This window comes from Metopolophium dirhodum, chromosome 1 (genome assembly GCF_019925205.1).
Source record: "Metopolophium dirhodum isolate CAU chromosome 1, ASM1992520v1, whole genome shotgun sequence".
Lineage (NCBI taxonomy): Eukaryota > Metazoa > Arthropoda > Insecta > Hemiptera > Aphididae > Metopolophium > Metopolophium dirhodum.
Window position 1 is genome coordinate 69,031,787 of NC_083560.1, and position 288,358 is coordinate 69,320,144.

General features: G+C 28.4%; 14 protein-coding genes and 1 pseudogene across 23 annotated transcripts in view; 9 read left to right on the forward strand and 6 right to left on the reverse strand.

Annotated features, from left to right (window-relative positions):
• Positions 1-31,757: 31,757 nt before the first annotated feature.
• Positions 31,758-42,682, forward strand: LOC132934395 (uncharacterized PE-PGRS family protein PE_PGRS20-like). The gene is made up of 8 exons (XM_061000705.1): positions 31,758-32,195; positions 32,430-32,586; positions 36,786-36,905; positions 37,247-37,348; positions 37,461-37,628; positions 37,853-38,041; positions 38,157-38,228; positions 40,835-42,682. Exons 2-8 carry the CDS (start codon positions 32,485-32,487, stop codon positions 41,111-41,113), a joined length of 1,032 nt encoding a protein of 343 aa, XP_060856688.1. The 5' UTR covers positions 31,758-32,195; positions 32,430-32,484; the 3' UTR covers positions 41,114-42,682.
• LOC132934394 (uncharacterized) lies at positions 38,235-40,828 on the forward strand. Its single transcript, XM_061000704.1, has one exon. It carries the CDS (start codon positions 39,013-39,015, stop codon positions 40,621-40,623), a length of 1,611 nt encoding a protein of 536 aa, XP_060856687.1. The 5' UTR covers positions 38,235-39,012; the 3' UTR covers positions 40,624-40,828.
• A 143-nt stretch (positions 42,683-42,825) lies between the features above and the next one.
• Positions 42,826-46,180, forward strand: LOC132941092 (uncharacterized; annotated as a pseudogene).
• A 21,143-nt stretch (positions 46,181-67,323) lies between these two features.
• On the reverse strand, positions 67,324-68,271 carry LOC132941106 (uncharacterized). The gene is made up of 2 exons (XM_061008998.1): positions 67,512-68,271; positions 67,324-67,412 (listed from the first exon to the last, which is right to left on the reverse strand). The coding sequence occupies exons 1-2, from the start codon at positions 68,269-68,271 to the stop codon at positions 67,324-67,326; spliced, it is 849 nt and encodes a 282-aa protein (XP_060864981.1).
• Positions 68,272-74,232: 5,961 nt separating this feature from the next.
• On the forward strand, positions 74,233-93,532 carry LOC132933515 (chymase-like). Its single transcript, XM_060999791.1, has 4 exons — positions 74,233-74,487; positions 74,602-74,718; positions 92,907-93,100; positions 93,172-93,532. Exons 1-4 carry the CDS (start codon positions 74,233-74,235, stop codon positions 93,530-93,532), a joined length of 927 nt encoding a protein of 308 aa, XP_060855774.1.
• A 15,934-nt stretch (positions 93,533-109,466) lies between these two features.
• On the reverse strand, positions 109,467-113,297 carry LOC132936289 (thioredoxin-related transmembrane protein 2 homolog). The gene is made up of 5 exons (XM_061002988.1): positions 112,936-113,297; positions 112,664-112,844; positions 112,091-112,280; positions 110,102-110,297; positions 109,467-110,039 (listed from the first exon to the last, which is right to left on the reverse strand). Exons 1-5 carry the CDS (start codon positions 113,086-113,088, stop codon positions 109,917-109,919), a joined length of 843 nt encoding a protein of 280 aa, XP_060858971.1. The 5' UTR covers positions 113,089-113,297; the 3' UTR covers positions 109,467-109,916.
• Positions 113,298-119,701: 6,404 nt separating this feature from the next.
• On the forward strand, positions 119,702-135,961 carry LOC132933636 (zinc finger protein ubi-d4). Of its 3 annotated transcripts, none has more exons than XM_060999899.1 (11): positions 119,702-120,199; positions 122,036-122,145; positions 122,237-122,428; positions 122,528-122,709; positions 123,628-123,801; positions 127,998-128,082; positions 128,834-129,070; positions 134,804-135,006; positions 135,071-135,212; positions 135,275-135,387; positions 135,456-135,961. In XM_060999899.1, exons 1-11 carry the CDS (start codon positions 120,153-120,155, stop codon positions 135,582-135,584), a joined length of 1,614 nt encoding a protein of 537 aa, XP_060855882.1. In that variant the 5' UTR covers positions 119,702-120,152; the 3' UTR covers positions 135,585-135,961. The 3 variants fall into 3 exon arrangements, with proteins under 3 accessions (XP_060855882.1, XP_060855883.1, XP_060855884.1); XM_060999900.1 differs by having other exon boundaries at positions 119,703-120,199; positions 128,834-129,022; XM_060999901.1 differs by lacking the exon at positions 128,834-129,070 and having other exon boundaries at positions 119,704-120,199.
• A 481-nt stretch (positions 135,962-136,442) lies between these two features.
• LOC132933637 (delta(24)-sterol reductase-like) lies at positions 136,443-150,468 on the reverse strand. Of its 2 annotated transcripts, none has more exons than XM_060999903.1 (12): positions 150,282-150,468; positions 150,065-150,166; positions 146,041-146,240; positions 145,754-145,909; positions 140,598-140,703; positions 140,343-140,461; positions 140,100-140,194; positions 138,374-138,542; positions 137,284-137,433; positions 137,005-137,202; positions 136,743-136,918; positions 136,443-136,674 (listed from the first exon to the last, which is right to left on the reverse strand). In XM_060999903.1, exons 3-12 carry the CDS (start codon positions 146,221-146,223, stop codon positions 136,521-136,523), a joined length of 1,506 nt encoding a protein of 501 aa, XP_060855886.1. In that variant the 5' UTR covers positions 146,224-146,240; positions 150,065-150,166; positions 150,282-150,468; the 3' UTR covers positions 136,443-136,520. The 2 variants fall into 2 exon arrangements, with proteins under 2 accessions (XP_060855886.1, XP_060855885.1); XM_060999902.1 differs by having other exon boundaries at positions 150,252-150,468.
• A 4,886-nt stretch (positions 150,469-155,354) lies between these two features.
• LOC132936668 (protein SEC13 homolog) lies at positions 155,355-159,582 on the forward strand. The gene has a single exon (XM_061003433.1). The coding sequence runs from the start codon at positions 155,645-155,647 to the stop codon at positions 156,575-156,577; it is 933 nt and encodes a 310-aa protein (XP_060859416.1). The 5' UTR covers positions 155,355-155,644; the 3' UTR covers positions 156,578-159,582.
• A 6,681-nt stretch (positions 159,583-166,263) lies between these two features.
• LOC132933868 (MRG/MORF4L-binding protein-like) lies at positions 166,264-174,584 on the reverse strand. Of its 2 annotated transcripts, none has more exons than XM_061000141.1 (5): positions 174,402-174,581; positions 174,153-174,322; positions 169,313-169,434; positions 169,131-169,254; positions 166,264-166,433 (listed from the first exon to the last, which is right to left on the reverse strand). In XM_061000141.1, the coding sequence occupies exons 2-5, from the start codon at positions 174,304-174,306 to the stop codon at positions 166,294-166,296; spliced, it is 540 nt and encodes a 179-aa protein (XP_060856124.1). In that variant the 5' UTR covers positions 174,307-174,322; positions 174,402-174,581; the 3' UTR covers positions 166,264-166,293. The 2 variants fall into 2 exon arrangements, with proteins under 2 accessions (XP_060856124.1, XP_060856126.1); XM_061000143.1 differs by lacking the exon at positions 166,264-166,433 and adding an exon at positions 168,268-168,670 and having other exon boundaries at positions 174,402-174,584.
• A 177-nt stretch (positions 174,585-174,761) lies between these two features.
• Positions 174,762-204,953, forward strand: LOC132933867 (DNA polymerase alpha subunit B). The gene is made up of 10 exons (XM_061000140.1): positions 174,762-175,253; positions 177,467-177,632; positions 177,810-177,885; positions 189,740-189,819; positions 196,690-196,939; positions 198,832-199,069; positions 199,187-199,418; positions 199,489-199,722; positions 202,598-202,775; positions 202,893-204,953. Exons 1-10 carry the CDS (start codon positions 175,181-175,183, stop codon positions 203,052-203,054), a joined length of 1,689 nt encoding a protein of 562 aa, XP_060856123.1. The 5' UTR covers positions 174,762-175,180; the 3' UTR covers positions 203,055-204,953.
• Positions 204,954-210,100: 5,147 nt separating this feature from the next.
• Positions 210,101-211,670, forward strand: LOC132937271 (uncharacterized). Its single transcript, XM_061004113.1, has 2 exons — positions 210,101-210,443; positions 210,993-211,670. The coding sequence occupies exons 1-2, from the start codon at positions 210,368-210,370 to the stop codon at positions 211,319-211,321; spliced, it is 405 nt and encodes a 134-aa protein (XP_060860096.1). The 5' UTR covers positions 210,101-210,367; the 3' UTR covers positions 211,322-211,670.
• Positions 211,671-240,928: 29,258 nt separating this feature from the next.
• LOC132936412 (ras-related GTP-binding protein A-like) lies at positions 240,929-243,655 on the forward strand. Its single transcript, XM_061003134.1, has 6 exons — positions 240,929-241,119; positions 242,376-242,604; positions 242,692-242,787; positions 242,866-242,952; positions 243,303-243,410; positions 243,487-243,655. Exons 1-5 carry the CDS (start codon positions 241,046-241,048, stop codon positions 243,330-243,332), a joined length of 516 nt encoding a protein of 171 aa, XP_060859117.1. The 5' UTR covers positions 240,929-241,045; the 3' UTR covers positions 243,333-243,410; positions 243,487-243,655.
• Positions 243,656-244,043: 388 nt separating this feature from the next.
• On the reverse strand, positions 244,044-249,461 carry LOC132936411 (uncharacterized). Of its 2 annotated transcripts, none has more exons than XM_061003132.1 (4): positions 248,859-249,461; positions 248,626-248,730; positions 248,257-248,432; positions 244,044-244,871 (listed from the first exon to the last, which is right to left on the reverse strand). In XM_061003132.1, the coding sequence occupies exons 1-4, from the start codon at positions 249,027-249,029 to the stop codon at positions 244,436-244,438; spliced, it is 888 nt and encodes a 295-aa protein (XP_060859115.1). In that variant the 5' UTR covers positions 249,030-249,461; the 3' UTR covers positions 244,044-244,435. The 2 variants fall into 2 exon arrangements, with proteins under 2 accessions (XP_060859115.1, XP_060859116.1); XM_061003133.1 differs by having other exon boundaries at positions 248,626-248,727; positions 248,859-249,448.
• A 35,692-nt stretch (positions 249,462-285,153) lies between these two features.
• The window catches only part of LOC132934034 (poly(A) RNA polymerase gld-2 homolog B-like), a 13,784-nt gene continuing 10,579 nt past the window's right edge, over positions 285,154-288,358 (reverse strand). For 3 of the 5 annotated variants that reach the window (XM_061000318.1, XM_061000321.1, XM_061000319.1), the window contains exon 5: positions 285,154-287,400. In XM_061000318.1, coding sequence (XP_060856301.1) covers positions 287,366-287,400 — 35 coding nt within the window. In that variant the 3' untranslated portion in view covers positions 285,154-287,365. The remainder of the gene's footprint in view (positions 287,401-288,358) is intronic. The other 2 variants (XM_061000320.1, XM_061000317.1) reach the window with 1 other exon arrangement.

The window sequence follows — 288,358 nt, forward strand, 5'->3', positions numbered from 1 at the left end:
GAAAAAAAATGTTAATATAGTGTGAGAGATAAAAACTAGAACTTAAATATATAAATGTGCAGTGATATAGTTTTAGCCTTATAGTTATAGGATACTATATGAGCATGTATTAAATTCACTTTTTGTTACGTCAGTATGATCTCTGACTCCATAATTATATAACTACACAATTATATTTAAATGATTAAACAATAATTTATACTCAGTATGAAAATGAAGCAAGTGATAACTGATACTAATAATTGGCGTCTACTATGTTGTATTGTTGATTGTTGTAGTTAGTAATTAGTATAATTCATTTTTAAATAAAAATAATAATATTATATACTATATCATACTAGGTAGGTACCTATATGTTTATATTATGCAGGCATATCTATTATTTAAATTATATTTAATAAGGCTGTTGAAGGCGTTTCTTCGTACTTTTAGACCAATTAGTGAAAGAAAAATAATATTATATTTCCAGAAGTGCAATGTTAATTTTTAAAAAATATTTGAGTTTGTTCGCTCTTCTTGGTCTATCTTTTGTAAGAAATACATTTTTTGCAAACACTAGTAAAGTGCATTTTGAAAAAAAATAAAATCCATTTGGTACTATTCCTAGTTAAACAATACAACAAATCGAAAATCCATTTCCTACAAAACCTAGAACCAGCTAGGGCTTGTAAACGTTATATAACGTTCTACCTATTTTATAAAAATAAACTATTGCAATTTGTAAACGTAGGTAATTATAACGGAAAGCGATAATCAAAAATAATTAAATACCGCAAAACGAAACATAACGATTAACAAAATATATTATTATATATTATTTAACAAAACTTAACGCAAAACGTAATTTATAGAATTTCATTAAACGAAAAATACTTAATGCAAAACGAAATAATTAAAAATCCATTCATTTAAAAGTTATATTGGTTTCGTATAAATATTTAATTCATGCAAACAATCTAAGAATTGATTATATTATATTCCGTATCCGGGCCATTACCCGCATTAGTTATTATTAATAAATTTAACACCTAGCCACCTAGGTATTAACACTATATTCTTAATAACGATAAACGCATTACTGTATATGTAACGTCTTAATTCTAAATAACAATAAACGAAAAAATAGTGTACCTAACGTTTTAATCGTAAATAACATAAAACGGAATTTTTTTCTAATGCAAGCTCAGCCTAGAATAAGGAATTCAATAAAATGTTGTCAGAATTAAAATGGGACTTCGGTAGGTACCTACTGTGTAGATTTTTCTTTTGCATTTTGGGATTTGTAGCCACAGGAATTTTAAACTCTTTTGATCACAAAATATACTGACGTGTGACTGCGCGTGTACCTATTAAAGACCTGCAAGGGCCGACCCGGTCCTTAAAAAGCCCGGCCCGTAGTGACATTGGACCGGGCCGGGCCCTTGAAATAAAATAAATGGTTGGACAGTGCTTTTTAAGTCTTGGAATTTTATTCCGGACCGGGCCTGGGCTTTTTTTTTGTACAATTTTTCGGGCCGGGCCGGGCTGGACTTCGAATAATAAATCAAGGATTGGACCGGGCTTTTTATGGATTTTTCTTCGACAATAAATAATCACAATTAAAAATAATAAATAATAATGATAAAACCAACGTTAGTGCAGGTAGATACATATAGAGTATACTCTATGGATAGATACTAGATAGTAGATACAACTACAATGAATATAATAATATATTGATTGGTGGGTATAATAAAGCTATTTATATATTTTAATAATTTATATACCATAATAATATTATATTTTTTCACAATATTTTTTGATAATGTTACGAAAATGTACGGCCCTTGCAGGTCTACAGTACCTAAATCTACTGATTTTCCAAGAATCTTAGCTGTAGCTTATCTTTATTTTTATAAAGAGTTCGGCGAACTAACTTCCGACGCACACTAATGATCAGTCACGTAGTCACACAGCACTCATGATGGATACCTACAGAATATTGCCTAAATCTTACTTCTACTCCCTACATACACAGTCACACAGCACTCATGATGGATACCTACAGAATATTGCCTAAATCCTACATCTACTGCCTACATACACAGTCACACAGCACTCATGATGGATACCTACAGAATATTGCCTAAATCCTACCTCTACTGCCTACATACACAGTTACACAGCACTCATGATGGATACCTACAGAATATTGCCTAAATCCTACTTCTACTCCCTACATACACAGTCACACAGCACTCATGATGGATACCTACAGAATATTGCCTAAATCCTACCTCTACTCCCTACATACACAGTCACACAGCACTCATGAGGGATACCTACAGAATATTGCCTAAATCCTACCTCTACTGCCTACATACACAGTCACACAGCACTCATGATGGATACCTACAGAGTATTGCCTAAATCCTACCTCTACTCCCTACATACACAGTCACACAGCACTCATGATGGATACCTACATAATATTGCCTAAATCCTACCTCTTAGGCCGGGGCTATACACGGCATATTCCGCCGCGTTTTCCGACGGCCAAGCTATACAAGACGTATCCGTCGAGCGTATTCCGCCTCATATATCTATACAATATTTAAAAAAAATGGTAAATCCCATAATTATTGTATCAATAATATAAATATATTAATCGCAATCGAATAGTACAAATTAATAATAGACACTCATCGATCGATCATTTGCACTAGTCAGTTCGTAGGAGTAGGTTTATAAATTACCATTATGCCAAAAATTACACCAGCTCTAATAATTGCCATAAATGAGGCATTGGAAGAAAAAGGAGAGAAATCTGAACCTACCTACATATAAAATATAAATCTATTTATTATTTATGAGTAGGTAGGTAGTTAAATTAAATAGATGAATATCCTCATCAAATTATTGTATTCATAAAATTATGGTGTAAACGCAGCATTTTCCGTCACCAGTATAGCCCGTCCAAATATAAAACAATATAAAATTAGGAGTTTGGGTTTTATTACTTCGGCGTTCGTCCGCCAAAACGCAAGTCGACCGGCGTTTTCCGCCGCGGATGAAAACGCGGCGTATTACATCCGTCGTGTATAGCTACTTCGATATAAACCAATGAATTTTGAATTCGACGGAAAACGCTGTGGAATACGCCATGTATAACCCCGGCCTTAAAGAGGTTCGCTTTCAACTGTCTTAATAATAATAATTGTTAAATCTATAGTTGGTAATGGAACCTACCTAACTATTTAATATTTGATGTAGGAAGATGATATTGTTATAGCTTATAGGCTATAGGGTTTTCCGTGGAGGTGGCTTTTGGTTAGCTAGTTGGTACTTTTAAGAGGACAAAATTAAAAATGGCAGGTAATTTTAATAAAAGTAAAGAAAAAGTTAAATTTTTACACTAAAACCAGTTTTTGGCAAAAACGATATATTATTATTTTTGTGTATCTAACTAAAAGAACGAATACATAGGTAGTAATATTTGAAATGTTTATATTAGAATTTTGTATAGGAACGTGATAAAAATTTCAAATTATTTTCACATTTTAAGCTATATAGATTTAGACATTTTTTTTCTTTTACTATACCTACATGTCGATAAAGTATTATTTGCTTGGTTAAAAACCTTGAAAATACAATACAAAGTTCCTCATAAATGACTTTTGTTGGAATAAAAAAAAATTTGAGCATAATTTGTATTCCACAAATATATTTTATAAGTGTCTGAAATTAAAATTTAACAAAATTGATTATTTACGCGTTAAATAACGATTTCTTGTCAAATATGATGTTCTTATTTTATTGTTATTCAAAAATGAATAGCTGTAGATACTTGAAATTTTCATTAAATGTTTGTATTATCGTTTTCTACGCATGATACCTATTTGAAGTTTAGATTTTTACAAAATTCGTCAAAATTAAGAATATTAATAAAACATCATAAAATATACTTATATATTAATTACTAATTTAGGCTAACAGATCGTATCCGCGTAGAATCCTTTTCCGCCGAGAAACCCGCTCTTTCAACCTACCATCTTGTTAACATTTTTTATTTGAAAAATATATATTGAAATAGTTAATAGAGGTTAAAACCAGTTCTAACTATAGTACTTAAATATTGAACTTCTTAAAATCCCCCTAAAAATTTCAAAACCATATCGGAACCGTTAATATAATTAGATACCTATCATCTGTTCCTACCCGTAAGTCATAACGATAACATATAAATATATATAACTATAGCTGTCTAACTAACTACTTAGAGAATGACAGGGACTACACACAAAAAATTTCATCAAAATCGGTCCAGTCGTTTAGGAGAAGATCAATGGCATACAGACATTAATTTTCATATACAGCATGATCACCCTCATTTTTTCTTTAATAATTAATTAATTCAAATTCTGATTTTTGAATTTTTAAATATACTCAAAGACCAAATTTTTAATATAATGTATTTTTTCTACTACTTAAGGAGTGTCCTGTGGTGATACAAACTTCTGTTTTTCAAATGAGAACCCCCTTTTTTAATGTAAATTATTTAATGGACAATTGTTTTGAAAATGCTGATGTTGGTACCTAATTCAAAATTCAAATGAGTAGTTTCTTAGTTATTAGTTATTACTAGGGAACGGACTTTAATGCCATAAAAATAAGAAAAATGTTTTTAAATTCAATAAAAACACAATTTGAACTTAAAACTTATAAAAATAAAAAAACACATCTTTATAAAAAAAATTATCTGATAAAAAATTTTAAAATACAATAAAATTTTCTCTTGTCTTCTCGATTATCTTCTGTCTATTTTCTTTTTACCAGGAAAATTATTTCCAAAAAAAATATTATTTATATATTTATATTTATTATAGTATTATATTATTAATTATATATTTTTAAATATTTATTAAAATAAATATTAATTTTTAATTCTTTTAGAATGAATGTTAACTACATTTTTATAGAACTTTATCCATTTCTATATAAAAATGACTTAAAAACATAAAAATACACTATAATTAATGTCAAAAATGCAAAGTAAAAGTTATTTTTTTTAGTTCCTTGATGCATGAAATTAACTTTGTGCTTGGAAAACAATGTTTTCGGACATTCAGAAAAATGCAATTTGCATTCAAATCCGTTCCCTAGTTAATACAATATTTTGTGTTAATGATACATTGATACCTACATAATAGTGCTTGAAAATGGTTTCACATCAATAAAAAATAGACATATAAAATTGGATCTAGAATTTATTATACTTGGGCCATTTTTAAAAATTCTTGATATTGATAGATTAATATTAATGACTACAATTTTCAAATCATCATAGCTGTCATATCTTAACGAAGTTAATAAACTCAAAAAATACTCGTACAAATTTTGATTTTGATATGTCATAAATTTCAGAAAAATTATCTACCGAGGAATTTAAAGTTGAATAGGGGTGTTCTTATTTGAAAAACAGAATTTTTGTATCTCCATAGGACTCCTTTGGTAGCACATAAAATCTCAAGAATTTGATAATAATATATGGTCTTACAGTATATTAAAAAATTCAAAAAATCAGATTTTAAATAACTGTATTATTGAAGAAAAAAGGGAGTGATCATGCTTGGTTAATCACCCAGGCTACCCAGCTGTATATTGTATATAGATATACACATACGAGTATACGACATACGGTACATACCTACCTATTATTTATTACCTAACCTGAATTAAAAACATAGCATTAATAAATATTATAGTAGAATAATAGATGCATGTTTACATGGTAATAGTCAAACGTAGTTACATTATGATACAGAGATCGAAGGAGGGCATATTGTTGGCACTCGTCTCGCTTCGCGCTCTGTTTCTCTTCTGGACGAATTTAAATAAGTCTATACAATGTTATTAAAATAATCGGAAAAAAAATTATGTCTTCATTCATCATTATTTCAACAGCGAAGTAATCAAAACATTCGAATTTAATTTCCTTTATAAATCTAACTACCTAATCACAATTAATATATTATTGTTACAGTCTCAACTTCTTCAATAATTAAACGCTGGTCTTTTATGCAATATCCCTGACTTGAGTCTTAAACTCGTAAACCAAATTTATTTCCGCCACCAATGCCCTTTTATACATATACTGATATAGATACAATATACATACATACATACATACATACATAAATACATACATACATAGGTATATACACGTACACACAAGCAATTGTAGAAATATATAAAGGACGCTGTCGAACTACACCCTAGAAATCATTAAAGATAATATCGATTTAGATAAGTAGGAACATTGCTGTTTAATTTAATTACAAAATTACACTATGATTGTAGGTACTTTTAATAATATATAATTAAAAATAAAGAACCGAGCATTGAAAACATAATTTTAATCGTAGATAGTATTATAATATAGGCATTATAATATAATTTATTATAGCATTAAATATTAGTTTTAGATTTTGAGCAAAGCGACGAGTCTATATTGGTTTCGAGTTACCTACATCAAAGATTAAATCTATTCATAACATTTTTAATGCGACTATTTATCATTAGGTCAGTACTCGATAGGTACCTACTTTCAAGTTAAAACATAAACCTTCCAACGCCCCAGTAGCACAACAACTCGTATAACTCGATTTTTAAAGTGCATTTTCAATACAATAATATTATTTATTAAATATTATGCACTGAAATGTTCATTTTGACGCGTGTAGAAATACTTATTTATTTTTATTTTAATAAGTAATTTACAATCTTTACAACAGTCAACAAGCAATAAGTATAATTGGGGTAGCATGATTATGGAAGCCACCCATTAGAGATACTTAGCTAGAGGATAAATATTAGAAGATCGCGACAACATTTTATTTTTAAGTCAACGACGAGGATTTCCAGAAAGTGCAGGGTTATGTAAGTAAGCTATATATTGTTGGATTTTGATGATTTTCCAATATTATTTAGTAAAAAAACTTAATAAAAGATTGATACTTCTTCCTCAATTGTCTTAATGCCAAGGTCTTTGTGGAGGTTTAGTTAGGTTTTTAAAGTGGTGAATTTATTCTTTAAGAGTAAGATTTTTAGTGAGCGAGCAAGAGCGCTGAGAATTAATTTTCTTGTCTTAAAATGATTTTATAAATACTTAATAAAAATATAATTGCATATAAATTATTGAAAATGATAATGGATTACCAACTAATTAGATATGTAAGAAATCTAGACTGAAAAAAAAATTAAACATGGCAAATTAATATACCTAATTATGTCAAACTTGTCTTTTATTTAAAGAGGATTAATAAGAGATATTTTAAATACCTACATAAAATATTATGTTTGTATAATTTTTGTGAGAAACCTATATTTAGTTGGAAAACTTATTTATATAAGAATGCGAATTTGATTCCCATTAAGAGGACGTCACACCCATATGTGTTGTCTCCGTCTTACACACGTACGTCATGGACAAAACGCGTTTACGCAGTCTGAGTAGAACTCGCCCAATTTTGGTGTTAGAACAAAAATACCTATTACAAAATTAAATGATGACAATATTTTGGAGGGCAAGATGGTGAGTTTTTTTTTAAAAAATTTAAATTTTGAAAAGTTAAATGTATTTTTAAAATATTGAAGTTGTTGTTATTTACAGACGATATAATTAACGTTATATTCGGTATAATAGAAAAAACGCAATGACTTTCCCTCACAAATATTGTCACAATTCAATTTTATAATAGGTATTTTTACTCTAGAACCAAAATTGAGTGGTTTTACTCAGACTGCGTAAACGCGTTTTGTCTATATCGTACGTGTGTAAGACGGAGACAACACATCCGGCAACACATGCATGAGAATTCTCTTTGATATTAATTATGAATAATATGTTATTATTTATATGAAAGGTTCAGTCACGCAATGCAACACACTGTTGAATCACAATATGGTACCTATATATAATATTAAAGTATAGATAATAATTTATACATGTAGGTATATTCTGTAGTGTAGGTACTATTATAAGTTAAGTGATACTAATATAAGTTAAGTCGTTAAGAACGTTTATGAAAAAATAATAATATTAAGTACCTACCTAATACCTACATTTTAAGAATTAATAGCAATGTTAAAATTAGTAATTATATTTTATATAGTTAAATGATTACCTATATCGTCATAATTTACCTACACTATAATTCTGATACTGCAGTGTTGCTAGAACATAAGTTATAATATTAATGTAACTAGTTATGACTTATGCCATGGGGATAGGTTAAAATAGCGAAAGTAATGATAGCGAAGTAAAAATAGTGAAATCCAATGCAAAAAAGTCTAATTTTCATATAACAATATATTATTATGAGTTATAAATACTCATACTATAATATATTATTGTTCATTTTAATTATGTTTTTAAAAATTAATAGGTATATAAAATAGAATTTTCTAACTTAAATGGAATGATTTGCTAACTTCAAGAATGTATTTGTTATTAATAAGGCTATAACTATTTGCTAACTTTTGCAATAATGGGTGTTAAATATTTTAACTGCTATATGTGGGTGTTGTACGTTCATGGCGGTTTTTTTTAATTTAAGTATTTAAGCTATGTAATTTCTCACGTCGTTAATAGGTAACTACTACCTACTTATTCAAAAAAGGTTGTATTTACACTCTTACAGATTATATATTATCTAGTCTATATGTATATAAAATCCAAATACCTACCACTCACTCGCTCACCCACTCATTCATCGCTACATCTCAAAAATTACAAAATCTACGAACTTGAAACTTGGTGTAATAGATCCTCTAATGATCTACATTTGCAATAAGAGAGAATTTTCCGATATTCACATATTAAAGAGGTGGTCAAACAGGTATCTTGAGATTCACGATTGAAATTGAAATGTTTTTGTTTATAAATGATTTCTATTGGTTGCAGATTATAATTATAGTCATAGTAGAAAATAGTATTATTATTTTTTTTATTTTTATAGGTATATAAATGGTTGCCATTTGTCATTCAGGCAGATCAGGCAAGCATGCATAAAATTGTTTGAGATGTCAAAAATGTTTGGATAGTAAGTAGATTAAATCACGTCGAAAAATATACGAAAAATTCGAAACTTGCCCATTTATGTCAAATTATTTCACAAAGCTAGGTACACTGACGCCGATTTGTCCGTGAACTGAGTTACGCTGAAACTGAGATAGGTTCACTGAAATCGAGAAACTAAATAAAAAAACTGAACACGCGGGTGAAGGTGGGATATTTAGCTAGTTACATAAATTTGAAAAAGAATAGAAAAAAAGCTGAAGGACCCAAAAGACAAATCTCAAATCCCACTTCAAAGAGGTCTGTACTCCCGATTATGCCAGTGTCACACTCTTAGACACCTACCTACACATATTACCACCGATGTATTTGCCTTTTCATGTATCAGCTGTAAATTATATATTTACTTTGGAATTTGCAAGTAATAGTTTGCGCTTTTTTATATACTTTTCTATTTTTAAGGGATACAATACACAATACATTAGGTATTTTAGGTTCAAAATGAATATATTTTTTTTTCATAATATGTGTATTATTTTTTACAAGTTTGATATAATATGAATTATTTCATATTAATATAATATTACCTGAGAAATACTTAAATAATATACTTGACATTAGGTTATCTGAAATAATCGCATTAATATAATATAGTGGAATACAGCTAACCGATATAAATAATCGCATGCTTATTATATTTTCGCTGATAGACTTAAAGACATATTAGCGCGCAACATCGTTCGTAGTTCGTACCAAATTATACGATTGGATTATTTAAAAAAAAAAAATAAACATATTGCACAAAGATCTACGCCTATGTAATGCGGCTAGGTATATACTAAATGTTAAATTTTATTTGATTACCTTGATCATAAATTGTTTGCACCTACTTAAATAACCTTACACCGCCACTTTTGATAAATTGTTATTCATTAGGTAGGTACCTATAAACGTCCGCGGTGCGCGTTTCTGATGACTTATTAGAAAACCGCACGTGCAAAACCAATGTTTAATTTAATATGGTGGAGTAGGTACCCTTTCAGCCTTCTATTCTTTATAACAACTGCAACGTAGCGTATACTCCGAGTTACGACTGTTATAAACTATTGTGTATAGTTGTGTGTGTTAACTAGTATGTGTGCAATAATTGTAAAGACAATAATATATAAATAACTTAATAATATGACTGCATCGAATATTAAAATTTTTTTTTTACTGATTTAAATCCAAAATTATAATATAATTTTGTGCATGTTTGTAATAACAGTTATTTGTTATCTCTAAATGTGGCCATTGCATAATGCTAACTTTTTTTTATTGATTTTACAGAGAAAAAGAAAAAAAACGTAGGTACCAATAACTAGTAATGTTTTACAACGCCTTTAGCCTATCTAATGATGAGAAAATAACAGATAAATCGTAAAATTTACATCCTAAATAAAATAATGGATTTTGATTATTTTTGTAAATAATTTTATATTTTAAGAGTAATTAACATTTTAAATAACCTTAATATTAATATTTTAAATTTTCCATTTTAGTAGACGACAAAATTATTACTATTTACTATAGGTGTAGTCACTAACAATTTTTTCAATGGTGGAAACTATCACGAAATCTGCTGCACCTAACTATCGTCACAAAATCACTTTCCACCAAATCCAATTTATATAATATACAGTGCATACCTTTTTTTTTGTTTTTATGTGAGTAAAAATATCCAAGAGAAAAATTAGCAACAAAATTAAAGTGATAGGAAAATTGATTTGAATGTTAGAAAACTCTTTTCAATTTGTACTCAATTATAGTGTTCAAAAATATTCTAAAAATAAAATATGCATTAATGAGTATAATATTATAAGTACCCGTTTTTACATAATCTTGACCTATTTTTGGTTAAATTCATATTATATACATTTCTACTTAGAATTAATTCCGTGTTTCATACATACGCATATAAAAAAAACCTCAAGAAAATATATAGTTATTAAGTTCGGTTTTTTCTTTAAATCAAATTATTGATCAACAACAACCAATTTGCAGGTCACAATCAATGAAATACGAAAACATGTTTTTCAACAAATTTCGCAATTGCGCAACAACTAATGGTGGTAAATGGTAATATCACGAGACGGCTTGCAAATGTATGAATTTAATTCAACTTAAATTTTTTTAATTCAGTTTGTACTCTGTAACATTAAATATTATCAAACATTTAAATATAATTCGTTTTTAAAGTTAAAGTAGATTACTATATTATTCATAATAAGAATTTTCTTATCTATTATAGTAACGAGCAATTATAATTTTGAAATTAAACTTCTGATAGTTAAATTATTAGGCAAATGTTTAAAATGTATTGGAATCCACTTAATTAAAAATAAAACTATCTTTTATTAACAATGTTATAACTTATAACTTAGATCTGAAAATATACTCATACCTACACCATACGGGTAGGTACAACGTCCAAGGCCAGATTAAAGGTGACCAGGGAATGTCCAGATTAACACTGGTGGCTAAAGGGGCCATAGATCAGCGCGTGGTATTAATAACTATAAAAAGTAGGTGCTAGTCTTTTCGTTTATATAAAAAAAAAGGTGGGTAAGTGGATGTCGCTCTGCTGTACAGTAGGTTACAAGTGGGTCACTGTAATGGATGGTGTTAAATTTGAATTCAATGATATAATATCATTGTATAAGAAAAACGATTCTGAGCGAAAACGGTCAGTCAGCCTATGATTTTACCAAGTATATTTGATGATATTATTGTGAATAAAGTAATTTATATATAACCTATTTACTCGGAGCCTTGTTTTAAATTTTCAATCTTTAGCCATAAAAGTTAAACATTTTATACATTTTTAACTACAAAATAATTAATAAATTATAAATTTGATAAATGTTGTCAAAATTTGAACTTAAAATGCTTATAAAAAAAAATTGTGCCTATGTATTTTTAATATTTTTCAACTGCTATTAGAACGATATATCAGGAGCCTTATATCAAATTTTCACGCTTTTTTACCCAACAAATAAAAATTTATTGATATTTATAGAAAAAAAAACTAAAAAAATTGAAAACTGACAATGTCCGTAAACAGCTCAAAAAGAGTCAAAATATTTTCAACATTTTATGGTGTATAGAAAATGCTAATATAAACATTCAGTGAAATTTTCAAATATCTACAGTCATTCGTTTTTTAATTACAATAAAATAAGAAAATTGTTACATGAGAAATCGAGTAAATATCAAATGTTGTATAAATATAAATTTCAGACGCTCATAAAAATTTAATTTAAGTTTCTTCTAGACATTTTTTTTTTGATAAAGGTAGACAAACTTATGAGTAATCTTATATTACATTTTAAAATCTTAGATTTAAAAAGAAAATTTTTTATGAATTTCTAACTCAAAATAATTTGCAAATTTTCGTGATTTTTCCGTATTTTTTCAAGATTTGAACTTTAAACGTGTATAAAAAAAAACTGTGACTAAGGATTTTTAATTTTTTTCATCTGCCTTTGAAACAATAACCTAGGAGCCTTCTATTAAATTTTCAAGCTTTTTTACCCAACAAATAAAATTTTATTGATATTTATAGAAAAAAAATTTAAAAAAACTGAAAACTGACAATGTCCGTAAACAGTTCAAAAAAAGTCAAATTATTTTCAAAATTGTATTGTGTATAGAAAATGCAAATATAAACAACCAGTGAAAATTTCATGCATCTACGGTCATTTGTTTTAGAGTTACACCAATAACCAAAATCGATTTTGCGTAAAAATTCCCGTTTTTCCTTAATTTTTCTTTTGTTTTTCACATCGCTTTTGAAAATTACTGGGAAATTAAAATTTTGACCTCCCCAATGCACCAACGATATTCACTTTCCCATCGAACAAGATACTGAAGTCGAAAATCGAAGCATTATTTCGACTACTTATCGTGTACACAGACACAAAAATAAAAAAATAAAAAATAAAATAAAAAAAAAAATAAAAAAAAAAACACACATCATTGTAAAATCAATACATTCATCGTTTCACTCAGAATCTAAAAAATTAGTTTAGTATACTTGGAAAATATAGTGATGCTATACAAAAATAATTCTGGGCTCCAAAGTTCTTAATCTGGCCCTGGACCAAGAAGGCACGATTTAAGGGGCATATTAACGAATTGTATTTAAGCATCAATCTCTATTATAAAAGAATAAAAAATTGTAACTGTTAAATCTTATACATTTCTTATATTAATAATTAATTCATACGCCTTATATTCAATTTTCAAACTTTTTTTGACCGAGAAAAGAACTTTTTTATTAACATAAATCAAAAAAAGAATAAAAAAAGTAGGTCAGCGCATTTCAGTGGTGGATGTTTGCCCATCGTCCCTTCGGGCCTCGGACAGGATAGTGTAATTTTACTGTATTCGATTTGAATGCAATGATAGCATTCGATAAAAAACGATTCTGAGCGGACGAGGGAATCTTTTTTATTTAATTTTATTCGGTTCTATGGTGGTAAACAAAACGTTTTAAGAACAGCTTAAGAATGATTTATATAAATAGGTAATTTATATAATTATAATTATAATTTATAATTAGGAAATATCATAAAAATGAAAAAAAAATATAAAATAAAAGATAAAGCTCATAAGTCGCTCAAATGTTTTGAAAATTTTACCATATCTAGATAAGACTAATATAAGAAAATAACCCAAATTTCAAGTTTTTAAAAATGTCTAACCAAATTACAACAAAAAAACTCCCAAAATTAAAATGTTTATAACTAGCTCAAAAATGGCTAAAATTTAAACCGTAAGGAACAAAATCCAAAATACAACAAAAAATATCTCTTGTCATTTTTCATTTGAAGCAATATTTCTGGTAGAAAACGTCGTCCGTAATTATTTAATATTATAAAATCGTGAAATCGTACGTTTTTTCTCCTTTAACCACTTTTATTTCGAGTATAGCGTTTCGAAAATCGAAAAATGACCTTTTTAAAGTACCAGCTCAAGAACATTACCTTTTAGAAAAGATGCTATACTTGATACTTTTGAGCAAGTTTAGAGGGAGAAAAAGTATTTACAGAATAAAAAAGAAATAAACATCATCGTAAAACCGTAATGCTCCGCTCCGCTCAGAATCTAAAAAAAATAATTTAACAAAAATAACAATTTAAAATATATATAAATACAACTATTTTACTATTTTAATACCTATTTAATACCCATATTTTTTTTAGAAATTTGTATCATATTTAGAAAATGCTAATTGAAATATTCTTATAAAATTTAAAATCTTTACGATCATACCTTTCTGCAGAGGAACAACAAAGACATTTTTGTCTATAACTATTATAGTATTGTTGCATAAACATTTCTGTTTTCTCGTAGTTTTTGTTAGTTTTTCAAAATTATTAAGAAAATCACAAGAATTTCTATTTTTAACCCCCATCAAATTTTCTACTAGAAGCCAAGCTTAAAGTTGAAGACTGAAATAATTTTGCTGCTTTAAAAGGTGACAGAAACAAAAAATAAATAAAAAAACACAACATTGTAGAACCATTGGAATGTCAAATTATTGTAAATTATAATGTTTAAAATGCTTTAAATCACTGAAATAACCTCACAAAGCTTTGAGATTTTTGACTAAGAAACTATGAGGACAAAAATATACTGTTTTAATTAATTTTTTAATGTTTTCAGTATGTATGATAGGTTTAACAATGTTTCATTCGCACAGCTCCAGCTATACAAGATGTTATTGTTATACGAATAATATGTTTCCATAGTGTATGGAATATATTTTTATTCTATTTGCACTTAAAAATGTGTTACTTCAAATCAGTTGATTTTGTTTACATTTGTAGTACGTTGATTACCGTTCAGGGCTCGAAATGTGTGATTATTTAATGATATTCATTGAATTGACAGTGATAGATAATGGTCCCTTAAACAATAAGGTCCAGTGGCCCATGATTGGTCCATTCAATTTTTTATAATATGCAACTAGGCATAATAGTGTCACCGCAGTCTTATAGCGTTTTTCACCACACTGCACCGACTGCACTGTTGGCGTCTGGTGCACATATTGTATGTTCCATCTGGAATACTGGTGCGCACTGGTTGACATTTTTTATGTTTCACCTCACTACACTCGGCCATTTTTTTGCACACGAGCTCCAGTCGACGGTGGGCTTTATCATTTTAAGTACCTAAGTACCCATCAAATATTTTATTATCTTTATATATCGGTGATAAGTATTGATTTTATATTTCATCTACACTTGCACCAGCCTGCACCCAGGACGATTACCAGTGACCTATATCGGTGCAACCTAGGTGCAACAGTGCGGTATGGTGGAAAACGCTATTAATCACAAGTTTGAAACGCACAAAGAACACGGTATATAATAATATTATCGTGTTATCGTATTTTGTTACTTGGATTTCTATATTATGTACCATTTTTGGTTTGTATCAGAAATTATTATAATATTGTTATTTCATTTATCGATTATGTGCAGGACATTTGTCTCGTCCGTCTGCAATACGACCGGCGCGAGATCATATATTTTAGGCGCCGCCGCCGCACTCGCGCGCGTTATCATGTTAAATTCATCCGCTGGCCAATAGTTATATATAATAATATTATTACAGTACATAAATTGTATTCACACATAAAATATATATCGGACAACTATTCGGTGAGTGTGTCTATACTTACACACAACCACGCGTACCGTCACAGTCACCACCGCACTCGATCTCCTTGACATCGCGCGATAACGTAACTCCCCCATCCCCATATACACATAATATTATATTGTAGGCTATATAGGTATAGAGGCGTACGACGTTTATTATAAAGTGATATACCACCGCCCGCGACACCCACTTTAACCACCACCGCCGCCTGGCCGTCTGTACAAACATCACATTATTATTATATTAATCGTGGAATCGCGGTGGCACGCGACTTCGGCGGCGCCGGTCGGGTTACCACTGCACGATCCGGTCGTTGGCGTTAAACTCTTTTCTCTCTCTGACCAGCTCGCTTTTTTTTCCCTTTCTCGCACACATACACACTCGGACTATAATACCTACGACCGCGGCAGACATTCACCGGCGACTCTGCGCCTTTCTCTCGCTCTAAATAATATTGTAACGTTAATATTATTATACTATTACTATATACGAATTAATATTGTTCTGAAAATACTATATACCTACGCTGTGTAGTGTGTATCCTGACCTATACCTAACTCCGATAGACGACTTATTTATTTATTTATTTATTGATAAGGAGCTGCAGGGTTGTACCCCGTATATAATACGATTACACTGCACATTATACACATTTAGGTGTATACCTACTGTGGTGAAATAATTCAAAATTACAATTGAGAATATAATATAACAAAACGTCACAATAGAAAAGGTGGGGAACGTATCTATATATCTATATTCTATATGATATTTACTAAGATAATGTATTGCCCTAAACAGTGGTTGCGGATTATTGGAAGAATCGGTGCAGTTTTAAGGACATAGTCGGGACACTAGCTGTTATTGATTTTATACATTTCATTGTTCAGAAGCATCAATAATACTCCATGGACCAGACTTGAATGAATGACTTTTTAATTAGCTTGAACACGTTTAAATCAGCTGGTCAATATAGAGCCAGATTGTGATTCAGCATTACTCATTTGGTAGGTAGGTACCTATTCACTACATATACGAGGTTATTGATTAATTCTCAGAGGATAAAACCAGCTTATTTAAAAATGTATATATTTATGTCGTAATACTTATTCGTAAAGGAGGGCAAATTAATGAAAACAATGAACTCAAGTTCAGTTAAGTTAAACGAACACGTCAAGATCGTTAAGTTAAAAGTGTATAGTTAACAAATAATACATTTTTAACTCACTAAGTTTAAAGTTAATATACCTATAGAAAATAATATTAACTTAACTCAGTTTAACAAAAGTTAATCCACTTTTTTAATTAGTAGCGGATCACATAAAGAGTATTATTTGTCACATACATGGCGTTGCAAAAGTAATTCCAACGGTCAATTAAACTATATAAGTTCTTAAGTTAATTATAAAATTAACTAATTAGATAATATAGTTAATAGTTAATTTACTTACAAATTTGAATATTCTACTAATTATTACAAACGTTTACTGCAGCTTATACGGTCTCGTCGTGACTCGCGGTCGTATCATATGAATCGTCGAAAGTGATTTATCTGCTACCACTTACTTATATGACTTATAACTTTATAAGAACACCTGAAAACCTATATAAATTATATAATATGGCGTGTCTATGGTATTATACTACGAAATCTATCGGTTTGTTTTTATGGCTCTGTTTCCAATACATTTAGGTAGGTAAATAATATAATTTAAATGACCTGCACAGAAAAACGTGAGCATTTCTCATCCAAAATGTGTCCATAATATTATATTTATATGATGTTCGTACGAGTATAATAAATTAGACAGCATTAGACTATTTCAGCTTGAAATCGGACCGTGCTTTTCTCCATCACTATACAGGAGTACCTATAGTAACGTATTTAATCTATCCATCACGGGGATGAATAAATTTCATCGATGGGGTCCGATCCTCAAAGCAATCGAAAACTTAATCGATCACCACCCTGTAGGAAATAGCGTTGGTTTCAATTTTAACCAAAAAGTATATTCTCTTATAGTGTTTTTGATTGTTGCAGCATTCAATATTTTACTTCAACTCTCAAACCCAAGTCAAAACCTAAATTTTGTACTGTTATTGTTGCGTTATGACATCAACAACGACACACGGCTTTATCGTGTTGTCTGTTTTATTGATTATTGTCATACTTTAAAAACATACGGATAGTTAAACAATGGCGGACGATGTTTAAATGTTTTGAATATAAATATATAATGTTATGCTAATGCAATATACATTCACAAAAAAAAAAAAAAATAATAAATAATGTTTTTCCACCAACGATTATTTTTGTATTGTATATTATATTATAATATTATTTATGTATAAATATGATAATATAGTCATCAGCTGCATACGGGATACCATAATAATAACGTTCATTAGTTATCGACATACCTATGCGCATTTCCCTATGTGACGGTGTACTACCTATTGTGTATATTTTGTGTTACCTATAAAATATAACAAGCAATATAATATAATATACGCGTCCTCGCCGACGGCCGTGCGGTGCATTATCGGTGACTGTCTTTGGAGGTACCTCAGCGCGAGCGTATAATATAGCTCCGGGGCTTAACGCGATTCATAATATTATTATACCTATAGGTACGCGTAAATATAATATTATTATATCGTTATGACCACCTCCGACGAGCGGTCCACGGCGGCGGGGTTAACCGAACTACATGTGTTACGTTTTTTTTAAGTACCTATATTATACAGAGGTCTACGCGTGTGCTACAGCTGGTATATACCATTCAGTTTTAGTCGTGCGCTCACGGCAATTAAAATAATTATATAATTTGAATTATATATGCATATATATACGTACGATCGATCGTGCGCGGTGTACAACAGGTAATAGCATGTCCGCCTCCGTGTATATGTACGCGCGTGTAAGTATTGCAGCGGTGGCAATGGTTACATATAGCTGGTACAATGGTTAATGGTTATCGTATATATTTAAATCGTGTTAAGTGTAAATGTTTTTTCTATTTTTCATCTAAACGTCTATTATACAGCAGATACATATAGGCGCACACTCGCGGCTGTGATGAGCGAAAGACGTAATAATGTCTCCCCGTAGAACGTTATTCATCCGCACATTCGTACTACACATATGTATAATAGATATTAACGTTTTAAATATTTGTCAAATAGGTACGAGCAAGAATTTTGTATGTTAACCTAACCTAACTCTAATGAAACATGGTTGATACCCAAAAAAAAGTTGTATTATTTAACATTTTAAACTTCAAAAAAACTATAGGTACTTTACAAAAATTTACTATATATTTATATTTAGTTATTTTTCTAATAAAAGTTTATACCGTTTTAGTGTTTTATCAGTTCACTGGTGCGAGTATCTCACTAGGACACTATGGGATATAATATATACTTACCTATATATATATTTTCTATCAATTGACCATAAGGACTCTAATAGGTAATAAGGTTGTATGAACAAAATCAACAAATTTTATGTCAAGATAATAACTGAGAAAGTAATATTATCATACATTGAAATATCTTGTATTGGTTAATTTTGGTTATATATTATTAACATTTTTATTTTTATTAAGTAATTATTTATAGTTTTATAAAATATATGTTTTTTTGTTTAGTTTAACGTTACCTTTAGGAGCAGTAAAATGAATGCTACAGTCTCTTCACTTTGAAAGTGGTTTCTGGTAGCAAATTATATCTAATAGGTGAGGAAATCAATTTTGTTGTAATTTAAAAAGAATAGCTGTAGAGAATTATTAAGTTGCAAAACATTTTAGATTCTAAACAAAGTAATGAATGTATTGATTCTACAATTTTAATTTTGTGTCTGTGTACATATACATTGAATGTCATTGATACATTATAATTTATAATAGAAAAGATGCTTGGATTTTCAATTTTGGGGGTGGTTTCTGGTAGAAATTCAGGTATAGCGTATGTACTTAAAGAGGACAAAAGTAAGATATTAATTAAAAAAATTTAAGATAAACATACATTTTTACGTAAAAAAACTAGTTATGACCAAATTAATTTTAATTTTTCCGTGTTACTATCGTACCTAAATTCTTGACATTTTCACTGAACGTTTATATTGAAATTTTCTATACGTACAAAAATTTTCATAATATTTAGATTATTTTTGAGCTATATAGACTTTGATTTTTTTCTATAAATGTCGATAAAAAATTATTCACTGGGATAAAAACCTTCAAAATGTAATACAAGGTAAAATTAAAAAAAACATTCGTAGACACAATAATAATTTTTATAGTTAGAATTTTTAGGGTATTAGTCAAAATCGTGATGGTTTGAAAAGTTTTTTTGTATTTAAAAATGCATACAATTTTTAATATTTGAAAATTTAATACGATAGGTTCCTCATAACTCATACATTTTTATTACTGTAATTGTTTAGCCTTAAGCCACCAGGCACATACACTCATAAATTAACGATTTCTTAACAAATGATTTTCTTATTTTGTTCTAATTTAAAAATGAATAACCTTAAATACTTGAAATTTTCAAAAACTTACCCTAGAATTTTCTATAAATTGTATAATTTTCAATATATTTTGAATCTGAGCTATTTATAAATATTTGTAATTTCCTATTTTTTTTTTAGTTTTTTTTAAACTAATTACCAATTTTAATACAAGATTCCTTAGTTGTTATTATATCCATTAACAATTATTTAAGATACATAGACATGATATTTTCTATTAGCATTTTAAGTTGAGATATTGACAAAAGTCGTCAAATTCACGAACATTTGAAAATTATTTTGTAGTTATGATATTTTTAAATGCAATATTTTTGGTAAAAATTAATTTAACCTACTGTATGACTAATAGCAAAATAAACAACTTTAGTAGCAATATAAATATATCATAAAATATACTTATAGTAGTATATTAAGCTAACAGACTGTCATCGCTCAGAAACGCTTTTGGTATGCAATTTATCATTGAATATTTGAAGTCAAATTAAACCATACATTACTGTGATTTATTCAATGACGAAGTACACTCAACGCCTACTGTACAACAGAGCGATTACCTACTTTCCCTCTTTTTAATTTTTACACCTAATACTTGAAAATATTATAAACAAGGTTCCTTGAAAGTTTTTTTTAAGCCACAACCATTTTTTATGAGTGATGAAGTTCAAATTTTGACGACATAATAACGATTTATCCTCAATTGATTTTTGTCACTTTCTGTGCAAAATTACATTTTCAAAATATTTAGACTAATTATATTCTATTAATATATTAATTATAGGTATTACCTAATTTTTTTTTTATTAATGTTGATGTTATGCTTGGTTAAGAAACTTGCATATATAAATTAAGATTCTTCGTATAAGTTGTACTTTCATAGCAATTTCAAAATACACAATATGCACAATATTATTTATAGACATTTCGAGTACCTACGAAGTTTGACAGAATTGGATATTTAAATGAAAAATATAGATTCGTAGGGGGTTGAAACTTTGCGCGATTACGTGGTTATATTATTATGTACCTATAGTCTAGGGTTCTGAATTTGAAATATTTCAATGAAATTAAGAAAAATATTTTTTCTTCTTTTAAACGTGTTTGGGTTCTAGATGATTAGAAATAATAATATATATTGATTACACACTTAGAAATAAAGAAAAACATATTATTTTTATATATTTATTATTTCATATTTGTATATTCTATATAAAGTCCTGAAAAATATTACTGGCATAATTTTGAGAGTAAAAAATTGTTCTATATGAGTTTTAAAATATTGTATGTGGACCGTCAACGACCCAAAAGATAATGGTTTGAAATAAAGCTGAAATCAATTTCAACAGTGAACGAAATAATAGTGTATTTTCAGTAATTATAAAGTGTACAAAAGTCGTATATGTGTGTGTGTATTTGGCTGAGTGATGTGAAAGTACTCTAGACTCTTTTATTTAATATTTGGATCATATTTTGTAAATTTTAAAAGGTCACGACTCACGACTATTAAGAGTACCTAGTATATATCTAAACATTGTTAATATAATATTAGAGATCATTATAGTATAGTATAATATAATATGCATTTGCAGAGCCATGGCTCTCAACAATATGTTATGATGTTAAGTTGGTTTATGACAGTTAAAAGTCAATGTTAAATTTATTATATTATTATAGATTTGTTAAACAAATTATAAATTATATGTAAATATGTTAGATATTTTCTTTGTTTCATATACCAAACCCACTTTTAAAAATGTTCACTTGGAAGTTGACGATTTTTAGATATAATAAACATTTTATTTTATTTTTCATGAAAAATTTCAAGAAAATAAATTTCATGACATTTTAAAACCCTAGGTGGTACTATAGTATATTATTATGTATTTACTATACAATAGTGACATTTTAAAATTATTACTATTCATCACTGTAACTTCCCGTCTTCCTCTATTTTTATACAAGTACGTAGGTTAGGTATATCAGTATGGCAGTATTGGCAGTATTATGCACTATTATATTATATGCATAAATAAAGTTTATAACAATATATATGGGCCACACCTATATTAGTATTTATCCATAAGAAGTTAGATTACAATTTTTAAATATCTGTTCTTGTATTTGATGAACACTAACTGTGACGATTGCCAAGCAAATCAGTCTGCATTAAGGCCACTATATATTATTATTTTTATTATTTTTACTGAATAATATGCTATTGTGACATAAACTTTTAAAATCTGTAATGCGAAAACGGACCAATGAAATGCGCGCATATAGTATAACGCTTCTGTCTGCAGTACTCGTTCTACTGTATAGCGGTTATATTAACTAAGTTAATTAAAGTTAAGTTAACTTAGGTCCTATAACCTGACCAATACTTACACAGTCACACTCTGCTCGGTATACATTCCGTTTAGCGTCATATTTTTCCGTTGGTCCGATGCCGACGTAACGCCGTAACGTAATCAAGTCGTAATACGTCATTGTGCCGCCCACGCGTACCCATGTATAATGATAATAATAAAAGTAATAATTATAGTACCTATAATGTCGATAATAATAATAATGCAGATAATATCATAGGTAATCTCTCGGTAATACGTGCGCTTTCGAACGTGTGCAGCGGCGTATATATTGCACACGCACGCACAATATGATACATATAAATACATTAATTATATTATACATATATAATAAATAATTAATAACGTTGTAATAGACCCTTTTAGAGTTTGCTGATGGGCGTCCTGCGCGGATGTACCTATAAACCCAGACATGATAATAATATTTTGTCGTCGTCTCGCGTGAACGATGCCTGCAGCAAACTATGCAGCGTATACAATATCACTGTGTTATTAAAGTGATACGATACGCGTTTATATATTATTATTATAATACAATATTATTGTACATACACGGGCAACATACATTTAATTTTTTATTACTACCTAATTACCGAATATTACGAAATCGATATTTCGTCCTACGTCGGTACGTCACAAAATTGTCCGCCCGTCAGCAGCCGCCTAATAAACTCCGCATCCTTGACGACGTTATTGGCTGAACGCAACCATATTCTTTCGACACGCAATTTAATGATGGACCGCAATAATACATAACGTATATATATATATATGCACACACACACAACAATATTGTATATAGACGATCGATAAAGTCGATTATAAGACCTATATAGGTACTGCGTCTTCAATCCTAGACTGTGCCAATAGGTACAGAGTGGCGAGCCACTAATCGCGTATGAATAGACGATTCATTATTTAATCCTTAATCGAGTAGGTATATAGTTTAGGAAATAATAATTTAGTTTAGTCAATCTAGTGTGTTCTATTATTCATTTGGTCGTAGGTACCTAGTTACTAGCTAGTGAATCAATATCATACCGACTAAGATACTGGCATACCTAGTCTTCACTATAGGCTTAGTGTACCTACTCTGTGTATAATATAATCTTAATTATTACTTACGTCTATATATTGTTATGTGGCATATATCTCAACCTTTATGAAATACGCTTCAATTATTATTATTTTGTGGTTTAATAGTTTTGTTCTGTATAACATATACAGACATTGTGTTCCTCGCCAGCTTAGCACAATATTATAATGTAGATATATTATATTATATATATAATATATATACACGCAGTTACTGGTCATGTGTACTGCAAAGGACTTTGGACCACTGTCCAATGCTGCACACAACTGAAATATTTAATTCATATCGCGTACCAATGTAATATCAGTGACCACGGTTTGGTACATGATATATATAGGTAGGTATTATATTGTCTATATTCCTCGCACGTTCAACAGTATAGTATTATATTGTAATTTTTTTTTCGTCATTATAAAATATGTTATCATTGTCATCATTGGACTGCCGTGAGACGGGAACGTGCGGGGCCGATCGCCGCATTTAGATATATTATGCCCGCGCACGGAATTTCGAATTACATTTAAAACTGTGTGCATAAAACAACAGAAGGGCAGAAGGCGCCGGTTCGTGTGCGTACTAAGTGTATAATATTATTAAAGTAATTATTGGTGGTGTATACGAACTTTCGGCCGTGGAGTTACTCATCGAAATAACCCGTTCACAAGACCTATTTAACGTCGTCCAATTTTAAAGTCCGTCATATCCAATGACGACCAGGCACGAATCCAGATCACAGTTTGGGGGAAGGCCCAGTGGCATAGACTTGATTTCTGATGGCAGGGAGAATCTAAAAAAGAAAACGACATAGCTAAATGGGAGGGAAAAATTGGAAAATCCCCCACCCTCTCAAAACTTTTTACTTTGGTAGTAAAATATTTAACAATTCAAAATACACATCAAACACTATATGGAAGATAATCCACTCCAAAGCCAATGTGAGGGGATCTGACCCTTGTGTCCCTCCCCCCTTGTATACGTCACTGGGAAGGCCCAATAACATAAATATACAATATATACACTGATTATAAATACAGTATTTACTATTAAAGTATTTAATATTTATAATCAATGGTAGTATCAAGAAGTAGTCACTGATGTGTCTTGAAGGTGGAGGTAGAGCCTCCCTCCGGATCCGTCCCTGATGGATGATAACTACCATAACTTTGGTGATGCAGGATTCTTAATAATGGAGTGCAGAACTGTAGAATCCTCAAATGTCCGAATGAATATACCGGCCTAGATATGATCGAAAAATAATATGTAAGTACTCGGACGGTGTTGATAGTTTTCCTTGCAAGTCTCTGTTGGATATCATTATCTCAACACGTCTGATTGTATATTTATTATTATTGTTATTTTTTTTCCCGATAAGTGAGTGATGATCTCCACGAATGCTGCCGATTGTCAACAACAAAAGTTAGCCGACCGTGCCCAGTAGCCAGTAGGTAAGTTTGATATGCTGCTGTTTTAGATCTCGACTGCTGGTAAGAGAGAAAAAGAGAGTAAGAGAGGGGCGAGTGAGAGGGACAGAGGCGTGAAGCATGTATATAGGTACTATATCAGCTGTCCTACGGCAACCACCTACCCGTACAATATATATTAATAATAATTACTTATTAGACTCTAGAATCGCGCGAACCGCGGCTAACGAAATATTATCAGCTTAATGCGATAATTAATGCGCGCGTTCTAATAACGAAATCTTCGTCATCGTCATTAACGAAGAAGACGACGAGTATAAAAGTAAATACACGAAACGTAAATAGGTACAAGGTCGCCGCGTTCTTGTCGCCATCGTCGTCGTCGTCGTCCGCTGATGGACCGCTCTCTTCTATATAGGTATAACGCCGCTGCGCCAAACTATTAACTAACTATTATAATAATATTATTTACACTCACTACTATAATACTCGTACCGTACAACACGCGAATACACATATAATATTATAATATTTACAATGCTCTAATATGCGATTTATCTCTTTCTCTCTCTCTCTCTCTCTCTCTCTCTCTCTCTCTCTCTTTTTTTCTTTCTATCTCTATCTATCTCTATCTGCCACCATCGTCTGTTATAATAATGACAATAATTTATATAATAATAGTATATATTATATATGTTTAAAAATTTATTGTGAATTGTAATATCCATATACACGCACACGCCACTATATATATTGACGTCCCGCGGACCGCGACCGGCCGATTCGTATTTGATTACATACTTAAATTAGGTGTATTACGAATTTCTTGATACTTTTTTTTCACTGCCCAACTATTATGAAATATATTTTTTTTACTAATTACAAAATTATAATTTATGCAAATGTAATATTATTTTTATTAGTGATTTTTTTTTTTGGTTTATCAAGTAGCCCATATCATTAAGCTATATCATTACTATATATATTCTGACGCGACACTTTACTATAGTTTTACACGGCTTACGAAAAACTTTTTAAATACTCGAAGTATAATGTATTAATATGTACAATACCCTAAGTATTATGTTGACTGTTAACAGTAATATAAATAATACACAATAAACAATAGTCTATAAACTATCAAACATTCAAACACTATTATTATTATTTTTTAACACAAATTAATTACCTATACCTACCTAGGTATAGGTATTGCCTATATTCTGAATGAACAATGTAGGTAGAATGAAAATCATGTACATGATCATTTTTATAGATATTTCTAAATAATGCCAACAGCTGAAATGTTAATACATCTAGATTCTTGATCGTCCAAACATTTCCAAGTATGCAGCGTGCAACAAATGTATATAGGTAGATTGTAGGTATATGAGCGTATATTTGCCCGCAAGAGTGCATTTAAACATTGTACAAATTATTGATTTTAATAAACGATGCTGCATGGGGGTTAATCCATGTATAAAAACAGTTTGGCCCCTATGTCACAAGGAAAAAAAGGTAGGTATATACCTTGATTGTTAGCTACTATTTCGTCTCAAGTTTAAGTACCTATACTATTATTTTTTATTATTTATGGTATTGATAGTTTAATGTTGTAATTTTATTGACTAAATTAATTTTCATTGTGATTTGTCTTAGGTCTAAGATCCTCTAAAATCTTATTGAATTTATTTCCATTCCCGTAAAAACTTACTTGTTTACACTAGTATAGGTAATCAGCGGACAGCAGCACTTAAGAATGGTTTTATCGAATTTATCGATCATGTAATTTATTTATTTTACAGTATTTTCATTAACTATATACCATAATATAAATAATATAAACATTAAACCGATTTAGAAATATTTAGCAAATTTTAATTAAAACATCGTCTATAAAACCTTCATTTGTGTAAACTTTATAATAGGACATCCAACATAATATACATTATAATGTTAATTATAATATATCAAAGACAAATTATAATTATCAAGTACACTGTGTGTTTAAACAAAATATATATTTTATACATTGCAGGCTTAATATTAATTATAAAACAATATTTTTATTTATTCAGCGAAGGTTCCTGAATTGTATTATATAAATAACAGCATTCACCATAATAAGTACATTATATGCTGTTTTTTCGTTTCTATCTAGGTATATGCCTATCAAGAGTTAATCTTTGTGTATTTGCATAGTGCTAAAACTTAGTTAGGTATATATGAAGTTTACATGTGCATAATATATCTACCTATAATATAGACTCATTTATAATTCAGCCAAGTCTAGAAAATTAGTTATAAATTATAATATACCTAAGTTATAAGGTTAAACACAAAACACATAGGTACTACGTAATAAACCTATTAGATAGAATTCACGTTTTTCAATGTTAAACAATTTTATGATAATAATAATAATAATTATAATAATATATGAAAAAATCGATAATAGCGCAGTGACTATATAGCCGGAAAAAAATTATCCATTTCATTATTGGACTTCGAAAGGTATACATAATAATATAATAATATACAACTGTAGATTATTACACGGCAACATGACGAGAACTGCATTCAACTCACTCTCACTCTCTCTAACGCCTACCTATACAATATTATACATATATAGGTACTACTTCGCTGAACTATATAGCTATATAGCTGTGAATATAACTGCACTGCGAGAATGCAACGAAAACGCCAAAAGCAATTACCGCAAAGCCAAAATATATAATATAATTTGCGAAAAAAAAATACTCGTTATAATAATTTGTAGGTATATATATGGGTACTTCAAACATAATATAATATAGTCACTGTACCACTCGTTAATAATAATATATTATACCTATTTATCTTCACGTTAGTCGTATATAATATAGGTGTAGGTATAGTCACCGATTTGCGATACACATTATAATAATTTTATATTTTGTTTTTATTTTATTCAATTTACGGACATACCAATACACAATATAATAAATTATAAGATAACAAGGTTAAGATAATATTACATTTAAACTATACTCGTCTACAACCGACGTTATATTATTACATACATGAAATAAAAAAACAAAAAAATACTCTAATACAACATAAATACCCATGTGTTTATGTACTTGTACTTATAATTATAATATTGGAATACATTTCCGTATATCACACAATAAACAAATAAAAAATAAATGTAATGCAGTTAAAAATATGTTACATAATATAATATAGTAACACACCCAGGGGCAGACTTGCCATATTTCCGCTCCTGGGCATTACAACACTATAGCGCCCTAGCTGTAACTACAAACAAATTAATCCATTAGCAAAAAAAAAATTAATTTAATAGTGATTAAAATAAAACTAAAACTTTATAATAATTGTAGGTATGTATAGTGCATTCGAAATACACATACCAAGTACTGATAAAGTACCTGAACAATAATAATTAAACAAATATTAACAATAAATCATTGAGTAATAATATGTTGAGACAGTTGTTTTATTTTCTCAAAGTGATGCCCACTCTTTTTAACTGCAATGTTTTAAAAATGTGTACTATTGTTTATCAATTACCACAATATTTACATTTTAAAAATATTAAAAAAATCCAAGTTCTAGCTCATTTATATTATAGTTGATATTGTTTACTGTTATTAGTTTTGTTATAATAATTGTATTTAAATATAATATAGGTATATATTTTATATTTTAAATGCATACATTTTGGTACAATATTATTATTTCAATAACTAATATTAATTATTATTATGTAAGATGTGACCATTACTATATAAAATATTAAAAATATTCTTTATTTCAGTTTGATTAATATATCATATAATATATAAAATACTAAAAAATAAAACTTAATATTAAAAATTGGCGCTCCCGAAAGATTTGATGGCACGTGCCGCACGTTAGTAGGTATTTAATAGTTTATATACCTAATATAATACATTTAGTTCAGGTATACGTGTACCTAGCATTCACATATATAATTGTTTCATATTATGTATTAGAATATCGCTATAATCTGAACGTTAATGCATTAAGGAGTCCTTGGACTCTAATGTGTTCTAAGGTTTTTTTATTATCAGTTGCTCAGATAAGAAATCCATATTTTAGATTGTATGCAAATTATAGAGTATGATGACACATAATATACATCTTTTGGATAATTAACATTTTTTAAACATCTTTTTAGTTTCTTGTAATCCTTAATTTGATAGAGCTATATTTTTAACATTGTTTAGGTTACCGTTCAATCAGGGATTGGAAACTTTTCCACGATTTTTTCGGTTCTGGTTCCGGTTCCGGTTCTTAAAATTACAAAATATGGGTTCCAGTTCATTCTGGTTCTTACCAGCTCTTAAAAATTAGTTTTTTCAAACATTACCTATTGCTTATTAGGAGGACGCTACACCCGCATGACACGCTATACCTGCATGCGTTGTCTCCATCTTACAAATGTACAACACTGTTTTGCGCGGGAAAGAACCGAGAAGGCTACAATCATAAATAAGAAACGAGATTTTCACTACAATATAAAAAGAAGAACTTTGGCTGTGTAACTTTGTTTTTATTTTTATGATATCACTTATAAGAAAAAAGTTCTTACTGTTTCAAAAACCATTATTGTTTGTGTTTTTCAAACTTGAAAAACTTTTTTCATATAAATTATATCAAAAAAATAAAAACAACGCTGTACAGCCAAAGTTCTCTTTTTATATGTGGTGAAAATTTCGTTGCTCAGTTATTTTTGTAGCCTTCTCGGTTCTTTCCCGCGCAAAACAGTTTTTTGCTATGTTGTACATTTGTAAGACGAAGACAACGCATGCAGGTTCAGCGTCCACGTAGGTAGATTTTTTACTCATAACTTGGCCCAGTCTTATAAAAAATACTTTTAAAGTTGTATTTACAAATACATCCATTCAAAAAGTATTTAAGATTTATTTAAAATACTTTTTTAATTTTACTCAATTTATTTCGGTTTGCAAAATTAATTTTATAATTGCTAATTTAAAATAGTGTAATGTTAGTACGTTAAATTCATCTAGATATTATTAGAACTTTTTGAGACTCCTTCTTAAATTTATACTGAAAAATGAAAACTAACAAAACTTGCTATATAATAATTTTGAAATCCTTTATTATTAGGTGGGTAATTAAAGAATTAAACAGGTATTAATAAAATCAGATATATATTTAATTATTTATCTAGGTAAGAAATTATTAATTTAAGAAGTGTATTAAAATTTCAAAAATGATTTTAATTGATTAACAAATGTACTGGGTTCCTATATAGGTCTTAGAAGTTGCTAATAACTAATAAGCAAAACATCAAATTACATTATGACCATACTAGTATCAGTGTCCATCGTACCTATATAATACACATGTACACATTACTATGTACAAAACAAAAATATTTCTATAAAAATAATTATTTCATTACAACAAAATTCAATTTAAATAAAATGTTCAGTTATTTGAAATACAGGACTTTTTCTTAGAACCGATAAGCACCTAAGAGAACCAGAAAACTTATTGTTTATTAAAATGGAGTTCCGGTTCTAATTTCGGTTCCGGTTCCAGTCCCTGCGTTTAATAGTAGCTTTGTAGTAGGTTTGACAAAAACCCATACTCCTAAGTTTTCACTGATGTAGGTATTTTTTGTAATTTATTTGTTGTTTATAATACTATATACTAACTACTATATGAAATTGTAAGTTTTTTTTTGAGAAAAAGTAACATAGTCAAATTTATCAATAATTAGTAATGACATGCCCTTAGCATTACAAAAAATTTTGTTAGTTTGTAAGTCTTTAAAATCGTTTAGATTTGATATAGATTATATAATATTGTTGAGTATATTTTAATGAATCTGTGTGATAGGTATCGTTAATAAATAGGAGAAAATTAATAATTAATGGTCACCTTGAAGGATCCCTGAAGTCGTAACTATATACGTACTATCTCATGATAAATGTAGTTTTTTTATTTTACATGTAATGCAGATTGGACTCTATTAGACAGAAAACACGAAAACCACGGTTCTAATATGTGGCAATATTATATAATAATGATATACCTAATAGTAATAATAATAACGATAATATTTATAATATAATATGCACAAAACTCGATTTGACCGTTATTGAATCTATCGTCGAGTATGTGACATTATATTATCGTCGTCATAGGTACTGGTTGTCGGCGGCGCGTATTGACAAATATAATAATATAGGTACTATTTATGTGTATATTATAAACCTCTCGGGAGGCCGATGCGGCGGTCTCGTAATCGGCCGGCCGTTGCCCAATCGCGAACCGCGGCAGACGCTATATGCGGTATAATAATAATAATAATAATAATAATAATAATATAATATTTAACTATAAACCACCATAATAATAATACGACGACGTGAAGGCTTAATTAGTGCGTGGCGGGGACGACTTTCGCGGTGACGGGGACCGCGGGCAGATGACCGTGCGGTGCATGCTGTACATGTGCTGGATATCCACCAATACGTCCCCAAAAACGACGCGGTGTCCCCCCGAAAGCCACTCGACGCGACGCGACGCGCAAGCCGCTGGCCGCGTCGACGGCAGCGACTGGACCGGCGGTCGGCCAACAGTATACCGAAGACGCCAGCGCCAGCAACAGCAACAGAGCAGCACCAGTGGCAGCGTGTACCAGCAGCAGTGGCAGCAGTATAATATTATTTATCTATATATACCAGCGAAGACTGTTCTCCACTTACATATCAATAAATAGATCGCTCGCGATATAATATAACCGTTTTTCCTTATTAGTATATCATTATCTTTTCGACTCTTGACTTCGGTGGACATATCGCACGTAGTAGTGGCGAATTTCATTTCTCGTATCGCCACTAAGTTTTTATTTCAAACCTCGGCGAGACCGGAAACGCGAAATAAAACTCAAACCGCCCCAGCAGTCCAGATCCGCGGGCGGCGATCCACAGCTTCGCGCAATACCGTCGTAAGTGTTAACGGATTTTTTTTTTATATATCAACATTTAAAATAAAATACGTTTTTATCGTACTTGCACTGTACAAATACAATAATAATAATTACGCACACGCTGCAGACATAATATTATATTGCCTACTACACATGGCTAAAATAATTATAATTATAATAAATATATTATTATCACTACTATATAATAACTATTATAACGATCGGGTTGGGATTTATTATTTGTCCGGACAGCGTCAATTGGCATTTGCCATTTAACATTTAACGTTATTGTGGTGACACGCCGACGATGAGGACTACCGGCAGCAGCAGCACGAGCTGCAGCGTCGTGGCTATAACGACCTTTATGCTGGTCGTAGCGACCGCAGCCTTTGAAGATTTCAACGCACAGGTAAATAGTCATAATATCATCACTGTAAAATAATAATATTGTGCGGCGTTGATCGTTTTTATTATAATTATTTAAGGCTAATCGGTCGTGTATCATTATCCCATTGTCGTATATACAATGTATATATAATACGTATATTTGCATTGATGGTACGTGTGATACTATATACTACTAAAATAAAAATTATGATAATAACCATCGACCATAGAAGTTTATAGTATGGTCGACGATAATAACAATATATTGTATTAATAATATTAAAATGTATACTCACTGTAAGAGATCTCTTTGAGGAGCGCACCCATGCCAAATATACCTAATAATAACGAGCTACACGAAATCCCCATCGGATCCACGAAACCGAGATCCACGGGAAATCCACGATCTCGGGTTGTATGAGATCGAGAAAAGTTGGTTTTACCGGGTTCACCTATTTATGGAGTCGTGTCGTTAAGTGCACAACCTACTTATCCTATTTTCGCATCGCTATCACAATATTATTGTATTATATGTTTTTGCGTGACCGTATACTATCGTGCATAGCATCAGTGCACCAATGCACTATTTTATATGATAGATATTTTATTATAATATGTATACATAATATTATATATAATATAGGCACGACTGTCCAACCTATTATGCTGTAGAATTTTATTTTGCTATTTTTTCTCGCTTTGGAAACACCACGCCGTCTGTGGATTTGAAAAACTTTTTCGGGATACCCTATAATTGATAATAATAAAGTAATGTAGAATGGCATTTTGTAATTCACTTGAATATTATCATACTATATAGTTATGTGTACCTACTAGTAGGAGGTCGATGCATTATCGTTTTCACTTTTAAAACTATTTCGAAAACCGTCTCTTTCGAGCGTGAGACATTATTAATTATTCTCTTTTATGTAAATATTTTATCTCGTCGTAATCGTAATTCTATAATTCCCGTAATCTCGTGGACGTCGTAATTCTGGAAAAAATTTCTGGATAATACACCAAAATTGAATAATATGATGATATTGTAATATAATATATTATACAGTACCTAACGATAATATGATAATATACGATGACAATGACACGGGTGTGCGATAATAATTTTAATGCTCAAGACGCGCGCGCGTAAAATAATATTATCCATCATACGTTCAATGATATAATAATAATTTATAGTAATAATGTATAATATCATTATAATATTCGGCGGCGGCGGCGGTCATCGTCCGGCACATCGGCGGTGACGTGAGGTGGCTGCGGCGGGACGCGATTTTATAACCGCTCGCTCCCGGTAAGTGGTTCAATGACGACCGCGGCGGGGACCCGCCGGTGCGTAAGCGCGGCGGTGATCCAAGGTCGCCTGCCGGCTATCTGCCGATCTGTGGTGACCCACATTCACCAAACCGTTGCGATGCTCTTCGCCGTCACCGTCATCGCTCGCGCCGCCGCCGTTAGCTCCTCGCGGCCGGCCCTATGCGATATGTACCCAAACGGCGTCACTATCGCTTTCGCCGACTATATATTTTTATTGCTCACCACTCGGCCGGGCGAACGGGTGATAATAATATTATAACAACATATTGTGCCCAGTGCCGTCGCTGTAGGCCAAACGACCGCGCTGGACGTCGCCCGAGAGCAAATAGAAGGGCGTAAAAATTAAATATTAAATTGTAGATAATATTATACAATATTGCGTTTTTTAATTAGAACACCGCAATTCGTTATTATTATTACCTATGTATGATTATTGTCTTAACTGTTTTCAATGCGAGTAGTAATTATTTCAATAGCGTTCCTAATAATATCGTTCGATTTTTTTTCATGGTAAAATCATAATTCTAGGTTCTCACCTAAGGGTGGCCCTGGGTAATGATTGAAGGATTTAATATTATACTACAGTGTATCTGCATCATACACGCAATATAATATAATAGTGGCATATTACTAAAATATAATATAATAACATAACTAGATAACTGTATGTCTGTATAACACCTTGTGCATGTGGTTACATATTATTAGGTATGTGGTATACGCGGTAGACTCCTGTGCAATTTGTATTCCTTATAAATTATAATATTATGTTATGTGCCGAGCATAATTTAATATATTTGTCAGCACGTTCATCTCGTGTTAAATTATAGCAGTTCAAACATTTTATACTTGCGTTTTGAATAGAATAATTTATAAACTAGATAGGTACACCTAACGTGTTACAAAATAAAAATACTGAGTTACAAAGTAAAATAGAAAACTTATAGTTATAATATGATACTGCATTACATAACGAGAACAACTCGACATAATAATGTGTTGCTAATTGCAAATAACAATTAATCGGTGCCTAACAAATTTAAGATTTTGAACCATATTGGTTATCCAGGAATTTTCAAATTAATTTACCGACTAAAGTTGACAGTGCATTTTTAATTAAAAATATTATGTTAAACACCAATGTGCAGTGAATACATAAAAAGAACGGAATAATGGTTCACGTTCTTAAACGAGTTAAAATTCAATAAAAATGATTACAGTAATAACCCGTTTGTTAGCAAACCAACACGTATTTCCACCCAATGTGTGTACACTATACATAATATAAAAAATAATATTTAATGCACACAGAGACTGAAAGTGGACACTCGTCTCGCATCGTTCACTTTTGCTCAGACCTAATTGTTTTAAATTTGAAAGCAAAATAATAAATCTACTCGTTTATAAAATAATTCTAATCATAAGTAAGTTCACTATAGAATATATCAGTGTTATATCAGTTTAAATATTCAGTATTCTTAAATACAAATGATTGTTTGTTGGTATAAACACATTTAAATATTATAACAATTAATATAAATAAAAATATGGTAATTTAATTAAGACAATTCTTTGATTCTTTGATTGGATTAAAGAATATGGTCAGATTAACATGAAATATGGTATTCTAATAAATTATATTAATAATTTAGACTATAAAAACATTATGATTTATCATACATAGCATACATTGCATCAAATAAAAATTGTAACTTCATTTATTTGAAAATTATTTAAAATTACTTAATTTAATAATAGCCCTTAGTAATTATATTTTTCTGATAAAAAATTAACTGTAGTTTGTTATTTTCGTATTTATATTTTGTATCTATTATATCATTGTACGCATAGTTTATTAATTTTTATGACGATTTAATATATGTCTTAAGCACTTAGTTGTATAAGTAGGAAATTTTTTTTAAAGGATTTAGGTAATTCTTTTTTTTCTAAAATCACTGATTGTAAAATTATTAACTGTTTTTACATTTTTAATTACGACCATCTAAAGGTAATTCTTTAATAGTCTTAATTGGAATAATTGAATTACATTTCATTTGGAGACAAGAGCTAAATATATATTATATAAATATTTTTTATTTATATTTTTATAAACTGAAATAGGAATTCTCACACAGAAATTCTTTATTTATTTTTATGATAGTTACATACATAAATAATTATTAATTTCAATATTTTTAAAACTATATAATATGAGTTAGGTATCTAAACTTTAGAAGGTCATAGTTAATAAAATAATGAATCAACATTTGTTGTTTGACAATCAAAATTGAAAATCGTCAGTAATAATAAAGTAAATAAGTACAACCAGAATCCATTAAAAATTAAATTGATTTTGTGACTGATATAACTTAGTGATTAAGACATTTTAAATATCCATATCAAAGTTTCCATAATAGATGAAAACATTTTATATAAAATGTTTTTTGAAATATAATTTTATCGATTGTGTATCACTAAAAATAATTATGTATTCAATGAAAATACTGAAATACCTGAGATGCATTCTTTATGACTGTATTTATGGATGCAGTATACATATATAATTTATCAGATATTTATCATAGATTATTATAGGTTTATAGTATAATATAATAATTATTTATTATTGAAGGTCTACTTGGCAATTCCAAAAATAATTTTTCAATGTAACGATAGTCTGAGTTTAATTTGCAATCCATATAATTTCTAGTAGATTTATTTTAACCGAGAAGGTTAAACTATTTTTAAAAAAAACCATAATGTTCAAGCAGATTATTTGTATCTTCCTCCGCTCGTGGTCTATAGAAATTAATATTATATATTATACGTTGATGTATGTTTATAGCACAGTTAGTTTATTTTAACTAATTCTCAAATTATTCATAGGCTAACTTTAATGGTGAACCGCAGAAGCTACTACACCGTGAAACTAGAGCTTTAGAAGTCATCACCCGGCTATTAGGTAGCAGCAGCGGGACTGTGGCTGGATCATCATCCAGTGGAACGGTGAGTCTTGAATCAGTCATCATAGAGGATAAGGAGGGAGTATAATAGTCTCTGCCAAAAACTATCTAATATTAATTTTGAAAATAAATAATGTTAAACTTTAAAATCATAGAGAAACAAGTTTTATCCCACCCCTCTGACCAACTATACTAATATATTATAATAATAATTTATTATAATTATAATTATTATAACCACCAATATAAATATTATTATACGTACGTCTTAAATATGAACAATTTATAAGTATTTAAGTCTTCAACTGTAACTTTAGTGTGATTTTACTATTATCTAGTGCGTATACGCTTAAAATATAGAAATATTAAATTATTATATTACAGTTGGATGCAGGAGCAGCTCCAGCTTCGGCACCGGCCGATGCAAGCAGTGGCAGTGGAGCCGTACTAAATCTAGTCGCCCCGTTAGTGGGAAGCAGCAGTGGTGTGAGTTGAATAAATAATACCCCCCCCTCAATCATCACCTGAAAGCTACTCATCCACTACATGTGTACCCATTAAATTCACGTCCGTTTCTTTATGTGCGTATTTGGTATAGAGCGTTAGCGCTGGATCTGCGGGAGCCGCATCCGGCACAGGAGACGTCAGCAAAACTGACGGAAGCGGTCCGGACTTGGCTGGTCCAAATGGAGCCACTGGTGGTAGCAGCTTTTCTAGTATTCTGTCTCTTTTGGGACCCTTGTTGGGTAGCAGCAGCGGTAGTGGTGTAAGTTGTAGTCTATTCTACAAGATGATGGTTATAATATATTATTATTAATTAGTTACTATACGCGTGCATGATTGTGTAAAATAACTTTTAGGTATAGTTTATACTTAAAATTTAAGGTCGATGCAGGTTTTAAATATTTGAAATTTAAAAAAGTTTTTAATATATTATAATTATACTTATACACGTATACAAGTATAATATTTTTAAACATGTACTGGTAGGGTAATGGTGGAGATGGTGGAGACAATTTGAATGGCAATGGAGGCGCCGGTAGTCCAGCTGGTTCTAATGTCTTGAGTCTGTTGTCCGGTTTGCTGGGTAGTAGCAGCGGGTCCAGTGGTACGTCAGCTGGTGGCGGCGGTGGTGTTGGAGGTGGAGATCCATCAACAGGCGGCGCAAGTGACGATACAGTTAGTATTGTTCACCAATAAATACATATAATCTTTTCTTTATGCATATTATTATTGAGTAAATAAAGAAATAATTGCATAGTATTATATACTTATTTGAATGTATGTGTTTTAGGGCGCCGGAGCGGGTGGTTCAGGATCCAGTAGCATATTGGCACTGATTGGGCCACTGATAGGCAGCAGTAGCGTAAGTACTTTTTTTTTTCATTGTTAGAAGTAAAATATACAGCACTGTTGGTATGTACTTTCATTTTAAAATAATATAGTTAATTAGTTAATACGTATTACACCACATCAGCAGTAGCACTGTATTATTATATACCTAAATTAATAGCAGTTACAGTAATAATAGTAATGTTTAGTAATGGCAGTATTTGTTAATTTTTGTATTTAGTCTATACGAAAACTTAAGTTGTGCCCGTTTGACATGTTACTACTACAGTGACACACTAAAGTATATAGTCATCGATGCGTTTAAAGTACTTGGCGTACCTTCACATTATAGTAGATGACATTAGTGTTATAATGCAAATTCGTCAGTGGTGATATTACACCAGCACGTTCAATGCCCGAAGTGACTTGAAGCATTGATACCACAACTACCAACACAGTCAATCCTAATATCTCACTATCGTATCGTTGTCGTTGCATGATATTTTATATATGTTTACCACCAAAAGTATCAAACATCACCTTATTAGTAGTCTTTAGATTTGTATTTACATATAAACACAACTGCACTAACAAAGTGTTACATTGTTGTGAATTACCTATCACCCATGTGTGTATAGGAAGAGAAAAACTCGGGACCTAGAGGAAGTGACGACAACGATGACACCCTAGTGGACGATTCAACTGACTACTTAGATGATAACAATTCCATTGACATCGACGTTAGAAGTGCAGGTCTTAAAAATTCGTTGAAAACGCCGTTATATGCCACGAGGAACAAGAGGGCAATACCAAAAAATATGGATGGTAAAAGCGATGTTGACGATTACGATAACGAAGTAGATGGATCATTGGATGATGACAACGATAGTAATGAAATTACGGTTTCAACGGTGGCAAATGGAAATGGAACTGGAGTGATGATGGCTGTGGCAGCACAAAACGGAGGAGGCGAAACAGGTGACAGCATCAGTAATGAAAGTGATGGTAGTGAGGGTGGAGGGGGGAGCTCAAATTCTGGATCAATAATTGAATTAGCCGGTCCCCTTTTAGGTTCATTGAGTGGTGAGGGTGGTGGTGTTGGAGGGTTAGATTCTGGATCAATACTTGAATTGGCTGGACCTCTTTCTGGAACGTTAAGTGGTGGTGGTGGAGGAAGTGAGGGAGAAGGCGGAAGTTCAGACTCCGGATCAATACTTGACTTAGCTGGTCCCCTTTTAGGTTCATTGAGTGATGGAGGTGGTGGTGGTGGAGGGTTAGATTCTGGATCAATACTTGAATTGGCAGGACCTCTTTCTGGAACGTTAAGTGGTGGTGGTGGAGGAAGTGAGGGAGAAGGTGGAAGTTCAGACTCCGGATCAATACTTGACTTGGCTGGTCCCCTTTTAGGTTCATCAAGTGGAGGGGGTGGTGAAGGTTCAGATTCTGGATCCATATTAAGTTTGGTTGGACCACTTTCCAGAACATCGAGTGGTGGTAGAAATAGTGATGCTGGGGGCGATAATGAGCATGAGGGCAGTGGTGATGATGAAGAGAAGAATAGTGATGGTGGCAGCAGCGGGTCGTCAAACTCCGGATCGATAGTAGAGCTTGTCGGGCCATTGCTAGGGTCTCTTAGTGGTGGAAGTGAGGGAGGTAAAGGTTCGGATTCTGGTTCCGTATTGAATTTAATAGGGCCTTTATCTGGGTCACTAAGTGGTGGAAATAGTGGGATGGAAGGAGATAATGGAGGTGGAGGATCGGATTCCGGATCTATTTTAAATTTATTTGGTCCCCTATCTGGATCATCTAGTGGTGGCGAAGGAAGTAGTGATGAATCGGATTCTGGGTCTATTTTAAAACTCATCGGACCACTGTCTGGTTCATCGAGTGGTGGTAATAGTGGTAGTGACAGCGTGGAAACAGATAATGGTAGTGGAGGTTCGGATTCCGGATCTATTTTAAATTTAGTTGGTCCCCTATCTGGATCATCTAGTGGTGGCGAAGGGAATAATGGTGAATCGGATTCTGGATCTATTTTAAAACTCATTGGGCCGTTATCTGGTTCATCGAGTGGTGGTGATGCAGCAGAAACAGAAAACGGTAGTGGAGGATCTGATTCAGGATCTATCTTAAATGTAGTCGCTCCATTATCTGGTTCATCTAGTGGGGGATCGGATTCAAACACCTCTAAGATGGTACCAGCCAGAAGACCCGGGGAAAAAGGCACAAACTCTGAAAATGCAGTGAAGTCTTCGATTTCACTGAATTCAGTAGCGAAAAGTCCGATACTAGCCAATTTGTTTGCGACCATCCTATCACAATCTTCTGCTGGTGCTGCATCTGCATCTGCCTCCGCATCTTCATCATCGTCTACATCAACGGATGTGGCAAGTAAAATACTAATTATCGTGTGTACACAAAGACGGTGACGATATTTAATAGTGAAGTTGTGCTTGCTACCATTACTTACAATTGTGACTGAACTCTGTTAAAATAATTAAAGTACCCTCCCACTTTTTTAAATATTAATAATATCGTGCTGCAGTGGTTTTATGGTACAGTTACGTACGCATTATATAATATATAATTAAGCTATATATAGTTATGAACTATATTTATTTAATTTCTTGATCACTATAGGGTGGAGCCGGTGGTGACGGTGGCGATGGTACCAATGGTGGTGCCGGCGGTGGTTCTGATTTACTGGGTTTCCTAGGATCGAGCAGTGGATCGAGCAGTGGTGGACCTGGTGGAAATGGAGCCGCTCCGGCTTCTGGCACCCCGGTAAGAAGGCGTCAGATCGGAGGCTTTTTCCGTCGACCATTTGCATCAGCGGCAGACACTAACGAGCAAGATGTCACGTATACACAGCTGTTGAACGACCGACCCCGGGACCTGCGTCGCCGGTTGTGGTTGTAAATCACCAGTGGCAGCGGTAACGGCGGCGGGAGTGGCGTACACTCATTATATAGTACCTAGTAAAGTAGTAATAAAGCACCAACACCAGCTAAAGCTCACTCTGTATGTATGTATATTATATATATATATATATATATATATATATATATTGTCTAACCGACCGACCGACCAGACCGACCAACACGCGTCATCCGACGTTTACGTCATAATAACCATCGTTTACATGAAGATGAACGTATATATATATATATATATATATAATATGTGTTATAAAATTATAAATTAATGTACGGATAGGTCAACTACGGACGGCGACAACGATGATAAATTCGATACTAAAAATATCATCGTCACGCTCGTTCCACTAACCACCAAGCACTCTTAATCTTTCTCTCTCTCGCTCTCTCTGGTCATATTATGTAATATTGGCTGATGCATAAATTATACAAACGTTTTCAAACCAGTTATAAATTACAGAAGCTGGTTATGTTTTTGGGAGTGAACGCCGTACTTTACGTATTGGCTTGCTAATATTGCACATAATATGCATAGTAAATGTTCATACATGTACAAGTACATTGTATATAAACAATTTTATAAAAAGAATATTAAAAAAATGTTTTTATATTATTATATGATTATTACCATAATATATTACAATACGTAAAAAAATAATTTAATTTTATGCATTGGGAAATATAATATCGATTAATTCGTAATTGTTCAAACTGTGAAATAGATAAAACAATTAACTAGTACATTTTTGATTTTTATTTCTTACAATTTCATTTATTTTTGTGAAAAACCTCTTGAGACTCCTACATCAGTTAATCATTGTTTTCATAAATAAATTGAGAAAACGTCACGTCTAAGAATATATTTTCTAGTCTTTCGTCGTCGGCGTCTGTTATTTTCTGTCCATCCGTACGTTATATTAATATTATATATTATTACCTATGTTAAGTTATTACACGTATAATATGTATATGTATATTATTATAAATATAAATATTTATATTTAGTTTAATGTAGCTAATATAAAATAATTTGTGTATACACATATATAGGTACTGTACCTAAAATATGTATGTGTGTGTATACGAAAAAACGCCATATTATTATCATTGTCACGCATCATATACATTTAAACATCATTACATTATGTTTTTTTTTACAATCGAATTAGTTTATTCTAGGACTTAATTATAGTGGTTAGTTAGTAGAGTAGTATTTGTAGTAAATAGTAATCCACACATATACATCGAAATCTAGATTAGTACCTATATTATATAGGTATAGTGGTGCGCCGGTGTATAATATTGAATATAAATATATTTTTTGTGTTACAAATAGACCGGTGGTAATAATAAAATATGTAGTCTTAGACAATTTTAATATTATTATACTATATAGTTTATTGTACATAACATTATAAGATGGGAATCAAAACGCAAAATGGTGATAAGGACTTACTTAAAAAAAAATTTTTGTTTAAATGTGTTATATTAACAAAATCCTTATCGTCAATTGTCATGTAGCTATATTATAGTGTGTATATTATGGAAACCATATTAGTATTTTATTTTATGTTTGCACGTATTTTTACGTTCCTTTCCTTGATCACTCTAAGTTATTTTTCCCATGAGTACCTGTTATGATTAATTATTAATTATCACTACGAAGGAAATAGAACAGAGAACAGTAGTTAATAATGGCAAAATACATGGTACACCACCATTATCACCACACCACGCACTATTACCATCAAAAGCATGTACGTAAAAACTGTTATAAACGAATAGGTATCTTTGCTCTTTGCAATATTTTTGTAAACGCGGTTTTGATTACACGTTAATCAAAAACGACTTCTAGGAATATAGGTGGGAGGGGATGCAATATTGATTCTATTTAATATACAATTTACCATTCATTATCGACTACAGATATGTTTATTGTACATATCTGTGTTATCGACATAAATATTAATATCCATTGAGTCATAGAGTATAATCATTGGCACAACTAGGGGGGGGGGGCTAGGGAAACTTAGCCCCTGACTATGATTTAGCCCCCACCGAAATATCCTTTATTGATTTAGATATAAGCCCCCTATGGGTTATTTTAAATAAATAGTTTTACTAGCCCTCCAGAATTTTAACCCTAGCTGTGCCTATGAGTATAATAAATAATAATCATTGCAATGAAATTACAATTGATTATTTTAATTATATCGTTGTCTCGAATAATCAATTGAATTAGCTTAAGACAGCAAACATGAATATTGTATAGTATTAAGTTATGAATTTTTGATAAAATAAAAAAAAATATACACTTTTGAAAAAAATAAAACATTTATTACCACGTGTATAATTAATATATGGAGATGATAATGGTACCACAGTGGTGTTACTATACATACAACTTTATATATATTTGCCGATTTTTCAGGAGCAGAGACCAATGTGGTGCAAAAAGTGTGGACTATTAACAGCCATCAAGGATGCCTTTATGGTGAGTACTGATCGTCTACATACTGCACATAATATACCTAGACATAATTTAGAACTATAGAAATAAATACGTATATTATGTCGTGTGTTGTACAAATTTAGTATAAAACCATTTTTAAAATAATTTTTGTATAGTACCTACAAACGGCGCATGATTGCGAACATGTAGTATGCTGCTAACCGCAAGATATAATATATTTTAGTAGTTACTATTTAAAATAGGTATTTGAAATAACCAACTTACATACATACACACAGACAATTACATAATATATAATCTAATACTAAAAACTTCATCGATTTTACACATAATTCCCAGTGCTTAGGAATGGGCAAGATACCTCCCATACTAGAAAAAAGTATATATATAATATATGTTATATATCTATTTAGGTACATCAATTTTCATCTTTAGGAATATACAAGGTACGAGATACATAAATACATTCGTCACTTTTTGCTAAAAGATACAGCATACACTTTTTTTTTTAAAATTATTCTCGAAGTAAAGTTGCTTAAATGGAAAAAATACTTCGATATAATGAATTTAATTACCTACCTAAGTATAGGTATCTAGTTATCACTTAAAGTTATATGCGGGGTGATCTACTTATAATGAGTGCAATACGTTAGATTAATCATCATTAAACCATTTACATAATATGTAATACCACATCATAATATATATACTTGTAATACTACAACATATAAAATAGACAAGTGATAATAATATCCTTGTCAGAAACTCAGAAATGTAGGTAATGAAAACCATTACTTAGGTATACTATTAACGGCAATACGGCGATACAAACGCACAACGTTCTCCGCGTTCACCCCTCAATAATAATATTGTTTTTATTATTTTTTGTTACAAATTCAAAAATAATTTTTACCAAACAACATACGTACATAGCAAAGGTTTTTAATTTAATATAATATGGTTTAGTTTGCCAATCAGCTATGAAAGTAACATGAGATGAAAACTTATTTGATTAAATTAATATTTATAAACCTCTATGGTCTAAAAAACACTTATGTAGATTCTAGAGGACTTATTAATACCAACATTTAAATTGACTTTGTTAAAAATACTGTCCCTAGACGTCTAGACCACATTCCTCCTCATGGTCCTAATTTGAAAAAAATTAAAAATGTAGGTAGGTACCTAGGTACCGTCAGAAAATTTGGTTATTCTGCATATTATTATGTTACAGATTTTAGATACGATAAAATGATAAAAGGCAAAAAAAATGTATCTATTAATTTGTATTTTGTATCTTAACGCTTAAAATATTTAAAAAGAAATTAGATACACTGAAGAAAAAAGTGTCTAGATACTGTATAATATGACCATAATTTATTATGCTAAAGCATATGCAGCTAAATAAGTAGATAGAAATTGTATGGGTGAATATGGATTGTTTAACAAGTAGGTAGATAGTTAAAAATTGTAAATTGGTTGTTTGGTAATGGGGTTCTGTATATCAAGGGATCTGGGTGGGAGTAAAATTTTAAAAATTAAGTTTAAGTACCTATTTATAGGTCTTTACAGTAAAGTTCCTATAGTACTATAAATCACGCATGTTTTAGACACACTAAATCGTAATATTATATATAGACATATAGCTATAGAATCAAAAGTAATAATCGTGCTCTTCCGACACTTTTTACGGACATATATTATACAATATGCTGTAGATGAAAATAAGCGCGTTCATCAAATCGTTTTCGTCCGCCGCCGCCGCTTCGTCGTCCGCACCAGTTCCGACCAGACAACGGACGTCGCCAGCGTCTCCGTGGACAGACTTAATGATGCCACAGCATCTACCTCCATCACAGTCATCTTGGTGGTCGTCACCTCCACCATCGTTTTGGTGGTCACCTCCGTCGTCATCGTCGAATTGGTGGTGGTGGTGTTGATGACATGTTGAAACATATTAACGTACGACGAACAAATCGTTTGGCAAAAATTATAAGAAAAACCGATCACCTATAAACCTAGGCCATCTACCTATAACATATTATTGTATTATAATATAGTTATTATTATTTTCATTACCACGTACACGCTCTATTCCTATCTATATGTATGAAAACGATTGCGTTCTGTATACAAATATAATTATAGTGGGTACTTACGCAACTTTAGTACACAATATTGTACGATTCATATTAAATTGTATTTGAAAAAAAGTCTATGAAGATTTATGTAATACATTTTTTTGTTTATATTTGTTATTAATTTTTCTATTAGACAAGACGTATATCATATAATTATATACCATGAACCAATTACCAACTATATAATTATGTGGATTTATTTAGTAGTTTTTAGTACCTATGCTTAGATAGAAAGTAAATAGGCTAATGTATCTGAAACCAAATTAAGATATAAAATTGGCCATGTTAATTTGACTAAACAGTACCTAACTAGGTATTGTTGTTATTTTGAAAAAATAATAATACTTGTTGAGTGTCGACATAATATTGTGTATATATATTATATACCCAAATGTAATTATATTACTAAATACGTTGAACGTAATTAAAAATAACACTTTATGGCACGTCATCGTAATGTATGTCACATTTAATGTATAATATTCAACGATGTATTATAATATTATTGATAACTATTATAAAATATATTTAAATGTTTTTGTATTTAATGCCTGTTGTCTATCAACCAACCCGTTTATTGAACTCACAGCTGAACATATTATACATAATGTGGTCGTAAAACTAATATTTATTATTTACAATATTATATTTTATTTAAATAATATGACAATGTCTTAATATGTCATACAGAATATAATAATATTGACATAGCTCGTACAATAAATAATGTTTATTTCCCACGACCGCATGGAGTTTGCTCGGGGCTCGTAGCTCGTATAGACAGGTTACAAGGTATTGGAAAAGGTGGGCATTAACTAGTTACTTAATTTTCTATTTAACTTATAAACTTAACGAGTTTAATTGACAGTTATACTAAAATTATTTTGAAATTTTTAATTTTTGGGTTTTATACTAAAATATTAATATTCAAATAAAAACAACCTAATACTACTATGATAATACAAACATTTCTGTTATTTTTCTTGATAAAATAATTGTGTATCTAGATAGGTATATTCTAGTAGATAAGAATAAGATACCCGGCATAATATTATATGACTTTAAAGTTTAAACTATAATAATTGATGTAAAAAAATTAATATTTGTAAAATTATTAATTATTGAGATGTGTATAGTTTATATTATATTAAATTATGTTATATTATATTATATTATCATAGAAAGTAAAATAGGCATATATACACTGTATATTACGATTAAAGTTCAATACAATTGTTTATTATAATAATTTAGGAAATTAGAAAGAACGCTGCAGTCACTGTTTATGTGATCCACTTACTAATTTAAAAAAATTGATTGACTATTTTTAAACTTCGTTAAGTTAATAGTTTTTTCCATATTAACTTTTATCGAGGTAAGGGGGCTGCAGTCGATGAAAAAAGTAGCTGTTAGACTAAAAAGCAAGAGAAAACTGAAGCAATTTGGTTTGACGAATTTAAATTGTTATAACTGATTTAAATTAATTAATAAGTTTACTAGGTTATTACGTAGGCGACAGTGGCGTAGCCAGACATTTTGTATGGGGTAGAGGGGGCTTAGTCCCACAAAAAAAAAAAATACAAAAAATACAAATACAATATGTCTTTTATTTACACTTTTTATTTTTTTATTAAGCTTGATAACATTCTAAGGTCAACACAGTCATTTGGGGGGGCTTAGCCTCCCTCCCCTGGTTATGCCACTGCGAGGTGATTTTGAATATCTTTTTTTTTAAGCTGTGATATCTCATATCTATGAATAAAAATATGATATTTTTTAATTATATTATTTATCATGACACTAACAATATTAGGAATATTAAAAATATTAAAAATCACCTCTATTCAAACCTAGAAAATTTGTTAATCAATCATTATCTTTTTTCATAATTAAAATCCATCAAACCAAATTCCTTCAGTTTTGTCTGGCTCTTTAGTCTAAAAGCCATTTTTTCATCGACTGCAGCCCCCTTTCCTTAATATTAAGTTAAAAGTTATTATGAAAAAAAAAAAGTTGAAAAATATACACAACTCAATAATTAATAATTTTACAAAAGTATGAAAAAAACTTTATCAATTTAATATCATTGTCAATGCCTGTGGGTGTGTAAGTCAATTGATGGTGTATATAAAATAATAGCGACCGACCTACCGAGCAGCAAAGGTGGGCCTTAACTTGTTAGTTATTTTTAACTTATTCAGTTAATTTTTTATTGTTGTAACTTAACTTTTATAATTAATTATCATTATCGTGCAATTAAGTTAATTTTCTTTTCGTGTCATGTGTAATCAACACATATATACACTATATTTTATAGACACTTTTAACTTAACTAAAGGTAATTTAATTTAATTTAATTAACTTAACTTACATCTTTGGCTATGGTCAGTAATTTACCAAATTCGGTTGTACTATCGTTAGACGTGAATTTCCTTTTTTTTAACTAGCATTTTTATCGAAGTATAATATTATCCGGGTTTATATTGTATCCGATCGATACTCAAAAACGATTATCAACACATATTACGTATCGCAGGAAGAATCATCTAATAACAAGAATCACACTTCTTCCTCGACGCCCAGGTTGCAATAAAAATATAGACATGGAATCATAATATTTGTCATTTGAAATGGCGTTTATTAATTGACAAAGAAAACGTAGTTAAATTATGCTGAACATTGAACACAAAAGTTATAGTTCTATAGTGTTCAGTGTACAATCAACTAGAACTTAACAGGTAGTCTGGTATCTTATAAAGGCATAGAAGTTTCGAAAATAAAATGTTCGATCATCATCTAAAATTATTTTCTAAAAGGTTAGGTTAGTAGACAAATCAAATTATACGAATGTAAAAGAAATTGCCTACCCGGTGCCGTAACAATTTCTTTGTCAAAAATACACGAACAATAATATTAATAGACTCTGCTGTAGTCCAGAGGCTGCTTAATCATGCATTTTGTGGTTCACTGAACTACTAAAAAGTTTGGGGTGGGTGTTATTTTAATAGGTAGGTATACTTGGTTTTGGTTCTCAGTGTTCGATATAGCCGTATAGGTAATATAAGAATAGTTAATTTGATGGCCAATTCATTATTAACAACAAATAGATACAATCACATACATTAACAATCAACTTATAAACAGCTTTATTACGAAAATGTCACATAAAGTATGAGACACTGTGGCAGTGTTATTCAAAAATCGCAATCAATTGTACCTATACTAGAATTATTGTATTATAATAATATCGTTATTACTGAACTATTCTCTAATGTGAAATTTGCTGAAATATAGTGACTTATACTGAATTCGACAATGGATGTGTCAAATCTCGATCAATTTACTTCTGTGTATAAGTGTATTGTAGACGAATTTAAAGTTTTTTTTTATTTGAAAAAATCGTCTTTTTTCTATAACGAATTGTTATTTGAAAAGGTGCTTATACAACATTTTAGGATTAGCAATAGAAAATGCTGATCAAAAACTGATTTTTGTTCATAAAATAGTTTTAGATTATAATAGTAATAGGTGTAGGAATTAGTAAGAAATTAGTATTTTTTGTATACCCATAAATGATTGCCTTTGGTTATACTCGGGCAGATGAGGTTAAACCATTCATTAAATCGTCGCGATTATACGGACTCGTTTAAAGAAACTATAACCTAAGACTATAGAGTTTATAGCTTATTTATAGGCACTCAAAAAGTACTCGATTGGTTTTAACGAAAATCTCAGAGATTCTTCTTAGAGTTATCAGAAAAATGTAGAGAGTAGTTGTGCTAAATCATCCATCCATCGTGCCCATTTTAGATCGAATTATTTTACACATATTTATTGCTTATTTGTTGTAGTGACTATAAATGCAATTACCTTTCAAATGTAAATTGTAGTTCCGTGATAGCCACTATGACATATAAGCGCTAGTGCTTAAGTCTCCAGCTGTTTAATTTAACTTTAATACTGATTATAGAGATTCATTTCGGTAGACACTTTTCAAGTATGGGAATCATGGGTCGATGGGCAACTATACTATCTATAGCCGTGTATACTACATAGAAATCTGTGGCACCAATTGACATTAATAAATATGAGTGATAACACAGTTGTACCGGCATAAGTATGGTAGTATAAGATTTCCCTATTTACCCTTGAAGTAATTACGTTAAAAAATAAAGTCTTTGACGGGGAACAGGGGGGGGGGGGAGCGATCGCCCCATTAGCCCCCGTCTGGATCCACCGATGTAACTAAGCTATAATATTAAATATGAATTCCTTATAATTAATAACGAAGAGCCACAGCTCTGTGAGAGGTATTTACAATTATAGCACCCCATGTCCCCACGTTTGGAGGTCTACAAGAATGGCGAGTGCGTAAAACCGTCATTTTATTGTCTCCGTCTTAAGAATTACAATTGCGTAACATATCATATTAAAGCTCAGCAGATCACGTTTAAATTCGTCATTTTAAAAATTATAGTGATTCGATTAATTATTATGAAACTGGATGATGAGAACATTATTTGTGTTTGTATGTGAGTTTATCTTACGATAATTCAGTTTTATGTTAGATATGAATGTTTTTAATTTACGCTATATTATTATTTATTATACACCTACTTAAAACTTGTTAAAAATTTAACTGTCATAAAAAACCCACAAATAAACACCGATAATGTATTCTTAGTGTGCTCTGCAATGGTCCGGTCTAAATCAGTCTGGTCCAAATCGGACCGGACCACGGTCTGGTTTGGTCCGGTCCTAACTTATAAAAACTAACAAATGGTCTGTTTGGCCCGGTTCATTATTTTTAGGAGTATTTCGGTCCAGTCCTAAGATCAAATGCATTATTTTTAGTCCGGTCCGGAATAATTTAACCCAGTCCGGTCCCGATCATAGACAGGCGATCGTATAAAATTTTTAAATTTATTGTAGGTGATCTGTGTATCACACTAATTTTGTTTATGATCAAATATTTTCTACCGTATACACAGTGTTCTTATAGAGCAGGGGTCACCAATTAATATTTTTGGTGTGCCACATTGGGAATTTTAAAAATTTTCGGGAGCCATCAAAATGCAAAGCAAATATTCTTAACATTTTACTTATTATAATGTAACAGTAACATATTACATAGTGATAGTGACCTAGTGGAAATAAAATAATAATTACCCGATTAAATTAATTAAAATAAAAAAAATACAAATTTATAATAATTATAATGTAAATAGAAAATTGGGTTAAAATTATTGAGAAAAATGGCGAGTCTTGCTCTCAACTAACTACATGAAATTGTATGATTCGTGCACTTAATAATTTATATGCAGGTTCTGAATTTTTGATTTACGAAGTTCACAAATTACTGGACATTTTTCGGTAAATGATTTATGTGAAGTCTCATAATAACGTTTAATATTGAAAACTTTAAAAACAGCTACTGTGGGGCGACAAATCAAACAAATACATAATATGTACTATATATAATATTATGTATACTTATTATTGTCGGTTTTTGCTTTTTTTTTATTATCTGCGGGCAATCTTATGTTGAAAGTAATTTATATTTTTGAAATACTTTATCCCTGTTTGATTTATAAATAATGAATTTAATAGAATATTGGTTTATTTCTGTAATTTATTAAAATTTTAATAAGATACAAAACTGCAATCTCGTAGTTTGGTGTACCTACCTACCTACTAAATACTTATATAAAATTAACATTATTATGCCATTTCAAGTTGTATTATTATTATTATAAATATATTTTTTTTAATAAAATCTATTAATCATAATATCTTTTATTCATGCCATAAATAAGCAATATTTGACACCTAGACTAACACTAACTTGCCAGTTACAGCTATAGCTACTTACTAAAAACCTTAGAAAGATTGAAAATAACCTACCCGGGACAACAAATTCTACTAATTTGATAGTTCTTACGTCAAAGTGTGGTTAATTACCTATTTATACCAAAAATAACAAAAATAATTTTTACAAAAGTACAAAAAGTTACGAAAATTGGCTAAACTCAGTGTAAAACAAAGGAAAACGACGGTGATTGAGGGGGGCAAATGCCCCCTTTGCCCTCTCCCTGGATCCACCACTGCTTCACGCACCACGCCACGGTTGATCCCGGCTTAATTACTGATGTACAACAATAAGGGATCAGGGATCAGGGATCAGGGAATCAACTCATACATACCTCTTAATAACCCGGGAATCAATTAAACGGTATCGGATCGAGTAAACAGGTACCCGGAAATCAACTCGTATAATGCAGCCCCTTATTAAACCCTCTAATCTATCTACTTACTGTCTATTTGGCTTTTAAACAAACTCACAACAAATTTCCCATAGTAGTAATTTATTTCATATCATATTAATATCTAATAACCGTAATCTTTAATTGTTTTTTAACATTATATCTTTATATACATAAAGTATTTCATATGCTATATAATTGTTATAAACTTGTAAGAGCAATTTGAGCAATTTGAATAAATGTATTACTAACGGCAAAAATGTGAGTAAGCATGCTTAAAAAATCACTCTGTACATTATTATATGGATTATATTTTTAAATTTTAACTAATTTTGACATAACGCGCTGTTGTCAATTATTATGTGGTGTTTATTTATTTTGTGTTATATTTATTACGTTGCGGCGTTTCGTCCATCATACATTATATCCCCATCTCACTTCCCGTTAATCTTTTAAAAATAATTATTATAATAACTCAATTTATATGAAGTGCGTTGAATGGTTAATACCCAGATGACGTGTCCTTTTCAGACGGTTGTCACATTTCGTTACACATCGTTCGGTTGAAAGAATGAAACACGCTAACCCCTTGGCTATACTGACAACCGACCACCACGTCTCAACGAGTATCGACGTCAGCGTCGAACCGCAATGACGCACATGGCACGTTACATCGATTATTATTATTATTATTTGTGACAACCACTTTTGGTACTAGCATTATGTATTTAACGCAGGACGCACGCACTGCGTTCCTGAAGGAAACTATATGTAGTTGACGTAAATGAATTGAAATATTGAATCAAAAATTGAGAGTATTATGTATATCATCTGTGATTAATGATGAACATCATTAAGCGTTGTTAATTTTAATTCATACCAACAAGCAACAAGTGTTAGAATTCAGAATTAACTATTTTGTACATCTCAGTCTTAAATTTAAAAGCCCAGTGTAGCGTATCGAGGACGAATCGTGGTAAAAACAAGTCCACAGTAGATTAGTAGACTAAGTAGACTAAGCCTAAAAAGTCCGGAGTAAAAATTCTAGTACATATTGTTTATACGTAACAATATTTAAAATAATTTATTTAAAGAAAAAAATTCAATGATTCTAATTAGGTACTTAGTGTCATTACCATCATATACATAATATATTATAAAGATTTATCAGTTTAATTAATTGTTAACTATTTAGTAATTAGTCATTTATCTTAACTTAAAAAATTCCAATATCTATACCTATATTTATGTATAGGTAACAATATTTAAAATAAAATATTAAAAAAAAAATTCAATGATTTTAATGTTTATCTAGTATTATAACTTTTTTCGTTGAGATCATTTAATCAACTAACAAAATGTCGAGCTATACTAACAAAAATGACAACTTTTCAGTTACCCATACGGTATGTAGGTATACGGTGGACATACCCACTACTTATAGATATCTCTATCTATATTAACTATATCGGATGTATAGCCTGTAACACAAGTAAAACTTGACAAACAAGATAATTAAGATAAAGCAGTATTTGATTATTACAGCCAGCCAAAAGTCAAGTAGTGTTCAAAATCCAAAAAAGTTGTGATATTGCCGATATTGGTACCTAGATTTTTTTTATATACTATAAGTAATAACTTATTAATTATAATTATTGCATTTTATTTTGACTATTTTATTTGTATGACTTAGTTTATTAAACTGAAAAATCATTAAAATACAATTACAATATATATTATGTTATAAGAGTTCGGAGTTTTTGTATACCCGAAAACTACCCACGAGCGAAGGGAAACACTGCTCTCGTGACCTACAAGCTGCACCGCGTGTAGACCCTAAGGCCAAGTCGGTGGAGCTTGTAGGTTTTAAACACGCAAAGGTTAATCAAAACCTATGATATATAATATAATATTATGGGGAAGAGAGGTAACATTCATTAATAAAAATAAAATAATAAGATTGGGTAGTCAGTGGGTTTTTGTATTTTACATGAAGTAAATATTAGTTATAATAATTTAGATGGCAATTATAAATGATATAATAATTTTTTACAGTAACAGTAATAATAATATAATTTTGAATGGAACAATAATTTTAATTTCACACGAGTGAATAATATAGATTTTTGTGGCACGTGGCAGGTGCACAGAATATTATAGTTTATTGGCTAGCACATTTAAGTACATGGGATTTTTGGGAAAGAATAATGGGAACCTGCAGGCGCAAGACATAATCATATTTTCGCATTTCGTTAGAAATAAGAATAATAATGAATGACAAGTTTAATCATATAATAAAGTCCAGGCCCACGGGAGACAGCACACCACATTACTCGTTGTGACCCTCACAGGGTTACCGGGGAGTATATATGTTAAATATCTTTTTTTGTAATTAAGTGACATTTTGTCACCAAAGCGTAGGGCTTGTAACAGACTGAAGAAACGGAAATAAAAAAGGGACCCGCGCCTACAGATCGTGCTTTGAAAGGGAGGGACAAAGGGACATTTTCATATTACGATACTCGATGGTGACTTGAGTCTTTGAACTGTTGAAGGTGGATTTGCTATGCCCATCATGGGCCCACGTCGCCGTCGTCATCTTAGCCCATTATGGTGAGGTGGGGGGGGGGGGTGTGCTGTACCTTCTCGTGGTCCCCCTTGTCTAGTAGTGTTGTTAATACCTGTAAATCTGAATGCCTACGCCCTAAGATATCACAATTATGACAACACGAAGCCAAACAGCACAAACCAGGCGGCCGAACGTCGAAAGACCTCCCGGCCTTATTGGTGAAAATAGCCCTTTTCAGGGCTACCCAACTGACGATCGTGGAACACATGTGGTAAAACAAAAAAAAAAACTCAACAAAAAAATGTACAAAAAATCCAAAAAACACAAAAAAATACATGACAATCAGCCACGCTGTGATACTGCAGGTACTAGAACGGTAGAGAACAATTTCAAGATAGCTTAGATTAACGTGGAAGGCTTGACTCGAGCCAAGGCTGACATTTTGGGAAAAAGATTTGCCGACATGGACGTATTGGTGTTACAAGAGACCCACATACCTGATGGTGAAACAAACCGCCTAAAAATAAATGGTTTCAATCTGGTGCATCACATTGGTCATAATAAACACGGTTTAGCAACATACGTAAGCCAAAACAAATCGTTCCTAGACATTGAACAAGTGACCGGTAACGAACATGCGGCTGGTATCCGCATTGGTAACCTAACCATCTTTAACGTCTATAAACCCCCTCCCAGCAAGTGGGCTGCTGCCGTTTTACCAGTCAGTGAACACCCTGTAATATACATCGGAGATTTTAACTCCCAAAATACTGAGTGGGGATACTCCACCAACAATGAGGAAGGTGAAAGACTTTCGGACTGGGCAGCAATTAACCACCTTAAACTGATCTACGATGCCAAACAAGGAGGCACTTTTAAATCTGGTAGATGGGGCACGACGACGTCGCCGGATCTCTGTTTCGTGTCCGAGGACTCTAACGGGCTACCCCTAACTGTAAACAGAGAAATCAAAAACTCTTTCCCAAGAAGCCAACACTTGCCAATCACCGTGACCATCGGTCTTATAATCCCAACCATAGACAAACCTTCTATGCCTCGATGGAACCTGCGCAAAGCAGCATGGCTAGAATTTTCAAAATACGTTGATGATAACATCAACCGTATTGACCCCATTCCGGACAACTATGGCAGATTCATCAAATTAATAAAGACAGCTGCGAAGAAATCGATACCTAGAGGCCATAGACATAACTATACCCCCTGCTGGACTAAGGAATGCGAAGATCTACTAAAAGAATATGAAAGGGATGGAAATGAAATAAATGCCGACAAACTCATCGCCCTACTTGACGAGGAGCGAAGGAACAGATGGACACAGGCTATGAATGAGATGGATTTCACCCACTCGAGTAGGGAAAGTTGGTCTCTACTAAGGAAACTGGGGGCAGCTCAAACCTCATGGAAAGCTAGCAAAGTTTCACCAAACTCCATCTCAACCATTCTTCATAAGACCGCTAATATAAAACCCAAAAAACCCGATAAGATGAAGGTGAAAGCCGATTACAAGGAAGAGCTTCAATTGTGTGCAGAGAAATCCGAAAACATGAAGGACTTTGGAGTGGAGGAAGTGGAGGCTGCCCTAAGACTCCTACAAAACGGTAAAGCTGCAGGCGAAGATGGTATACTTCCGGAATTCCTTAAACACATGGGCATTAAAGGGAAATTTTGGCTAACAAGACTTTTTTCAACAGTAAAAAATAACAATACTCTACCAAAACAATGGCGGGAAGCTAAAGTAGTTGCAATATTAAAACCTGGTAAGCCTGATGATGACCTAAAAAGCTACAGACCGATCTCACTGTTATCCGTTGTATACAAGTTATTTGAAAGAGTACTCCTAGTAAGAATCCAAACGAAAATCGAAGAACACCTACCAGCAGAACAGGCGGGATTCAGACAGGGAAGAAGCTGCAGTGAACAAGTACTATCACTGACGACGTTTATAGAAAACGGGTTTCAAAAGAAACTAAAAACGGGAGCTGTTTTCCTAGATCTGTCTTGCGCCTACGATACGGTGTGGAAACGTAGTTTACTTTTGAAGTTAGCCAAAATTCTAAGATGTAAAACATCATTGCGACTAATTGACAATATATTGTCAGACAGAAAATTTAGAGTGCACCTAAATGGAAAGGTAAGCAAATACAAATTCCTTCAAAATGGTCTTCCTCAGGGCTCAGTACTCTCCCCCATCCTGTTTAATGCCTACACAGCAGATATCACAAATACCTCGTCACGCAAGTTCATATACGCGGATGACGTTGGGTTAGCAGCTCAAGCTGAATCATTTGAAAAGGTTGAGGATATTTTAAACGAAGACCTAGTAAAAGTACAGAAATACTTCAAATCCTGGTTCCTCACTCTTAACCCCAATAAAACCACATCCATAGCGTTCCACTTGAGCAACAGAGATGCTAACAGAAAACTTAACTTGACAGTTCAAGGAACCAAACTAATGAATGACGATGCTCCAAAATATCTTGGGATCAAACTGGACAGAACGTTAACCTACAACCAACACCTCGAAGATGTAAAAAATAAACTGAAAACAAGGAATAATATTATTAGTAAACTTGCCGGAACAAGCTGGGGCTGCCGAGCAAATGTACTACGCATATCGGCCCTAGCCTTGGTATACAGTGTCGCGGAATATTGCGCCCCCGTTTGGGAGAGAAGTGCACATACAAAAACGGTTGACACCCAGTTAAATAATACTATGCGAATCATCACAGGCTGTGTCCGGGCTACCAACCTACAGTGGCTTCCAGTCCATTCGAACGTAGCTCCCCCGGCGATTCGAAGGCATCTCTCAACTGTCAAACTGTCACAGAAAATCAATAAATTAGTGAATCTCCCTGTATATAACGACATAAACAACGCACCATCTAAAAGATTAAGATCAAGAAACCCAATCTGGTCAATAGAAAATAGTTGTGACAGCATGGAGGATATGTGGAAACAACACTGGGAAAAAAGTAATGCAATAAATAGACATCTGATAAGCGACCCAACCCAAAGAGTTCCAGGATTTGACGGCCCGAGAGCCTTGTGGACCAACCTAAACAGGATACGAACGGAGCAGGGTAATTGTAAATACCTTCTACATAAGTGGAAGTTAAAAAACTCTCCCTTATGCGACTGCGGGCAAATACAATCCATCAAACACATTGTGGAGGAATGTCCTCAAACTAAATACAAGGGAGGAATAGAGGGACTTCACAAGGGCGATGACGAAGCAATGGATTGGCTGTCTAAGACCAATGTTCGCCTTTAAATATATTATGAGCTCTTCTTATTATTATTATCTTTGTTATTGTTAATTTTATTTATTAGTTTATTAGCTTATTGTAAATCTATCTACTCTAGTACTCGTTACTTTGCTAATTTAATGTTTAATGTTTATTTAGTTTTATTTTATGTTTATTTAATTTTGCTTTTCACCAATAAACCTACGCCATATGCAAGAAAAAAAAAATGGTGAGGTGATCGATGTCGAAAGAAAATGAAGTCCAAGGAAGGTATGTGTTGGACGGTGAGCCGATTGGCCACAAGGTTTGTGGTGTCGGTGTCCGTAAGTGAAAAAACGTTCCGGAGCCGTGTCGTGAAGACGTGATAGTATGTGTCAACGGTCGTCGGAAATAAGTTGGGATGTCGACGATGGAGCTCGGGTGACGATCGGCGACGGTGGATAATTAATGTAGTGGGGCTGCTCAGTGTCGTCGTTTTAAATATTGTTGTACATTACTGGCGGGGAATAGGTTGCCCTGTCGGTCAGTACCGCCGGGAGAGACAAAGGCGCGGACGGTGCCGAGTGACCGTAGGTAACGGCGTGTCAACACCGAACACTTCATACTGAGGGGGTCGGGGAACATTTATTTCATAATACCGTGGTCTGTTTTAATAATAATGATTGTACCGTATAGGTAGGCTTAACCGTAGATAATTATTGTGATAAAAGTTGAACATTTTATAAATTTTTAACTACAAAATAATTATTAAATTTTTGATGAGATAAATGTTGTCAAAATTCAAACTTAAAAAGGCTTATAAAAAAAAATTGTGCTAAGTATTTTTAATATTTTTCAACTGCTATTGTAACAATAAATCAGAAGCCTCACATTAAATTTCCACGCTTTTTTACCCAACAAATAAAATTTAATTGATATTTATAGAAAAAAAAAACTAAAAAAATTGAAAATTGAAAATGTCCGTAAACAGCTTACAACAAATCAAAATATTTTGAAAATTATATGGTGTAAAGAAAATGAAAATATAAACATTCAGTAAATTTTTCATGAATCTACAGTTATTCGTTTATGAAAAACGATAAAATAACAAAACCGCTACATGAGAAATCGAGTGAATATTCAATATTGTAAAAATATAAATTTCAAATGCTCATAAAAATTTAATTTGATTTGCTTGTAGAATTTTTTTTTTTAATAAAGGTAGACAAACTTATGAGGGATCTTGTATTACATTTTCAAATCTTAGATTTAAAAATAAAAATTTTATGAACCTGTGTCATCACTAAAAACATATGATCTAGGCGTATTATATTTATTGATGATTTTACCTGGCTTCCAAGTTTTAGTTAATAGATCTCTAAACATAATTTTTTGGCCCGGTTGAAAATCATTTTTATTTTTAACTTTGGAATTTTTATCGTAATATAGTTTTGTTTTCCTATTCTTATTTTCGCGTACTAACTTAAAATTATTTACTAAAGTAGGCTGTAGAAAATTGTTTAAGATTGGAATTTTCGATCTTACAGTGCGACTCATTAAAAGTTGTGCTGGAGAAAACTTAGAGCTGATGATAGCACTGTTTCGGTATTCCAACAACATTAATTGTTTATCAACTTTACCTTCACCCGATCTCTTTAGTATTGATTTCGCATTGGGCTTCAATTGTATGCTATATTCATCAGGAAAGTTACCAAGACCTGTAAAAACCGTGTAATAATTCTCAAGTACATCATTAAAACTTAATATCTTATCAACATTTTCTACTTTATTTATTAGCCCTAAATGTATACAGATGTAGACCTAAAATTGCCTTGCAATGATTTTCAACAATTACAAAATTTAAAATATATTCTTTTTTCTTAATCTTACTTTTAAATCAACTGTAAAATATTATGTATTAATATTACTACCACCATATTATGCCTGTAAATTTATCGGTTGCCTGTTAACTACTAAATTTTTAAAAGAATAATTATTTTTTATCAAGTTAAAATCATTTAGAGTCAGTAGATTAACATCAGAGCCAGTATCTAGTGTAGTAAGCAAGTTACTACTTAACAATAAAACAAATTACACAGGTACATAACTATACTATACTATAATTTAGATACTGTAATTCGACATAAATCGGATAATAGAAACGGAGGTAAGGGTTCTTTCTGTATATTACATTTTAATGTCTTGGGTAAGAGACGGTAGATATTAGGAACTCACTGAACCATAATTTGCTCTGTATACGACAGATGTTCAAATATAAAAATATATACTATATGATTATTTTGATTACAACGCTGTACGCTGTACGCGACGATAGTCATTATAAAAATATTAAAATTATATTAAAAAGATTATTTCAAATTTAATACACAGAATTATACTGGAAGTCATAATATGCGTGGGCTGGAACGATGTTCACACCAATCACATCCGTGAGCCGAGATACAGTATCTATAGGCAAGGGGTACGGGGAACTGCATATAAAAGGGAGCCCGAATCGGCCTGTTTTCAGACGTGTACTACCACCCATTAGTGCAAGCACCTTCACGCCACTCTGTACAAACATTATTTTGGACTTAGAAAATTATCAACAATATAATAAAATTCACAATAAACAACAACTGTCTTTTTATTTATTCAACAACCACGACTACAACATCAAACAAATTGTCTGCGACCTGCATCTATAATATCTTGGCAGCCACGTATCTACTATTAGTACTACGATAGTAGGTACCAAGCTCCCGAGTATATTACACTAGCTTAAAATCAATACTTTTATTTTCAACAAGAATAGTCTCAAACCATGAAACAGCAAAAGTATTCATTGTATATACCGTAGAACAAAAATAATTATCATTACTCAGTCCATCGACGTTTTCAACAAATGCAATCTCAGATTTACAAACACTTCGAAAATGATTAAATTTGTTACATTTCAAACATTTTTTACCATACGCAGGGCATTTGCCTTTGCCGTGCATAAAATTACAAAATTTACATAATTTATCAGACCGATTACAATTATTATTCATTTTTTTATTATTTACAGAAAAGTTACTGTTATTTTTGAAAACCTGTTGTGACTCCTCCTGTTGGCTATATCCTTTTGCCTGTCGTTGATTCGTTTGACATTGACCACGATGTCCATTGTTACCATTGTTCTGGATGTAGAAATGTTGAGCTTGAAATGTACGCTTGCCACCACGTACTTTAGAATAAACTGCATTTAATTCATTTTGTTTTTCACCAGTCTCCTTCATTTGATTGAGTTCTCTTCGTTGGATTTCAGAAATACGAAGGGTTTCTATTGCAGTTTCAAGAGTAACATTAGCTTGCTTGATTAACTTGTCGCGAGTTTCACCATCTCTCGTGTCAAGAACAATTTTGTCACGTAAAATTTCTTCATGAGAATTAAATTTACAATCTTTAATCAAACCACAACACGCTGACAGAAACTCTTCAATCGACTCATTTTCTTTTGGATACCGTTTATAAAACCTGGAGTGTAGAATATTTTTTTTGGGTTTGCAATCTTGAAACGCTTTAAGCACTTGATCAATTTTCTTATTGTCTTCGGCGTTTTCAAATGTGAGATTGTTATACCTCTCTAGGCCCTCTTTACCAACAAGGTTAAGAAAAATGGCCACCTGACGATTGTTAGACGCTGTCGTTAGACCAGCCGCCTCAATGTAAATCTCGAACGCTTGACGAAAAACGCGCTAATTTTCTGCCAAATTACCCGTTAAAACCAACGCATCTGGCTTATTGAACTCCATGGTTCAACAACAATTCAAAATTCAAAAATACACAATACACAATTTTCAGATACTATTAGACTGCGTCATGTTTCATCGTGAGAGAAGTGTAAGTAAAATATATGTACTAGACTCGAGTGCTAAATCATACTAACTTTATTATATCGGCAAAATACCGAATGGCCAAACGAGAGATAACATATCATAATTACATAACCATTATTATATATATCAGTTATAGCTATTAGCTATGTAACAGTGGAAAACCGATTTTGCGTAAAAATTTCCGTTTTTCCCGGAGCTTTTGAAAATTATTAGGAATTTTAAATTTTGACTTCCCCAATGCACCAACAATATTCACTTTCCCGTCGAACAAGATACTGAAGTTGAAAATCGAAGCATTATTTCGACTACTTATCGTGTACACAGACACAAAAATAAAAAAATTAAGAAAAATATATATGAAAAAAAACACATTATTGTAAAATCAATACATTCATTGCTCCGCTCAGAATCTAAAATGTAAGTTTAGTTCAAAGTTTAAAGTTACATTGTTAGATAAGAAAATAAATGTAACTAAATGTTGTTAAAAATGATTTACTTTTTTTCATATAAAATTAATAATTATACCTACTGTATTTAAAGCTTACAAAGGACATATTAATTCAATAAAATAATGTACCTATGTATTAAAATATTATATTGTAATACGGAATTATGTTTCTCCGTTTGGAATATAATCGGTCAGTCCCGTCCCGGGTTTTAGTATCACTCTAATTATTACATTCAGTTTTCTCACAATTTTTAAAAAATGGAATAACAATACAATTTTTTAATAATTCAGGATATACCTACTCCTGTTGACAAAGATGTGTATGTAGAAAATTAGCTTCAATGGAAAAGAAATAGTATTTGCAATATTTTTCAGAATAAAGTTTTGTAAACCATTTTCAAAATATGAAGTATGGGTTTTCAATTGTATGATGTGTTTTTGAATTTCAAATTCATCTATTGGATTTAGGAATATGCTATCCTTTATGAAATAATTTTTGTTTAAATATCTCCATTCTTCATGTTCAACTTTCTTAGAAATAATGTTACCCTCAATATTTTTGTCAATGATTGGTCAAAAGGTATTTAATTCAATACAAATATCAAATTTAATTTCCGAAATATTACCATTACTTAGCTTGAGTTCTTAATTAAAAGATTTTTTAGTGATTTTTTTCCAGTAAATCCTTTATTAATTTCCAAGTTTGTTTAGGATTGTTTTTTAGTTTTTGAAATTTGCCTACAGAGTATAACTCTTTAGCTTTACGAATAACTGTAGTTAGAATGTTTCTGTATATAGTACATCTTTTTTTAAATGGCCATAATAAATGTATGTTTTTTTAAAAGTTTGGATAATTTTTCTTTATTTTTAATTGAGACTACAATACCACTGGTTATCCAATTTTGTAATTTATGATATTTATTAGTATTTTTTTAAACAGTTGTGTTGCATTTATTAATACATTCATGTATTTTACTGTTGAAAATATCAAGAGCTATACTTACATCATTGGAATTTAGTTATGTACACCAATCTTCAGCTGATATTAAATTATTTAGATTATTAAAATCAAAAATACATTTATGTGTGTTGAGATTTTTAAAATTATTTTCGTTGGGCCTGTCATTATCATCATAATATCCAAATTGAATACCAGTAGTAAAATTATCAGTTATATTACACTTGATTATTGATACAGTCCGTCGATTCCCAACGTTCCATGATCGTGAATAATTATATACTCGGTTGTTTTTAGGTACAATCTCGTTTGTTTATTATGTGATGTGGATTATGTACACTAATATATGTGAGGGTATTTATTTCCGGGCCGTATGGTTGGCTTAAAGAAGCGGGCCGCGACAGGCGGTATCGGGCCTGTAGAGGCGCGATTAAAAAAAATACAAATATTGGGATTTACAATTAGTATTATTAACAGTTATATAATTAGAAAGGGGATGAGTTAGAATCACTCTCTCGCGGTCTCTTATAAGTCGTGTTTGATTTGATAATATCTCACAGTGATACCTGAGCAGGCACACCGAAGTAGATGGTGGATGGTAGATCGACCGTAAGCGCATTAATAACGTTAGTAGCTGTGCGCGTGTTCGTCAATGCCGGAGACAGCCTTGTATAGCGAGTGTTCTCGCCGCTGTGTCGATGGCTTCGTCCGTGATGTGGTATCGAACGTGGTGTTTGTCAGTCACTGCCTCGTATAACGAGTGTCTTCGCCGCTACGTCACTAGCTTCGTCCATGGGGTGAGCGGGAATGCTGTGCTGATGAATTCTCGATGTGTCTTGACTCCTTCTGTAGTTCGGTGTGCGTAGGTTTGAACTGATTGAAGGATTATTGAAGACTGTGTTGATTATGCTGAATCGTCCGGTATATAAGTCGTCTGCCGTTCCAACAAGTAAACTATCTGCTGCCGCCGTGTTTAGTTGTGTTTACAGGTGGTGCAGGAAGTTCTGTAGTTAACTCTGTTTTAGGGTTATTGAGGGTGTCGTTGGATTCGTCTTACTCTCCCATATATGCAACCCTTATTGTATTTGGTGTGTTGTTATTTGGGGCTTTATTATTGTTTCCTAATGTTGGTTTGCGGGGTTTGTGCTGTCATACTGTCCGCTGATTGGTGGTCCTGAAAAGGACTGTTTTATGTGGTGACGGCTACTCCGTAACAGCTCCCCCCCCCCAGATTTGTCACCGGGGAACTATAGTGAACTGATGACAAATGTGTGGAATCATGGACGACGCGTCTACGGATTGATGCCTTGTACAATGCCCACCGAATCGCATTTCGGGACATATTCCAAAATGGAGTATCCTCATCCGGAGATGTTCTTAGTTTTGATGCTGGACTATATCGTTGGAGTTTGCTTGTAATGTGATCCATTGCTTGTGATAAACTAATATTTTTCTCAAAAGTAACATATTTGTGCAACGTTTTTTCCGTTACGAATCTCCAATCCCAAGGTTGGTTCCAGTGTGTTTCAACGAGGTTTCTAGCCAGGTTTACGTTGTTTACCCATGTGATGATGTGGTTTGTCTTTTGTCTGTCTGCTTTCCTATTATTTACATTTATACTTGGTGTTCGAATTTTACACGCCGTTATTAATGCTAAGCCATTTTCTTTGTTTTCTTTTAAATGTTTTAAGAGTTGTTTTCTTTTTTCTGCTGCTTCTTGTTTCACTCGTTCACGTTCTGCATTTATTGGTGCCATTTTTGAATTGATGAATATGACTTTGTTGACTATTCTTTTATAGTTAATTGTGTGTTAGATGCTTGTCACTGATTCGTCAACGCTGTCATGCTTCTCATTGGCTTCTTATGGTTGGTTTTACATTTAAGTAGTGTTTTGTTTGTCCATACTATAGTGTGGACGAACTTCAGATACGTTGACAAGTTCTTCCCGCTCTGAATCTAAATTTCTTACGGCCAGTGTGTTCTTACTTACTATTCTGGTTATAGTGAATTATAATTATACTGAGCTAACATGGGCGTTCTCATGAAGGGGGGAGATTGATATGGGGAATAAATCCACCCCAAGGTTCATTATTTTCTTACATATTAGTAATACACGTTTTGTCTACTTTTGATATGTGTTTGTGTTTTAAATATTGACTAGTATTATTTTTATTTTTTACGTTCTTGATTTTAATCAACTAAGTATGGTTATTGAAATGAAAAAAGTCTGAATTTTGAAAACTTAAAGAATTTGTGTTAAATAGGAAAATAATAAAAATGTAAGTCAGTTATGATGAGTAGCTGGATAATTTAGCTAGCTTTAATATAAAATATTAATGAGATAGATTTGACATCACACCCAAGCGGTATAACCACTTGAATTCATAAAAAAAACGTCAGCGTGAAGAGTCCCAAAATTTCTATTTTTTTTAACTTTTTTCCTAAACTATGATAGCTAGAAAGTTGGTTGATAACTCATTAAAAAGGGTTATCAAGTAGATGCTAGATGTGGAATTAGATTTTTTTTTTAAAAATTATTTAATTTTTCACAGATAAAGAAAGAGTTATTTTTTGCTAGATTTTCATTTAGCGAGGTAGATTTCCGAAACTGGAGAACGGATTTTGTTGTTTGGGGTCTTGTTAGATTCACATTGGCTAGAAGAAGTGCAGTGAAGATTTTCAGAACTTTATCACCAATAATTCACTACAAAGCTGAAAAGTTGAAAAACATCAAGAAACGCCCAATAAAATTTGTTTTAATTTTTTTTAATGATCTGTAGTGATTTAACTGTGAAAGATAAAGTTCTGAAAATCTTCACTGCAGTTCTCCTAACCAATGTGAATCTAACAATACCCCAAACAACGAGATCTATCTCACCAAATGACAATGAAAATGATTTTTTGTGGGGCTGTTCACTCCGACATTTTTCTGGATTTAAATTGTTATACCGTTTGAGTGTGATTATCAGTTAATACATTTCTAAAAATTAAAAATCAAGAAAGTTTACATGTAAATCCTTGACTTGGCAAGCGTTTATTTGCTATTTTTCTTTATCGTGATTATTTATTCCACCACAACGGTAATTCCTGGCTGGTAGCTTACGTGACCGTCGATGATAAAAATTGACAGATACGGTGACTGAGTTAGAATATTCCCAAAAATGTTGTTGTTGATATAGACAAAAATTTGTCTTAAACATTGGTCGAGAATTCTAATCGAGGTTGATCGTCACTGTCATCAATGGATTTACATACTAACTACTATGACGACCTGGAAACTCCCCCTGTCTATCAGAGCATCAACGTAATTGATGATTTCTTCCCCGTATTCGATGATACTACACCGATTTCATCAGCGAACCATTTATTAAAAATAATTCCACTATCCCAAATGATCGGACGTCATCTGCGACATCAGTAACTACGGAAGAAAGTCAGCTAACCACTGAGGAGGAATCATTGCGACGGACAATCGATGAGTTACCGCCGTTTCCTGATCTGGAATATTTGCTTCATGAATTTGTTACCCAGAATGAGGATACTATTATAACATTGGATTACGATATTGATCCTCCGCAGATACCAACGACTGATGAAGTGCAAATATCATCAAGGTCAACACAGCTACCAAGTGTAGGGGATACCATTATAATATCAGATGACAAAATGGATTCACCACAATACAACGATTAATGAAGTGCAGCAAGAGACAACACCTGCAGAACCACCTTCAACTGTGGAACTTTTAATAGAGACACCACAACTGTGTTACGGATCTCCCTGGAGGTCCGTGCACAAATAAAAACAATGAACACTTTCAAACTAATTACTACTCTCTATATTTAACTTGAAAAGAAAAACTTACAATGCACTTAATGAATTATTTAATGTTTTATAAAAAATGGTCTGACAAATATAATGTTCTGGTGCGAATCACAATGTTCCGTCTACTGCTCTGAAATGCCACTGGCACGGCTTGCTATACGAGCCGTGCCTGTAGCCAGCGCTTGCCTGGAATTGCTGTCGCAGCAATTCCAGACAGTCGCCGTCGTACAATATTATATTATACACTATTATATATATAATATATATACTAACTAATATAGCCAGGGGTTCTTAACACCCCCCAACTTAAATGGAACTTAGGGACCCAATGGTTCCCTAATGTTCCGTACAATATGTTTTCACAACTAAATTTATGATTATAATGTTTACTTATCGATTATTTAGTGATAAAATATCCGGTAAATCCGGAGAGTACATTCTAATTATGCTATTTCTAAACTTAATAGCTAATCCACTAACTACGGATATAACAGTTAACATTAAGATATACACAAGTACCATATGAAATTCCATTTGAAATATTATTAGAGAATCTGTTGTTACCTTTGGTAACTTACTAATTTCTATTAGCCTTTTGGATAAAGAATTAAAATCGTGTACGATACTTATGTCTTTTAGGTTCTGGGGAATTATATTTTTAAGACTCTTTGATAATACTGATTCATGTTTTTTGCTTTCTGGAATTAAATCAGTAGAGATACCTCTATTAGATCTACTTGTCGGAAATATAATGGAATTTTCTGTATGGATTTCACAATCTTGGGAGGTGGTCAACCTTCCTACGCCTGAGATCTGAAATGTTACTATTTGTGGAGGTTCCGCACATTTGATGGTCACTAAAGTTGGTTGTGTGTAAAATAACCATGCATTGGAATCCACTAACTTATCCCAAATGGATGTTGTTAATGTTACCAGTTTTATTTTGCAAGTTTCTGGGATTGGTTGATATGTTAGAAGTACTACTTCGCAAACGTTCGATCTCGAGCGGCGGTGAAATGTTTGACCACCTTTACATAATTTGTAAGTTCCTAAATTTACACATGATTCCCACTGTTTCCCTGTCATAGTGAAAAATTCCTCATTATCATTGTTAATTACCAAATATTCGACTTCGGGTTCAATTAAAATTAATGTATTGGTAGAATATATCATTGGTAATGAAACAACTCGATACACATTTAATACTTTACTTGAAATCAAGGGTATTTCAATAGAAAATATTAAGTACTCGTTTTGCACGAAAATCGTTATTTCAGAGATTTTGAAAAGGTTTGACATGGACTCGGGTATTACTTCTATAGGGAGGTCGTTTCCCATGGGTAAGTTGATTTTAATTTGTGCACGGACCTCCAGGGAGATCCGTAACATTTTTGGTGGCAGCGGTGGGATCACGACAAATATCAGTATCCCGTTACCACGAGCAATAGCCGAACTAGACTTTCAACAATATATTAGACGAAAAGGAAACGAACAAAAGCGTATCCATCCGAAACAGAACATTGTACACAAGTGGCGTAAGGTAACACTAATAGTATAAGATATTATTATTTTATAATATTTTATATATTTTATATACATCTATATGGTGTGTATATATACATGCAAACGGTTGCGTGTGAACGAGTCTCTATAAACGCGCGATCAGCAAATTCCCGGCGTGGTGTAACACATACATACGCCGTCGAGAAAAAAAAAAGAATTGACGACAGGCAGCCGCCGTGTGTGTGTGGGCCTGGCGTACGTGTTGCCGCCGCCGTCGTGGTTGTGACGACATCCGTGTCGCCGCCGCCGACGTTTGAAAACCGACGACAACACAGCTGTTACGATAATACGATATCAGAGCCGCCGCGCGCCGCCCTCGTTGTTTATAAACACGATAGCGCCGCCGTAACGAATTTATATCAAAATATAACGATATATTTACGTTATTTAATCATCAAAGCGAAACCCAATATTTAATTATTGGTCCCCGCGCCAGCAGTTTCGGGGCGTAGAACATCGTTCCGAAGTGGTTAAGGTGTCGAAGAGGATATTCGACGTGTTATTGTTCCGAGATCAATTCGACGTCATATACCAGAGCATTCAGCATCAATCACAACGACCAGACGCAGACGAACACTGAACATTTCAATCCATTATAGTCGAACAATTGTGGTGGTCGTGAGTATTTAGCATTAAGTTTTCAGCTCTGTTTATAGTTAAATAATTTTTTTTTACAAACATAGGATAATAAATTATTATACATCGTATATTAACATAAACCTATGGTAGAAAAAAGGTATTTCTTTGTAAACACATGTTCTCAGTGTTTCTTATTCCGAATTCTTTTTTATATATATCTCTTTACGATTAGAGAATAAACATTTTAGGAAACTCTTAGGCAAACTTTAATGAGCGCAAATTCGGGGGAGGATTCAACCACCAAGGGGGCTAACACGTCCGTTATTGATACCCCTACCCCTACACCAAGAGTAAGTTTACCTGTAAGGTGCTCCAATCCCGACAATCCAAATTCCGAGCGTCAAATACACGAACTTTCCGTCGACCATTTACTTATTAAGGAGGCGGATTTGTCTGTAGCAACAAATAATCTTTTAACCGAAGTTAACGAAGAACTTAGAAAAATAGACAAAAGTTTAATTCACGTCGCCTTCGAAACCACTTCAACAGAAAATTCAGAAAATTCCCAAAACACAAAAATTCTACAGACCAATCAAGAAAAACTATTAGACTGGTCTTCAAGCGACACAGTTGAATCGACAAACCAAGGAATTAAGCTTTTTGTAAATCAAAAACCATTGGAAATAATGGGAGATAAAGATCAACCAACAGAGAGTGGTGCACTAGGACCACAGTTGAACACAGACATTTCAAATAATCCAGATTTAAGCCAATTAATTGATCTAAAGATTCAGGAAATCATGAAGACAAGAGATAGCACCAGTTCGAGACATGGAGAATCGATATCAAATAATCAAATAGGACTTCAAGATGCGATTAGGCTACTACCAAAGCCACTACACATGACACAACAAATTCGCATTTTTCAAGGAAAATCTCTAAATTTTCGGTGTCTTTTCCATCAAATGACTTTGGTAGTAGCCTAATCGATATCAAATAATCAAATAGGACTTCAAGATGCGATTAGGCTACTACCAAAGTCATTTGATGGAAAAGACACCGAAAATTTAGAGATTTTCCTTGAAAAATGCGAATTTGTTGTGTCATGTGTAGTGGAACCGGCAATTCCACGACTGCTTCAGGCAATCCAAACCAGGTTAACCGGGAAAGCGAGGCAGGTAACAAAGTTTAAAACATTCGACACATGGGAAGAATTACGAGAAACACTTAAAACAAGTCTAGAATCCCACCGCTGCCACCAAAAATGTTACGGATCTCCCTGGAGGTCCGTGCACAAATAAAAACAACGAACACTTTCGAACTAATTACTACTCTCTATATTTAACTTGAAAAGAAAAACTTACAATGCACTTAATGAATTATTTAATGTTTTATAAAAAATGGTCTGACAAATATAATGTTCTGGTGCGAATCACAATGTTCCGTCTACTGCTCTGAAATGCCACTGGCACGGCTTGCTATACGAGCCGTGCCTGTAGCCAGCGCTTGCCTGGAATTGCTGTCGCAGCAATTCCAGACAGTCGCCGTCGTACAATATTATATTATACACTATTATATATATAATATATATACTAACTAATATAGCCAGGGGTTCTTAACAACTGGAAGGCAGATGTCTTGACATGCCTCATAAGTACAACACGCATAGGACGTATTATAAAAAAAAAATATCATAATTCATAGTTCAAGAACAAAAAATATTAAATAGATTGAGAAAGAACCAGCAGCGACTTAAAGCACATGACGCATCCACTCCACACGACCAATGGCTCCATTCAAAGGATTGGGTTAACATTAACCTACTCAGATTTAATATACCAATTAAAAAGGTCCCAAACTATCCCCTAAGGAAGTGCTACAGAACCAGAAAAGCTGCCCATAACATCTACCACATTATCAATCGCCGTGTGTACCACTTCAACAATGGGATGTGTGATAGATACATCCAATCAACAATAAGACTTGGTTGGTTATTATGATCAGAAAATCCTGAGAGATAAAATGGGTTTTACCGATATGGGATATTCTGGACGTATACTTAAGTATATTGCAATTGCTATAATACCTATATAATACTAAATAATAACATACATAATACGTGTAAAATTATTATTTATTACTGTTAAAGTTTGCATTGTTTAATTAGTCAGTACCTATGTTATGTGTTTGAAATAAACTCAATTTTAAGATTAACCCCTGAATTTGCTCACATCCAAAAAATACAAAAATGGTGATACAGTTAAATGTTGCAAATTATATTTCATAATTTTAGTACAATTATTTATATTAACTGATTTCCTGTGTAATAATTATGATAACTTGTTCAGAATCCGCGAAGTTTGGAAGATCTCATTGTATTGTATATATTTTGTATGTATATAAGTTCATTATTTAACATCGCATTTAATATTAAATGTATTAAGTACCGTACCTAACAACTGTTACGAGACTGATCTACGTCCGTAGCCAGTTTGTTTTTATAAAGGACAATTATTTTTATATTCACGTTGGAAATCAACGTTCTATACGCTGTTCTATACGCTGTGTGAACTTTTTCCACCAATGACTAATTATTAACTTTTTATGAATTAATAATTGTTGAATTTGATCAATAAATTAATAAAATTATCTTTTATATCAACTAACATTCTAGATTTTGTAGTAAAATTATTTTGTCTTTACCTATGTCCTATATTTATAAGTTATAATATTCCTCTCACTTATTTAGTTTGTCAGTCGGTGACCAGAAAATGTACATGCTGCATAACATGGCAAAATAATGGGCAGTGCATTCAACAAGGAGATAAATATTTATCAAGTGTCTACTGTATATGGAGTTTAAGTACTATAATATCTCCTTTACTACTATAATACTATTTACAAGGAGATAAATATGTCTAAGGTTCTACAAAAAAGGTCTTATTAGGAGTCCATTAAAAGGTCCACACAACAAAAATTATGAAAAAATTTTGAATAAAAATGTTTGTAAATTAAGCGTAATAATAAAATACGTGACAAGTATATGTTAAACACGTATAACAGCTGTCAGCTCTCCATATTTCCGACATTATAGTTACCAAGCTACATAACATTAACAAACTACTGCAGAGAATAATATATTATCTGTATTTTACAGAAGTTTTATATTCTGAACAATGCGATAACGCCAATAAACTATAAATATATGGGTTTTCAAATGGTGCCCAAATGCACAGCAACAAAAAAATTACTATGTAGGTATAAATGTGATGAATTCCAATATGTTTTTTATATGAATATAATATAACGATAGATTTAGCCACCACTCATACTGCATGGAATTCCTTTTTTTTATTTTCTATCATCGCCTTTAAGAGCATTAAAAATTCTAATGGTCTTAGGCTTACCCTTACTCATATTCTTTAATTTCAATATTTTTTTTTGTGAGGAATGTGAATCTAGTAGGCAAAGGTCTATTTAGGGATGCTGCATCCCCGGGCACCCATATTTTTATTTTATTTTATTAAGTTAAATTTGTTAAATACAAAATATTTTTACCATTTACGACAGAATTCAAAATTATTTTCTATTCAGTAATGATGTTGATTAAGAACTCGTTTATTCCATGTATGAGGCACACTATATATTATCCAGAACGATTTTTCTGACATGCATTTTTATTTAGTCATGATATCATGGCATACGTTTTCAAAATAATTGTGTTGTCATAATAAGAAAAGTGTATAGTGTAAATATTTAAAAAATTTTAAATATAAACATTAATATTAATAATCTTTGTATATAAATGTAAAAATGAAAACCTTTGAGGCTTATGTTTTCGGAAACTACTGAGCCGATTGTTATGAATTTTTTTTTTTTTTAATGAAGAGCTCATTGCGGAGAAGGTTTATTGCATTTGATCGATTCTCTAACTTAATAAACAAAGGAGTTATCAATTATTATTAATAATGGCCTGTCACGTGGACTTGGCAACGTGGCAAGCATTCTGGGTTTCCACAATCATTACTAATTCGATCCATTTATCACAATGAAAAGGAAAATTAATTTAGATCGTTCATCGAATAGAATAAAACGTCATCGTTTACTCAGATTAAGTCAAAATAACAATGGCTTGTCAGATAACTGCAGTATTAATAGCGATAGTAACAATATTAATGACAATAATGATGATAATATAAATATTATATCTACCAATAGTGTTAGTAGTATTAATGATGACAATATTAATAACAACTTTGCATTTAATGATAGTGATATAGTCGATATTATTAACAATATTCACGATTTTCCTATTGACGGAAATTTAGTTGAACCACATGTTCCATGACGTCGCCGTGAAATGTCGGCGTTTACTTATGATAAATTAATCTCTATATATAAATTTGCCTTGGACGCTCCATCACACGTAAACGGCTGCACCGATTTGGCTAGTTCTTTTTTTGTTGTGTTCGTAATATTGTCAGGAGACGGTTCTTAACTATAAAGTGAGATAATTTTAAGAAAATCCACCGGAAAAGTAGGAAATTTGGATGTGCCATTTGTCCAGTAAGAACAGAAACTTAATAATAATATATTTTTGTTTATTGTAATGTTGCTATTGGTCATGATTGAATAATGAATATAATTTTAGACCTGTAGCTATGTAGCTTAGTAAAAACGGTATTCCCAAGACTAATTTGTCGACATATGCACATCGTAATATCAATGTGCTAATAAAACATTCGTAATTACGTACGCACTTCGAGGAGTCTGCAATCCACCGCAGGTGGATTGCCTACCTGAAAACATACTATGTGTCTCACGCATACAATACATAGAAGCGTGTCTCTCGGGTAATTATATATTCAAGATGGTTGAGGAAAATTTTTAAGTTTTGAACATCATACACCGAATATTAAATAAACGAATTGAACAAAGTTTGAATCCTGTAGAGTTGGTACATATTTTAACGAGCAACGCATTGAACGGGATCAGCTATAATATATATACAATTAATGCATTTTTTGATTCCTTGAACTTATACTCATAAGATATAATATTGGCTGTTTCCAACTATTTCACCTGAGGTAACTTTTGCCCTGGCAACGCCGGGAGGGACAGCTAGTATGTTTACAAACAATAATCGTTTACGACACGATGAAAACTATTATAATTGTATTACTGTCGATTAAAGCAGCTTATTTAATTGAAAAAAATTCAACTAATCACATCAACCTTATATCTAATGGTGATCAATATGATCCTAAAGAGTTTCCATACGTAGTGACTATAAAATTATATATTGAGGTCGAGAAAATTAGCTATTTGACCTGCACAGGATCATTGGTCAGAAAAACTTTCGTATTGACCGCTGCTCACTGTGTTTTCAAGAGATCACTTAGTCTTATAGAAGTAAGTATACCTAATTATGCAGTAGTTCTATTGTAATTAACTAACTATACCTTAAATCGTCTACAAAAAGAAATTTAAATGCCTGGAAACTAATATTCAAATTTCAATATTTAGGTATATGCTGGACCAGCTTATGATAATTATAATTATCACAGGGTAAAAAAAGGGTACATGAACAAAGGCTATAACCCAAACAACACTCATATAGTTTCAGACATAGCTCTGTTAAAAGTAAGTATATAGCACATTACTATTTTTGTTAAACAAAGAATATTTCTGTTTATCTGTAAGTACTTGGGCCATCCGTCAAGAACATCCAGTATTGCAACTTGCAACCAATATGGCATAACCAGGGTTAACATCCAACCACCCCATATTCTAGTTAGTACCATACTATACAGCAAGGGTCAACAACCTGCCGATCTTTAGAGGAATATTGGTCGATCATATTAAAGATAAATTATACCAATATCGGTTGATACATTATCTTAAACACTCTTTTACGCTTTATATAGTATTTATAAGCTAAGAAAAATATACAATTTTCCGATGGAGAAATAATGAAAGTTGAATATTATTATGCTGCATGTAATAATATAAATAATACACCGAAATAAATAGTGGTCAATCACCATTCTTGTATGAAAAGGTTGGCGACTCTTGCTATACAGACTGATGACCTGACAAATGAAAAATGAAAAATGTATACTGGTCTAAGGTCTAACTCATGAAAAAAATTATGAACATTTTATGGATGATAATTAATTTAAGATTTACTTACCTGTTTGTAAACTAACAAAAGGCAAAAAGAATATTTTGAAAAAAAATTTTACGTTTCGAATTAATTAACTCCAAAAAATATTGATTTTTTAAAAATATAAAAATAAGCTTCTTGACTTATTTAAAAACTTATTAACATCAACATTTTTCTAAAAATAAAATTTAGAAATTGGCTTTTCTAAATTTTTGCAAAAACAATTAAAAACTATATAAAATGTTCAGTGTTAAAAAATAAATAATTTTATAAGCACTGTAGTTGTAACGCAAACGTATATAAATAGTATAAAAAAAATGTAACATTGTTTTTATCAAAAAATTGTTTCATTTGTGAGGTCAATCTGTAATTGTTATACATAGGAATAATTACAAGGAGGTGGTTATGGGTGTATGGGGATATGAGGGATAGACCCCCATATGCTGTATTTATATATTGTTGTCATGTACAAATTTGGAAGCAAGTTCAAATAAACATTTATCAAATATTATTTTAAAATGAAAAATGATGGGAAAGTGGTTGTCGCTCTGCTGTACAAGTAGTCACTGCCATGGATTATGGATGGTGTTAAATTTTAATCCAATGATATAATAGATATCATTGTATAAGATAAACGATTCTGAGCGAAGACGGTCAATCAGCCTGTGATATTACTAAGTATATTTGATGATATTATTGTGATTAAAGTAATTTATATATATCCTATTTACGTGGAATCTTATTTTAAATTTTAAATTTTAGATATAAAAGTTGAACATTTTAATATTTTACACATTTTCCCCATTAGCCCTACATTTTTCACGGACGTGTTTTAAATAAGAAAAAAATGTATCTGTAGTTTTTTCGGCTGCTAATAAACAAAAACGACCGTACCTACGTATTCCCAACCCCCCATCCAAAGAAAATCTCGAAAATTTCTATCCAAATTTATGGTAAGTATTAAAAAATACTTACTTCTGTTATCATCATCGTCATTCATCACTGCCCTCTCTTTAAATTGCATAACAGCTGCAACAACTTCACTAGGCTCTATTGCAGGTTTTCTTCCAACCATTTTGAAAATGCACTTTAATGTAGCCATATAAAAAAGTAGCTCAAACAGTCATAATATTCAAATAGTATATAAACTACAGAAAAGAGTTGTTATACGATTGACTGGTTTAAGCAAAATGAAATAAACCCGAAACGAAAATTAATTAAATCGATATAAAAATAGACACAATGTTGTAAAGCAAGAATCTAAAAATAATATTTACGACAAAAATATACTAATATTAATATATTATAGAAAATCTTATTAACGTTTAATTATCCAACACAAACATCACGTAGGTATTTTACTAATATAGATATTGTTGTACTTCAAGTAAGAAAGTTATGCAGGTTATACTGTCTGTATAAGTAGTATATATATACCAATCCTGGCGCAGCGCCTTATACACCAATAAAAGATCACAAAATCTAAATGCAATATTATTCCCCAAAATATTTTTTCAAAAAACTTATGTCATTAATAATTTTAAAATCTAATTGCAATAATAATTAAAATATTTTTCACAAAATCTAAATGCAATATTTCTTAAAATATTTTTTTAACAAAATCTAAATGAAATAATAATTAAAATATTTTTTCAAAATACTTATGTTATAAAGACACATTCCTAGTACATTTCCTTAAAGTCGAAATAGATACTGATAACCAGAGGGGTCTAAAACGCCCCACCCTGGTTCAAACGAAAAAAACAGCATTTCAATCAAACAAACACATTTTTAATTTTAATTCTTTATAAGTCCCCCTCATAGTAACATAGTGTAAAATCAAAATGCAAAAACCCCCCAAAATATTTTTCTAATCTTTTTGATTTTGATTTCTAATTAGAGTATTGAGATGGTTTACAAAATAATTTCTGTCTATATTTGTTTTATAATGCCCCCAAGCTAATGTTTCCCAAGCTAATTGTTTTTTTTTTTTAATACCATTTTCTAAAATAAATCTTTTATCATCATAAACACTTAAGGCTTTTTTGTTTTGTTTTACAGTAAAAACATCATGATTCTTAGTTCTAAATACAATTTGTTTAACATATTCTGGTTCTTTTGTTAGTAAACAATTTTCAAAATCATTAAAACATATTTTATTTTCCACAACATTTTTTTTAACACCTTTGGCTTTTTTAATTTCTTTTTCACTATTTAAGATTCTATGGGAATATAATTTGGATCTTAAACCTATAAATTCAGTCATAATTTTTCCATTTAACTCATCTTTAAATTTACCTAATACTTTTTTGTTAACTAAAGGTAAACCATAAATATTCTCTTTTGAATAATCTGAAGTGTCAAAATGATCTAACATAATTTTCATATCCTGGTAGAAATCATCAGTTTTTATTTATAATATTAGTGAGTCTGTATCTGTATACAACAATCTAACTCTATTTCCATATTTTTTCTTTATTTTATTATAATAAAAATCATACATTAACAATTTAGATAAATCTAAAACACACATTCCTATATATATTGGTTGTTTGAAAGTTATTTGACATCTTTTCATATGGACTGCAGCTAAATTCTCTGTAAAAATTGTTCTTTTGTCAAAATTTGGTTTTGCAATTAAATGTTCTAGTTGTAATGCATTATTACGTAATCTTATATCAACATGATTTCTTACATTCATCATGGTACGTCCATAAACACTATTGTTCATTAATTTGAAATATTCTTTTTCAAACTCATTCTTAGCTTCTGATCTGAGGTTAGTATTAAAATTAATATACAGTTTTAACCAAGAAGATTGACTAAATTCTAACACTCTATGAATTTTCTCTATTTTTAAACCTAAATTAATATATAATTTTAGTGTTTCATAATGTATTATATATTTTTTCTTGTCATACAAGGTTGTTAGTAATTTTGGGAGTTGTTTGTCATCAAAATACCTTTCTGGTGCTAAAGGGAAATCTGAATGTAGATCATGAAGTTCTTTAGGGTAAGATAAATCGACTTCTAAAATATAACCTTTATGTGATTTTTCAGAAATATTCATTACATCAAAATCCTTCAGATTATCAACCCATTTGAAATCTCCAGTAGGTAAATATTTACTCATTGCCCAACCATAAAGATTATTTGCATCCAAGTATTGTAAAAATATTAATTCATCCTTTTTTTTAAATGTATCTCTCATATATTTATTATTTGCTTTTGAATATCTTTGACTGCATTGAGATAAACCACCTCTGGTTCCATTTTCAAACATCAACATTTGATCGACATCTGTTAATAAATCTAATTTTACTTTTGTCATTCTTAACATGCAATCCCATGAAAATCCTAGTGTTGTGTAATACCACATAGGATCTAATTTATAGTGTTTTAAAGAAATGTCTTTTAAATTTTCTACTACATCTGTTAACAATAATACATCAATCTTATTATATAAACTAGTGAATTCACAAAGATTTTTTATATAAACACTTTCAAAATTTTTTTGTGAGTTTTTATATTCCTCCAATGTTATATTTTTATCAGTGAGAGAACTATAAAATTTTTCTATAGGAGGTAAACATGTTTTATTAAATTTTTCTTCACAATCCATATACTCATAGGGATAAGCTAACTTTCTAGTAACTAAATCTAAATGTTCTTCAGGAAAATATTTACTAAGTTCTTTAAATTTATTTCATAAATTTAATTTTGAATCATTTCTCAAATTATTTGTTAACTTCTCTAAAGAACTAGGTAAAAATTTTAATGAATCTATAAATCTTAATTCTGTAGATAAAATACTTTTTCTTCACCATTCCTAGTGCCTACACGTGGCATCATTTTTGAAAAAGAAATATATTTTTCCTCATTATTTGGGATTAATTTTATTTGTTCATCATCGTTTCCAAATTCTTTTATAAATAGATGGGCATCATAACCTGAAAGATTGTGAAAAACAATTGGTATAAAACGTGGATTTTTATAATTAAGATTACATATAGAATGTGCTGCTCCTGTATATTATCCAGTTAAATGGTCATGATCTCGAACTTTCCTCATATTTGTATTTTTATTTTCTAATTCTTTTTCAAGTTTACCTTCATAACATTTTAATTTTTTAACATCTTCAACACCATTCTGTGGTTTAATTTTAAATTGTTTATAATATTTAATAGTGTCATTAATTATTTTAATTTTTTTCTCTAACATTGGAGGTAATTCAGATGAAAATCTTTCACATATATGACATTTGTCAGATTTGTTATAATTATTTAATTGTTCTGCATTCAATGTTTTCATAGGAACTATTTTGTCATATATTTCAGAAATAAGTATTTCTTCATTTTTCATACACTCAAAAAATTTTTGAGCTACGTTTGGACCAGAATATTCTATAGGTGGTTTATAATCACCATTACTATATTTAATATAATAACAAAAGATATTTGGTATATGTTTCTGGTAACAATTAGTAAAAGACTCTCTATAACTTGGTTCACATGTGTAGATTGGTTGTTGTGTAGTTTCAAAGTCAGCAAGAATTATAAAAGGGACTCTTAACAAATTATTATAATTTTTAAATTCTAAAGTTTTATTATAAGATTCTGGTAGAATTATTTTAGCAGCTTTATTATTAGAACAATAGTGTTTATAGTCAAAACTATTTAAACACATTTTACATAAAAATCTTTTATGACCATCTTTTGTCATTTGACTTCCACAAAGTTTCCATAAATCCTTAATCCAACAATAATGACCTTTATTCTCATTATTCTCTCTTAAATACAACAAATCTATATGATTTGTTTTTTCATTTGTAGTTATTTCTAATGGTACAATTATATGCTTATTTTTCCTTTTTTGTTCTAGACAGTAAATATTAATAGAAAAATAATTAATTAATTTAACAAATTTTGAAACATCTTTGGTACTTACTGGAAATTGTATTTTCAATTTTTTAAATACATCATCATATTCATTTTCCCATTTTTTATATTTAGTTACTCTTTGTCCATCTTTTTCAACAGGATGTAAAGCAGAGACGCCAGAGAGTATTGACCAAAGAAAACATTTATTATCTTCATTTTTAACATTTATAACAGCATGTTTATTTTGAATGTCTTCAGGTAATTTAATATACAAAGAACCTTTAAAAGGAACATATTTATTTATATTTATTCCCAAACTTAAAATTTGATGAAGTCTCCATTGAGAATTCTTCATACAAAATCTTCAATTTCATTTACAATTTTATTTTTTTTATTTGTATAATGAACATTTAAGTCAGAATTTGTTGTTAAAATTGTATTTGTTGTTTTAAAATTACATTCTTATTCCATATTTTCTTCATTAGTACCTCTCTTATATATAGCAAGAAACATAATATTAACTTTTAAATTTTCCTTTTTTAATGATTGTTTAAGTCGTCCTATTACTGGATTATTTAAACGATTTAAAATACTTGTACATCTTTAATACCCATGTTATTTTTAATAATATAAGTTATTAATCTACTTTGAAATGCTGTTTCTTCAGTTTTTAAAACAGATCTAATCGTGTTGTTATTTTCAAACATTTTTGCATTAAAATTGAAAACTCTATGTGGTTTGGGTATTCTCTCTTGCCTTGGTCTTATACCATTGTTTTGATGACGAATAGACTGCAAATGATTATACCAACTGTTGTATTTAACTGTTAAATTACAAATGTCACAAGTTTTATCTGTTCTTGGTATTCTCTCTTTTCTTGTTCTTATATTTGTTGTTTCTATACCCCTGTATGTTCTTCTAAATCGAGGTATAGTTGTTTGATCTGGATCATTGTTTTGATGACGAATAGATTTCAAATATCTAGACCAATTTTTGTAAGTAACTGTTAAGTTACATTTAACGCAAGTTTTGTTATTCATTTTATTATTGTTAATGTTTCTTTTAACATTAATTTCAATTTTTTCAATATCCATTTATTATATAGAATATTATTTTTTTTTTACATTAAATTTTTTAATAAAAATAATGTTTATTAAAAATTCTATTTAAATATAAGGAGGAAGAAGGGGTTTATTATTTATTTTAATATTAAAATAATATTAAGATCCCATACTAAATTCACACATTTTAATATTTCCTAAATCTTGAATAATTTTATAATTTCATCAAGATAAAAGTGACTATAAACACCTGTTGTAATAATTTGCTCATTTGCTATTTGACAAAGTTCTAGCCAAGTTGGTGAATGTAATAGTTTAGAAATATATGGATTTCCATTTCCAAAATCAACATCTCCTTGATTAATAATAAAAATATTTCCATTAATTGGAATTTCATTTAGATTATATTTACTATTCTTAGAATTTTCATAACATTCATGAGCACAAAATTGCACATAACATTTATTATTTTTTATAGTTTTTACATTCGGAGCGAAGCGATTTTACAATGATGTGTGTTTTTTTAAATTTTTTTATTTTTGTGTCTGTCATCACCTTTTAGGACAGTAAAAGTGCTTGGATTTTCTTCAACGGTAACTTTTCTGATAGGAAAGTGAATCTAGTTGGTACTTTGGGGGGTCAAAAGTAAAAATTTCCTAGTAGTTTTCAAAAGCGACGTGAAAAACAAAAGAAAAATTAAGGAAAAACGGGAATTTTTACGCAAAATCTGTTTTCGAGAAAATTGATTTTGGTTTTTGGTGTAACTCTAAAACAAATAACCGTAGGTACATGAAATTTTGACTGAATGTTTATATTAGCATTTTGTATACACAATAACATTTTCCAAATATTTTGAGCTGTTTACGGACATTTTCAGTTTCCATTTTTTTTTAGTTTTTTTTTCTATAAATAACAATAAAATTTTATCTGTTGAGTAAAAAAGCTTGAAAATTTAATAGAAGGGCTCCTAGGTTATTGTTTCAAAGGCAGATGAAAAAAATTAAAAATCCTTAAATTTTGACAAAATATGGAAAAATCACGAAAATTAGCAAATTATTTTGAGTTGATAATTCATAAAAATTTTTCTTTTTAAATCTAAGATTTGAAAATATAATACAAGATTATCCATAAGTTTGTCTACTTTTATCAAAAAAAAAAAATGTCTACAAGAAAGTCAAATTAAATTTATATGAGCGTTTGAAATTCATATTTTAACAACATTTGATATTCACTCGATTTCTCATGCAACGATTTTGCTATTTTGTTGTTATTCAAAAACGAATAACTGTAGATACATGAACATTTTACTGAATGTTTATATTTTCATTTTCTATACACCATAATATTTTAAAAATATTAAGACTCTTTTTGAGCTGTTTACGGACATTGTTAGTTTTCAATTGTTTTAGTTTTTTTTTTCTATAAATATCAATAAAATTTTATTTGTTGGTAAAAAAGCGTGAATATTTAATATAAGGCTCCTGATATATCGTTCTAATAGCAGTTGAAAAATATTAAAAATACATAGGCAACATTTTTTTTTTATAAGCATTTAAAGTTCAAATTTTGACAACATTTATCAAATTTATAATTTATTAATTATTTTGTAGTTAAAAATGTATAAAATGTTTAACTTTTATGGCTAAGGATTGAAAATTTAAAACAAGGCTCCACGTAAATAGGTTATATATAAATTACTTTATTCACAATAATATCATCAAATATACTTGGTAATATCATAGGCTGACTGACCGTTTTCGCTCAGAATCGTTTTTCTTATACAATGATATTATATCATTGAATTCAAATTTAACACCATCCATTACAGTGACCCACTTGTAACCTACTGTACAGCAGAGCGACATCCACTTATCCACCTTTTTTTAAAAATATAATTTTGCATTAATTTCACAAAATTACAATTTTTTACTCTTTCTTGATTAATTGGTATACCCTTGTATTTTGTATTAACTCTAAAAGGCAAAATTGTTTGATCTGGATCATTTTTTTTGATGATTATAAGACTTCAAATGAGCAGCCCAACTTTTGTCTTACTTTTTTCAGACATAACAATCAGAATCTTTACATCTTTCCAAGGCTTTTTGTTCTAAAATTGTATCAACACTATGTCTTAATTTAATGTCTTTATAATTTTTGTAAAAATAATCATGTTCTCTTGCAGCTTCATCTAATTTATTGATTGGTTGTATATTTTGTTCTTCATTTTTCTCTAAATTTGTAAATGGTTCTAAATATTTATATTTAGGATAATACATCGAAGGTAAAAATTTACAATTCAAAAAATCATTAAAAAAACCTGCACCTTTTATAATTTTCTTTGGTAAACTTGAAATACATGACCATAAATATATTGGACCTTTATTAGGAATGTCAATTACTTTTTCCAATTTTTTAATACAAAAATTAAGAATTTCAAGTTTGTCATCATGGTAATAATTATTCCCCGCTCTTTCTTCACTAGATATATAATTTATTTTTTCTCTTAATTGCTTTATATTATATTCTATGTCATTTGTTATTTCATTTGGTAAATTATTAACATATTGTAGTAAATATTCAATACCTTTATGATCATTAATTAAATGTTCCATTTTTATTTTAAATTATTTAAGAATACCAAGTTTTTCATTATGAAAACCATAATTTCCTGCTTTTTCTTCAGCTGCCATTAAATGACATCTTTCATTTAATTGTTTCATATTATCTATCCAATGAAATTCAATTTCGTCATTTATATAATTCATTAAACCTGCTCCTTTATTTTCTGTTGCTTTTGTAGGGTTTAAAATTTCTGTTGTTGGTATTGTAGGATTTAAATTTTCTTTTGGTATTGATGGTATTGTAGGATTTAAATTTTCTTTTCGTATTGATGGTATTGTAGGATTTAAATTTTCTTTTGGTATTGTTGGTGTTTTATTTGAATTCATTTTTTTCCAAATAGGAATAATCATTTTAATATATTTGTCACCTTTACTTGATTTCGGTTTTCCTGTCGATTTGTCGTTATTTTGGTATATTGCATCTGTTTCAATTAATATTTTTGCATAATTTTGGTAATCTTCATTTGTATAAAATTCTGGTTTTGTAACATCTGAATGAGTTAACAAATTTTACAAATCTCCACATACCTGGAGTTAATATATATTTTTTTCCGTTTAAAATTATGTCATCAAAGTCAAACATTATTGGATATTTTCCAATCATGTGTCCAATATTTTCTTTAAAATGTATTCCAAATGTAATATTTGTATTTAAAGCTGGTAAGTATTTTTGAGCATTTTCCCCTATTATTATATTTGGAGGCATAGGAGAATATTAATTGTTGTTTTTCTCGGAGAACTTTTAGGTGTTTCATAATACTCTGTATTTAATAATCGTAAAACCTCGGGATAATTATATAAGGAGTTGTAGGTATTAACATTTTTTGAATATCGTGAACATTAACAGAAGATTCAACTTTAGATAAGCTTTCTAATATTGGTTCAAAATTTTTAATTTTTCTTCTGCTGAATGTTTATCGTGTATAACTCTTTTTCTATAGTTACTTTTTAAATTGTTTTTAATATTAATTATTTTTTCTAACTTTGCTGGTGAATATTCTTTTTCTTGTAATTTTTTTATATTATTTTCATCTTCATCTTCATATTCATATTTTTTCAAATTATTTAACTTTTTTTCAGAATACAGTAAATCTGACTTTTTAAATGTATTTTTTAAAATTTGTTCAAGATGAATTAATTCTTTAATATTTTCGGGTTCGTTTTCTAAATTAGTTCCTTCCTTAAAATTGTTTTGTGTTTCTGGTGGCTCTGAAAATGTGACTTTTTTTAAATTTTTTTTTATTATTTTTCTTAAATTCTTCTGATTTTGTTTATCATTCATTTACTATATTACATATTATTTTTTATTGGTTTTTCAAGTTTATAGTAGAAACGATTATTAATCAGATCGATTGTTATAAATCCATAGTCATTTTCCCAACAATCTGAACATAAAGATTTAAAATCATTTAAAGAAATAGTAATACTTAAAAAATCCTCCCACACATTTTTTATATATTGAGTTGATTTAAATGCAATTAAAAGAGTTAAATTATTTCTTATATATTGTTTATTTGCTGAACTTTAATATTCTTAGGTGTCGCTAATGCCGGATAACTGCTTGCAATTATCTAATCGTTAATCATTAAAATGCGATCCGTCGCAATCCGTCGAAATACTCACATTTCGTCTCAATTACTCGCAGTTCATTGCAATTTGTCACAATTTCTAACTTAAAATAATTTACACATTTTCGTAATTTTTACGCCTTTTGTCAAAATTTGAATGCTTATATAAAAATTTGTGACTGTATTTTTTAATATTTTTCAACTGTCATTGTAACAATATATAAGGAGCCTTGTATGTATCGACGGTAATTTGTTTTAGAGTTACACCAAAACTAAATTGATTATGTAGAAAATTGTTTATTTTTGATCCCCAAAGTACCAACTAAATTCACTTTCCTATCAGAAAAGATACTGTTGAAGACATCTAAGCATTTTCACTGTCCTAAAAGGTGATGACCGACACGAAAAAAAAAATTTAAAAAAAAAAAAAAACACACATATTTTTATTAAGTACAACCCAACCAGATCAGGACGGGTCGTAATTTTAGATTCTGAGTGGAACGATGGATGTTTTGATTTTACAATGATGTGTGTTTTTTAATTTTTATGTCTGTCATCGTCATCACCTTTTAGGACAGTAAAAATGCTTGGAATTTCTTCAACAGTATCTTTTCTGATAAGAAAGTATATCTAGTTGGTACTTTGAGGGGTCAAAAGTAAAAATTTCCCAGTAGTTTTCAAAAGCACCGTGATAAACAAAAGAAAATTTAAGGAAAAACAGGAATTTTTTCGCAAAATCTGTTTTCAAGAAAATCGATTTTGGTTTTTGGTGTTTTTGACTCTAAAACAAAGAAACATGCAATTTTGACTAAATGTTTATATTAGTATTTTCTATACTTCATAACAATTACCAAATATTTTGACTCTTTTTTAACTGTTTACGGACATTGTCAGTTTTCAACTTTTTTAGTTTTTTTTTTTATAAATATCAATAAAAATTTTTTTGTTGGGTAAAAAAGCGTGAAAATTTAATATAAGGCTCCTGATATATCGTTCTAATAGCAATTGAAAAACATTAAAAATACATAGGCACAATTTTTTTTATAAGCATTTAAAGTTCAAATGTTAACTACATTTATCAAATTTATAATTTATTAATTATTTTGTAGTTAAAAATGTATAAAATGTTTAACTTTTATGATTTCCAATTTTTTCAAATTTCGGTTTTGAATTTAATACTGGTTCACAATTTTTTACGGTTTCGATTTTGAATTTAATACCGGTATCAAATTTTTTTTTGTTTCGTTTTTGATTACGGTTTCGGTTTCGGTTTTAAAAAGCCCAAAAAGCCATCGAACAACAATTTCCACCGTCCAGTCTTGAAGAAGATGGGACATGCCAACCATGTGTGTTGGCGGCCAACCCGACCAGTAGGGTGGAACGAAAATATTTATTTTGTAATTTAATTTTATAATAGTAAGGAAAACTTGTGTTGTAGTATGTATAATATGTAAAAAAAAATTGTTAACAGAGTGTTGTTTTGAGGTGCCGCCGAGCATTTAAAATCTATATATAGAAAGAGGAAACGAAAAACCTAATTATCATTATTTTTATTACATTATGATATCACCAAATTTATTTTGACCATAGTTAATAGTTTAATAGATTAAATAAGGCAATCAGCATTATTATCATTTGACTTACGATTAGTATCGCACTATTTATTATCGAGTGTGGACGTAAACGACGTTTTACAGTGCTACTATAAAGTTATTAACGCATTTATTCGTTAAATTTTCAATTAATTTCTGAAATGGCTGTTTGTACCAGAATTAATTCAAAATGTCCAATTTTTGGTGACACTCGTGATCTTAGTAATTTAGTTTTACCTACCTATGAAGATGTAATGAAGTTCTATTTACAAGTAAGAAACCAATTAAAACAAAATAGTAATAGAAAAGATCCAACTGTTAAAATAATTTCTGAAATAGTAGTGACAGATGTAGAAAAAATATGGCAGAAAGCCTCTATTCCAATAGTATCGCACATTCATGCACTACAATTGTTAATAAATTATCACGATAAGTACAAAACAATAATTAAATCTATTAAAAACAAGAAAAATACATTAACTTTTAAATCAAATCTTGAAAAATTTCAGAATAATGCAAAATATAGTGTATTTTGATTTAGCAGCTTGCAAATGTATTGAATTCTATCTTTGCAGTTGTGAAAAATCTCGTAAAGTTCCCATTATCGAACAAATGTTTCTGAAAGACCAAAGATCAATGAGAATGGTTATGTCATCGATTGATGTTTTAACAACAAAAAAACTTAATAAAAACATGCACAGAAAAGAAATAGAAGCAAATCGAATTGACAAACAAAATAAAAAAGAGGTGTGTGTAAATAATACTTTGGAAACAATAGAAACGGATGAAACATATTATACTGACACTGGCGACAATACAGACGAAGATTCCAATTATTCACCAAATTCAATGTCCTCATTGTCTTCAACATATAGTGCTAATAAACAGTCACAAATGAGACTCGAGTTACCAGCTCTAGCATTAGAGTGTGATAGAACGGGAATATCTGATCGAAATGCTGCTACTATTGCTAGTGCAATACTACAAGATGTTGGAATAATTAAAACTGATGATAAACAACATGTGATTGACAGAATTAAAATAAGGAAAGAGAAACATAAGAAACGCCAAGATCTAAAAATACAAACTGATAGGCAACCGAAAAGTCTATATTTTGACGGACGTATAGACCACACTTTTATAAATCAAAAAACAGATGGCAAATATTATCGTAATAAAATAACAGAAGAACACATTACACTCATAAGAGAGCCAGGGTCTCGGTTTATGGGACATTGTACTCCTGTAAATGGAACTGCTATAAGTATTAAAAACAGTATTATAAGATATTTAAGAACGAATGACATATGTACTTCAAAATTGTTGGTGATTGGTTGTGATGGGACCGTCGTAAATACTGGCAGTAAAGGGGGTGTTATTAGGCTAATAGAGGAACAGCTAAATAAACCACTACAATGGGTAATTTGTCAGCTACACGCTAACGAACTACCTTTGCGTCATTTATTCCAACATCTAGATGGAAAAACTTCAGGACCGCGTAGATTTTCTGGAGCACTGGGAAAACAACTAGATAATTGTCATAAGTCACCAGTTAAAAAATTTAAACCTATTAAAGGTAATATGCCGTTTTTAGAAACCGCAATTGATTTAAGTACTGACCAGAAATATTTATTCAACATTTGTGTAAGCATAATAAATGGTGAATGTTCCATAGATTTAGCACGTACAAATCCAGGTAAACAAGCACATTCAAGGTGGCTGACTACTGCAAATAGAATTTTGCGGTTATACATTAGCACTGAAACACCGGAAGAAAACCCAATAACTTTAACTGAATTTATTTTAAAAGTTTATGCACCCATGTGGTTTCACATAAAAATGAAATCATTTTGTTCATTAGGTTCAAAACATGTCTGACAAACCATTCAATTTTCAAGATACTTGCCAAAAAATTACCAAAAAATTATTGATCCAGTTATTCAAAGAAATGCATATTTTGGAGCACCTGAAAATATTCTTATAAGTATGCTAGTTGATGATCGAATGCGTAAAGAGAACTTGCTATACAAAAATTTTTTAATTCAAGACTTAGCAAAGCAACAAGAGTTCGTATCTCTAAAGTACCTTTACTCAATTTCGATGCTTCTGATTATACTGAATTAGTAGACTGGAACAAATGGGATATAACTGAACCACCAATATTATCAATGATTGAAAATGAAGTTTTCAATCGAGTAATATATATATTTTACAAAACTGTTTATTAAATTTAAATACTTAATTTTTTGTTTCTTTCAGATTGTTATGTCCGGACAAGTTGCTGAGTACATTAATATATTTCCATGTCATACTCAAGCTGTTGAAAGAGCCGTTAAGTTAGTAACCGATGCATCTACTGCGGTTTGTGGTGAATCAGCAAGAGATGGATTTATACGAGCTAGAATTGAGTCGCGGGCTATAATGCCATCATTTAATACAAAAAAAGAATATAAATTGTTTAAATTATAAAATTATATGATAAGTAAAATTCTAATGATAAGTAACTTTATAATTTTTATTATTATTTTGGTAAACAATAATGTAAAATTAAAATAAAACAAATTTACATTATGTATTTATGCGTACAATAAATAAGTACGTGGCGGTACCTCAAAAAGTTATCCCATGACCTCCAAAGTTTTTGTACTTTTTAATACTCTTGAAATACATAAAAAAATGTCTATTAAAAACTAAAAAAAAATTTTTTTATTTTTTTTTAATTGTTTCATTCCGCCCATCCATCCATCAACCACGATCAACACTCCACCAACACGGAAAAAACAAAACAGTTGTTTGTACTATAAAAATAGTAGGATTGACTGTACATTATAATTGCTATAGGGATAGCTATAAGATTAATCAGATTTACTAAAATATTATAGTCAAGTTATTATAGTTATTCGAACTGAAATATGTTATTTTAACTATATTTTTTAGTTACTTCAAACATTAAAAACTGCATTGACTATAAAATATAGTAAACCTGACCATTAGTAATAATAGGTAAATCATTAGTTATTTTACCTATTAAATAGTTATATTTACTATAGTTTGTTTAACTATAATATTATAGTAATTTTTTTTTCCGTGAACATCGCAGTCGTCACCAGTATTAATTGGTATCATATTATTTCCCTTCCGCAAAAGCACGTATATTAGGCCTCGCAAGACGCAGCTTCCTTGTCCCATTCTTTATTTTTATTTATCAGCTGTCGCAAGCTCGCTCTCACAAGCTCATAACCACATTTATCAATTAATAAAAGATGCGTAGCACAACCCGGTTACCCTGTGTGGGTACCCACGAGTTATGTGGTATGAAGCCTCCCGTGGGCCGAGACCTTTATTATTATTATATTTAAAAAGAGAAATAATATGCGTCTTGCGACTACCTAATTCTTAAATATTATTCCTCCTTTTTTTCATACTTGCCATGTGCCACTAAAATTATCAGTCACTAATGTGTTGACAATATTATTATTATTCTATTATAAAAAATTGTAAAATGTCTTTTCCATTATACCTAACTATCATCTTATTGTAATTGTCATCAAAATTATTATTTAACTTATTTGTGCCATGTAAAATACAAAAATCTTATTATTATTTAAAAAAAAAACACTATCGTATTGTTTCATATTTCACTTTATAAATTAGCATTACCTCTTTCCCTCAATATTATTATTTTAAATCTTCGACGTTCATTCGTACTGAAGCCTACGAGCTCCACCGATGTAAATCTTAAGATTTGCATGCGACTCGTTGGTCACAAACTGAGTGTCCCCCTAGGTTTGTGGGTAGTTTTTGGAGTCTTAAAAAACTCTGAACTATCACTTGTTCCTACACACTACAGTATTATTCATAATATTAAATCTAGTTAATTTGTATAACACGTAATAAAAAATTATTAATGATATATATGTGATTAATTCAGAATTATGAATATATATGCATGGGGAGGGGGTGGGATGTCATTTTTCGATTTTTTCAATAGTAACTTAATACTACGGTAAAAACCACCGAAAAAATACGAAAAATCACCTAAAAATGGGATTTTAATTTCTAACGCTTTGTTTATCACCATAGAAATGAATAAAAAAAAAAAATATTTCAATATCAATTCAACTTACAGGCTATAATAAATAATAACAATATAAAATATCCAGACTGACAAACCGTCTCCGCTCAGAATCGTTTTTCTTATACAATGATATTATATCATTGAATTCAAGTTTAATACAATCCATTATAGATTGACCCACTTATAACCTACTGTACAGCATAGCAACATCCACTTACCCGCTTTTTTAAATTTATTTTGTACATATTATTATTTAATAATTAAAAACTCAAACATTTTAGATCGTCTTATAAATATGGTATACTATTTATTTAATAAAGAGTAATTGGGTGGTATGGGGGCTTTGCCTTCGCGACTCTGTTTTCTGAAAATTATCTGAACCCTCCCCATGACAAACTCCTTAATACGCCACTGCTAACGACTAGTATCTTTCCTGACAAATAGAAATTTTCATTTATTACACCAATTTTTAAAAAAGGTAATAAATCATTTGTTTCTAATTATCGACCTATCTCTAAAATTTAAACTATACCAAAAATATTTTCTAAATTAGTAAATAAAAAAATTTTTCCTTTATGTGAAAACTTTCTTTGAAATGAACAATATGGTTTTCGCCCAGGGCGTTCATCAATAACTAACCTTAGTATATTTAAGCAACTAATTCTGGAATCTTTCAATAATAAATCTCAATTTTGCGTTATGTACACCGACTTTGATAAGGATATTAAATGTACTAATGATGTATTGCAACTGCAATGTGACTTAAACAGCCTTTATCAATGGTGTATTGAAAATGATATGTCTTTGAGTATTGATAAATGTGGTATAATCTCTTTTTCTTTAAAAAAAAATACATTACTTTTTGATTATACATTAAATAATTTAAATTTAACACGTAATAATGTAACTAGTCTTTAGTTAGGTGTTTTTCTCGATACAAAACTTTCATTCAACTTTCATGTAAATTATATAAGAAACAAATCCTATAAGAAATTTGGCTTAGTAAAACGATTGTGTAAAGGTTTTTACGATGAATCAGCCCTAAAAATCCTGTACTTTACGCTAGTTCGCTCTAACTTTGATTATGCCTCTTTAATTTGGCATACTAATAATATTATCCAAAACCATAGTCTATCTACGGTCCAGAATAACTTCTTAAGATACCTATCATATAAATATCATTATAAAAGAACTCCTCATTCTGGGTATGATACTGCTTGTAATCTCTTTAGAATAATGCCCCTAAATAAAAGATTTATTATCTTAAACTGTAAATTGCTATACAAACTATTACAAAATATTATAATATATTGTCCCGAAATAATTGAACGTTTAAATTTTAGAGTAAACCAATCTAATTCCAGAAATATTTCTACTTTTTATCTTTCCTTTACCTCTTCAAACTATATGCTATATATACTCCTGCAAATATAATTATTTCTGCAAGTAATTCAATTAAAGATTTAGATTTATTTAATACTACGTTATTTAATTTGTCTAATATTTGATCTACTTATTTTTTATTATCTTTTATTTAACTGCTTTTTGTTATCATATTTTCCTTTCTTCTATTTCTTCTACCTACATTTATAATCCACTATACTCACAATATAACTGTTTTTTGTTATTTTGTTTTGTTCTGTTTTACCTTATTTATATTCACATTACATGTAAACCTTAATATGTGCACTTACCACAAACTGTCAGTACACAATATTCTTGTAATTGGAATTTTTTTACCGTAAATAAAAAATTATTATTATTGTTATATCAAAATACCTACTTCATACATACCTACCTAATCGTATATTTCTGTAATTGAATGTATTAAAATACATTTATATTATTATTATATTTTTAATTAGCTAAAAACACCATTCCCACAAGTCAAGAAATATATTGAAATTGGTGGCCATCCGGATGAATTTGCCAACGACAAAGCCGTAGACTGTACATGTATTGGTTTTGGTCGTATAAATGAAGAGGGCGATATGGGCGTAGAAGGAAGGAGAATGGACACTAAAGTGAAACATGGTGAAACAGCTTGTAAAGGAAATCCGTAATAAACACAAATATTTCAGCAATTATTTATAAATTTATTTGAATTATTTTTTTATTTATTTAAAAAAGTGAACGAGGTTGGAGAGAATATTTGTGTTCGGCTACTGGAACGCGGACTATGACATGTACGGGAGATAGCGGAGGTCCAATGATTTGCAACGGCAAACTATATGGTATAACCAGTTTTTATAAGAACTTCACACAAGGGAAAATGAGTTGTGGAGGTGATAATATGCAGACTGTGCATGTGTTCCTACACTATCATTTAAAATGGATAAATAATATATTAAACCGTAAAGAAGGTAGTGAAGATGATAAAAAGAAGAAAAAGAAGAAAAAGAAAAAAAATTCCGGGAATTCGGTTAAACCGCACCTAACAATGTATACAATTTTATCAATTTTATCAATATTATTTTGTAAAGTGTATTGACTATTATTTTAAAATTTTAAAATAACAAAAATTAAAAAACAATTATATTTTTTATCAAACAAAATCGTGTAGGATTACGTATTTGTATATGTGTCTGTTGTCTGATCCAGTAATTCCTATGTTGTAACATGTAATTATTAATATAATACAAATTAGGTACTATTTGTATTTTATTCTGGTACCTGTAAGTGAAAAGTAATAAATAAACTGCATGGTTACAATCTATTTAGGTAGGTACCTAATCATTTATATGAGTTCTTACTTTGTTCTGTGTTCATACCTTATATAATTTAGTTGGTGGCTGTTATGAAAGTGTACCAACATTTTAATTTGTTGATAAATCATTTTTCTTAATATTATGTTGTTATTGATGTGGCCTGGTGTGGCGCGGTGATTGGTTTCAGTCACAAACGTGTTCTGAGTGCCAGCGGATAGTGTCACTAATTTCCTGATGGGTGACCACCTGGATTTTAGTGACAAATCCTTGCCACACATTAAGTGTTCCCCAAACAACCCATACCCGGAGCTATTGATTTGGCTCTCAAACACAGGTAAGCGATATTTTAACGTATTAAATTGGCTCCCAAAATGTATGCATTGTGTTGGCTTCCTCGACATTTATTTTATAAATTCATTAGTTATAAAAATTGTTCGAAAATAAATTAAACTATACATAAAAAATAATTTAAAATAGAAATATTAGATTTTATAGTCAATCAAAATTGTTCAAAAATAAATTCAATTAAACATAAAAAAAAATTAAGATACAAATATTACATTTTATGTATATATCTTCATAAAAAAATTTAATTTACAAATATTCACTGATCTGCACTGTTTTTTTTTATTATTTAGTAATTGATAAGTTGAATTGTCCCTTAAGTATGAATGCAACAATTGAAAGGGCGTTCACATAATATTATACTTTCGATAGCTTTCCTTTTCAGTCCGTTACTAATAAGTTTGGCGTTCAAGTTTGTTTTCTTTATCTGGATCATGGCTATGATTAAGATTGGACGATTCTCACACAACATTTTCGTTTTTCTAATTCATAAATAAGTTTTGCATCCTCGTTTAGTATATTTGAATTGTTTAAATGCATTTTGGATGAGCTTATAATACCTAAATTTAAACTTATTTACTATAAAAATTAATCCTTCCTTTTCACTAAGAATTTTTGACCGAATTCATTGTATATTTAAGTATATGTAAGTACGAATTGTGACAAATTGCAATGAACTGCGAAAGATTGAGACGAGATGCGAGTACTTACTGCGACGGATTGCGACGAACGGACTGCGTTTAATGATATAATTGTGACTATTTAATGCGTTATCGGATCGACTATTAGATAATTGCAAGCAGTTATCCGACATATGTCGCTAAAAATATTAAAGTCGCTTATTTTTTCAACTTTTATATTTTGAGAACCACTTGTTGAAAATTATATTTGAACCAATTCAATGTTCCTTTTCTGTGGAGCCAATTCAATGTTCGATGAGGTATTTTACCTAATATTGGGAGCTAATTCAATGGTCACCCCCATACCCCTTACAAACACTAATGGCCATTGTTGCCGGGCTCAAGATCTAAAAAATGTAAATACTGAAAAAAAATTAATAAGTAAAAAAAAATTTACTTGATGCTCAAGTATTGATAAACAAATGTATTATAGCAAACGTGTTCACTGTTCAGAGTAGCAATTTGAATTTAACCTACTGTTGTACCATTGCCTAATAGTAACTTACTATTAGAGCTCCATGTCCCCAACCTCCCCCCCCCACTTTGGAATTTCGGAACAGGTTAGGTTAACCTAACCTAACCTAAAATTAACTCCATTCGTTTGTGTTTCGTTTGTGCTGGTTTGTGCTTTTAACCCCGTCGTTCTCAACCCCTTGCAAAGTTATCCAACTTTGAGAGTTGGGGGTTAAAGTGTAATCCCAGGTACTCCCCTTTGTCTTGCGAATCTGATCAAACTGTCTACATAATCATTTTTACCTCTATGGTGTTAAGACGTAAAACATTGGTGTTAAAAAATATTCGCGACCCAACAAATGGACTTACAGCCTAATACTAAAGATATAATTGTGATACAGGTGGTACTCTATGTGTTTTGGAAAATCAAACCAATGTGGAGTATAAAATATTTTGGCCAATTTTTTTTAAAGACATGAAGCTCTAATTATTATGATTTTGTTTACCTACATATTATTTAAATGAAAAATAAAGGTTTTAACTATTTTTTTGTAATTTAAAATTTTTATTCTTAGGGACATATAACTTTTTCTTATTATGCTTATATTATTATTTAAAAAGCGTATTTCAAAAAGTTAATAGCTAACATATGAAAAAATTAATTGAACTTAAATTAAATAAATTTTATAATCCATCAATTATATATTAATAAATATGTAAAAAAATAAATAATATCAAGAATAAATAAAATATTTAGTACCTTTAAAATTTATTTTCTTATTTAGAACTGACAGACTAAATTTCTCCAGCCCTCCCCCCAGAATTTCAACAATGTGCGTCAAAACATAACTGAACGTTTGTAAGCAGTTTGCAAAGGGTTTTAAAAATAACATTTTTGTTTATAAAACAAAAGAAATATTTAAAAAAATGAATTAAATAATGTAATATGAATAAAGAATCGACTATTAATAAAATCCTAAATTCGTAAAAATTTAAAATTTAAAAAAAACACAAAACTCAAACCTGATAAAAAATTTAAAATTAAAAAAATCTAAAATTAAAAATTGACTATGAATAAAAATCTAAATATTGATTTATACATGTTTGATAGAATTTAATATCTATTTTTTATTTTTATTTTAGCTTCGTGGGTTACTTTTTTATATTTAACCTAATTATAAACTTTTTGAAATATGCTTTTTAAAATTTAATAATAATAAGCGTAATGGGGAAAAGTTAACCACCAATAAATTTTGAATTACAGTTATACAAATTTGAACTTTGTCTAAAAAAAATGCTCAAACGGTATTTACAGACTCGTACACAAGTTTTTAGAATAAAAAAAATAAAAAATTTGTTTTTATGTTACAAATGGTTGCAATTGATTTAGAAAGAAAATATAGATAATATGTACTTTGAAGACGATACGAAAATTTTGAAGTGACAACTTTACGCACGTCAATATTATATCGAAAAAATAAATTTATCAGGTAGTTATTAAACATTTTAAGACGAATAATTATTATCATTTGAAGTTAACGTTTCTATTTGAGTATAGTACCTACTTATACACTTATACGAACACATTCTGTATGGTTTTTTCTTTTTTTTACCATACCTAATAAATTATATAATACATTCGATCATTCAAATAAAAGTTTTTTAACAGTACAATGTAAGTAAAAATTTAAGAAAAATGTTGTATAAAAACTGATTATACATTATGATGAACAGCCAATAAATTAGTAAGATTATAAAATTAATATTCTATAATATCAATTAATTAATTTAAAGAAAAAATTATTTAAATTACAATTACTGAACTATTTAATTTTTGATTACTATTAGTATTTATGTGATTGTGTATCATTTGGTATAAATATGTGTATGGACGTTCTTCGTATGTTTTCTTACCTTTACCATACACTAATTTCAATATTTATTTTTTGCAAATAGATATTTAGTATGCAATTTGTACGATTATTTGTATGACATCAGTTTATTCCCAACAAAAAAATAAAATTAGGGTGGTGCTGCAGATTTCAGAACGTGCCAAATGATGTTAAGGTGATTTTTTTTGGCTATTGTTAAATTTTAATACAAAATTTGAAAAATTGTATATTTAAAAAAAAATGTACCTATGTAATTTGTATTTGATGATACGTGTAAGAAGGTACTAAGGAAACGTATGTATTTCATCATTTTTACAATAAATAATTTTACAAATTAAACTATAATATTATAATATATACCAAATAATATTAGTGGTAACTTAAATATCGTCTTAAAAACCTAAGACTGACAAATAATATTAAATATTTAACTAATTAATATCTTATATACAAAAAATAATAATAATAAATATGTTAATATAACAATTCAGTACAAACATTTGTATTCGTATTTTTATATAGGTTATGAATCTGTATAATATAATATACTTATAATTAATAAATATTGAATAATTCTCGAATAAACTACAAAAACTATAATAAGGACAAGAAACTCTTCACAAGCGTTGTATCGGTGTGATGCATCACTATATCAGAGTATTACTATTACAATGCATAGGTATATTTATAGTTAAATTATGTTTAAATATATTATTTTTAATATAAACACTGCAATTGACACAAACCAGAAACAACAATTAGTTAGAAATATCCTTATCTGGTATAAAATTGGGTATACATTATAATTATTATAAAAATAATTTATAGATATTGGTTATACGTTATAAGTTCCATTGATTGAGTCGAAATTATTTTTTAACGTTCGACAATCATGCACTTATAATAAAAACTATTTTCTAATCCACATAGGTTTGATTTTCCAAAATACATAGGATGTATTTAAAGTACCATCTATATTACAATTATATCTTTAGTATTAGGCTGTAAGTCCATTTGTTGGATCGCGAATATTTTTTTCCAAAAATGGCATAAACTTAAAAAAAAAAATTTCTATTCTACAAGTGTATGGGATTTTCTGGTAAAACCAATGTTTTACGTCTAAACACCATAGAGGTAAAAATGATGATGTGGACAGTTTGATCAGATTCGCAAGACAACGGGGAGTACACAGAGGGGAGTACACCTGGGATTACACTTTAACACCCAACTCTCAAAGTTGGATAACTTTTGCAAGGGGTTGAGCACAAACGACGGGGTTAAAAGCACAAACCAGCACAAACGAAACACAAACGAATGGAGTTAATTTTGTTCCGAAATTCCAAAGTGGGGGGGGGGGGGGGGCATGGAGCTCTAATAGTAAAATCAATTACTTTAATCAAGATAATATCATCAAATATACTTAGTAATATTATAGGCGGACAGATCTTGTTCGCTCAGTATTGTTAATCGTATAAAATGTTTTTTTTATCATTAAATAATTTAATGATATATATTTAAATTATTCAAATCTAACACATCCATTACACTGACTCCTTAGACACCCAATGTTGTTACCAAGCGTTACCAACTTACCTGCTTTTTTTCATAGTTATTTGAAGTACAAATTAGGACAAAATTACATATTGAAACCAAGAATAACGATTTCAGTTACTTTGTTGTAATTTGAAATATTGTTCGTGGGTAGTTGATACTTTTATTAAGTTATTTATGACATTTTCATATGCAATTTTTTCGAAAAAAAATAATTTACCAATTGTAGTACTAATGCCTAATTGTAAAATAAATAACATTAATTACAATCTATATATTTATACGCCAAATACCACTCGCTCACTTACTCACTTATCGCTATATCTCAAAAACTACAAAACGTACGAACTTTAAATTTGTAGGTTATAGTGATTCCCCAATGATCTAGATTGCAATAAGAAAAAATTTCCCGATATTTGCATTTTAAAGACGGAGTTTAACAGGGATTCGGGATTCACGGTGGATATTGAAACTTTTTTGTATAAAAATGGTTGATATTGGTTTTTTAAGAAGATCCGGTTTATGTATCCAAACTGTATAATATGGGCCAACATTTTAGGGACCAAAAGTGAGTAACGTGTTCGATATTGGGAGCAATATACATCAGTTGAGCATACCCATCTCAAACTTCAGATGGTTTTAAAAAAGCTAACCCATAAAAATATTTTAATTAATTTCCAACTTCTGAGTTTTCTTCTTTGTATTTATTATGTAAATCAGCGGTTCTCAACCAAAAATACGAAAAAATAGTAGAAAGTGTGGAAGAAGGATTATCAAATTCATAAATAATGAAAAAAGCTGATGTTGTAAATTTCCTAATTCTTGTTAAAAAAAAAATGTAACAGTATTGGTATGTAACAATGTATTTTTTTTTTTTTTTTGTAATTATTGATTCAGTTATATCTGTGTGGAGTGTAGCTAAGACATCGTGGGTTGAGTGATTTTTGCGGAAGCCACATTGTTGTTTTGTGAATTTTTTGTTCGTTTCGAGAAACCACACTAAGCGTTTGTTTATCATTTTTTCAAGTAATTTGCTTAGGGTACTGATAAGCGAAATTGGACGGTAGCTAAGAATATTAAATTTATCTTTGTCTGGTTTTAGTATAGGGATTACGAGTGCCTGTCTCCATTGATTGGGGAAAATTCCATTGTTCCAGATTGAGTTGTAAATTGCGAGGAGAGTGTTGATAGCATTATCCGATAAGTTTTTCAAGAAGATGAAAGGAATATCGTCGGGTCCAGGACTTTTGCTGTTACAGTTGTGAAGTGCGAGGTAGAGTTCTTTTATATTGAATGGGTGATTATATTCCGCGTTGTCAGGTTGAGGATAGGGGTTAATTGTGATATTATTTTCAGTTTCATTTTTGAAAATTAACAATGTATTGTTTAATTGTTTAATACTCAAATTTTAATATTTAAAAGTACATTTTTTAATTGTTTAAAGAATTATAATAGTTTTGACTTTTAAAATGTAACATTGTGTTGTTTAATAAAACACAAAAAAAGAAAATATTCATAAATATTTAAAAACTTTTATTATATTTAGGTAAATTACTCAAAAACGGTAAAGTAATAAGAAAATAATTGTTTGTGATATGACTTAGATTTGTATTTTTACTCTCTACAGTTGTGTGCATATGTGTTATTAATGTATATGGAAGAATTTTTCTTTGGGGTGGGGGGTAGACGTTTCAGATGTCCCGTTTTTTTATTTTCTTAATATGGTCACCCTATATTATTTACCTACTAACTGTAGCAGTATTTGTATGCTACATTAAATTATTAATTACCAAAATAAGAAAGTGGCTCTTTGATTACCTCAACCAGTTAACTCACATGACAACTGTAATATTATATTTTTATGTATGTATTTATCAGTTCATATATCATAGGTAGGTATATACAATATGTTTTTTGATTTATGCAGTACCTATATCGTTTGCATTGTGTGTAGTTATATACTACGGTGAACGTCATTGTAGGTGACTGACCTGCTAGACGAAGTCGGATAGCGTACCCGGATAACCTGAGGTGACTGCCCTGCTAGACACCAAAAAAATCGTGGCGGCTATATGATGTTTTTACGAAATTTCGAATTTCCGGCGGCATAACCCGGGCTACCACGTCGAACCGCGGTGGTCCTAACCTTATCACAGTTCCTTATCACCAAACCTCCTTATCACACACCAACCGGTTCAAGACCGACGACCAGACCAAAAGACCACCGCAGCTTCCGACATCGGTTAAAACTCTTCACCAACTCGGGGATAGGTTGACGCCCGGAGAGCTAGTAGTATTATAAACAAAGAAACGTCGCACAATAAATATTTTATTTGCGTCTCTAAGCAGCTTAACTGGCATAAATAACTTAACAAACCTAACAGATGTATCCAAACTTATCCAAGACATTATCTACGTAGCAAGTCAAAAAGGAATAGAGATATCCTTTCTATGGATACCTGGACACTGTGGAATAGACGGAAATGAACTAGCAGATCAAGAAGCATCCAAAGCAGCCTCATCTATACCAAAAATGGCAAAATAGGCCTAAATAGGAAAGATGAAACCATTTTGAATCGCCTTCGAATTGGGCATACTTTTGCAACACACAACCACCACATGGCTAAGAAAAGACCCTCTCATATGCGAATAATGTGGTGTGGAGTTCACTGTCAAACACATACTTATTGATTGTTTCAAGTATTCAGACTCAAGATCCAAACACCACATACCACAGCAATTAAGTGAAGCCCTTCAGCTCGATCTCCAACCAAACATCAATATAGTCAACTTCTTAAAAGAAATCAAATTATCTAACCTAATTTAAGCCTTAACCAAATGTAAACCAATAAAAAAAATGTAATTCAATAACTTATGGCCTTGTAGCCGGTGTTTTTATGTTAAATAAAAAAAATATATAGATATATAGCAAACAGAATATGATTTTTCTAAATAATATGTTGATAATAATGTAAATGTAGCTTTTTTTAATTTAAATTTCCCTGTATAGATGATGTGTAACATTTTAAAAAGTTCTAGTAAATAATAATATTAAACACTTGTAAGTAGACCACTCAACAAACATTTTGTTTACTTTATCCGTAGTACCTACCTATATCAATGAAAACTACAAATAGATAGGTATTATTGTTTTTGTCGTCATAGAACTTAAAATATTATATCAATATTGTATAATTTTGGAAGGTTTGCGATACCTATCTGTAGTCCACTTTGACGAAAAAAAATATCTAGTCACTTTAAGTAAGTACCCAGCCAAACAAAAATACATGATACACGTATCAGTTTCTTTGACAGGGTAGGCAAATATTAACAAATCGATATCCACTGCAAAAATATAAACAAATATTTAATCTTGTGTAAAGATAAATTATCACAGTTTTGGAGTACCCGAGTAAAAAATAAACTATTTAATAAATATGATTATCTCGCTTGGATAGCTTCAAAACATCTGAGTAGATATATTATCAATATACTATCAAATTATATTCTAAAATAGAACGTGCCAGAGAAAAATATAATGTTTTTAAGCATTTAAGGTAAAGAGATTAGTAAAATCTTTACATTTCCTACTAATGAATATGAATCCTAGAATCGGTGATGATTTTTTAGAAATATTTAAGTAATGTTTATTGAAAGATAGAGTCAAACGACGATTTAGTTCAATATTGAAAAAGACAGAAACGAGTTTTCCTTATATAGGTTCCCCATCTAGCCCAAACCCAATCGTTTTCATTTTATATTTTTTCTCAATACCTACAAAGTACAAATAGGTACTAGGTACTAGGTAGTAGGTACCTACAATAAACCTACCTATTATTAATTACCTGAAGTATAATTATAATATATTTGCGGATAGTTATTTAATTCATTTTTATAAAAATACATAATATTGTATTACCTATATTATAGTATATAACAATTGAACATACGTGATACGCAATACGCGTTGACGTGATAATAATATATTCGTCATCGCCCAAAACAATGAATTGTCACTTTTATAGTAGTATGTCAGTTATGTCACACTCACTTACGTTGATGGTTTTGAATTATCATAGAACAAATACAACAATAATCTCCAAATTACCGAATGATTAAAAGAGATAGGTAGGTATAATAACAGCTATAAGAATCCGTATAATATATAATATATGCCATATATGGTCGTAAATCAATTTTTATAATTTATCATATCATAATAATCCTTAACTTAAGCCATCGATGGAAAAATAATAATTTAATAATCTTTTTTTTTTTTGCGTGGTATCGAGAAATAATTTAATAATCTAGCATAGGAGGTAGGTAGGTATTGGCCAAAATATGACATCACGACCGAAAAATAAAACCAATATATGATCTAGTACTAACAGGCGAGACCTGGTTAAACCGAGGGCGTCTCCTTAAAGACGAGCATGCGTGGGCCGTGGACAACCGTGTTGATAGCGGACGCTATTGTGCGTCAAAGGCCACACGTCCACGCGCTGTCATTTATGTGGGATCCTTTCAGCGAGAAAGACACGCAACACTACTCAGCTACTCTAGACTTGTTTTTTTGCTAAGTGGTTTCAAATCGAAATTTTGTTTTTTCAAAAGTTATCATAATATTTTGACAAAATAATTTTTCGTTCATATTATAATGGAAGTCCTTCATGCTGCAATCGGTACTCAGGTAAAGCATTATAGGAATACAATTTCTGGAAACTTAATCGTTTAATCACCCTCTGCCATAACTATTTCCCATAAATATTATATCATTCAATGAATAGACTGCTTTGACCATATCAAAAACGCTAGAAGACTTTATTTAAGATTCTGAGCGAAGCGATGAATGTATTGATTTTACAATGATGTGTGTTTTTTTTTTTTTTTATTTATATTTTTATTTTTGTGTCTGTCATCACCTTTTAGGACAGTAAAAGTGCTTGGATTTTCTTCAACAGTAACTTTTCTGATAGGAAAGTGGACCTAGTTGGTACTTTGGGGGGTCAAAAGTAAAAATTTCCCAATAGTTTTAAAAAGCGACGTGAAAAACAAAAGAAAAATTAAGGAAAAACGGGAATTTTTACGCAAAATCTGTTTTCGAGCCTTTTTTTTAAAAATAAATAGTTCATAAATTCAAAAATATGCCTATATTTGAATTACAATTGCAATTAAATTGTATTATTAAACATATCCCAATTAAATCACATAATCAAATTTATTGAAAGTTGGTATCTCAAATAATAACTATATTCACGTTTTGAATAAAAATGTTTGAAGGTTTTTTTTCATTTATTAGATTAGGGCTAAATGCATTATGTTTATGTACATTATAATTTATACTCAATAAAAGTTTTCACACGGTTTATACTTTGTAGGTATAACCTGTTAGAGTGGCTGGAACACCCGACTACTCTATATTTGAATATAATATATTCTACAGTCCAATATACGACGTATCGCAACAGGTGCTCTTATGTCATTATACTGACAGTACCTATACTATTATTGATCCTGCCATACCACACAGTCAAACCTAACAAATAACTTTTGACAACATTTTTAATAATATTTAATTTTAATTTACTGCAAAAAAAAACCTACAGAGTTTAGCGTTTTTTTCTTAAACATAGTCTTACATAGTCATACATTTCTATGCCATTTAGCACTATAATATACATATTATTATTTAACATTTATATATAGTATCAAAAAATTCAAAATTAATTTTGTGTATTTGAATTTCAAATATTGATATTACCATTTAATGCATGTATTTATGCAATTAGTATAATTCTAGCAAATGGCCATAATTGCTGGGCTCAATTTCAATAAAGTAAAATGGTGGGCAAGTGGGTCACTGTAATGGATGGTGTTAAATTTGAATTCAATGATATAATATCATTGTATACAAAAAACGATTCTGAGTGAAGACGGTCAGTCAGCCTATGATATTACTATTTACTACCTACCTACCTAAGTATATGTGATGATAGTATTGTGAATAAAGTAATTTATTCACCTATTTACGTGTAACCTTGTTTTAAATTTTCAATCCTTAGTTATAAAATTTGAACATTTTATACATTTTTAACTACAAAATTATTTTTTGATTTTAATAAATTTTGTAAAAATTTAAACTTTAAATGCTTATATTTAAAAAAAATTGTGCCTATGTATTTTCAATATTTTTCAACTGCTATAATTTTCAAATATCAGTGTAACAATATATCAGGAGCATGTATTACATTTTTAAGCTTTTTGACCCAACAAATAAAATTTCATTGACAATTCTAGAAAAAAAAACTAAAAAAATTGAAAGTTGAAAATATCCGTAAACAGCTCAAAACAAATCAAATGATTTTGTATACCGGTTTTGTTTTTTTCAATTTTGGTTTTGGTTTCGATTTTGTTTACCGGTTACCAAATTTTTTTCCGTTTCGGTTTTGGATTTAATACCAGTTTCCAATTTTTTCGGATTTCGTTTTTGGTTTTGTTTTCGGTTTTAGTTTTTAAACGATTTATACCGGTTTCTAAAATCGGTTTCAAGGCCTGGACTATTTACTTTCTTTCTTAGTTTATAAATTTTTTTGAATCGTCGGATTGAGCGTTTGAATCACCTTTTAAGTAAAGAAAATTTTCCAAAATGTCAAGATCCAAAGATTTTTTAAAAAAAATACCGTTTTTTAAATTATATTATCGGTTTTGGTTTTTAATTATATTACCGGTAACCAATTTTTCCAGATTTCGGTTTTAAAGTTAATACCGGTATCTAAATTTTCCCGGTTTCGGTTTTAAAGTTAATAGGTACCGGTATCTAATTTTTCCCGGTTTCGGTTTTGAAGTTAATACCGGTTTCCAATTTTTTTGGTTTCGGTTTCGGTTTTATAACAGTTTATACCGGTTTTTGAAATCGGTTTTGAAATCGGTTTCAAGCCCTGGAATTTTGTATTGACAATAATGTTATTACTTATGGGCTATGACGTATTCATAGGCGCAAATTGACTAAATTTTTTGAGGGGACTCAAGCCCCCCTCCCCATAGGCCATATTGCTTAGTACCACAATACCAAAAAATATTAAAATTAGTACTAATTACTAGATTTTGAACTGGGGTACTTGACCGACATTTGGGGGACACTACGTACCCCCAAGCCCCCCTCCCTATTTGCACCAATGGACGTATTATTGAATTATATTAATATATTAATCGAGGCATTAATTTAATAATTTGTACATTTATTGATTTGCATTGTATATTATTATTTTTAAACAGTATTAATAATTTTATAATTTTATTTAACTTTAAATGTTTTGTGCAGTGGGTATTATCCCATTCGGGGGGGGGGGGACATCCCAGAATCAAATGTCAAGTATCAACAGTAGTTTGTTTTTGAATTAAAACAAAATAAAAAAAATCGCTACATGAGAATATCTAATTTTGTAAATCATCCATTATCTATTATCCATAAACTTTTTTAGGACTACATCACTGGTTAGCGTACAGTCTACGCACTACGCAGCGTTGTAAATTCGTCTAATCAGTTCAAGGAAAAGTATTTATTTTTGGCATTGATGATAAAAAAATTGCCATATAAATACTGTACCTTGAATTTGTTATGACTTATGAAAACTGATCGTTGAACATCACAGATCGCAGAGCTTAGTGTTCAGATATATGAAGTCAAAAGGTCAAAAGAAATATGATGAACTAGATGTCATGAAGTCTTCATACTAAAGGCATTTACCGTTTAGTACTATTTTTCAAGCAATCGTATGGCTAACCGAACCGTTCTTATAAGTTATATTGCATTAATAGTATTATTTAATAATTTAAACACATAATATATTACCATATACGATAAACCTTTAATAATATTTTAAAAACTAATGTAAAATGTAAATATAAACAATATACACATTTTACATAATATTTACTCTTTATAATTTATCCCTACTGTACTACGTATGTAGTTAAACTCAATCAAAGATGCTTTATTAGTTCTAAGCTATTCAGCATTTTAGTGCATTTTAATTTTAAGATATTTAGCTAAAAGTATTTAACTTTTCTTATCCAACTGATTTATATAAAATAAATTAAAGGTATAATATTTTTTAAAAACTACATGAGAAATCGAGGGGAACACCCAATGTTGTAAAAATGTAATTGCTATAAAAATCCAACATTAATTATTACTTATATCACCCCCCCCCCCCCTTTTTATTAAATAAACTGCTATTAATACGAGATTTCAGAGTCCTTTCATTCGTGGAGAGTGGAGACCCGCTCAGACATTTCAAATGAGAATAGTGTAATGACCTTCTTGACCTCTCCACTTAAAACAGACTGTTCACTATCAGTAAAAAAAATAGTGAAGCTTGACTCCCCTCTCAGCTGTGTCATTTACGATTTTTAATGATTTTATAATTTCTTTTCCAATTATATAGTCATCTTGGTTATGCCAATGAGCCAGATCAATAGTCAAAAACTTTATGGAAATATTTATGGTAGAATTATTTATGCAAACAATTTTCTCAGCCATTTTGCATCTTGTGTGGTTATCTACACAATCGTCAAATATTGAAAATGTTATACACTCTGGATTTAAATATCACAAATGGTTTATCTTTTTTTTTAATGCTTCTCCTGCTATTCTTTTATTATAAAATGTATATGCTTCTAATGTTTTTAAAAATAGTATGTCATTAAGCGGGGCTTTGATTGCATTAGTAGAAGAAAACCAAGCTTGGACATAACATTTTAATATAAAACAACAAATTTCTTTTAAAGCATTTTCTTCTTTGCTATTTAATTTAAATTGTTCTTTAAAGATAAATGATTTTAAAGAATATAATATGGCCTTAGAAATCCATCAAGCTAAATGAAATGGACCAGGCTATCTAAATAAAAGCAATTCCTCGAGGTGGAACTCCACCTAAAAATATGATAACGAGTTCTAAAAATTCTTGATAATCATCTCGAGATATTTTTTTAAATATGAATCTAGGAATCAGAAATCCACGTGGATAATTTACTTTTATCAATGTGTTCCCACGCATGTTGGAATCTTTTAAATAATAATATATCTGGTCCAGTCATAGAACATAATTTTACTACTAAAAATACACCTTGTAAAACAAGTTCAAAAATGTGATGTCTACATGCCAAAAATAAAATTTCTCTTTCTAGACTTTGTTCTAACAATATGCATGCCCCGTTCAATCTTCCCGTATTAGAAGCTGTAGTATCAAACACGAAGGCTTGAACTTTTTCTATTAAAGCCCACGCTTGCAAGGTATCAAAAACAGCTGAAGATATTTCATATCCTGTGCCAGAAGGCATTTGAGGGGCTCCATGAAGTTGTTCAACATCTATGGCTGTTGCAATAATAGGCAAACGATCTACCTTATTTTTACCGGTTTATTTAATCAAATTAATTAATTTCATTATAAACACCGACAGTTGTAAATGGTTTTTTGTCGACTGATTAACTATTATGTAAATCAGATTATTTTTGTTATATATCTAAACAGACGTTATAACATATATCTAACTATATAACCGAAAAAAATCAATTTCAATAAATAAATACAATTTTTTGATTTTATCAATTTTTTTTTTAAATAATGAACATACGACAAATTTTGTAAAATACTTTTTTATAGAAAATATTAAAATACATAGTTTAGATTCTTAAATTTTTACGCTAGGTACGATAGTTTCTGAATTAAATAAAATAATAAAAAAACTACCCTCTTTTGTCATATTCAACCCTGATGCGGCACCAGAAGGGGTTGATTGAGACCTTCCAAATTCTATCCAAAATACTTACCAATGCACCTTAACAAATTAAACGGGTACTGTCTAAAAAAAATTATTTTTCTCTATTTTTATCTATATCAACTAAAACTAAACCTTGATACTTTTTACAACATTATTAACTATATAGGTAAGCTTAACGAGTTATTTTATCTCACAAAGTTAGTTTTCATCACAATATAAAGTTAATAATGTTTATTATAGATTCTGAGCAGAGCGATGATGACATCATAGATTTTGTAATTTGCAATATAATACAGATTCATTAACCAATGTTTTCTTGGGCAACTTTTTTTTGAAACTGGAAAAAACAAACCACAAAATGATAAAATGATAAAACGTTTACGCAGCTAGGCAATTTATGAAGTGTTGTTTCTTACTGTGTAACTGTGCAAGTGACGTATTTTCTCCAAAAACAACTGTCAGTCATAACAGACAATTTAAGTGATCCACATGTAAGTATAGGTAAAATAATTAAATAAAAATTGTATTTTATTCAAAAAAACAAATTCAACTAAAAGAAAAATATATTGTCAGGTTATAATTAATGAAATATATTCTTTGATTTTAAACTGCCCAATTTCAAGAAAACGTACCAAAAATGTTGCAAAAGTACCATGGTAACCAACAATAGACGGCGTGTACCCACTTCCTAATTTTACATTTATGCGTGTACCCTTAACAAAAATTGTGGTACGCAGGTTAGGCATAGCCCCTCCTCCCAAGTTATTATTACAATGATTAAGGCAAGTACCCATAAACTTTTAAGGTCTACATCACAGTTCATAACTTTAAATTTAATAATAGGTCAATTCACTCTTACTATTAAAATTAACACAAAAAAAATTCTACTAACACAATTTTTATTGTTATTTACTGTTTGAACTGACTATGCCGCAGGGATAACTTTTATATTCTTAAGCGATGTTATATATTTATAAGATGAAACAAATACATACTGGTATAAAATAAAAATAGTTTTCTCTTTTAAAAAAAAATACATATGTATTTCTACTTTACCAATTGTTATTAAATAGCTTCAATACAAAACAATGTTTTAAATATATTTTTCGTAATTTACCTATACAATCTTTTTCGTGATTAATGGTTATAATATACTATATAGATTTGAATTTTTACTAGAAATACCATACATCTTTGATAACTAGTGACAAGCTTAATATTGTATTAATAAAAGTTAAAAAAAAAAAGCTAAATCCTTATGATCCCATGATCAAAACTACATTCTTCAAAAGTTACAACAGTTTTCAATATACCATCAATTTCAAAGAAAAATAGTGAATTTAAAAACAGAGCATTCACATGTTTTTGCTCATCATTAATGTCAATAATAAAGCGATAATAAAATCATAACACAAACACACGTCCATAACATTTTAATACATTTTGCCATTATTCAAAATGGTTTATGTTTTCTTTTCTTTCTTATTAGTTTTCAATGTTTCTTCTACATCGCTGTTTTTCTTCTTATCTGCTAACTTGCATTGATTATACACATTGTTCAAATCAAAAACTGCTTTGAAATTAGGCTGAAATATAGAAAAATGTATTTATTTTCTTGTATTAAAAAAGAATCTACTAATATGCATACCTCTGTAAAAAAAAATTTAAATATTTTTCCTTTACTATCATATGTTGGTCTCCTAAGTTCTTCTATTCCATTTTTAAACATAATTACAGTTGGCAATTGTCGACTTAAAGATGAATCACTAATATTATATTTATTAGCAGCATCAGGATATCGACTTATATCTATTTTTCCAAATTTAAGATATTTTGTATCATACCTGAAATATATTTTTGTTTCAACTTTATTAACATATAAAAATAAAATAAATAAAAAATATACTAATAAATTAATATTGGCACTTGTAAACATTATATTATGTTTGCAATACTTAAATGCTATCAAAATCACTAAATAATGTACATTTTATACCATTTTTAGATTATTTATCATGCACCAAAACATAAAAATATTTCTTATAGGAGCCAATAATTAGAAGTATAAAAATATTTTTAATAAATGTAAGGAATATTAAAACAATTAGTATAAATTAGTTCACATATATTGTTACAAATTCAATACACATCAATGGTATTCTGAGATAAATACAAGGGGATCTCTATGGTATGAAGCCCCTCGCCCCCGATGCTGTTATAAAGATTCATTTTAATTTAAAAATTAGTTAGTATACATAAAGGTGTATATATAGTACATTATGGTCTCAATAGTATCAATAATACTTTATGTATTACTGGTGGTACACGGAAAGCTCATAACTGGTATACAAATTTGATTTTAATATTAAACATTATATTATACTTTCAAATGATACGTAAACATCTTCAAAATATGTAAAAGAAACTGGGATATAAAAAGGTTCAGAATTATTGCTTTATAATATTTCATCTATCACCTATGTTAAAAAAATATTATCATTTTTATTTGTAATAATAAATTTGTCATTATTTTTAAGCTATAAAATCGAAATATGTATTTATTTTTTACTATTGTAGTATTGTAAGCAATTATATAACTACAGTAGAGTCTCGGTAATCCAGCAGATATCAGACCGGCGGATTATTAGAATTGCATATAAAACCACAATTTTACTTACTGCAAAACCTAAATATCTGCGACATTTTGATACACATGTCAACGTAAACTGAATGAAAAATAAAATATCTAATCGATTCATTCAAATTTAAATCAGTTAGTTTTAATAATTGTATGATTATTATAGCAAAAAATAGCTGGATTACTGGATGTACCGAGTTATTGCACGAGATTACTGAGTCAACTGTATTATTATTGCATTATTGTACTACTATCATTATGTTTATTATAAAGAGTGGAATAACTTTATAAAAAATATGTAGTTATTAAATATTAATATTATAAAAGTTGTTTCCATTATTTCATACTTAAATATTATACGTATTGAACTTTTGTTTATATGGTTAAAATAACATGTTTAGTAGCTTAAAATATAAAACGGTAGAAACATTATTGTAAATGTTATGAATTGTCATATAATTAGAATACAGCCTCACTATAGTCAATTAATAAATACCCAAACCAGAAATTAAAATAAGTATAAGCGCTGTTACCTAAACAGCTATTATGACAGAAAAATGAATTTATTGTTCATTGATCAATGTACGTTTGAAATTTAAGTTTTTATTTCTATTGACATCTTAATCAGACATACTATTAGTATAACCAAAGAGTATAATAATATAAAAATTGATGTAATAAATAGTTGAGGGGAAAAAACACATAGTTAAATTTAAATATCCCAATTTGTTGATAACAATGGAAATCAAAACCTTTTTGGTGGCCTGGAGCCCATTTTGCTATGTTAAATCTAGCCCTGTTTCTATGATTTATATTGGTGCAAACTTGTATCTCTCCTATTTTTATTTCTAGATCCACCTCTAATTATATGCATTGTATAATCGTATACTCTATACAATATAGGAGTATAGGACTGTACTAGTATCTATAATATTTCACATGCTATGTATACATATATTATATTACATTATTTTTTTTTCTTTCATAATCAATACATACTGAACAGATAACTGTGAAAATATTGGAGCAAAATTAGCACACGTAGGATTCCAAACAGTATAAAAACAAACAAGCCATACAGTATGCTGCTTATTTTCTTTTAGAGCTTCTTCTAAAGTGGCCAATGATCTGAAGTACAACACATTTTCTGGACCTGAATATGTTGGCTCTGGTAGACATAAGCTTACAACTATAAATTTAAAATTAAATAATAATTTAACAATCATTACTTTCATGTGCAAGCAAAATTTTGATACACGGTAATATTATAGTACAATAATAATATTTATGTAGATTATAACTCAAGAAATCAATAATACAATGTTTTTTCATTAAATCTGATTAAATAGGTATTATGATTGGAAAAAATATATAGGTAAGTTATAAAAAAACCATATACATCTATGTAATGCAAAGAAAATAAATTTAAAAAATGAGCGTATAGCTTATTTCAAAAATTGATTGCATCGATCTTAGATATTTTATTAGTTTTCCATATTTTTTTAAAAATTAGTACACTGATTTTTTACAGCAATCTACCACTTATGAAAAAAAATATATAAAACTGCATACCAATAAGAAGAGCAGTGAAGAATAAACCAAATCGAACATCTGCATAGTACCACAATAATAAATTTGCTCCTTTAGTGTACAAGAAACTAGATGAGAGATAAGCTAACATAGTGACACTTCCAGCTTTTCTTGTCCGAATCATTACAACAATCATGAGGAATAGTAATATTTCCAATTCTTTCTGTAAGTAACACATTAAGAGTTAATTTTTAAATAATACAAAATTGAAAACAATAATCTTTGATTGGTTGTTCAACGAATAAGTTACTTACAGCGTCTAGTTCGCAAGTCTTTTCAGTCGGCGAGAATATATATTGGCAAAAGATGTCAATCTTTTTGCAAAACACGTACGAACACGTGAGAATTATGTTAACCCAATAATAAGGTTTTAGTAAGAGAATCAACTCTTTCTTTTGTATCACCATTGTGAATAAACAATGGCTTTTTGCACTCCTATAAAAGCAACTCGATATAATAGATGAAGTTCGTTATTGTCGATCGAAATATGAATTGATATGAACAAACGTAAAGCAAAGCAAAGAAACGAATTTTGTTTCTATTTGACTATTTGCATAATATGCATTATTGATATTTAATAACACGATTTCATATTATCACGGATAACACAGCCAGACAGCAATCAGCTGGTTTTGATTTTAAGATTATTTTGGAGCAAAGGCAAAAAATAACTATTTATTATTTAATATTTTAATACTTATTTATTCGTAATAAACATAGATATTACAATACATTTTTTTTTTTTTTTTTTTAGTCATATTTGTTTTTATTTGCACAATCTGTATAAAAATAAAATTACAATAAGCACAATGGAGGGGTAATACAATTATAGGGCATTGGTCATGGTTGGCTTGAAGAAGAAGCTATTCATTAATAGCACTTCATAACAATACATTTAGATATACTAATATAGTAATATCCAAAATACTAATGCAGCTCGTAAATATTTGTATAGAATAGATGATGGATGATATATTTTGTAAAAATGTTGATAACCTGACCCCTCCAGTCATCAAACCAAACATAATAATATATTATGATCGTACGCTCTATTATAGTATTATCTATATTACCTATAGCCTTATAGGTATCAAATATTATTTTATAAGTATCGACAGATCGGACAGATTTCAGAATTTCAGAGACACAGTCAAGAACTCAAGAGTTAAGAGTCAAGAATACAACTTACCAGATCTGACTTTACCGAGATATAATAATATATTATAATATTATGATCTATATATTTTTGAATTAAATGCATTAAAACTGAAAAAAGTTCATAATATTATGTAATATTACAATTGTCTAACTAGTTTAGGTATTTACTTAATTATTTAGGCTATTTAATAGTATTTACTAAATTACATAATCATCAAAATTCACAAGGATATTTGAATTTACACAGACTGGTATGTTTATTATATATTATATACTTATATTATGTGTTGTTCCGGACTCACACATTTAACCACTTATTACTATTAGAATGTAATTTAATATTTTATATATTTTAGTTCCCAAGCCCATTTCTTTTTCAAAGGATTTCCAATTTGGTATGATAAACAAATCAGACATACCAAATATTAGTGTCCGGCGCCATTTCCAATGGTTTGGAAAAGTACAAACCCATTAAACTGGAAGTGTAATTTCCCTCATTCTTACCAAGGATAATAAATTAAGGAGGTTAATTAAGGCTGTTACCTTGGCCATGTTATCAAGCAATAAAGATGATATTTTGGAACAATACATAATTGATGACATCATTGCTCGGACAGTTAAATATTAGTATAAATCTCCAGAAGACATCAAATAGGTCCGCTACTTTTCTTCAACAATATTTGCGATAGAGAGCCAGTAATACTTTTCTGGAATGGATGTACGGACATAACTATAATTAAGTGATGACTGTTAGGGGAATAATTTAATGTTTTAATATAACTGCTAATAGTGATAAGGATAATGAATTTAACTTAAATTAGTAGATTTAAAAAGTAAGAAATTATTATATTCAGCATACATAGGAACAACGAATAAAAGTGGCAAGGTTTTAAATTTATAAGAGACACATGGATTAGTCTGTAATTTAGATCATTGTATCACTCATTGTCATAGTTCAGTGGTCGATATAAAATTAACCAATTGTATTTTTAATTACATTTTGTCAAAAATGAGGACAATTAAGTTGAACAAGATATGTAAAAGAATAAAAAAAAAGAAAAAAATATAAAATATAATTATTTATATTATATACTTACTCAAATATCACTAACACTTAATATTTTATAATGTTGACTGTTGTTTACGGGAAATCGTGAAATCGAAATTGTAAATGACATATTTCATAAAAAAAATTGTCATATATAAAAAAAAAGTGTCATGAAATTAACTAATTTGTAACTGTAAATGTAAACCACAATAAAATTGAAAATATTTTCATATTATACTCATCATCACTGGATCACCGGCAGAGCTGCGATCAATAGAATAAAAAATACAATCAATTTATAATATCAAAATATATCAGTATTAGGTTTTATTTGTATCCGTATGTAATAACTAATAACATAAATAAACAAATTATTATGTATTTAGAATTTAAATATTGAAATAAAAATTATACATTCCCTATTAAGATATAAAATTGTAATTAAAAAACAAAATTGCAATATAATAATTTAAGTTAGTTAAAATAAATTGTACTCGAGAACCATAGAGGTACCTATTTTTTATTATCATTGAATTTATTTCATTCAACAATAATAATAAGTAAAGTATATTTCTAATTTTGAAAAAAATGATCTGAAAACAAATTATGCCTATGAATCTACCTCTATAATATTTCATGTATAGTATACCAATGTATAAGACAAAAATGCTTACAAAAAAGGAGACATTTCATTAATTCAATGTTAAAAAATAATGGAAAATTGATATCAGGAAAAGTAAATTTGGTTTTTATTTTTACATATTTTAACTATAGTCTATAATATACATGATTGTTCATTTGCTAGTTGTTTCTATGATTGAATTTTTTTATCAAAAGGGCATTATGAAATATAAATAAATAAAATTTGATTTTTGGCTTAACATTTTTAATGTACCTATTTTAGTTATTATATTATGCATACTGATATATTATTATTTGAATGTTTATTTTCACTATTATTTATTATTTTATTTTAAGTAATGATATGCCATATGAGTATGTGTTATATATTATTGCTTAGAAAAATGTATCAATATACTTCTTTTATTATAACGACTAAACATGGGTCACGGTTTAATATTTGTGATATTGAGTGCCTAAATATTGTGTGGATTTAGAATAACAAAACCCTAAGTGGCGCCAAAGTAATTTAAATATACTCGGGTAGAATAGGTAAAAAAATATAAGTCACCACATACCCCTAAAAAATGTTAAGCATTGTCCCCTACACCCCCCTAAATCTAAATTTCAATAAGATCTTTTTACGTACAAAATAATTTGCTAATTTCCGTGAATTTGATGAGTTTTGTCAAAGTTTGATTACAAATGCTTATAAAAAAAGTCATTGTTATCTATCTTCAACTGTTATTGACAACAACTTATGAAGAACTTTTTATTACATTTTCAAGTTTTTTAACTCAGCAAACATGATATTTATAGAAAAAAAATTAAAAATTAAAAATTTCAATACTAGTTCAAATAGAATCAATTTATTTTTAAAAATTTTAAAGTAAGCTAATATTTAGCTATTTGGTAAAAATTTAAATTATCTACTTTAACTCTTTAAGTGTTTTTGAATTATTAACTCAAAAAAATATTGGGAATTCAACTTATTTTTTGAATTAGACTAGTATTATCTTACGAGTAACCTTGTATTATATGTTCAAGTTTTTAATGGAGTAAATAATTTTTGTTTCAAAAAGAATTTAAAAAAAATGTATGCCTACTATAGTTTAAAGTGAGTCAAATTAATTTGAATTTTATGGTATATAGATAATGCTGATATAAACATTCGGTGAATAAATTATATATCTATAATTATACTTTTTTAAGTTTTACCAAAAAAAGAATAAAATACAAAATGGATTTTTTCAAAAACTGTATTCGCGTGAATATATTCCAGTGTTTTCCTAATTTTTAATTCTAAGCGGAGCGTTGAATTTATTGATTTTATACTGCAGTGATGTGTTTTTTTGTGTATGTCTACTCGATATGTTTACGGACATTTTCTATTTTTATTTTTTTATTTTTGTCTATACCTAATTATCAATAAAATTCATATTATCAATAAATATCAATGTCAAAAGTGTGAACATTTAATACAAAGCTCCCGATATATTGTCACAATATCGTAGTTATAATATATTATATATCGTATTACAATAATATCATCAAATTAACTTAGTATAATATCATTGGCTAATTGACCGTCTCCGATCAAAATCGTTATACAATGATATTATATCATTGAATTCAAATTTAACACCATCATTTACAGTGACCCCTGATCAGTTGTAACCTACGGCTTACTGTACAACAGAACGCGACACCCACTTGCCCACTTTTTTAAATCATTAAATTAAAATTTAAGAGCGTCCCCCATTTACACCCTTTATTAAATCATAACGGTTTCCTAGTGTTAAGATCATAGGCGTAATCTGGTGGTGAGGGTGGAGGGGCAAGGGGAGGCAACTACCCCCTCTGAGTGGGCAATAGCGTAATTTTACCTTATAGATTTATGGTTATACCTAACCTTCAGAATTTACCCCAGATTACTCCCATGGCTAATGAACGACGAATTTTACATAGATACTAGATAGGTATTGGGCTATGTCCTATTTACAAGAGTATCATCATACGAAATAAATTTGACATTCGTACGCTTTTTAAATAGAAACAGGTGTTTGAAATATCAAATTCGGATAGACCGAATTATAATAATATTTTTTTAAAGTCATTTTGATCTCTTAACCATGGCTCTAAAACTAAACTTGACTAAATGACAACGAGCACATTTTTTAATTTAAATTATTGAATTCTTCAACAATTATGGTTTTTTACGATATTTTAAGTTTAAGTGAGTTATGAGAATTTAAAAATATTAATAATTTACATACTCATAACAGTCATAACTCACTTAATAATTAAAATATCGTAAAAATCGACGAGAGCTACTGCCCCTATGTACCCATCCATCGGTTTCCAAATTTACTCAGCAGATATTCTTGAACAACAATTGCATTATGTGCAGGTGCTCCATCTTGTTGGAAAAATACGTACCTACATAAGACTTAGTTTCTAATGGAATATGATCCATGTATGTAGGAAATACATTCGTCAAAAATTCTAAGTATCTTCTCCCAGTAAGCGTGCCATCATAAAAATATGGGCCGAGAATTTTTCCATCGAGTAACCCACACAAAACATTACTTCCCCAAATTGTTTGATTATTTCTGTCAATATTCCAGAATGGATTGTTATCTGGCCTTTATTTTAAATTCTCATAACTCACTTAAAATTTAAAATATTATAAAAAACCAATGAGAGGACACAGATAATCTTCTTACCTAAAAGTTTGATAATAGGCCGATTTAATCTAATATCAAAACATTCAAAACTAACAGCACTATTGAAACTACTGAACAAAAATTTGTTATGTCGAACGCGTGTAAGATAGAGACAACATATGCCAGTGCGACGATCACTTAATTTCTAAAAACATGTTAGGTATGAGTGAAAAAAAATACGTAGAATTTGTAAAATAATAGGATAATTGTTGAAAAATTCAATAATTTAAATTAAAACATTTCTCGTTGTCATTCAGTCAATTTTGGTTTTAGAGCCATGGTTAAGAGGTCAAAATGACTTAAAAAAATCGGTCTATCCGAATTTGATATTTAAAACACTTGTTACCATTTAAAAAATAGCAAATTGTATTGCGCATGCTCACATTGAAAGCCAGAATAAGCTATAACAAATTTGAAAATCATCAAAAAATGTGTATTTATGTATTCCTTAACTCCTCCCAAGAACCCTAAGACAATCCGAGGTCACTGGATTCAAATATGCCGTGTTACCTTTAAACTTTAAAGGGAAACACTGTATACTAAAACTGTAAAAACTTGGTTTTAATCTATACTTAAACACCCCCCATTCCATAATCCTGGCTACGCCACTATAATTGTGTAATCCTATCTTACATAAGAATGCACAGTACGACATACTCGGATGCAGTGTTCGGAATGTTCACTGAAAAAATGAATTCGTTCACGTTCACTGCTTAAAAAAGGAACTCGTTCACGTTCAAATTCATATTTTTCTCAAATGAACACGTTCACGTTCACGTTCTTTTAAAATATGAATGCGTTTATTTCGTCGTTCGTTTAATTTATTTTATTTTTATGTATCGTTTAAACACGAATACAAAATCGTGGAAATCATAATATTATTGTTGTTTTACCTGTAGGCATGCCCACTGGAATTTCATGTATTTTATTTTTATAATGCGTAGTATATTATATTATATCATAATAGTATCAATCAATATTTATTAAATAATAAATAAATTTGAACGTCTTAAAAATCGTTAAAATCCATTAAATATATAAACGTTGTTCATGTTCACGTTCTATTTGAAAAAAACGAGTGACGTTCACGTATCGTTCACTACATATTATGAATGTGAACGTGTGAACGAGCGTACATGAACGACGTTCTTTTCAAACACTGCTCGGATATACCTATGTAACCCATAGATAAGTATATTAAATATAATATTATCTATGTAGTGCAGTACGACCATTCAAGCCATTCAACGACTAGACACGAATTAAGATATCTTAATTAGTGCGTTACGACGATAGTAAACGTTGTTATGACGAGGGAGGGTGGAGACGCAGCGACCAAGACGGCAGAACGGGTCCGTTGTCCGCTGGAGGCTTGGTCGCTTGAAGTCTTGGAGGTAGACACGCACGCACGCACGCACTACGTTCCGTTCGTTACGAAGACTCGCGTCCTGTTGTACGTCATGTTGGTATGCCGCGTCACAGCGGACGCGACGCGCTGACATGGTTACACAGCCGCAGTACGCAGACTCATACGCCGCCGCCGCCAATCGATCCGCACGAAGCCGACGCCTAAACGTCGTGTGCACTGTGCGAACGGTACGCGCAGCATATTTTATTGAACGTCCAATACACCATCGCTCGGCGTCCGACGTACACACGATTCTCGTCCCCCCCCCTCCCAACCGTTCATCCGTTGTGTCGCGTTTCCGTTTCGTTGAATCGATCAACCGCTCACTAGACATCGTAACCGTGTTTTATTATTTGCGTGCAAGCCTTTAGCCTTTGCACGCCCGCCATTGCCATTATAGTCCGATTCGGTCTGTACTGATCACCCTCATACACGGGCCGGCTACCGCCATCACATATGCCGCTGTCGTAACGCGTCGCGGTGGCCATCACTTCGGGACGTAGCATCACCATGGCAGCCGTCGAGATCAAACCCAATTTCGTGAAAAGCGTCTCCTGGTAATGTTCTGTCATGTTCTGTCTCTCTAATTTCGGTCAGAGAAATCTGTATTAGACGCTGACCGACCAAAGTTCTTTAGTGTATTGATGTACCTATTTGCTAATGTTTGATTGAAGGCATTTGACAATCTTTATCATTGAGTAGTAGTTACCTATTTATACAAAAAATAATTTTCAATTAAACTAAACTTAATGTGGAAGGAGTTTGTTATATTGATCCTCAACTTTTATTTCCCGTTTTATTTTATATACCTAATAACTATTACACAAGAAGATAATTTTAACTATTCAATTTATTGACTCCTAAGTCTCATAATATTCATAAGTTGGATATTATTTATTTATTTAGCAGCGAGATTAGGTAGTTCCATGTAATGCATTTTGTGATATGTGTCACAAATGTTCTATAATAATATTGTATAGGTAGATATAATTAATTAGTATGAGTTAGGTACCTATTATATTACAGTGAGTATAATTATCTTACTGTGTTTAAAACGAAATAGTAACACTCTTTGATGTCCAATTACCTAAATATGTTGTCTTCGTCTGATTAAGATGACATGGCACCCGTATTTGTTGTTTTCGTCTTACAAGTGTGTAACATAGCAAATTTTATGCTCAGCAGATCATGTTTAGCTCTGTTAGTTTCAAAATTTAAGTGAATTGACCTCTTATAAAATTTTAATATAAGATTATTATCTAGGCAATCTCATAGGATTTTTATTATATTTTAATTTTAAAATTGTAAATTGTTTGTAAATCTTAAAATACTCATAACTGGCTTCAAAATTAAAATACAATAAAAAGCCTATGAGATTGCATAGATAATAATCTTAACTTTAAATTTTATTTAAACTCTAATTTTTAAACCATTAGAGTTAAACGTGATCTGCTGAGCATACAATTTGTTATGTTACGCACTTGTAAGACGGAAACAACACAGCGGGTACCTCGCACTCTTAACGCATAACATTCTAAAATACTCATAATTTACTTAAAAATTAAAATATTGTACAAAACCAAAGAGAGAACATAGATAATGTTTTCACCTTTAAGTTTTATGATAAGTCGATTCTTTTTCTAATATTAATGCTAGCACAGAATTGGAACTGCTGAACTTATATTTTGGTATGTTATGCAATAGTAAAGTCTTCGGTAAAGACGGAGACAATACATGCGGGTACAACATCCTTTTAAAAAGAAAGACAATTACTTGGTCACTTCTTATACTAGAGTTATATACATACGTCTACTTGTATATCCATACATACAATAACGGTAACAAATTAGTATACCAAAGTATATTATGAATTTATCTTTAGATGAGGCATAAAGTCATACAAATAAAATTGTATTGATTTTTTTAAAAGTTTTTTAATTATTAGGTACTTCACTGTACCTACTGAATGTTAAAAGCTAATAATTATAAATGCATATATCATATCCACTAATATATTATTAAATGTTTTGATCTAAATACATAATTGATTTCCATCGCATTCATCATGGTTTTTTTTTATTTTGCATAACTTAAAATACACTTGCATAATTGCATTACTAAATGGTATTTTTTTTTATTAATTTTAACATTACTGGAAATTCTTATTAATCTAAATATGTAATATTTTATAAATCACACCCTTGCTACTAATTGGTGATAGATACCGATGATATTTCATCAAAAAAAAAAAGATTAATAAGGACCTATCTAACAAATAAATATTTAATTAAGTACCTATAGTAAGTCTCAAAGTTAATAGTTGTACATTTTTTTTTTATGATAACGTGTAGAAATAAATTGTTTCTAATAAAATATTTTATTTATTATTTTAGCTTTATCAATGATTTATCTTACCGTGAAGCTGTGGAGAATTCTGTAAATTATAATACAAGATTATGCATAGAACGGCGATTAAGAATGCCATTTTTGGATACCCAAACAGGTACTTTTGAAATAATATGCATGGTTCTATAAGTACTCTAAAACCAACTTTATTATGCATCTAATCTTTAATAATTATAATTGTGATAAAGGTGTAGCTCAAACACATTCAAGTTTATTGATGCTGGAACGACAACGCATGCCTGGGTTAAATAACGGTCAAGTATATACATACCCTTCCAAAAGGTGGAAGAAGAAAAGAAGACAATATTTGTTAAATACCTGCAATAGCAGCTCTGTAAATTCCTCTGTATTCAATTCTTCTGGAAGACGTAAAGAATCTGGTTAGTCTATTATATATAAGTGTTTTAATAATGTTATGCATGGCATAATGTACAATGTAATAATTTATTTCTAAACTCTTTAATTATTTTATTTATAAGGTTTAGCAAGTGGTGGTGATTCTGGGGATGGAACTAATTCATTTAATATTGATTTACATACTGGAGACAGTCAAAATGCAATTTCAAACAATGAAGATAGTAAAGATAGCCTTGGAACAAATACCATAGTATCTAAAGATGATCAGACTAACCAAAATAGTTCAAACACTAAAGTATCTTCTGTAAGTGTTAAAAATAATTTAGCCTATAACTTGTGATAGTAACTAATTAGGTCAAGTTTAATTACTATTAATTATTAAGGAGATCGGCAGTGGTGGACAGTTATTTTAGCCAAAACATACCAATCATACTGATCTACCTAGTTATGCAATTATACTTTTTAAAACTGATTTGAATTCTTTATTATGTCTACTTAAGATCAAGTCCACTTTCCCAATTTTACACCCCCCCTCCCCCTCCAACAACAACAACAAAAAATTAGGTTTTAATATTTTGAAATTTCGGAATTTTCAAACTTTCATTATTGGGAATTTAAATCAGAAATCTTATAATGTGGACTGACTAATCTCAAGTAGACATTATAACGAATTCAGATCGGTTTTCTGAAATATTGCCAAGGTGGCGACTTGTGTATGCGCGTGTAGTAGCGCTCTGCTATTTCTTTTACACACATGATCACCCACTAAGACATTTACAAAACCTGCGTGCATGAAATTTAAAAATTGCCTATATTGAATTCTTTAAAAACTGTCTACCACCGATCACCCTAAGGGGGCACTACCCATGCATTTTTTGTCTCCATCTTAAAAATGTACAACATAAATTTTCGTTCACTAGTTTTAATTGTGTGCTGTTAGTTTTGATATTAGAGCGAAATTACTTATTATCAAACTTTAAGGTAAGAAAATTATCTGTGCTTAAGTGTCAACGATTTTTTTTTTTTTTTGATATTTTAATTTCAAGCAAGAAATGAGTATGTGAAATGTCAAAAATTAAGGCCCAAACTTTACTAAAAGATGTCTTAATTATTTAAAATTCCGATGATACTGTATCTTTCAAACATCCAAACATCCAAACTACAAAAATATTTGCTTTTATCAAATATATTATTGTATTCATTATTATATTTGTTATTTAAGGAATGGTATTATGATGAATTTGAAATGCAAGAAATCGAAGGATTTGAAGAACCTGATGCTGATTCAGATTATGATTATGAAGAGAGTTACACTAAACGAAAAAGGCGGAAAAGTGGGAAACCTGGTCGTAACAGTACGAATAATGAAAGTACAAGTGGTCGGCGCAGTACAAAAGTGAGAAACTATTAAGTAAATATAATTAGTATTGGAATTCAGTGGAACTGAAGTACAATATTATATGTAATGCAAGGATCACTATCAACCACTGTCCCACCCACCTACCCTTTAATGAAACCTGTTGCAAAAAATATACCTCCCACTTTTATTTTTAACTCTTTCTTCCATGTTCCAACCAGTACGTATAAATATTAAATTAGCTTTGATAAATTTTAATCTTGAACAGGCCATTATTGTAATTTTGTGTGGCCTGTAAGTAATATTTATAATTTGTATAAAAATCACTAACTAATATAGTATATACTGCTGGAAACTGCGGATTAAAACATTGTTTGTTAGTAGATCCCTTGTTAAATGAATTTATTTAGTTTTTTTTTGTTTTATGTTTGATACATTTTTTGTTAGCTAGTAAAAACTTAAAAAATTAATACAAGGAGTAATTAAAACATAGAGTCAGAATTTTTGTTTATAATATTTCAAGTTCAATGCTTTTCAATGTTTGATTATTAAATCAGAATCACGGAAATTTGCAAATGATCATGTAGGTACTTACCCAGAATACAATTCATACAATTTTAATAACTTGATGTTCCCTCATAAGTTATTTACTGGAAATTAAAAAATAAGTTATTAAATTAATAAATATTAAATTTAACACTGTGATTTAACCTAAAGCGATTTTTGTTAATATTCTACAAAAAAGACATTAAATAGGCATTTAAGTTCAAATTTAGACAAAATTAGATATTTAAACAAAGTATAACGATTTTAGTTATTTTGTTGTTCCTAATTTAAAAATATTGTTGGTGTGGACTTGAAACTTTTATATATATTATTATATTTTACTTAACATAATGAAATTTTCAAAATATTTTTATTAATTTTAAGTTTATTTGCTGTTTATACGTAAGGTATACGTCAAAATGGACAAATCTCACACTGTTGACCATTCTACAGAAAGTTTGTGTTGACTCAAAAGCAGGGCTTGCAAACGTTATAATAACGTTATGATTATAACGTTATGTTTGATAAAAAACGATTGAAATTTGTAAACGTAATTATAACGAAAAACGATAAACATAAATAAATAAATAACACAAAACAAAACGTAACGTTTAACAAAATATATGATATATCATTAAACAAAACATAACGCAAAACGGTATATATTGTATTCCATTAAACAAAATAATTAATTTCCAATTATTTAATAATACTTAGTATTATTCAATTATTTATTCGAGCCAAGAATTAATTTTATCCCGTATCCGGCCTATCCGGGAGATCCCGTATTAGATTTATTTTAAAATTTAATAAGAAGGTATTAATAGAATAATTTAATTACCAATAGCTAATAATAGTGATACTCTGATAATATTGTACTGTACTATCTGTACTACGGTCGGAATTTATACCATTCAAGTTATTCAACTATTGTGTTCGGTGATCATTGGTATTTATTTTGTTGTTTGTGAATGTTCTATTTAATAATGGTAATATGGTAATAAGTATAATTTAGATAGTATAAATTATACTATGTTGTCTACACTCTATAGTATATTAGCTATGTACACACTTTTATATTGCCAATACATATTATTTAACTTTTAACAACATAAATTATAGATTCTGATTATTTTGTCAATTGTAGGAAGGTATAAAATAAATGTTGACAAAGTATGTCAAAACAATCAGAGTAAAATATGTTTGAAACATAGATTCCTGCTTAAATGATATTCTCAAGCACAATATTGTAAAACTTACTAAATAATTTTAACATTTAAAAACCTAATAATACGTTCAAAATTTCAAAATAATGATCATGATTTTTTTTTTTTATATTTATTATTTTATAATAAAGTCCTTAGAGCCTAGGCAATTTATTAAATTCAATAATACATTATCACTTATAACTTAAGATTAATTATCATCATACTGTTTTATCATTTATTTTGTTTCCATTTCTTTACGAACTATGTATATTGTAATTTAATCTGTATCACTGTACTCTATATTTTGTAAATAATATGTAATTGGGTTATCTAACCCATTTAATTAAATAAATAAAATTACACAATACCTACTTAAAACTCAGAATAGGGAAATTATGTCCCCAAAAAAGGTCATAGTCATATACTTTTAAATTGCAGCCTGTGTACTTTTAAAACAGGTATCTAAATACTTTTAAATATTAAATAACGATAAACGCAAAAATTGTATAACGTTTTAATTATGAATAACGTTAAACGCAAAAATTGTATAACGTTTTAATTATGAATAACGTTAAACGCAAAAATTGTATAACGTTTTAATTCTGAATAACGATAAACACAAAAGTTGAATAACGTTTAAATTTTGAATAACGATAAACTCAAAATTTGTATAACGTTTTGATTGTAAATAACGTAAAACAATATTTTTTTTTCAAATGCAAGCCCTGCTCAAAAGTTAATAATAATATATAATATGATAATAACATTAAACATACAAAATATATAAGTACTAGGAGGTATTGTAACATTTGTGCAATTATAAAAATTATTATTAATAATATTATTTACCTAATAAATGTAATATTTTCACCAAGAATAATAATTATTATTAATATCAATAGCAACCGTTTATAAACGAAAATGTCCATTGTAAATCTCAAAATCTCTGTTTGAAAACCTTCCTCTGGATCTCTCGTGATAAAAATATGTAGCCTATCTTCTTTCCCAAGATTTAATCTATCTCTGTACCAAATTTTATCGCAATTGATCAAACGGCTTAGGAATGCATAAAGGACATAGGTAGATCGAAGCATTTTTTGTCTTTTATATATACAGATGTAATGTTTTCACCAAGAATTAATACAACCTCCCTTATTATTAAGTAAAATAATGTACTATAATATTATATAGCTATATAAATATATAATAAAATATACTTAGTAATATAGGCTGTCTATGCTCAGAATCATTTTTCGTTTCTAATAATTTATCATTTTATTTAAATTTAAGTATTTAACACATTCATTACAATGCTATATAAGCGAGGTACACCTACTGTACAACAAAGCGGTTGCCAGTTACCTAATTCCTCATTTTTTACATTTAAATTCGTACTTAAGGACCCACCCTCAGACGATTTTCATACATAAACATCATTGGACTTCGGCACCACTTTACCATGACAAAATATATTGTACCACCCACACCTACCCCCTAAATTAGGTCTGGCAGTTGACAGTTTTGAACCATGTTCTTGGCGCCTCTGTATGAATTTATATAAGATAAGTAACTGTTTGATAAAACTATAAAAAAAATATCCTTCTCGCTTCTCCAAGATTCTTGTAGTGATAAATAATTTATCTAAATATATAATATGCTTATATATCTGAACATTTATGAAAGTATTTAAGCACAAAAATTCTCTTTGCTTATTGGTACACTAACCTTCACTTATTTCTAAATATTCATTGATCTTATCTGTTTGTTTTATATCCATCCATTAAACTTTATTGATCTATGTGTTTTATTTTATGTAATTTATGCAATATCTGATCTACCAAAAAAAAGCACGTACAATATCTTATAATTGTTAACATTGTCATTATTATTATTAATTTTAAAACATTAAAACTTTTTATAAAAGAAAATAGTATAATAATTGTTATTAATAATCATTTTACCTATACATTTAATAATAACTTCTTAAAACTTGATCTGAGCATAAAAAAAAATTATTAGATGTATATTGTTGTAATGCTCCAATTAAATGACAATGTAACATTTAGAAATTTGTCCCAAGCATTTTTCTTATAACTTGTATTTTTAAAATGACTTGCAATTAACATAAAATCAATCATTATGGTATAGCAAAATAATATTATATTGTATAAACCCAATCCAGCAATTAAAATAATGCATAATACATGGTTCATTCTAAATATTTGTGTAGATTACATATGATATTATAAATTGTGCAACAAATAACAAATTAGCACTAATTCTAATTTTAATGTTGTGCTCTTGTTTCATAATTTATTATACATAATTTTACCAATTTTTATTGCATAATATGTATCAGAGCCCAAATAATTATTAATAAGATCAAATGCTTTTAAGTGTACTTAAGCAATTAATACAAATGTAAATAAGCACTATTTTTAATATTTCTTCCTTATTTTTAATATGAAAAAATGTTAATAGGGTTCAACATCTGGAAGAGGAAGAAAAAAAGGAATGAGTGGTTTCATTGATCTTCAAGACCCTGATAAACCGTATGCATGCGACCGTAAGTACTTTTTTTGCATTTGTGTTATATTTTGGTTAATGCTATTTAAGTCGTTTTTATGTACCTATTGTGGTCTTAACATTTTTATAGTCGTGCACACAGTTTACTATAACCTAAAGATTAACTTGCAATAAAATATTGCATTTATTTTTACCCTAATTATTTCAATATTATGTCAAATGAGCATACTATACCATAATGCATGTTGTGTTAGCAAAGCACAATGAGGTGGTATTATTCATACAAATATAATTAAATGCCGGTGCCCTCCATATCATACGTTTATTATAGGCAGGTATAATAAAATTAGAACTTGAATTTATTGTAACTTTAAATTAAGAATTACTATTAAAGTTTCTACATAAAAAGATTTTAAATATTAGTCTATAAGGGTCTAAAAATTCATACACAAATTTTGATAGTCATTATCCTTAATAGTATTTTGGGTTGAACAGTATAAAAAAGAATTATAGATATATTTTTTAGAAATGTTAAATTTTTTTTATGAACAGTTAATTCTTTTTACTTAAATATGGTGTTTTATTTATGTAAAAATATTGCTTTTCTTAATTTATTTTAAAAACTTATTATTTTATATCTACTTGAATTTTTTTTTATGATTTTGTAATTTGTATTACGGTTGTCACACCGTGTCAGTACTCTAGTTTAACTTGTTTGCGTTTGAGTGTTTTTGTTTGTCGTGACCATTATTCCGGCTGTATGAGGGTGTTAGCGTATGCTAATGTTTCAGTATGTGGAGCTCGTTACAAGACTCGACCTGGTCTTACTTATCATTACACTCATTCACACAAGGAAAAACCTGCTGCCAATATACCTGTAGCAGATGAAGAGGCCAGCCAAGAGAGTGGTTTAGTATCAACCCCTGTGTCTCCACAAACACAACAGTCTCAACCATTTGAACAACAACAAACTACAACAGGTTGGAGCAAATTCCAGGACAGTTATGTCACCTTCCTTAATGCCCCTGGTAATCACTAAACCGCTTAAAATAAAAACATTCTTCTGGCTGCACGCACTTTAGCTCAGGCTTTTGTTATACTATTTTTCTTGTTGATTAAAAAAAAAAAATCAAAACATCCATAAAAAATTGTTGATTTTGAAATTTGATTAAATCAAATAATTATAATCCTATTTTCATTGTTACCATTTGCAATTATTTTTTTTAGTTTAAACCATTAAATTAAACTACAGGAAAAATATTAAAAAATAAAATAAATTTAAGCACTAAAACATTTTCTAAAATATTTCATTTTTCAGCTTAATCTCGATCAAAGATATATTTGTTGGAAATAAGTAAAATTGTCAATGACAATTTTTAAAACATATGTTTACGCAAATGTATCCTAGGTTGGCTAGGTAGTAACTTTAGCTAATCAAACTATATGATAATTGGTAAATTTATTAACTGTATAAAAAAGAGCTATGTTAAAAATTTGACAAATTCTCGTTTATTTTGTAAAGTAGTTTCTAATATGGTTTATAAACGTAAATAGGTTGTTGATACAATTTATTATCGCTAAATGTTGTAAATATTTGTAGTTATTATGTTTGTTGAATAAATGAAAAAATTATTTTAACCTGTTTGCATGAATTATCATACATACATTATCCATACAAGTTTAAATATAATTTTAAAAAAATAATTTCTATTCAATTGAATATCAATTTTTGGTAATCAATAAATGGTTGTAACAATAAATTTGTAATGAATAGTTTTTCATTAATTTTGGACCATATTATTGAAGTAATTTTTCGATCAATTTACAATCATAGTGTGCTTTAACATATGTCAAATTAGATAAATTAATTTTTCAATGTATTTTGAAATCTTATTATTATTTGGTGATATTTAGATATTTATTATTATGGGTTTTCTTTTTTGAATATGCTACTTAAAATTTTACCAAGTATACTTTTGCATAATTTTGAGAAGTAAGATTAAGTAATTTTCAATGAATAAGTTATATCATATTCAAATGTTAACTTACATAATTATTACTTATTCATCATAGAATCTCAAAATCTAAATGTTTTATTAGTTTTTTCTAATATTTTTAATTTTGAGCAAATTTATAAATTTTCAGTCATTTTTTTACCAATATTTATTTCATAAACCAAAATTAAAAATGTTATTTATGCTTTTTGCTTTGCATGCAATAACTCTCTTAGTTGTTTACCAGTGGGTTTCCTTTCTATTCATATTGTTTATGTTATGCAATCTGAGTATAGATTATAGTACAATACTCGTTTTATGTGATTAGACCTTATGAGTGTCACAATTATTTTCTATTGAATATGTATTTAGTAAATTATAAAAAGTTTTTGCTTACAATGAATATGGACTTCTTGAGCATTATAATAACAGTATTGCATTTCTATGAGTAGTGTGAAGTAAACTAAGGCCATACATTTGAAGTTAGATTTTATCGAGTCTTAATCAACTTTATATTTATAAATTAAATACCACCTAGAGAATTTACTGCATGTGAATGCTATTTAATGCATTAAATTGTGATATTGACATATTTATTTATAATGTTTAATTGCTTAAGATTTTATGTGGAATTTTAAATTAATATTCAGTTTTTCCTTAGTTTGATTTAAAACAACGTTAAAAAGTAAAATTGGTACTTATTATGTTACCTAAAATATATGGTAAACATTTATATTGAATCCCACAATAATACCACCTAATTTCTAAAATAAAATTTTTTTGATTGGCTTTATAGTTTCTAAAAACTCAATTATGATTTGCTTTTAAATTTATTTTTTGTTTTATTATATATGACTACTATATATTTATGAATATTGTATTATCCAAACACTTGATTCATGGACTATTATTGGTATTTATAATGTGTGTTAAATTAAATCTAAGGAAATTAATATAATCATACACAGCAACAATGTAATTTAAATTTGGTAAGCGTTAGTCGTTTTATGCCATAAACCTAAAAGTTTAGCACTAGTATTTAATTTTTCTTTGTAGTTTGTACTATGTAATTTATGTTGTAATTTGTGCTTATTAACAACATAATCAACAGTATACATATTATGAGGGGTACATGGAAACTAGTAATATTCATGCTGAACATAAAATATCATTAATTCGTATACTGTGTTCATTCAAAATATTTAGCAATAGCCAATATTGTTAATTAATTTCCAATGCCCATATTATTTTATATTACTATAACTTAAAAGTTATTTGATTAATTTAATAATATATTGGGAAAATTTCAATAGTTTTTGAAAAGTTCAATTCAACATTTTATAGATATGGGGTGTTTTCCCTGTACCTCTCATTTATATGCAGAGCTGGGCATGAATTAAAATCAAAAAGACTTTAATGCAAGTGTTAAGTGGACTTGTTATATTGAAGCCTTTTTGATTGTATGGATAAGGGGTTGTGATTTTAAGCTCCGTCTCTTCGAACCAACAATGTTTAGAAAAGTTATCAACCTTTAAAACGACAATGCTTTACCGGCGACTTTGATAACCCTTGGTAATGAATACAAATTGATTTAGGATTAAACTCATTATTTTAATCAGAATATTTCGTTGTCCGTTGATGATTGGTTTGTTTGTCTTATTAATAACAATTGTTTTCAAATTTAAATCATGATTTGTCCCAGCTCTGTGTATGCATGTGTGGCGAGTGCATATGCGCTTGAATGTGACGTTAAACAAAAACATATATTTCATTATTAATTTTCAAGGAATAAAAATAAAATAAAGCCCCTCTTTTTGTTTGTTTTTGTTTGAAGGATAAGATGGAGGTGGCAGACGTCCCGAATGACAGAAAATATTATTTAAGGGTTTAGTGGTGAAGGTCTGGGCCATACCTTGTGTACATCAATTTATGGCAACATTATCATTATAATAATGCTGGTGGCAGTGACTTAACCACGTCCTTAAACCAAAATAATAACATCACAATAGCATAGAATACTCTCATAGCTATAATTTGTTTTATTTTGTTAAAATTAAATGTTTTTTTTTTTTTTTTGTGGACATCAGACATTCCTACTTATATTAGTGAATTTTAACCCTATATTGTACTGAATTAAATCACTTAGTATAGATTTTTTGTATAAATATTTCCATGTGTACTACTAAATAATTATTGCCTTATTATGAAACATGTTAAACCAGCAGATAAATGCTTAATATGTAGCACATTATAAATTCAGTATTACACATATAATCTGGGACAAATCATGAGCTTCCCTCCAATGTACAGTCATATATAAATTTTAATTTATTATAATATATAGATAATTATGTAATTTATAATGATGTAAATTCTAAAAAAAAAAATTATTGTGATATTTTATAACTACACCAATCATTTAACTAGGCAGTTGACTTATTTATTTATTTTCAATTTATAATACTATTAAGAAACATCTATTTATTATTTATTGGCGAGTTAAAAAAGAATATAGTGAGTTCTTTAATTACAAATGTTATCGTCGTTAGAGCATATGAGATGCTTAGTTTTTCATAAGAGTTAGAATGTTATAAAGTATATTATATTATTTATATAGTACCGGAATTTTTATTTTATTTTGTTACATTATACTTGAATTCTTTGAATATTTTATTGATTCAACTTGAAACAATTTAAATTTGATATATAAAAAAAAAAAAATTTAAGTATTATATTTTATTTAAAAAATTGGAACATAAGCAATAAAATCTATACATCTTATTGACTGTTTATTTATAAACATCTACAAGCAATTTAATACAAGTTTAAGTAAACAAATGTGATTTTATTTTTAAAAGATGCATACAAATGTGTTAAACACAAGTTTCCTTTTTAAATTTACTTATTTATATGACAATTTTCTTCTAAATTATAAATTAAAACATGAATACATTCTGTATCCATAAAATGCGTTATTTATTGTTTATTTAAGTAATAATTGTTTTCTCTAGTCTGTTTTTTTTACAATTTCTTTTGTTTTAATCATTTTTTAAATTTATTTTTACATATTGAATTATTTAATAGTACAACTTTTGTCAAATTAATTTATAATTTATCTAAACGATGAATTAATATTATTACCTATTAAATATCTTAGGTATATTTTTTTTTAATTATCGTTTAAATCAGTTCAAATTATTAAAATTGAATTTTTTTATACTTTTATCTGTTGATCATACAGATATTTAAATGGGACCTATTTTTGCATACATTTTTGGATAATATGTACAGTTTATATAGTAAGAATAAATATTAAAAATTAAAATTTCTCTTTACTCAAATATTATTTGTATGACCTGCATCAAATTAATATTATAAATTGTATTTTTATCAATTGGTCACCTTTTATTTCAATGAGTGATATTATATCGCCTATTTTTTATGAAAAAAAATCAATCAATTATAATTTAAAATAGATGAATATTTGTAATTAAGAAACGTTGATTAATCAGTTTTATATTTATAGTATATAATTAAATTTGTCATGTTTCAATTTTTTAGTTATTTAAATACTATAACTAATTAAAACCATTAATATGTTTATATATAATATATATACACATAATATTTTTTTGTTTTTAACACAATTGTCTGCGTACCTGGTAGTGGTTAATTTTGAGTAAACATAGTATTTTATGAGCAATTTATATGAATTTATCATCAATTGTTTTTAAATAAGTAAATTATGTTTGGGCAATCATAATTCATTGAACAAAATCCATTTTTAAGATGGCTCATTGTGCTCCGAGTTTAATTTTTACTTTATTTTAATTAATATATTCAAACATGTATAGTATAGTACATAATATATAGTAATTATTTCAAACACATATCTTTTTTAGTTAAAATAAATAACTAAGTTTATTACCATGTCATATATTATAGAGTTGTCTTAAAATTGGAAATTGTCCCTTTGTGTTCAGTTCTGAGTTAAACTCTGACTATTTTTAGTCCATATAATTCATTAAGGCAATGGGTGCTGTACTATGGACATATTTTGGGATATGTATAACAAATTGTTTAATCTAAATAAACCATAAAGTTATAAATAATAATTGTTTTCTTTTTTATAGTAATCCTTTTCTTTCTTCCTAAAACGTCTAAATATGTTTTTTTTTTTTGAATAATTATTTCATACTTATTTGTTATAGTACTATTACAATAAATTAGTAATGAAATGTTTTATTTTAATAGCAATTTAAATTTGTAATAAATTGAAGTTATTTAACATTCAATAATAGTACGGAAATATAAAAATCCCTATTAAAATATATTTAATATTATATTTTCATTGTTCTACATCAATTGTGTATGTGTAATATGTATTCATATAATAATAAAATGTTGATTGATGACAAAAAATGAAGATAAAATAGCTTAATATTTATTTTTGGTAGTTATATTTAGTATAGTTAAGTTTTTCAGCTGGTTTTATTTAGTTATAGAATTGTATTATTATTATTATTATTATTATTATTATTATTATTATTATATTATATTATTATTTTATTATTATTTTTATATAAATAATAATAAATTATAAGAGTAGGGAATAAAGTTTACTGTGCAAGTTGCAGTGCATCACACCTCTGGGAATAATTACTTCCCTACTACAAGACTATTTGAAGTATGCATTGTGATTTGTAGACCCAAATGCATGGTTTGGTCAAGGTACAATTGGACCGAATCAATGGTAATATGTTTCAGGTCCTTCAGGCAGCAACAATACACCCGTGGCGTCTCCTGCTCCTCACTCAAAAAGAGTTTCAGCTAGGATGTCAAACCATCAAAACAATGCTCCACTGGTGACATTGAATCCAAATGAAGCCGCTTCGAGCACGGCAAGTTCAACTTTTCCATCAACTGCTACTCCAACAAAAACTTCACATAACAAAGCGGTTTCAAGAGAAGTAATAATTTGTGTTATAATATTTAAATGTATGTAAGTATTGTCATAATTGTTTTATTCTCTAGGGATATACTAAAACAAAGTCTGGAGGCAATAATAAATCTGCAAATCCATCACCGTATTGTGATTTTTGTTTGGGCGATGAAGTATCTAATAAATCTGGTCAACCAGAAATATTGATTTCTTGTTCGGACTGTGGCCGTTCAGGTAGAAGTTTTTTGCATTTTAGTTTGTTAAATATACTAAACTTACTTCTTATATTTTTTCAGGCCATCCAACATGTCTGCAATTTACCGCAAATATGATCATTTCTGTTGGAAAATATCGCTGGCAGTGCATCGAGTGCAAATGTTGTTCAATTTGTGGAACATCAGATAATGATGTAAGAATAAAATTTTCATAGTTATTAAATACTGCAAATGCTAAACATTTTATTTTGTTCATTTATAGGATCAACTTTTGTTTTGTGATGATTGTGACCGTGGTTATCATGTGTATTGCTTAACACCACCACTTACATCACCACCAGAAGGTTGCTGGAGTTGTAAACTATGCATCAAAGAATTCCATTCAAAATAATTAATGTCTATCCTAAAAAGAATTTTTTTTAACTTATCAACCTTAGGGCTGTATAAATGTCATCTTGAATAGTTAACCAAATTATATTCCATAAAGTGTGTTTACAAAATATAATTGAGTTCAACCACTGATCACTAGATATTTATGGTCAATCAGTATTATATAATTTAAGTTTTTTTTTTTTTTGTAATCATACTATTTTTATAATTTTATAATTGCCAAATTTGGCTTACATAAATTACTTCTAATTATAATTTCCATTAATTTGTTTTGAATCTATTATTATTATTTTTACTTTTTTTAAAACCATTGTGTGTAATTGACTATGATAAGTGATTTTTTTCGATATTGAATAATTAAATTTATTTGTTTCTTCAGTTCATTTATTATTATTATTTTTTTTTTTTGTATTCAATCATTAAAAATAATTTATATGGTTGTATTTCCCATTTGTGATTAAGACTAAGACACAAAATACAAAACCTTTATTTCAAATGTTGTCATTATGTATAGGTAAACTGATGATCTTGATTAATAAATGATTAAAAGCAAACTTTTTTATGTTGACTCATTTTCATTTAATTACTGTCAACAAATTAAATATTTAAGTATCCAATTAATATGTATAGTCCTTATGAAATTTAAAATCAGACTTTTATTTTTATTTTATTTTACTTTGGATACAACAAAACACTTAGCATATTAGTTGTGAGAAATGTTATAATTATTGTTTGATATAACCGTTTTTATTCAGAAAAAAAAATGTTTTTAAAGTTATGTTAAATAATTTGTATTAAAAATCAAATTATTACTAATTATACATCACTCATGCGTAATGAACGTTTAAATGTGAAGTGATTAAATATTAGAGATAATATTTATTTTAATGTTAGCATTCATCGTTCTAATTTTTATTATATATCTAATATTGAGATATTATCTCCTAACTTTCTTATTCACTTTGTCGTAGACTTCTGGAAAGTTGTATTCACAATTAAGCTGCATTCTTATACGCTGATACAAACAATGATTAAACATTTTCTTGAACTCGTATATATTCAAATAAGTGCCAACATACATCATCTTAAATCTAAAATTAAATTTAAAAAAAAAAACCGTTACATTTATAAAAGTATATACTTGTAAAATGTAACTTACCCTTTTGACTTGAGTACAAATAGTTCTAAATCCTTCGCGATATCTGAGTTATAATTGGACACATTGGGCTCTCCATATAAACCAATATCAATGTACATATTGTCTACTGACGCATGTGAGTGTACAAGACCGTGGCCTGGATTTAAAACAGTTGGGCATACCCAAATAGGATAAATCTAAAATTAAAGCAGACACAATTTAAATTGTTTGTTACTATGTAATGTGTTCAAAATATACTCATAATAAATGTTTTCTCAATTACATTCAAGTGTTCATGAAATTTTTCTACAGATTTTTTCAGACATGAAATTGGTAGTATGAAGTCATCTATGAAATGATGTTCATTGTACAATCGCTTAATGGTATCAGTTTGTGTCAATTTCAGTAGAGCCACTTTTGCTGGCATTATCCATCCCAATAGATAACGAAATACTGGATGGTTTCCAAAAGGTATTATATCCTGTACACAAATATCATTCTTACATTATTGTTGGTTGGTACATACAAAAATATTAAATTCTATAAAATGTAGTAATGTTACCTGTACTTCCCAAAATAAAGAATTATTATGTCTAAAGAAATAATCTTTTAAAGGAATATATTCTTCGGCATTCTTTTGTAATAATAAGAATGATTCAACGTGTTTAAAAAACCACGGTTTGTAAAATCGCCCAATTTCATTGATGTATTTCTAGGAAATATAATTATGTTTTTCAAATAAACAAATACAATTAATATTTACTATTTAAGGCTTTGAATTTAATGAACTAATAAACCATGAGTTAAATCCAAATTAATTAATGTACTTAAAATAAGGAATAATATTAAGAAGTAAAAAATCAAAAAATGAATCATTGTAATTGTGTTTTTTTATGTATTTCAATTTTCAACTGAAGCAAAACGGAAAACGATAGAAAGATAGATTAATTTTAACCTGAGCAAAATTGGGTAATGCCTATAGCTAGTAAATAATAATAATTATTAATTAATTAGGTGCTTAAAACTGTTATTTAAAAAACTGTTGTATATTTCATTTTAGATACTGAGCGATGATTAATTTTACAATGATGTTTTTTTTTTTTTTGTGTGTGTCTTCACCGTTTGGGGCAGTAAAACTGCTTTGATTTTCTTATACAGTATCTTGTTCAATGGGAAAGTGAATCCAGTTGATGCATTCGGGAGGTCAAAATTTAAAATTCCCAGAAGGAGACGAGAAAAACTACATAAAAATGATGGCAAAACGGGAATTTTTACACAAAATCGGTTTCGACAAAATAGATTTTGGTTTTTGATGTCACTTTAAAACAAATTACCGTATATACAAGAAATTTTCACTGGTTGCTTATATTAGAATTTTCTATACACGATAGAAATTTTCAAAATATTTTGATTTGTTTTCAGTCTATAAATATAAATAACCAATTAACCCTCCCCCCCAATGTACACGCGCCTGAACTAATGTCTTATGACTTACCTATGTAAAATGTATATGTTATTTATTTTGAATTTAGAATAAAACTCGTTGACATTAAAAATCATTAAGTTCAAAGCTATGCTAATATTACGATAACGATATATCGAATGTACGATGCACCTATTTAAGTAAACAGGTATAATATTATAGTTATTACTGTGCTTTGATCGCCGTCCGTCATTTTTCCAGTCATCAGAACACCTTCATCTTTACTATACATTAATAGCTCAACGAAATCATTATTTTCTGTATCTAGCGTTTCTGAGATAAGTCTAGATTGAATTTTTTCCAAAGAACTAATCGGACGATACTGGAGTTTGACATATCTAAACATATTTAACGTAGGTATAAATGGTTTGTTGGATGAATTGGGTAATTACTAATTACGTAAGAGAGAAGGGCAAACAAAAACTTTTTAACAAGCCGGCAAGCAGCGCAACTTTATAATATAACGTATGTAAAATAATAATTTTTTGTTGTCATAAATTTGAGTTTACTGCAGAAAATTGGCGCATGAAAATAATATAATATTACCGCAAGGGGTAAATTGACCACGTAGTGTCATTGACGGAAAGAAGTAAATTATATTGCGCCCAATACAGTTTGAGTTACCTACCTATCGATCTCTGAGTAATAGATTACGGTCAGATAGTCAGAGGCTTTTTAAGTAGGTTGTAGGCATAGGCGTGCGCACAAGGGGTGCCGGGGGTGTCTGGGCACCCCCGGACCCTTCACCAAAAACGACAAGGGCCCTAATTATTAATTAAGTGTAAATTAAATTAATGAAATTATTGACGAACTCAAAAATGTTGTTCCTTTTAAACGTCGATTATCATTATAAGATTGTATATCTATATATTGTTATGTAATATTTATTAGAATGAATAATAAAATAAAATAAATATTTTTAGTGCACTTGATATCTTTAAAACATTTGTCTGTATCTATAATTGTTTTCAAAATTATTGTGGGCCCTAATTTTTAGTGTGTATCCCCGGAACCAAAAGTCTGCGCACGCCTATGGTTGTTGGTAATATTATTTTGTTATATTTATCATTACACAAGGTTCGAGCACCAATAAGGGACATCATGATAATATTATTATTTAATTTTACATGCATTAGGTTATTTAAAAACATTTTTTATATGGTAAATTGTAAAATATAGAATAGGCCAATAGGTATTATAAATTATAGTATATTAAGCTATTTTCGTAAACCACTATAGTAATGCGACATAATTTTCACACATTGATATTCAATATGGCGTGTTGCACAAACAACTAACTAAACTTCTACGTAAAATCATTAATAATATCATAACAGTTATAATATAGCGATTAAGTTTGATTTTTACATCAATAAATATGCAACAGTGTTTAGAATAAATATCGGTGAATTCATAAGGTCATTAGTAATTGGTAATTAGTAATTACTATACCAATTTTAAAAATCGAAAAATTCCGAACGAAATTATTTACTTTACTCTTGGTATTTTTAACTAAGTATATACTACCTTCAACCTTGTTGTTTGTATCTACCTATTCACTGTAAATGCAATTTACAAATGACAAGACTAAACAGCTATGTTAGAAATTAATAATTATATATATAGGTATATAGCCAGAGGTAGATATATGTTTTCCTGAGTATAATTATTATTCTGAGGATCCACCACGTTATCTAACTATCTAAATCTTTTAGTCATATAGAAGTAAATTTCTATTAACTGCAGATAATTTACAATCAGTTATAATAATATCCAGAAGTATAATATACCCAAAACGGGCTACATAAGCCGTAAAACCTATAGTCACCAGGATGTGTTATATAAGTGCAGTTTTTTTTATTCTTAATTGATTTGATCCAATGTTTTATACGTACTTTTTTGCCGGCATTATGGTGATGTCGATAGCTGTCAAAAATCCTAGTGTACCATACGAAAATGGAATACTTTCAAAAACGTCTGGATTCTCTGCCTGAAATATATCATTATTTTATAATTAATAACAATAACACGCGTAAAATAATAAGCACGCGTTAAATCATTTTCCATACGACATAATATATATACTATATCGTGTATGTAAATAAGCTATGAAATTATAGGAAATTATATACGGTTACCTCTGAACATGTGATCAAATCACCGTCGGCTGTAATGAGTTCGTATCGCGTACATGTCTTATGAAACAACCCAAACTTAAAAGACGAAGATTCCAATCCAATGCCCATAACTAGTCCTCCTAAACGACGAATAACATAATATTAATACTATAATACTATTACCACCTATATTATAACCATTATATTATTTCTAGACTTCTATAGTCGTGATCATTATAATATGCATATATATATTATATATTATAAGCGATATACCGATAGTCAAGTCTTCTAATTCCAAGGCCACGGGTACTGTCCATCCGGATTGGATTAATATTGGAATTAATTGGCCCACTGTAATACTCGGTTCGACCCTGACTGTCTATAAATATATTAATAATAATAATTAAAACGAACAATCAATATATATATTTAGCCCATCACGATATTACATATAAATAATCAGTCTTGTAAAGCATCCAAATACAAGTATTTGAATACTTTTTGAAGTATTTTTAATGTATTCTAAATACAATTTTTAAAAGTATTTTTTGTGTATTCTAAATACTTTTTAAAAGTATTTTTAAAAAAAATTAAATACCATAAAGTCCGTTGTATTAATTATTTTTCACAAAAATGTAACTATCAATAAAAATAATATTGTTTTTGTTGAAACAATATTGGCAATATAATCATAATAATTTTCAATTCGCTCAAGTCGGCTCAGATACTTCCGAGAGACCGAGAATAATTTATTCGATAAATAATTTTAGGCATTGTTATTTAGAAAAAAGTAATAATATAATATTGTATAGAGTATAGACCTATAGTTTCACAGTACAATTTATACAATTATTGAAATATAGTATTATACGTATACCAAATAATTTGCTAGGTATTACTTATTAGATAGATAACTTATTCTGTATACCTAACTAGTAATAACTTATACAATATTAGATAATGCGTACAGTATTTTTCATCGTTTACAGTTGGTATAGTTATTTATTTTTGAATTGTACTTGTAAAAATGTACAGTAAAATATCATAATTTATACTTTATACTTGTGTTATAATATATAAAGTGTAAATATGCTAAATTATGCGTTGATAGTTATCATGCCCTAGTATGTACATCATCGGCCTAATTTATAAGCAGGGCTTAAATAAAGTTTAAGCCCGTTCCTAATAAAGTCGGTAATTCTTGAAAACCGGTAACCGGTTGTCGTTTAATTTTAATATTATGCTAACCGGTAACCGTTTCTTTAAAGATACTTCAAACACTATGACAACCGTTAATCGTTTAAAAACCGGTGATAAGATTTTTTGGTGATCGGTTACCGGTTTTTAAAAATCATATTTTTTAATTTTTTAATTATATTTTTTAAAACCGTTTATTAAGGCGATTCGTGAGTTGATAACATAACTATTATTATTACAAAATCAAAAACTTAATAAGCTTTAATTTGTTCGATTTCACTCAAAGCTTAAAACATATTATTAAGATAATGGCTATCTTAAAAAATCAAAAAACTAAATTGCATACATTTTTTTTATTATTATAATTTTAAAATTATTTATCAATTTATACTTTAAACATAACCAAAAAGTTAAAACAATAAAATAATACCATTGACCAAAGCATAAATTGTGATAGTGTGACACGATATAAAAACGACGTAAATCTCAGACTTTATTCTTGATTTAAATATCGTAAATAGTACTAAATACTAAATATTAAAATATACTAAAATATAGACTAAGCCCCTATTCCACCAACTATTTCGTAATAGGAATCAGCGGGCGATGACGACGTTTATGACGGTATTTATAATATATATATGGTATAATATTCACAACAGATAAGCAATACTTGACAGCAATTAATTGGGGGAAAAAATTTAAAAATAGCTCAAAAATTAAATTCAACTATAATATAATCATGAAATAATTAAAGTATTAAATACCACGAAAAAACCGTTAATTATTTTGGTCGGTAGATAATATAGGTTTTGGTTATAAAAACGTGATTGAAAATACGAGGTAACCGCTCTGATGTTAATATTTAGATATTTTCTTGATTACCGATAAGTTATCGGTTATCGGCGATAACCAATAATCGCTTCCTGTACTCCAAAACTAAAAGCGGTTATCGGTTTTCGGTTATAAAATTTACGATTTTTACCGGTTTTTGTTATAAACTGGTTATCTACCGGTAATAACTATTAATATTGAACTATTTTAAAATTATTATTTGGTTTTTTTTTCATATTTAAACATTGTTATTTACCACACAAAATATTTTCTTTTTTTATAAATTAAATTACATTAACTTAATATTGTTTTTTTGCAATAATTCTATTAAAATATAGCCTAGACAGTAAGAAAGACATATTTTATTCATCTTTGATACTCATGAATCATGATATTAATAAACATGAAATTATTTTTTTTGAGACAGGAGTTAAAATACTTATAAACAGGGCTAGAAACCGGTAACCGGTTTATAACGAAAACCGGTAAAAACCGTAAATTTTAGAACAGAAAACCGATAACCGCTTTTAGTTTTGGAATACAGAAAGCGATTATTGGTTATCGGTAATCATGGTTTGTTAACATGAGTTTACTATTAGGTAGGTAAATCATCAGACATGTTATAGTATTTGTGAAATTGTTAAAATAGTTAAACCTAACGGCTAACATAATACTCATAATAAGTATACTAATATTATAGGTACATAGGTGTTATAGGAATCGCGGTAAAAAAAGTCCGTGGTAAAAAAGTCCTAGGAAAAAAAGTCTGAGTGAAAAAGTCCGTGGTTAAAAAGTCCGTGGTGAAAAAGTCCGAGGTCTAAAAAGTCCGAGGTCTAAAAAGTCCGTGGTGAAAAAATCCGAGGTCTAAAAAGTCCGAGGTGAAAAAAAGTCCGGTATATATAATATTAGGTAAAAGAAAAATACGCGGTATGATGCACAATCAAACTTCCATTTAGTATTAATATAATTGGCTTACCTTAAAACAATTGTTTCTCCTGAAGGAGAAGATCTTTTTAAATTATTTTGACGCAACCTACGTAAATGGACCAGTTAGAAAAGTAGGGGTTGGTACCAAATTCAAATTAAAAAAAATAAGTCCACTTTTTCCTCGAATACTTGGAATGTACATAAAACAACGATTAATGGTGACCACCGAACGAATAATGTATGCCGTATGCGAATCGTGGAATAACAGATTTATTCATTTAGTTGGCCACAGTCATCCGACTATTTGGACACTAATCCAAAAAATGAGATTAGAAGTAGCGGCAGATAATGCGAAAGTAGCTATCGACAGCATGGGAAAGCCGGGAAAAAAGAAACAAAATTCAACACAGTTCCGACTATAGTTACTTTATACCAAAGAATAGATAATCATTCAATTACCATTGAAGAATTTTTAGAAAAAGTTGGCCATAATATCAGAACAAGGCCTAGATAAACATTAGAATTTTTTTTTAACATATTATATTTTATGTGACGTATTATGTATATTTTTTTGAATTAATAATATTTTCGATTTTTGTATATATAGGTAATAAATAATGATATAGTAAGTACAATAAGTACATAATTATTGCACTTTTATAATTTATATAATTACAAATTATATTAATACCAACTTGAAGTTTTTTTTACCTAATTATATGATTCGGACTTTTTCACCTCGGACTTTTTAGACCTCGGACTTTTTAACCACGGACTTTTTTACTCGGACTTTTTTTCCTAGGACTTTTTTACCACGGACTTTTTGGTAGTATACCGTGTTATAGGTATATAGTATGCCTACAGTTTAAAAAAAGGTGGGTAAGTGGATGTCGCTCTGCTGTACATTAGGTTACAAGTGGGTCACTGTAATGGATGGTGTTAAATTTGAATTCAATGATATAATATCATTGTATAAGAAAAACGATTCTGAGCGAAAACGGTCAGTCAGCCTATGATATTACCAAGTATATTTGATGATATTACTGTGAATAAAGTAATTTATATATAACCTATTTACGTGGAGCTTTATTTTCAATTTTCAATCCTTAGGTATAAAAGTTAAACATTTTATAAATTTTTAACTACAAAAAAATTATTAAACTTTAAATTTGATACATTTTGTCAAAATTTGAACTTTAAATGCTTATAAAAAAAATTGTGCCTATGTATTTTTAATATTTTTCAACTGCTATTATAAAAATATATCAGGAGCATTCTATTAAATTTTCACAAATTTTTACCAAACAGATAAAATTTTATTGGTATTTATAGAAAAAAAAACTAAAAAAATTGAAAACTGACAATGTCCGTAAACAGCTCAAAAAGAGTCAAATTATTTTCAAAATTTTATCGTGTATAGAAAATGCTAATACAAACATTCAGTGAAATTTTCAAGTATCTACAGTCATACGTTTTTTAATTACAACAAAATAAGAAAATCGTTACATGAGATATCGAGTGAATATCAAATGTTGTAAAAATATGAATTTCAAACGCTCATATAAATTTAATTTGACTTTCTTCTAGAAATTTTTTTCTGATAAGGGTAGACAAACTTATAAGGAATCTTGTATTACATTTTAAAATCTTAGATTTAAAAAGAAAAATTTTTATGAATTTCTAACTCAAAATAATTTGCAAATTTTCGTCATTTTTACGTATTTTGTCAATATTTGAACTTTAAATGCTTATAAATAAAAACTGTGACTAAGGATTTTTAATTTTTTCATTTGCCTTGGAAACAATATACTAGGAGCCTTGTATTAAATTGTCAAGCTTTTTTTACCCAACAAATAAAGTTTTATTGATATCCATAGACATTTGACCGAGAGTAAATCCGAGTGCTCTTAAAAAAAAACCACGTATAAAATGGTTTTTGACAAAAACCTGATTTAAATTTGGTCGCCAAAATTTGAACCAGCTGTAAACAAAAAATCATTAGAATGGAACACAAAAACTTGAAATTAACCGGTGAAAATCAATCCGGTATAAAACAATATTCCCCTTGTTACAAATACGTGACACCGATCCACCCCCATATCACATATTTGTGACACTTGGCCGTGAACGTTTTTAAAGATTTTAAATTCCAACATATTTGTTTAATCTTGTCCTATAATTATAATTTATAATATTGTAAATGTAAAAATAATGATAAATAGTTAAGTATCTTGTATCTACTGTTGATCTTAAAAATGATTTCTAACATCTCATTAAGTTCTCTTCAATAATTATACTACATGTAGATAAATATAATATTACATGTACCTGTAGGTGTATAATGATACCAGAATATAAGATGATAGATACTGGAGAATAACCATTATATAGAAATAAAAGGCATGCCGATGATTATAATTCATGGCCATGATTGGCCATACCACTTAAATACCATTACGATAATCACTTACCCGATTGTGACTATCGATAGAAATCATCTCATCCAAATGGACGTTTATGTTAAACATGCATTTCTTGTACGTCATTTCAGCCAGAGTCATGCTCCTCCAACTAGGTCTGGCTGTACACATCATACGGTTGGGAGCGTATAAATTTCTATGCCGTATCTGCGCGGGAGGAGGAAATATAAACAATAATTAACTATCATTCGGCATTCAATAAGTACTATATTACTAAGTTTTTTTATAAATTAGATATTATTATAATATAATACAATATACAATACATATGTATTCACCTCGCACTGAATGTTTTTAACTTTTTTTTCGTGGTCAATTCCGGTACGACGGCGGCGTGACCATAAGCTTTTTTCGAAGGTGGCCCACACTTTTCCCATCACAGTGCATGGTAGGAGGAAGAATACTACAAACACCCATCGGTAGTTCACCAAAACGTATTCCATTAAAGAATCCGAATGCATTTCTGTATTTGAATGATCTTAAGATACATATACAAATAAATATTTATATTATTTGCAGGTGTTTTAAATTCTAAAAAAATATTAGGTACCTATAGCATGCACAACTGAAGTTGCAAAATATATATGTAAAGACAAATATATATTATATAATATATTATTTATGTATACTGTATAGCATGGTGACTATTCAACTCCTTCAATAATACCTAGATTATTTCCACCTTTCAAGTATTTTATTTAACTTAATATTAATTTATAAACTCATTGTACATTTATTTAATAAAAATAATTCACTATAAATATTAAACAGCCGGTAAGTGGGTGTCAATCTGCTGTACAGTAGGTTACAAGACAAGTAGGCCACTGTAATGAATGGTGTTAAATTTGAATTCAATGATATAATATCATTGTATACGAAAAACGGTTCTGAACGGAAACAGTTTGTCAACCTAGGATATTTTACATAATATTTATATTGTTATTATTAATACGGTAGTCCGTGCCTAAGTTTAATTAATATTATTTAAATATTATCATATTTCAATACTTGTATATAATAATATACATGAAAAATTTGAAATTTCAAGTACCCACGAATAATATTTTTAAATTGCAACAAAATAACTAAAATCGTTATTCTTGGTTACATAATATGTAATTTCATCAAAATTTCAAATTTGAACATAAAATAACTATAAAAAAATTTTGTTTTTATATTTTTTGGTTATAGGAATACCCACAAACGTTGAACCTTGATTTAAATTCTCAATTCTTATTTCTTAGGTATATACAAGTTGAACATTTTTTACATTTTTGACTACGAAAATATTTTTAAATTTTAAATTTGATAAATGTTGTCAAAAACCGAACTTTTGTCTTCCTCAAGACGTATATTATTACTTAAGTATATACAAATAATATTAATTAAATTTACCAACTACCGTATTAATAATAATAATATCAATATAATATAAAATATCTTTAGCTGACAAACCGTCTCATCTCAGACTTGTTTTTCGTATATCTAATGATATTAAATCGTTGAATTCAAATTTAATAGTTAATACCATCTATTACAGTTACCCACTTGTAATCATTGACTGTGTTGACCTTAGTATTTTAACAAGATTAATAAAAAAATAAAATTTTTGGCTACGCCAATGCTTGTAACAATGTAACCTACTGTACAGCAGAGCGACATCTACTAACCAGCTTTTTTAGTTTTAACACTCAAAGTACTCTAAACAAGTATCATACAATATTTTTATTATAACTAATGTTTAATAACATAATATACGATATGATTTGACAACAACTAGTTTAACATACCGTACTATTAATATTATGCATGTGCAGTGTGCACTATATAGTAATAAAAAAATCAATTACTTATAGTAGGTACTACACATCAAAGTTAGAATCCTAGATATAAATACCACCTTCTCGACTTCTCCGCTTAGAATGCTTTTTGTAAGCTATCATTTATCATAAATTAGTAATTACAATTTAACACATCCTATAATAAATAACAGTGACCTACTCAATCACGATTCACGATGTACACCCGGCTGTTCCAATTATAGTGACTGTCAACGATTTTTTTTTTTTTGTTAATTAATACACATGAACACGATTAAATTAAATTTAAATCGACGCAATTCACAAGATTTAACTTTAACTCGATTACTGAAATGGAGGGTAATGAAATAAATATTATGTATGATGAATAATTTACATAAATTATGAAGGAAATTGAAAAAAAGCACCTCGAGATTTTTTCACTAGTTTATGTTTCATTATTCCGGTGCGGGATCGATGATTGATGATACGATTTTCTAGATAATATTTAATATTAATATAAATATTAGTAAAAATAATATATATTATAATATATGATTCACGAATTATGACGCATGTAAACATTCCATCTAACATCGAACGCAGATTATTTCTGCTGCGCGCCCGCTCTGGCGTTCGGCCTCGGTGTAACGCGTTGTTTACGCGGTAGTGTAGTATTTTTTTGTGTTCATTTTAGTGCAGTCGGTTGTTTTTCTTCCGAAATGACCAGGATCCCATATAGCTAAGTCGCGCTACACCGATTCTGACGCGTCGAATAAAATTATAGAAATCGTCTAAATTAATATTATTATAAATAATTATAATACTGTTTCTGTTGCAGTGTTTCTGTATAAGTATAATGTATAAATGTATAATATAGTACGTTTATAGTATAATAAATCTGTATATAGTGTATAATATCATCCTCATAAAAAATTACTTATAGTAAAAATACTATTTTTGTATATAATAAAATATGTATTAACAACAAATAACACGGAGTTAATAAAGTGACTTATATAGTAGGTAGGTACTAGGTAATAAATTAACTTATTTATATATTATATTATTATTTAATTAAAATACAATTTGCATAGGTATCTAAAATTAGTTTATATAATTAGTGTTGTAAAAATGGAATAAAATGTATATAGTTTCAATAAAAACCACACACAATTTAATACAATTGAATATGTTAAATTTTTTACCCCTCTTCCCCACCAAAAAAAAGTATCAAGTATCTACCGTTTTTCACTTTTAATATACTACCTACTAAAGTATCAACTATATGTATGTCATTTTTGTTACCAGCAACCACCCTCGATGCAGAATATTTAAATAAATATATGTTGCTCCAAACGTGAAGATAGGACGCAAAGTAAAAACATTCGATTTTTGCTCTGAATCTAACTTATTTTAATTAATTGGCCGTTATATAAAGTTTTGATATCATGTGAAATGTACAATGTTCATTTTATATTATATTGTGATAAGTTAAGTTTACAAATTTACAATTTTAGTTACTACATGAAAAATTGCAATTATGTACTCGGCGTGGACATTTGTTTAGGAATAATATAAGTAATAAATATTAATAAATATTAATAAATAATAAAAGTATTATACATTTTGCTATTTTTTATTCCATTTAAAATTAGTTTGTATCACAATTATATATACCAAAAAACATTTACACAGGGGGAACCGCTTTCCCATAATCCCTGTGTACTAAAAATACCTATGTTGAATAACCAATAATATTTTATTTTTATTCTAAAAATGTCCTGGACAACTGGACAAGTAAATAAAATTGGGATATTGCGTATAATAAAATGTTTTGCTAACATAGGCGGTAGGCACATACATATTATTATAATTTATTGATTTTACAACGATAATATTATAGTGATTTATGTTATTTGTATTACATAGATACATACATTTGATTTTTACTACCTATTATGGCTTTTTTTTAGTTTTGTTCTGCTATAATAAATGTAGGTACACTAACGACCAACACTATATGGACATATGGTATATACTATATACTACACGTCTTACGTATATTGTCTATACACATTATTACATTAATACTATTCAGCCGAGTTTTATTCAACAGCGATCCGTCCATGACACAATACTATAGGCTCTGTGTGAATACGGCAAGGCAACGGTATGAGATCCTGGTACTTTCGGACGTAAAATAACCAACATGTCGACGAAAAAAGATGCTATGACGGACATACGTCGACATAATATAATGTGCACTACCAATATAAAAATATAATATTTACACATATATTTATGATAACGCGTGGCAGGAATAATGTTGGATGTTCAAGTGCGTGGACAATAATATTATTATTTAAATAATTATTTATTCACCATAAGGCATTAAGGCATACATATTAGTAATATTAGTTATAATACATGAGTTAATGTTAAAATCATGTGAAATAATATCAATAATTAATAAATTATATTTATTATAATTAAAAAAAACCTGGGTAAGCCGCTCTCCTGTATAGTCAAAATATAGTCGTCGAGTGTTCGTCGTATTCGTCGTTCAATATGTCACAGTGTAATCCAATGTGTGTATTACAAACTACAAAGTAAATTAGAACGTGTAAAATTTAAATTCAACAAAAAACCATTGCATACGATTTATTTTACGAATATTTTTATTATACTAAAAACGATTGAAGCAGATTTCCAGAAACCCATCTTAAAGTTGAAGATTGTAGCATTCTTTCTAGTTTCTTCTGTGAAAAGTGTACACGCAGCCACGCAGGACGCAGACACACAACTGCGTACACACCACACAACATTGTAAACCCAATGACCATAATATTAAGTACATTTATCGCTATTCATAATCTAAAATACCGCGACAATATTGTTTTTATTAGCATTTCAATTTCTACGAAATTCCTATGGTTGAAATCACGATGTAGAGAAGAGAAGGTGATAACACTCGGCTTGGCCAGGAGAAAAAAAGTGGCTTAGTTTTCGACGGCAAATTTGTAGTTTAAATAATATTCACCGGGAGCACCACAAGCTTCGAAGCTAAAATTTAATTTATTGCAATGAATCAAAAATATTAAATATTATAAATATTGTATTTATGATGGAAAATACCTGTGTGTACCTACGTTTATTTATTGGTATTTCAATAAGATAATTTTAACGTATGGTATTCATATTGCAAATCGTTTATTGCCTTATGATATACTTTATTCAACTGCCTAGAAGTTTACAATTGAAAATTATAGCAAAATTGCAGATAACAGAATACAGACCATTACAAATTTAATAATTTCTATATTCTATATATTATAATTTATAAGTAACTCAAATCTATTTATATACATATACTTATTACTTACTTCTTTATTTTACTTTTGATTCAATATTTACCTAATATTGGTATTTGGTACCTTCTCTTAAAAATATTTAAATATATCTAAAACACTATTACATTAATAATAATAGGTAATGTGCCTAAGTATAATACATAAAATAGTATACATATAAGTAAGTAGTTATCACATAATATTAAAGAAGTAGTTACAACTTGGACTGTTTTGAGAAATGTTTTTGTTTTCTCAGGGTTTAAAGTGGAAAAATTCCAGGGGGGGACTAATGTCTCCATATAGTTTTAACTTTTAAGCGTTCTATTTATAATTTTATGTATAATGCCTAATGTATAAAATCCTAATTTGTTGAATGGGATACATTTTAACCGTCATCAGAGGTAGGGTTGACAGAGTCCTCTTGAATCCCCCCCCCCCCCCATACTTTAACCCCTGAGTGTTCTGTGTTGTGACTTAAAGATAATATCCTGATTTGGGTAGTATTTTTTACAAATTATGTTAACATAAATAGTAATCTAGATTTACTAAAATAAACAAATGTGTTATTTAATTAAAATTATAATTATATCCCAATCAGATTATAAAAACATAAAACTTAAAATTAAATATGTTATAGCCTATAGGAAAATTGCAATAAAGATAAATTAATAAATAATACATTTTTACAAAAGGTTAAAATTTGATTTACTTAATATGTACCTAATAGTTATTTATTAACTATAGTTTATCTTACATCAAGATAAAAGTTATAAAAATATTGTTTATTACCTAATAATTATCATATTAAATTATAATATTTAAATTTAAAGTATGAGTATCCGTATCTTGAAAATTACTTAAAATGATTTTATGTACAAATAATTTATCTAAGTGTATAAATTATTATTAAGTACCAAATAATAATAATACTCTATATAATTATTATATTATTGTGGAGTAATGCTATTTAATAATTACCTAGTTAAAATTTATAAAAAATCTTGTAAATATTTTTTTGTCTTTAATATAGTCACAGTATCTTTGCCCTTTGGAGCTCTAAACAATGAAATATTTTTTCCTTCACTTCCACTAGCTTCTCAATCAAATATATGATAAAAATAAAAAAGGCAGCGTAAAGGGAGCCAATAATAATCAAGTATATATGCGCGGGATATAGAATTTGTTAGCGGCTATTGTCAGCGTATTTTTGATGATTAGAAAAATTTATATCTGTGATATCCCTTTACGCAGCCATTTTGTTTCTGATGATAAAAATCCTAGTCGATATGGAATAACCTGTATATTTCAACAATAGAATTTCCCCAAAGTCACGAAAATGCGTAAATTATTTTATAGTTAAGAATATTCGAAAACATTTAAATTTTAAACTTTTAAATTCTAAACCATAGGCTTTTAATTTTTTCAAAAATAGATATTAAAATTAAAATATTAATTAAATGATTACCATAAACCTTACGATTTTAGATTCTGAGTGGAACGATGAATGTATTGATTTTACAATGATTTGTCATTTCAATGATTTTTTTTTTTATTTTAATTTTAATTTTTGTGTCTGTCATCATCTTTTAGGACCGTAAAAATGTTTAGATTTTCTTCAACAGTATCTTTTCTGATAGGAAAGTGAATCTAGTTGGTACTTTGGGGGGTCAAAAGTAAAAAATTCCCAATAGTTTTCAAAAGTGCCGCGAAAAACAAAAGAAAAATTAAGAAAAAACGGGAATTTTTACGCAAAGCCTGCTTTCGAGAAAATCGATTTTGGTTTTTGGTGTAGCTCTAAAACAAACGAACGTATATACATGAAATTATCACTGGTTGTTTATATTTGCATTTTCTATACACGATAAAATGTTAAAATATTTTGAAATTGTTTTGAATTGCTTAGGAACATTTTCAGTTTCCAATTTTATTAGTATTTTTTTCTATGGATATCAATAAAACTTTATTTGTTGGGTAAAAAAGCTTGACAATTTAATAGAAGGCTCTTAGTTTATTGTTTCAAAGGCAGATGAAAAAATTAAAAATCCAGCCACAATGTTTTTTATAAGCATTTTTTTTTTTTATTTATTTAAGTAATTTACAATCTATACAACATTATGTACAATGAGCAATTAGGATATTTAATAATATAAAGTAACAGGATTTAACATTAGTGGGCAGGCACTCAGCAGCGCCACCCGACCGAGAACATTTTAGATGTCGTGGTTTTTTTTAGGCGAACAGTAAAGAAACGATTTGACAGATATGATTTTATCAAGAGGAAAAGAGGGACGGGTAAGAACTTTTTAAGTTTGTACATTAGTCCGTCGTACTAAACCCGATCAAAGGCTTGGGAGATGTCAAGGAATACTGCTGTACAGAACTGTTTTTTTTTCCAGGGAGCTGGATATGATATCGACTGTTCTGTGTAATTGGTTAAATGTAAATAAGCATTTAAAGTTCAAATATTGACAAAATACGTAAAAATGACGAAAATTTGCAAATTATTTTGAGTTAGAAATTCATAAAAATTTTTCTTTTTAAATCTAAGATTTTAAAATGTAATACAAGATTCCTCATAAGTTTGTCTAACCGTATCAAAAAAAAATTTCTAGAAGAAAGTCAAATTTAATTTTTATGAGCGTTTAAAATTCATATTTGTACAATATTTATATTCGCTCGATATCTCATGTAACGATTTTCTTATTTTGTTGTAATTAAAAAATGTATGACTGTAGATACTTGAAAATTTTACTGAATGTTTGTATTAGCATTTTCCATACACGATACAATTTTGAAAATAATTTGACTCTTTTTGAGCTGTTTATGGTTATGGACATTGTGAGTTTTCAAGTTTTTCAGTTTTTTTTTTCTATAAATATCAATAAAATTTTATTTGTTGGGTAAAAAAGCGTGAAAATTTAATATAAGGCTCCTTATATATCGTTCTAATAGCAGTTGAAAAATATTAAAAATACATAGGCACAATTTTTTTTATAAGCATTTAAAGTTCAAATTTTGACAAAATTTATCAAATTTAAAATTTAATAATTATTTTGTAGTTTAAATGTATAAAATGTTCAACTTTTATAGCTAAGGATTGAAAATTTCAAACAGGGTTCCACGTAAATAGGTAAATATATAAATTACTTTATTCACAATAATATCATCAAATAGGTATATTTTTTATAATACTTATTATTTTGTATAATACACATAAATATTATACAGTACTACCTACGCTAATTACTACATTATTATGCACTAATTTTGAATTATATAAGTAGACAAACCTCCAAAAATAAACATTAGAACACAAGGCTCCCGATATATCGTTCCAATAGCAATTGAAAAATATTAAAAATACAGGTCCCCTAGTCCTCCTAGTTGAGCCACTGTAGATATATGTATATTTTAAGTTCAAATTTGGACAAAACTAGATATTTAAACAAATAACAAAAATTCTAATTTCTTTGTTGTAATTTAAAAATATTGTTTGTGGGTACCTAGGTACTTGAAACTTTTGAAGTAGGCACATATATTATTAAATTTTATACACACAACAGCATTGTCAAAAACAATGTTTTAAGAAAAAAATAATACAACATTCAGCATAATATTACTATACTAGTAAAATAAACTGTTTTAATAGCAATATTATCATGAAATATACTTACTAACAGAAACGTGCTTGAGAATTTTTAATGGTGGAGGAGGAGGAGGGGTTAAAATATAAAAATATAATAATATTTTATATTAATATATAATACAATTTTATAATAACTTTTTAGAAATATAATAATTAAAATTATACGTAAGTATATATATATTTGTCAAGTAGCTAGGGGGATTAAACCCTACCCACTCCTTAATCACGGCTCGACTTATTAATATATTATAGGTTGACAGTCTTTTCTCAGATATATACTCATATTATATTAATAACTAATGTTCATATTTCAATTAAATTTTAAACGTAATTACTCATAAAAAAAATAAAGCAATTAACAACATTCATAACTCTGATCTACTCATAATATTCAATAATTTATTGTATAAATTAAATATCATATTATTATCATAGGTGTCACTGTATCAGTTCAGAATATAATATTATTATCTAATAGATAAGTAATTGGTAGGTATATATCAGGCGGAAATATAACAATATAATTTTCGGATTTACTCTTCTGGGAGGTTTCTTCATTCTGTGAATCATGTATTTTTTTTTCATTACGTCATCCAATTTTTATTGTTATACATCTATTTGAACAGATTGTGTAAAAAAAATATTTAAAATTTAAAAAAAAGGCGGGAATTTATCTATTGCTATGATTACGACCAACGAACACCATGACTCGACGAAAAAACACGACTCGATACCGTCCGTCCCACTAAATACCTATCAAGACGCCTTTAAAATTGCCTATATAAACCCCTTTAATGAGGCATCCTCGTAAAAAGAAAAACGTAGGTAATCAAAAATTTGATAAATACCTAATAATCAACAATATAATGATAACGGCATTAGAAAAAAACGATTTTTCGTCTCACGAGCATCTTCATTGAGTACCGCGAGTTTCTACTGTGCTGTTTACATTTGCCGGGCTCTACTGTCGTAGTGTCGAACTCGACTCGTCTGTCTGTCCTGTTAGGTTACCACAGTGCCACCGTCTTGTGACTTGTAGTGTGTTGCTCACGTCGGACGTGTTAATAGTGTCTTCGTCAGAAACATGTTGTCAGTTGCCAGTTCATTCGAAACCATCCACAAGGGACAAATTCTTTCAACAGATATTGATTATTACAATAAATATGTTTGTACTAGTTCTACGGATGGCGTTATTCAAATTATCGATAGTGACAAATCAGACTTGTATGCACCGGTGATACAATTACAAGAACATGTTGGTCCTGTATGGCAAGTAAGGTTTTCACATCCAAAATTTGGATTTTTAGCTTCCTGTGGATCAGATTGTCAATTAATTATACGTAAAACTAATGACAAGGGTGAGTGGAAGGTTGTCTATCAATATGATGGACACAAATCATCAACGACTTCTATAGATTGGGCACCGTATAAATCTGGAGCAATCATAGCTTGTTCAAGTGTTGATGGTACTATTTCAATTCATGCACTAAATAATAATGATTGGTGTGTATCAAAGATCCCTAATGCTCATGTAAATGGTGTTAACTGCATCAGTTGGTCAAATGAATTATTCAATAATAATTTGCTGTTAGTTAGCGGAGGAAATGATAATAAGATCAAAATATGGCAAGGTCAAATAGGTATGTGGAACGTTAAGTATGAATCAGACAATCAACTATCTACTATCAAAGACATAAGTTGGAGTCCAACTCCTGGTCTGTACAAACATGTATTTGCTAGCTGTGCCTCGAATGGTAGAGTATTTGTATGGGGAAGTGATGATTGTTTTGATTGGGCACAAACAGAAATTGACCCCGATAACATGCAAAAACAAAAAATTAGTTTTTCTCGTTTTGGAACTGTGTTATCTGTTACAATGAACAGTTATGCTGTACAACTTTGGAAACAGATTGATAAACAAACTTGGATGTGTATGGATAATAGTATTGCAAACAGAAAAACTTTGGATCGTCAAAACAAAAATGTTAATCAAGATATATTTGCTTCTATTGCTTAATGGATAGTATTTTCAATACATTAATTTTTATTTGAAAATTAATGCAATTTCAACATGATTTCTGACTGAATTGACTATGACTGCTGTTTTTATATAGTTAAAAAAAATTGTAATTTTATGTTGAGTAAGAAAATAATATTTTGAATAAATATGTATAGGTATTTTATAAGTTTATTAATTAAAATACAATGATTGTTTTTGATACAACTTGTTTATTTTCATTACAATAAATATTATAATTAATATACAATATAATATAATATAATGAATATTGAAATACAACTCTTAAAAGTATAATTTTTTTAATTAAATTTATCATATTAATTTACATGTTTTTATATTGAAATTAAAATAATACTCATGTTTATATAACTAATAATTTTTATAATATATGTCGTAATCAGTCAATATTAAGATATTTAACTTATTTTGAATGTTTAAACTTGTTTTTATAAATAAAACAAGATTTTAAATTCTAGTACCTACCGAGTTTCATAATTAATAATCACTGAATCAATAGTACTTATGGTCCCTTAAATATAATTTAATAGCCTATTGTTGGTTTATTAAATTTTTGTGAATCATTTAATGATTTAAGTAAATCAGTTTAGTATACAATCCAGCGTAATCGTGATAAACAACATGGTATGATTGTAAAGATCCAGATTTAATTCAAGTCCACGCAACAGCACGTCACTTGATAACTCATATTATTACCGTATGCGGGTATGCCACACTACGTAACGTGCCTACCAAAGGATACTACATAAACAACCGTAAAAAAATTCCTATCATACTTTGTTATTTATAGCATGAGCTTAAGTGTAGTAAGCAATCTGTAAATAAAACTATTATCAATTGCACACTCTGGTATAATATTATGTTTGAGACTGAAAAGAAGTCGCCTGCTTCAATTAAATAATAATTTCCTAGTCATGTGCTATTGAATTTTTAGGAAAAATTTAGTCTAGTATACATATTATTGCTAATTAATAATTTATTATATTACTGCATTTAAAAATGTATCACATGTTTGATACAAATTTAACAAATTGACTTATTGCGCATTAAACTTTTGGTTTTTAACATACTGGCTACTGGAATTTAGTATGGAACATCAAGAAAAGAATATACTACTAGGTAGTATAGTAGTATTATATTTTATAGAACATGCTATGAGCCCAGGGTTGGACTAGGCCACCGGGGCATGGCCCAGTGGGCTGCAGGCCGCTGTAATTTTAGTTAAATAAGACTACTTAAATTTTTTTCCTTTTTAATTTAATACATCTATTTTCTATTATTAAAATAAAATAAAAAATATCGCACTGTAACGTGATGTCACTAATGGTATGCGGTGACATGGAATTAGATAACTAGTAGTTTGAAGATTGAACATATTTAATGTAATATTTAATAATATTTACAGTTATAATGTTTTATTTAAGTATAGACTATATGTTTCAGCATATAATAATTTATTTATTGCATATACTAACATTGTCTTATACTCAAATTGGACGGGAAAGAAGTTTTCAACTTAAACATTTATAAAAACTCGATTAAGAAATCGTTAGTTGATGGATAATTTGGATACTTGGATGCTGATGAATTTAAACATATTTTAATGTATCTCTGTCATTTGAAGACATAACTAATGAAGTTGTTCAACTAAGTTCAGTATTAAAAAGTATATTAGTAGTATAAAATTAATAAATACACTTACATTTTTTAAAAATATATTTATATATGTATAAAGAAGCCAAGTACTAGATAAAAATGAATTTATGTTATCTTTTGGAAAGTTAAGTTAAATTTTTTTTTTGTGTATTAAGATATTAATTATTACATTTTTTTTAATCAAAATAAAATAAATAGGTCATTAACTTACTAAATATTATATTATGCGTAAATTTGATTTATTCAAGGTAGGTATAACATTAAATCTGAAAATATTCAAATGTACCCATGTATATATTGTTTATTGAGTTATGAAGATACATTTTCAGTTAACAAACATTTGATTAGGAGGTACTTACTTAAATAAAGTTTCATTGAGGCCTTTCAAAATTATTTTGCTCGGGTCGTGCTATAGACCTAGTTCAACCCTGTATGAGCCTATGTTCCATAGTTTTGCACTCAGAATACTTGAACACTTATATTAATGACTAATAACTATATCTACATATTATGTCCACTGTCCAGTTAAGTATCATATTATATTTGTTATTACAATACAAGATTCTCAAGGAAGAAATTGGAATGTAACCGATACGTATCGGTTTAATATTGAGAGGTCAAGAATTCAAATATGCGGTATACAAGCAAACCGTAGAGATCTGTAATGGTCTATGACAGATAATTACAATAATAAACAAACAAATTTCAATGTCAAAAACTGGTTTTGTAAAAATATTTTTATTTTTTGTTGTTTTTTTTTATTTTCTCGATTATCTTGTAAAGTAGGTTGGTAAAATGTCTACTTCCAAAGTTAAAACTAGATTCTATTTACTACCAGAAATATCTCCCTTGAAAATCTGAGAATTTTTCCTTCTATAAAAAGTGTTGTTAGACATCTTAGTACATTATTTTTGTGTCTATTAGGAAAAAATAGTTACAATACAGAAAAAAATCAAAGTACCTACATGTTACATGTAAGTCAACAATGAACGTATTTATTTTTATCCTCTTAATATTAAATAATATTATGTGATGTAAAATTGTGCATGTGTTAATTTTTTACAACAATACAGTGATACACTGGTACCTATTTATTTGGAAAACTTTTTTTATTTATCAATTTATCCCTATTACAGTTATAATTATTTTTAATATTTTACACTATAAATACTGCAGTATATATATACTAACCTATATGGATATTAGTATATTATGTAGGAGAATTGAAGTTGGTAAATGGTAATATTATGTATAGGTACTTGCAGCTTTTAAGTTTAAATATTATAAGGAGCATAAGAACTAGGGGCTTCCATACTGAACAACACTTTAAAAAAATATATCATATGTTTTGCAATTTTATACTGAACATCAAAAACATATTTTTTTATGAAAAATACTGTACACATTTACATTATTAAGTCACATAATGATAGATATGTGAATGAAATATTCATGGATGTTGATAATAATGATAATATAAGTATTAAATAGTGGTTCTCATAACTGTTATAAGCACGTTTCCTAGATAAAAATTATCCTAGGTACAGTATTACATATTACTAAAAAATGTCCTATTAGTATCTTTTTTTCTTCCGCAAAAATTTCAATTAATAAACATAATATATTTTGATACATTAATTATATTATTTACCTACATTTTATTATAAAATAAATTAAAAATTAAAAAACGAGAATGTATAGAAAACGTTGACTAAATAAAATTCTTGATTCAGTCTTCACCTCAGCGCAGAATTATTGCAATAAATAAAATAAAATACTTAATTAGGTACCTATAGACTACAGGATATAATACTTATTGCACGTTTAATCAGTACAAAATCAGTGTATTCAAAATACATTTCTGCAGACTTCAGAAAGTATTAAAGTGGTACTAAAGAGTATAAGCCATGTTATAAACTTATAGGTGTACACAGAGCATATACAAGGTTTGTATGATAAGTACTCAAAAAATATAACATGAAATATGGATAAGTTAAAACTATACCTACTTAAAAAGTCTTACACAAAGTACTATAAAAAAAATGTTTAATTTATTAATGGTTCACTAAAATAGTAAAATGTAATGATTGTAAAAGGGTCAACAAATCATAAAAAATTGAATAAGGGGACAATTATTTACATTCTGCATTCACTATTAACTAATACATGATCAAAATAAAACCACCAACATCGCAACATGGAATAAATCAGGTAACTTATAGTCTCTAAGTTTTTTTTTCTAAATCACGACATGAGTACCTACTTTTCCAGACTAGTTAACACTGCTCAGCAGTCAGTATATTTTGCATACTTGCAAAAAAGAAAAAATATATATTATAATATTACCTAAATACACAATAATAGAATATGACAATTGACAAATGAAAAAATAAATATAATTTAAAATAATATTTTGTATGTCATATTATCTCTGCAGTCTACATCGTGAATTTGTATAACATTTTTATTCCGTGTAGGTATGGTTTAGTTTTTTTAATTTGTATTTTAACATTAGGTAATATTGCCTAATTATTAACAACAAATTTATATTTATATGTTAAATAATAATAATATGTAAACATGACTTTATGGTCCATACTATCACAATTAATCTTATAATTCAATTAGAATGGCTTGTTTTCTTTCGATTGTAAATATTTTGTTAAATTTTATTTCTACAATTTAATTATATCACACTATCTGTCAAAAGTAACCTTAAATATAAATTTGATGAAATGTACATACATTTCATAAAAAATCAAGTTCTATATAAATTATGAAGTAAAAAAAGAATCAAAATTATATAGAAATAAAAAAATTTAAATTAATATTGGAATTTTTAACTATTTTTCAAACGGAAATATGATTTATTAAAGGCTACGATATGAACCATATATAAGAATATGATTATATCTTTAATGTTAAATTTTATGTTGTATTATTTTCATTAGATAAAATGCATAAGAGGATATCTGCGTACTGTTTGATTTCTCTCTCTGACCTACGTGTGATATAGCAAATTTGCGTTCAACATAACCGATATTGTGTTGTTAGCTTTATTATTAAAATGACCTATAATCAAACTTGAAGTTAAGAACATTACCTATCTGGGATTGTACGAATATTTATACGATAGATCATTTTTTTTTTATAATGCTCATGCATTTTTAAATTGTAATATTTTACATACTCATGACTTGTATTGAAATATCTTAAAAATATATATATTTGTCTTGCATACAAGTTTATATTATAATTTTCAGAAGCCATTAGGTTAAGATGTTAAGCAACTTTTAATAATACATATAAGGTAGTTATTACTCCCCAGACAGCAATTTTTTGTTTAATAATATTATTATAACATTATAATAACGAATAATATTAGTATAACATTATTATAATATTATCATTAAAAAATATTGTCTGGGTCATAAGTACTACTAATATTAAAATAGAGTAATAAAGTAGGTACATAGTAAAAAATATGAAGTGCCTTGTGTAACTGACTTAAAATAATAATTAAAACAAAGATAAAAAAACAGCCAATATAGTATGTATGCCTTGTTTTAAAATATACGTTATTTAAGGGACGAATATCTACAAACATTAGGTTATTTTTGATATGAATATAAAGTAGGTACCACCATTTTATTCATTTTAATAATAATACAAAAATAAATATAAACAAACCCAATAAATTGACTGAAATAATTTTAGCTCTACTGTTTAAATTTGTGTTTATTTTTCCTATAACTAATATTATAGATCCATATGTATTTTATTTTAAATAGCTTATATATGAATTAAATAATATATTATAAAATACCTATTAAAGTTGATTATTGTACTCATTTAAAAGTACCTAATTTAAGTATCTTATTTTTGTATACAATAAAACATTACCTAAATAGGAATACAAATTACATAACTATTGTAATTATAAATATATTTATACTCCCCAATCTAATATTGAAATGAATACGTTAGGATTTGATCAGTTGAGTTTTTTATTTTTGTACTTCCCTAAAAGATGTATGGTTGTTTTTTATTTATATTTTTTATTATGATAAGTCTTTTTTATTAATTGTGTAATTGTGTATAATCTATTTGTATTATATTTTACAAAATTAAGTCAATTGCATTCAAAATAAATTTAAATCATAATAATATCAAACTGCCTTTTTCCTGATTTACATTCCTGACCTATTGGTTTATCTTAGGTAGTTGGTACCTACTTTAAGTCACCTTAACGGTGTGTGCGTGTATAATAATTATATACACATGCGAAAAATGTATATAATATAACCTATATATTATTTAGGTACCTATTATGCTACACGCCAATAGTAATGAGTTAAACCTACGCAATATACCTATACAGACAAATACAGCCATACAAGTTAGGTTGTATAAAGGTATTCGTGCTTAAACAGGAATATAAAAACATACAAGCAAATATTTCGACGATTGAATCAAAGTTGACAGAACAGTGTAGCACTATACTCACATAATAATATATACCTAGCTAATATCATGGTCGTATTGGTCAGAACTCGGAACGTTTTGAAAGTTCTGTATAATTGCAAAGTACCTACCTAATTAAAAGCTAAGTACCAAACCTAATTTGTAATGATGTTGATTAATTTTTTTATGTCTCGTGATGTAGGTATCATTCTGATACATCACGAGACATAAAAAAATAAAGCTTTGTCTTTATTTTCAAGTTAAAACCATTTATTATACCTTTCACAATATGTGTTATAACCTAACCTATGTAATTTAAACCAAAACTTTATATTTTACCAATATAATATTATTTTCTTCTTTCTGTTTTTAGCTGCTTACATATTATTATAATTATATCTTTCTTTGTTAAAGGGCTTATCCTGAAAAAAATGTTAATATATGATATTAATTTATATAATTATATGATATTATCATCAGTGCAGATCAAAAATGCTATTGCTCAGTTTTTCATATATTATTATATACTTCATTCCCTTACTAAATTCAGAATTGTATTTAAAAACAAACAATCCCCTCTCCTAAAAACCATTACTAATAGCTAGTGAGCTGGTTAGTATAGCATATAGCATTACATGCAAAACATACATATAGACATTGATTATTGATTGTTTTAATTCAAATAACCGCGGATACTTCAAAGTTCTATCAAATATTTATATTAGCATTTTATAGTCATGGTTGCAAAATATTCGATATATACTTGAGTCCTCAGACTTACTCCACCACGCGTCTTTTTTCATATTTTTTTGCTGTGGTATCTATTGCCCCACAGTGGCGTTTACACAATACTTACCCCTGTTTAACATTGTTTGTTGAACGTGCCACACGACGTACAATTCGATTTTGAACTTGTGTTTTATTTTAATAAGTCTATTTTATTTCAGACTGTTGGAATTACTATTACAAATATAGTATATAATAGAATGTCACTCTGCTGTATAGTAGGTTATTAGTGGATTACAGTAACGTATGGTATTAAATTTGAATTCAATGTTAAAATATCATTGTAGGTAGATATGCGAAAAACGATTCTGAGCGAAGACAGTTGGTCAGTCTAGGATATTTTATATTATATTTATTTTGTTATTACTTATTATTTATATGGTAGCTGGACACCTGGTAAGTTGAATTAATATTATACAATTACAGAAAAATAACTTAAGTTGTTATTCTTTGTTTATTTAATATGTAAATTCCGTCTAAATTAAGACTTAAAATAACTATAAATAAAACTGTGTGTATCTATCTATATTTTTAGATTTTTTTGGTTACAGAATAAACTACTTACGTACAACTTGTTTTAAATGTTGAATCCTTATATATAAAAGATGAATAATTTATACATTTTTAAATACACAATTTTATTTTAATTTTCAGTTTGCTTAAAAAAAAATTTTTTCTATGTACTTCTAACATTTTTCAACTTTTATTGTAACAACATATTATAGGAGTATTGTATTACATTTTCAAGCTTTTTGACCCAATGAATACAATTTTATTGACGTTTATAGAAAAGAAAACTAAAAATTTGGAAACTGAAATTTTTAGTTAACAGCTCAAAACAAGTCAAAAAAACTAGAAAATGTTATGGTCTATAAAAAATTCTAATATATACATTCAGTGAAAATTGCATGTATCTATGGTCATTTGTTTTAGAGCTGCAGTAAAAACCAAAACCGATTTGATCAAAAACCAATTTTGCATAAAAATTACCGTTTTTCTCGACGCTTTAGAAAACTATTGGGAATTTTAATTTTTGACCTCCCAATGCACCAACAATAGATTCATTTTTCCACCGAACAAGATACTGAAGTTTAAAATTGATGCATTATTTCGACTACTTGCATGTTGTATACACAAATAAAAATAAAAAACAACTCATTGTAAAATCAAAACATTTTTCTATCATAATCTAAAATTAGGAAATGGGAACATTGTTTAAATTATTTTAAAAACCAAAAATTGTTTATTGTTACTACCATATATTAAATAAATTAAATTTAATGGAACATTTTTTAAATAAAATCTTTAAATAAAAAATATTTATATATATCTAAATGCTACTTGGGATATATAATTATTAATTCCTCAGAAAATATTAGGCTGACGGAATATGAAGGTTATGGTTATGGTTATAGGTCATAACAACTTATGGTTGTATATATTATTATTTATTTAAGTTTTTTTTTTTTATTAAACCAATCCGTGACATTTGTGGTCATTGGATGTATCATTACGTTTAAGATATATTTTAATATTAAATATTTATACATTACATAAATACTAAGCAACTGATGGTAATAAACAAAATAACATTTTTAGGAATAACAAATAATGATAAGCAATGAATTTAAATATTAAGTATTATTTACAATTTAAAATCTATTTATAATTTATAAGGTGAGTTTCTGATAGGAACTGTATGAGTTTGAAGATGTTATTTGGTTCAGGGTTGATCAGAAGTTTGGAATTGTCTTTTATCCTTGTCAACTTACTGGTATTCTTGTTTTCTTTCAGGTTTAATAAGTGATTTTATTTTATATCAGATAACAGTATAAAACAAACAATTCATTGTTTTAAGTCTGATGTTCTTAGTTTAGTAGAAATTCTAATAAGACTTGGTTTTTATTAATATCAGGCGTAAATTATTTCTGAACTTCAAATTAGATACATAATATGACGTATACTGAACTTTTAATTTTAGTTTAGATCCCCTATCTTGATGATTCATTCAGTGTTTAAGTGATATTTTTAGAACACTGACTGAGCCCTCATTTCATAAGACTTTTTTTTTTTACTTTTTGGTTGTTCAGAAATGATAACATTATTATGTTTTAGTTCTTTAGTAATTTTAAAATTACAAGTTTTTTTAGATGCAGAAAAATGTAAGCAATTTTATAATCGAAAAAGATCTTTTTTAATAACAATATATATGAATTAAAATTATTTACCTCAGTATCTAAATTATATTTTAATGAATGTAAAGCAATGGTTGATCTAGTAAAAATATGTAGTTCGGGTTAATTTACATCAGCTGGACCAATGTACCACACTTTAATTTGAAATTAATGTTTATTTGAACTTGAAAATCTAAATTTAGATTTCTTTGGTGAATTATACTCTGTTTTATCTAAGAGGTCAACCGCTTCAGCGCACGCAGACTGAGCCGCCGAATAGTGCCTGATCCCCCATGTCATGGCTATGCATTCTGTGATCGCCAGCTGTCGTCTTCGGTTGTCGGAATCCTGTGCTAACGCTCTCATCAATGTCCCGGTTGTGGTGGGGATAGCGGAAAAAACGTGTTTTAGTCAGCCGAGTGATTCACTCTTAGATGGAACAAAGTATAGTAGAGGTCAGAGGACTGAGGAATTATCTTTAATATTGTTTCCATGCAAACTATTACCAGTAACTACTTAAATTGTATTAGAATGTGGATTTGCATTTGAGGAAGTAGGTACTCAGTATGAAAACCATTGAGCCAATTTTATATTGTTTTCTCCCAATTTAATATTTTATTTTATTTTAAGCAATTTATCAAGATACATGTTATACATACTACTATAGTCTAATTTTTCCACCATTATCTTAACAGATTTTAATGTTTTTAAATCCACATTACTGATTGCAGCTTGACTTGTTTGCTTCGTAGCATCTAAATATACATTATTAAACCAAATCAGTAGGTAACCAATTAAAAAAGGTTTTACATTGATAGAGGATGAGACGTAAGGATTAGTATTTATTATATACTTATAGTATAAAATATGAAATTAAAAAATATCTTGTCTCACCCAAAATAAAATAAAATTAGATAACATAAATACACATGTATATCTGAAAAATTAAAACATTTAAATATTTATTTCATGTACTTGGTTACAGACATACCATTTAAATATGATACAAAACTTAATTTTATTAATATAAGAACAGAAATAATAGTATAGTTTAAAAAAATAAAAATAAGAATACAACGGGACAACTATGCTCTCTTTGTATTTATAGTAGAATTACCAAAATTCCACAACGCATAGGGAAGAACTTTATTTGTGTCGTAGTGTTTTTATTATTTGCATAACATAAATACAATTTAAGTTATTAGTTTGAGTTTTTTTAGTTTTTTTTTTTAAATTATTAAAAATTATTGGTAAGAGCTATCAAAAAAATAAAAACGCTAAGACACAGATAAAGTTCTTCCTCATGGGTTGTGGAATTTTGGAAATTCTACTACAAGTACAGAGGAAGCATAGTTCTCCCGCACTAAACAGCTTTTGCTATGTTGTGCATTTGTAAGACGGAGACAATGCATGTGGGTGTACCGTCCTCTTAAATTATGATTATACTTTATTCCACGAGAGAAAATGCTGGTTCTGTAGAATGAGCTCTGTTGACCGACTATGCCGTCGTATCCACCCTTCATGCGGCTAAATGTCACTGGTGATCCCAGATCGTAGTGCACAAGACAATTGTAATCGGCTACTATCAACACTGAGCGGTCATAATATAATCACGCGCCACCTATCGAGAATTTGGTGAAGGATGCGCAGAGTTGACCCATTCTCATTATTGCACGACATGTTCTCTCGTGGAACAGAGTATAAAAACTATTTTTCTTAAGTATATAATTACTATCAATAAATTTAATAATTCTATGTCTATATTACACTATTATAACATTGTAGTTGTGAAGGTTTTATCTTAACTATATATAATTATGAGTAGTATTACAATTTATTTAGGTACTGTTTTGATTTCTAGGTTTAAAATTATTTTCTTAGGTTTTTTTGTTGGAATTGTAATCAGTAAAAACTTCACAACCCAGAGGGCAGAGGGTCAGAGTTCCATCAAATTCCATCTAAATAGAATCAATATAATATTATATACAATTTAATTGCTTTGAGCAGCAAATTAGGTAATATATCATTAATAAAAATACACATTATAAATAACAAATTATAAAAACATGATAGAGTGATTTCATTACTTAACAAAGCTCATATAATACAAAAATAAATCATAATTAAAATATATAAACACTGTTACTGTTAGTACTTAAGTATATAAGTATGTTTACATAATAAACAGGGTTCCTATCTTATAGCAATAATTGAATACCTTTCTTATTTAATGTAAAATATAGCAGTGTGAAAAATAAATCTACTATATGGGGTCATTGTATCAAAAAATATTGTTGTATAAAGAAATTTGGTAAATAGAATTAAATAAAATTGGTTCTAATTAGGTTTGATTCTTAAAAAATATTTTGTTAAATAGAAAACATTTTGTTATATGGAAGTTTTATTTTTTATATCAATTTATAATATATAATAAGAGATGACTAGATAAGTTTATGAAATTACAAATATTATCAAAAAAAAAAAAATGTATTCCAACAAATATAAACAGAGAGTTAAAATATTATTTGTACAACATTCTTATTAATGATACTTATTAATTATTAATTATTAAAAAAATAAAGAATAACTTGATTATACATTTTAAATTCTAAAATTTTAATTAATTTAAACAGTACCATATTCATAGTTTAAGTTGATCACTAATTTAAAGTAGGTTTTATTTAAACAGTGTCTATATTATGCTTGATTCTTATATAACTGAGTCTTGCATAAATAAAAACAATTACAAGCTACATAATATAACTATATTTAAACTCAACATTTAATATACAAAAATTTTAATATAGGTAATACCTGAATACCTAAAATAACTAAATTTAATTATTAATAAGCTAAAACTTAATCTTATAATACTGTAAAGATATATAGATCCATTATTACTTTCACAAAATTGAATATGGCCAGTATGGGAATAATATATTTCTCTGTTGATGTGCCACCACATAATGAAATTTAGCAATTGTGCAGGCCACTAATAATTTATATAACAAAAGGAAATTTTAAATATCTTGGAAGCAACTGTATTTTTTTATAGGTATACTTTGTTTTAACCAAAAAAAATGGGCTTGTGCCTAATGTGGCACATGTGACAAGGATTAAGTATAACTAATCTGTAGTATAGAATATTATTCTATTAATTGATCTATTATCTAATATAATTAATATCTATAAATTATTTAATATAAATGTAACATGATTAATTGTATTTAAATGGTATGTCTGCTTTTTAAAATTTGATATTATGTTTAGTCAATTATTAACCAACATGTATAACCAATGCAATATTAATGTGTAAACGGTTGTAAAAAAATGTTATAATTTTTTTTTTAAACATTTAAAACAACAATATATTGTTATTCTGATAGTTTAAACCGTAAAGTGAAACACATTTTTTTTCTTCAAAATTAAGATATTTAGTCAATTTAAAATACCTGTATTTGTATTATTGGCATTTATTAAGGCTCCTTGTTCTTTAATTAAATTTATCCACTCTTCAGTTTGGGGTAGTTCAAAATCTTTTTTTTCCATTATCGTTGATTGGTATTCTATTTTATCCTATAATAAAAAAATAATGAATACAAATTAATATACAATTTCAAATGTTTTAACTTACAACTTCATCCATATTCCAATGAGTATGAAGAAAACTCCAAATTTCTTTAATAGGTACATCCATCTTAAGACGTTCACTGAGATGAGATTTAATGAAATGCATATTGATATGCTTAAGTAATCCTTAAATGCAAATTAATTAGGCATACAAATTATTTCATTATAAGTATTGTATTAATCAAAATAAATAATAGTGCTAGACGCTAGTAATAGTTGGCAGTTCTTAAGATACTTATCAATGAAATGCCCCCCTCCCCCCCCGAGACCAAATTTTGTACACAATACAACATGTATATACTGAATGTCTATTAAAATTTTTATATCCCCTCCCGTGAAAGGGTTCTAGATACGCTGCTGATGGATAGTCCCGGTTAATACGTGAGGACTAATTTTTGTTTTATCTATAATGATTAAAGACAAAGTTATGTATTCAATATATATTGAGTCAAATATCTTTGAACAAATTATTTTAGTAGCCACCAGTCTTTTAGCATTTAAAACATGTGCAAATTATTCACTCAACATCAAAAAAGTATTTTTTTTTATGAATAAATAATTAGAAATTAAAAATTAAAAATCAAGATAAAATTAGAAAATTTAGTACTTCTAAATATCTTATAATCAGTTATGTTGCGAAAATGGCTTAAAAAGCCAGGCATAATATAATTTAAATTTTAAGGTGAGTGCCCAGTGGAATATTAGAATAGGTACACAGTGCCGGTGCTAGGTATTGCGGGACCCTGGCCATAGATAATAGGTACCCAGAGGAGGGCAAAATTCTACCTTTTTTTTTAAAATAGGATTTTATTAAAAAAAAAGCAGTTTTTATTTGAATTTTAAACATTAAAAATAATAATATTAGGTTATTCTTATCCTGTTTTAGATTCTGATCAAAGCTATGAATGTATTGATTTTACAATGTGTTTTTTTTTTTGTGTCTGTCATCACTTTTTAGGACAGTAAAAGTGCTTGGATTTTCTTCAACAGTATCTTTTCTGATAGGAAAGTGAATCTAGTAGGTACTTTGGGGGGTCAAAAGTAAAAATTTCCCAGTAGTTTTTAAAAGTGTCGGAATCGGTCTTGTCTAGGGTAAACCTTACATACTCTTTCATATAAGTGGGTACACACCAATGATATGTTTTTTTAAGTCACATAATATATCAATAGTTTCTGTTTATTTCTTAATGTTGTTGTAATACACTAATAATTACCAAAAACAGTAAATTATATATTATTTGATAAGAACTGTATTAACAACATATCCCATATTATAGTTATAAACACAGTTATTCCTTATTATTTTGTATAATACACATAAATAATATACAGTACTACCTACACTAATTACTACATTATTATGCACTAATTTTGAATTATATAAGTAGACAAACCTCCAAAAATAAACATTAGATCGTCAGCATTCAGAACATTATTTTTAGAAGTTAAATATTACCTATTAATTAATAATAATAATAATAATGAATTTTAAAGATGTAATAAGGTAATAAAACAATAAAAATAACTCTTAACGGGTAATAATTATTATAATTGAATAATGAAGTATAGTTATTAAATAAAAATGAAGTTTTTATTTTATGTTTTTAAATAAATATTTATAATAATAAATATATATATATCATTAGAATTTCATATTATAAGTAGGTGTCATCTTTTTTTATCCAGAAAAATAATGTTCTATTTTTTTTTTATATAGATCTTAATATTAAGTGTTTAACTATAAATTTTTATCTGTACACATTTTTAGTTATCTTTAAGCAACCCTTGTAATAGAATGATAATATTTTTATTTTTATTTATTCTTCAAGAAGATAATGGGCCCCACTGAACATGTTCGTAGGTAACGAGTAGGTAAGTACTAACCTATATTATATTATTCGGATATATATTACATATTTATTTCAACGAATGTTTGCTATCCATTAAAGTTTTACTTTGTCAAAAGGTGCCCGGTATTATATTATGATATCAGTTTAGTTTGACTAAACAATAAAAATACATGTAGGTAAATTACAATTATATAACAATATATTAATATACATATATAGGTAATAGGTTATGCAGCAAACATAAATTTTGCTGACGCATTTTAGGTAAACATTTTGATCTGATAAATTGCGCTCCACGCTTTAAAAGAAATTGTTATAAACTCATAAATTGGGATTTTAGATTCTGTGTGGAACGATGAATGTACCTATTGATTTTACAATGAGGTGTTTTTTTATTTTTGAGTCTGTTATCACCTTTTAGGACAGTAAAAATGCTTAGATTTTCTTCAACAGTATCTTTTCTGGTAGGAAATTGAATCTAGTTGGTACTTTGGAGTTTAGGGGTCCCAGTGGTCCCAGAAGTTTTCAAAAGCACCGTGAAAAACAAAAGAAAAATTAAGGAAAAACGAGAATTTTTACGCAAAATCTGTTTTTGAGAAAATTGTTTTTGGTTTTTGGTGTAACTTTAAAACAAACGAACGTATATACATGAAATTTTCATTGGTTGTTTATATTTGCATTTTCTATACACAATAAAATTTTAAAAATAGTTTGATTTTTTTGAACTGTTTAGGAACATTTTGTTTCCAATTTTATTAGTATTTTTTCTATGGATGTCAAAAACTTTATTTGTTGGGTAAAAAAGCTTGACAATTTAATAGAAGGCTAGTCTATTGTTTCAAAGGTAGATGAAAAAATTAAAAATCAATAGTCACAATGTTTTTTTATAAGCATTTCAAGTTCAAATATTGACAAAATACGTAAAAATGACGAAAATTAGCAAATTATTTTGAGTTGAGAATTCATAAAATTTTATCTTTTTAAATCTAAGATTTGAAAATGTAATACAAGATTATCCATAAGTTTGTCTACCTTTATCAAAAAAAAAAAAATGTCCACAAGAAAGTCAAATTAAATTTTTATGAGTGTTTGAAATTCATATTTTTAGAGCATTCACACAATTTTTCATGTAACGATTTTCTTAATTTGTTGTAATTAAAAAACGTATGACTATAGATACTTGAAAATTTCACTAAATGTTTATATTAGCATTTTCTATACAAGATTAAATTTTGAAAATAATTTGACTCTTTTAAGGTTGTTTAAGGACATTGTCAGTTTTCAATTTTTTTAGTTTTTTTTTCTATAATTATCAATAAAATTTTATTTTTTGGGTAAAAAAGAAAATTTTATACAAGGCTCCTGATATATCGTTTCAATAGCAATTGAAAAATATTAAAAATCCATGGGCACAATTTTTTTTTATAAACATTTAAAGTTCAAATTTTGACAAAATTTATCAAATTTATAATTTAATAACTATTCTGTAGTTAAAAATTTATAAAATGTTCTACTTTTATAGCTAAGGATTGAAAATTGAAAACAAGGCTCCACGTAAATAGGTTATATATAAATTACTTTATTCACAATAATATCATCGAATATATTTGGTAATATCATAGACTGACTGACCGTTTTTGCTCAGAATCGTTTTTCTTATACAATGATGTTGTATCTTTGAATTCAAATTTAACACCATCCATTACAGTGACCCACTTGTAACCTACTGTACAGCAGAGCGGCATCCACTTACCCACCTTTTTTATTATAATGTTACAAATAATAAAATAATACATATGTGTTGGAAATATTAAGTTAATATATTTGTGGGAGGCTTATTATTTTATTAATTTATATTTATTTTAACAATTACAACTTAAAAAACATAAAAAAAATAAATAAATTCATCAAAATGTTTGAATGAAGTTGGCGGGAGCAGTAGATAATTTAATACAATAAAAAATAAAACTAATCCTGATATACTAGATACGCACGCAGTAGGTACATATTATTTAATACGGCTACACTATAAACTAAATTGTAATAATAATTTCATAAGATGAAAACTACTTTTATGATATTTTTCAGAAATCGTTGAAAAAATAATGTTAAGTGCAAAGCGGATTGCAGTCAAATACTCAAATGTCGAACATAATATAACATTAGATAGGTAATCAAATAAATATTGTACGAATTATCCCTTCTATAATACAGGCATACAGCAATACGTGGAAAGCCTTTCTAAACAAAGAGCAGAGAAAACAATAAACTATAGAGATAATAAATATTTATATTATTAATTATAGTATGCTCCTACAATCCTACTCGGCGAGTATCATCAAAATATTACTCCTTCATTGTTTTGATGACGATTTACTTTGTACTATGGCTAAATTATTCATAGACACTAATATAAGGTCTATGGAATTATTAGATATCGTTTTCCAAATAACAGATGATAGGAATAATATTAATATTATACATGTGTAGTATTATACTATTATACATTAATCGGCGTATAGAATAATACATTTATAGATTTATAATTTTTTAATGTAAAATATCAATGTGTTTCACGGTATTAAGATGATAATTAAAAATCTCGGGGCCCTTAACAAGCATATGTCCCATTTGTCCTCCCCTAGCGCAGACACCGTAGGTACCTATAACCTATGTATTAGACATACTTAGTTACTTCATAGTAACCATGGCTTAAATATACATGTATATTTACCACGATAGTAATCAATTTTCTACCAATTAGTGGAAATTGTACTAGGTATTTTAAAAATGTGTAAATGTGGTTAATGTTAATATCTTGGTGAATTAAATTGTGGTCTCTCCCCAGTTCTCTCTCAAACAGGTGAATAAGCGCTATCTGTGTAATGTATCTATTGTAATGAGACATTTGAGAAATGAAAAAATTATGAGATGGACTACTAGATAGACTTAACATACAGTTATAATTTTATAAATCAATTTGTAAAAACTGACCAGCCGGTTTCCGTTTAATCATGCACTGAAACAATGCAATTTTACGTTCATTGGTCCATAAGAAATCTTCTCGTTTAGTTGCTAAACTGTCATTTTTTGTATTTGCTTGTGTAGCTTTGTGTTTCCGCTTTTGATTACGTCTTCTGGGTGCCATTAATTGTATTGTAATTCTGTAAATATGTCAATATGTCAATTAGATGCTAAATACTATTAGCTTTTACTTAAAAAGTGAAATAACAGAATAATTACAGAAATATAAAAACGATAAATTTTAACTTTTAGTTAAAATATTCAATATTGGTCAATGGAAGAAACTCAAGAAAGGAACGCCACACACCATACACAGTGTCTCAGTTAGAACTCAGAAATGGTCCGTAAAGTGTACCAAACTATCAACTGACAACTACGGACTTAACCCAACTGGACCTGGACACTCGTAATTACAGATAATGAGGGAATATTTTCGGACTGTGTTCGAGTTTATCTAATGTCGGTACGCTCGGAATTACGACAAAACGTCAACCCCACGTTCACAGTTTCACATTTATTTATCACCGTTACCTCGTAAAAGTTTATTTTGTAGGTTATACCGCCGATTTTTGTTTTTGTTGTGATTACGCCTGCTTAAATAGTAAAATAAATGTCCTATTGGCTATTCGACATTCGTCATTTCGTTAATTTATTAGATAAACGAAAAACTGTCCAAGATCCTCATTTGTCAATTTTCGCTGGACGCTGAATTTGGTAATTTCGTTACACAGATATTCAACGGTATTCATTAAGTCACATTAAGTGATGCGTTAAAAACATAATTGATTAATTGATGATTTTAACCGTCTATAGAAGTTTCTGCTTTAAATTATATCGTCAACGATAGGAATTGAAAACGATAGCCGATAACAAATTATTAAATTTTATTACACGTTTGCTCTAGTCACATTATATTATTATTATATTATTATGTCGAGCTTGGTAGGAAGATAATCGTATCTACATCAAACGACCTCACAGGATCCACCAGCAGAGCCATGGATCGTCCGATTTTGGTGAATGAATTTGAAGACATGGGAATGACCATACCGGATGACATCATTGATGAATGTAAGTATTTATATAAAAAAACTAGGTATATCATTGTATAGAGTTATTTACATAGTGGCATAGTGCACTGTAAGAATTATATCGATCCCGGTGGAATTGTATACTGTTTTTTTCATGGTATTCACAGTTGTATTTTTAAACGAAATAGATACAATAATTTTGACTGTTTACTATATTATAAATAAGATTTGATTTGTTATTAATGGTGGGAATAAATGGAATTTTTAGAAAACCTTTGCTTTATTAGTTCCATTATTTTTTGATTTTTTAATGAGATTAAATCTATGCAAGTTCAGGTATTTCAGCTGACCTTCCTAGGTACAAAATCGTGGGGTGTGACACCATAAAACTGTGGGTATTTATTTATTATTAATAAATGAAAATATATTGCAGTAGCAAAAAATTATACAAGTAGGTACCTATTAAAAAAAACTTAAAAAACTGTTGATCTTATAATCATAGATTTACTAATGTGATAGTAAATCATAGAGTTTTAGACATAAGTTTATATAAATATATTTTAATTTTATCACATACATAGATGATGTTATACTATAATATTAAGTTAGATGATAAGGGCTGTTCTTACAATGTCTGGTTAAAGTTAATCGACACTTAACCGGTAGTAAAATCTGTTATCAGTTGGTTAGCGTTAACCGACACTTGACTGAACATTGTAAGAACGGCCCTAATTATTTTATTAAATTGATCCGTGTTATATAATAATTGTGTGAACTAATAGATATGGGTAATTTATTCATATTTTTTTTATACTTACCGATTTAGTACCTATGTAAATGTTTCTCAGACAGCCAGACACAATATTAATCACTGTAAATTTAAATTTTTATTCATCTGCTTTATTTGTTGAATGATTGTAGTAGTTTGTAAGACTAGAACATTTTATTTTACTTATTAAAGCCAACACAGAAACTACATAATACTGACTAATAAATAGTTAGGATTCCTGTTGGCAACAATTTATATGCTACTTATTATGAATAATTTTTATTTTTTGTCTTGTGTTTCAAAAGATTGTTAACATAAATGGATTAGCATTTCTTACATTATTCATTATTTTTAACCTTTTTAAGATACATACATTAAATGATTATATAATGTATCTAAATAGTAAAAGTAAAAAAAAAAAAAATGTAAATCTATATTAAATAAACCTAGTATCAAACAATTCGGTATTTTTCCTTTACAAGAAAAATCTCTCAATTATAAATATGTTTTTGTTAATAAGTGACTATGACAACAATTTTATTGGCTTCGTGGTAAAAAAAAATCTTATATCCAGCGCAAAAACATATTTATGTTAAAAATAAACTCAAGTCTACAGGTACTTGTAAGAGTGATATACTAATAATGTTTTATTCATGGCTCAATATATTAAACCATAGTTTTATTTGTTAAAAAAATAAATAAATTAAACTCGCATTAAATCTTTAGGCTAAATATCTTTATAATAATAATAAATGAATAATAAGAATATCTGAGGTTTTTTTAGTTAACCACCATCTCAGTACTCATATTTTATTATAATATACATATGACATATTATATATATCCAAGACACTTTTGGTATCTTACATTCGTTCTGTAATATCATTTATTACAAACTATTTTTGATTGATTTACAAAATGTATAGTTAAAATCCTTTGGCCTGCTCTATATACACATACTTAAATAGTCTTGATTCACTTCACTGCTAGCTATGTATATTTCAAACACAAACCTGGTTTGTGTCTTGATGTCTAGTCATCAGTAAAGTAAAGTATATTAAATTATTTACTTTTATCTTAATAATATACATTAAATTGGATTCAGTATAACTAAGTTGCGCAATTTAACATAAAAATCTAATTGTATTTCTCTGTTTGATGTTTGTCTGTCACTGATTCACCGTTTCAGAAAAAGATTGAGGCCTAAGATTTCCTAACGTCGCCCTAAATCTGTAGTTCAATTAATAATATTTAATTGATGGCTTTGCTGAGAAAAAACAGCTTTAATTGAGAAGATTATAAATGTTTAAAAATATTTCTCATGAATATAATAAAAACAATTAATATATAAAATTGAATAACTTTGAAACATTAATGGTACAGAAAAATTCTGAATATTGGTAGTATATAAAATACTATTTAGTGTTTATTTTAAGTTATATCTTAACAAATACTAATACTTAGTAATTTTTATTATTTTTTAGGTGTCATTGTATGTCATGCACATAAAATATCAGCATCAGATTTAGTTGGATCTTGGATAGCATATTGTGCATCATCTCAAATCGATTCAAATGATTTAAGTAGAGATAGGCTTGCTACATTAGTTAAATCCTTCAAGGTTGATGACAAATTAAAAGCCAATGACAAGTAATTTCTTAATGTATTATAGTAGCTTTAAGTCTATCAAATTTATTATCTTAGTAGATATAATACATTAATTTAAAAAAAAAATCAATGTATTTTCTTTGCTGTCTTGAGTTCAAAACATACGTTTTTTTACTCGTGTTATAAATATCAAATATCAACAGCATTTATTATTTACAGAAAATTGATTGTAAATAAATACAGTTTAAATGAATCAGCTCCTACACAATCAGTTCGTAGTCCATCATCATTGAAAGTAAGTTATTAATTTATTATTTAACTTTATTGATTGACCATGATCACGGGCTATTGTGGCCTCTTAATTTTTTTTTTACTCAGTCAATAAAGGCGTAGAATAATTGCAATATTTTTATTTTTATTGACCTATTGCCATGCATTAAAACTATTTAGTCGTATCGCAAAATAATTTGAACATTATTAATGACTTGGAGACATATTATTTGGTATGAACCTTATATTTTTAAATAGGTTGATAGTGGCATTTGATATATTTTATATAAATATTATCGGAATACATAATTGACATATTAGTACTAGGTATTTTATATAACATGATATTATAATGTATTTCATTTATACTATGATTATCTGTTTTTGTTTGACTATTAAAAATGTTATATTTAAGCACTTTCTCATGAACATAACTAAACACTAAATTTGTTGCGAAAAAATATCTACTGAATTTTTATTTTCATTTTTTGAACAATAGTGTTAAATAATTGTTGTTGTTTTTTTAAAATAATTTCTCATTTATTGTGACATGTCAAAGTAATGTCTACACCGTTAAAAATGTAAAAAAAAAAAATTTAATTAACTGTTAACCATGTATCATGTTACTACAACTTTCATGTTTGGAACTTACTAATCTAATAACTAGAAAAAAAGGTCATGTTATTTATTTATTAAAAATTTATTTAAAATTCTAATATGCTAATACATATAGAACAAATATTTAAAATATTTTATAATACTTTAATCATATAAGTACTAGCAGGGGCGTATTGGTGATATTTTTCCATTTTTAAATGGATAAATTGTATAAATGTATCATTTTTAGTTTATTTGGTCAATTTTTAAGTAGGTACATAATTATTGCAGTTTTTTTATTCATAAAATATAATTTTACATATTATTCAAATAAAATTTTTTGTCATAAAATATTAATAAAGTGCCCACACAAAGATATGCTCTTTGCTACTATACTAATCTGCCCGTAGTGCACAGTTTAATCATATAATAATGAATAGTATGTTGTATTAATATTTTTTTTTCTTCAAAAGAAGTGTTTATTAATGTTAAAATGGTTGTCTGGAAATACTAAAGGCCAACCCGGGGAGGTGCTCAAAAAGGGATTTTTAGATATACGATAGACATTTTTGTTTATAAATATTTGGTATTGGTTTTAATAATAATTGTTATTATTAATGCGATGAGCCTGTTGGCGCACTTCTATGTATTTTAATACAAAACATCTCAAGTTTGAACCATGATTTCAGTTGACTAATTTTTTGCATTGTTTTTTTTTCTTATTTTTTTTTATCCATCTATACATACAAATGTTTGGTTTTTTTTTATACATCAAATTTTAGTATGGGTTGGTTAAGTTATGATTTTGTATTAATTGATTGTAATAATCTGCCGTAGGTTGAATTAAGTAAAAACGATAGTCGACAAACTTGTGGTATAACTTTGATACTTTAGAGTTAAATTATACACTTCGAATAAATCACACGGGGTCTGCGATCTATCGCAGGCACATTGCTTACCTGATAATATACGCCTCGCATAATCACAAGCGAATCTCACGGACAACGCTGGTCGAGATGGCTATACATTAAAATATAATATCATTTACACTTAAAAATACATTGCTTCCACAATGTGTTATACCCAAAAAGAGTTGTACAATCAGAATTTTTTTTGTAAATTTAAGGTTAATATATTGGGTGATTTTTAAGCATGCTCATCCTATTTTTATGTTTAAATTATGGATAATTTATACAAATTCTGATTTTTAGAATTTTTAAATACACTTGAACACCAGGGTCTAAAATTAAAATTTTTTGCTACTGCGCATCTAATTCCACACAAAAATATTTTAAAATAATGAACATAGAACTAGTAGTGCACACAGTGGCGTATTTAGGGGTGGGGGGGGGGGGGGAAATTGTCAGTTGTGTAAAGAAAACTTTCCAAAATGTCTAGACACAAAGATTTTCAAAAAAAAATACCGTTTTTAAATTTATATTCGGTTTAGGTTTTTAATTTTAATATGTACCGGTATCCAATTTTTTTTGGTTTTGGTTTTGATTTAATATCGATATCCAATTTTTTCCGGTTTTGGTTTCGAAGTTAATACCGGTTTCCAATTGTTTTCGGTTTCAGTTTTGGTTTTATAACGGTTTATACCGGTATCAAGCCCTGCACTTTTAATGGAAAGAAAAAGTAAATTGTAAATTAGAGGGGGCATAAAAGTTTTTTGTGACAATGAGTAAAAGGAAACTGAAAAAAAGGGGCGCCAAAATCGTAAATACGCCTCTGAGTGCACATGCCACATATAACTTCATTGCACTATTGTTTTTGCTAATAATTAATAATTAGGTAGTTATAATAAACACAAACTAAGACAATCTTCTATAAAAGTCCTTGACACCTATATGACTATATGACTAAACATTTTAAATTAAAAACGAAATAGCTTGGGTTAATATACTTATTATATTATAAACCACCCAGAATTTAGTGTAGTCGGTATTATTTTTAGTATTAAAGATTTTAAACGAACACAATATGCTAATTAGTAATTTTCAATAATTTAATTAAATAAAATCAAATAAAAATTTATAAAAGTTACTGCACAAAAGTTACATCATAAAATACTGCACACTTTTAAATTTGCTACTGCACATTTAATATTAGCTACTGCACACAATTTTAGGCCCTGTTGAACACCATATTTATAATCCTTGAGATTTTTTGTACCACCTAGGAATGATCCTGTGACTATACAAACTTCTGTTTTTCAAATAAGAACTTACAGGGCTGTATTTACACTTGTGTTTATTGTTTAACTATAATTGTTTATTTATGAAAATGTTGTTAAAAACACAGAAAGCGCCTAAGCAGTAAGCACAGATAATGTTCTTACCCAAAAGTTTGATGATAGGTCAATTCACTCAATATCAAAACTGATAGCACACTATTGAACCTGACGAATGAAAATTTGGTATGTCGTACGTGTGTGTAAGACGGAGACAACGCATGTGGGTTCACGTCCTCAAAAACAGATATTCTTTTTGAGAATTTTGATATCTCAAAATCAAAATTAAAGTTGTTTTTGGTTATATGACTGTAGTGTGTACTAAGGATGATATGTCTATGGTAATGGGTTAAAAAGATTTGGAGGCTTAGACCAAAGCTTTTTAAACTGTGTTCCACGAAAAATTACTTTAAAAAGTCTAACTAAAGATAAGTAACGTAGGTAGGAAAAAAATATTTGTATTATAGAAAAACAAATATTTGTATATTAAATAATAATGTATATGGTATAGTCTATTAGTCTATACTTCTCTAGTGTACTTATAGTGCTTATACAGTACCTATACAGAAATAATATTTGAACGTCGCGTCGTTGATAAAAATACTAATTGGTTACGACCGTCCACGAACCTTAATGCCATACCTAATATTATGATAGTACAACTTTCATCAATAAAGCTTAATATTAAGAATATTAATTGTAATAATAAAAAGCAATTTCACTCATATCATTAAAATTTAAATTTAGAAGTCCTTTTGTCTGTTATTTAAAATATTTTTTGAATTAAATACAGTATACGTCATTATTATTAAAATTTTTATTGCAAATGATCCTTGTATAGAATGACGTATTAAAACCATTGAAATAAAGTATGGGTTTTAATTGTCGAGCTATAATTACTTAATGTTGAAAAATAAATAAAAAAAGCTAAAAAGTAAAAAATAAAGTAGGGATCCCACGATAAAAGTGGACATACCTAGTATAATAAATACTACATCTAATATTACATTTTATACAGTTTTTATTTTTATAAGACCATTTTTAAGAACTATTATTCTTAGTATAAACATTTTAATAACTCTGAAACTACTCATCAGAATTTTGATTTAGGTACATCTCAAAATGTTAAAGAATATCTTCCGCTAAATAATTCGCAGTACAAATTATTGTCATTAAAATATAAAATTTGTAGTAACATTTTATCAAACAATATTGAGCATTTGAGCTCGTCATAAGCATAATTATTATCTATTTCCGAGGGCGTTTATTGTAAACAAAATTAAAAATTTATTAATTTTTAGTTCTTTAAGAAAAATGGTGCAAATATGTATTTACTTGGAGTCTTGGTGATGCAGTGGCATCCCCGTTTGTACGGCTTTGATAATATTATAGGCTATAAGAATATGCTAATGGTCAGCGGTTACTGGTTTATGGCTTTCCTGAACTAATTTGGTAAATATTTTCTCTGAAAATTTGAGTACCGATGTATTGCTTATTTTTATGTATAGTATATCAATAATTAGTAATATTTTTTATATCGTGATTAGTGATTACAAAAACGTAACAGTCTACGTTTGTAAAGAATTAAATAACATTAAAATTCAACTAACAAACCAAAAAATAGATACAAATTATTATCGGATTAATATATTTATTATTAATATTATTAAGAGGACTTGATGCCCGCATGCGTTGTCTCCGTCTTACAAATGTACATCATACTTATCATAGCAAAAAACTGTTTTTCGAGGGATAGAACCACTCCCTCTGTATTTATATTAGAATTACCAAAATCACACAACGCCGCATAGGGAACAACTTTATCTGTGTCGTAGCGTTTTTATTATTTGGATAACATTAATAAAATTAAAGTTATCAGTTTGAGAACATTTGGATTTATTTTGTTTTTTTCATTTAATTATTAAAAATTATTATTACCTAAATGCTATAAAAAAAATAAAAACGCTACGACACAGATAAAGTAGTTCCCTATGCATTGTGGTATTTTATCTACTATAAATACAAAGGGAGTGGTTCTATCCCGCGCCAAACAGTTTTTTGCTATATAGTACATTTGTAAGACGGATATGGGTTCACGTCCTCTTAACATACATTTTTGGGTTGTGTACAGATATTTTTTATCCTAACCGATTTTGCGTAACCTTTTCGGTGTCATAGTTACTTTTTAACTAAAACAAATTTATGATTTATACATTTTCTTCCAAGTGGAAAATATCTAGTAACGTTCTACGTGACTCCCGGGCAAGCACAGATTTTAATTATAATTGATGAATCATAAATATTATGTTTTCGTATTGTGTTTTTGGCGTTTGGAAATCTTATGAAAGTCGCGCTCTACAAATAAAATTATGTATTGCGTACGGTTATCAGTATTATTTTTGACTACGCGTGTCGTACCGGTACAGCCGCGGCTGTACGATAAAAAACCTCAGAAAATCGTCATCCGGCCCGGCGGGCTGTAACCAGTAACCACCGCCAACTAGTGGTGCCAGTGGTTGTCTCGTCGAGTGAAATCTGAGAAACCGAAATCGATCGAAGGTTAAATCATTATCTATACCGGCGGCATGCGTGTGCGTGCGCGCGTATTCGCCTCGTGTTTCGTCCTCGTACAATACAACACCGGTACGATATATTGTATTAAATTTTGAATCGTGTTCGGAAATGAGAATATAAAAAGACGGGTGTTTGGACCCGTTGTTAGCGGTGTAGGTTACACAAAAGCGGGGTGGACCGTGTGCGCGCGCGTTTGTGTACAACACTCGCACGGTGTCCGTTCGTGCGTCGGAATATTAATAATAATGATGGTGACGATGACGATAAAGTAACGGACTGTGAAAAGAAACGCTCCGGCGCGCAGGGCGATGTTTATTGTTCAATGTGCATTTTTGTGCCCCTAACCTTTAAATTCAAATTGTATAGTTCTGTATATAAAATCAGAAATTGAGTATAGAAAACACGTGGGCCTATGTTCGATTGTTTTTCCTTGGTATAGGCACATTTAGCTTATTATTGAATCCAATGGTACTTCATGTATTTATAATTTATACAACCGAATTATTATTAGTTCATGCTAATGAATTGAAAATCATAAAAACAATAATTAATATCTTACAAAGTCTATAGTATCTATATTATATTTACGACTATTTATATATTATTTGTTGACTTAGCTGTTTTCTAAATAAACATAGGTATACGCATTAAAAGTATCAAATAGAACCAACTTTCTTTTTTAAATAAATAATTTTGTATAGTTTTCGTTGATTTTATTTGTTTACACATTAATACATTTTATTTACGTGTGAACAACACGCCTATTGGTACCCAAACGATAATTATAGTTATTTTATTATCTTCGAATTTTTTATTAATTTCGGTTAATGCAATTTTTTTTCATGTAGTATGTACCTCGGGGTGTAGGAATGATATCGGGCGCCCGAAAGATTCACATACCCAACTTTCCCAGCTTCCCGCTAGTTACGCCACCGGGTCTGACCGGATAATTATTAGCCAAATAATAACAGGCGTAGTACAATACAGTCGTGGTACTTTGGTATTTTGACTTTGGTGTATCGTGTATAATAACGTGTGCGTGGAATAGGAATCTCTTTGGTGTGCGTGTGCGTGTACGCGCGCGCTTACAATAACGTATTATATTATTATTATTATTATTATTATGCTGGAAAGCCGACTGGAATCCACCGGTTGCCGCCGCCGCATCCTACCTGACGGCATTCGCGCGGTGGTCCCCTCCTCGCCACCCGATTGGTCGGTTAGTTTTTTTCTTCTCTACCTTTCTACCGCGTGTGTCGCGTCTTTGCGCGCGCGCTCATGTGTGTTTATGTGTTTGTATGTGTATGTGTGTATCGTTCAAGGCCAAAATGCCGCGGGGAGTCGGTTGTGTTTTATCCTGCTCGGCCTAGTGCGCGCGCGCGCAATTGTAACTACTCCTTCCAGTGGCGGCGTCGATTCCCTCCGTCGACGCCGCCGGTTTGCCGGTTGGCCGTTTGGCGTCTGTGCCTCTGCGGTTCATTTTCCCGTCGGTACCGGGTCCGTCTCGTCGTCTACGCCGCTGTTTCTGGAACGTCTCTTCTAACGGTAAACGCACTATACATTTTCTCTTTTCCCGGCCGATCTCACTTTATGGTTTATCCGTTTCGAGGAGACTGACCTTTTTTCAAACCGTAAAAGTGGGCGCGTGCTTTGATTATTTTAATTTTTGAAAACACGATGACGCCGCGTTTCCCCCCATCGATCAAGCAATAATTATTTTTTCCCCCATTGGCCTGTACGTTTCGTAATCGCCGCCGCAGTCAATTGCTGCCCGGTGCCGCTCCGCCGGCTCCTACCCGTTCGCCACAATCGCCAGTCGGTAATAATAATTATAACAATAATAATAATAATTGTCGTTAGTGGAGGGAAAGTAGAACGTTGTTTGTTGTTATTTAACTTGTACGACGCACACACGTAATAGTTCTTTCCACACCGGCAATAGTTTGCCACAGTACGCGACGCGCGCACAACATGGTATCACACGCACATAACGAACAAGAGGCCGCGGCCGCTCTCTTTCACGTACATTTTTTTTTTCAAATCAGATTTAGAATTTTTTTTTTTTGTCGTCCGGTCTTTTGTTTTCGCCGTTCTGCGGTACATAATTCGATGTCGTCACTATCGATAAACCGAAACCTTAATACATCACGACGTCGTTTTGTTTTTAGTCTTTTCGCGCTAGGTCCAATTATTATTCAATTGCTTTTTTTTAACATTTTTTCCCATCACAACAGATAGCATTGCCGTGTGCGTGTCCGGTAGTTGCCAGCGTCATTATAACCGTTACGACTCGCGTGTAACGATGTATATTTTATTTTAATAGTACTATTATTACTTTAAAATGTGTAGAAATGTCATTACCTACGACCGTTGCACACTTGTTGCTTTCGTGGTTTTTAATTTTGTTTCGTTTTTCATTTATATACCAATCTCGACCCGTACGATGTGTGTAGGGATGTCTTTTTCGCTAGAACTGAGTGTTGTAATACCCATTTTTTTTGTAGTGTGTAAGTTCAATGACTATATGATATGTATTTATGTGCGTGTGTCACGTAAACGGTTTTTGTTTTTCACGGATACATGCCGCCGCCCAGCGTGTGACTTCGATGTAAACGATGCGTAATGTACAATGGTTAGACGGTCCGTGGGTGTTTTTCTAGTCGACACTGAATATTCAAAGCTGTGACTAGATCTACACTCATCAACTGCTTACCTGTTTCGTGACAACTTACGTGCATCCAGTTTATTTTTCTGCGGTCAGGGCTGTGCTCACTCTGCTGTAAAATAATTGGATATACACTATACACGTTTTGTTGTATAACTTATAAGTTATAATTATACTTTTGTATTTCGTTCCAATTATTATGTGTTTGTTTTTTTTTGTGTACAAACATTTCTTGGAATTAGATTTTTATAAATTGTACATTTTATATTTATTACGTAATACGTTGTGTCTTATACGGTATCGTTGTTCAGTTTCTGTGTAAACTAAAAATATAACTCGTATATTGTGGGAAATAATTTCCAACTTATTTATAAATTATTATTTTTGTAAATTTAATGTTATGATTTTGTTCTCTATAAATAAATCTTATCTGAATTATTATTTACATTATTAAATATGTTTTATACTTTTATACTCTTTTATGTTTTCAATATATTAACAAAATTATATAAGAATAAAGTTTTGTGTATTTATTATTTTATACCTCTTGCATTAAAATAATATTATGTGTTTTGAATTTAATGTGTACAAATAATCGAAAAGAATCTAAACTTTTCGTTGGTTAAATGTAAATGATTATGATACCATACCAAGTCAATAAATCGTGTTATATAATTATGATCATCAAATATACATTATAAAGTAAAAGTCCATTTGACTTTCTCAAGATTACAAAATCGACAAATAAATGAACGAAAACTACATTAATACAATATACTTTAAAAAATAAAATTATATTAGGAAACTTAATGCTAAATTTCAATATAAATATTTACTATGACGAGGACTGTAGATAAATTCTTGTAAATGTTATAAAACATCTAAATAATTTCATATGATAGGAGTATAGGATGATTATTTTTAACGTCTACGAGAGCTAAAATACTTTTGATGGAATAAACGGGTTCGTTGTACCTATTGCCTAAATATAGTAGGAATAATATGGTATTTTCGTTATTGTTTTTGTAGCTTAATAATAATGATAATGATGAAAAATGAAACATTAATTTAATAAAACTGGTGGTCGATTATATATAGTGATTATTGATTATTAATATTCACTATTCGGTGAAATGTCGTTAAGATTATCGACGAAATAATTAAAGTTTAAAATGAACCTATTGATATTCAAATGTAGATTATATTATTATGTATCGAGGTTTTTTTGAATGTATAAGTTTATAATAACTTGAATAGTTGTATAAGTTCTGTTGGTCTACAATTTATTAAGTTACGTTTATACATGAATTTACAAGTTGGGAAGTGAAAAATCGAAATGACTATTACCGGAAAGCTAATTTGTGTTAGTTATTATTTGGCAATTATTAATATTAATTGATAATAAAATGAACTGTGAGTTGAAAATAATATCAACGATATGCTAATTTATGTGTCAGAATTATCATGTAGCCATGTAGGATAATTTAGTGTCAGTAATCCTAAACTGACTATAACTGACTAATCTACCTGTTGGTCAGGATTCTTTATATAAGTATATTATAGTCGAAAACATTTCTATATAGTTATAGTAGGTTGCAATTGAGATTGATTTGAGACTTGAGTATGCTAGATTGATCATGTAGGTATATATTTTTTAATTTCTTGTGAAGGTTTTTAAACTCGGCTCGAAGAACGTTCAATTTGTTCATCCTATTCGTTCGGTGTTTCCAAAGACTGCGTATAAAATACAATACTTTAAAATTTGATAAGTGCTAAGCCACAAGACATTTAAATAATAATAATTTTAAAAAATGTTTCATTCGTTAACAATCTTCAACAGTTGTTAAATATACACGCTACGCCACGTTCGTTAAGAGTTAAAATTTATTCTTGTAGAATCAATTCGACCAATTATCGCAATCCGACCGCCCATGATATAATTTTAAAAAAAGACGCTGTTTATTGAATCAACTGGTTTTGATTTAATTTAACAGTTTGATGTGTTCCCTTATTATCCCTCTGCAGCGAATAATATTAAGGACATGATAAATACCATCCAATGAAACTTAGTGCATGTATTAATTGTTATTTGTTATTATATATTTCGTAATATTAATGTATTAATTGTTATTTGTTATTATATATTTCGTAATATTAATATATTAATATGTTAATATGTTCTTGACTTCTTGTCTAAGAAACTCTGCTTATACTTATTATTCGTATTATAAGACTCGCAAGGATTATAAAATTATAATTTATGAGTATGTTGAACTTGTGCATTTTGAACGAGATTTGTATCGCGTGTATATAATCAAAAATAATCTGATTGGTTTTTATTTTTTTTAACATTTTATGTTATAGCTTTTATTATCAGTGAATAAATTAAGAATTCTCGTAAGGAGTATAGCATGAAAAACAGATGTATCAAAAATCACCGATATATACCCTACACCTGTAGGTATATATACGTATACGTTCCAATAAAATCGTAGAATAAGATGCGACATCTTAATCATCTAACTTTGTGTATACGGATACACGGATTAAATGATTAAATTTGTCTCTTTACATCTTTAAAACAATTTTTATGTATGTTTTTGAATATATTTGATTTTTCAATGTGTCTGGACTGACTACGGGTGTTTGATTTTATAAATTACAGCTTAAAAGGGCGATTGTAAACTCTCCCGGGTCAACTTCAGTACTACTAAGCTAGGGGAGCATGGGACCCTCATCGGTATAACTAATAACGTCTTCCACATTGACAATTTCAATTTTTTCGCATAATGAAGTGGCAATTAAAAAATATGTGACTGTAGAAATTAAGCAAATGGGAATATTATATATAATATAAAATAAAAGTAACTGTATCATTTATAAACAAAAAACACATATTTGTATTACAACAAACGTGAAAAATACCTCTTTTACAACAGAATCAACTTACAGTTTTTGTGATTGAAATCCACTTCTTCTGTATACCTCTTTAGGAATTCTATGTAACATAATCCTTTTATGGATCCTAGGGACTTGAATATTAGGACAAAACATCTTGATAATGGTAATAATTATAATAGTTATAATGAAATAAAATACAATGCTTATTAAGGAAACATATAATGTAAAATAATACTAATGAATAATATTGTATTATACAGGGTGATTCACAAAAAAGGCCAATTATGAAAAAATAATAATAATAAAAATCAATGTTGCTGTGAGTATTTAGAATATAAAATTTAACTCGGGAGAGTTTACACATTTCCTTTAGGTAAACATAATATTGACCCGGGAGAGTTTACCACCGCCCGCTTAAAAATATATGAAAAATGCGTTATTCTTACCTCTAATGTTAATTTTATTTTGTAATAACTTAAATGTCGTAATTCAATAAAATCAATACATTTTTTTTTGACATTTTGGAAACTACAATATAATATTATACATTATTTATGTTTAGTATGTTCAGTAAACAAACTTTAATTTGATTAAAATTAACCAATATATTTTGTAAGACCTGAAACGATCCAATACTCTGATTTATCCGTAAAACCTAAAAAAAAAAGATAAAAATCAGTTACAGTATTATACTATTATGACACGCCATAGTCAAATGTCTTTATTTGCCTACCAAATTGAATACTTTTCTAAAGAATTCAGGTATATTGAACGATATTATAATTTTTTGTTCGTTTTATATCTGTACCTATATGTTTTTTTATAATATTAATAATAATAATGTTCGATTTATACTTTCTGAAAATCATCATTTATGTTGAATTGACAAGTATGTTTGTTACGTTTCAGAGTACACATGGAACTAATATTATTCAAATCGAAAATGAATTCAAAGTATCCGACGTTATTGATGGAGATGATATAAAAGAGTATGTATTCTATGTATAATTTTATTTTAGTTACGATCTTTTATTATTGTTGTTCATCTAAGTATTTTGCTTTTATGTTATTTTAATATTTAAATAATAAATTATTCACGTTGGCCCGATATACTATGGCTATAGCCAGTATACTTGGGAGACGAGCTGAGTCGGCTACATTCATATCAGGGACTGGAACCTTTAGGATTTTTCCGGTTCTGGTTCCGGTTCGGTTCTTATAAAAAAGATATAATAGGTTCCGGTTCCGATTCTGGTTCTTAAAATTACAATATATGGGTTCCGGTTAATTCCGGTTCTTACCGGTTCTTAAAAATAAATTTTTCAAAAATTACCTATTGCTCATTAGGTAGATTTTTTACTCATTAAGTCATAACTTGGCCCAGTCTTATAAAAGATACTTTTAAAATTTTATTTAAATACAAATACAAATACATTCATTCAAAAAGTATTTAAAATACATTCCAAATACTTTTTTAATTTTACTCAATTTATTTCAGTTTGCAAAATTAATTTTATAATTGCTAATTTAAAATAGTGTAATGTTAGTTTGTTACATTCATCCAGATATTATTAGAACTTTTTGAACCTCCTTCTTAAATTTATACTGGAATATGAAAACTAATAAAACTGGCTATATAATAATTTTGAAATCATTTATTATTAGGTGGCTAATTAAAGAATTAAACAGTTATTAATAAAATCAGAAATTAATTTAATAATTTTACTAGGTAAGAAATTATTAATTTAAGAAGTGTATTCAATTTTCAAAAATTATTTTAATTGATTAACAAGTGTATTGTACCTGGGTTTAGGTCTTAGAAGTTGCTAATAACTAATAAGCAAAACATAAAATTACAGTATGACCATAAGATTAATAAGTTGTAAATTACTTGTATGTTTCAATGTGTGAGTGTGTGACTGTGTTTGAGACTGTGAGACAGAGTTATAAATATTATTTAAATATAAATATTATTTCTCGTAATAGTCGTAGGTAAATTAGTCGTAGGTCTATTTGGTAAAGATTGTAGAAAAACACATCATTGTTGTCGACCATTCTCGGTACATTACCAATGAAAAATGCAACCTGTATGTGTGTAAATTAATCAGTCTCGGTCGTACCTATAATACGATTATTTCGAGTTAAAATTTTAAAATACCACATCTTACTATGTACAAAACAAAAATATTTCTATGAAAAATAATTATTTGATTACAACTAAATCCAATTTAAATAAAATGTTCAGTTATTTGAAATACAGGACTTTTTCTTAGAACCGATAAGAACCTTAAAGTACTGGAAAACCTATCGTATATTAAATTGGGGTTCCGGTTCTAAGCATTGTAAAATATGGATTCCGGTTTCGTTTCCGGTTCTTAGATTTTCTCCAAGGTTCTTTTGGTTCCGGTTCCAGTCCCTGATTCATATATATTTTTTTTTATTTATTCATTTATTCAGCCAAAACAATTACAAATTAAATAATTACAATAAAATAAATTAATAAAAGCTGATACGAATACCAACTGAGCTATAAGCTCGTATCTGGTATACGGAGTATACTTAAAATATATAACATAAAAGTATCAATATTTGTACAAAATATGTACAAGTACAAGTAGTACAACTCTCTGACTAATAAATAATAATAATAATTGTAATAAATGGGTATTGGCAAGTTGAGAAACATTAGAGTACCTACTTAAAGCTTAATATACCGCGTTTTATGGTAATTAGTAGCGTGGATAATAACTATTACTTCTTCATGGTAACTGTCACATTAAATATTTGCTGTAATAATATACTCATACCATATTATATGGACAGGGGCGTAATTAATAGGTGTTAAAGGGGGATAGAGCCCCCCCTCCCAGAGCCTTTAAACATGTATATACAAGAAAATTAGAGTTTCTTCTATTAACCGTACTATAAAAAAAAAACTATGTAATTAGGTAGGTACATTATATTATATTACAAATAAAATAATTTAAGGGGATTAGTGGCGGAAAGTTTTTAATGCGTTTGGATAAGGCAATTGAAATTGAGAAAAGTGGATTAACTGATTTCAAATAGACATAATAACGAATTAAAAAATATTATTGTATTATATAGGTAGGTACTAAGTACTTGGTTAGGCTAAAATAACTGTCCGCCACCGATCCCCTTAATATTTGGAATAAATTAATTTTAGCTACCTGCTTTTTTTAAAAAATGGTTAAGAACAATGGTGCAAACAAATTTAAAATCACCATTCTTAACTCGTTAAAATACGTAAAAAAAAAAATCAAAATTCGTTATAGGTGCGGCTTAAACGTAAAATCATAAACTTAAGAAGGATATAACTTCTCAAATAATAATTACCTTAACATTTTTTTTGCACCATCATTTTTAACACGTTGAAATAAGTGTTTCAAAAAAAAAAAAAAATGCTTGGTAGCAAAGTGAAGTTTTACCAAATATATTATAATATAATGTATCGGTACTAAAATGAAACACAAATTTATGTACATAATTTGAATTTGAAATTGATCGATGACGGTCAGTCAGCCTATGTATAATAATATAATATTACTAAATATATTTGATGAAATTATTGTGAATAAAGTAATTTATTTACCTATTTACGAGTAACCTTGTTTTAAATTTTCAATCCTCAGCTATAAAAGTTGAACATTTTATAAATCTTTAACTATAAAATCATTTTTTAATTTTAGATTTGATAAATTTTGTCAAAATTACTACACAAAATACTTTTTGTGCTAAATTTGTGCCCTATGTATTTTCATATTTTTCAACTGCTATTGTAACAATATATTATCAAGAGCCATGTATCAAATTATCACACTTTTCGACCCAACAAATAAAATTTTATTGATATTTATAGAAAAAAAAACTAAAAAATTAAAAATGTCTGAAAAAAGCTCAAACGAGTTAAAAATTTTTGAAAATTGTATGGTGTATAGAAAATGAGAATATAAACATTCAGTGAAGTTTTCGTGTATTGATAGTTATTCGTTTTTGAATTACAGCAAAATAGGAAAATCGCTACAAGGAAATCGAGTGAATATCCAATGTAAAATTTGAACCTCAAAAAAAATTTAACTTTCCGTTGAGACATTTTTTTTTAAAGGTAGACACACTTACGAGGGATCATGTATTACATTTTTAAATCTTAGATTAATCAAGAACAATTTTTATCAATTTCCAACTTAAAATAATTTGCATATTTTCGTGATGTTTACGTACTTTTTTTAAAATTTTGAACTTTAAATACTTATAAAAAAAACTGTGAATATGCATTTTAACATTTTTCAATTCCTATTGTAACAATATTAGGAGCATTGTATTACATTTTTAAACGTTTTGACCCAACGATTACAATTTTATTAACATCTATAGAAGAAAAAAACTAAATAAGTTGGAAACAGATAATGTACGTAAACAGTTCATAACAAATTAAAATATTTTAAAAATTGTATGGTGTATAGAAAATGCTAATATAAACAATCACTGAACATTTCATATATCTATGGTCATTTGTTTTAGTTACACAACAAAAAATGTATTTTGTAGAAAACCGATTTTGCCAGTTTCCTTAATTCTTTTTTATTTTTTTTCCTGGCCCTTTAAAAAATTTTGACCTTTCAATACACCAACTAGATTCACTTTCCAATCAAATAAGATAATGAAGTTGGATATTGAAGCATTATTTCAACTACTTATCGTGTACCTACCTACAGTCAACACAGACAAAATAAAATAAAAAAACATATATCTTTGTAAAATCAATACATTTATCGCTCCGCCCGGAATCTAAAAATTACCAAAAAATCTACTTAAAATAAGTGAAATAATTTAAAAATAATAATAATTTTCATTAGAGATAGGGTTGTGATAATGGTGTCTTAAAGTATGAATTATAATATTGATAGACAATAGTATACGTTTAAATTTTAAGTATATAAAAAATTATTAAAATACATTAAAAAGTAAAATAGAAATGAAAAAATAGTATATTGTGTGGTATGGGCGGGAAGTGAGCTATTTCAGTCGCAGACGACGTGTGCGGCACAGGCTGCAGGCGAGGGCCACATTTCGCCAAAGACTGAAATTGCCTTCCCGCACGAGCCACACATGCTATTTTTTGTCACGCCTCTGCATTCATCGATCACGGATAAGGTAATGCAGGGATCTATGCAACAAATAGACTATAATTATACAACAACAATATTTCATGAAAAAAAAACGATTTAGTTTTATTTATTTTAAGTGTCACGCATATGGAGGTTATAATATGATTATAAGATGTAACCAAGTTTTAAAAACTGAAAACTGAATTTTTTACTTTTGACCTCCTAAAGTACCAACTAGATTCACTTTCCTATCAGAAAAGATACTGTTGAAGAAAATCGATGCATTATTTCGACTACTTATTGTGTACACAGTCACAAAAATTAAAAAAATTAAAAAAAACACACACATCATCGTAAAATCAATACATTTATGGTTCCATTTAGAATCTAAAATGGAAGTGAGCATGAATGATGAATCAGCCTGTGTATATATATTACATAATGTGAATCCCAGAAAAAAATCCCCTGGAAAAAAAATCCCTCAACTGTTCAACCACGACCCTAGAAAAAAAAATTCCCAGACTACAATATTACTCACAACCAAATATTTTTTAATTAGTATCTATAATTACCATTTACCACTTTATTAATATTTAATTACAAATACGTAAATTATATTATTATATACTATATTATATCATTCAAAAAAATTATATATAGTAATAATAGAATATCATATCTATTATCTGGTGAGTAAATATTAACATACAAAAAAAATTAAAACATTCGTGTTGACCAATTAAATAAGTCGATTACTCGAAATATTTTTATATGCTGTTTTTACTGTAAGTAGGTGCTACATGGTCCTAACATTCAATAAATTATTGTTTGATAATTATTATTATTATTACCTAGCTATATTTTTGTATACTATGTTTTTAACTATATTATTGGACGTATCGATCATTCAAAATATTTTTATATGCTTTATTTGTGATAGTGAGACGTGAAACTCCATTTTTGTAGTTAAGTTGAATTACACATAATATAACATACGTATTTGTAATTAAATATTAATAATGTGGTAATTATAGATACTAATTAACGTTTAAAAAATATTTGTTCAACCATTTGCATGTGGTTGCGAATAAAATTGTAGTTTGGAGATTTTTTCCTGGGGATTTTTATTCCGATTACTACATAATACACCTAATACGTATCAAGAATCAAGAATCTAGGTATGATATTTGTTTAGGTTTATCGTATACATTTTTCAACAAAAATAATGCCTATTATCGAGTGTGAGTAGGAACTCTGGAAGCCAGGAAGGTCATTGAAATGAACCAATTTCTAAGTTCCAAATGTATAACTTTAAGCGTATATAATATAATATTACGCATAAAATAAAAGATTACCTATAAATTTTATATCCTTTAAAAATCTATAAATATTTTCGACTTTGGCAATTGTGTGGGAACTATTATGATATTAAAACATAAATAATAGTTTTCTTCAAAATCGATTTTGTTATGATTCAAAAATGAATGAATATTGAAACTTGAATTTTTCACCTAATATTTATATTGGCATTTTCTGGATAGGAATAAATTTCAAAATATTTTGGTTCTGTTGATGTTATTTATAAAAATGCAATTTTCGATTTTTTTTATGATTACATTTCGTTTGTCAGTAATAAAAGTTAAAAAATAATTTAACACAAGCTGTTCCAAAAAAAATTGTTCTTACAGCAAATAAATATTTTTTAAACAACAGCTACAACTTTTTTTTTTGTAAAAGCGTTTAATTTTTATTTTTATTAAAGTTGTCAAAATTACAAAAGTATCTAAATCACTTTATAGTAGTTAAAAATGCATACAATTTTTAACATAACAACACCTAAGGCTTGACAATTATTGAAAACACAAGATTCCTCATAAGTTGTTTTTACTGAAAATTACAAAAAAAAAGTTTAGCATAAATATTTTATATTTGTATATTTTATTTTCCATGGGTAAGTTGAAATTTTGTCTACAATGGATATTTACAACAAAAATGATTTGTTCTCTATTTATCCTTTCGTGGATCTATTGATAGTGGAACGTTCCAAGTTTAGTCTTTAGTTAACCTAATTTAGTATTTTTACTTCACAGTTGCCTTTTATGACCTAATAATTATTGTATTACAAGCACCTGGCGTAGTGGCGTCAAATCTCTAAAGGACAATTTATATATTCATTGGTTGCTCTAGCTGACTTGTACATCACATAACACCTGTCTACTGATAATACTCAAGGTAGAACATGTACACTATTTACAAGACAAATGTTCATTCTATGATATACTTAACCCGTATCCACATAATATTATTTTTATTGATTACAATGATTAGGTATTATAAAATATGTCAATGTCATTATAAATTAGGTTTACTACTGTTTTTGGGCTTTTGGTGTATTTTCACGAAGGACGTTTGATAGTTAAACATATTACACTAACATAATATAGTTAACTTGCCGGTTATTTCTAAAGAAAAGTTAGTATATATTATATAGCTGTACATTATATAAAACGCTCCTCTTCTGCCTCACCAGTATGAATTATGATATACTATAATGTAGATTGTAGACTATAGTTTTGTACACGTGATATTTACGGTATACTTAACGATGAAACCTTGACGTATTCTTATAGGTACCTAACCTAACGAAAAATCGGTAAATACTGTTAACGATTCAACGAACAAAATCAAAACAAATATAGATCCGCGATTAATATTGTTATTAAAATTTAGAGAAAATGCGATTTCTACTGCTGGAGATGTCACGTCCAATTTCGGACTAGGAAATGTTAACAAAAATGATTCGTCGGCTAAGGTGGAAACAGCGTGCTTAATGAAACACGATTTATGGGACAACTTCATATTTGGTCATGTTAATTATCAAAAATTTGACGATCATGTCCAGGAGTTAGTGAACGATATCGTCCAAAAGAATGACCTAAAACCTGTAACATCATTGTCTGGACTGTACTGTGGAAACAACGTGAGTATATATAATTAAGGATATAAACTAGTAACCTCTATGGATTCGTACATGATTAGTATATACCTACCTATAATGTGTGCTTATTTTAACAGTTATCATTCATTATCTTAAAAATATTTATTTTTTTATATTTGAAATTATTTCAAAAAAAAATGTTTAAAAATATTAATATTTTTTTTATTTTTACTTTTTTGAATGACATAATATTATATATTATAGTTTTTGATTTAATATTCCGAATCAGAATAATATGTTTCCAAGTATTTTGATGCAGATACCTATGCCTAACTTGTAAAATGATATGACTTAATTGCATGAACGAATTCCTTTTTATAAAAAAAGAACGAGAAAATGAACTAGTTCTTTTTTTCAAGGAAAAATAACAAAATTGTTAGTTCTTTTCTAGTTCCAATAATTTACACAGATAATTATGTAAATAATTGAAATTAAGATATATTTTTTTTAATGTGTATAATGTATATTGCTCATTAGTAGGGCTCGGACGTTATTGCACTAAAAATGTTATAATATTGATTGCATTATTATTATAAAAAAAACCCAAAATTGCAATAAAAAAATTGTTTTTTTCTCAAAAATATCAAAAAAAATACTAAAACTTATTTAATATTATAAATGGTAATATTATAAATGGTATAAATGCAGTTTAGCTTCCCTCGCCATTTTGAATTTTTTTATTGAAACTTATGTAACTCATCGAGTTAAGAACGATGGTGCAATCAGAATTTGTCGCTCACGCTTAGTTTCGAAGTTATGGCCTTCCAAAGTTTTCGATTTTACGTTTATAGTGTTTATACGCATGCCCGCAACACTTCTATAATGCCACGCAGAGGACCTCGAGTTTGGCGACCGTAGCCGGTAAGTGAAGGAAGCCACTATATACTTATTTTATTTTAACTGGTCATCGAGTCCACTTGGGGAGGTGTTGCATAGCAAATCGAGGGATATTTTAAAAATACATACAATTGTATCGAAAATGACGACAATCAACAAAATTGCAATAAAATTGAAAAAAGGTCACAAATTGCAAAATGTTGCACTTAAAACTTTTAGATATTACTTTGTACTTGTTTGAAACAAATGTATAACCTACTTAGCAACGAATCCGAACAATAGAAAAAAGTTGCAAAAGCAACAACAATCGAGCCTTACTAATTAGTGATCGTTATCGAGTTAGGACGTTAAGGCAATCGACATACGTTGGCCAACAATTTAATTTTGAAGAAAATCTCAAAATAGAATTATAAAATATGTACCTACTTGTAGTCATATATTATAAATAAAAATCAAAGAAGTATGCATTTGAAAAAAAAACAAGTGATTAAATAAGAATTTTTTTTGTATTTGGAACTAAAAAAGGAACTCGTTCATTTTCCAAAGGAACAAATTCTTTTTTTTTAAGAAACAAGGAACGGAACAACATTCCTTTTGATAAGGAACTTGCCAAACACTGCTTAATTGTAACTAGTCTGAAATTCAGTATTAATTTATTGAAATACTTAGAAATAAAGTATGCTTCCGAATGTAAAATAATAAAAAAAAAAAATTAAAAACTTAAAATTGTAACGATAAAGTAGTAAAAAATATTGTTTTGTAATAACTTTAAATTATATGCAAAAAAATACTTTTAAAAACGTTATTTAAGAAATAATTAGTGTTTATGATAAAAGAACCAACCTGTGTATAGGTAAATATTATTTAAAAATAACAGACTTACAGCAGTGCTCGAAAGGGAAAAATAAGTATTCTACCAATTCAATGAAAAAAATGGATATGTTTGTGTATTTTATTTTTTAAGTGGAGCAATACAATAATATTATCTATAGCAATAATATTAAACAATAGTTGATTTATGTTATTTGATATTACAGACAGAAATAACGATTTCTGGCAGTTTGCGGTTGATAAAAAAAGAATTGTTTCTCGATTCACTGCATGGTTTCATAAAACTCGATTTGTCTGAAGCTGAACAACCTATAAAGTCGTTGTTTGTGAACCAGATTTTAGTTATTACCGGGACCAATCCTGATACTAAAGTTTTCAAAGTCAAAAAATTTTTTGCTGACGCTTCGCTGCCGTTGTCAAATAAATTACCGGGCTTTTCAAAAGGTTGTTATTGATATTTATTTTCCAGGCAATACTATTTTTTTTTACTTAAGTGTTTAGACTTAGGTTTATCTGTTTTAAAACATGAAGATATTTTGTGATGTAAAATACTTTGTGTAGGTAATTTGAACGTAATGGTTGCCGCGGGACCGTTTTTTAGTGAGTTGTCTCCACACGGAAAGTTGTTGAAATCCCTGGTACAAAAAACAATTGAGTTGGAAGCACAGTTGTTGATATTGTTTGGCCCAATATTTGATGCGGATTTCGGGACGCAGTTGAACAAAACAACATCAGAAGATGTTCAAAAATGCTATGACGAAGTGTTAGAAGCTACACTGAAACCGTTGTTTAGGTTTGTAACACATGTATACATCGACATATTATACAGACAATTAATTATACTGTGTTTTATCCAATTCTAGCAATCCAGCAACTCAAAACATAAAATTGTTGGTATTTAGTTCATGGAAAGATTCCGAAAATTATGCTTTCTACCCTACTCCTCCAAATACTGAGTCGAGTTTGCCGAATTTGTACCCCAACAACATTTACATGGTGTCTGATCCAAGTGTGTTTTCTGTCAATGACATAATAATTGCAGGTAATGCGAGTGATTCTCTTATGGGTCTACACGTTTCAGCAATCAACCAAACTCGGTGAGTTTCACAAACATTTACAAAATCAGCATTTTAAGAATAGAATATGTCCCTAAATCAGAGTTGGAACGCGTATTACACATAATTATTGTATACAAAATATTTTAAACTAGAAAAACATCTAATACAATTTATTCATAAAATAATAATAGTTAAAAATATAAAATTTGTTTTTGTTCCTTCAGACCTGATTCAATATGGAAATATATGGCAAATAAATAAAATATTAATTTAAATTATGAAATATTTAATTAAAACATGTTTTATATGCTTATATTAAATGGTTAATTGTATTTTTTTTTTAGTTGCTTAAAATTCAAATGCATTTATTCTATTAATTGAAACCAAGATTTATACACAGTCCCAGTGGCATAGCCAGGAGGAGGCTAAGGGGGTTATAGACCTCTCCCCTAAACAAAATCCCTGACTGTGTTACTAATAAACTTATTTAAATCTTTTTTTTGTCAAAGTCTATAAATTAATCCTCCCAATATTAATGACTTTATGGGTCTTTTACATCTAATAATTAGATTATTGGTGTAGTATAGATAAAAATTATATTTACAATGAATTGGTGCATAGACTTTATAACAATCCAAGTATATGTCAATTCATTCGTAGTAAGAGAATAGAATGGGCAGGCCACGTGTGGCGAGCAAAAGGATGCCTCATATGGAAGGTTATGGTGGGGAACCCGACTGGAAAGAGACCCCTGGGGAGACCAAGCCAGGGATGGGATGGTTCGATTCGGTGAACAGAATAAACAACACCTTCAGCATTGACATGGCAACGGATAGGGATCAGTGGAGAAGGAATGTGGTAGCGGCAAGGGACCTTAATGGTCTGTATTACTAGGCCAAAAGAAGAAGAAGAGAATGAATTGGTGTATAAATTCCTATGCCTAACCAAACCTCTGTAGAATCTTTCATTTTATATATTTTTTTAAATATAATTTTTAATATTGTTTCGACACTTATTCCCATTTTTTAAATAAAAATGTTCATAGACCAGTTTTTTACGGTTGTATTAAAAAAACTATTATACCTAACTATACTTACATCCTAACTATACCTAAAATAAATAAAAAGCTCGAGTAAAATGTTTAACATTATACAATATTATTAATATTAGTATTGATTATAAATAGTATGTATAATCAATGATATTACTAATGATTAATATCACTGATAATTAAATTTGTATACAACCATTATTAAGTTCTTTTAATGATGGCAAACAAACAGATTTAATTTACCCTGATCTAGAAAAAAGCCTTAAACACAGTAAACGATAAAATTTGATTCAATAAAAGAAAACACTCTAGAATCTTAATACTAAATAGCTGATGATATTACATTTGTTAGAGAAATTAATTTTGATAATTTTGTTTATCGCTACAATATGATTTAGATTCTTTTCTCAATATTAGTGTAATGATAATATGATGACATTATACATGGACAAATCCACCACTATTTCTTTTACTTTGAAAAATAAAGTAATACTACCTTATTACGATTATAATATTATAATCTAATAATGTAAAAATAATTAAAATATCTGGATATAGGTGATACTTAGCTAAGATATAACAGATAAAACTAAAAGAACTGAGATTTTTGAAAAGAATATATAAAGACTTTCATGATAAATGTTAAGAGTGCGCTACACCTGCATGCATTATCTCTGTCTTACAAACGCATAACATACCAAATTGTACACTCAGCAGATTTTAGGTCTGTTAGTTAAAAAACTATAGTGAATTGATTTCTTATAAAATTTAGAAATAAGAATATTATCTAGTGAATCTCAGTTTTTTATATTTTAATTTTAAAGCTAGTTAAGCAAGAGTATTTTTAAATTGTAAATTGTTTCTGCATTTTAAAATACTCATAACTTGCTATAAAACTAAAAAAAAACTATGAGGTTCACTAGATAATAATCTTACCTTTAAATTTTATAAGAGGTCAATTCACTCTAATTTTCAAACTACCAAAACTAAACGTGATCTGCTGAGCTTACAATTTGGTATGTTATTTTAGTTTGTAAGATAGAGAGAACGCATGCAGGCGTAGCGCCCTCTTTATATTATTATACTTCACCTTGGTTCATTCTTACCTACAATATGTGAATTTATTATGTCTACATAATCAGAATGCATAACAATATCTTACTATAATTTTAAGTACTAATGTATGTAGGAAACCTCAATCTGGCTATGATAATTTATGAAGTTTTTATTTTTTATTATTATGCTTTTACATAATTGATTCAAAATGTTAAATTTAAAATCTCTTTACAGATAGTTAACTAAATATTATTATTGATTGTCCCAAATGAATAGGAAGTCTACATTAAAAAATTTCACACAACTAGTTCCAAAAATAAATCTTTATTCTACTTATTAAAATCCTCTAACAATAATTATTATTTGTAATCTTCACCTTCTATCATATATTAATATCTATAGGATAATATGTAATAATTAATTAATAACATGGGACTAATTTACACTCCTTTTTCTGGATTTGTCTCCAGTAATAATTTTCAATTTAGTATATTTATAGTTAATTAATTGAACCTTTTCAATTATTTTTATGCATTTTAATGTATTTTACTTTTAACTACCTATAGTTGAAGTTATAACTTATATGTAAAGGGTTGATAACTCTACAATTTAAAATTGGTATTTATTTCTGCAATAAAGATGTTTATATATTATTGTAGATTATTATAGATAATATAAAGATTATTAATATCTTAAAGATAATTTAGTTAAATGTTGAAGAGTTTTAAATTTATTGTTCCAACACTGATAAATGCATCTATTAATCCGACTTTGTGTGTTCTAATGGTTTTTTTTTTTTTTATATAGAGAAGAAATGTTTACTAAACTAGCCAAGCAAATTATATGGCAACGATGTTTGCATCCTTCGTATGTTGCTAACCCTAATGTCCCTGTTGACCACCTACTGTGGCTAGAACATTGTACATTGCAGCAAAACACTCCACATATTATACTGACATCTTCGCAACTCCGTACATTTATAAGAGTAATGATTATTACATGTTAAATATGTACTCTATTAGTTTCTTTTTTGTACTTGTAAAACTAATAGTTATAAAACTGATAGATATAAATTGTTTATTAATTCACTATTTTATTTCAGGTGGTTGAGGGTTGTATGGTTATCAACGTTGGACAGTTAGTCAAACATAATTCCCAAAAACAAGCAGTAGCAGGGACGTATGGTCAAATTCAAATAGCGCCTCCTAAAAATGGTAGTTGGTCAACTCAGACCAATATTTCAGCCGAAATTGTTCATATTTAATACATAAGCAATATATTTTTTTTTTACTTTTATTATTTTTTCTATTTTTTATCAACAATCATAATATTAAATAAAATATGCTAAAAATAGTTAGGCATTATAAAAAGTGAATAAGTAGATAAATTTCTGTCTGCATTAAAATTTCTATTTACTGATTAAATGCTCAAAATGGTATTTAAGGGGCCTGCACAAGACCTGTGTTTTTATTCAAAAACATGCCTTACAGAAAAAACTCACAACTCGTAAAGTGTTGCGATTTTGATATTTTTTTTTTTTTTTAATGAAAAACACTTCTTACAGGACATTGGACTTGGATTTTAAAAATTCTATTTCTAAACCATATAATACGATTTTGAATATGATCAATTTTTACAAGCTTTTGTTATTTTTATTATGTTTGCTTTCAACTACGAAATTAAAAATCAAAGTCTAATGCTCCCTGTAAAAAATTACTCTCTTTCTAAAGAAATAAAAAATTAATCAAATCAGACCACTGTACGATACATGAGAATTTTTCCTTTTTTGTTATGAGCAAAATAACACTCTTTTATTTTTGGTTGGAGGTGCCGTTGACATGTTTACGGATGAAGCACGTGTGTAAATAGCCTGGTACCCGCGTACAATCACACTCACACGAATCATAATTGACTAAGACAAATGCCATGGGCAGCGGCAAGAAAATTGCATATTGCCTAAATATTTCCCTTTATTAAAGACAAACAAACAGGCCTCTTGATATAAAAATGTAAAGACTTAAACAATGAATTACTATGGAAATAATTTTTTTTTTAATAATTGAATACCATTATTTTAAATCACTAATATTAAATAGTATGCTGGAGCTGCAATGGTCATAGAAATGGGATTTTCTCCAAAATAATTTAAAAACTACAGTAATATTTCGGTAAACTTTTATAAATGGTCATATTTAGAATTTTATAAATTTATAGTTAAAAAAAAAATGATGTACCTATATTTAATTTGAGAACATATTATATTACTTGGAGAAATAAAACATGTACCTTGTTTAAGTATCTAAATAGTTAGTATAATATATATAAAACACTTGTTTGATTATTTTTTGCTATGACAAAATATTTATTTGTTAGTCATGTAAGAAATTACTCACTAAAAACAGTTAATTTACAACCAAATTCTTGCATTTACAGCTATCATTCAATCCCACTGACATAATATCATCTCTCTTATTGAAATAATTATTTTTATTTTTTGTTGTACCTATGATGTGCCACTTTTTATCGATCTCCCTTAAATGTATCATTTGATTGACTTTATTTTGTTATAATTTCAAATAATTATAATAATTTATGAGAATAATTCATATTTATAACATTAATAAATAATTACTTTAGTTAAGTTTCATTGGTAAAATATGTTATAACTTATAATCGTTTGGCTGTTTTGCTAGTACACCAAATTATGTAATCATATTAATTTGTTTAAATCATTTTCATATTTTAATTCATTAATTTTGTTCATTCACCATACACAATCAACCTTTTTCTTTTATATAATATAAGAGATATAATTTTTTTATTGAAGTTTTACTAAATAAATTTAACAGTAGATTTTAAGACTTAGACTTTGGATGTTTTTGTTAGTAATTTATTGTATATTATTTTAAACTATTACAATTTTTCATTTGTTTGAAAATGAGATAAGTGCCAACTGTAAATGTGAATCATTAAAATTCAATCATTATTGTACTAATATTCTGATTGTATAGAATAGTCCAAGAGATAGTTAAATAATTGTACTATTTTCTATTGCAGAATCTGATTATCTTTGTTGTATCAATTTTCTTAATTTTGTATGTGAATTAAATTGTACTCTGATCCTAAACTTCAATAAAATTCTCCTCAGACTTAGATTTTATTATTTCTTGTTTACTTCTTAAGTTTCTTTTATCATCAGTGGTTGAACCGGGAAAATAAAATAATTATAATGAGACTATTAGACTTTAAAAAGTTAGTGACCATTTCAATGATTGAATTCAAGCTATCCCTCTTACCCTCTCCATTATATTCTCATGAAATTTTAGGATAACTATGTTATAATCCAAATAGTGACATAGTGTACAATAAATAAATCATGCAAGTGGCATACAATAAATAATACGTGTGTGTGTGTGTGTGTGTGTGTGTGTGTGTGTGTGTATGTGTGTGAAAGTACACACAACTGAAATGAATATTTAAATAAATATTTAACTATGATTGGAATTTATTAAAATAACTAAATAGATCTTGACTAGATGGTTTTCAACTGATAAATAATGCTACCATGAGTACCATTCAATAGTAGAACAGTAATAATTTCAGAAAACAATACCTAGCTAATCAAACTTTATTTATTAATAATAAATATCTATAGTGAAATACTGTATTGTAGTGTATGTCGTTTAATAAATTCTATATAAATTCAAGCTGCTTCCTATAGCTAAGGCCTAAGAGCCCTCATTTAACTCAGATTCTATTGTAAAAATTTCCTCTTAAAATTAAGTAATTTTTGGTTTTGTTAAACTTAAAAATTATACATATTTATTGAGCGTTTCATAATTATTTACAATTTTATAATATACTAGATATTTCTTATAAATTATACTTTATTACTTAAACATAAAATGTGACAATACTTCTATGATTTTAAAGTGATATTATAGTGTATTACCCAAAGGTGGGCATTATCTACTTTAATTTACAGTTGATATAACTTAACTTTCCTAAGTTTATTATAAAATATTCCATAGAATTAAAAATTTTTGAAATTTTAATTTTTATGGTTTTAAACATAAATATTAATACAAAAATAAAAATAATCCAATACTATAATAATACTAATATTCCTGTTATTTTTCTTGATAAAATATTTTATAAAAAAAAATATTTGAATAGATTAGATAGGTCACTATTGTATGACTTTAAATTGTTATTTGATATAAAAAACTTAATATTTGTTAAATTATTAATTGGGATGTTTGGGTATAGTTTAAATATTTAATAATCGTGTAAAGTAAAATATGTACAATGTACATACACTACACATTACATTGAAAGTTCAATAAAAATTGTTACCTAGGTATTCTAATTTAGGAAATTAGAAAGAACACAGTTTCGTTTCGTTTTATGTGATGCACATACTAATTAAAGAAATTATATTAACTTTTTTTAAACTGAGTTAAGTTAATATTATATTTTCCCTATTAACTTTTAACTTATCGAGTTACATTTATGATTTGTTAACTGTTAAAATCGATCTTCTGTCCCCTTAACTTAACTTAACTTGAGTTAATCTTGCTCACCATTGAATTTACGTATAAATACGTTGTAGATAATATACTATGAACTACTTACATCGTGTGTATAAGTCATAATGTTATATTAAACAGGTTCTTATTTGATATCACGGCAACACGTTATATTATACAAAATTAAAAATCAATATAGTATATACTTTTATGATTAAATTATTTTTAGAAATATCCGAATCTATGTTTACTTTTTAAATGATAACACTTTTACTTAAGGCTCATAATTGCAAATAAAAATAAATATTTTTACAAACATGAATATCATTAATAATATTGGTTTATCACTTACCAGTTACTGAGTTACCTAATACGTTTTGATAAAAATTATACGCTGGTTTCACATATTTAGTAGGTATAGAAAATAATACGTTCTGTAAAAATATGAAAATGCAGTGGAAATAACACCTTATAAGAAAACATTAAATAGTATGTTGAATATTTGAATCCTATACCATATGTTGTAAATCACGTCATAAATAAATATTTTAAGGTTTTTCAAAAATGATTTATAAAATTGACAATCCGGACCTAGCGACCTCACCGTTTCCTCGTTTCGATACAAATAATAATAATTAGTGAGAGTGCGTTTATACCGTAGAGGACCTACTACTTTCTCCCAATACGAGATTGTCTATTATTGTTTATTCTGTTGTAGTGTTGTCTGTTTTATAATTAAAATTTATAGTTAGAAATTGTACCTATATGGCTACATGTCTCCGTTTCAGACCGTGGACAATAAAGTTACTCTTGTTTGCATCATGCCTTTACCGTTTATGATGCAACCAGACATGCATGTCTATTGTGTGGCCTGCCTTTTCGGGAGTTTGTCAGACACGTCATGGTAAAATCAAATTCGCAGCCCGTTTGGCGACCGTGCACATAATATGTTAGGTTCATCATTCAATCACTCTGGTCCATCAGCGTCACCTAGACTCTATAGACTCTAGAGAGTACATTTCTCTGTCTCTCATCACTATTTGAGGCCGTAGAAAAGCTTTGATTTTTAACTTTGATGATGGTTTCTGCCGTTTCCGGTAACAAATTGGATCTAGTTAATACTTTCCAGGGTTGAAAAAAAATGACAAAAATGCATGGTTTTAAATAATCGGGAAAAACAAATAAAAATTAAGGAAAAATGGGAATTTTTACATAAGTCAGTATTCGACAACATTTTGATTTATTAAAGTAACTAAAAAAAAAAATAACCGTATTCCGTATATTATATTATACTCGAAATGATCACAAAATGTTTATATTAAAATTTTCAATTCATTATAAAATTGTCTACATTTTTCACTCTTTTATCTATTTTTTTTGAAACAAAGTCTTTTATGGCACGATGCGGGGCTAGCCGTGAAAAAACGTTCCTGATAAAATACTATAATATTCATAATATATTAAACAGTTATTTTAGCCAAAACATCCAATTTTTATTTCATCATACTGATCGATCTAGTAATGCGATAATACTTTTTAAAACAGATTTAAATTCGCTATTATGTCTACTTGAGATTGGTCAGTTCATTTTTCCCATTTTCACCCCCAAACCTCTAAAAATTTAGCTTGAATATTTTGAAATTTCGGTATTTTCAAACGTTGATTAATCGGGATTTATTCAGAATTTAAAACAGAAATCTTAAAATGTGGACTGACCGATCTCAAACAAACATTCTAACGAATTCAGATCAGTTTTCTGAAATATTATCGCATTATTAGATCGATCGGTAGGATGGAACAAAAAAAAAAAGCGGGAGCGGTAAGTTGGAGGGTCGCGATAGATTGGTTATATTATATCTTACGTATATTGATAATATGTCACTACTCACTACACCATGTATATTATGCATTAATAATTATTATAATTAATAAAATATATAAGAAATAATTATATATAATATGTAAAGTGGAAATCCCCATAGGCCATAAGTGCTGGGCGCGCATATCGCGCGTATTCCCCGCACAACCAGACACCACGGTTTTTACAGAACATAAGCTTTTGGTTATATCTTAACATGGCTAAATATATATTTAATATCTATTTATGCATCTTATATACATATTATAACCTCCTTGCATGACGCGTAAACATTTTTATTTCATGAAATTGTTTTCGTAAAATAATCTGATTGTTGCATATATCCTTGTATTACCTTTGCTGTAATTACATTTTTTTGTGCGTCGCGTTTGGTATAAACTACTAGACTACACTGAAAAAAAACCATTGATAATATTAAGAAGATTGTCTTGTTAGCTGTTAACAATATCTAAATTAGTCAAAAGAACAATGATATTAATTTGATTAATAGTAGCATTATTTATAATGATAACAGTCAAATAAAACTGATCAATGTAATATTTGTTAAATTAACAATCAATTGTTGAAACGATTATACTGATCTTGTTATTGTAAGTAACGTGTATGCCAGCTTTGATTCAGTATGAAGTCTATTTTTATGTTGGTTTTGCCAAAAAACAACAAATGTCTTGTTATTATGATAATTGATTGTTAAAACATGCTGTTACTATTGTTAAATTCGTTTTTTCCACTGCACTCCAGCATACGCGGTCTGTCGTTTATAATTATTTGCCATTTGTGCGTTTTAATTATTTTGTCATTTAGTGTCTACCTATTTACTATTTCGTCGTGTCCACTGTGTTACCATAAAACAAAATTTTGATGAAGACTGTGCTTTGTGTTAATTAAGTTAACTACACATAATATCTTTTAAACGGTAAGTCAAAATATGATTTTATTATACCAACAGACCTAAATTAATAAAGCGCATTTCTTAGGATAAGAATTTCTTATAATATTAGGTACCCCAACTCATGAAAACGTTAACTTAAATACTATTTCAATATTATAATTTATATTTATTTTATTTAAAAATCAATTTATATTGTATATTAATACAACATCACCAAACCAAAATTGTATTATGTATTTACGTGAGTTATGTAATTTCATTATTTATTTGAAAAAACTAATAATTATTATTGCTATTGTTTTAGTGCAAGAAAAAGATATTGAATGTGTTTTAGATGAATTAAAACACGATTGAACTTCATTTCCAGATTTAGAAAGAAACTGGAAAGCTACAATTAATTACAGACTTAATTATATTAAAAATTCTTCATCCACCAATGATTTATTGAAAAGGTGGAAGCAATATTTAGTACCATATGGACATATACTAGTAAGAAATCTAAATAGTTATAACAACTTTAAAGTATTATTTTAATACCTAGGTACTTAATATTTTGGAATACCATCATGGTTCTTTATGTGACTGTTTATTTCCTTAGACCATACTTTTCTTAGATAAGTATTCTTCTATTATGGTACGGTATCATCATAGAACAATATAGATTATTAGTTGATTAATATATTAATATATAATATATATTATATATACAGTGTGTTTCACTCAAATGGTAACACGAAATATTTCCGTTCAGTGACCTTGGATTGAATTGAGGATTTTTCGAAGAGCTAGGGAATACTGAAATACACATTTTGTGATCATTTTCGAATTTTTAATTCTTTTATTGTGCGCATGCGCAAAAAAAACTTACATTTTTTTAATGGAAACACCTATTTTCAACACCAGATTTCGATAGAACTATTTTTTTAAGCAAACTTTGATACACAAACTTTTTTCCTATCTCAAAAATTGACTGAATTACAGCCATCCCAAGTTGAAACAAAAAAAATTGTTGTTGAATTTTCAATGTTCTGTATTTTGTCATTTTATTACTATTTTTGGTTGGAAGCAAGATAAATGGAAGGGCATGCGTTTATAGGTTATTTGAATAAAGTTAAACATTTTATTTTTATAATTAAGTTTAAATTTAATTTAAATTATTAATAGATATTATCTATTAATACAATTTTCAGATTGACATAAACTATAATGCATTATTTCCCAATTGTGCCAATATATATGATGAATTTAATGTAAACATTGATAAGCTGCTTACAATTATGGATGAACAAATAAAAGATATTAATTGCCGTAAATTATTAGAGGAAATTAAAACTACAAAGGATATTACTGAAAGTAAGATAATTTTTTTTAGTGATAACAATTTTATGAATTATAATTTATAACTGTAGTTATGTTTCTTTTACATACATTATAGGTATTTCAAAATGTTTATAAAAGATATTTTGAAATTGAATTTCTAGTGTTGTGGAATAATAATTGTTAACAATATTGTTTACCTACCTGGCCTCCCTTACCTATAAAAAACTATTAAATAGGTGTTTTCATTTTTTTATTTATGCAAACACCTAAATATTTTCAGTGATTTTAATTTTATTTAACCTACCTATTATATTAATATTTTTTTTAAATATACACTGAATTATTATTCTTATATAATATTTGAATTGATTATATGAAATAAAAAGAATTAAGTATACCTAATAAATTAAAATCATAAAAATACCTAAGATACCTACCTACAAAAAACAAAAACTTTTTTTAATTTGATATTCACACTTACATTATTAACTTTACATATATAATAATATGTACTTACCTTATAATATATTTAGTGTTTATTATAATAATTTTTTTATATTAAAATTTGTAATGTCTTAATAGATACAAAAAATGCGGCAATCATGTATTGTTTACATGCCATGTTTGCACCTACATCAACTAAAGTTACAATGGATGAAAAATGCAAAAAAAACCATAGAAAGTATTCAATCAAAGATTCACAGGATCATTTCATGGTTGTTGGTGAATCAGTGGAAGTGTTTATGGATCAATTAAAAAACCAAGGTCGTCCTATTCAACCTTTTATTTTTATTGTTGGTAGTATTTTTCGTCAAAAAGAAATATTAGTATATTTTGATTCAATTTTATATATGGTACATTCGGTTCTAAGAGCCGTAGATGTTATTAAATCTTTCATCTATTTCAGTTAGAATATCCATTTCAATCACAGATTGTATGGTTGTCAATACAAAAGTTTTTTTTGTTTTTCGTCTAAGCACAACAAGCCGTATCACAAACTGTCTCAAATATTGTCAGAGTTAAGCAATTAATATTATTCATTAATATAATATAATTAAAAAACTTGCTTAATATATAAAATGATCTAAATATATCTATAAATTATTTAATTATTATAATTTATTAATATATAAATAAGTGCCTGATTATGAATACATTTAAATTTATATTTAATTTTTCATATTATATGTCTATGGAATATTTATTCCAATGATAACCTTATTTAAATAAGTAACTTGAATTTGTATTACTCCATTTTAATTATAATTAACTAATTTACTTTTACACCTGTATTATTTTATACTATATTGTTTTTCTATAAATAATAGGTACCTATTATGTAAACATTCCATTTAAATTTATATTTACTTTTGTCATATGATATGTCTGTGGAATATTTATTTCAATGATCACCTTATTTAAATAAGTAACTTGAATTTTTATTACTCCATTTTATTTGTAATGAATTAATTTACCTTTATACCTGTATTATTTTATTTTTTTATAGTATATTGTTTTTATATAAATAAAAGGTACCTATTTATGTATATGTTATATGTTATTTGTCTATATAATTATTAACAATTATATTATACCTGTATTATTTTATACTAAATTGTTCTACTATGAATAAAAAAAAAATTTCAATTTAAGACATTATTTTTGCTGAGTCAATAATTTGCCTTATTAATACAATCATGGTTTTATTTATCACAATGACAATTTAAAGTATGTTGGTTTAACAAGTATCTTGTTGGATAAATTGTAACAAGATTTTTGTCAAATCGACAATTTGTCTTATTAATATGATCATGGTTTTTATTTATCTCAATGACAATTTAAAGTATGCTGGTTTGACAAATATATTGTTAGCTAAATAGCAACAATATAATTGTCAAATTAACATAGTTTTTTTTCAATATGATCAGGATTTTTTTTTTCAGTGTAGCCACTATAGCTAATAGAAAATGGTATAACGCGAGAATTTGAAACAGCCTAATTAGGTCTGCATATTATGCATTTATAATTATTATAATTTATAAATTATAATAATTTGGTGGTGACTTTAACAATATTTTAATGATAAGAAATCGGAGACATTTAACATTATTCAATTTACATTTGATAAACAATCCAGCAGAATCTACAACGAAAGATGACACCACTATTGATGCAGTATTTTCAAGATATTTGGAAAAAATTACATCACAAACATACTATCATATTTCAGTTATCACAGGCTTGTAATTTCGAATATTGAATATAGCAATAATAATAATTTTCATTTTTCACATTTATCACATTTACTTAAATGTATTAAATACTTAAATACATTTACTTATTGATATTTACATTTTTTTTAATGGTTCCACTAAAATGTATTTTTAATCTATAATATTTGTTGGAAAAGAAACTTCATTTCTATACCGGGTGTCCCATGACACCACTCACTTTTATTCTATAAATGTCGTTGAAAATGCTTGATTATTCAAAAAGCTTAAAATATAATACAATAAAGTTCCTATAATAAGCTGTTTTCAATACTATTTCAAAATATTGAAGATATAAAGGCATGAATTGTTTATAAAAATATTTAAAGTTCAAATTTTCACATAATTGGTCAAAATTATCAACATTTGCAAATTATTTTATTGCGGATTTGGCCCGCGGCTGTAGTTGATCCCCATTGGTTTTACCGAGGGTTTTACCTTGAACAGCATGAACCATAACAATTTAAATAATTATACTGAAGTCAATATATTTTTTAGTTAAATATATATTAGTTAAGTTAGTTAATAGTAAAACAAATAAATTATAGTTTATATCCATAGAAATAGACGCCTTAAATTAAAATTTAACACATATATTACAATGATCTAGACTGTATAGTATTTGAGTAAATGTTTTAAAATAGTTTTATTTTATTTATAATACTTTTTAAATAATTATTAAGTTCAGTATTTGCAAAGAATTTTAAATATTTACCATCAAATGCGTATTTGAATTAGAAAATCAAATAACTTTCAAAATTCAAACGAATTATTCATCACGTTTCATATTGTTTTTTGATTATCATTATAAGAGTGTTATTTTATTTATAATTAAAAGTTAGATAATTAAATATTAAATAAATATTAAAATAATTCGATCTTAACTATAAATAAAATAATAATAATTAATAAATAGGTAATACATTTTTTAGATTCTGAGTGAAACGATGAATGTATTGATTTTACAATGATGTGTGTTTTTTTTTTTATTTTTTTTTTATTTTTTTTTTATTTTTTTTTTATTTTTTTTTTTATTTTTTTTTTTTATTTTTGTGTCTGTGTACACGATAAGTAGTCGAAATAATGCTTCGATTTTCGACTTCAGTATCTTGTTCGATGGGAAAGTGAATATCGTTGGTGCATTGGGGAGGTCAAAATTTTAATTTCCCAGTAGTTTTCAAAAGCGATGTGAAAAACAAAAGAAAAATTAAGGAAAAACGGGAATTTTTACGCAAAATCGATTTTTAACAAAATCGATTTTGGTTATTGGTGTAACTCTAAAACAAATGACCGTAGATGCATGAAATTTTCACTGGTTGTTTATATTTGCATTTTCTATACACAATACAATTTTGAAAATAATTTGACTTTTTTTGAACTGTTTACGGACATTGTCAGTTTTCAGTTTTTTTAAATTTTTTTTCTATAAATATCAATAAAATTTTATTTGTTGGGTAAAAAAGCTTGAAAATTTAATAGAAGGCTCCTAGGTTATTGTTTCAAAGGCAGATGAAAAAAATTAAAAATCCTTAGTCACAGTTTTTTTTTATACACGTTTAAAGTTCAAATCTTGAAAAAATACGGAAAAATCACGAAAATTTGCAAATTATTTTGAGTTAGAAATTCATAAAAAATTTTCTTTTTAAATCTAAGATTTTAAAATCTAATACAAGATTCCTCATAAGTTTGTCTAACTTTATCAAAAAAAAAATTTCTACAAGAAAGTCAAATTAAATTTTTATGAGCGTTTTAAATTCATATTTTTACAACATTAGATATTCACTCGATTTCTCATGTACCGATTTCCTTATTTTCTTGTAATTCAAAAACGAATAACTGTAGATACATGAAAATTTCACTGATCGTTTATATTAGCATTTCCTATACACCATACAATTTTGAAAATATTTTGACACTTTTTGAGCTGTTTACGGGCATTTTCAGTTTTCAATTTTTTTAGTTTTTTTTTCTATAAATATCAATAAAGTTTTATCTGTTGGGCCAAAAAGTGTAAAAATTTAATACAAGACTCCTGATATATTTTTACAATAGCAGTTGAAAAATATTGAAAATACATAGGCACAGTTTTTTTTTATAAGCATTTAAAGATCAAATTTGGACAGAATTTATCAAAATCTCGAAAATTATCAACCATTGTAATTAATAAATTATAAAATGTTCAGTTTTTATAGCTAAGGATTGAAAATTTAAAACAAGATTCCATGTAAATAGATAATTCGGTTACCAAAAAATCTAAAAAATACACAAGCACAGTTTATTTGTATAGTCATTTTAAGTTCAAATTTGGACGAAATTACATAAAAACCTAGAATAACTATTTTAGTTATTTTGTTGTGATTGTATAATATTATTCGTGGGCACTTGAAACTTCTAATTTGTAATATTTTCATCGATATATTATGATGATAGTATCACGGTTTGTTGTTGATGTATAACGCGTTATATGTACCTAATGGATATTGTGATATGATTAATTTGGAATTTATTATAGGTCAATTTTTTTTTTAATACCATAGATAAGTGTATAATATGTCTTATACCTAGACTGACATATCGTCTCCACTCAGAATCGTTTTTCTTATACAATGATATATCATTGAATTCAAATTTAATACCATCCATTATACAGTGACCCACTTGTAACCTACAGTACAGCAGAGCGACATCCACTTGCCCACCTTTTTTATATTTATCTTAATTATTCAGTTTAAAATGGAGTAGGTAGGTATAGTACAAAGATCTAATGATACTTAAATGTGACATTAAACTTTAAATACCTTAAACTTGATGAATACTATTAGCTTCTTCCTACTTGTACATTGTCAATTAAATGACTACAATTTAAAAAAGTGGGTTAGTGGATGGCCATATAACTTCTAAAATAATAGTTCCCGGTAAAAACACCATTGTTTTAAGCATAAAAAGGTGGGTAAGTGTATGTTGCTCTGATGTACAATAGGTTACAAGTGGGTCACTGTAATGGATGGTGTTAAATTTGAATTCAATGATATAATATCATTGTATAAGAAAAACGATTCTGAGTGAAAACGGACAGTCAGCCTATGATATTACCAAGTATATATTTGATATTATTATTATGAATAAAGTAATTTATATATAACCTATTTACGTGGAGCCTTGTTTTAAATTTTCGATCTTTTGCTATAAAAGTTGAACATTTTATAAATTTTTAACTACAAAATAATTATTAAATTATAAATTTGATAAATTTTGTCAAAATTTGAACTTAAAATGCTTATAAAAAAAATTGCGCCCATGTATTCATAATATTTTTTAATTGCTATTTGAACGATATATCAGGAGCCTTGTGTTCTAATGTTTATTTTTGGAGGTTTGTCTACTTATATAATTCAAAATTAGTGCATGATAATGTAGTAATTAGCGTAGGTAGTACTGTATATTATTTATGTGTACTATACAAAATAATAAGTATTTTAAAATATATACCTATTTGATGATATTATTGTGAATAAGGTAATTTATATATTTACCTATTTACGTGGAACCTTGTTTGAAATTTTCAATCCCTAGCTATAATAGTTGAACATTTTATACATTTAAACTACAAAATAATTATTAAATTTTAAATTTTAAATTTGATAAATTTTGTCAAAATTTGATCTTTAAATGATTATAAAAAAAAATTGTTCCTATGTATTTTTAATATTTTCAACTGCTGTTGTAACAATTTATCAGGAGCCTTGCATTAGATTTTTACGCTTTTTTACTCAACAAATAAAATTTTATTGATATTTATAGAAAAAAAACTAAAAAAATTGAAAACTGACAATGTCTGTAAACAGCTCAAAAAGAGTCAATTTTCAAAATTGTATGGTGTATAGAAAATGAAAATATAAACATTCAGTAAAATGTTCATATATCTACAGTTATTCGTTTTTTAATAACAACAGAATAGCAAAATCGTTACATGAGAAATCGAGTGAATATCAAATGTTGTAAAAATATGAATTTCAAACGCTCATAAAAATTTAATTTGACTTTATTGTAGACATTTTTTTTTTGAAAAAAGTAGACAAACTTATGAGGGATATCGTATTACATTTTCAAATCTTAGATTTAAAAAAAAAAAAATTTTATCAATTCTCAACTCAAGATAATTTGCTAATTTTCGTGATTTTTCCGTATTTTGTCAAGATTTGAACTTTAAATGCTTATAAATATAAACTGTGACTAAGGATTTCTAATTTTTTTCATCTGCCTTTTAAACAATAACCTAGGACCCTTATATTAAATATTCAAGCTATTTTACCTAAGAAATAAAATTGTATGGATATTTATAGAATAAAAACTAAATAAATTGGAAACTTAAAATGTCCGTAAACAGCTCAAAATAATGTTATGCCGTATAGAAAATTCTAATACAAACATTCAGTCAAAACGTCATGTATCTACGGTAATTTGTCTTAGATTTGCACCAAAAACCAAAATTGATTTTCTTAAAAACAGACTTTGCGTAAAAATTCCCGTTTTTACTTAATTTTTCTTTTGTTTTTCACGGCGTTTTTAAAAACTACTGGGAAATTTTTACTTTTCACTCCCTTAAGTACAAACTAGATTCACTTTCCTATCAGAAAAGTTACTGTTGAAGAAAATCCAAGCCCTTTTACTGTCCTAAAAGGCAATGAGTGATGACAGACACAAAAAAAATTTTAAAAAAAATTAAAAATTAAAAAAAAAACATACATTTTTGTAAAATTAATACATTGATCGCTTCGCTCAGAATCTAAAATAAATATAAGTATTCCACATTACATACCTTTAAGAAACGAGAACAATCTCAATTCATTGCTGTTTTGAATGATAGAATGGCATTGATAAATTAAACAAATCGCTTGGTTATTCGAGCGAATCATATTAACAAAATTCAAAACGTGCCACGACATGTAATTATTGGTTAAAAACAATATCTTGCTAAGAAATAAGAATGAGAAAAAAATGACGACTATATAGGTTAAATGGTAATAAGGAAATATCAAATAGGTAGTATAATATTATTTTATTAATAACTATAAAAATACAGTAAACGTTTCCGTAATTCTGGTAAACAAATGTATAACCATAGATAATAAAATAATGGATAGGCCCATATTTTAGAGCGTGGTTGAAATATTTCAACCATGGATAGGCCATGATATCTTATCACACGTGCATGAACGTTACAAGCATATCTTAAAAGGTGATGACAGACACAAAAATAAAAATAAATAAATAAATAAAAAAATAAAACACACATCATTGTAAAATCAATACATTCATCGCTTCGCTCAGAATCTAAAATAGAAATTAGAAATTATCCATCAACAGCTCAAAAAGAGTCAAAATATTTTATGGTATACAGAAAATGAAAATATTCAGTCAAATTTTCATGCATCTACAGTGGTTTGTTTTTTATTTATATAATTTTATTGTAATTAAAAAACGAATGACTGTAGATACTTAAAAATTTCCCTGAATGTTTATATTTTCGTTTTCTATACACTATACAATTTTGAAAATATTTTGACTCTTTCTCTGCTGTTTACGGACATTGTCAGTTTTCAATTTTCTTAGTTTTTTTTTCTATACATTTTCATAAAATTTTATTTGTTGGGTAAAAAAGCGTGAAAATCTATTTCAAGGCTCCTGATATATTGTTACAATAGCAATTGAAAAATATTAAAAATACATAGGCACAATTTTTTTTTATAAGCATTTAAAGTTCAAATTTTGACAAAATTTATCAAATTTAAAATTTTATATTTACTCATATATTAAAAATTTAAAAAACTGAGAGGCCATAATATTTTTAGAGCAGCAAAAATACATTTTTATAATATTAAATTTTCAACAATTTTGATATCCAAAGCAAACTTTGAACTTTCTTAATCAATTTACTGGAGCAAAAAATAAAAAAAATAGTTATATGTATAAATGTATATAAATAGTAAATCTATAAATAGTACCTATTGATAATAATGATCAGATTGTAAATGAACAAAGTGACCTAGTACTTATTGCAAACATTTTTAATGAGTTCTTCATGAATATGTTGTGAAGAATTTTCAGAGAAATTTAAAAAAACACCGTTAGAGCAAGTTAATATAACATGTAATTATTCATTTAACGAATTATTCTTAATATCCATTGAGACGAATGAAGTATTAATAATATAAAAAAATATTTAATTATTTAATCTGTGGTTGAATATAAATGTATTGGGCTTTCCATTCCAGAAAAATATAAAGTTCAATTTCTTCATAAATGTGAATATATATAATTGGACAAGTGAGTAACACTCTCTGATGTACATTAGTTTTCGACTGTCGTGTTGGTCACTGTAAAATGGATGTGTTAAATTTAATTTCAATATTATAAATCATTGTATAAAAAAAAAAGTAAAAACGATTCTGAGAGTAGATGGTTGTACCTATAATATAATACAAATCAGTTATAGAAAATTCTAAAATAAACACTTGGTACAAATTTAAAGTGTCTACGGATATTTGTTTTTGGATTACAGCAAAAAAAGAAAATCGTTCGATGAGAACTCGTTAATTTGGGGGTGATTATCGAATGTCAAGATCATTTGAACTTCATACGCTCATAAAAAATTAATTTGAACTTCTGGTAAACTTTTTTTTTGTAATAGGTTGATAAACTTATGATGAAACTGTTATTAAATTTTAAAATATTAGATATACAAAAAAAAAATTAATGAATATCAAAATAATTTGCAAATTTTCACGATTTTGACGAGTTTTATCAAAATTATAATTTCAGACGCTCATAACAAATTATTGTGAATTTACGCTCAATTAAATTTTTTGTTACACACATGATTTTGTGGACCATGATTTTTCCATTACATTTTATCGAAGAATAAAATTAATACATTTTTTGTCTGCAACCAGGCATAAGTTACCTACCTAACTTAGTACTCTGTATTGTATAATTTGGAAACCTGAGAAACAATTATGAATTAATGCACACCTTGTTAAATATTTTTAAAAAAATCAATATTCGACCTTTTTGATTGTAGTGTAATTTAGTTTAAATACAATAAGAAATAAGGTAGGTACAACATTTTCAGTCGAATGGGTCGATAGAAATTTAAAATCTCGGATGACCGAAAAGTCTCATTCCGGCGCTGACTGACACTAACGACTACCAGTACCTATTGTGTAATGATACTATTTAAGTTCTACTATGTAGATAGCTAGAAAACCAACTAAGACTTTCCTGGCTTATTCTAAAAGCTGGTAGAATATTTATTTAAGTTTTATCGCTTACAGTGTCGAACGTTTTTGCTAAATTTAGAAAAATTGCTATAACATTTTCGCTATTTATATCTTATTTTTCGTATGGGAATTTTGTTATTGAATAATACATAGAATAATACATAATATTTGACATTTGTATTACCTCTACATGGTCGAAAGCCATAATGATTGTTGGATAATAGTATAAGTATGATATAGGTAAGTCTAAATATTACTATTTTTGAAAAGATTTTTGAAAAATTGCATTGCATAGAAATTGGTCTGTAATTTAAAACAATACCTTTATAGTTTATTCCCTAATTTATATAATGTCTTAACTATGGTCATTGAATAAAAACATTAAAGTATGATTTTGAATTGCTTTTAATATGTTAACTGATTTTTCATCAAAACTTATTTACATTTTAAGTTTTTCAAAAGAAAAGTTATAAACTGTATAAAATCAGATAATCAAAAATCAATAATCAGATGCAAGTTTTGAGTCTTTATAAAAAAAAATCGGAGAACTGCGTGAGTCAACCGTTTGAAATGAAAATTGAGTTTTCTTGGAAACAGCTTTTATTCTTTGATGTCAAGACGTGTGTAAAGTTAGTTTAGTATATTGACACTAGTTTAAAATGTAGATGATCTAGTATCCTTGTCATAATTTGCTTTAAGTTTTTGCAAGGAAAGTTGAAAATAATTCATTGATAATTAGTTTTGGCAAAGTTGTGACTTGCGGGAGAGGACTTGCAAATTCTTGCTGATTACTAGCAATACACTAGCATTGTCCAGAACTTGTTTTTAAAAACTGTTACTAGGTATCAATTTTACGGACAGCGAACCTTGTATTCAGTTTTAAAATAATTGGTATGAATGTTAAACGTTTTATGACTTATGAATTTTTAACTTCTAAATGATTTGGAATTTCTAAATTTATGCGTTAGAATATTGTGACATGTACTTTCGTAATTTTTTTTTATTTTGTAAATTAAAAACTTATGTAGAACGTTGTATTAAAGTTTAAAACTTTTTAACATAGCAAACATTGTCTTATTGACATTTAGGTATTCAAAATATAAATGTCAAATAGACAGCTCAAATAGTGTCAAAATATTTTTAAAATTGTATCATGTATACCAAATGCTAATATAAACATTCGGTGAAAATCGTTTTTCAAATACAAATAAGAGGTTCGTTACACTAGCACCACAACCTAAACTATTTTCTTCGAATTTGGTTCCATACTCTAGTAACCGATTAGTAACCATTCGTAACAGAAAATTTGGAATTCGTAACCTAAACCAAGTACCAGGAAAACCGTTTTTCCCAACAGGATGCTGATATTATAATCCTTAATATACTCTTTGAATATATTTTTATCAAGTATATACAAGCATAACATTGATCAAAAGTATTTTGGATGGTTTTTTTAACATGAATTTATAAAATATTTTTATTTTTTAGCTTTATTTTAAATAAGTATATTTATATATATATTTTTTATTTTTATATTTTAATCTTCTTACTGAATATAATACAAAAATATATGAATAAATGTTGTTAATAACATAGGAATACATATTTAATTTATTAATGTATTTTATATAAGATAAAGATGTTTTTTATCTAATAAATTATTTTTTATTTTGTATTCAATAAAAAAACTGATTTAAAAAATGTATTTAAAATAAATGAAAAGTTTAAAAAAAAATTTAATTTTAAAAAGGAAAAAAATTAGTTAATTAATATTTTATAATTATTTATTTTTAAATCCTTAACTATTTATATTTATATAAATACTATTTATTTATTTATGTGATAAAAATTATAATAAATAAATATAAGATCTTTATTTTTTTTCAAACCATTGAAATTAAATTTCTTTTCCAATAATTTATGTGGTGGTGCCTTAGTGTAATGCACTAATCAAGTGCTACTAAAGAAAATTTTATTTTAATGAAACAAGTTATTTGTTTTAGTAAAATACAAGTTTATGTGTGTTGAAAATATACTTAAGTAATGTAGTTTGCTAATTATTTTTTGATTTTTTTATTTACTTTAAACTTTTCATTTATTTTAAATAATTATTTTCTAAAACAATTTTTTTATTGAATACAAAATAAAAAATAATTTATTAGATAAAAAATATCTTTATTTTACATAAAATACAATAATAAATTAAATAGGTATTCCTATGTTATTAACAACATTTATTCATATATCTTTGTTTTATATTCAGTAAGAAAATAAAAACATAAAAATAAAAATATACTAATTTAAAATAAAGCTTAAAAATAAAAATATTTTATATATTCATGTTAAAAAAACTATCCAAAATACTTTTGATCAAGGATATGCTTGTATATACTTGATAAAAATATATTCAAAGAGTATATTAAGGATTGTGGTGCTAGTGTAATGTATCTACAAATAGGTATACAATAATTTATCATTGAATTTAAATTTTACACATTTAACACATATAATAAAGTGACTTACTCTTAGACAAGGTAAACTCGACATCAATAACTCTACAGTAGAGCTGTCACATACTTTCCTCCTTTTTAAAATTATTTGTAAATTAATATTTATAAAAAGGACCAGAACTGGTTAACCTTAAAAATTTAGGAACCAGAACCTTTATTTCCAAAAATGAAAAACCATAATCGTAATCGTAACTTTAATTATAAAAGGGTTATTAAGGTTAGGTTAGACTAGTTATTTGGACTACTAAAACTATAGAAATTATAGCTTAAGCTAACCCAAAGAAATATTTACAATATCATCCTATATTCCTATAGATAGCCTATAGGTTGATATTTATATATATTATAATATATCCTTATAATTTTTTTTTAACTATTCATAATACCTTCTATTTTCATGAAATAATTACAATTTAAACAAGAAGAAATAAATTATTTCATAATATTTTTTTAATAAATTTTAAATAATCAGAAATCAGAACCAACCGAAAATAACCGGTATTTTTTCAGAACCGGTATTAACTAGTTCTAAAACCCTTGTGTTTTTTTAGAAAACCGAAACAAAACCGGAACCCTTAAACAAATTAATTTAATAACTGGAACCGAAAAACCCTATAGATTCCAGTCCCTGATTTATAATTGGTTTATATTTATCAGCACCACGGTCCACGACACAATATTCATTCTATTATTTTTATGTAATTATAGCCTAAAGGGGATTATCAATTGATAAGTTCAGATAGAATAAATACTAAGATCATATCAAATAATATATCTTTCACCCGTTCACCGTGTCTATCTATTGCCTTAAAAATAAAAAATAAATTGATTTGACGGTGAATGGCACAACGGTGATATGAAACGGTGGAGAAACGACCTAGGAAGACACATATAATTTTACTTGAATATTATGTATAATGTACGAGCAGGTATTTTAAGAAAGTGTAAAAATAAAAACACGCTTTACTCAAAAATGTTTTTTGGTGACTTACGGCAATAATTTAACTTATGGATTTCACTATACGACAATATTTTATCAAAAGGGTTTAGTTTAAGCAGTGTTAAAATATTTTATAATACTTTTTATGCATGCTTACACCATTAATTCGATCACCATGAAACTTTCGTTGTGGGCTATACGAACAAAATTGGACAAAAAAAATTGTACTCATGTGTATGATAAGATTGCATGAAAAGCTTTGTAATCTTCTACATATAAAATCAAATGTATGTCCGATCGCGATGAAACTTTGGGAAGTTATTGTGTACACTCCCGCTAAGGTTTCTGGAATATTACAATCTGAATTGGGTTACACGAAAACCAAAATACACCAATATAAAGTCATGTTTTGTATTAATTGATCATTTTTTTCTCGGGTGAAATCAGGTTATACAACCGGATGGCCCTTTATATTCAATCCGCTGTACAGGCTGCCAGGTTGGATTAAGTAAAAAAAACGACTAACTTAGTATAACTTTGAAACTGAAAAGGAGTTAGAAATTATTCACTTACGTATACAACCCTCGTGGGTTCCACAATCTACCACAAGTGGATTGCCTACCTGGTAATATATTGTTCGCATAATCTCAGAGGTCTCACAGGCAACGCCGGGCGGGATGGCAATAATATTATATTATAATATAATCGAACGAATTTCGGACATTTTACCCCGACTGTTTTCGTTCTAGTAGGACATTTCCCCCGATATATTTCCCCCCCCCCCCCCACTTTAGATTCTGAGCGAAGCGATGAATGTATTGATTTTACAATGATGTGTGTTTTTTTTTTATTTTTATTTTTTTATTTTTATTTTATTTTTATTTTTGTGTCTGTCATCACCTTTTAGGACAGTAAAAGTGCTTGGATTTTCTTCAATAGTAACTTTTCTGATAGGAAAATGAATCTAGTTGGTACTTTCGGGGGGGTTAAAAGTAAAAATTTCTCAGTAGTTTTCACAAGCGACGTAAAAAACAAAAGAAAAATAAAGAAAAAACGGGAATTTTTACGCAAAATCTGTTTTCGAGAAAATCGATTTTGATTTTTGGTGTAACTCTAAAATAAATGACCGTAGGGACATGAAATTTTGACTGAATGTTTATATTAGCATTTTCTAAACACCATAAAATTTACAAAATATTTTGACTCTTTTTGAGCTGTTTACGGCCATTGTCAGTTTTCAATTTTTTTAGTTTTTTTTTCTATAAATATCAATAAAATTTTATCTGTTGAGTAAAAAAGCTTGAAAATTTAATAGAAGGCTTCTAGGTTATTGTTTCAAAGGCAGATGAAAAAAATTAAAAATCCTTAGTCACAGTTTTTATTTATAAGCATTCAAAGTTCAAATTTTGACAAAATACGGAAAAATCACGAAAATATTATTTTGAGTTGAGAAATATTAAAAATTTTTCTTTTTAAATCTAAGATTTGAAAATGTAATATAAGATTACTCATAAGTTTGTCTACCTCTATCAAAAAAAAAATGTCTAGAAGAAACTTAAATTAAATTTTTATGAGCGTCTGAAATTTATATTTTTACAACATTTCATATTTACTCCATTTTTCATGTAACAATTTTCTTATTTTATTGTAATTAAAAAACGAATGACTGTAGATACTTGAAAATTTCACTGAATGTTTATATTAGCATTTCCTATACACCATAAAATGTTGAAAATATTTTGACTCTTTTTGAGCTGTTTACGGACATTGTCAGTTTTCAATTTTTTTAGTTTTTTTTTCTATAAATATCAATAAATTTTTATTTGTTGGGTAAAAAAGCGTGAAAATTTAATATAAGGCTCCTGATATATTGTTCTAATAGCAGTTGAAAAATATTAAAAATACATAGGCACAATTTTTTTTTATAAGCATTTAAAGTTCAAATTTTGACAACATTTATCAAATTTATAATTTATTAATTATTTTGTGGTTAAAAATTTATAAATATATAATAAATTTATAAATTTTTAACTTTTATGGCTAAGGATTGAAAATTTAAAACAAGGCTCCACGTAAATAGGTTATATATAAATTACTTTATTCACAATAATATCATGAAATATACTTGGAAAAATAATAGGCTGACTGACCGTTTTCGCTCAGAATCGTTTTTCTTATACGATGATATTATATCATTTAATTCAAATTTAACATCATCCATTACAGTGACCCACTTGTAACCTACTGTACAGCAGAGCGACATCCACTTATCCACCTTTTTTTTTTAAGTTTTATATTTAATAATATTATTTTATTATTTAATATGAAATTTTTTTTTTGCCTATTTTCTAATATTTCTATAAATATAATAAATTATAGATGTAAATTTTAGATCAACTGAACTACTTGAATCAAATTCAAAAGCAATTATTAAATTGTTAAATATCCAAACTGGTACATTTTAACAAAAAATAAATAAATAAGAACAAAGCCTAAAAAATATGTGTTTAGAAATGACAAATAATCAGTAATCAAATGTTTTTTACAAAATGTATCATTTTTATTTTTGGGCATTTTTATTGATTGTTAGTTATATAATATTTTATACTTATTTTTTTAAAAAATTTTATTGACCCAAGTAGTTGAGTGGATCAAACATAATATATATTTATAATCTAGTATATTTATGAAAATAAAAATAATGTTTGTATATTTTATATTTTATTTAAAAAAAATAATTTTATATTAAATAATGAATAATATTGTATATTATTGTATATCAATATTATTAGTCAATAATAAACTTTAAAAAAAAGGGGGCAAAATATCCGCATCAAAAATATATCGAGGGGGGGACTTGTCCTACTAGAGTACTAGACCGAAAACAGTCAGGGTGGGGGGGAATGTCCATTTACCTAATCGAACGTGTCCCGACTGACTCACTGATACTGATCAACGTAGAGCCAAAACAATGATAGCCTGAGGCTTATTGCAATTTCCACGGTACCTTTGTATTGCCATGTAAGTGTGCACCAAGAAAGTATTTTCAAATGCTGCTTGCTCAAGTATTTTTGAGATGCAAGGTGATAAACAAACATTTTTAAGTTTTGAATACCTTTACACCGAGTATTAAATAACGAATTGAACAGGCATTTTAACGGGTGTACCGCGAGGTCATCTAGTTTTTTATAAGATATAAAATAAGACACAACATTTTTTCATAGCGTCAACCAGCATTTTTTGTCACGTTGGGAACCTATTGTAGGGCTATAAGGTGGGGGGTCGCACTGAAAAAAATTAAAAATAGTAATTTTACAACCGTGGGCAGGTAATGAGTATATAATATATAATTTATACAATGTACCAATTGACTATTGTATCTACTATTGAATGAATAATGGGAAAACGACAAACGACAAAAATAATGAAAACATTCTCGGTTTTTGACGGATTTAGAACTATCAGAGAACCATTTTTGTATGTAAACAATGATTATCACGGCAGACATCGTCCCGTGTACATATGCATTACAATAGGTGACGGAGACACTCGTATACATTTTGATATTGTTATAACTTATGACAACGATATGTATTGTTACACTATACAGTCTGCAAGTATTGGAAGGAGAACATGTTACATTGTCATCGTTTTGGAACCGAGAAAACGGTCGTCGTGGATGGTGGGTAGCGGGCGGGGGTGGTTTCAATAGAATTAAATGCACCCGTCGGGACCCGATAAATACCTTTATGACCCCAAAGGGAACACCGTCACAATATAATGTCGCGTCCGGTCCATCGTCCATTATTGGTCGAGTGGGGCGCTACGAGTGCAATGGTGGAGTGTGTAAACCTGTGGCCGCATCGAACAGGTGCGCCTCTATACCAACATTGTTAATCCCGACGCGTCCACGAAACGTCTATTAACACTGCACTGATGTTTGTCTCAGGGTCGGTGATGGCTTCGCTTCCAGTACGAGACCGATCGAAGGACTTTTCGACGCGTCCTACTTGCAAACTGTGATCGACAACAACGACGAAGATATAGTACCTAATTATATTCATCGGTAATATTTTTATTGTCATTATTATTTCTCGCTGTGTTATCGGTGGGTAATGTACCTATATAATATACTTATTACTTATTACTATTGTACTGTTTCGCCGTTTTTCTATTTACACCGTTATGATCTGTACGACTGTACCTACTCGTGTGTATTGTGTATTTAGTTTATAGAGCTTATATTGCAACAGGGATGCTAAACAGATTCATAAACATAACGACACAGCACTAGATGGAACCCAGGCATGGAGAGGTAATACCAACAAACCCCCATCTTCATAACCACAATTTTCTTTCCCATTTATAGCAATAATAAATTAGAAATGGCAAAAAAAAATCGCTTTTATTATCAGCAGATATAATCATTTATCTCCAACTTAAAAAAGTTTGTATTAGTGCATTATATTATTTGTTCAGATTTGTTTTATTTAAGTAAAAAAAATCTATTAGAAAAATTTATATCTCATAAATATTTAAGCGAGGGTTAAAAAATTATTGAGATAATGTTTATATAAGACGTTAAATGAATCACTTGTGCGTACCTAAGTCATCGCGATGAATATTTTAATTTTGGTGATAAACATCAGTATTTATTCAATTTAAGTCTTCGTATCACTAAAAATAAATAATATTCTCAACGAAAACGTATTTTTAATTTTTTTATTCTGGAATAGGTCTAACTGTACAGTAAATTTTGTGTTATTACCCGAGACTAAGCTTTAAATCATTAACCATTTGTATGATTTTGTGTCCATCGAATATTAATATCGAATATTGTTATTACTCATTTTATATATATCGCTAAATATGCATTTTTATAATTGATACAATTTAAATCTCAAATAATAAATACACATTGCCAATTCCAGCCGTAATCCCATAGGTACATGTGTACCACCCTTAATATTATTTTCGTCATATATTTTCTTACAAATCACAAAACGAAATTCCTTATTCCTTTTGTATTTGCACCTGGCTGTATTGTCCGAAAGAAGCACATTAATTTTTATACAGTATAATATTATGTTTCTCTATAATGCATCTTTACTGTTATATATTATATAATATAAGTAGGTACATAAACTAGTATACATTTTATTTTTATTGTCTTAATTATACTAACGAGATTTTGGAAATTATAATTAAAAATAAAATGTATAGAGTAGAATAATAAGTACCGTAGCAGCTAGCAAATAGCAATAAGTTTTTAAAATTGTCATACTGATCCGTACATATTTATGAACTATTCAGTTACCATACTTTAATTGCACTTATACATGTCTTTCAATAAAATTAGTCAATAGCGTGTTATTCACGCTATTATAAAATCTATATTAAAAATTGCAGTTTAACAAACATTTAATATGAATTGTAAATTCACACATTATAATAACATTAATAAATTATTGGAATACATTTTTTTACACAAACCGAATAAACGTGCGTCGAAAATTGTGCGTCACACATCCATATGTAAAAGCAATATATATACTAGTGTGAATAGGTGAGACAATGATACTTCCATAGTACTCTCCGTAGGCTACACATATATGATAAAAGTGTATGTATGATAATATGTGGTATATCCTTTAGGCCTTAGGAGTATTCGATTACGGCTGTGTTTTCTGCCAAAATATATCTAATAATATGCCAATTGTATAGACTATCATAATAATTAGATAAAACTTCAGAAAACATATTTTCGTCACAAAGTTTACTTGAACAAAACTTTCCACTTATTTGATTTTTAACTCTCAAACCCTTCTACATTTAGAATTGTAATAGTTTTAAAGTTTTAATAATATTAAACTTCAACAATTAATTTAAAAATGTAAGAAAGTCGTTTTCAAGGTTAGATGATGACGAATTTAAATTCGACTTCAGAAATCATATTGGGCTACTATAGGTTAGTCAATACAATTAGAAAAAATATTAATAGTTTAAAAAAAAAAAAATCATGATAAAACAAATTCATTTATCGCACAAAATGCCCTTTTCCTTTAAATAACCTCTATAATCACACTAACCCAGTAACTCACATACTAATCATTTACTATATAACCACTCACATCCACGCGACCATGCCACGTACTAGTTATACTAATAATACTAATATTAGTAATTGCCATACAATATCCCATACTCAACTCCACAAAAATGGCCATTATCCAATCCCCTTAAATTAAATTATTTATTATACAATTTAATGACAGGCTACACTGTAGTCGATAAAACGATACCTTTTAGAAATCATGAATACCTATTATAATAATAGGTAGATAATAACAATCGTCATTCGCTGTAGTCTGTAACCAACAGACGCGAATATACAATATTAGGTACCTATATAAGTGGTTCTAAACATTTGGCACAAAATTACAAAAATAATTTACATACCTACATAGTATATAATAAATAATTTACAATTTTTTTTAAGTGTGTATTTCAATTTTTCGTCTTTGGATAACAAGGGTCGAGACCACATAATATTATATGGTGTACCGTGTACGACATGATTGCATGACCTATTGACCTGTCAACATCTTATCTGTGCATACGTAGAATAAAATAAAATTTAGCCAAATAATAATACTCTTGTATGGATAAATATATAATAATAAAGATATTTTTTTATATCGATATTATTCGATGATTAATACGAATCAGCCTAGATTATATTTAAATATTATCTAAAGGTTTTATTCATCGTAAAATGTTAGTGTATGGTTATTGACCTTTAAACTTCTAGGGTCTCAAAGATTCAAAACATTTCCGGTACAATACAGATTACACACTGTTGAATGTTAAACTACAATATTGTAGTAATAGTAAATAAGTTTTAGTATTATGTATAAACTAAATACTAATATGGAGGAATCGTTATTACTTATTCCTCATAAATTGTACATTATCAATATACGATAACGCTTTTAAGCATAACATAAACTGAATTAAAGTAAATAAATGATACTTATAATACGATAAGTAGTTATTACTACATTTTCAACGCATGTGTAACCACTCAGAATGAAGTTTAAAAATAATAAACATTTAACTATATTTTTATCTGAAAAAAGAAGATTCTCACAGGCCGCATCGAACTCGGATTTTTATATTTTATTTCAAATAATGGTATAATATAATTTGTAAAAAAAGCTTAAAATTGTGTTATTTTTAAGTCATATTATAAAGTTTGAGATTAAAATATTGAAAAACGGAGTTCGATGCAGCCTGTAGAATATTACCCTCCATTAGTTAAAAAAAATTATCCACTTTGGTTGATTTTGTAGCACAGGATTTTTATTCCCGTAAAGCGTATTTTTGTGTACAAAATTACATTGGCACCGGGTGCCTTAAATTAATAACATTTATTTTGTCAGTTTCTATCGATTTAATACATATAAAACAACTAGATAGCGGACTGCATAGGGACGTTCAGGGCCGGTCTTAAGGGACTATGCGCCCTGGGAAAGGAAAAATTAATGTGTCCTCTGTATTTCAGGTTAAGTATTTTTTACTCAGAAGTCATAGAAAAAACAAATCGTTTTAATTAATTTGTATTTCTGAATGCTGAAATAAATTTAAAGTAAAGTCATTTTTATAATAATAAGTATATAGGTATATAATAGGTTTGTTTTAATGTTTATATTTAAATAATCTTCATATTTTTAGTGGTACTTTTCGTGCTTTAATCTCTGCAAATTCATTTACCAATGTAGTCTACTCGATATTGACCGCAATATCAGTTTCAATGAATAAGACTGCAAGTGATGACAATCTTTCATCATCCATAGATTTGACCTTTAATATGTCTTAATTAGCTTAAGTTTCAAAAAACTACGTTTACCAGATGCAACTGTATGTAACAGGTGTTGTAAAAGAATCCTGAGTGCGATCCACACATTTGAACAAATTTCTTTCTGTATCAATATATCCAGTATATACTGTAAGACCTCTTTAGGAGCCTTAGGTATATTCTACTGGTAAAATGTGTCTAAGATGTATTCACTCATTTGCAAGGTCTAAACCATTAAGATCTGATAATGTTAAATAAAGATCCATGCAGTATGTAAGAAGTTCTATTTTTTCTGGTAACTTATCAAATTTATATAAAAATCCCCAAATACTTTTGTGGGATTCCATTTGTCCAAAACGGTCTTCAATGACAACCAGAGCTGTATCAAGAAGCGAATAAAAAAATTATCGTTTAAATATCTTTTCAGGATCACTTTGCTCTTCCTGTTGGCTTTCGTAATCAAACTGTATTTTCTTTTTCTCGATCGAGATATGATAATATGCAAATAATATTAGTTTAATTACCGGCTACCTATTATTAATAATACCAATATAAATAAAATATAAAATATCCTAGACTAGTAAATCATACAGCAAATATTATAATTTATTTTGTACAAATTATGAAAATTCCTATAGTTATTATAATTACTTATTACTATGTAATGTAAATTTAATAGTATATTGTGTGGCAAGGGCGGGAAGTGAGCTATTTCAGTCGCGGGCGACGTGTGTGGCACGGGCTACAGGCGAGGGCCGCATTTCGCCCAAGACTGTAATTGCCTTCCCGCACGAGCCACACATGCTATTTTTTGTCACGCCTCTGCATTCATCGATCACGGCTAAGGTAATGCAGGGATCTATGCAACAAATAGACTATAATTATACAACAACAATATTTCATGAAAAAAAAACGATTTAGTTTTATTTATTTTAAGCGTCACGCATATGGAGGTTATAATATGATTATAAGATGTAACCAAAAGTTTATGTCTTGTAAGGACCGACGACCGTGGTATAGATTTCAGTATCTGTTTGTGCAGGATATTTGTTAGGATTTCCAGTTTACCGCCCGCTGGACGGAAAAAGGACGCTTGCCAACTGCAACGTTTCAACCGCTATTGAAAACCAAATTTTTGGTGCAGGCGTGACAAAAAATTTTATTAAAAATATTCTAGTTGATTTTAATATTGCTTGCACTGTTCAATTAAAATATGCCTGATATATGTTTTCAAACAAAATATGACGACGTCGATCAGTTAATAAATGTTTATGAGAATTTTAAGATGTACAAACAGTTTACCATTTTAAAATACACATAACTCGCTTTAAAATTAAAATATAATAAAAAGCCTATGTCATTGTCTAGATTATTATCTATAATAATATTGCCTTTAAATTTTTTTTAATTGCTTTCCCGCACGAGCCACACATACTATTTTTTGTCACGCCTCTGCGTTCGTTGAACGCGCCATCACGGCAAAGTTAATTCAGTCTAGAATCTATGCAATAACCAGACTTTCATTGTTTTCGTAGACTATTCTACGAAAACAATATTTCATGAAAGAAACGATTTGTTTTTATTTATTTTAAGCGTCATGCATGGAGGTTATAATATGAATATAAGATGTAACCAAAAGTTTATGTTTTGTAAGGATCGTAATATAGATCCCCATTGGCACAAGACATTAATTATCTAAATTGTTCATATATGTTTGCTAAACAGTTTAAGTTTACACATTATACAATTTTTTTTCAATTGTATGTACTGATGCAAAAAGAATATTATGAAGTGTTCGCCGTTGTGGATTGGGAGTTGAGCGTTGAAATGAGTAAATAATAACACGGTAATATAGTTACTATTAAAATTACACTGGGTTTATTGAAAACTAATGCCTATCTGTAAACCATTATTAATAAAAGAGTTTCTAGACAAATTTACTAAATTTTGCTTAATACTGCACTCCTAGCCTTGTCACGTCCGCGAGAACCCGCCAGTCGCTGTCAGTGTGCTGAAACAGAATTCCAGGGCGCCCACGGTCACGAAGGCGATGCATACACATTATAATATCTTATACATACTAATCATATATTATGATATACCCGTTAAATAATTATACCATATGTAGTTAAAATATATTTTTCTAAAATTATTAAGATGTCATTAATTGATATTTTTTGCCCAAGGTATCCAATATCCATACATGTAAACATACAAAATGGAAGCTTTCGAGGGCGCAGCAGTTGAGTACACATCAGATGGTGAGATATCTGAACAAATGTCAGCCACAGTTAAACATTCATTAAGTAAATTAGGAAAACGAAAAATAAACGTGAGTATATATTTTTATATTATTTATAGTTTATGATTATTTGAATTTTGAATTACCATTACAATTATTTTAATGGTTTTGATATTTCAATATTAAATATTATGTAGGTATATACCCTGTATATCCCACTGATAGCGGGATTTCATTTCTAGGAGGAAGAACTACATAAATACTGTTACTATATAAATGCAATAACACTACGGCTATATTATAATTAGGGCTGGGATTTTAATGTCCTTAAAAATCGTGAATCATGACCCTAACAAAATGCAAAAATGACTTCAACAAATCAAAAAATGCATTAAAAAAATGTCTTTAAAATTTATTTAAAAAAGCTTAAAATTTTAAAAAATTACATTACATATACATAAATGTTTTATTTTACTTCGTGTCTTCATATATTAATAAATAAAAAATTATTCTTTATTGTTACACTGAATCACGAGAGCGTACTACAGGTTTTCAAATAGAAATGCCCTCCTGTTGTCCGTCAATAAGTTTTTGTAGATAGAAAAGCTCCTTTCTACATTTACTGAAGCTATAGGTGAGTATTTAAAGTTAGATAACTCGCTGTACGATCACCCGGAAATTCATTTTGTGCACCTACTTGTCCGTAGTTAGCTTTTGATAAACGATTTTTCCAATTTCATTTGGCGCTTTTTGAATTTCATCTTTAATTTTATTAACAATGTTAATGGATTCAATCAAAGATAATCCAGAAGTTTCTTATTGAATAATAAATGTTGCCAAAGTACTAAAATTTGCCTAAGTATATATATTAAATAATATAAATCTATAATCTATAATCTTTAATTTTAAATTCAAAAACATCAAAAATGACTTAAAAACCCCTAAAATGCACTAAAAAATGTCAAAAATTACCTAAAAACTAAAAAATTCCAAAAAATGCAAAAATAAACTTTCTTATTCTCATTAAAAAGTACATAAAACAAATTTGTGACAAGACGAGCATCGCACAGTAATCTTTGGAAAACAATGCAAAGTGCATCGAAATCCCAGTCCTAATTATAATATTTAAAAGAAAGAATAGTATTTATGAGTTTATGTCGTTATTTGTATCCAATATTGACTACTTGAGTCGAGTGAAATACATACCATAATACCTACCATACAACTAGCACGACTTATGTTACGACTTATGCTTTTAAGTTATAGCAGTGATTGGAAAGTTTCTTTAAAAAAGGGATTAGTTCACATTCGCGTTCACTTTGTTAAAAAGGAACTATAAATCGTTTCTCATTCCGGACTTTTCTCGTTAATAAATAAAGAATAATTTCGTTCATTCATCAATAGTTTTAAAATAGTTTTAATATCATTTGTAGGTAGCAATAAATTGTTTAATTATGTACCTAGTTATTTTGTTTTTAAAATGTTTAACACTATTTTAAATAACGATAAACCCAAAACTTGTCTAACGTTGTAGTTGTAAATAACGATAAACGCAAAACGTGGATAACGTTTTAATTCTGTATAACAATAAACGCAAAACGTGGATAACGTTTTAATTCTATATAACAATAAACGCAAATCGTGGATAACGTTTTAATTCTGAATAACGATAAATGCAAAAGTAGAATAACGTTTTAATTTTAAATAACGATAAACGCAAACATTTTGTAACGTTTTAATTGTAAATAACATAAAACGGAATTTTTTTCAAATGCAAGCCCTGGGTTTAATATAATAGCTCATTTTATCAACTATTTATTTATTTATTTATTTATTTGTGTAAATATTAGTTTTAGGATTTTTGATAAACTAGTACCTACTTCCAGATACTACTCACAACTGTACTTGAAAATCTAGTATTTATAATATTTACTTTGTATTTAGTATTTTGTGTGTGAAAAAATGTCTATATCCCCTCCTCCCTCTAAGACATATTCCTAATAACGCCACTGATTTCCGAAAGGGTTCACGGGAGCTTGGAACAACAAACTCATATCCAATATTTTAATCAATTTTTACAACACCCCTCCCCCAGCCATCAATAAAAACCCCGTGAGTACTGGCCACTGTTAGACTGCTATGTACCTACACACGACAAAACGTGGACTTCGTGTACCAATGTATCATGTCTGTGTTGTCATGTTGAAAACTTTTATTTTGAATGTATCTTGTTATTCGGTTTGTCTTAGTTCTATACATGTAATAGATTCATCCAAAAATTGTATGTCGGCAACCTAGAATCGCCACAGCAAATACAAATAAAAATTGTCTTTTTAATTTCTTATTATTATTTTGAAATTGTTACCTTGTCTCTTGACTCTTGAGATTTGTTTGATGATGTTTTTATTAAATTTGATTTAACAGATTTTGTTAATGGGTCGGGGCAGTTCCGGAAAAACTAGCATGCGGTCCATCATTTTTCAAAACTGTGAACCCGAAGACACCAAAAGATTATGTGCAACAAGTAATATTATTACTGATGAATTTTTTAATAATCATTAACTAATAATAATTAACACATTTTTAGATCAAGTTGAAACGACACACGTTCAATCCCTCGAAAATATACTGCTGAACATTAAGGATTGCGGAGGGTAAGTTTTTTCTCAAACAGTTATAATATCTAAATAATATGACGTTAGATTTCAAATTATTTATGGATGTTTCTCTCTACTTTTGTTTAAAATGTTTACAAAAATCTACAATACCACTGAATTCATTAGAGTTATAGAACTGTTTTTTGCAACATTGTGCAGTTGCAGATGACACTCAATAAGTAAATCAATCACGTTTTAATACTATAATATTTTACTCGTATTTTATCTCTAATAATAATGTTTGCCGTGAAGAGCGGCTGTGAACTCGTGCAGGATGTAGTCTACTGGACGATAAATAATAATATTATATTATATAATGATACAACAGCAATAAAACACGGCATCAGGTGGTCATTGGGATGTGTAACGACTAACGACTAACGACCAAGAAAGTGTAGGCCAGACCAGTGCCTGATTTAGGGGGGTACCTGGGTGACTAGTCACCCGGCCACAATTTTGGAGTGGCCCACATATTTTTTGATAGTTTTTAATTTTTTTGAACACCAAAATGGTCTAATTATTTAAAAGCAACATAAAATATTTTTTTTATAAAATCATAAAATTTAAAAAAATGAATGAAAAAATTGTCATATTATATTATCAACAACAATCATCGTCATCCTCTACTATTTCTTGGTAAAAACCGTTGCAATAAGCCAATAAATACTAAAAATGTAAACAAATCGATGAGCTGTTTTACTGTATATTCTATATTTTAGTATTTATTGAACTAACTATATGATAACATTGACAACATATTATATCATATAACTAAATAAATTAAACTATGTTCAATGATTCTATTACGTTCTGTGTGTTACCATATTCAAATAAAATTCGATTAATGATCGTACGTACATTGGGCATGATATACTTGTCAGTTGTCATCATAGACGACAAGAATATTTTTGCAGTAACTGTGAATGTGATTTTGTGAGTGCTGTTTCACGCTTTTATCACATACAAAATATGTCTGGATTAAAAAGAAAATATATGGGTAGTTCACTGGTGAAGAAAAACATCGAAATAAATCGAACAAAAAAAAAAAAAAAATTGAAAAAATTGAAAGGTTCTCTTAACAATTATGTAACGAACAATTTAATAACATCAGAAACCTAGCTTAATAAGTGAAACAATAGAAAATAGTTTTAAATAGTAATTGTGAAACATGTTGTACCTCTGCAGGTACCTAAGTATTTATTCCTGTAAATAATAGTAACTACTAGGTACCTAACTTATAATAATTTTAATTATTGCTATTGAAAACTGTGTTACAAATCTACCTATTTGACCATGTCTTCTACAAATTATAGCAGCGAACGATCTTTCTCAGCATTACAATGCGTAAAAACTCGATTGAGATCATGTTTATATCAAGATAGGGTTGATAATCTGACTCTATTAACAGTAGAACACAAAATAACAAAACAATTATCATAATTTGATGATAGGTGTCATTGATAAGTTTTCGAGAGACCTTAAACAAAATCGTTGTAATTGAGTTTAAGTGTAACATGTAATTTATGCATAAATAAAATAAAATATACATTTTTTAATAAGATAATTAAAAACTTTATATTAGGCCTCATTTTATTTAAGTCCCTGGCTCCAAAATTTGTAAATCAGGCTCTAGGCCAGACTTACAGTTCGGTCGGTGACGCGGTCCAAGCCCACCGATCTACATCAGCGCAGGTGCTAGAAACATTCGCAATCGGTATTCGGGTATAATATTCCAGGGCTTGAAACCGTTTTCAAAACCGATTTCAGAAGCCGGTATAAACCGTTTTAAAACCGAAACCAAAACAGGAAAAAATTGAATACCGGTATTAAATTCAAAATCGAAACCGTAAAAAATTGGAAACCGGTATTAAATTCAAAACCGAAATCTGAAAAAATTTGAAATCGATATTTTTTTTATTGACGTGTTTTTAAATACGTAAATTCCATTAATAAGCATAATTAATACTCATATTAAAATTGAGATCATGATTAAAATGTTGATAACCATTTCATTATTCGCAAAAGAAAATTGGAAACCGGTATACAAAATCGAAACCGAAATTATTTCAATCGGTTTCAAGCCCTGTAATATTCTCCGCAAATCTCATAATACCGAATGGAAGGGCAAATAGCATACTATTATATAATGACAATAATAATATTACTCCCCGCCAACTAAACCGACCGAAATAGGTATGTGTGTTTATGTGTGTGTGTGAAACTACGAGAATGAAAGATGTGTTTTATTAAGTGCATACAGAGTGATTCTTATTTTCTTCATTAATGCAATTATTTGACATCTGATTTTTGGAATTTATAAATATACTTAAAGACCATATTTTCAAATACTTGATAATTGATGTACTACTTAAAGAGTGTCCTGTGGTCATACAGACTTCTGTTTTTCAAATGAGAACCCCCGGTATATACTGGAAACTATTTAGTAGATCCTTTTTCTGAATATTTTTAGGTATCAGAATCAACATTTTAGGAGTAGTTTTTGAGTTACCATTTAACTTTGTATAAATAGTAAGAAATAATAAATCCATGATAATGCATTAGGAAGATATGGTAGGGCCATGGGTGCTATGGTAATTTGAAAATTTTGGTGGCTAATATAAGTAATATTAATCTATCAACATTAATAATTTGTAAAAATGGCCAATGTATAATATTAGATCAAATATTACATCTATACTATATTCTGTAATACCATTTGTAAGGACTATTATCCTTAGTAGGTATAAGCATTTTAATGGGCGTATACCAGTTGCCCTCAAAAGTACTTTTTCTACCAATTCCCGCCAAACTACCTAGAGCAAAATGAACCAGTTGCCATCAACCAAATGTACCAATTGTCCTCACATATTATTATTTACATTATACACGATTATAATACCAACCAGTAAAATAGGGTAAGTAGATATGTAAATAATAATAATATATATAATATAATAGTAAAATAATAAATACTATAATTATAATTATAAGCGGCATCAGCAATTGACATAAAACCATTACCTACTCCATGGGGTGGTAAATATGGTAATCCAAAAAAATGTCTAAGCCAAACACCAAGTTCGGAATTGCCAATATTTTAATTTTTGGATTTGTCTAAACCAACATTGCGCTAAATGAAACTGACAAGTGACAACACATCAATTGACAACCCGGAAATAAATTAATAACTGCGTTATGAGCTGCTTTTTCAAAATTTGAATGACATTTTTGTACATATTTTATAATTTTACCCGTTCAAGCAACTCACAATTTTTTATTTCTAACCACATAGAAAATATATATTTTAATAATTATGTTTGAAGATGTATATTGTTTATGATTGATAAAAGTAATTAGGAGCGTAACTAAATGTTCCATCGCCAAAAACGTTATCCGATTCACAAAGATGTTTTACATTTTAAGCAGGTACATGTAAACAAAAAAATTTGTTTTTCTCGATTGACGAAACAAAATAGTCAATTATTAATTTTTATATCGACTTGAGATTCAAACAGTTGGTCAAACGCTTCATTAGTAGTTGTAGGAATTTCGGGAAAATGTTTTTAAACGAATCCTATAAATTGTCGCCCGACCTGCATATCAGACTGTGCCATATCATCAAGACTGGGCATTAACGAGTTAAAAGTTAAAATTAAGTTAAGACGTTAAGTTAATTTTAATTCAGTTTATTAACTCGTTTTTTTTTTTCAAATTAACTTTTAACTTAATAAGTTACTTTTCTTTCAAGATTAACGTGTTAACTTCATGTTAATTTTATTTCAAAAGTATCTAAATTAAGTTAATTTTCGTCCTAAGAATAATGCAAATGTTTGAATGGGTTTTTACTTTGATGTATCATTTTAAATTTCCCAAATAATTTTCTCGAGCGTAAAAAAACTATCTAATAAACCATATTATGTTTCTGGAATTTTTTATTTTTACAAATTCACAAATTTTAACTTTACACTAAGTTAAGTTACTTTTTTTTAAAAGTTAACTTTTAACTTAATGAGTTAACGAAAAATAATACGAGTAACTTTTAACTTAACTTAACTTTATTATTTTAAAATAACTTAACTTAACGAGTTAAAAAAAAATCGTTAACTTGCCCAGCCAAGCATATCATATAGCCATATTTAGGTTGATATAATATTCCCTATGGATTTTATATAATATTTTTATCCTAATCTTTACAATTTTATCTTTTATATAGCCTCGCTCAAACACATTACTTTTATTATGCGGGTAAAAAGGCAATTAGTCCAAACGCAGACTGCCTTTAATATTGTACCGCTCTGATATACTTATCGCCACTAATCGTTCGCGGCATATGCGCATATGCGACTATCGGACAACAAAAACCTACCTATATAGTATATAGATATAATACCTCTATGGTAGCATAGGACATGGTAGTATGGTGTACTGTATTTTGTACTTTTCTGCGAATTATTTTTCGTGCAAGAGTGTTTATAATAAACCCGCTAAGCAGTCGATAAATAAAATAAAATTACTATGAAGACCGTGGATTTACCATAGGGCGTGAGTTCATTTTTAGAAAATTTGTCACTAGGTTATAGTTTATAGGTCTATGCTAGTAGGTATAGGAATAGTTCTGTGATACATATACGAGTATTAGGTACAGCTATCGCGAGATAATAATATTATTACCTAATAACGATAGTAATACCCGATATCATTATATACGTGTTATTTGATTTACTTCAACTCCTAAAATATAGTCACAGAATAGTAATTACTTATTAGATATGGCACGGCCGTCGACGGATAGCGTCGCCGTTCCGAGACTCCGAATGCTGTTAGACTTTATTTTTGCGTCTTGTAAGTTATGTAACTGTGAAGTTTTAAGACAATATTATGAGTTATACTAAAAAAAAAACACTATTTCTTATTTTGGTACAAATAAAAAAATTTGTTTGGAAAATGATGAGGTAATTATAAAAATTAATAAAGTAATTAATTATAACTTTAAACTGTCTTTATTTTATTAATTTGGTTATTTGTGCACCATTTGTATTAAAACAATTTTTTATATTTGTCGTATTAAACACGGTATTGGCAGTAGTATGAATTTATAATAAATGCTATTAGCCATTAAGTACCTTCTGGCTTCTACTATACTTTTTTCGCTTTGATCCACACTAACCTCAATTGGTAACAAGTTAGGTGATTTTAAAAACTTATATTCTGTACGTATTTATGGGTGTAATGGTGACATAGTGTGTTATTATATATTTCATTCCTCCCCTAGCAAAATTCCTAAATATGCCATTGAATGGATGGAATGTATTGAATCTTACAATAAAATATATAATAATTTTAATAGCTGTTTGAGCAATAATTACAAAATAATAAATTAAATTTGATTATTCAAGCCATTTACCTAACTACAATACTACCTACCTACACTAATATGTGTGGATCTTCTTAGATACAATATCATAACAATTGTTCGTAACAATATTTATAATTCATTTTGTTCCAGTGAACAGCCTTATTTTCTTGACTTTTATAGAACACATCAATTTTGTCAGATTTTCAAATTTCCTATCCTCTTCTAAAATTATAATATTAAATTACCGTTAACTATATTTTATGTTGAATGTTGAGGCAGTCCATGAATATCATAGTGAGCTTAGCTATAATACAATTAACCTACAGTCTACAATAACTTACTGATCGGTCATAAACTTAGAAGTAGGAACTTGATGAATATTATACTTGTGAGTTGTGTCGTCATGAGAATAACACTCATGCTCATATTATTTGTAAAATTGGTAAGTAGGTTTTCATCATTCAAATGAAATCTCTTATACAGTCATACTATAACTCGTATATTTTTATCATTATTTTTAAATTACATGTACCTAATTTAATAAATTATATTTTCTCATTATCATTTTTAAAATTTTACTTTTTTGAATGACATCATACATTTTTAATTTCACATTCAGATGCAGAATATTTTTGAGTGTAGCTATTTCAAATGTTGAATTCAAAATAATGAGTCCTAAGTTAAAAATATTATCCGGTTCTTTAGTACAAATATTATCAATTTAATTTTAATCAATAGGTAGGTACAAGGGCTTTTATGTACCTACCTGTTATATATATATGAATTTTAATTAATTACCTATATAAAACAATTATTATATTTTCAATTATAACTTATTTATTTATTTTACAGACAAGACATTTATTTAAAAAAATACTTTGGCAGTAAACGAAACAATATATTTCGCAACGTTGACATCTTCATATTCGTGTTCGATATGAAGAACGAAAACGAAGAATTAGCCAAAGATTTGAATTTCTACCAAACATGTTTAAGTGCTATTTGTGAACATTCTCCTTCTGCCAAAGTGTTCTGTTTAATACATAAAAGAGATTTGGTTGCACAAGATCAAAGGAAAAAGGTATTTTTTACTACTATTACATTCAAGTTTGTTTCAATGTAAAACATGTTTGTTAAAAGATTAATAAGAACAATATTCATCCAACAGTTATTTGAAGATCGTCAAAATGATCTAATTAACATTTCCAATCCGGTAAACATTACTTGCTTTATGTCATCAATTTGGGACGAATCATTACACATGGTAATCAATTAAATTTAATAATTACCTACCTAATACATTAACATTTTACATAACAATTATTATTTTATCATGCTTTAGGCTTGGTCATCGATTATAAACAGACTAAATGTTCAGAAACCGGAAGAAACAATGGACAAATTTACTTATTTAATGGAATGCAATGAGGTATACTATTCTTGTTATAGCTAAATTTGTACGTTTTACCTCACAATGATATAAATATTATAATTCAAGAGGTTTTAGATACTATAAAAAACTTAAAAGCAAAATTGCAGTTAATACCTTTTTTTATTAAATATTAATGTTGATATGTATTTATGGAACAGTAATGAATTTTTAAATTGCCCATTTGTACCTCACTTTCCTAATAATAATAATAAAATTAAAAACATATAAACTTTCTGAAAAACTAGTAGTTTATTACACATTGAAAAATGCTCCATACCTCCATCAACACTTTTATATCTGATACTATATTATGCTCTTAATTTATAATAAAAACTGTATTTTTGCAGCTAAAACAAAATATTCCAAATCTTGTTTGAGATTTGGTATTCAAAGTCAACCTAGTCATTGACAAAATCCAATTTGATACATATTTTTGATTGTGACAACAGATACCAGTAAGTCTATAAACTTATATAACTACACTTGTAATATTAATCTCAATTTTAATATATCATTTAATTGTATGTTTAGCTTCAAAAATGATTTTGGTTAACATCAAAAGCTCCAAGCCAAAATGTGCAGAATTATGACAATATTTCTGCTTACAGCCAAAAAACCAATTATTTTATTATATTATTTAACTATTTTTAATTATTCTTGTTTTTTAATAAGTTATGACATGAAGCAATGTTTCATTACAAAATATATGTTTTAATGATAGTGTAATACAATTTTATGTTTTATAAACTGCAAAGAATTTGTATACTGGGTATCTAGTGTTCAAAAAAATATTTCTTGGTGAAAAAAAAATAACTACACTGATCAACTGATATTGCCTGGTTATAGTTATAATAAGGCTTAAACAATAAGCAATCCATATTTTTACATTTTAAATTATTTTTTTTCTCACTTACATTCTCAGGTGATATTCACCATCACTGTTTCCTTAGGTGTTGGACTTTTGTTATTGGAAAAAGTACAATTTTTTATCATGTCAGAATTTGGCATAACACAAAATATATAGCGGGTATACAATTTCAATCTCTTTTGACACTAATTGTCTGTATAATTAATTTAAAAACAATAAATAGTCGACAAGTATTTTATTTAAAAAAAAAATACATAATAGATATAATAAATAATGCAATATAATATTAAAAAGAAAAACTAAAAAATTGTTAATTTATGTATACATATTTTGTTAACAATGATATTTATCTTGGAATTTCGTTAATTTGTCAATAATTTTTGTACTGGTAAGAAAAAAATTTATATTGTTTTTTAATAATTACATACTTTAGTACATACGTTAGGTATTAATAAACAGAATTTACAAAAACAACCAATACATACAAAAAAAAAGAATGTATCATAAATAATTAAAATAATAGTTTAGATTCATAATTGGACAAATTTCAGTGTATAATTATGTAAAAAATAAAATTGTCTAAAAAATTCCTATCATTATACATGGGTTAGGTTATGATACCATATGATCAATGATAGTAGGATTCAACCAAGTATCTGATATAGGAATTCCGTTGTATTTATAATTTTTAAATCCGGTTATATGATGTTTCCCTAAATACCAATCAACAACACTGTTTGTGAATGTATTATTAAATGTTTGCAGTGTTTGTACACTTGGTTCATTGTCAAAATCCACAAATACTTCAAAATTTAAGCAATCTTTGATGCAACATGTTTCATATTTCTTCGCGTTGATCTCATCGTGCGGTTGGTCGAATCTCAAAACCACTTGTTTACCTCGGAAACAACGAAACTGCTCCTTAGGCACACACCAATTAGTAGCCATTTTTCCACCCTTCTTTACTTTGAACATCACATACAAGTTTGTTTCAACCATTATATTTGATGTTAATATATCATTGAACTTGTCATTATTCAATATATTCCTTAAACAAATAAATAAATATTAAACACACATTTAGAAGGTATATAATATTGCACATCCATAGGCAAATTTAAAATTTTTAAATTAAAATAAAATATTTGGGAAACAGCGAAAACAATTTTATTGAGGTATCAGAGAATTTGAGTTCAATGCCCAATTCATATAAGCCTGGATTAAGATCTCTAGAGTAGGGCCACCATATATATTATAAAAAAAATAAAACAAACGATTTTGGATTAACATAAAAATAAACCACCAATTGTTTAATAATGTTAAAAAAAGTGTGTGGAAATTGTGACGGTCATGCGGATTTATATTATTAAATATGCGTAAAATAAAAAACCTGTAAATGAAACAAAATATAAAAAACAATATTATTTTCAGTCTTATATTGAACTAGCTGGGCACAGAAATGCGATGCTATGGCCATGTTTTAGTGATTATGCGAGCAGTATATTATCAGGTAGGCAATCTACCTGCGGTAGATTGCAGGCCCCGCAAGGTGCATACTATATGTAAGTTTAACTCTAAAATAGTAAAATATCAAAAAATTGGTCCGCCGAGATTGTGGTTCAAACTTGATACATTCTGTACTAAAATACACAGGCTTATGCATTCATAATAAATTATTATTATTATTGAAACCGATAAAAACCATTTATAAACAAAAAAAATAATAATAATAATCATCTCAAAATTCTGGTTTGAGAACATCCCCGGACCTAATATTCAATTTTTTCGAGACAAAATGTAGTCTATCTTTTTTCCCAAGGTCTAATCCATCTTTGTATCAAATTTCATCGCAATCGGATGAACAGTTTAGGAATGCTTAAAGGATATAGTCAGATGCAAATATTTGTTGTCTTTTATATATAAAGAAGACAAAGTATTGATTCTATATGTGTATCAGTATTTACAAATATGTGTTTCAATAAACATATAATCAATAATTTATGAAAATATTCACTTGTCACAATTCATGAATGTGAGTCGAATACCTACTACTAATACACTTAAGGATAAGATAGGTATAAAACACAGAAATTGTGAAGAGTGGTATTGTCAAATCTTAAATAAAATATTTATGAACACAATTATTACAAGTGATTACTTTTATGATTTGCAACTTCTTAATTCTGGACATATTTTTGATGCAAACGCATACATTTAACACCCATCTGAACAATATTGGATTTATGTTGGCTTTTAAGCACTTATTAAATCGGTATCCAGTTTTTTGTGTTACAAAAAAAATATGCCCAGAATTTAGCAGTGGTAATCATAAAATTAACTATTGAAAATATAAAAATATTCAATAGCCATCTTTTGGGAAAAAAAATAGTCAAAATATTCTAACAAACAGTAATCAAAAGTACAGCAACGACACTGTTAGGTGGTACTGGTACAATTATTTTCATACAGATAATAATTTAGTATGTATTATAACTAATATTTCTTTAGTTTATCTTAAAATATTATTAGGTATTCTATAAAATGTACTAGGTAATTACCACTAAATATAGTTTTAAGAGGATGTCATACCCGCATATATTGTCTACGTTTTACTAATGCATAATATAAGAAATTGTAAATTCCAGCAGTTTCAATTTTTTATTGTTAGTTTAAATATTAGAGTGAATTGACCTATTATCGAGCTTAAATATAAAAACATTATCTGTGTTCTCTCAGTGGGTTTTTACGATATTTTAATTTATAAGTAAGTTTTTACTTATGTCTTTACGAGTATGTAAAATATTAATGCTCATAATTCACTTAAAAATTAAAATATTGTAAAAAACCAACAAGAAAACAAAGATAACGTTCTAACATTTAAGATTGATAATAGGTTATTCTATTATTTAAGCCAGCGGTTTTCAACCTTTTTTTCATTCACGCACCCATTGATCACTCACCACTACTTTACGGACCCCCAAATGCCAACTTGTCATATATTTTCACATAAGATAGATATGAATTTACAATATAAGTTTAATAATGAAAAATTTGGAAATATTTATTTATTTTGATCAGCATGTGCAATACATTGTATATAATATAAAAAGAATATTAAGTTAAAAATGTAATTTTAATGTGATCCTTGAGCTTGTTTGCTAGCACTTAACTTATTGAAATCTGGCTCCACGAATGATAAATAAACTCATAAGTCTGAACTCACAGCATAGGTGCAAATAGTGTTTGGGATTTGGGGGGGGGGAGGGGCTCAACCCTAAAGCCCCCCCCCCATTTGCGCCTATGTCTCACAAAGTCTATTACGGTACTTATTTTAAATGAATGTGTATGACGAAAAGGCTCTCTGCATTAGTAAAGAGCACGTAAACGGTAGTAAAACATTGATTGCTTTGTAGGAAAGCTCAGGATATTCGTCTTTCACAAAAGGTGTTAAGGGATTTTTTTTTCAAGAAATGCTGCCGGAAGACGGAAGTGAAGAGTCTGTTTTCAGTTTAATTGGTTTTTCTTTTTTGTGGGCTGATAAAACTGCAGATTTGAAATAAATTTCACTGAAAGGGAACACAGTCCAATGGTCTTCTTTTCCACATTTACGGAAGTATTTTTCAAAAGCTGTTTTGAGCTCGTTCAAATGTTGAACAATTTGGTTATTAGTGCCTTGTGATAAGTTCATATCAGTTTCACAGAGAAAATCATGCGAAAAACCGATTTACAATATTTCACAAAAAAAAGTTATTTCAATTAATTACAACAAATTTCATCTTTTCTGTCATTACTCTTTTTTCTCGGGGACCCTCTCAATACCTTCTCGTGGACCCCCCAGTTGAGAACCGCTGATTTCAGCTAACAACACAGAATTAGAACTGCTGGACGTTCATTTTTATAAATTATGCGTTAGTAAGACGGAGACAACACATGCAAGTACAACATTTTTTTAAGCAGACAACTCTATAGGGCAATACATACGCGCCTCACTTTATACCTCGTTTCTTAATCCAGGCTTGAATAATATAAAATAATTTACATTACTGGGAATGTAAAACCTACTTTTAAAAATGATTTATTATTTAACGATATCTCTATAAATATACCACTTTAAAATTATTTTCCAATGTGTAAAAATAATATGAAATATAACTAAAAAAAAATAAAATATCCCAACAGAATTTTCTTACATATTTATATAAAAATTATTTTTGAAGTCTTATTTATATAAAGTCATCGTTTAATGTTAAATAAAAAATATTTTTTACATATAGGTATTTCAATCTAGTTGAAGTTGTTTATTAAATTTAAATCTAATTTGACGGTTAAATTTGATGAGGCTAATATAAATACATTTAGTTCAGTTTTATTTTAAAGTTTCCATATACGACGTAAACATGTTAATTACTATAGGTATAATAATAAATACTCACCTAAATACATTATCTATATGCTGCCTAGAAGAATGTTGTTTTTCAGAATGTGAATAACTTAATTCTGGTACATTTATATTAAATACAGTCAAAGGATTAAGTACACTTGAACCAATTAATATTACAACTGATTCTATATGATTTTCCACACGACTAAGAAATTCATTTTCAATGCACTGAAAAAAAATAATATATGTAACATAGTAACTTAATAACTTCACGAAGATGAAGTAAGTAAAGCAATCAAATCAATCAAGAATAGATCGTACATTAATATGTGGGTATATAATGTATATAATTAATATTTTAATCCAGCTTTATCCTAGGTATCTTATAATTAAAAAAAATATAATATGTTTCAATAATTACCTTAAAAACCGTCTCAAGACTTATTATCGCATCTGAAACTTTCTTATAATATTTCTCAGACTCCAGTCTGTATTTATTTTTTAGATTACAGCGATTGCTTTCCTGCTTTAACAAAACAAAATTAACAACTTATTAATATTGAACACCTTATACCTTGTATTGGATCGTGCATTGTTATCATCAAATAATAGTGTTACGATCAGCTCAAAACTCAATTGTCACATCGAACTCACCTCAAAGTTGAGTTCTTTGTATTTTTGCACGTATAACTTCAAACGGTCGAACGGATAAGGAATGAGTTGCTTTTCATAGACCAAATATTTTATAAGCGTTGTGATTAAGCTGGAAAACGATTGAGGCGTCATGATGTCGGACAAATGGATGCATACATCACAGGTTGCCATGGTAGTACTAATCCAGTGAATTCGTGTGAAACACAATGTCCGTAAAATGTGTACTACCTAATAGAGACGCGATCGGGCCGACAAAAATCTCGAAACAGTATTGAAACTGTTTACTCGTAATTGTTCACACGATGATAGAACGAAAAAATATTTCGACCGTAACCACAACGCGTCTAGGAAGTCCACGACGACGATGCGGTCAAATATAAATGAACTAGTTACTTAGACGTGCGGCGAAGACCTAAGTAACGAGGTCAAACAATAAAATATTGCTTTAAAATTTAAATGATAGGTATCTAGTGTAGTAGTGAAATACGTTTAAAATGTTCACTTATCAGAAAAACGTAACGTTCGTGCAATTTGTAGTCGTTGTGATAATAATCACGTTTATTATCAGCGTCAGCAGTCGAACGCGTTTACGTGTCACGTCCGCCGCGTCAAATAATTACTATATCATGGTCCGCGTACAAGGCAGCCATTTTTCTTCCACGAAACATCGCCACTATCGTTTTGTGCTATCACCGTTTAGTATTTAGGCGGCAAGCTGCTGATATCGTTCAAAATTTTGGCGGGTTTTTCGATCATGTTTAAAACGTCCGAACCGCTACGTCAGGTATATTGTTCTATGCTACCACAGTACGACAGCGATGAAAATATTTAGACAAACAATTTAACTAAAGCGGTCGTAGTTATGCCATTGTGTGATGAAAAATAAGCATTTAATTTATTAAGAGGACGTTATACCCGCATGTGTTGTCTTCGTCTTACAAGTGCGTAACATAGAGAAATTTTACTCTCAGCAAAACACATGTAGCTCCGTTAATTTAAAAATTAGAGTGAACTGACCTCTTATAAAATCTAAAGGTAAGATTATTGTCTAGGCAACCGCATGGGTTTTTTAGTATATTTTAATTTTAAAGCGAGTTATGAGTATTTTAAGATGTATAAAAAATTTACGATTTTAAAATACTCATAACTCGCTTTAAAATTAAAATATACTAAAAAGCTCATGCGGTTGCCTAGACAATAATCTTACCTATAGATTTTATAAGAGGTCAGTTCACTCTAATTTTTATACTAATAGAGCTACACGTGTTCTGCTGAGCATAAAATTTGCTATGTTACGCACTTGTAAGACGGAGACAACATATGCGAGTATAACGTCCTCTTAATAAAGAGTATTAAGAGTACCTATAATGTTTACTGTTATTAATTTAATGTAGTCGTCAAGTTGTAATATAAACGAAGCCCACTACTCGATATTTCCACAAACAAGAAAATATATTAATCATAAATATGTATTAATTAGTAACCATTAATTGTATAAATATGAATATACTTAGCGGGAATTAGGTAATTTTTATCGTTAATATATCGTTCCTATGGTGAATGGTAATAAACAAAGCGTCACCCAAATTTGGTTAGAAAATAAAAATATCGGTGCCCAGCCAAAAAACTGATCTAGGACGATTGGTTCCAGGAAAATTGTTCTCCCCGGTTTATAAGTTAAATACAAAATATTTTTTAGTATAGTTAGTATTGTAATGCTAGTAGTGTTATACATTATAAACAATCAAAATTCGTATATCATCTATTGACTTTTATGATACCTATTCAAAAATGTGATTACACTTATGGATGAAAATATATATTTCAACCATGATTAAACTAAAACTAATACACTGTTTGTAGGTAATATTTAGTAAAATGTTACTAAAAAAATTTGATATTCTCAAGCAATAAAATTGGCCTGAAAATAAAATTATGACGAAGACCGTTTTCCGCATAGGTAGGTACAGTATTTTCATGCGGAAACCAATTGTCAGGGGACAAATTGTCCGTATACCCCAAAAAACATATTTATGTTTAAAATTATTGCTCTTATTTATTAAAACCAATAAAGTAATATTAGTACAATTGTATAAATGCAATAAATGCATATAATAATTTCAAAACAAAACCTAAATTATTTTTAAATTTGAACATTGTTCTGAACATTTTAGTTGTTGAATTATACTTACAATTTAAAAAATATTATTTTTAATTAATATTGATTTATTAAATCCTATGTTTTATAAGTACTTAATTAATATATATATTGTTTTCCCAGCGCATAAGATTGGCCAGGTTAATTCATATTTAACATTTTAATTATCAAGGCTTTCTTTACGTATCTCATCTATAATTTTAGAATCTGAATGGAGTGATAATTAATAATGTGTTTTTAAAAAAAAATTATTTTGTGTCTGGTTGTCTGTTTATACGATAAGTAGGTAGTCTAAATAATGTGATTTTCAACTTCAGTACCTTGTTTGATGAGAAAGTGAATCTAATTGTTGCATCGGGGAGTTCAAAATTTAAAATTCAAATTTAGGCAAAATACGGAAAAATCACGAAAATATGCAAATTATTTTGAGTTAGAATAAAATTATAATAAATTTTCTTTTTAAATCTTGAATATTTAATACAAGATTCCTCATAAGTTTTTCTACCTTAATCAAAAATAAAAATAAAAATATCTACCGGAAACACATTTTTATGAACGATTGAAGATCATATTTTTACAACATTGGATATTCACTCGATTTCTCATGTAGCAATTTTCTTTTATTGTTGTAATTCAAAAACAAATAACTATATAATATATACATGAAAATTTAACCGAATGTTTAAATTTTCATTTTCTATACACCATACAATTTTAAAAATATTTTGATTTGTTATGAGTTTTTTTTTACGAATATCAATACAATTTTATTGGTTGGGCCAATGTAATTGTGAACATGTAATTATTACATGTAAACATTACAAATTATTTCTATGTTTAGAAGTATTTATCAATGCGAGCAACTTTTTTCAATAATGAACAGTAATGAATCACCTATTAGATCTAGATTAACCGACACACATTTAAATACAGTATTTAGTACTTGACACAGTCAAATAATATTCCTCCCAAAATTGAAAAATTGGTGGGAGAAAAGAAATGTCAAATATCGTTTAAAAAGAAATTTATATACCTACACCTATTGGCTATTTTCATAAATAATTAGTGAGATTTATATTTTATTTAAATATTAATGTTCATTTTTTAAAAATTTTTTAATTTAGTTATAATTGCATAAAGATTTAACATAAAGAATAAAATTGAAAAATTTGTACAAAATATTTATGTTTCGCTACATTTTATGTGCGGCCCAAATATTGAACTATTCAATATATTTGGCCCACTTGATACTTTGAGTTTGACATGCCTGATGTAATACAATAAGGCTCCTGATTAATTGTTACAATAGCAGTTGAAAAATATTAAAAATACATCTGTACCATTTTTTTTATAAGCATTTAAAGTTCAAATTTTAATAATTTTATCAAATCTAAAATTTAAAAATTATTTTGTAGTTAAAAATTTATAAAATGTTCAAAGTTCATAGTTAAGGATTGAAAATTGAAAACATGGTTCCACGTAAATAGGTTATATATAAATTACTTTATTCACAATAATATCATCAAATATACTTAGTAATATCATAAGCTGACTGACCATTTTCGCTCAGAATCGTTTTTCTTATACAATGATGTGATATCATTGAATTCAAATTTAACACCATCCATTACAGTGACCTACTTGTTACCTACTGTACATCAGATCGACACCCACTTACCCACTTTTTTATATAATAATAATATATTATCATTACTTAATACTTTTTTTTTATTAACTAATCTTATTTCGACTACTTATTGTATCTATACATATCTATAAGAAGAACATATTTTTCGATTTTTTTATTCATTTATCGCCACTCTATTCCTCTTCAACTCCCCTAAAATGTCTTCAAGTCCTTTACCGCCCCTCTTAAGGCTGACAATAGGGGGTGATATCACCCACTTTGAGAAAGACTGGCCTAAATTAATACAAAATCTAAATAGAATAAAAAAAACCCAAAATGGATAAAAAAATAAATATACAATTACAGAAAGAAAAAACTAAGGTGAAATTAACAGAATACTTTTGTTAAGTTTTAACCAACATAAGTTTGTTAAGTTTATTATATATTTGTTGTTAAAACAGAATTTTTATTGAATTATTTATATTTTTATTAAATTAACAACTAAGCTTTTATTAAATTAATCACGCCTTATTGAATTAACAAAAAACCTTTTGTTAATGTTCTGAGCATGTAATTAAATACAATTTATTATTTTAACAATCATATGTTTGATTTAATATTTATTTTTTTTAAACCAAATAAATGAATTTATTAAATTAACAAATTATATTGTTAATTTAAAGTAACCGCATTGTCATCTATATTTGAATTATTACCAATTTAAAAATAAATATAAATTACTGGAAATCCCATTTTTTCAAATGTTAACAATCAATTTATTAATTCAACAAAAGCTTCATTAAATTAATAATATTTTTTTTCCGAGCGCATGCGCCAGACTACCTGACTTCGACATTATCGTACTTTGTTCAACAATTGTATACAGTATAGTTTTTATTTTTTACTCATTTACTGTGTCCTTATATCGTGTGAGAACTGTGCGTTGTTTTTTGTAATCAACATTCAGTTTCAATCGTGAAAATACAACGGTAAGTATTATATTGTATTACATAATATTATATTAACAAAATGAAATACTTCATTTGTAAATTAAATGTACAATCATTGCCAACGCTCGTTTACCATTATAAGATTATACACGTGTTAGGGCCATTTAATTCATATACTTGCGTAGAGGACGATTGTTCAAAATCTTTTCAAAATCTCAGTAGTTTAAAAAAACACATCCTTAACAAGCACGTGAACCCTGTGGAAGATAACGTTCCTGAAACTACTCATTTGCATAGTGGTATTTTGACAGATAGTAATAGTTACAACAGTAATAATTCTGTTAATAATGATGCCAGTAATATTTTATTTGATCAACATAAACGAGCCAAACCAAACGAGGATATCTTTGAGACAAACAATTGCATTAAAGAACTACATTTGGGGGCAGTAAAATTTTGTTTGACATGGCATAACAATAATAATTTTTGTAAAAGTGATGTTCAAAACATTCAAAGTAATATTGAAAATAACATTTTAAATCCTATTACAAACTTATTAAAGGGTGTTATTCAAAAGGAAATAAAAGAACCATTACTACTATCTAAGTTTACCAAAGTTGTATTAGGGATATCAGATCTTTTTAAGTTTTTTAAAATTGAACATTTGTTAAATAACTGGCTTAAAAGCAATGAACTCATAAGTGACGAATATAAACAGTTTACTATTAACAATGAAGTAAACTTAATTTCTAATAATGGACAGACAATATATGATGAAGTACTTACTAAGGGAGTTATAATGCCTTTTAAGTTTCAAATAAAAACATATTTTGAGCAAAATAATAACTTAAATACTGCAATTAATAAATACAACAAACTTATAAGTGATCACACAACGAAATTGAAGGTAACAAAAAATAACACATTCAATTTTCAGTTATTTATCTTAAATTCAAAATCATAGAAATGTTTATTTTTTAAATTGTAAAAGTAGTTACTTAACAAGTTGAGCGCCATGAGACCCAAGTTTGGTTCACAACTAAATTTTGATGATTGTCAACAATGATTTTAAAGTTTTGTTTTCTATTGCCATGGTATATAAAACTAAAATATATTTTTGTTATTTTGTGTTATCATATTTAAATGTCTTAGAAATAATAATAAAAATTAGGTTTTTGCTATTCATATCAAAATATAGTGCAGAATCTGAATAAATTAATTTAATGATTAAAATCCTATAAACGAGAACCAATATTGGGTGTTACTTAAAAAAAGTGTAATATTAGTGAGATCCTATTGTACTTCTCATGGCAATGTAAAAAAATTCAACGAGAACTAAATTTGGGTCTCAAGGCGACATTAGGAAAACTATAAAAACCCATATGGCGCTCAACCTGTATAACTGAAATAAATACTAAAAGTGTACATAAATTAAATATTTACTTACATTTTTATTCAGGAAACATATTTTATAAGAGATGCAGACAATAAAGTGCCAAAAGGGAAACTGTATGCAAAATATTTCAACAAATTAAGAAGTTTGAAAAACCATGGGCTAGTGTCTCAGGGCCCATTAAAAAAACGTAAACTTGAGAAAAATAGTCTAACCAGGATATCTGCAGCATTCAATGATGAATTAGGTGATGAGTACTATGGACTAATATTTAAATATATATTTGTAAGTTGTTAATTAAATTAATTTGTTTATTTATTAAAATAACAGTGGTTGAAGAAGATCCCGAAAGATATATATAATTATTAAGTCAGTTGAACCATGATGAATTATCATGGCCTGATATAGAAATAATTTGGAAAAAAACTGCAGTGTACAGGCTAAAATCATTAAAAATGTCAGCTACCTACTGATTTACACAATACATGGCCTCACTACAAGAAGCCACTTGGATATAAACTTGTGAGTTTTTATAATTCATAAACCTAATTTATAAATTATATTTAGTAATATGATTGCTAAAAATATTTAATGCTTAATCTTTTTAATATTATACTAAAATGTATAAGACAATGTTTTTGTGCCGTAGGTAATTTAAAGTGTAAATGCCTATTGCAGGAATGTATCTCTGTGTTGATAGGGTTCAAAACTCAAAGAGCAAGCTTCATAAACTACCCACCCACCAACTAAATTTACTAGGACCTATACAATAGTTTTAGGTTCTTCTTTTGTTAAATTTTTACAACTTTAACAATTAATAATAGATTGATACACTTTTTTTTAACTTGAATAACTAATCTTTTGTTATGATTAAACTTGCAAAACTTAAAAAAATGTTTTTCCCATTTTTGGGGCAGGAGCAGGAGCAGGAGCTTCTAGTATTCTTACAACAAGCCCCCGGGTATCCAACAATAAATTGTTACTGTATCAAATTATTGTGTTTAATAAGCTACCTACCTATGAACAATATTATTTATAACAACATACCACTAATTAATACAGTTATACTTATGACTCTGTAATAAGTTTTTAATATCTATATAATAAAATGTATCTTTATTAAATTGTATTTGAAAATTTGAACCCCTTTAATATTTTAGTCATCCTAAGAATTGTAAGTTAGAATTAATATTAGCATATGTCTTACTTTTACAGGTTGACATTGATTTTCAGTGTCTTCACAAGGAAGCATCAAATATGCTAAACATTTTTGATGACACTAAACTAAAAGTTATTCAAGTACATAATCAACGGCTGAAAGATCCTTCAAATAAAAAGTTGTACAATTATCTGATTGACAACAGTCAAGTAACTGAAAGTAAGTTCAGATCATGATCCATTATTCGTTCATTATTTACCAATATTTTATTGAATTAATGCATATTTTCTTTCATAGAATTAATTTTCATTAATTTTCTATTTTCAGATTCTAAAAGTTGTATAATATTGTATCTCATACATGCAATTTTAATACCAACAAACAAAAAGTCATCCACCGACACACAAGGGAAAAAAACCATAGTTAAATATTCAATCCAAGATTCGCAGAACAGTTTTATGATGATAGCGCCAAATGCAGTAGAGGTTGAAGAAATGATGAAGCGAAAATATAATGTTGGGGATACCATACAACCATGTATTATAATTATAGGAACAATTAGGGAACCACTAGAAGTATTGGTTTATTTTGATAGTATTAAATACAAAGTTTTTTCCCCTATTAAAGCACTAGACATTTGTTTCAAAATTTTCCATGTCTTCAACATAGAATATCCGATTGAATCTATAAATGTATGGCTATTTATTCAAAAATTATACTATAACATTGTTAACAAATATGAGAAACCTTGTCCTTTGGTTAATCAAATTGTTAATGAAATTAAATTTTGATAAATTGTTTGATTTTTAAAATAAAATTATTTCTAGTCTTAAAAATATCTTATTTTTTCATTACTATAATACCTATCTCCTGTTACATTACCTATATGATACTAATGACGATAGTAGTAAAGTAATAAGGGGTATTTAGGGGATATAAACCCCTAGAAAGTGTAATATATATATTATATATATTTGATACATGTATAATATTAATGTCTTCAAATATCCATCTATATTTTAATTTATATATAGTGATATATATATTGATGAATCTTCCTCCTAAAAAAAATCCTAAATACGCTACTAAACGAAGGTATGATTTTAAAATTAACAAACCACAATTTTCAAATCAATGGTTAAATAATTGATGATTTAATAAAAAAATATCTTGTTGATTTAATAAAAATTAATTTATTCTAACAAAATTATTGATTAATTTAAAAAATCATTTCATTAGTAAGCACAATAATTCTAATGGCGTATTATTTCAAAACAACAAAATAATTTGTGGAATTAAACATTAATAAAACAGGGACAAATGTTGTTAAATCAACAAAATATTAATTTTCATACTAACAAACTCCCTGTTGGACCTATGTCAATCAATCATTATTTTGTTGATTTAACCTCAATTTTTATTAATTTAACTGCGGTATTTCTTTCTGTGATTAGAATAAAAGTATTCTTTATTGAATAAAAAAAATTCAGTTGAATCCAGATAGAATAAAAATTATTCATAATTGAATAAAAAAAAAGTCTAGTTGAATAAAAAAAGTTTATTTTATTAAGAAATCTAAAACTAATAAAAAATCTGAATAGAATAAGAAAAAGTTAAATAAAAAAGGTGAAATTTAATAAATTAAGATTTTATAAATTTTCGATTTTTTATTAAATATACTTTTTTTTATTCGACTAGGCTTTTTTTAAACTACTAGTATTTTTTTAGCTTAACTAAAGTTTTGTGGTTGGACCAATATTATGTAACCTCATGTACAATACAATATTACAGCTCCGAATGCCACGTGGAGCAAAGATAATCGGTTAGGTTAGGACGACACACTAATTTTAGCCACGGGTAAAAGAATCGAGAAAGCGAAGATCAGAAAAAATAAATTATGACCAGGAATTGGCAGTGAATAAGGTCAAAGAACTAGGACTAAACATCGTGGTAAACAGAACAGAGGCTGATATGTTCAAGCAAAAATACAGAAACTATACGTACTTCACTTAAAAACTGAGTAAAAAAATACATATGGTTTTAAAATTAAGCCAATCTGATAGGTTGAAAGTTTAATCGATTTTAATACCTTAATAGTTAATTTATCTATAATATTTTAATATCATGTATTCACTTTTGGTGTGGGAACGTTGTCTAAAATGTCCTGTCCCTATTGGCCAACTGTTCTGGACGTGGAGCCTGAGACCACAAAATTGTGCGGGAAACGAGTATGTTCTTTTTCAGCTGTGGTGTCGATAGAAGTCCTCTGTTGTGGCATGTATAACATAGGGTCCAAGTGTAGCTCGGGTTAGGTTATTAGTTAGGGTGGGTATTGATAGATGAAAAATAGGTAATTTTATAGTTCAGTATAACAGTATTATGAGAGGTAGGCCACCCAAAATTATTTGAGCAACACCAATTTTTTTTATGATACACGCCACCAGAGATCCCTGTGTAACACTGTAATTGCTGACGCGGGTAGATAAATTCGGGCAATTGTATTTAACTATATTGTGTTTGTTTTTCACAACACCATATTTTGTGTATATCTTCTGTAATCGTTACCATTTTAAAACCGATCCACATATTATTCTAGACTATTTAAGAACATTTGACACAGTTCTATAGTGTGTAAACTGTAAGAATTGCTGAAGGAGTCTCAATATATGTTTTAATTTTTCTCATTTGCTTTTATTTATATTAATAATAATTAATATAGTAAAAAATATCATATTTCCGTAAATAAATAAATATTATTACAATCGGTACCGCGATGGCGGGCATATAGGGAATGCGACCGGGAATATATTTAATTGAGCTTGGTGACCATAATACGTCATATTCGTGCGTAAGGGTGCGTAAATGATTTATAGTGCTCGGTGCGGAGGTGATGCTGCGCCTAACCACAATACGGCCACACTTTAAATAGCCGGTCGGTGGAACGCAGCGAGTAGGTATAATGCCCGCTAGGCCTGTTTGTGAAGGGGTTAATGATTGCGTTAAAAGACGCAAAAGCGCATATTAAAACTGACATTTACACTACACCGATGCACTAATCCATCTACTAATGGGTTAAAATTATATTTAGGTGTACGTAAAAAATGTATTATAATATAATAAACATATTATTGTATAATTTAAATGAAATCGACAATGCGAAAAAATTGCGTAGAACTCTATAACAATTAATTGTCAAAACGACAAAACCACTTTTCGCACGACGTTTACGATCGAATCCCGCAGTAACTCGTTAAGCGGACGCTGTTTGGAAGCGATATCAACTGCAATAATTGGTTCAGGAATAAACAGTGTTCGGACTTATCTAGATAAATTTATCTAGATGAATATCTAGATAATTATTTGTTTATCTTTTATCTTATCTAGATAAATAGTTATAAGGTATCTAAACGTTCATCTTAGATAATTTTTTTAAAAATCTAAATAAATTCATCTAGATACATTTTTTATTGATACAAACTCATTTTAAATATTTATAAAAATTTCAAACCAAGTTTATGGTTTATAAATAATGTAATTATTTTTATTTATATCATCATTATTATTATGTTCCTAGTTCCCAACTAAAATATACCTAAATTTAAAACCCATTTAAAAAAAAATTGTATCTTTTTTATATCTGGATAAATAAGTATTCATCTTTATCTTTATCTAGATAAATATGAGTTAAGTTATCTTTTATATCTATCTAGATAATATATTTGAGTTCCATTATCTTTATCTTTATCTAGATAAAAAATACTTATCTAATCCGAACACTGGGAATAAAACTCCCACTGAAACTCAGCACCGTGAACACATAGAGTAAAGACGATAGTATTATACAGAAATTTTAAGTTGTAATACACATAGGTGATGATATATATCCTTCACTGTTAGGTATACGTGGAAATATACATTTCCAGCGGTGATTGGTTAAGTAGGTACATTTGGGCGACTCAGCGGATAAGCAGTAATAATATATAATTTACATGAATCTTCCGCATAGGCGCGCGGTTTAATAAAATTAATTTGTTCACAAGTTGTTACAACGAAATGCTACTATTTGGACCAACCTGGTTATTTTTTGTGAATACCCACGTATTTCAAAAATAAATACGTGCAGATATCGAAAAGCGACCTTTGTTGTATTTTATATTATTGTTCTTTAATCACCTACCTGGCTACCTATATATAATAATATTAAGTGTGTGGTTTTAAAAAACCACTTCTCGATACTATTTTTTATTGCCAATCTGTTTGTGCACGCATATACAATTTGATTATAACATGATCAATAGATATTAAGATAGATTATTTAGAAAACTCTGTTTTTAACGGATATTAAATAACATTTTTATCTGTACCTATGTAGTTTAATATTATCATGCATAATATGACATATTACACAATTTATAAAATAGTTCTGGAATACATTTTTTTTATTGTTATAATATTATATACTATATAGTATTCTCTATTAAAATAAAGATACTTAAGTCTTAAAGTATACAAAAAATAACTAAACCAAATGTCCTAATTTAGCCTTTGAATTTTCATTTTGCACCGGACGGGATTTTACGCTGCGGGCGTGCTTATAAGCTACATGCATAGTGAATTAGTAAAATTGTTGAATAAAATATATGTGAATACGAATTAAACTTCAGACGAGAATTATTATAATTCATTCAAGTATATTATAAACAATTATTTTATAAAAAAAAAAATCAAATAAACGCTATGGGGGGTGATGGAAAGTGTTAAGAATTTTCTAGATAAATAATTAATTAATTATCTTTCATATTATAATATTATCTAAATAATGAATAAAATTGATTATTTGAAGGATTATCTTAGAAGAATAAATGCATTATCTAAACTGTTAACTGATTCATCTAGATTAATAAATGTTGGGGATATTTTTTTTCTGTAATATAAAATGTTGAAATTTTAAATTCACTGGTGTCACTAGTCATCTCTATAAGGCACACACAACAGAACAAAATTTAAAATATAAAATAATAATAATTTATCTTGTCGTTTATTTACGTAATTTTAAGATCGTTATACGAGTTATACAGTCGGAATCGGTCTTGACTAGGGTAAACCTTACATAGGTACTCTTTCGTATAAGTAGGTACACAACAATGATATTTTTTATTAACTCGCATAATATATCAATAGTTTTTGTTTATTTCTTAATGTTGTTGTAATACACTAATAAATACCAAACACGGTATATTATATATTATTTGATAAGAACTATATTAAAAATATATGCCATATTATAGTTATAAACTAGGTTATTCCTTATTATTTCGTATAATACACATAAATAATTTACAGTACCTACTATAAAGATGTTCCGGGTACTTCTATGGTCGGGTACTCGATATCATATTTAAGACTCGGCTCTTACTCGGTACCCGGCGTAATACCTACATTTTTATCCGGCCCTTACTCGGTACCCGGTGAAATACTACATTTTTACTCGACTCATATCCAATGGCAAACGCTGATAATCTATTTATAAATATATGCATACCAATTAATATACCGGGGAAAATCTAAAATTCTAAGGTAATAAATTATAATTTATTTTGGAACATATTGGAATAACTGAACCGATTTACAATAGCCAGTTGATTATAAACAAATCTTGTTTATGCCTTAGATAGAATGGACTGGAAGTCTTAAAATGTTGATACCAAATACCAAAAGTAAAAATTTCGGCGTGAAAAATAAAAGAAAAATTAAGAAAAAACAGGAATTTTTACGCAAAATCTGTTTTTGAGAAAATCGATTTTGGTTTTTACTTTTTAGTGTACCTTTAAAACAAATGAATGTATATACATGACATTTTCACTGGTTGTTTATATTTGCATTTTCTATACAATCTATACATGATAAAATTTAAAAATGTTTTGATTTGTTTTGAACTGTATAGAAAGATTTTCAGTTTCCAATTTTATTAGTATTTTTTTCTATAAATATCAATTAAATTTTATTTGTAGGGTAAAAAAGATTGAAAATTTAATACAAGGCTCCTACTATATTGTTACAATAGCAGTTGAAAAATATTAAAAATACATAGGCACAATTTTTTTTATAAGCATTTAAAGTTCAAATTTTGACAAAATTTATCAAATTTAAAATTTAATAATTAGTTTTTTATTAAATATTATTTTTCATTCAACCTGTTTTTTTTATTAATTTAAAATTTTTTATTCTGCTGCTTTTTTATCCTTTTAGGTTACGTTAGGTTCTGAAAGTTAATTCTGAAAGTTGTCCAACAGTGTCTAACAAATAGAGATGAACCTGTCTAGCACAAAAATAATGTCCCACAATTAGTTGCACTGGTGGCGATGGTGGCGTGACTTGGCAGTGCAACTATAAATTGTTATACCTCTGAAAATAATGTCCAACAAAGTTTGAAAAATGTCCAACAATGTCCAACAAATCAAGTTGCATATTTTTCATTAGGGTAAAATTTCGCTAACGTAAAGTTGTGCTGTTGGCAGCACAAAAGTTTCAAAAGCTCTACTGGCAAAAATAATGTCCAACAAATTTTCCAAGTTGTCCAACAATGTCCCACAAATCAAGCTGTACATTTTTCATAAGGGTGAAATTTCGCTAACGTAAAGTTGTGCTGTTGAAGTTTAGATGGCAGCATAAAAGTGTCTAAAGCTCTACCGACAGAAATAAAGTCCAACTAAGTCTGGGGGTAATCCAACAATGTCCAACAAGTTTGTTAGGTGTATTGCATATGTGTCTGTCATAGTTGTGCTGCTATTTTTATAAGGGTGATTTGTTATTCAAATTACAGTTTTTTTATTAATTATAGATTTATTATATTTGACTTGGCAAATTTTTAAACAACTTGATTTATTTTTATAAACAACAGTACAGTTCTGTAATGATTAGAAAAAGACTAGAAATAACCGTAAACGGTTACTGTCACTAATACAATCATTAACTACTAAATTATGTTATGTATTGATATATTACCTTTTTGATCCTTATGACGACTTCTTTGTCGAGATTATAGTTATAAAATAAACACTTTCAAATAATAAAAATCACCTTTTATTGGTTTATAAGTATTGACTTTATTTATCTAATATATAACATTGACACTTAATATAATGGTTAATTTATTTTATAATAATATCCTTTTGCATAGAAAGTTATTATATAAATTGATGTGAACTATAGTAATTTACTGTAACGAATATAATTTTATATCTTAATTTAATTGTATGTATAATATTATAATGTATATGATCTTTAAATTTAAATGTCGTTCGATAAGAAAGTATAATTAAATATGATAAACATATTATATGTATATCATTACATCTACCACAGTTTTTTTTGTGATGTGCCCTCACATCAAAATCAAAACATATACATTTTTTTTTATAGGATTAAAATATAATAAATATTAAAAATGTTGATACATAATGTTAATAATAGGTACAAATAAAGAATAATGTGTATACCGTGTGTCCCGTTTTAAATGTACCACTAAATATCTCAAACCGATAATCTTAGATTGAAATACGGTTTGCTGCAATAGCTAAGGGGTAATGAAGTACACATTTAAGGACAAATTTAAAATTTTTAACTCTTGTAGTATGCGCATGCGCAATACAAATTTTTTTTTTAAATTGCAACACCTATTTTTGTCACCAGATATGGATGGATTATTTTATTCTAAGTAATTTTGATCCATTGACCATAGTTCTAAACCTAAAATTGAATGAGTTACAGCTTTTGGAAATTTTAAAATAATTATATTTTTTCGATTTTACCTAAAACATTACACGCCTGATTTCATACAAAAGTAAATCATTTTTTAATTAAAATGAAATGCATTTAAATAATTTAATACAAAATTACCTAAAAAAAAAATGTATAGCTAATTTAAATTTAATTAATTTAAAAATAAATTTACCAACTAAATTGACAATGACGTTGTAATTTGTGTTATTATTGTGCGATAAAAGTTATTGAATTATTTCCAGTTTTATTCTTAGTACTTTGATAATAGTACATTATTTCTAATTTTATTCTTAGTACTTCAATAATTATTGTAGATATTGTTTTTATTCTTAGTACTTCGATAATTATTGTAGATATTGTTTGATTATCAAAAATGAACTAATGCACGTTCACTCAGTATTGTACGTTCATCGATGACACATAACTTTTAACATAATACTTTGAAAGATTTTTCTTTTTTTCTTCTTTAAAATGTTAAGCAATAGTGAAAAAGTTGACACTCACCATAAATTAAAATCATATCAACTTTTTCACTATTGTTTAACATTTTAAAGAAGAAAAAAAGAAAAATCCAGGGCCTTGCACCCGAATCATTTATTCGGGTTTCGGGTTTCGGGTGCTGGATGTATTTGGGTGTTCAAACACCCGAATAAAAAATTTAAACAAACATTTGGGTTTTCAAAACCGTTATTATTCGGGTTAATATTGGTTAATATGGGTGCTGAGAAATCTGGATAAAACAGAACTTTTGATGACCCCCCCCCCCCCCAAAAAAAAAAAACAGAAAGGGTTCATGTTTATGTTATTTATAATAAAATATAAATGTTTTACCCAAATTCGCAACGTTTGTTTTTAACTAAACTAGAATAATTAATGTACAGTAGTTACCTTTTTCTATGAGCTATAAGAAATAAGACAATGGGAAACTAATTATTTAACTACCTATTCGTTTTATTATAGGCATTAGACTATAGAGTCCACGTAACTCATTTTTTTTACTATATAACATGTCTAAAATCTAAATAGGTACTAGACTTAAATAACATACTAGCATATTTAAAAAAAAAATTTTACTTATTAAAAATATTCAGAAAAATTTTATTTGATAAGCAAACAAAAAACAGTCATCAAAAATCAAAATGTTTACAAGGCTTTTTGTGGTCAAAAAATAGTTAACTTGCTAGAGCCTAATCCCATTTAAAAGTAAATACAAAAACATAATGAATAGGTATATTTTGCAAAATCAACAGTTACAACAGATTGATATTTTAATTTTGCATAATGTTACGTACCTATATAACAGAATTATAGGTATTGATTATTTTGTGATGACTTAAAAATTAAAAAAATTAATCTTTATAAATATTATGAATAATATTATTATACTATAACTAAAAGGTAATATAAAAAATATATAGGTACTTACAAATTGTACGATGAAATAATAATAAAATTGAAAATTGAGTAGGTATGTAGTGAGAGGCGCGTCGTAGACTCGTAAACCGAATGTGATACAAATTACAAATGTACAATTTCCCACATGCAAAGTCGATGGATATAATAAATAATAAAATATTAAAATGTTTAAAATAGATGGCCATAGGGGCGCTGACTGTTGAGCCATAGACAAATAAAATAAAATATAAATTATGATTTCGTGATTACCGAAAAACTGGTAAATAATAAATATAGCCGCGTATTACGATATTCGAGTTACTAAATTAGATATTAATGCCATATTATAGGACATAGGTAATTCCGCTTTGGAAGTTCGTCGCAAATAATGAAATAACACAAGTTATTATTAGTTATTGGTGTTTGGTATTTTGGTCACAGCTGTCAATACTTTCAGTTTTGTTGGGACCACGTCTATTTTATATTGATATTGGCTATATTTGGATTTATTTTACTAATAAAGTAATAAATTATATCATATAATAGGTATAAGAAATAATTAAATACTTAATATTTTAATCAGAATCAATTAAATTATTAAACATTTTAATGGATTTTATTTTCAAGGAATTACCTATGATTGTTTGTTAGATGGTTCCTGTTATTATTATTATTGATTATTTAACTCTACAAAATCGAACTTACCACAAGAAATACATACGAAATGATATGTCACATGAAGAATGAGAAAAAAAAATTATTCGGGATTTCGGGTTAACCCGAATATTTATTCGGGTTTTGGTTAACACGGGTGTTTTGAAAACAGAATCATTCGGGTTATACGGGTTTCGGGTGTTTGATTTATTAAAGGTGTTTAGGGGTGTTAGGGGTTCGGATTAAATCGGGTGCAAGCCCTTGGAAAAATCTTTCAAAGTATTATGTTAAAAGTTATGTGTCATCGATGAACGTACAATACTGAGTGAACGTGCATTAGTTCATTTTTGATAATCAAACAATATCTACAATAATTATCGAAGTACTAAGAATAAAAACAATATCTACAATAATTATCGAAGTACTAAGAATAAAATTAGAAATAATGTACTATTATCAAAGTACTAATAATAAAACTGGAAATAATTCAATAACTTTTATCGCACAATAATAACGCAAATTACAACGTCATTGTCAATTTAGTTGGTAAATTTATTTTTAAATTAATTAAATTTAAAGTTTAAATATTTTTCAAATTATGTAATTAAAATTTTTTTTTTTTTTTCAATTGATTCATGAAATTGAATAAATTTATATTGGTATAGATAAATTGAAATTCAAAATAGAGTACATTGAATTAGAGAGTACCTATCTTAATTGTATATAGTTGAAAATATAATATGTTATCAGTTATCACATAATGCAATATTCATTATAATAATTTGAGTATAATATTACGGTTATTAAATTATTTCTGTACAATTTTTATTACCTTATTATTTATAATTTATATATTATATATTTATTTAGAGAGATTAATTTCTTTATTGTTACATATTTGATATTTTAATGATTATTATTCGTTTGTATTCGGTAGTGCTAGTTGATTATCAATGTTTTCCCTAGAGTGGTATGGCATAAGGCGCCTAACGTGAATTATATCTTCCGTTACTTTATTATTTAAAATAAGTTCGATTTTATAATTTAAGTCATTGATTTTCTCTAAAATTTTTAACGGACCTCTATATTTTGGGGCTAATTTGGGAGATTTTCCTGTTTCTAATAATGGAAATTTTATAAGAATTAAGTCTCCTGGGTTAAAATTAATCATTTGATGCAATTCGTCATGATACTTTTTTGTTTTTGTTGAGCTTCTGAAACTATATTGGGAATTTTATTACGTATTTCGTTTAATTCAATTAATGATTTTTTTATATCGTATGGTAGATTATTTGGAATTAATTTATTGTTGATTGGAAAATATGGTTCGAAACCATGCATTAAATAAAAAGGACTGTATTTTGTACTAGTTTGTGGGGTAGCATTATAACTTAATGTTACGTATGATAAATAGTAAGACCATCTAGATTGGTTATTATCTTCCATGTAATTTTTTAGTGAATTAGAAAGAACACCATTAATTTTTTCGACTAGACCCTGTGACTGAGGGGAGACTTGTTTTATGCCTAAATTGTTACATATATCTTCTACGAGTTTGTTTTTGAAATGAGAACCTCTATCAGAAGAAAATATTTGAAAACATCTCCAATGTGATATTATTTGAATGATAAATTTAACTGTCGATTCGGCGGAGGCTGAAGCAACAGCTTTAGTAAATATAAATTTAGTGTTATTGCATGCAGCCACTAATATGTATTTCTTTTTATTGCTAGTAGGTAAGGGACCTAAATAGTCAAATGTTAGCCTATCTAATGGTCTATTTGATAATTTTATAGGTTGTAATATTGACCTATTGGTTTGCCTTCTGATTTTTTATTTATTTGGCATTTATGGCATGATTTAATGTATTGAGTTGTGTCTTTATTTAAGGTAGGCCAGTAATATTTATTTTGTATTTTGTTAATTGTTCGAGATATACCCGTATGTTCACCAGTTGGGGAGTCATGATATGATTTTAAAACTTTTTCTATTGAGGATTGTGGTATTACTAGCGAGTAATAAGTGATATTATTTGGTGATTTGTATTGTTTATAATGTAATATGTCGTTTAGGATTAAGAACTGTCGCGATTTTCTTTAAATGTTGATTGGTATTTGTTCGCTTTGATTATTATTAATTGCTTGCATAATTTGTGGGCAAAATTGATCACTATTTCGTTGGTATTTTAAATCTGTCAAATCAATAGTTACATCATCATTATCATTTTTAATGTTGATTTTGTTAATTGGGTTCCTAGAAAGAGCGTCGGCTATTTTATTTTATTTCCCTTTTTTGTATATTATATCAAAATTAAAATCTAATAATTTAAGAGTTAATCGAGCTATTCTAGCCGATGGTATTTTTAAATTTTCATAGTACTGTAAACTAATATTATCACAAAATACGGTGAAGAGTCTTCCCCATAAGTATTCTCGAAAATAAGTAATGCCAGAGCATAAACCTAATAGCTCTAGGGTTGTGGATGAATATGTTTTTTAGTAATAAATACTATTAGTATTTATATTAGTTATTATACTATTTAGTAATTTTCTTGATGCGTATCCAATTGGATGTAAAATATTGTTGTCATCTAGTTGTTCAATATATGCTCCCAATCCTGTCAATGATGCATCGGTTGTTAAGAATACATCTTTATTGTCATCAAAATGTCTAAGTAGAGGTTGGGACGTTAAATGCTCTTTTAATGTATTAAAAGAGTCTTGGTGGATTTCTAGCCAATTAATTTTAGTATCACCTTTGGTTAGTTCTGTAAGGGAGTGTGCTATTTTTGCAAAGTTTTTAATGTGCTTTCTATAATATGAACACATGCCTAAAAATGATCTGATATCTTTTTGTGTTTTAGGTTGTTTGAATTCAGTAATACTTTTAATATTTGTATTTAATGGTTTAATGCCTTCCTGTGAAATAATGTGACCTAGTAATTCAATTTTTTTATTGAAAAAAATTACACTTAGACGTTTTTAAAGAAAAATTCATTAAATCGATTATTTTTAAAGCTTTATTTAAGTTAGTTAGTGCTTCATTAAAATTGTTGCCATACGATGCTAGATCATCTATATAAATAATTATGGATTTATATAATAATTCAGAAAATGCTTCATTTAATACCCTTTGAAATATGGCACTACTATTCTTATACCCTTGAGGTAGCCTGGTAAATGTCATTAAGCCATGAACTGATGTAAATGCCAATTTATATTGGTCTGTTTCTTTTATTGGTAATTGAAAAAATCCACTGTTCAAATCGAGCGAACTGAAGTATTTTGCACCCTCTAAAGCTCTTAATAAGTCATTTGTTCTTGGTAAGGGATATTGGTCTGTTTCAACTCTTTCATTTAATTCTTTATAGGATACTACTAATCTGTATGATCCTTTTTCTTTCTTTTTTACTAAGAATGCAGGTGCTGCGAATTTAGATATTATTGGACGAATGATGTTTGCTTTTTTTAACTTATCTAATTGTGTCTTAAGTTCATCTCTTTGTTGTGGAGATACTCTATGAGGAGCATGAAATTTTGGATCTTTATAATTTTGTTTCATTTTTATTTCACACGGTTTTATATTGGAGGCGTCTGAAGTAAATAAATGTATACATTTTTTTAATAGTGTTACAACTTGTTTATATTGCAACGGATTTAATTCATGAGATATGTTAATTGGGGTGCCTTCATTGTCGTATAAAATTTCTCTGTCGTCGGAGTTGTTCAAAATTGTGATTGGTTTTTCTGTGTAAGTTTTTAATGGTTCAATGTTATCGTTATTAACTAGAGGTTTTTTGGTATTTATAAGCTCGTTTGGAAGTGTTTTATCAATATTTCTTTTAATGTTATTTATCAATTGTTGTAAAGGCGGTATATTATTAATAACAATATAATTAGACGGTACTTTGTTCTATAGTTTTTCTGTTTTACTCCAGGGACCCAATGCGTGTTTTTATTCATATTGTACAAAACGATTATTGGCCTATTATTATAATTTTACTTTTGATAAATAATTGCTGTTTTATTATTGTCATTGTAAATATAAGTGTCGTGATTGTAATAATCAGCAATTGCAATTTTTACGTCATCAGACATCCAATGATTAGGCAGCTGTGTAATGTTCAATAATTGCAAGATATCAGCTATAGAAGTAATTTTATTTAATTGGTTATTATTTAAAGCATTACATACAGCATAAATGCCACCGTTTCCATCTCCTGCAACATTCTCTCCGGGTTTATAATTTTCAAAGATTAATTTTATTTTTTTATCATTTATATTAATGTTCATATTATAATCGTCATTTATTTTAGTTATCTTATTCATATTGTTTTCATTATTTTTATGATCATTAATCACATATTAATCACATATTAATGATCATAAAAATAATGAAAATAATATGAATAAGATAACTAAAATAAATTACGAATAAATGTGATTTTATTGCAACATTGAAGCTATTGTCAATATTGTTTATCTTTTTAATTGTTTTCTGAAAATGGTAATGATCACGTATTAAATTTATAACTTTTTGATATTCTTGAGTTTTCCAATTATTAGTTATGTGTGTTTTATTTTTATGACAAATGAGAAGATCTATATTTGTGTTTAGAAATTCTGTAAAAATTAATTGTTTGATAATTGCCCATTTACCTGAAGCAATTGTAGGGATAGCGATTTTGAAAACATGTAATTTTTGCATTGATTTTTTTTAAGTTTTGAAGAGTAAGTTTTGTGTCGTCGTATTTAGGTTTCTAAAAGTATTTTTGTTTTGTTAACAAGTGATAAATTATTTTATTTCCTATTTTTATTGTAATAGCGTCACCTATTTGGGGTTTTAATTTTTCAAGTTGTGGCGTTGTATTTCCAAATACCGTTTATATTCGAGAAGCTATTCCTCTAGACATTTTTAAATCTGCAGATATACAATGAGCAATTGAGTAGTCAGAATCTATAAGAAATATATCAGCTGTTTCCTCTTTAATGTTATTAATATTTGTTTTAGAGAGATTGGTGTAAGTTTGTATTGTGATTGAATCATCCAGTAATAAGGTATTATTATGAAAATCGATAATAGCTTTATGACTGTGTAAAAAATTATTTCCTATTAATATAGCATGTTAAATTTTTAACAATAAATACTGATGTTTCAAAACTATAAGAATCAATTTTAAGTTTAATTATTATAGAGCCATAGACAGTTAATGGACTATTGTTTGGGCCTGAAAGAGTAATATTTTCTTTAGTTATTTTATTTTCAGGGGAACAAGCGTGTGTCTAATACAACAAATATTAGCCCCTGTATCAATAGTTATTGGAACATAAATATTATTAAGTTTAGCACGAATAAATAAAGGTTCAGAAATATGGTTGATTTTGTGAGTGATTGCTGGTTTTTCAGCTGACACCGAAGGGTAACAGTAAGTGTCAGTAAAACTGTTTAACCTATTTATTGGTTTTTTTAAATCGAAAATTGTCTACAAGTTTGTGCTGAATGTCCTATCATACCACATAGTTGATAATTAATCGGGTTTTTTTTAAGTCGACAATTTTCTGTGGAATGATTGTTTCTAGAACAAATTGTGCATAGCATTTCGTTATTGTTGTTTGAAGTGTTTTTGTTTTTAAAATAGCAAAATTCGGTGGTATGATTATTTTTAAAGCATATTTCACATTTTTTATATTTTTGTAATTTATTTTGTTTTTTGGCAAAAAACTATGAGATTTTATGAAATTATTAGACCTATTAAGATTATTATTTTGAACTTGAGGTGGTATAATGTTTTTCATATCATTTTTAAATTTATTGTTGTTTTCATTAAGTAGATTTATTTTCTCATTGAATTCATTTGATAATTTATTTATTTTATTAGTGATTATGTCAGTTTTTATTTCGGAAGGAGATTGATTTATTTCACCCGTTACCATAAATTCTACCATTTCATATTTTCTTATGTTGTCTTTTAATATTTTTAGAGATGAGTTATCTAATATACCAATGTATCTAGCAATATTTGGCTTAAGACCGCTCATTATAATATGTCTAGTTATTTCTTGTTGGGCCATTTCAGAATCTATACGTTTACAAAGTGATTCAATTTCATTAATAAATGCCATAGGTTGTTCGTCATCTAATTGCTTTCTTTTTTTGAGTATTAATCGAAGCATATCTTTATGAGCAATAGGTTCGAATTTAGTTCGAAGTTCTTTTTCTAAATCAGCCCATTTATTAAAGTTTTGATTTTCGATGCTTTCGTAAAAAGGTTAGGTTAGGTATATACTGCAATTTTTCTAGTTCTGTCCAACCATTAATAGAAGCTGCTCTTTGATATTTTTTTAAAAAATGCATCTATACTCCCAGATAAAGAATTAGAAAATGTATTAGGTTTGAAATAGGGTTTTTTACTGTCCATTTTTTTAGTTGATTATTTAAGTTTTGACAATTTTCATTTGTTATTGCAAAATCTTTTGCGCAAGATTCACCGTTGAAATATTTTAGTAATCTATTTTTAAGTTCTGTAACTGTTCCTACACTGTTTAAATTTCTTTTATTTAACTCTAATATTAATTGAGGTTTCTTAAATTTATTTATTTCATCTGATAGTGAAGCGAAAATTGGTTCTTCTATTTTAGTCTCCTGATCATTTTGTGACATTTGCGAAAATTTTAATCAATTAGTTAATTATAACTTATAAGTATTGATTTATTTTGTTTAATCTTATACAAGATTGATTATAAATTTTTTAAATTATATTATTTGTAAGAAAGTTAGAATCTTGATTTATTTAGTAATGTTTTTATTTTATAAGTATTGACTTTATTTATCTAATATATAATATTGACACTTAATATAATGATTAATTTATTTTATAATAATATCCTTTTGCATAGAATGTCAGCGTAGTCTTCAAACTCGTTTTTTTAACATCTATACAAAAGGTATGATAATGAGATGTACACTTTCGTGGCCGGAGAAACACTGCCGCTGAAACGGGTAATGACCAGCCTCCTTATATGTGACATTTTGTGTGTGCGTGTGTAATTATAATTATATCTGATATGACATTTCATTTATTGTCTTAATTCTAAATGTTATTAATTTAAGTTATTATATAAATTGATGTGAACTATAGTAATTTACTGTAACGAATATAATTTGATATCTTAATTTAATTGTATGTATAATATTATAATGTATATGATCTTTAAATTTAAATGTCGTTCGATAAGAAAGTACAATTAAATATGATATATATATTATATGTATATTATTACAGTTCAGACAAAATAAATAATATAAATATTATACATACGGTCGGTTTACTGTTCCAAGGCTAATGAACGTGTACAACCTCCACTCACCGTTCATACTATAGAATTAGGGAAACTAAAACCATGCTGACAAACTAATAACTAAGTAAATATTAGTAACATAAAAATGCATGGAAAGTTATAGGTCATGACGTCTTGGGTAACATACGTGCTTGCGTATACTTGAAAATCATTGACTTTTGTTTGATAACCAATTATAAAATTTTCGATTGATACGGTTGGACCAAAATTCCCAGCTTCAAAAGCTAATGGTGGCCGTTTTAGTGACTTGCAAATGTCTGCTATAATCATAAGCTTTCGTTTAGTAACCACTTCGAAGTTTTAGATCAAAACACCACGACAACTGCATAATTTCAAAAGTTAGTGGCCACTTTACAGCGACCACATGCATGATTTGTAAATTTAAAGACAGGACTTGCCAATACTTGTAAGTTAAAAGCTATATCGGTTGGTGCCATTTTCAAAGATTTAGGAAAACTTGGGTGTGCTATCTTCGTATCTTTAACAACTTTACTAGCCATTGATTTTTGTCCCAACTAAGCTTTTTTTTCAGATACCCACTTCGAAGCTTCAAGTCAAATCCCCATGACAACTTAAAAAAATTAGCGACCATTTCATAGCGAACACCTGAATGACTTAAACATTTAAAGAAGGGACTTGCAAATTAAAAGTTATCGTTTGGTTAGGTTAGGTTAGGTTTGGTGCCATTATTAAAGTTTCAGGAGAACTTGGGTGGGCTAAGTAGTATATATTTGTATGTTCTGAGCACCTTTTTTACAGGGAGATTTCTTACAACACATCACATAACTGTGTCTATATTATTTGTTACACAAATAATATATATATGTAATTTTTCTTTTAGTTTAGTAATATATTACGTTTTAGGTAAAAAAAAAAAAAATTGATAAAATATATATTATTTATTAAATATTATTTTATTTACAAATACAATTATATATTAATTCTAAACAATTATTTATACAAGTTTTCTTACTTCTCTAGTAAAAGGTATATATTCTACAATACGATCATGAATTAATAAACAATAAGCAGTTACACCTGTAAGCGCTTCTGAAGCTTCAATTTCCAATTGAACATCAACTGCCTAGGCTGTGGCTGAATCGTTCTGTTTCGAAGTATCGATGACTATTATTGGAGCGTTTGAAAGAAAAGTAGAAAGACTCAATATCGGGTTCCGTATACCTTTTTCATAGTATGATTCTTGAACGATGTATACATATCAAATAATAAGGTGAAATTATTTTTTACAAAATCTAAATTCAAATTATCGTATGGGTAAGCTACTGAGTTCAGAAATACTCTAACGTTTGTTAGATTACAATGATCGAATATATTGCAGTATTTTGCTAACGAATTTTTACGTCCTCTTTGCAATCCAATTATGATAAATCGTGGTTTTTCTAATTTTGAAGCAGTTTTCAAATTTTATACAACTTTTTTATCGGTTCCGAGTTCAGGATATTCAAAAGTTTCAAAAGATCTAAAAGGAATAAACAAACTTCTTTCTTTTTCTACAAGTTTCATTAACTTCAACCTTTCTCCGTCATCAACAGCAATATGTGGAACCTTCCAGATTATTTTGGTTAAAACGACTTTGGCTGTAGAAGCAGTTATACCACTTTTAAAGCTTAACGCATTTAAATCAGTATGACTTCGTGTTAATATTAATTCTAATCTTGTATTAATTAATATTTTTTTAAAGTCTTCAAACAAACCTAACCAATATTTTAATGGAATGCAAGCACTAAATTCACCTTTGTCATTTTCTGATTGTGTTGAGTTTTTAAAATTCCAGCCACCATTTTCATAACAATTATAGTTGTCTGGTGTACCAGATAAGTAACCTTTCAACGAGCTAGTAATTCCAAGAACACGTGTGCTATCTACTTCTATCCCATTGATTTCTAATCGTATTTGATCGAAGAGGTAAGAGTAACCATTGTTAGTTAGTTTCACTTTTTCAGGTTCTGTAATATTTCCTTCCAAAAAAATAAAGCTTTCGTATAGATATGGATAAACATCTGTCTGTTGGATTGATATACGTATTTCATCATTATTATTAAATGATGTTGTATACGGTGTGTATGAATGATATTTAATTTTCGTAATTTTAGAATCTGTTTCGTACCGTGAACTTATATCTAAAATAACACTCTCAGGCATTTTGCTTTAATTGATAACCCAGAGCTTGTAAATTATTTTTATTTTTCACCGACAATTTTTTTACTTTATTTGATGTTACTGGTATCACTTTAGTCTTATGACTAGTTGAACTGATCCGAAGTATTGGGTTTATATTGAATTTTAATCCCATCTCAAGACCCGTAACGTTTAATATGTAACACGATTGTCAATGTCTCACCAAAATTGTCAATCGGATTATGATCTTGATCAACTAGCTGAACGGTTATCGTGTCAATATCTGTTTTATTCAATTTGTAATATATTAAATTTGGTGGTGACTGTACTACTTTCGATCCTGACGTTTCACTAGGGGAAAACTCATAAATCGAATGACTTTGAAGATGGTTGTTGAATGATCCTTGAGCTATATTGCACGTTACTTTTATAGAATTATTTTGTGTTTAAATTCACAGATTTTTCCGATCTTTGAGTTTCATACTCTGGCTTATATTCTCGTTTTTCAAAACCCAATACAGGAGCTATGCTATGTAAAATCTCAAAGTGTAATATTCATATACATTTTATATATGATCTGAAATCGTTAGGATCAATCAAAATGTCTAATGTTAACTGTGTTTTGAATTTTTCATTATAAATATTTATTTGTTCCATAACTCGATGCTTAATATCTTTAATTTGATTATTGTTTTAAAAAATTAAACTATGAAAATGTGAAAATAAACATAATAATTGATTAATAAACAGTTCAAACATTAATAAACTTAATATATAACGCCAGACCAACTGTGTCTCTATCTTACAAACGTACAACATTGTAAATCTGGAGTCCTCCAAACTAATATTATGCTAGCTTTAATTTTAGATTGAATGGCCAAAGTTCTAAGCAACACGCGTATTTGTACTCTGGTTTTTTACAATATTATTTTAAGCGAATTGTGAGAGTTAATTGCTCATAAAATACCCACGCCAAAATTAAAATATCGAAAAAAGGTACTAACACGAATAAACAAATCAAAAATGATTGCAATAGTTTTCTGCGTGTTGACATTTTATGTAAGAAGTAAGTATTCATAAGCAATTTCAATATTTTATTAGAGTACTCGAAATCTATAATACAACAGAGCGTCTATCCAATTACATAAAATAATGTTTTTTTAGCCTGGAATGATGTACCTATTTTGCCTATGCATTACGCCGTGTTATACGATTACACAAATAAGAAGATAGTGTCGTTTTATTATTCTCCTTCAAAAACTAATAATATACTAAATACTTCCATTTAAAAAAGCCAGAAAATACTTACCTAATTGCTTATAGAACATTTTAAATTTTAAATACCTAATAAATTGATAATTAATATATTTTAATTTTTATGACTATATAAAAATTTCTATTTTTTTACTTAGCATCAAAAATTGTGATGTTATGTGATGATTTATATGCAATAATTATTGATAAAGATTATTCAATAGCACTATCAAAGGTTACATTTTCTAGTAGACTAAAATAAATTGCAAAACTGCAGGTTAGAACTTGGTCATTGAAAAAAAACACAAAAAAGGCAATAATGTTGTCTGATACTCTGACGCACTAATTTAATTATATTATATCACTTGGGAAATTAATTTATTTCACAAATAGTTAATAATGATAGAATTGCCAAGTTTTAAAAAATTATTTTGACAATCGTATTATAAAAACATTTCACTATTACTTATTTTTATTGCAGGACAATTAAGCTATTTTTTTAACTCGTTAAGTTAAGTTAATATAGAAGTTAAAGTTTAAAGTTAAAAATTATTTTTATTTTATTTTAACTTCTAAAAGTTACAGGTTAATTTAAAAAAAAACAGTTACTTAACTTAACTGATTTAAATTACTTTATTTTCATAAACAATTTATAATTAATAATATTATGTATGACTTACAAAAAAATTTATAGTATATAAAAATTAATTGCAGCAGGTACTTTCACACTTCAACACTTTAATCAATAGTAAAATCCCACAAAATAATTTAACTATATTTTCTTTTTTCCTTATAGTGTCTACAATATTTTCCAAAGTGGTGGTTAATCTTTTCAAATTATAAGGATCAAATTCATTATTATTTATTAGAATATATTTAATTATAGGTACGTATAATATTAAAAATTAATCGATTAACATTAAAAATAAAATATTTAATCAACCCATAATTATATTTTATATTTGTATCGTAATATTAGTAGACTAGTATATTATATTAATATTAAAAGTAAAATAATAATAAAATTAAGGCATCAATTAAGCTTTTCTACGTTCATACTTTAACTATCAGCAAAAAACCTATGTGAACGTTATTAGATAATAGTTATACACTTATTTCTTTAACCCGTTTCACAGTTACACTAAAGCGTCTTACGATTATTTAAGTTCGTATGCGCGGACGCCATAATAGCGATGACGTGAATAACAAACTTTACGTCGGCGCGTACGAACTTTCAACTTAGTACTGTAGGTCCGTAGGCGTAAATGTGAAACAGACATACAAATAATTTTATTTTTACATTATTAGAAAATTATAGAATAATAGCTAATAAGCTATAGTAGGTAGAAGCATAAAAATAGCTCGAGTAAGTTAGTTAAAAAATGAGCTTTGTCATAAGTCAATAATATACAGTCATAATAAATAAGTTAATTTAGTTAACAAATTATAAATAAATACTTTAAAGCTAGGGCCTTGCCTTAACCCGAACCTCTAACACCCCTAAAACCCCTTAAAAAATCAAACACTCGAAACCCATATAAGCTGAATGGTTCTGTTTTCAAAACACCCCAATTAACCAAAACCTGATTATAACATTCTGGTTAACCCGAAACCCGGATAACTTTGTTTTTTACAACCTTAATGAAATATAAAATTTTGTATGTATTTCATGTGGTGAGTTCGATTCTATAGTTAGTTGTTTAATAATAATAATAAATTAACAAGAACAATTTTACAATCAATCATAGGCAAATTCAATAAATATTTTCTTGAAAATAAAATCCAATAACATCATTAATATTATATTCTGATTAAGCTAAATCGCATAATACTAAATTATTTCTTATACCTAATAATATTATATAAGTACATAATTTATTACTTTATTAGTACATAAAGTAAATCCAAATATAGACATAGACTCAACAAAACTGAACAACGTATATTGACGGTCATGATAAAAATACCAAATACTAATAACTAATAAGTAATAATACCTATAATTAAATATTAATAGTTAATACCTATATCATATTATTTGCCAACCGACTTCCCAAGCGGTATTCTTATTTAGTAACGAATATCGTAATTTGCAGCTATATTTACTAGTTTTCCAGAAATCGCAAAGCCATAAATTATATTTTATTGTATTGCTCTACTGCCCACTATGACCTACCTATTTTAGTAATACGTTTTAGTTAACATATATATATATAAATCCGTCGACTTTGAAAGAGTTAAATAAATAGGCACCTAATTAATTTCCCATCGTCTTAGTTCTTGTAGTTTCTTAGAAAAATGTAACTAACATATATAAATAAACCGAATTTGGTCTAAAACAAATGTTGCGCATTCGTGTTAGGGATTTATATTTTATTATAAATAACATATTAAATCATTTTTTTTACATTTTTTTCGGCTTGACAATTTATGGGTTAGGTTAGTATGGGTAGGTTTTCGGTGACGCTCTTACTTTTATGAATATTTCAAAGTGCATTCATTATTTCAATTAACATTAACATTAACGAATATTAGTTTAAGATATTGTTTCGAATATCGTTAACTGGTAAACAACAACTAAGTTATATATTATTTCTACGCCTAAGGGCGATTTCGTAAGAAATATTGTATTGTTGGCAAAAAGAAACACAACAATTATCATCAAACAAATAAATAATTTTTATTTAGTCGCGAAATGTGTGGCTTCGTGAGGCGACTGACGAGTGTGTACACCTTTACATATATAAAAAGGTGGATAAGTGGATGTCGCTCTACTGTACAGTAAGTTACAAGTGGGTCACTGTAATGGATGGTGTTAAATTTGAATTCAATGATATAATATCATTGTATAAGAAAAACGATTCTGAGCGAAAACGGTCAGTCAGCCTATGATTTTACCAAGTATATTTGATGATATTATTGTGAATAAAGTAATTTATATATTATAACCTATTTACTCGGAGCCTTGTTTTAAATTTTCAATCTTTAGCCATAAAAGTTAAACATTTTATACATTTTTAACCACAAAATAATTAATAAATTATAAATTTGATAAATGTTGTCAAAATTTGAACTTTAAATGCTTATAAAAAAAATTGTGCCTATGTATTTTTAATATTTTTCAACTGCTATTAGAATGATATATCAGGAGCCTTATATTAAATTTTCACGCTTTTTTACCCAACAAATAAAAATTTATTGATATTTATAGAAAAAAAAACTAAAAAAATTGAAAACTGACAATGTTCGTAAACAGCTCAAATAGAGTCAAAATATTTTCAACATTTTATGGTGTATAGAAAATGCTAATATGAACATTCAGTGAAATTTTCAAGTATCTACAGTCATTCATTTTTTAATTACAATAAAATAAGAAAATAATTGTTACATGAGAAATCGAGTAAATATCAAATGTTGTAAAAATATAAATTTCAGACGCTCATAAAAATTTAATTTAAGTTTCTTCTAGACATTTTTTTTTTGATAAAGGTAGACAAACTTATGAGTAATCTTATATTACATTTTCAAATCTTACATTTAAAAAGAAAAATTTTTATGAATTCTCATCAAAATAATTTGCTATTTTTCGTGATTTTTCCGTATTTTGTCAAAATTTGAACTTTAAATGCTTATAATTAAAAACTGTGACTAAGGATTTTTAATTTTTTTCATCTGCCTTTGAAACAATAACCTAGGAGCCTTCTATTAAATTTTCAAGCTTTTTTACTCAACAGATAAAATTTTATTGATATTTATAGAAAAAAAAACTAAAAAAATTGAAAACTGACAATGGCCGTAAACAGCTCAAAAAGAGTCAAAATATTTTGTAAATTTTATGGTGTATAGAAAATGCTAATATAAACATTCAGTCAAAATTTCATGTCCCTACGGTCATTTGTTTTAGAGTTACACCAAAAACCAAAATCGATTTTCTCGAAAACAGATTTTGCGTAAAAATTCCCGTTTTTCCTTAATTTTTCTTTTGTTTTTCACGTCGCTTGTGAAAACTACTGGGAAATTTTTACTTTTGACCCCCCAAAGTACCAACTAGATTCACTTTCCTATCAGAAAAGTTACTATTGAAGAAAATCCAAGCACTTTTACTGTCCTAAAAGGTGATGACAGACACAAAAATAAAAAAAAAAATAAAAAAAAATAAAAAAAAAATAAAAAAAAAAAACACACATCATTGTAGAATCAATACATTCATCGCTTCGCTCAGAATCTAAAAAATAACCGAGATATGATCTTTGTTAGTGGGACGACGGCTCACCATTCTAATGATAATATACGATTTATTGATCACTGATATAAGATTTTTTTTCTACATAGAATCGGTCAACCACTAACCAGTGAACAGATTGTATAATATTTGTGTCAATATTTTCCTATTACTCAGATACCGGTTTAATCTTTACCTGTGCCGTAACCAGGGGGCTCTAGGGGTAAGTGCCCCCGCCCCCATTTGTTTTGTGAATATTATGTCATAGTAGGTTTACTGGTAAAACAAGTACCTGTTCTAGTTCTACAAAAACTAGATAAAAATTGAATTTCTTCTCTTTTTTTGGATTCATAAAATAGAATTGGGTATAATTACTTATAAGTTATTAGTATTTGGTATTTTGATCACAACTGTCAATATCGTTGTTCAGTTTGTTGAGAAAATGTCTGTATTTGGATTTATTTTATGTACTAATAAAGTAATAAATTATATTTATTTATTAGGTATAAGAAATAATTTAGTATTAGGCGACTTGGTTTATTCAAAATACATTAATGATGTTATTGGATTTTATTTTTAAGAAAATAATTATTAAATTTACCTATGATTGATTGTAAAATTATTGTTCCTGTTAATTTATTATTATTGGTAAACAACCAACTATAGAATCGAACTCACCACATATAATACATACAAAATGAAAAACAAAATTATTCGGGTTTCGTGTTACCTAACCAGAATGTTTTATTCTGGTTTTGGTTAATTCGGGGGTTTTGAAAACAGAATCATTTTTATTTGGTTTTATGGGTTTCAAGTGTTTGATTTTGTAATGGTGTTTATAGCTGTTAGGGTTTCCGGTTAATTCGGGTGCAAGGCCCTGGTTAGGTTATAGCCCTGTTTTAAAATACCCGAATTAACCAAAACCCGAATATAACATTCTGGTTAACACGAAACCCGAATAATTTTGTTGAATACAATCTTTATATGATATGGCTAGCGAACGATTGAGAACGTTATACCTTTTTAGCCAAGCGATTGAGAACACTTCAAATTCACAAAGAACTTACAAATGACCCAAAAAACCCCCAAAAAGAATACGATTGACAACAAATTTACATGCAACATTGCCATATAATTTATTTGGCTATTGAAAGATTTAGTAATATACATATAAAACCTATACCCAAAATAAATATTCTTGAGAAAGGCATAAATGAACAATTATAATCTTATTCAAATTGTATGTGCTCCTAATAATATGTAAGATAAAATATAAAAAAAATATGTAAAATAATATGTAGAACTTATAAAAAAATATGTAATATACAGAATGGTTATTTAAACATGCTCACATCCATTTATTCTGAATTTTAGAATTTTTAAGTATACCTGAAGACCATATCTTAAAAATTCCTGATAACTTTGTACTACTCAAGAAGTGCCATGTGTCAATACAAACTTAAATTTTTTAAATGAAAATCTCCCTTATTTAGTGGGTGATTCTCATTAAAAAGTTGATGCATCTAAATAAAAATTCTAATGAGTGGTTTAATAAGTGAGCTATTAAAATGTTCATACTACGGATAATAATCCTTAAATACGGTTTTACAAAAATATAAACTATATATAATATTAGATGCAGTATTCATTATACTTAAATCTTTTTTAGAAATTATTTATATTGATAGATCAATATAGTAATTAATAATTTTTTCAAATCATCTAAGCCCCCTAATCTACTTAACCTATTACCATAGGGCATAGACATATTTCCCTTAGTAACTTGACCCTGTTCAGTGTTCTATCGTAGCTATTTTCGATATTGTTTCTTCTTGAGTTTCGATTAGAATTTTCATAGCAACATAATATTATAATATTGCTAAATGATTTAAACGTTGAAAAAAAAATTAAATATCTAGCGTTCTCAGTCGTGTTACCAAAAATAACGTCCTCAATCGTATTTTACCGAAAAACAGAATCATTCGGGTTATATGGGTTTTGGGTGTTTGATTTTTAAAGGTATTTAGGGGTGTATGGGGTTCGGTTTTCGTTCCAACCAACCGAATGATTTTGAAACAATAAGAATTCTAAAACAAAGATTTCAATTTTTCGTCAAGTCTTCTTGTGATCGACTTCCCCTGATTTTTAACTTTTTGATTTTAACTTCTCCAAAAATTTAAATATTCAACTTCCATTTTTTTAGGATTTTGGGGGGGGTTAAAATTAAAAATGTGGAAAGCCCATCTCAAGTAGACATGATGAAAAATTCAAATCTGTTTTTAGAATTCTTACCGCTTTACTATAGATCAAACAGTTGGATGAAAACACGATTGAACGTTAACTTGGAATAGTAATGATTAGGGTGCGGTTTTATATGTATATACATATTTGTGATGACTGATGAGTGATGGTATCAAACGATTCTTCTCTAGAAATACATTTCAGGACCATCTGAATGCTGTGAGCTATGGTTGATACTAAAATACTTTTATATATTCGAGCTTACTTACATATTTGAACATAAATTACTTTTATTACATATTTTTTTTAAATATTCCCCTATGGTGAAAAAATCGCCGTTTGCGGCGTTAAATCCTGTTGAAAATAAACTGTGCTCGTCGTACGTTGCTCGACTATTTAATCTATGCACCATTGCACCATATATATATATATATATATATGTATATTGCAAACATTCACAATGGCAGCGATATATACAATCTTTTCGTGATTTCAGTCCTGCTGAATTAGGAGCTTTCCAATTTGCACCTATAACTTCTGTAGACGTGGAAAGGTCCTTTAGTCGCTACAAGAACGTATTGCGCTCAAATCGACGTCCATTTACTTTAGAAAACTTAAAAAGTACATGGTTGCCTATTGTTTTGCTGACGACGAGGATCCTAATATTGAAAAAATAGTTATATATAATTATAATTACAATAATAATTTTTTTACGTATCTTATATTTTTAATTACATAATATTTGGATACAAATAAATACATATATAATATGTACCTACATATTTTCAAGTTTTAAATACATATAAATCCGCACCCTATAGTAATGAAAAATACTTTTTTTTTATAAAAATATTAATGTGATAAAAAGTATTATTATTATTAAAAAAATGACAACACCTAGTTTTATAAATTGTTAATCTTAAACTGAAATATATCCAGATAGATCGGGTGTTGTTGCGTGGACGACATTATGTGTCGTAGTGCAATAAGCTCACGTACTGTGGATCGTTAATCTTCGGGAAATCTTCCACCCTTCGGTCGGAACCGTGCACTAAAATTTTTAAAAATTCTCCGAGAAATGTCAACTGTCGATATGTGTTATTTATTGACAATACCCGTATACACGCACATTACACATACGTATAATATTATAATATTATGCACATTGCGCATAGTCGGGCGTGTCTGTCCGATAAATGGCCCGCCGTATGGCTGGTACGATTATTATTATTATATTAGGTTTATATTATAATATCATATTATTATTATATTAAGTGCGCTCGACGTTCCAGGGCGATTCGTCGACGACAAGAACCAAACACCATTAGGCATTTCGCTATTTCAGGTATTTGAATAATTTAAACGTGTCGTATATTGCAGCATATATATATATATATATATATATATATAATATGTAATATGCATAATATTATAATAATGTTGTGCGCGTATATATATATAATATTATAATATATTATAACGCGACGGCGACGATGTCGCGAACACCGCACTGGTCGGTCGGGAAATAGGGGGGGGGGGAGGAAGCTTTATCGGGTGTGCAGTGGTCTCAAAATATCAATATAATAATATAGTCTGGATGGTTATTAGGTATGATGTTGTTACATTATAGTATTATAATATTATACATTTATAATTATATTATACTCATTGTATTCTTAAATACATATTTATGTGGATAATAATATGTAATATGTACTATATACATTATAATATTATTTCATATAATTCTTATGTATGCTTTATGTATGTAGGACGTATGTACATATTATAATATTATATTGTGCAGCAAAAACGGAGAAGTTTCGATGCACTAAGAAGTTTTGTAATGCATTCGAGTATTGTGCATTCTTATTCCTTGGACGGGTTAGGGCATACCAGATTAGGATTAATTAACAACACAGTCAGATGTATAAACTAACGAAAAGTTTATTTCTTTAACAATTTGATCAATTTATGTACAGAAAAAAAAAATAAAAATAAATAAATATATTTATATAGGTATACATTATACATTATATAATAATAATATTAAATAATAATACATTAAAATATATTGTACACAAACATGAGTGAATTATGGTAATCCTAACATTAAATGGTATTAACAGTAAATATAAATAAAGATATAAATACTTAAGAATATATTAAAACTAGATGATTTAGCCAATCAAACACAGACACAATAGTTATAATAGTATGCCTGTGTAATTTTAGTTTAGCTAAATAACCTATAAATATATTAAGAAATAAAAGGACAATCATTATAACTGTCGAGCTATAATACTTTGATAAACAAAGGCTATTAAAAAAAAAAAAAAAAAGACAATATAAAATAAATGTTGACGATCTTAGCGATTTTCAGTCAACCACAATGTCATGTACATATGCACATGCGGTTAGTTTGTGTTTATAGTAGTATACAGTATGTATACAGACTTTTACAGTATATAATATATTTTGTTAGGTAGGTAATCATATCCCATTTGCCATCAAATCACTCATGAACCATAGTATAAAATATGTTCACGTCTTTACTGTTAACATTGATTTTATAATAAAATCAATGCTGTAACTAAACAAATAATCTTAACATTCTGTGTTATATAGGGTTGCTGTAACTAAACAAATAATTCATAACATCCCATATAACTTACTGCCGGTCAAGAGCGAGAACCAGTGGCGACGAAACATTTAAATATTCTACTAAAACCGTGATTTTTGTGTAAGTAACTTTATTAAATTTCCTACATTATAAGCTTTAGGGGGGTTTCAGAAGAAAAATGCAATGGATATTGCAATGATTAATTACATTTTATGCCTTTGCCCTATTTATTCAGCGGAACTAGTACGAATTTTTTTTACAATGACAAATTTTCTTTTGGGACTATTTAGATAGATAGGAAAGTTTTTCTAAAAGTTAATTTTTGACGTGAGTAATATAGTAAACTATAATATAAACATTTGAAGAGATGGTGAGTAGAACTAGACATTTTCTGGTTGAACGCTCAAGATAACGCTGAAGAAAACACTGTGTTAAAAAATATAATAAAAGTACTGAAAAATGTCAACGAGTCATTATAGTTAGTGGTAAAACGTACCGAGGTTTTCAAAACCTTAGGATTTCAAAGGTCTTACAAAAATAAACTACACTTCGTGGTGTACCTATACTTAAAGTATTCAATGTTTGTCTTGCCACTGGTCTACCCTGCGACCCGCAAACGAGTTTCACTCTCATACTGAACTACAGTAATAAAAAATATCAATTTTAAAAAATAATAACAGATTAGCTTTCATACACGGGTTGCTCTTACTCCCATGTTGGCAATCCCGTGAACTAGCCACTGTACCAAATATAACTAACATAATATTTATGTTACAGATTGCAATAATGCTAAACTTAGGATTCAAGCAATATATATATATAATATAGAATTCGCATTTTATCTATATTATTATACATATGTATCATTATTAATACTAAAAATATAAATCATTGATAAGTTGTTCGGTTAAGACAATGCGTGTACAATAATATCATAATCCTGCGATTTTAAAAACGAAAAGGAAACACAAACAACAACAATAACAATATAGTAATAATGTATATAGTCTATAGCAATGAAAAAATTGATAAAAAAAAGATTATTATAATATATTATAATAATAAATAAATGACTACAATTGTATTGTTCTTATTAAATGTCTATAGAATATGTTAAAAATGATTTACTCCGCTTGTATTATACGAACGTACCGAACATAGACTTATATAGTAAAATACTAAAAAAAATTACTTAAAATTACACATATATAAATATATGTATAAAAACAAAACTGACACTGTCTTTAGTGGTTTTCTTTAATATTTACATTTATAAACGTCAATACGTTAACATATAAAATATATATGTGTTCAAATTGATAATTACGTATTATATATAAGATATATATGTATATATATATCTTATATGATAATACATTTGTCCGGAAATTAGTGAGTTACAGTGTATAGTGTTTTGTTTTTTTAAAAATGTTTACAGTTTGATTCTGAGAGATGCGGATAGGTAAATTCGTCGTCCTTTTGTAATTTTTTTTTCTTCTGTGTTTTGAATAAGATGTGGACGACGTGTATCTTTAGGTTTTTTCTTTTTGGTTTACAATTGCCACAATGGGTTCCTGGGGTTAATACCTAAAAATAAAAATAAAAATACATTATTCATCAATTTCGATATTTTTTCAGTACTTTTTCAAATCTTGGTCTATTATATGTGTATTGTGTAATATAATATACTACATACATATTTGTCATATATATGTTATATTGTATTACTATAAACATAGTATGGGGTACGAGTCATGGTTATAAGTCAGAAGCTTGTAGCCGTTATGTTAAGATGTTACTTATGTTAGGTATAATATGTTGAAGTCGCCGGGGTCTAAATGTGTTCCTTCTGCAGTTATTGTTACATTATAATTTATAAGATTTATATTATGTAAATAATCGAAAAAAACCATAATAAACTGGAATTAAATATTCGATAGATATCTCACGGAGTAGGTAAATCACGCATCCAACGGAAATCAAAAATCAAAACGAATAGGTTTTTGTATTTTGTTTGAAGTTATAATTAATATTGAGCTATGTGCACGTCCCAGTGAAAACATTATGACACATTTCGTTTAATTGTTTTGTATTTTCAAAATCAAAAACAAATAGAAGAAGCGTTTTCATTTTTTTTTTTCAAAAACTATAAAATGGCGTGATAATAATTTTGTTTTTGATAATCCACAACCACTCAGAAAAAGACCGATCATCGTGAAACAATTTTTCTTGCCTAACGTTCGAGCCAGTCCTTTGATTTTAGTTATTAGACCACCACACAGAACACACGCACACCGCCCACGAGTTAGTACTTAGTATCATGGTGCACATATTATTATTATGATATTGTTATTGTGTTATTGTCGTCAATACAGACAGGGTACCTATATCAGTTGTTTTTCCGTTCTTGAACAACAAACATTGTTATTTTCAATAAATATATATATATATATATACGAAAACCGGATACGAAATAATAAAGGTTTAAAGACACGAGCAGCAGCGGCGTCGGTAAAAGAGGAGATTAACACACCAACTCAAACGG

Excerpts from the sequence above, each read along its gene's own strand:
- LOC132934395 (XM_061000705.1), top strand. The coding sequence starts at position 32,485 with ATGAGGACTACCGGCAGCAGCAGCACGAGCTGCAGCGTCGTGGCTATA. Across the intron at positions 32,587-36,785 it reads TTGAAGATTTCAACGCACAG|GCTAACTTTAATGGTGAACC; the intron begins GTAAATAGTCAT and ends AATTATTCATAG. Across the intron at positions 37,629-37,852 it reads GTAGCAGCAGCGGTAGTGGT|GGTAATGGTGGAGATGGTGG; the intron begins GTAAGTTGTAGT and ends ATGTACTGGTAG.
- LOC132934394 (XM_061000704.1), top strand. The coding sequence starts at position 39,013 with ATGGATGGTAAAAGCGATGTTGACGATTACGATAACGAAGTAGATGGA.
- LOC132941106 (XM_061008998.1), bottom strand. The coding sequence starts at position 68,271 with ATGGGAAACGACCTCCCTATAGAAGTAATACCCGAGTCCATGTCAAAC. Across the intron at positions 67,413-67,511 it reads CAAAAGGCTAATAGAAATTA|TTAGTGGATTAGCTATTAAG; the intron begins GTAAGTTACCAA and ends TTATATCCGTAG.
- LOC132933515 (XM_060999791.1), top strand. The coding sequence starts at position 74,233 with ATGAAAACTATTATAATTGTATTACTGTCGATTAAAGCAGCTTATTTA. Across the intron at positions 74,719-92,906 it reads CAGACATAGCTCTGTTAAAA|CTAAAAACACCATTCCCACA; the intron begins GTAAGTATATAG and ends ATTTTTAATTAG. Across the intron at positions 93,101-93,171 it reads ACAGCTTGTAAAGGAAATCC|TGAACGAGGTTGGAGAGAAT; the intron begins GTAATAAACACA and ends TATTTAAAAAAG.
- LOC132936289 (XM_061002988.1), bottom strand. The coding sequence starts at position 113,088 with ATGGTGATACAAAAGAAAGAGTTGATTCTCTTACTAAAACCTTATTAT. Across the intron at positions 112,845-112,935 it reads AGACTTGCGAACTAGACGCT|AAAGAATTGGAAATATTACT; the intron begins GTAAGTAACTTA and ends TGTTACTTACAG. Across the intron at positions 110,298-112,090 it reads TTTTCACAGTTATCTGTTCA|GTATGATACAAAATATCTTA; the intron begins GTATGTATTGAT and ends AATATATTTCAG.
- LOC132933636 (XM_060999899.1), top strand. The coding sequence starts at position 120,153 with ATGGCAGCCGTCGAGATCAAACCCAATTTCGTGAAAAGCGTCTCCTG. Across the intron at positions 135,007-135,070 it reads ACAAAGCGGTTTCAAGAGAA|GGATATACTAAAACAAAGTC; the intron begins GTAATAATTTGT and ends TTTATTCTCTAG. Across the intron at positions 135,213-135,274 it reads TTCGGACTGTGGCCGTTCAG|GCCATCCAACATGTCTGCAA; the intron begins GTAGAAGTTTTT and ends ATATTTTTTCAG.
- LOC132933637 (XM_060999903.1), bottom strand. The coding sequence starts at position 146,223 with ATGCATTCGGATTCTTTAATGGAATACGTTTTGGTGAACTACCGATGG. Across the intron at positions 136,919-137,004 it reads AATTTCATGAACACTTGAAT|ATTTATCCTATTTGGGTATG; the intron begins GTAATTGAGAAA and ends CTTTAATTTTAG. Across the intron at positions 136,675-136,742 it reads TTTGTACTCAAGTCAAAAGG|ATTTAAGATGATGTATGTTG; the intron begins GTAAGTTACATT and ends ATTTAATTTTAG.
- LOC132936668 (XM_061003433.1), top strand. The coding sequence starts at position 155,645 with ATGTTGTCAGTTGCCAGTTCATTCGAAACCATCCACAAGGGACAAATT.
- LOC132933868 (XM_061000141.1), bottom strand. The coding sequence starts at position 174,306 with ATGGCACCCAGAAGACGTAATCAAAAGCGGAAACACAAAGCTACACAA. Across the intron at positions 169,435-174,152 it reads GATTAAACGGAAACCGGCTG|GATTACTTAAGCATATCAAT; the intron begins GTCAGTTTTTAC and ends TTTGCATTTAAG. Across the intron at positions 166,434-169,130 it reads TGCCAATAATACAAATACAG|ATGCTACGAAGCAAACAAGT; the intron begins GTATTTTAAATT and ends ATGTATATTTAG.
- LOC132933867 (XM_061000140.1), top strand. The coding sequence starts at position 175,181 with ATGGATCGTCCGATTTTGGTGAATGAATTTGAAGACATGGGAATGACC. Across the intron at positions 177,886-189,739 it reads GTAGTCCATCATCATTGAAA|AGTACACATGGAACTAATAT; the intron begins GTAAGTTATTAA and ends GTTACGTTTCAG. Across the intron at positions 199,723-202,597 it reads TCAGCAATCAACCAAACTCG|AGAAGAAATGTTTACTAAAC; the intron begins GTGAGTTTCACA and ends TTTTTTATATAG.
- LOC132937271 (XM_061004113.1), top strand. The coding sequence starts at position 210,368 with ATGGATGAACAAATAAAAGATATTAATTGCCGTAAATTATTAGAGGAA. Across the intron at positions 210,444-210,992 it reads TACAAAGGATATTACTGAAA|ATACAAAAAATGCGGCAATC; the intron begins GTAAGATAATTT and ends ATGTCTTAATAG.
- LOC132936412 (XM_061003134.1), top strand. The coding sequence starts at position 241,046 with ATGAGTTATACTAAAAAAAAAACACTATTTCTTATTTTGGTACAAATA. Across the intron at positions 242,605-242,691 it reads CACAAGATCAAAGGAAAAAG|TTATTTGAAGATCGTCAAAA; the intron begins GTATTTTTTACT and ends TTCATCCAACAG. Across the intron at positions 242,953-243,302 it reads ATTTAATGGAATGCAATGAG|CTAAAACAAAATATTCCAAA; the intron begins GTATACTATTCT and ends GTATTTTTGCAG.
- LOC132936411 (XM_061003132.1), bottom strand. The coding sequence starts at position 249,029 with ATGGCAACCTGTGATGTATGCATCCATTTGTCCGACATCATGACGCCT. Across the intron at positions 248,731-248,858 it reads ACAAAGAACTCAACTTTGAG|CAGGAAAGCAATCGCTGTAA; the intron begins GTGAGTTCGATG and ends GTTTTGTTAAAG. Across the intron at positions 248,433-248,625 it reads GTCTTGAGACGGTTTTTAAG|TGCATTGAAAATGAATTTCT; the intron begins GTAATTATTGAA and ends ATTTTTTTTCAG.